This window comes from Pleurodeles waltl, chromosome 2_2 (genome assembly GCF_031143425.1).
Source record: "Pleurodeles waltl isolate 20211129_DDA chromosome 2_2, aPleWal1.hap1.20221129, whole genome shotgun sequence".
In the NCBI taxonomy this organism is placed as follows: Eukaryota; Metazoa; Chordata; class Amphibia; order Caudata; family Salamandridae; genus Pleurodeles; species Pleurodeles waltl.
The window spans coordinates 433,082,724-433,371,081 of NC_090439.1; positions in this window are offsets into that span (position 1 = coordinate 433,082,724).

Genomic DNA, 288,358 nt, shown 5'->3' on the forward strand with positions numbered 1-288,358 from the left:
AAATTGACAGATGAAATATGCTTCAACCATGATGTTGCCTCCCTCCCACAGAGACATACACTGTGTCTGTCTTTCTGAGACCTCTCTAAACATTGCTCTTTGATATCCCTACTATTTCTGGCACAGCTAATTTTGTGGTCCATTTGTATGTCATTGCAGAGAACATCCAGTATGTTGCACTACGCTACCGATTATGTGAGGTAAATATACTCTTTTTCTGGGATAGTACCAGAGCAGTAGCACATGTGCTTTCTCTCTCAAGTTCACAATAATATTGATTGTTGCAGGGCTGCAGAGACAGGTTGCAAATAAAAAGAGGATTTACCCACTGTTAACCATGTGAGAGAACAGCACAGGCAGGATTGGTGCAAGAATGGTGTAAGAAATTGGATGATTATTTAAGGTGGGTGATTACCCACCTCAAAGAACAATCACAATCCTTCCTTGTCACTGAATCACAAACCTCAAAATCTCTTCATTGAGATTCATCTATATATAAATTATTCTGCAGTACCTAAACAATAATAAAATCAAACAAAAACAATAAAAAATACCAAACCAGGTAGAAAAAGAGAGTGAAATTTAATTTAAAAAATGAAAGCAAATGACAAAATAAACCAATTGGAGCAACAGGAGATATGGGGCCAGATGTATCAAACTTTTTTGCATTCGCAAACGGAGCGAATCGCAAAAATCGTCCGTTTGCAAATGCAAAAATGGCAAATACGATGTATGAAAGACATTCGTAGTGCGAAAATAAGGAATCGCTAAAATAGCGATTCCTTGCGACTGCGACATGATTTTGCATGTCGCAGTCTGTGTATCGCAAATAGCGACATGATTTAGCGAATCGATATCTGCGTTATGCAAATTGTGAAGTAGAATTGAGAATCGCAGATAGCGATCTGCAAAATCATGACGCTGTTAGCGATATGCAGATTGCAAGCTGCAAATTCCGTTTCGCAATGCGATTCATCAAACATTCGCAAATAGCGAATATTCGCAGAATGGCCTTTTGCACATGCAATTTACCACAAACTGAAATCAGGTGGTAACCAGGTGCACCCTTTATAAAGAGGCCCAGAATAACTCAGCCTCTTTTCCACAGTGGCTGCACTCTACGTGATGGCGAAGAGGATGAGGATCCTGGCAGGTCTGAGGAGACATGAACACATTTTCAGAGTGAGCATAACCCTTTTTGACCATACAGAGGAGGAAATTTATGAGAAGTACAGGCTAACCTACTTGACCTGATAGCTGATCTACAGCCCCTACTGCAGCGCACCACAGACAGGACCTATAGTATACCCACCCATATACAGGTATTATGCTCCCTGAACCTATTAGCCTCAGGGAGCTATCAAGGGGTCATAGCAGCAGCAGGAGGGGTCTCACAGAGTGCTCTCTAACGATTTTTCAATGCACTCCTCAATGCCATGCTGAGCAAAATTCAACAGCACATAAGATTCCCCAACACCCGCAGGAATTACTTCAGACAAAATATGATTTCTACCAGATTGCACAATTCCCACATGACATAGGTGCCATCGATGGGACACGTGTAACAATCTGTCCACCATCAGCACCGAGTATGTTTATCAGAACCATAAGAACCATCATTCCATGAACATGCAAGTGATTAGCAATGTGTCCAACATCATAATCGATCATGTGGCCAGATACCAGGTAGAACACATGACTCCTACATCTTTCGCCACAGCTGGATTCACATAAGACTACTAGCTGGGGAGTTTGGCGAAGGATATCTATGGGTAGTGTAATAGTTGACAATGTTGCATTTATGTAAATGTGACGTCAGATATCACAAGTACTCATTTTACTCTCTTTTAATTCCAGGAGACAGTGCCAATGCAGTGCGGACCTATATACTGACGCCTTACCTGAGCCCTGCAACGCCAGCCGAGAAGGGGGAACAGTGCTGCACACAGGGCAACCCGCAGTGTAGTGGAGAGGACCTTCGGACAGCTGAAGAGCCGCTTCAGGTGCATCCATAAGAGTGGAGGTGCACTACAGTACAGTCTAGCTAGAGACGACCTGCAAAATTGTGGCTACATGTGATATGTTACACAACATTGAAATGACAAGGGACATACCTGTGGAACCCACAGAGCTGGACTCAGTTGAGGATGGTGATCCCTTACCACCCCTTCACCCAGTAGCCAAGAGCAGTGCAGCAGAGGGCAGGCAAAGATGTGCTGTCATCACGCGCAACCATCTCTGATGTAAGTAATGAGAACTCCACTTCATTTTTATGTATTTCTGTAGTTATCATCTTTATTACCTTGACTTCAAGTAACACATGTGTCAATGGTACATAGCTATGCACTATAAGCAAACGTGCGAGTAACAGTGTCAAACTATTAGCGTCATAGTATAACTGTAGTGCTACATGTTAAGGTAGTCCCCTGTAACCCTCTACATTACTTCCTACGTCCACGCACTCCACTTGAGTGTTCAGTGGCCTCGCTGGCACCTCTTGCAGCTGGTTCCAAGACAGTACTGTGTCTGATACTGCGACGCCTATGATCCATCACAGGGGCTGAGAGACTGCTGAGGCTAGAGAGCTCCTCACTATCGCCACCACCAAATTTGCTATTTGTAGCACTGTGTGCTGTCTGCATTGCATCCAGAACATTGGTTATATTCACCAATCCCTGTGCAACGTCCCGACTGCAATGTGCCATCTCCACCTGTATGCCCACAGCACGTCGTGAACTCAAGGCAGTTGAGCTAGTGAGCCACTTGACCGATCTGCAGAACCCATCAAACCTTTCCATGAATTGGTGATGGCGTCTACGGTGGCTGACACGCTCCTGCTGAATCTCAGTGCAGAGTTCCGTGATAGCGTATATCAACTCCTTTGTGTTTTCGGCTGCTGTTTGCTGTCCCTCATACAGAGACTCCAACTGCTTGGGCATGGATCCCATGTTTTAATTGAGTGCATCCAACTGCTTGTGCAGAACTCCCATATTGTCATTGTGAGACACAAACTGCCTGTGCATTAACCTCATGTGTTTGCATTGTAGGTGCTGCACTTTCAGCATAGAAGCTTCAAGGCCGCCAAAAATTGATGGGCCCTGTCCTTCATCTGTGCACTGTCTGCCTGCATGCTGACACCTCCTGAGGGGAGTTGACTGACGCTGGGGCAGGGACTGCTGTCTTCCTGTGTATCTAGCCTCTGGGGTGGTGTGAGTACTTCATTTGGCATTCCATCGGAGTCCAGGTTATACTCTGGGAGAGGTAACACCTTTGCCCTGCGTCTAGTTGGTGCAATACTGAAGGACTCATTGGTGTTTGAGTTGGACTGTGGCTGTGTTTCGCCATCCCCCACATTTCCACCTTCTGCTGCATCAGGGCCTGGTACATCTACAATGACAATGTGCAGCATGTCATTTATGAATATTTCACTAAGGCCCTCATTAGAACCCTGGCGGTAAATGCCGCTTACCGCCGTGAAGAAGACCACCAACATACCGCTGCGGCTGCGGAATTCCGCTACAGCTATTACGACCCACAGCTCGGAATCCGCCATAATACAGACACACACACAAGTCCGCCACACCAAAGGTCAGTGAGAAACTGACGATAACAAAACCGACAACGTCACGCCAACAGGAAAACGCCTACACTATCACGACCCAGGAATCAACGCGGTGGTCTATCAACCGCGGTAATCCATTGGCGGTACACACCGCCGCGCTCAAAATACACACACACTTACAAAACATAACCACATTGGACAATTCGAAAAACACACACCTGATACACATACACACACCACTCCCACACACTCACACCACTATAAAACACACACCCACATAACTCACAAACCCTTACTACCAGAAATTTGAAAGCAGGACAGAGAGAGACACTACCTAAAACAACACCAGCATCCACAGACGCACAACACCATCACTTACACTACATCCATGCACCTCAAACAACACACAACAACACATCCCCTCACACATCACAACGCACACCACCTCACACATCACCCACACCACATTATGGCACCTCAACAACACCACAGGATCTCTGAGGAGGAGCTCAGGGTCATGATGGAGGATATCATCCGGGTAGAGCTACAGCTATTCGGATCACAGGTGCAGCACACCTCCATTGCAAGGAAGATAGAGCTATGGTGCAGAATTGTCGACAGGGTTAAAGCAGTGGTACAGCATCCAAGAACTAGGGATGACATCAGGAAGAGGTGGAACGACCTACGGGGGAAGGTGTGTTCCGTGGTCTCCAGACACCAGATTGCTGTACAGAGGACTGGCGGTGGACCCCCACAACATGGGAGGAGCAAGTCTTGGCAATACTGCATCCTGAGGGCCTCGCAGGAGTAGCAGGAGGACTGGACTCTGGTAAGACATATCTTTATTACCATATCCCCCACCCCACCTGCATGCCATCACATACCCCCACCCTCACCCCCATCACTCCAACACCTCACATATGCCCCACAATCACAACCCAGCCATCCCAATACCAAGCCCTGCATTCAACACCAAAGCATGGACACCTATTACCAAAGCATGTCCACTACAGATTCCCACACAGACCCCAAACCAACTATCACATAAGGACCAAGCCAAGAATGAAAGCACTGGAGTACAGGGTCACTCACCTATTGCACACAATGGCACACACAGATGCAATAATCATGCCTTTACACCCCTACAGAACCTCTACCCAACGTCACCAGACACGAGGTGCCAGACATAGCCAGTCCCCCCACAGGAGAGACCCACAGTGATGACAGCAGCTCTGCACAACTGGATCAAGATGACCAGCCCGGCCCATCAGGGACCTCGGGACAATTGGTTCCCCTGCCACAGTCACAAACCACCACTGAACCCCCCGCAGGAAACACCAGCACAGCACCCACTCAGCGGGCCCATCCCTCTGTCCCCAGGACACGTCAATCAGCAGTGTGTCCACCACTACAGGGAACCCAAGCAACCCCACAAACCCAAGAAAATCAGTGACCTGGGGGCAGTGGCAGTGGGCACACGGTTCAGGGGACAGAGGCACAGGAAAACAGGGAAGCTGGGAGGACTGCTGTGCAACAGGGGGAGAACAGGCCCAGGGAACCCACTCTCCATGAGCCACTCTCCAACATCATGGGAGCTTATGATCATTCCCAGGAGTTGATGGCAACCGTACTGGCCAAAATTCAGGAGACCCAGCGGCTGTAGGAGGAACAATACCTTGGGATCAGGGAGGACTTTAAGTCCATTAACAACACCCTGGTCACCATTGCAGGGCTGCTGCAAGACCTTGTCAACACCAGGAGGGACACAGTGGTTCAACAAGGGGCCCCTGACACTAGCCTGGACGATGAACAGCCCTCCACCTTTGCCGGCGCCAGTGGACAGGAGGCACCGCCACAGGAACATGACACCAGCACCCCACCCCCTGCAGATGGAGAACCACCCCGCAAACGGTCCCTTAGATCCAGGAACAAGACAGAGAACATTGCTAAGATCCCCGCCAGGAAATGAGACCCCCTCTGAATGTCACCCTTCTATCCCACTTTGTCACCCAGTCCATCCTTCAACTGCCATTGCTCCACTTCCTATGCCCCTTTGGACAATGCACCTGTGAAACAAATAGACTGGACTCTGCCATGGACATTCCTCCACCATCCCCCCAGCCCATTTTACAACCCCCTCCACTTATTTGCACAGAAATAAACACACTTCAATCACAAAACAATCTGGAGTCAGTCTGTGCTTTCACAAACATATAATTGCAATAACCATGGAATACTGCAATGTTAATTTACTTGTGCACATACTGATGTAACACAGCTGTAAGCCTAGAGGAAATTTATCAGAGGGCACAAAGTGGGACCCACACCTGTGAAATGGAAAGGCAAAGTGACAAGTCAGGGTCCCTACACTGATTGAAAATGGCAGACTTATGCTAGCTCCAGAAATTGTATGAGATGTGGGAAGCAATGACATGTTGTTACCTGTGTCTCACTGGAAGTATTGCATGATTATGTTGTTTTGGTTGTCGATATCCTCTTCTTCTGCCTCCTCTTCTTCACTGTCCACAGGCTCCACAGCTGCCACAAGACCACCAGCTGGCCCATCCTCCTGCAGAAAAGGCACCTGCTATTGCAAAGCCAGGTTGTGCAGCATACAGCAGGCCACGATGATCTGGCACACCTTCTTCGGTGAGTAGTATTGGGAAGCACCTGTTATATGGATGCACCGGAATCTGGTCTTCAGAAGGCCAAAGGTTCATTCGATCACCCTCCTAGTTTGCCCATGTGCCTCCCTGTAGCGTTCCTCTGTCCTTGTCCTGGGATTCCTCACTGGGGTTAGTAGCCATGACAGGTTGGGGTAACCAGAGTCACCTGCAAATATCGAGGGACAACTGTTAGACACACACTAACCCTTAGGGACAACCCCATACCCAGACACCTATTCACACTGTATTGGGTCCTTGGCCTCACCTATTAGCCACACACGGTGCCTCTGGAGTTGCCCCAACACATAAGGGATGCTGCTATCCTCAAAATGTAGGCATCATGCACAGAGCCAGGAAACTTGGCATCCACATGGGCGATGTACTGGTCTGCCAAACACACCATCTGCACATTCGTAGAATGGTAGCTCTTCCGTTTTTTGTACACCTGTTCACTCCTGCCGGGGGGTGCCAATGCCACATGTGTCCCATCAATGGCAACAATTATGTTGGGGATATGTCCCAGGGCATAGAAGTCACCTTTCACTGTTGGCAAATCCTCCACCTGAGGGAACACAATGTAGCTGTGCATGTGTTTCAGCAGGGCAGACAACACTCTGGACAACAAGTTAGAGAACATTGGCTGGGACATCCCTGATGCAATGCCCTCTGTGGTTTGAAAGGAACCACTTGCCAGGAAATGGAGTACTGACAGGACCTGCACTAAAGATGGTATCCCTGTGGGATGGCGGATAACTGACATCATGTCTGGCTCCAACTGGGCACACAGTTCCTGGATTGTTGCACGATCAAGTCTGTATGTGATAATTATGTGTCTCTCTTCCATTGTGGACAGGTCCACCAGGGGTCTGTACACCGGAGGATGCCGCCATCTCATCACCTGCCCCACCAGACGTGCCCTATGGAGGAAAACAGCGAGCAGAGAGTCAGCCAACACTGAGGTATCCCAAAATGTCATTTGCACAAATGTATTAATATGCAATGTGCCTGTAACTGTGAGTATTCTAGGCCTACATAGGTGTGACACCGTTATTATTAATGCCATTTGGCCCCCTGAAATGGCGGCTGTCTGACCTGTAAGGTGGGACAAGGGGATATGAGGTAACTGCCCTGGCGTTCTACACCGTCGCGGTAGGCGGTCAAAGACCGCAGCGATATTCAGGATTGGTTAACATTGGGCCCTATGGGTCCCAGGAGCCAATGACGATGTACGATAGCGGTGACGGTACGCACCGCTGTGGATGTGACCACCATTTTCTGTCTGTTCACTCACTTGATACCTGACCTTCAACAGGAGAGGACCTACACTGCAAGTGCTGCAGTGACCTGTGTCTGAAACGACCATGGCTCGTGTCTGGGGAAAGGGCCCCTGCCTTCACTTTCTGAGGAGTTGGAGAGACTAGTGGATGGGGTCCTCCCCCAGTACACGCAACTGTACGGTCCTCCAGATAAACAGGTGAGTACACTGTAAGCCTGTTGCATGGGCAATTCCTGTTTTGAGTGGTGTGGATGGAAGATACAGGGGGCTAAGGCATGCATGTGCGGATGGGGAGTGTATGTGTGTCAGGGCAAGGGTGGAAACGGGGGGCAATGAGCATGACGGTCCGTACGGGTAAGTAATGTCCTTTTCTCCTGTGCCATACCTCCAGGTCAGCGCCCATCAGAAGAACGGTATTTGGCGTGCCATCGCCAAGGACGTCCGGACCCTGGGGGTCCACCACAGACAGAGCATCCACTGCCGGAAAAGATGGGAGGACCTGCGCCGCTGGAGCAAGAAGACGGCGGAGGCCCAGCTGGGGATGGCCTCCCAACGTGGGAGGGGCGCCCGTTGCACCATGACCCCCCTGCTGTTCCGGATCCTGGTGGTGGCCTATCTGGATTTGGATGAGCGCTTGAGGGCATCACACCAGCCACAAGGGGGTGAGTACACTCTCATTCAGCTGACTTTGCGCGCATTACGAGGTGTCTTGGTGGGGGAGGGGGACAGTGGATTCCCCTAGGCCAGGGCGATCCTGGTAGGCAAGGTCCCTTGTGAGGCAGGCTATGTGTCACCCAAACCGCACTAGTGGTTAGAGAAATCTACACCTAGTCAGGCTCCTGTGACTTCCAGGTGTGCAGCAATTGGGCTTAGGCCTCGTACCCCATGGTCAGCTGAAATTTCTAGGAAATGTTAGTACATGGCGTAGTGCAGAGGGCTGCTCTCTGTGTGTTGTGTCCGTCAACGGTAGTGGTGTTGCATGCACTGAACATATCTTTCTTCTGTCTTTCCCCCCCTTTTTGTGGTCTCCCTGTTCTTGTGTGCAATAGCATCATCAAGCGGAGGAGCATTGGCACTGGAACCGGAGGGAGCTGCATCCCACTTGGCCCTGGAGGGTGAAGCAACGGAGTCTGAAGCCACCAGTGGGACAGAGGGCGAGGGGAGCTCCACGGCGGGGACAGGAGCAGAGACTAGCGACAGCGACTCCTCCTCTGATGGGAGCTTCCTTGCGGTGGCGGGCCCCTCTGTGCCCACTGCATCAACAGGTACAGCTTCCACCCCTCCTACCAGTACCACACTCCCAGCAGCCCCTCAGCGTCTGTCCTGTGCCCACTCACCCAGGAGGGTGGGCATCTCCTTCGCCCAAGGCACCTCAGGCCCTGCCCCAGTCAGCCCTGCTGCCCTCAGTGAGGAGGCTATTGACCTCCTGAGATCCCTCACTGTTGGGTAGTCTACCATTCTGAATGCCATCCAGGGTGTTGAGAGGCATTTGCAACAAACAAATGCATACCTGGAGGGCATTCATTCTGGCCAGGTAGCCCAACAGAGAGCATTTCAGGCTCTGGGCTCAGCACTGATGGCAGCCATTATCCCTGTGTCCAGCCTCCCCCTCCAAACTCTTCTACCCAGACCCAATCCCCTGTACCTCAGCCTATCCCCAGCATACCATCAGACCAGCATGCACACACATCAACACACAAGAGTGGCTCAGGCAAACATAAGCACCACACAAACCACAAGCACTCACACAAGCATCACACCCATGCACACATATCAACATCCACTTCCTCCACTGTGTCCACCTCCTCCACGTCTCCCTTCTCCCTCCCAGTCTTGTCTCCACTCACACCTGCATGCACTACATCCTCAGCCACTACCTCCATCACCAGCACGCCCATCACCACACACCGCTCATGTTCACTCACCACCCCCACTACCATTCACACATCCCCAGTGTCCTCTCCCGGTGTGTCAGTGAGCCCTCCTCCCAAAGTACAAAAGCGCAGACACACACCCACCCAACAGCCATCCACCTCACAACAGCCTCCAGCCCATGCACCTTCACCCAAATTCAGCAGATGTACAACTCCTACAACCACTACCTCGTCCTCCACTCCCAAACCCTCTCCATCTACCCGTCCCAGTGTGTCTAAAAAACTTTTCCTGGCTAACATTAACCTCTTCCCTACACCCCCGTCCTTCCCCTAGAGCCAGGCTTTCCAGGTCCCAGCCCAGCACCTCAGCCACCACATCCCCAGGCACAGAGGTGCCTGCAACTGCGGGGTCATGGAGTGCACCAACCACCAGAGCTGCCAGTGTGCCACGGAGCGAGGGCAAGGATATTCCGCCACCTGCCAAGGTTAAAAAGTTGCCCACATCCCGGAGGGAGAAGCCGAAAACACCTGCCACCAAGGGATCAGCAAAAACAAAAGGGGATAGTGGCAAGACAACTGCGCCACCATCAAAGGTGGGGAAGGGCCAAAAACTGAAGGGCAGGTCAGGAGAGGGCATGGTGCACAGACTGAGGGACCAGTGTCACACCTTCTGTCCATGTTCAAGCCAACCTGTATGGTGGCGAACACCGCCACCTGCACCACCACCTGCACCGCCACCTGCACCGCCAGCTGAACCGCCACCTGCACCGCCGCCTCCGGCACGTCTACAGCCGCTGCAACAGTCCCCAGCCTCTTCCCCGGTGGGCAGCCGTCCAAGGCTGCAGGAGACATCCAGCTTTCTCCCTCAGCAGGTGCTGACACATGCCCCGCCACCACGGACCCCACCCCTAGCACCGCCGCCACGGACCCTGCCGCCAGCACTGACGCCACAGACCCTGACTCCAGCACTGCCACGACTGAGACTGCCGCAAGCACCGCCAGCGGCCCCACGACATCCTCAGACAGTGGCACCACTGCCGACATGCCTACCATCCCCATTGGTGAGTCGTCCGAGGCTGGTGGTGAGTTCTAGGAACCTGGACAGCTTCCATGAAGCATTACAGACATCACAGTTGTCACCTGCAGGTGGAATGCAAAGCCACAGCAGTGTGGGGTATGTCGCAGCCTCCATGGGGTATCATGCTACCTGTAGCTCGGCAATCTCGTGGCACACACACCCAGTTGAGGGAATTGTACCGGCCACACTCCACGTGGAGCACTCTGGGCACCAAGCCCCCTCCAGAACCAGTGGAGTATCACATCCACTACCTCAGTCCTTGGCAGGATGAAGCACTCTGGGCACGGGCTTTCCTCCAGAACCAGTGGAGATTCACATCCACTACCTCAGTCCTTGGCAGGATGAAGCACTCTGGGCACAAAGCCCCCTCCAGAACCAGTGGAGTATCACATCCACTACCTCAGTCCTTGGCAGGATGAAGCACTCTGGGCACAAAGCCCCCTCCAGAACCTGTGGAGTATCACATCCACTACCTCAGTCCTTGGCAGGATGAAGCACTCTGGGCAGAAGGCCCCCTCCAGAACCAGTGGAGACTGCTATCCACTTGAGAGACTGTGGCTTTGCACTCCCCAGGATAAAGCAGTGAGCAAACCACCCGCTTGAGAGACTTGAGAGACTTTGGCTTTGCACTCCCCAGGATAAAGCAGTGGGCAAACCACCCACTGGAGAGACTTGAGAGATTGTGGCTTTGCACTCCCCAGGATAAAGCAGTTGGCAAACCACCCACTGGAGAGACTTGAGAGACTGTGACTTTGCACTCCCCAGGATAAAGCAGTGGGCAAACCACCCACTTGAGAGACTTGAGAGACTGTGGCTTTGCACTCCCCAGGATAAAGCAGTGGGCAAACCACCCACTGGAGAGACTTGAAAAACTGTTGCTATGCACTCCCCATGATAAAGCAGTGGGCATGGAGCCCCCTTGTGCAGCAATGGCGTTGTGCGTTCATCTGGCTGAGGTGCCCCCCTCCCATTCCCCCTGAAGTGCCTGTTTCATTTCGATCTGATGCCCCTGCAGTGTTCTCTCCATTTAGTCAGGTGTCATGTGTGGGCTTGGCCCATGCATTTTGGGCCCAGTGGTCCACGAACAATGATTGGTGCACTATCCGGACTTGTGTAGTTGGTGTACATAATTGCGTTTACTGGATTTTGAACTTTGATAATGAGATTTCACATGATTACATTCGTTCAAATCAATTCCTTTTGTCCTTGCGTTCTTCCAAGGGGTGAGGGGGTGTATGTGTACCGTTGCTGCATGCATTTTTGTGTATGGTGTTGTGGGTGGGGGTGGGGGTGTTGCGTGTGTGTGTCACTCTCTTTTCCCTCCCCCCTCCCCTGTGTTGTAGGTGCAGTACTCACCGTGGTCGTCACCGCCCTCGTTTGTTGGTGCTCCTGATTGAAGAGGAGGAAGACCATCATCAGCAGTATCTGCAATTCGAGCTCCATGGCATCCTGGTTCCTCGTGGGGTGTGGAGAGGTGAGTGTTTTCCCTTCTGCGTACTGTTTCCACTCTGTTTTTGTTCGCTTTGGTTCTGCCCTGGAAAAGGTGGCGGATAAGCCTGTTGTAATAGGGTGGGCGGTACATTGTCTTCCGCCTGTCTATTGGCGGTGTCCGCCGCGCTGTTTGTTTGTACTGCTGTGGTGGTCGGAGTGTTAAAGTGGCTGTCTATGTTGGTGGTTTCCACCACAATCGTAATCCCATTCTTTTTTACCGCCAGCCTGTTTGCGGTATTACCGCGGCTTTAAGACCGACCGCCAGGGTTGTAATGAGGGCCTAAATGTTGTACAATAATAATGACTGTACACTGACATCGTATCACTGTGAGTTGTTTGTGTTGTTCCTCTGTGTGGTTATACACTAACTTGCTATATATGTGGGATTAGCACTTTAGGGGTGTGGACTACCACTAACGTAAGGCATTGTTGCATTGTATGTAAGATGTGGCATGGACTACTTATCACAATGCATCGAGCTAATAGATATTTTAGAGCCTCACACAGCTATCACAACTAACAACACTCCTGCTTCAAGCTCATATCATACTAGTAACCCTTCTTCTAAACAAAACAACACTACCACTAACACACCTTCTCTAAACTGCCAGCTCATAAATGCTCAATCACTCTCAAAAAACGAGCACCACATCTACGACCTGCTCACAGACACACAACCTGACTTACTATTCATAACTGAATCCTGGTTGGGAGATGACATGGCCCCAGAGTTGCACAAAGCCCTTCCTCCGGGCCATCAAACCATCACACAAAACCGTATAGACAAGAGAGGAGGTGGACTACCTATTATTTTCAAACAGGCAATAAACCACCGAAAAACAGACAACATTTCCATACAAAGTTGTTAAGCCCTCCTTACCAGAAGCCACCCTACTCCAACTTCCTCCTGTAACTTTCTCCTCCTTTACAGACCTCCACCTAACAACTCCACATTCCCAGGTGCTTTTCTAGATACATTCTCAAACCTTATTACACTATATTCCAACCTATGTATTCTTGGGGATCTAAACATTTGGTTTGACAAACCCAATATGCCCCATCCAAAAGCTATCACCACTGGCCTAGTCGCATTGAACCTACATCAGATTGTACATAATCCCACACACATTGCAGGACACATCCTAGATGTCATTTTTGCCAAGCCTGAACTAGTTACCGTTCATAGCATCACAACAATCACTTGGTCAGACCACCATTTGATAACTTTCCGACATAAAACTCCACAAATCAACACACCCCACAACTACTTACATACATGCACCTATCGACCATGGAGCAAACTCAATTTGGATTACTTAGAAACACCACTAACAGCCAACACAGATCTAGATACAATTAGTTCTGTGCCAAAACTTTATGAGTGGCTACAGGAAGCTTTTGATACCCTAATACCACTCCGAAAAACTAAACATGACAAAAGAAAACCAACACCTTGGAGAAACACAGAACTTAAAAAGATAAAGCAACAAATCTGAAAGGTGCAGCGGACCTGGCTCAAAACAAACAACAGTCAAGACAAACTGCAGCCACACAAACTTAACAGAATATACAATTCATCAATCAAAAAAGCTAAAAAAAGGTACCACTCAGACAGAATTCAAAATGCTAAATCTAAAACCAAGGAATTTTATAAAATTCGCAATGAATTTCGAAAACCTACATGCATGGAAGGAAGTCATCCGACTACTCAAGATTTCACAAACAAATTGGCAACTCACTACACAACCAAGGCAGACACATTGGACTCCTATTTAATACAGAAGAAAACCATCAGCACCAACCCCTTTCCTAAAATATCCTCAAAGAATAAACCAACCCAGCCTCTACAGTCCTTCCAACAAATATCCCAAGGTGAATTGATCGATTTGGTCAAAGCAAGCAGGCCTTCTTGTTGCCCTTCCGACCCTTGTCCACCACAAATCTTCAAGAACATTCTTTTATCTACTTCTGCTGCCACACCTGTAAGAAGAATCATGAACAACTCTTTAACTACAGGAACTTTTCCTGTAGACCTGAAAGAGGCATACATACGACCGTTATTAAATAAAACAAACCTAGACCTGCAAGACCCCAACAACTACAGACCAATCACAAATGGACCTTTCCTGGGCAAATTGATAGAAAGAGCAGCATTCGCCCAGATGTCACAATTTATTGAAGACAATACTATACTTTCAGACTTCCAAACTGGATTCCGCCTAGGAAGAGGCACTGAATCGGCACTCATAGCAATCTGGGATGATCTTAAAAACACAGTCGACCTCAATGGAGTTGCTGCACTACTTCTCTTGGACCTCTCAGCTGCCTTTGATACAGTTGACCTTGACACCCTAATTCAAAGACTCCACAAAGCCAGCATACAAGGGACTGCTCTCCACCGGATTACTTCTTATCTTCAAAAAAGATCTAATATCATCTACTCACCCCCCTTCTTGTCCAAACCCTACCTCACAAAAGCAGCGGTCCCCCAAGGATCAATCATCTCACCTTTGCTTTGCTTTTCAACATCTACATGATATCATTACCAGAACTGATTAATAATTTTCATCTCACATGCTACAACTATGAGGATGACACACAAATATTACTCAAATTAGAATGCACCAAAAACTTTGAAAACTCAGAAATCTTCAGTTGCCTCAGAGCCGTTGATCAGTGGATGACCTGGAGCCATCTCAAACTAAATACCTCCAAAACATAAATACTCATATGTGGTGACTGGAAAAGTTATGACCCTCTATGCGTCTGGCCTGACGATCTCGGACCACCTCCTCAATTATCCAAGGAAGTTAAAATCCTTGGAATCACCATGGATTCCAAGTTAACTATGAATGCCCCAGTGGACAAATTAGCAAGAACAATCTTCATCACCTTGAAGACTCTACGACGCATCTTCCCCCACCTCGGATTTCCACACAAGGTGCAAGCTACTATTTTGGTTGTACTATCCAAACTGGATTATGCCAATGGCCTCTACCATGGATCATCTCTATCTATTATGAAAAAACTACAACGTATCCAGAACTCCGCAGCCAGGCTACTTTTACATGTGAAGCCGCAAGCCCACATCTCCCCTGCCTTGAGAGCACTACTCTGGTTACCTGTTGCCAGAAGATGCACTTTCAAGCTGCTTTGTATCACCCACAGAGCTATAGATGGAACAGGACCGCTTTTAATCAAAAACAAAATAACCAAATCCGCTCAAAATTAGCACCCTGCCTTAGAACACCACCATACAAGAAAAAGACTATAGGTGGTACATCCTTCTCAGTTCAAGCAGCCAAACTATGGAATTCATTACCCCCAACTATAAGAGCCACAGATAACTTTTTTGTCTTCAGAAAACTACTCAAGAGTTGGCTCTTTCCTTCATAACCACCATATTCATACAGCTATGGACTGCATATGCCTATGTTGAGAAATATTTTTTTTGATTATGTGAATATTTCTAGTTATGTATAGTTCTTTAGAAAATATGTATCGCTACTATTTCATAACAATAAAATACACACACACTCTTTAAACCTGTTTGACTAAGTATATTTACCCATGGATCTAATTATGTATTGTATGTACATATACAGTATGTGTGCATATGTGTGTGTATTCATGTGTGTATGTGTGTGTGTGTGTGTGTGTGTGTGTGTATATATATATATATTATATATATGTGTATGTTGTTTCTGTGCTTGGCATGTTTGTGGGTCATTGCATGGCTCCTGGGTGGGTTGTTATAATAGATATCTACGAATCCCTGCTCTCATCTTATCACACTTATCTACCCACCATCATATGTCATGTCTCTATCAATCTATCCTCCATCCCCACTCTGACTCATCCCAAATCCATTCTACTACTTTCATCTCCTAAATAACTCTGCCTAAGCTCTTCCCTCCACTTCCACATCTAACTCACAAAACCTCACTCTACTACCATGAGCTCACAAACAACCCTACTAAATTTGCCCTCATTTATCTCACCCTGCTACTATGATCTCTCTAACCCTTCCACAGAATCTTCCCTCCTCCATCCCCCTTTACTCATCCCAAGCCCCTGGGATGAGTAAACGAGGGATATACTCTCAATTAACACTTCTGGATTTCTTTCCTCCTCCACCCCTCCATTACTCCTGTCAATCTAACTAACAAACTCTCATATCCACGGCTCAAATGAACTCTTAATAATACTAAAACTGTACTCGTATTTCCCGATACTAATCCATCACTAATTCTTGTTGGGTTCTGGAGTAGCGTGCTACTCGCCGAAAAGCGATTTGACGCCTCGTCAGGGGTAGTAAGTGCTATGTAAATACTATTACAATAAAAACAATGCAATTTTCTAAGGGGCATTTGTACATGCACATATGGGGATACACATCATCACTGCCCTTACCTTTGCTGGTGATGGTTGTACCTGAGGTGTCAATGTCAGTGACACCACTTACAGCAGAAGGAAGCAGTGTGGACTCAACCATGTCTTCCAATGATGTAGATGGTGGCTGGGTGGGTGGTTCTCCTCCGGTGCTCCTTGCCACCTTTAGCCTGCTGGCCACCCTCTCCCTGGCACAGGAACGCAAGTCATACCATCACTTGCATACCTCCTCAACAGAGCGCTAACTGTGCATATTTTTGTCTGGACTTCTGTCCACAGTTTCCTCCTCTCACTTTCAGGTACCTGGAGTGAGCTCTTTCCAAAAAGTTTGTTGTGGTTCCTGACCACCTCCTCAGTGAGCACCTCCTATTCCTGCTCACTGAATTTGAGCTTGCGCTTCCTGTCTCCTTTCTCCTTCACATTCCCGTCATTGGCCATGTTGCTGTTTCGTCCTGGTTGGATCACACAACTGCCTCCCTGGTGCTGGGCTGTGTCTCTCTGCCTGCTCCTGTGGATGTCTCTCCTGGAAACAGCATGGGCTAACTCACTTCCTGGTTGTGATATCATCAGCCTGTTCCGGTTTGCCATTTTCGCAATTTGCGATTTTCAAATACCGATTTGCTATTTCTTTTGTGATTCGGTATTTGCAACTCGAAAAATTGCATTGCGAATTTTAAGAAATCAATATTACCAACTCGCAGTTTTGATACATCCCATTTTGCATTTCTAAAATAGCGATTTCTTAAAATTTGCTATTTATGAAATGTAAACCGGGAGCTTGATACATCTGGCCCATGAACTTTTAAGGTTTTGAATAGAAATAGGGCTAAAAAACACAAAGCACCAATAATAGTCAATGACAGACCCAGACTAAGGCGCAATTCAACGCTACCTGTGATGGAATGCATCTCACGTACATGAACCAGGTGTCTCCTGCTCAAAGATTCTACCTTCTGACTTAGGGTCTGATTTAGATCTTGGTGGTGACAGTCCAGCAGTCAATTTACCATTGGATTTTCCACTGGCCGCATTGCCTGTCCGCCCGCTCTGGTCCCAAAGATGAAAGACCGCTGACGAACCACCGTTACCACCTGAAATCTTCACCTGCGTCAGTGGTGCTATAGGCAAAGCGGCTTGTGGTGGGAATCCAGCCACTTTTACCTCCGAGCTTTCGAGTTTTCTCATTTCTTGCCACCATGAATCTGATCCTACAAATCCTATCTATGCTGCTGCTGCACCAAGACGAAAACCAACCTTGTTGTTGGAACTGAAGGTAAGTCACTGTTTTACCTGTCATCCTCAGACTTGCCAGTGCACATAAATTTTGAAAATGCGCATGGTTATAAAATACTCACAAGCAGTAGTGGAATGATAAGCAATGCATGTCTGTCATTTGGTAATTAAAAAAAATTAATCCGTTTGCAGCCAAGGACGTAACAGTTACGTCCTTGGCTGAGGCGCCAAGGATGTAACAGTTACGTCCTGGGACCGGCTCATGGGGAGAGCATAGCGTCTGATGATCGCAATAGCACGCTGACCTCATCAGAGGCCTGCCCCTCCATACTGGAAGATTGCAGGAGCAATGCTTTTGCATTTCTCCTCCGATCATGTGGAGGGGCCGAGAAAGGCATCAAAGGAAAGGAAAGGCCTTTCCTTTGCTTTGATGTCTTTCTCAGCATTTCTGCTGCCCGACCGCTATGCGATCGGGCAGCAGAAATGCTCACTAGACACTAGGGAGTATTTTTTTTTTTTAGTTATTGACATGAGGAGAGCGGACCCTTGGGCAAGGGCTGCTCCCCAGGGGGACAAATTATTTTTAGGGCATTTCCGCCCCCCCTGGGGGCAGATCGGCCTCATATAATTAGGCCATTCTGCCCCCAGGGGGGCAGAAACCCCCTAGACACCAGGGATATATATATTTTTTGTTTACCTTAATTTTTTATATATGGGGAGCGACCCCTTAGGCAAGGGTCACTCCCCTGGGGGAGGAAATTGTATTTAGGCCATTTCTGCCCCCTTTGGGGGCAGATCGGCCTAGTTTTAATAGGCCAATCTGCCCCCAAGGGGGGCAGAAACCACTAGACACCAGGGATTTTTTTTTTCCATCAATTTCACACAAGGGGAGCGACCCCCTAGGCATGGGTCGTTCCCCTGGGGAGCAAATTTATTTTAGACCTTTTCTGCCCCCCTTGGGGGCAGATCAGCTTATTTTTATTAGGCCGATTTTCCCCCAAGGGGGCAGAAACCAGTAGGCACCAGGGATTAGTGTGTGTGTATGTGTGTGTTTCGTTTAGGGAGGCAGCCCCTTGGGCAAGGGTCGCTCCTCATGGGGGCACATTACTGTTGGCCATATCTGCCCCCCTTGGGGGCATATCGGCCTATTTTTAGAAGGCCCATCGGCTCCAAAAGGGGGCAGAAAGCCAACCAGAGACCAGGGAAGATTTTTTCCAAAATAAGATGGTGGGGGTACGGCCATACCCCACCCCAAATAAATGGGGCCAAAATTGTTCAGCCCACCAGTGGGCAGATAGGGCAATTACCCCCGATCCACAACCCGTGGGGGGGCAAAATGTCTACTAGATGCCAGGGAATTACAAAAAAAAATGTGGGGTGGTGGCTACCAACCAGTATGGGCTTGGTCATGCCCCCACCCCAACTGAAGGGGGTAGCAGTCTTTCAGCTCTCACCCCCCACACTAAACATCTTATCCCACGGCAAGCAAGAGGATATTTGATTGTTTTGGGTTTTGGTTTTACATTTGGGCCATGAGAGCTTGTCTAACTCTCAAAATCTTCCCACTTGGAATGGTGAGGGCTGCACTTTTTGGACTTTGGGACGCTGCCATGTAGAAAAATCCACAAGACATAGACACATCTGAAAACGAAACATCTGGGTGAGCCCAGGGTGGTGTGCTTCACATGCACCCAACCCATTTTCTTACCCACAATGCCTTGCAAACCTCAACTTTGCTGGAAATCACACATTTTTTCCCTATTCTTGTGATGGAACCTTCCGGAATCTGCAGGAATCCACAAAATTCTTACCACCCAGAATTGTCTCATCTATACCAATAAAAATTCTGCCTCAATTGTCAGCCTAAAACTGTTTTTTTTCCAACTGCCCTTTTGGACCCGCTTTGGTTCTCCCTCGTTTTCTACATGCTTTTGGCTCTTCCCTGTCACAGGCACCTGGCCCACCTACACAAGTGAGGTATCATTTTTACCGGGAGACTGAGGGAAACGTTGAGTGGGAGGAACTTTGTCCCGGTGCGGTGATCCCACATAGAAATGTGGGAAGAATGTGATTTTTTAGCTAAATTTGAGCTTTGCTTAGGATTCTAGGTTCGAAAACACTGGGGGATCCAAGCAAGTCACACCTCCCTGGACTCCCTTGGGTGCCTAGTTTTCAGAAATGTCTGGGTGTGGTAGGTTTCCCTGTATGGTTGCTGAGCCCAGGACAAAAACGCAGGTGCCGCCACCACAAAAACACAAAGTTTTGTAATTGATCATTTTTATGTGTCCAGATAGTGTTTTGGGGCATTTCCTTTCACTGCCACTAGTCCTACCCACACAAGTGAGGTACCATTTTTATTGCGGTACTTGGAGGAAAGCTGGGTGGAAGAAAATTTGTGGCTCCTCTCAGATTCTAGAACCTTCTGTCACCGAAATGTGAGGAAAACGTGTTCTTTTGGCCCAATTTTGAGGTTTGCAAAGGATTCTGGGTAACAGAACATGGTCAGAGACCCACAAGTCACCCCATCCTGGATTCCCCTAAGTGCCTAGTTTTCAAAAATGCACAGGTTTGGTAGGTTTCCCCTGGTGCCGGCTGAGCTAGAGGCTGAAATCCACAGCTTGGCACTCTGCAAAAAACAGTTCTGTTTTCTTTGGGAAAGTGTGATGTGTTCATGTTGTGTTTTGGGGCATTTCCTGTCACGAGCACTATGCCTACCCACACAAGTGAGGCACCATTTTGATCAGGAGACTTGGGGAAACGCGGGGTTGAAGGACATTTGTGGCTCCTCTCAGATTCCAGAACTTTCTGTCACTGAAATATGAGGAAAAAGTGTTTTTTGGGCCAAATTGTGGGTAACAGAACCTGGTGAGAGCCCCACAAGTCACCCCATCCTGGATTCCCCCACGTGTCTAGTTTTAAAAAATGCACAGATTTGGTAGGTTTCCCCAGGTGCTGGGTGAGCGAGAGGCCAAAAACCACAGCTTGGCACTTTGCAAAAAACAGCTCTGTTTTCTTTGGGAAAATGTGATGTGTCCACGTTATGTTTTGGGGCATTTCCTGTCGCGGGCGCTAGGCCCACCCACACAAGTGAGGTACCACTTTCATCAAGAGACTTGGGGGAATGCTGCGTGAAAGGAAATATGTGGCTTCTTTCAGATTCCAGAACTTTCTGTCATCGAAATGTAAGTAAAAAGTGTTTGTTGGGCCAAATTCTGAGGTTTGCAAAGGTTTCTGGGTAACAGAACCTGGTCCGAGCCCCACAAGTCACCCCATCCTGAATTCCCCTAGACATCTAGTTTTGAAAAATATACTGGTTTGGTAGGTTTCTCTAGGTTGCAGCTGAGCTAGAGACCAAAATCTACAGTTAGGGACTTTGCACAAAAACACATCAGATTTCAATGTAAAAATGTGATGTGTCCATGTTGCGTTTCCTGTCGCGGGTATAAGGCCTACCCACACAAGTGAGGTACCATTTGTTTCGGGAGACTTGAGGAAAACAGAATGGCAAAACAAGTGTTATTGCCCCTTGTCTTTCTCTGCATTTTCTCCTTCCAAATGTAAAACAGTGTGTGAAAAAGACGTCTATTTGAGAAATGCCCTGTAATTCACATGCTATTATGGGCACCTCGGAATTCAGAGATGTGCAGATAACCACTGTTTCTCAACACCTTATCTTGTGCCTATTTTGAAAATACAAAGGTTTTCTTGATACCTTTTTTTTCAATCTTCATATTTGAGCAAATGAATTGCTGTATACTCCGTATAGAATGAAAACCCATTGCAAGGTGCAGCTCATTTATTGGCTCTAGGTACCTAGGGTTCTTGATGAACCCACAAGCCCTATATATCCCCACAACCAGAAGAGTCTAGCAGACATAACTGTATATTGCTATAAAAAATTTGACATCACAGGAAAAAGTTACAGATTAAAACGTGGAGAAAAGTGTCTGTTTTTTTATCTAGTTTTCAATATTTTTTTTATTTATTCAGCTGTTATTTTCTGTAGGAAACCCTTGTAGGATCTACACAAATTACCCCCTGCTTAATTCAGAATTGTGTCTACTTGTCAGAAATGTTTAGCTTTCCAGGATCCATCTTTGGTTTCATACCCATTTCTGTCACTAACTAGAAGGAGGCAATGGTGGTGGGTGTGGTATCTGCAGGTGTGTTGGTGGTTGCAGTGGTGGTGGATGTGGTGGTAGGTGTGGTGCCTGTATGTTTGTGTGTGTGCCTATGTTCTTTGCTGTGTCAGGTTTTTGGATGTGCTGCTTGTGTGTTCTACAGTGGGTGCATGCAAAGGCATGAGTGTGCTCTGGACAGGTCTGGGAATAGGAAATTGGAATGGGGAAGAGGGGTCAAGCCTCTCAAACTTAGCTCCTTTATTATTAGTAACTCATGCATGTAGGGAACATTTTCTGAAACCATCTGCTCACACTTTTGAAATTCCTCATGCTACCTCCTATATCATGTATGCATTTGTCTATTTTTTTCCTGCATGAACTGTTTCATGACCCAGCTTGCTAAGACTTTGTTGGTTAGAATACTGAACGTGGGTCCCCGAAAATTACACAAATCAGAAAGGCATTTGCACTGCGTGTTCACAAGGTAAAATAATCTGCATGATTTATATTCACAAACAGTTAAATATCAATCAATGTGTGTCCACAAATACTGCAATGTTGTACGAATAGGTCTAAGAACCGAAAGTCTTTTTCCTTTGTCTGACCATTTCACAATGCTAACACTTACTTCAAGTAACCAAAGTATATTTCAAATGAAGTATATATAATGTGGAGTCTATACTGAAGTAGCTAAGCAATGTATTAGTGCACTATCTACACACCTATGCTGTCAAAGATAATTTTTTAAAATTTTTGTGGTGGATTGATAAATGGCTATCAAGGCATGAGTAAACACATATATACTGATACATTTCTAACCCAGTTCGGTACAGAGCATAAACATTGTCACATTCCCAAAAGATTAATGATTTTGGCCTGATATTGATTTTTCAAGATGGGATACTCCAACATTTATGTGATGTAACCTTCCATCTGCAAATGTCCCTTTAAGTATCACCATCATTGATTTCTCATCTGGACATAACAAATAACACTAAAATGTTGTTTGGTGTACATATATCTCTGTCACCAAAATGGACACATTCCTGTCTGTTTTAATCAATACAGTTTGGGTAAAAAATTCATGAAGTTTCAAACAGACTGGCTTACATGCACCTTTGTGAAGGACTAAGGCTTCATGCCAATCTACTACTGTTCACGTAATTTGACTTGAATCATATTTCTAAAATGTTTTTAATAAGAAATGATGCCATAGTATTCATGTTTCCAGTCCTTTTGGACAAGATGCGTCTTATTATATGGTCATTGTACCAACTTATCAATGTAAAGCGCGAAAGATCATAAGTGCTTAGTATGCCATTTCACCTGTACTAGGGCCTACGTTACCTTGGTAATGGAGCATCACACCTGACCCAATCCTTAAATGGGGCATGTTTGCTAAAACTGCCCCTTATTATATCTAAAAAGCGTAGGTACTTCTTTTTTTTATGCAGCTATGTGTCTGTTCAAAACAGAACTAGCCTTGAGATGAGGAATCTAGTGGCAACCTTTACCACAAATAAATACCCCAAACACCGTCTGAAAAATGTACACCTCCAGAATCCTCATTAGGGGGCATATTTCTACTCCGTTTGCGCCGAATTAGCGTCGTTTTTTTCGACGCAAATTCGGCGCAAAACTAACGCCATATTTATACTTTGGCGCTAGACGCGTCTAGCGCCAAAGTATGAGTAAAGAGCGTCATTTTTTTGCGTGAACGCCTTCCTTGCGTTAATGAGATGCAAGGTTCCCGTCCAAAAAAATGACTGTGACGCAAATGCGTCGTATTTATACTCCCGGGCAAAAATCACGCCCGGGAGTTGGCGGGACCGAAAACCCCGCATTTGCGCCACTTTTTAACGCCTGGGTCAGGGCAGGCGTTAAGGGACCTGTGGGCTCAAAATGAGCCCACAGCTGCCCTCCCATGCCCCCAGGGACCCCCCCTGCCACCCTTGCCCACCCCAGGAGGACACCCAAGGATGGAGGGACCCACCCCAGGGACATTCAGGTAAGTTCAGGTAAGTATAAAAAAAAAAAAATTATATTTTTTTTTTGGCATAGGGGGGCCTGATTTGTGCCCCCCTACATGCCACAATGCCCAATGACCATGCCCAGGGGACAGAAGTCCCCTGGGCATGGCAATTGGGCAAGGGGGCATGACTCCTGTCTTTACTAAGACAGGAGTCATGTAAATAGCGTCTGGGCGTCGTTTAAAATGGCGCAAATCGGGTTAAGACGATTTTTTAGCGTCAACCTGACTTGCGCCATTTTTAAGACGCCCTAACGCCATTTTTCCCTACGCCGGCGCTGCCTGGTGTACGTGGTTTTTTTCCACGCACACCAGGCAGCGCCGGTCTGCTTGCGCCGGCTAACGCCATTCAATAAATACGGCGCCCGCATGGTGCTTCAGAATGGCGTTAGCCGGCGCAAATTTTTTTGACGCTAAACTGCGTTAGCGCAGTTTAGCGTCAAAAAGTATAAATACGGGCCTAGATGTGTCTCAACCATCATGATGATGCCATAAAACATTGCTGTGAATAAAAAAGGTTAACTAACAAGAATGGCTAAAAACAATAACTCATCCTCTTGATGCTGCTGCTGGCCCCTTGACTGCCAATCAAGCTCTGGGTAGGCCATCACAAGGATATGGGTCATTAGGGGGTAAGGGTGTGGCGCAGATGTTTACATCATTGGGCGGACTGGGTGAACCGGACTTCTGTGGACTTTCTGATCCAGCAGCGAACGTCCTCCTACCTCTTCCTGCAATGATGGCTTCATGCTTAGGAACCCAAAGGGTATGCACTTCCTTGGTGATGGCCTTCCATATTTCATGCTTTTGAAGGGCGTTAACCTGTATGAATGAAAAAAAAATATAAAAAAATATGCTTTCAGTGATTTTGTTTGTTTGTAGTGCTGTCGCATAAATCTGTTGCACTTCTCACATGCCTTTCTAAAACAGCCAATAGAGATTATTTACCAACATTTGAAATTTCTTAGGAAATACTAATTTGCAGTGACCTGTAGAGTACCCTCTACACTTTCTATATCCTCATGTTTCCAGTCCAGGCCACGAACATCATCTAGGCCAGGGCTATGAAACTTTTCCTGTAGAGAGACCCACTCCTGATCAGTAAGAATCATTGTGAGCTACTAAAGGCTAAACAACCTGTATATTAATTTTGCACAAACTCTCATGCACAGCTACATTGTCTTAATGCCTAAACTTATAAGAGTCAGATATTATGGTTTAGACCATATACAGTGACTAAGAGCAGTATAGAAGGGCTTTCAAGTGTCAGTGAGAGTATGGTGATTCGAGGTGTATGAACAACTGTGTGTAGTACTGGAACATAGGTATATGGATGTTTGACAGCCTGTGTCATTTATACTTACAGCACAGGAAATATCTTTCACCATATGTGGCACCACTACATTTTGAAAACATACATATACTTTTTGTTTTTAAATGATGGGCTGTAGTTTAACTTTAATTTTTTCTTTCACTTTACATTTCTCTCATTTCGACATGAGTTATATGTTTTCAGTTACACTAGTGGTACAGTGTCTACTGGCCACTATAAGTTATGGGCCTGCAGTTTATCTAATGAAATCTGGAGTTGTGAGTAACTTTTACAGAAAAGTAAGCTTATTCATTAAGGTGACATTTTATTTTATTGTACAGACATTTCTAACACTGGCAAACAATATTCTGTACCCAGCTAAATTATTCAGTTCAATACAGTACAATTACAACACTTCACTCATGAACAAAAAGGGACACATTAGCCTATGTATAAAGAAGGAACAAGTTACTTAGTAAACCATTTCCAAACCAAAACATGTACCTGTTCTTCTAGGTTCTCATACACCTGGCTGGAGACAGGACCCACTTGGAGAGGTGATCAAACTCTTTCGGGGAGAAGCCAGGGGCCCTATCACCTGCTTTGTCCAGGAAGCCTGGCACCCAGAGGGTTGTAACAGCAGCAAAAGTCAAGGAGGTGTTATTGGCTTCACTGTTTATGCAGCCATGTGTCTGTTCAAAACAATCACATGGTATATGCGATTTGCTACAGAGATGGACGCAGCCATTGGCTTTTGTGCATTAGCATAACAAATGTTAGCCTATGGCTGTGTCCCACGTGGAGTGTTACACCTACTATGTGGTCAACTTCCGCTGATGATCATCAGATAGCCAATGTCCTGATATCAAGGTCAGGCAGCCAGTATTTTAGGATGTGAAGCAGTGTATTTTGTAATGTTTTGTGTGTCACCACCACTCAAAATGGTAGCTTGTTTGTTTACAAATGTCCAATATGTACAAACTGCGTTGGCAAAAATTTGACATGTTAAAAAGTGTACCATAACTGTGTTTATCATCGATAGTATTGCAGTTGCAAAAATAAATACAAGAACAATATGCAAATAATAGTTTTAAAATGTATTATTTACACATTATAGTTTAAAAAGTTAGACATGTTATGAATAGTGGATTAAAGTTGTATGACACAATCAGGTTACTAATTTTACTAAGACATAAGATGTGTGTTAATTATCAATGTATTGTGTGACCATTTTAAGTGATAGTTATGTTTTTATTATATGCAGACATATGAACCCAGGCAAGGGTAGAAGATTACATCCTCAAGTCTTCAGACTGTTTCTGGACTTTTCAACCATGGAGGAAAGGGATATCATAAAGAAATTTAGATTACAAAGCAAACTCTACTGGATTTATGTCATCAGCTGGAGCCTGTCTTCTATCTCCTGTGTCACAATCTAGATCTTCCCAGTATACTGTGGCAGTAGCTGGAGTCATGTCACAACAAACTTTCAGTGATGCAATACAAGAAGTCCTTGCTTCAATGATGAGACACATCAAAGGCTTCATCCAGTTTCAAGACATTAGGATTCAGTCAATGTGAAGGGAAATGTTTATGCCTTGTATAGCCTACAACCTGTGGTTGGAACAATTGATAGCATACATACTGCCTTGGTACCACCACACACCAGGAAACAGGACTACCACATTCTGAAGAACTTCTATTCCATCAATGTACAAGTTGTCTTCTTACCTGATTTGTACATCTTAAGTGTGTGTGCCCGCTTTGCAGGGTCAACACATGATTCCTTTGAATTACAGAAAAGCACTTTATGCCTTCAAATGTCACAACTACGACCTGAGAGGGCCTGGCTTGTTGGTAAGTACAATAAGACTTGAACGTCATTAGCTCTAATCCTAGTTCAGGAATGTGCAATAGCTTGATATGATTTTAATCTATCAATTTATTGCTTCCATGTATCTCATCGACCAAGGGTGTTAGTACTGCAGAGGAATCCAAAAATGGCAAGTGAAGTCTGCTTATAAAAGGCCCATGGAGGAACCCGGACGCCAGTAGAGTGGGCTTTTGGGCTCCTGAAGGCCAGATTTCAGTGTCTGGACAAGACCAGTGGAGTCCTCCTATACTCAGCTGGTAAGGTGTGCCAAAGCACGGTTGCCTGCTGCATGCTGCACAACGTAGCCCTGCAAAAAAACATCCCAATCATCACAGAGGATGAAGACCATGAAGAGCCGCCAGTTGAGGATGTTGAAATGCCCTATGAAGATGATAATGGTAAAGAGGAAGTAATTGACCGATGTGAAGATGTTATTGACCTCTTCTTCACTCTTCACCTGAGTGTAAGTGTATCTTTAGAAAATGTAACATCCAATGTCAGAACAACTTGTGACATAATGGACATATCAGTCTGTGATGGTAATTTAGTAGGAATAGTCAGTTCAGGAAAGTCCAAGACAAAGATGTTTGTAGATCAGAATTTCCCTACATTGACTACTGTGTTTATTGACATACATTACCTTTGCTTGTGCTAAGTATGTGTCCTCCTAACGTATCATTTGAGTCAAATTTCTTATGTGAAATAATTAATTTTCCCTTGTTATTCTGTTTTAGGATCCTTCACTATGCAACTTTCATTTGGACATTTCAAAGTTGTGACATTTGGGCCCATATTTATGATTTGTGCTGCAAAACTGTGCTAATGCAGTTTTGTGGCAAATCCATAGTGCCTGCTTGTGCCATTCCATAACGCCAGCTGGGTGCCATATTTATGGAATGGCACACGGTGGCACATAGGACAGGCTAGAGTCTAAAGAAAAGATGCTAGGCGGGGTGGGGCGGGGGAAAAGACATTAGTGGCTCAGAAATGGCACTAGGCTGGTTAGCAGCAATAAATATGCCACTAACCAGCCTAGCATCATTTTCTGAAGCACTATGACCCAAAAATGACTCCTGTCTTAGTAAAGGTAGGAGTCATGTCCACCACCCCAATGGCCAGCCCAGGGCACAGAAAAAAAATAATGCTTACTGATACTCACCCAGGATGGGGTGCCTCATCCTATGGTGTCCCTTTGGTGTGGGTGAGGGTGTTCCTGGGGCTTGGGGTGGGCATCTGTGGACCCATTACATTTTGTTTGGCCATGGAAATGGGTCCACAGGTACTCTAACGCCTGGTCTGACCTAGGTGTTAAATAATGACTTTAAGCAGGCTCAGTGTCATTATTTCGGTCTGCCTCTCACTTGTGTGTTATTTTTGCACAGTGGATAAATATTGCTCTAAGGGCTTACTGTTATTTTTTGGATGGGAATGCCTACCGTGCATCTCATTGACACAAGGTGGGTTCGCGCATCTAGAAAATGATGCAATCTTCAATATTTTGATGCTAGACAGGTCTAGTGTCAAAATATAAATATGGAGTTAACTTTGCGCCATTATAGCTTCAAAATAACTGATGCTAAAATGGCGCATACCAAGTGTAAATAAGGTGCTGCTGGAAAGTACAGAGGCAACATTGTTTGATCCTGGGACTGACACCCACTTTGTATATACAGATCGTGTACAGAGGCAACTTGCACTGCTTTGAATGGAAGTTCTTGAGATTGTATCAGACCTGTTTTCTGTTAGATGTTGTCGCCAAGGCAATATGTGCTGCTTCATTTGCTCCAACCACATGCATATGTCAAACCACAGCGTACTGCTCTCCCTTTCACAATGGCTAAATCTTTAATTTGTGATCAGTGTATGAAGCTGTTGATGTGTTTCCACATAGTTGAAAGAACTGTTTGTAGCACACTGGTGGTTGTGACATTCCACTCAATACTGCCACAGTGTACTGAAATGGGTATGTGTTCTCATTTTTTTTTACTGCCATGATGTAGACTATTGTTGATGTTTATGTAGGATTCCTTTTGTGAGGGCAGGATGTCTGGCTCCAGCTGAGGCATGAATTAATAATAGTTTGCCTATTTAATTTGAATGTATGAAGTTTTCACTTTCTTTTATATTGTCAAGGCTGTGAAGTGTAAACTTCTAAATGGCACAGACTATTTGGGTTATGCATGGTTTGTGAAAATCATCTTGGATTTTTTTATTTAAAGAATTGTGACCTACAAATGTATGACACCCATACATTGAGTTTGCATTGTTTCTTTTTCGATCTGTTTTTTAAATGGAAAACATATTTATTATTTGTTCTTGAATAATATTGGTTGACAGTTTTAAAAAATGATGGTGTATGGAAGACATTCTTATTTTTAAAATAAGAAAATAATACATTATCTTTGAAACTATAACGGAAAAGAACAGAAATCAAAAGTTAAAGTCCATCATGGTGGATGACATTATATGGCATATTTATAAGCCACTAGCACCACCAGAGCATACATTTCTGGGACGCTCCGGTGGCTCTGTGCCTTTTGCCATATTTACAAGGCAGAGTGAAGCCACTTTTTTTGGCTTAACACTGCCTTGTAAATATGGACCCCCTTTCGCAGTTTTCTGTGACAGATGGGCATGGAATGGGTGTTGCAGTGGGCGTACCCACCCAACACCCATTACTTTCATTGCTTTTTTACACTGTTCCAGATTTACAAGTAAATGTATATCTGAGGCAGCGCCAAAAATTAACACCACCCTGGGAGTGGTGTTCGCATAGCACAACTAGAAGAAATACTTTTATTTTTTCTTGTTTTTGCTTTTTCTATGTGTGCTGCATTCTGCAACACACATAAAAAGAGCAAAAGGCAATTAAATATTGCCTATGTGCTGGAAGGTGTCCATTTCTGCACCTTCCTGCACATAAACATTCATGAAATAATTATGATTTGCTACTTCTATGTGTGCTGCAATATGCAGCACACTTAGGAGTGACAAATTGACATTTTTGATTGTTTATGTCCAGGAAGGAAAATCTTCCTGCACATGAACAATCATTCCGTGCCACGCAGTCACCCTTGCACTGTGATGCAAGGACGGCTGCGCTGCAGGGAAAGATTGTTTATGTGCGGAAGGGAAACCTTCCCGCACATAAAAAATCATTACCTGCATCTCATGCACCCTTTCACTGTGGTGCAAGAGTGCCTGAGTTGGCACTAGGCAGCTTCATTTACTGCCAGCTCTAGGGGAAACCCAAGGGTGCGGAGTTTCTTTTGTAAATTTGACACATTCCTGCATTTCTGAAGTGACGCAGCGCAGCACAGCAAATTTTATTGCAGCGTCGCAATGCCTCTATATTTTTTTTAGCAAAAATTGTTTGGAGTCCAATGCACAAAATAGAACTGTCCTCAAAAATGGTAAATGTCTCTTTAAAATAGTCCACAGAGTGAATATTAGACCCACTGCAAGAAATTAGGCTCAGTGTCTCTATGAGGTGGTGATGGAGGTCTTGCCATCCTCTCCTGGTGGTCCAGAAAAACATCCCTCCTGATTGGGACAGGTTCCAATCACCAGATCAAAAGGTCCCCATTCAAGGGCACCTAGCCCGGGACCACAGTTCCCTCATGGTGCTCAGCCCCAACTACACCACCTCCAAAACCAGGCCTTAGGCTAATGACGGCCTACTTTTAGTTCCAAAATGATGCAATATTGTAGTGTCGGGACCAAGGTTTCTCACACACTTGGGATGACAGTGTCCACAAAACTTCTTTTTTTTATGGACATTTTACTACAAACTCTCTTACTCAAGCAAGACAGCGCTGGTACCACAGTATTTGAACAGAGCAAAGACATCCCTAACTGCCAGAAGACCACAGAAGTTTCCTCAGAAAACCATCCTAAGACCAGCGAAATTCCAAATGTTATTCATTAATATACCCATGTACACTATTTGGATGTTGTGGACGTGGCCCAATCCATCCATAGCCAGAAGTCTGCCTAGTCACACAGAGCCTACCTCAACATTGTTACAACGGTTGCATAGGGGCCTTTCTCACATCACTTACAATCACACTGAAACTAATGTTAATATTCCACATGCAATACACAACACAATCTTATATAGTACATGGTATCAGCACATGAATGCCATGGGCCCTCAGACATCAACCAGCCTGTGCTACATCTGTTCACTGATACCACATGCCGTAGGTACACATAGGCTTTATCTTTCTCAGGACGTAACCCCCAGAGAAAAACAAATGTTTCATCCACCTGTACATTTGTAGATTCAGGGCCAAGATACAACCCAGTAGGATGGAACTCCACAGAATAGTAGTTAATATCACTTGATATGAGACCAATCCCACCACACTGTATCTTTACACAGAGGCTAGCGATATTCAAACTGAGCTGGGCAACCCCTAATTGTAGAGAAACTTACACTGTATTCATTATGCTTCAGAGGCAAAGGCAAGATCCCTCTCAGCAGAAATGAAAATTGTGGAGCAATACTGCATGTACCAGATACGCACTTGGACACTACTACTGGCTGTATATAGAATTTGCTCATGCTCAGCTCATCCCCGGATGACAGGGCCTCTGCTCCCTCATGACTGTGCACACCCTGACCCTGGTCAACCCTAGAGAAGACCTGTCTGAGATGGTCCAGCAACTGCTATAGAAGAAAACAGCTCAGTTGCATCAGGCTTGAAAAAAAAGAATAGCTGATTATTTTAGTTGGGCTCAGTACAAGGACCTTGCAGAAGAATTCAGACTGTTCACTGACACTCAAGTGAATGCAGCAGGGTCCATACCCTTCTTCACAATACAGACAAAAGTGAACACCTACTGGTTGCAGATAACCAAATGGGAAATGCTGAAGATGATCAACAGTACTAAGCTTGCCCTAGGTGCTATCAAGGAAGAATTGAGAGCTCTCCGCCTCATTGTGATGCAACATGGGTATGTGTTTGACTTGATGACTGGGATAGAGGGTGGGGTATGCACCAAGATCGGTGCACCCTGTTGCAAATGTGTACCTGGTACCAACCAGGACAATGGGACACTGACTTTCACCTTTCAAGCATTGCATCATCTGCAAGCCGACATGAAGAAGGAGGGAAGTGACCCTGAGCAAGACTGGTTGTTTGATTGGTTTTCCTGGCTTCCCCAGTGGGTGGTCAGACTGTGCATGTCACATTTTTTCCTACAAATGGTGGTTTCCTGCTGTAAACACACAGCTTTCAAATTAGGTAGAGTTCAAGTAGGTAGGAAATTGGTAGTAGACACAATAGAAACACACCAAACCTCGAATAGTGTGACTGTTTTGAAATATGGGGTGGATAAAGTAGTTGAAAATTCAACTAGAGGGGAGAATGTTGATATGCATAAAACAATGTCAATGTACGCCATGATATGTGCCAACATAACAGCAAACTCCCTTTGCTATTGTTGATTCCACACTACATGACCTCCTCATTAACCAGGACCCAGAAGTACGTGGTCAAGGAGGCCCCGTGACCCAGGTTTGAAGCAACTGATTGACAGATCACAGGAGGGGAAACATGTAGCCCATTGACAAATGCACAAAACAGTAAATACCCAAATCAATTCCCCATATAGGCAGCAACACCACAAAGGTCCTAGGAAAATGTCCCCCAGTACAACAAATTTAGCCGGAGGGGTACGTGTTCCCAAAACAACATAAAGTTAGATGCCACATGAGGTTAGGAACACACAACCAAACAGAACACAACACACACACTACATGCAGTGATTATGCTCTCCCCATGTCAAACATCTGGACATGTCACCCACTGGCCCACAACATGTCCACGCAAGGTCAAGACCTCATGCAGACTTTATCAGATTGTCAGATTTATTGCTTTTTGACTAGGCCTGAATTCTTTTTTTTCAAATAATTTTTTCAATCAATTTATTGCACCTCAAGACAATGTATAAAAAGATACTCAAAACTCTTTAACTTTGAGAGACAGTCATCAGACCCTGACTATGTACTGTACTCTCCCAGCCATTGTGTTTAGTTACACAAACTGTTCCTGCTTTGCCAAATGCCTCTTTATTTAAGGTAAATCCACATTCGAGCAACAGGTCTTTGGCCACCAAAGGACTCTTTCTATCTGTGCAGAATTTTGGAAAAAAGGACTCTCTGGATTGTTTTTATGCAGGAAGGTGCCCTTTCCTGTACTAAAACAATCCTGCATGCAACACACACACCCTTGCACCATGCCTGCATTGCTGCTAGGCAGCCAAAAGGGCACCAGCACAGGGGCAGTGGAAGGAATGGGTTATATGCTTTTACATATGTTTAGACCTGAAGTTTAAGTTTAGACCTGAAGTCTAGGTTTAGACCTGAAGTGTTACTTTAGACCTGAAGTCTAAGGTTAGACTGAAAGTCTAAGGTTAGACTGAAAGTCTTACCTTAGGCATGAAGTCTAAATTTAGACCTGAAGTCTATGTTAAGGCCAAAAGTCTAACTCTAGACCTAAAGTCTAAGTTTACACCTGAAGTCTAAGTTTACACCTAAAGTCTAACTTTAGCCCTGAAGTCAAACTTTACACCTGAAGTCTTCGGCCATATTTAACAGAAAGTGATGCAGCGCAGCAAGTCACCTTGCTGAGCAGTGCTGCGTGACAGGGAAAGGGAAGGAATGTGCAGTATTTAAAAGAATCCCTTCACTAGTGCCATTTGGTAGAGTAAGGGTGCTTTCAATGTAATGAAGATTACAGAGGTTTACCTTCCTGCACAAAAAAAATCCCCTGTGACATTTTCCTCTTTCTATGCATGCTGCAGAAAACAGTACACATAGAAAGAGGAAACATGAGGAGAAATAAAGTTATTTCTCCATGGGACGCTTCACCTGGGAAGCATAGGATTTTGGGTGCATTCTCAAATCTACAAATTCTGGGAATGCTTCAAAATCCATGGATGTTTCATAGGCAACACCTCCCAGGGGCAAAGTAATGCAACACAGTGATTTGTGCTGTGTTGCTTTACTCAAGGTTTATGAAGACACTCGGGCCAAGATGGTCTTGCATGGCGTCATAAATCTCATTTTGGGCTTGCATCACTCTTGCATCATATTACGTGGTGCAAGAATGAGGCAAGTGGCCTCAATAATATGCCTCTTAGGCTCTAGGTGTAACTTTAGACTTCAGATCTAAGTTTACCTTTGTGAATCGGGCCCAAGATGCTTTAAGGGTTTATATGTAAATAAACTTTATTTTGACCATTAGGCCATAAAAGTTACAGATAAAACAGGCATAAAATATTTTTTTATCATTCTAAAGATATAGCATATTAAAACAGGTGTACATTTCCAGGATGAATTCTATACAATAATTATCTAACTTCATATGATTCTGTATTGAAAAGCAAGAGAAGACCATAGTCATAAACCTATCTTGTTCGACCATTACCTATGATAAAATCTATGCATGTTCTTCAGACCATAGATTACTGTGATGGAGTGGTAGAAAAGAACAATTCAGTTTCTGAAAAGTCTCTTTATGTCACTCTCAGTAGCAATTTAAAAACATGTAGACGTGGCTTTCATTGATTGCTGTTGCTATAGTTCTACTAAGGAACAACCAATTACTGAAGAGGGAAAAATAAAATACAGTTGAATACAATGCAAAATCCCAGTTTGAATATATTTTGGTCAGCAAGTCATATTATGTTATAAAGAGCCAGAGGAATGGCCTCAGATGACCTAGGCTGATGATCATTGTTCTTTGGCTATCAATCTATAAGGATTTACATTTTTATTTTTAAATACACACCTCTTTGGAGTAACAGCAAGAATAACAGCAAAGACTATGAATGGACTTACCAATACGTGAGAGCTGGTGCTTTGGTTTGGGGTAGCCAATCAAACCTCACCGGACATTTAGCCCTCCATGAGTATCCTATTTGCTCTGAGCCTCCGAGCCCATAGGCAAATACAATCTGCTCATTCGTGTTACATCTTAGCAGCCTGTAGGCCTCCAAGCAGTGTATGATACCCACATCTTTGCACACTGGTTTGATCCACCTTTTTCATGGATAGGCGTAGCCTGGGCAGAAGAATAGAAAGTGTTCTGCTGACTCAGAAGACATCGGACGGAACAGCCAGCTATGAGTTGACAGGGTGCCTTTATCCCATTTGCCTGTTGATGACCGCAGCGGCAGGCTGTCTATCCTGAATTTGATATATAAACTCTTTCCAGGGATTGATCCTGTCCAAGTAGAGCTGAAACATATGAGGAAATTTAATTTGCAGGAATTTTTCCAATATGCTCTCCTCTTTTGCATTATTCCAAGAGCTCACCAATAAAGTTTCCCAGAAAATTGTATGTATCTTGTTGGATGTGGTCTTGCTCGTTCCAGTTGGGGAGTGCCATACATCCTCCGTTTTGATGGTTCCACATGCCTGCTTGATCTTTTTAAGCCATGGAGTCCATAGGTTTTAATCCAGTAAAATTAATTTGGATAAGGTGCCCTTATAGTTTACCAACTCCGATGTAGTCCAGAGCTGTACCCAGTATAAGAGTGATATCATGAGTGCCAAAAAGTACACCTTGTTCTTTGCCAGATAAATGCATACAGGTAGAAGAGGGGTGGTTAAAGGTAGGCAGAACAGTGATTGAATTCATTTATTTCAGTTTGGACTAAGGGGTCAGTTTGTCACAGCCCAAAATCTCTGTTCCATACATGGCCCCTGCCACTACATTGGCTCTATAAAATTCCAGGGCTGGGGTAACAGCATTGCTGTTAGCAGCCCTGTGCTTTCTTACTACCAGAAATCCCCTTTGATATAATACAGCTCTGCGTATTGGTATTTGGAGGGACCAGGACAAATTGTCAGCTAATCTGCCACCCATATACACCAGTGGCACCCCACCACTGCCATTGTGCCTCTACAAAGTGACGAGGAGTTAGTGCCATAAATTTTGATTTTGTAGGATTTATCTCTGCCCCTGCATCTTGCAAAAAGAAGCAAAATGACCCACAAGTGACTGAAGTCCCATAAGGTTTCTGGAAAAGAGAAGTGTATCATCTGCCAGCATCAGTACTGGGGTTCATTTGTTTGCAGATTTGGGTGCAACATGCCTACAGTCACTTGGCCAATCAATCACTCCATTAATATGCATATTAAACAACGTGGGGCAAGTACACAACCTTGCCTCCTTCCACAGTCTACTGGTATTCTTTGTGTAAGTTCACTCCACATGTTCTATATGACTTGTGCGTACACTTCAAGGTGCAAAACCCTCAGTGTTTTCAGGAGATCTCCAGGAATACCATAATCCTCCAAGACCCTCCACAAACTGTCCCTAAGGACCAGGTCAAACGTGGCCCTCAGGTCCATGAATGCCATGTATAGAGAGTTCCACTTCAGGATGATGTAAATTCCAGCACACCGTTATGAGGCAAAATACCTGGTCAACCATGCTGACCCTGTGCCTAAATCCCACCTGGCTGTCTGAGAAAATGTGATTATCAGTAATTCAGGTGTGGACTCTGGCCAGCACCTACCTGTAAGAGATCTTTTGACTATTGTCAATGAGACTGATCAGCCTGTAGCCAGAGAGGGCATGCCTTTCATGTAAATGAGGAAAATAATGCTGCAGCACCAGGATGGTGGAATGTCCTTCCCTCCCACAATGGCATTACTCAGGGTTTTTAGGTAGGGGATCCAGATGTCTGGTTGGGATATAAACAGACCTCCCGGAATGCCATTGAGGCTGGGGGCTTTTTGCATACTCATTTGCTGGAGAGCCTGTTTTGTTTCTGCCAGCTCAAACTCTGCAGGGATACTGTCCCCTTCCTCTTTATATGGTTGGCCAAGAGATGCTGTAAAAGTATCACTGGGGGCAGGGGGTCACTAGACCACTTACTGTATAGCCCGGAGAAGTAGGCAACCCATGCATCTGGTTGTATCACTACATCTAGGTGGTTATCAATGGTGTGATTGTGGGAAACTGGCCCCTTGTTGCCATATCCCTCCCTACTTTTTGAGTGGTTTCTGAATGCAATACGGACTGGAGTGCCCAAGGTACCTGCTAACCAGGTCTCCAATGCCAGTGTTCTTCCCCTAAAATGGATAAAAATATTCTCGCAATTGGCAAAACATTTAGCTGTCACTATAAGTCCCTAGTAAATAATATTTAGGTGCCATGGGCATGAGTTACTAAGGGTACGCCCCTGAGGGCAGTAGCACAGATTGTGCCACACTCAAGAAACATGCATCCAAGTGCACCCAGCACTGTATTGCAGGCTGAGTGTCCTGGTGCAATCCTAAAGTGCAAGACTGACCTGGCACACAGCCTGTGTGCCCTGTACACTACACATTGCATGCAATATAGGTAAGCCACCCCTCTAGCAGGCCTTCCAGCCCTAAGGCAGGGTGCACTATACTTCATGTGTGGGCATAGATGCATGAGCATTATGCCCCGACTGGATGCGCCTGACATACCTGGGACATAGTAAGTGAATAGAGGAGCCATTTTACATGCATGTGCTGTACACTGGTCAGTATGTGTTTCACAGCTACTCGATAGCCCCTTTGCACACTGGGATGTTTGGTGTCAAACAACTCAGAATGTTAGATCCAAACTGGTACCTGTATGGGATTTATTGCAAAAGGTACCCAGGGGTTACCTTAGAGGCGCCCCCTAAAAAAGCTAACTACCCTGGCATGGTTGCTGGTTTGTCACAACCAGCCTGCCACCATCAGACAGGATTCTAGAACCCTGGGGAACGCCTGTGATCTCTGGGTCCAGACAACAAAGCCCTTCCTGGGGAGAGGTGTTTAACTTCCTCCCCAGGAATGTACACAGCCCTGGCTAAGAGCTTCAAAGGGCTTACCACCCAGATGGCTGCCCCCATTGCAGACCCACACTTTTGGTGGGAGCAATGGTGGGAAAATGCATAAAGGACAGGAGTGGCCACCCCCAGCTGGCACCACCCCTATGGTGGTCTATGCAAGGTGACCTCTCCATTTCATTTTTCTCCACCTTGCACAGTAGAAAAATAGACTATCTGGAAGAGGGAAGTGGCCTCTGCCCACAGGAAGTGGTAACTTAGTGGGTGTAGCCACCCTAATATAGAGGACCCATTGGTCACTACTAGGTACTCCCGTGAAAACCCACTAAATGCAGTGTCAGATTGCACAGACACAGGAAGACCAGCAATAAAGAAGACCCAAAGCTTGAGAACTGCATTCCTCCTGTACAAAGAAAAAGGTGCAAAACCCTGCCTACTGCACCCAGGATTCGACAATCACTTCTGAGGGTTTGTTTGGACATCTCACAGACTCTAAATATCCCAAGAGAACCTCCACTGTTCCGAAAAGTGCTGAAGATCTCCCTCCAGAGTGAAGGTATCACTATTTTGCAACAAAAACCCTAAGAGCAGTGAAGTTCAGATGTCTGATCGGCTACTGATCAAGGAACTAGATGCTGCAGCCAGAACAAATATCGGCCAACAGACCTAAATTACAATCCCTGCAAGTGTGCCAAGTTTGGTAGTTCTGACCCCTCCAGTGACCAAACCGTGCAATAGCCCAAGGTACTGGTAACTCAAAATCGGACACCAAGAAGAAAAGTCCACACCAGACTCCAAAAGGACCATGAGGAAGCCTCAGTCAAGGGATTTCAGAAACCACCAGAGTTGCCCTGCTGACCTGCAAGTGACCCTCAAAGTGACCTACATCCTGCTTTCAAGGGCACATTTACGCACAGCTCTTGGCTCACCTATCTGCCTTGCACCCGGCCTCCTTGGACCCTGCATAGGATAACCAGCTGTAATCTAAGAGTCCTCTACCCCTTGAAACCTCTAAAATCGAAGGGGACCAACAGACTTACCTTAAAGTCTGCCTGTGTGTTGCTTTTCCAAGTGGTCCCCCACTGTGTTCCTGCACCAACTCCAAGGACTTTTAACCAGCCCTTCCTGCCAATTGTTTGTAAAATAATTGCTGGATTTTATATGCATTTTTAAACTTTTCTCCCAGTGATTCCTATGGTGTATAATTACGCACAAAAATACTTTTTTTGCTAAACTTTGAAAAATCATAACTTAAATATACTTACCTGATTTTGATGATCTTGGTCTTAAAAATTATATAAAAATCTGAAATTTTGTAAATTGGTCTCAAGTTATTCCTTTGAGTGTGTGTCTTAATTCATTGATACTGCGAGTATAACAAATGCATTGCTCCTTTCCCAGATTGGTCTCACTGCTTGACCAAGCTACCATAAAAATGAGTGCATTATGTGGTCTAGTGTTTACCTCTGTAAACCAACGTATTGTTGCCCGGACTCTCTGCACAGTATGCCTGGTTTTGCACACTACATAGAGAGCCAGCCTCCTACAGTGATTTCCATTAGCTATGAGTTTCCAGAATGCCTTTGATTTCCTTTGAGCAAGAGATTCAGTGAGGTTGTCTCACTGGGATGTCTCCCAGCTGCTCTTGCATTAAGCAAACATTGCCTTGTACCACCTCCTTCTCCCAATGATTTTGCTCTGTTCTCCTTTTTTTACAGAATAAAGTACTGCTGCCATAGCGCCCCTGCACTCACCTGTAAACTATCCTGGGTGGCCTCCCACATTATTTCCCCCTTCCCCTCCCGAATGAAGTGGATTCTCAGCAGATCTATCAGTTCACAGTGAAGGTTTACAAAGGCTACCAGGCTTTTCTTGGCCTGCTCATAAGGGCCCATGATCTCCACAAATCAAAGGTAAGTTTGTGATAAAGTTGTACTATTCGCTTCAACAGAAGCCCTTTTAATGTATTTTGTTAGTTGTAACAACCATAGGAGGAGGCAAGTTCCTCTGAAGGTGTACATTTGTTAATGGACTGAGTTAAAGTTGGCTATAAAGCACGTCATGGTTATGGTCACTGTCCATCCTAGGTAGGACCCACATATCGATCATGCAGGGCTACAGTTTAGTATACAAGTGTTAGAAATGGGGTCGTTGGTTGGCAGTCAGGTTACCCCCTGTCCAAGCAAGGACCCTCACTCTAGTCAGGGTAAAAAAGAATAACCCTCAGCTGACCCTGCTTAGCCCCTTGGTAGCTTGGCACGAGCAGTAGGCTTAACTTCAGAGTGTTAGGTGTAAAGTATTTTTACCAACACACAGTAACTTAATGAAAACACAACAAAATAACACAACACAGGTTTAGAAAAATAGAGAATATTTATCTAAACAAAACAAGACCAAAACGACAAAAAAACACAATACACAAGTCAAGTTATCAATTAAAAAGTAATAAGAGTCTTCATGTAGTTTTAAACACACACTAACACTGTTAGCGTGAAAATGTACCTTGGGTGCATCAAAAATAACCCTGCATGGGTGAGTGTGCATCAAAAAGGGCTTGTGATGCGTCGATTTCACTCACGATCAAGACTTTGCATCGTTTCTCCTTTCGTCGGGTCGAGGTGCATCGTCTCTTCTCTCCACAGGAGAGCAATGCGTCGATCCGGCCAGCACTCTTGGGTCCGGGCAGGCCTTGCGTTGTTTTTACACACCCAGCATTGTTTGCGTCGGAAATCCAGCCGCACGATGGTCCGAAAGCCACAAATGTGAAATCCTGCCTTGTCCAGGCCAGGCCCCAGACACTCACCAGGGGGTTGGAGACTGCATTGTGTGAGGGCAAGCACAGCCCTTTCAGGTGTGAGTGACCACTCCTCCCCTCCCTCCTAACACAGATGGCTCATCAGGAAATGCAGACTACACCCCAGCTCCCTTTGTGTCACTGTCTAGTGTGAGGAGCAACCAGCTCAACTGTCAAACTGAACCAGACAGGGAATCTACAAACAGGCAGAGTCACAGAAATGTTAAAAGTAAGAAAATGCTCACTTTCTAAAAGTGGCATTTTCATACACACAACTTTACTAAACGATGTATGTTTAAATTGTGAACTCAGAGACCCCAAACTCCACATGTCCATCCGCTCCCAAAGGGAGTCTACACTTTAATCAGATTTAAAGGTAGCCCCCATGTTAACATATGAGAGGGACAGGTCTTGCAACAGTGAAAAACGAATTTAGCAATATTTCACAGTTAGGAAATTTAAAACACATTACAATATGTCCTACCTTAACCATACACTGCACCCTGCCCTTGGGGCTACCTAGGGCCTACCTTAAGGGTGTCTGACATGTAAGAAAAGGGAATGTTTAGGCCTGGCAAGTGGGTACACTTGCCAAGTCAAATTTACAGTTAAAACTGCACACACAGACACTGCAATGGCAGGTGTGAGACATGATTACAGAGCTACTTATGTGGATGGCACAACAAGTGCTGAAGGCCTACTAGTAGCATTTGATTTACAGGACATGGACACCTCTAGTGCACTTTACTAGGGACTTACTAGTAAATCAAATATGCCACTCATGGATAAGCCAATTACATACACATTTTGTAAAGGAGCACTTGCACTTTAGCACTGGTTACCAGTGGTAAAGTGCCCAGAGCAACAAAAACAGCAAAATCAGAGTCCAGCACACACCAACAACCTTGGAAACAGAGGCAAAAAGTTAAGGGAGACCACACCAAGGATGAACATTCTAACAACAAGAATATGTAATCTATGTGGCTTCTGCACATGCTTCTTTTGAATGTCATGTGAAGTGGAAAGTCAGCTGGGGTGCTGTCATTCATTGACCTCATGTCATGTGTAATCATGAGCATTGCAATCTATGCCACAACCTTGGATTGCCTATAATCCTTGGGCCTGGTGGCATGAGGCCCCACCCAGAATTCATTGTCTTCCTGAGACCATGGCTGGATCCGGTATCCCTATTGGGACTAGGGTGTTACAATCCCTTGCAATTATTTTAGCCCAACCAAGAGGCAGTTGATCAATTTAATGAGAGAGTTGAACAAATGAATCAAGATAAGTCCGTCTGTAAACAATCTCGCTTGAATTCTGTCAATACAAGCGAGATTGTTTACAGACGGACTTATCTTGATTCATTTGTTTAATTAGGCTGGACTGTGTACCAACACATCTCAACATTGCTGAATCATGGTTGATAGGGGTTGCATTTTGGAATGGATACAATTATGTTGACTAAATAAGATTTATTTATATTTGCCGCATACTAGTTGTATTATTTGTTTAACTTTTGTGCTTATTTGTATTTTTATGTTTTATTATAATTTCAGATATCATTATCAGTGCCTACAGATTATTGAATCCATTATATGGACAGCTAGGAATTTGTATATATGTGTGCTCCACAAACTGTTTTCTTTGATGTCATAATCCCAGAAGATCCCTGCTCTCAATCAGAATTCTTCTGATTTTACTAAACAACCACATCTTTGTCCATATCAATGCCCTGTCTGCCACCAAAGGTGCTGCATTTAGAAAGAAGGAGACAACCCCTGGTGGTTCTGTCGATCATGTCTCCTGAAATAACACAATGTGGTGAAGATCTATGAATGAACCTCATTCAGGGGTCACTCAACTTTGATCTTAGCCCTTCTGTGTTCCAGGACAAAAGTTTTACAATATTAGTTGACTCAAAGCTTCGACCCATGGCAAGGGTATTTGGGACACTACTTTCTGTTATTTCTCCTTCAGCCTTTCCAAGACCACCCATGGGAGATTTAACCCTAACATCTATATCATTGCTTCCCCTATGGCCATTACAGGTAATATGGATATTGACAAGTTTACTTGGCATGTGGATGTTAACATGCCCCTTTTCTGCCTTTTAAGTAGTCAATCTACTAGTGAAAGAATTGTTGGTGAGGTTGGTTTTTCTAGGATAGTCTGTAGATGCAACATTGTTTCAATTATACCACTGGTATTATTGCCAAATGTATCCTGGGGAAGGTTGATTTTCATCCTGCCTGAACCTATGCTCCAAGGCTATAAGTCCTTCAAAAAGCTTATGTTTAGTAAGACAGAGTCCAGTGTTGTGGGGTGAATGTTTATCATTAAGTCAAAAAGCACCCAATACATCGTCCCTGATGATAAATATACATATCTTACTTTCCTGAGACAGTGTGTAGTTTTGTTAATAAGCTAATCCTATGATTCCCTTGTGCCAGGTACAAGTTTAGGGACACTGAACACGTATATGTTGCTGTGCTCCCTGGGGTCCTCTGACGGCCTAGACATTGGGCTTGTATCAACAATAGAAGCAGGCATATGCATATGGCCTAACTGCACAGTCCTTTTTTGTTATGTATTACGAATTGGTCCCCAGTGCCAGTACTTGCAAAGGATTACTCAGTCAAACGGGAGTGTGGTTATAGTCCCTGTCTACATGGGTGGATTTGTATTAGTAAACCCAGCCACCTGCTGGCTAGCTGTCCCCTCTGGTTTGGTGTCCCTGCAGTTAGTGACCGGGCTGGTGGTTGAGCGATATTTGCTCTTTTTGAGTTGGCATGATTTAGGGATCATGGTTGCAATCATGTGAGTGAGATTATCCATTTTATCATTTAAGGCTTTGGATGACATACCAATACAGTCCCTTAGAACTCTGGATATCATTTTTTAGAATTTATATGTCTATTTATGGTATCTCTGTGGTACTCAGGTGAGTGATTGGGAAAAGCAGAAGGTTGCCTGTCTTCGGGTACAGTTCTTCAGGGGACCTCAAGGGCTCAAAACTGTTAGTACATTCTACATCTGCTATGATTACTGCGATCATCTTCGCCCTTGCTTGGTCAGGTGACTGGTTATGTGAGTTGGGCAGTGGGGCTGGGTTTGTTTCAATATGCTCCTCTGCCAAATAGGGGCGAGAATGCCAGGTGTAAGCTGTTGCCTAAAACAATAACATCACCCCTGTTGCTATTCTCTGGCTTCTTTTCCTTAATCCTCACGGGCTTTGCAAAAAAGAGGCCCTCAACCTCTTCAACTAGCATATTAATTTCACAAATGTACAATTGTCGGCTTAATGTCCGGGCAATTATTTTGTGTTCCCCATTTCGGTAAGTTTATCATTACTCTTTCCTTTAACCAGGTTGTAAAATATCGTTAGTCCTGCTCTTGTAAACACCTGTTGCTCTTTGCCAAAGGACAGGGAGAGATAAAGAAGGAAAGCAAGAGAAAGGGTTGTAGGGAAACTTGCCCACTCCAGCCGTGGAAGCTATACCATCAGTCAACTCAAGGGTGTAGTGTTGTATGCTTCGTCAATCCCTGGTTATGTTTTACAAAAAGGGTCACTTGTAAAATGCCAGGAGAATCATGCAGGTAACCACAGAATTGCTCATGAAGGCTAAGTTTGAACATTCTCTTTACATCAACAAAGTGCCAAATAGTCTACCACTTGGCCGCACCCTATAGTGAGAGAAATCAACTTCACACATTAACTTGCGGTAAGTCTAAGATTCCCAGTGGCCAACCTTCAGGGACCAGCACGAGTCAGTTGAAATTGACATCTGGAGGATTTAATAAGTCTAAAAGAGGAAGGAAGGTGGAGTGTGCCCCTGTTTATCAGCCTGATGCTTGCGGTGATTGTGAACAGCGGAGATAAGAGAATGATCAAGCGGCTGTACCTGGGTGTTAGTAGAGAGGGCCATCCTCCTCCAGGCTCTGATGGGAGCAGCGCTCCCCCACCCTGGGTGGGGCCCTGGTGGGGCCCTCCCTCTCCCTTGGCCTGGGCTTTGCCTGGTTGTGGCCTACACATGTCCTGCACTGCTGTAAATCCAATGGTGCTTTATAGCACTGTGGCAGCAACAGGAACATAAAGTGGCCACTCGTCCTCATGGGGGCTGTGTTTTATGGGACAACGAGTCCTTGTCAGGCAACTCTCAATTAGCGCATCCCACACTGTGGTAGATCCAATGGCTCTTTACAGTGCTGTGGCAGCCCTAGGAACACCAGGCAGCCCGTCCTCTCCCTGGGGGCTGTGGTTTTATGGGGCAGCACTGTCCCTGTCAGGCAACGGGTAAAAGAAAGAAATGTGGAACCTCAAAATCCTCTCTACCAGGACCATAATGACAAAGAAAACCATGACTATGTGAGGTGACGGGGCATATACAAGTTCACTATCATGATGAAGGGCATGTTAGTGAGGTGTTGACATTCACAGGGAGGTTTCTGCTTGGCACCACACAAAAGCACATTACTGATTATGGTTTAATGTTAGAACAGAAAAATGAATGTGAGACTCATATCAGAAAATCCAGGACTTGGTAAGCATCCTAGGACTCATATTGCTAGTTTGTGGGAATTTGGTGTAGTGATACCAGAAGACCGGAATCTCTCATACAAGGCCACTGTCCCCAAACCAGATCAAGCTATTACAACTTTTCTCCCTGGAATGAGGAATAACTGCAAGGATGTGGCAATTTTTCTACACTTTCTTGCAATTCTGAGGAGAAAAACAGTAATATTTTCCTGCCTACTCAGAGCTGGTGAAAAGTATCAATCAATGACTAATAAGAGATGAGGTAGGGATATAGGGTGCAGGGTACAGGGCAGCCTTTAGCCTGTCAGGGGGAGCATTTTCTGCCCTCTACATGCTTCTACACGGGTCAAGTGTAGGCGGGCTTGCTGAGCTTCAGCCCACAGCCTCAGTCTCCTGGCCAGGAATTATTGTGTCTGGAGTTTGTGGACCTAATAATTCCAGAACCAAATACACTCCAGGGCATATTTCTGAGCCCATTAAGCCACCGTTGTGTCACGTTTTGTGATACAAAGGCAGAGCAAACCTTGCAATCATATCTATGAGGCCACACAAAGCCACTTTGCATGGTTTGAATAGACTCACAGATATAGAGTAGATCAAGGTAGTGCAAATCTGTGCATTGCCTTACTATGCGCAAGGGAAGCGTTTCACGGGCCTTGTGGAGGATGTTCCCATGCAAAACTCATGGATTTTGACGCATCCCAAAATTTACCATCCATGGTAAACCTGAGGATGCTCCAAAATCCTAAGATTACCCAGGTGAGGTGCAACGAGGAGAAATATCTTGAATTCTCCTTGTTTTTTCCTCTTCCTTTGTGTACTGCGTTCTGTAGCACACATAGAAAGAGGAAAAAGCCTCCCAGGATTGTTTTTGTGCAGGAAGGTGTCCCTCTCTGCACAAAAACAATCCTGCACGCAACACAGACACCCTTGCACCATGGTGCAATGATGCCTGCTTAGCATTACGCAGCCAAAATGGTGCCATTGCAGTGGAAAGGACAGGAATGTGCTGAATTGCTTAAATGCATTCCTGTTCTTTCCCTTTGACGCAGAGCAGCACTGCAAGATAACTTGTGCTGCACTGCAAAACAAGTTTGTAAATTTGGCCCTCAGAATATTAGGTGGTAGAATTCCATCTAGACCTATCTCTACAGGTGAATTCTTAGCAAACAAGCTGAGGGAAAACATGTATAATTTGCATTTGATGCCACTGCAGCTAGGTTAGATTAGTGAAATTATGTGCTTCTTATTTGATGTTTTTGCTACACTGCTTTAGATAGGAAATTGATTGAAAATTCCGGTATTACAAGTTTAGAGTTTCTGGTACTGAAAGACCGAAACCACAACGGTACGTTTCAGTGTATGTACTTTTATTGGGGAAACAACCTGAACAATTACGTTTGAATTACTACTTGCTTTAACAACGATTCTTGAAGAACTACTGGGTATTAACAATGAAGTTTTGAACAACTACTGGTTTAACAATGATTTTACCTTAACAACTAATGCCAGAACAACGAATTTTAAGGTAAGTGAATTATTTTTTGATTAATTTTAAGGTGAGTTTTGTGTTTTGTTTTTTATTTGTTTAGGGTTTAATTATTATATGTTTTATTTTTTAAAGTATATTGTGTGGATTAAGGAATGGATTCTATGGGTTGTGGGTGTTATGGGTGGGGTATTGTATTAATACTCAGGTATTATTTTAAGTACTTTTGTTTTTTTATATGTTGTAATTTATGTTGTGGGTTTAGGGGCGGGATATATGGGTTGTAGGGGTTATGGGTGGGGAAGTGTATTAATACTCAGGTATTATTTTAAGTACTTGTGTTTTTTTATATGTTGTAATTTATGTTGTAGGTTTAGGGGTGGACATATGGGATGTAGGGGTTATGGGTGGAGAAGTGTATTAATACTCAGGTATTAATTTAAGTACTTGTGTTTTTTTATATGGTGTAATTTATGTTGTGGGTTTAGGGGCGTGATATATGGGATGTAGGGGTTATGGGTGGGGCAGTGAATTAATACTGAGGTATTAATTTATGTACTTGTGTTTTTTTAGATGGTGTAATTTATGTTGTGGGTTTAGGGGTGGGATATATGGGATGTAGGGGATATGGGTGGGTTAGTGTATTATATGTTGTAATTTATGTTGTGGGTTTAGGGACGGGATATATTGGATGTAGGGGTTATGGGTGGGGAAGTTTATTAATACTTAGTTATTAATTTAAGTACTTGTGTTTTTTATATGTTGTAATTTATGTTGTGGGTTTAGGGGCGGGATATATGGGATGTAGGGGTTATGGGTGGGGCGAGTGTATTAATACTCAGGTATTAATTTAAGTACTTGTGTTTTTTATATGTTGTAATTTATGTTGTGGGTTTAGGGGCGGGATATGTGGGATGTAGGGGGTATGGTTGGGGAAGTGTATTAATACTCAGATATTAATTTAAGTACTTGTGTTTTTTTTATATGTTGTAATTTATGTTGTGAGTTTAGGGGCGGGATATGTGGGATGTAGGGGTTATGGGTGGGGAAGTTTATTAATACTTAGTTATTAATTTAAGTACTTGTGTTTTTTATATGTTGTAATTTATGTTGTGGGTTTAGGGACGGGATACATGGGATGTAGGTGTTATGGGTGGGGAAGTGTATTAATGCTCAGGTATTAATTTAAGTGCTTGTGTTTTTTATATGGTGTAATTTATGTTGTGGGTTTAGGGGCGTGATATATGGGATGTAGGGGTTATGGGTGGGGCAGTGAATTAATACTGAGGTATTAATTTATGTACTTGTGTTTTTTTAGATGGTGTAATTTATGTTGTGGGTTTAGGGGTGGGATATATGGGATGTAGGGGATATGGGTGGGTTAGTGTATTATATGTTGTAATTTATGTTGTGGGTTTAGGGACGGGATATATTGGATGTAGGGGTTATGGGTGGGGAAGTTTATTAATACTTAGTTATTAATTTAAGTACTTGTGTTTTTTATATGTTGTAATTTATGTTGTGGGTTTAGGGGCGGGATATATGGGATGTAGGGGTTATGGGTGGGGCGAGTGTATTAATACTCAGGTATTAATTTAAGTACTTGTGTTTTTTATATGTTGTAATTTATGTTGTGGGTTTAGGGGCGGGATATGTGGGATGTAGGGGGTATGATTGGGGAAGTGTATTAATACTCAGATATTAATTTAAGTACTTGTGTTTTTTTTATATGTTGTAATTTATGTTGTGGGTTTAGGGGCGGGATATGTGGGATGTAGGGGTTATGGGTGGGGAAGTTTATTAATACTTAGTTATTAATTTAAGTACTTGTGTTTTTTATATGTTGTAATTTATGTTGTGGGTTTAGGGACGGGATATATGGGATGTAGGTGTTATGGGTGGGGAAGTGTATTAATGCTCAGGTATTAATTTAAGTGCTTGTGTTTTTTATATGGTGTAATTTATGTTGTGGGTTCAGGGGCGTGATATATGGGATGTAGGGGTTATGGGTGGGGCAGTGAATTAATACTGAGGTATTAATTTATGTACTTGTGTTTTTTTAGATGGTGTAATTTATGTTGTGGGTTTAGGGGTGGGATATATGGGATATAGGGGATATGGGTGGGTAAGTGTATTATATGTTGTAATTTATGTTGTGGGTTTAGGGACGGGATATATTGGATGTAGGGGTTATGGGTGGGGCGAGTGTATTAATACTCAGGTATTAATTTAAGTACTTGTGTTTTTTTATATGTTGTAATTTATGTTGTGGGTTTAGGGGCGGGATATGTGGGATGTAGGGGGTATGGTTGGGGAAGTGTATTAATACTCAGATATTAATTTAAGTACTTGTGTTTTTTTATATGTTGTAATTTATGTTGTGGGTTTAGGGGCGGGATATGTGGGATGTAGGGGTTATGGGTGGGGAAGTTTATTAATACTTAGTTTTTAATTTAAGTACTTGTGTTTTTTATATGTTGTAATTTATGTTGTGGGTTTAGGGACGGGATATGTGGGATGTAGGGGTTATGGGTGGGGCGAGTGTATTAATACTCAGGTATTAATTTAAGTACTTGTGTTTTTTTATATGTTGTAATTTATGTTGTGGGTTTAGGGGCGGGATATGTGGGATGTAGGGGGTATGGTTGGGGAAGTGTATTAATACTCAGATATTAATTTAAGTACTTGTGTTTTTTTATATGTTGTAATTTATGTTGTGGGTTTAGGGGCGGGATATGTGGGATGTAGGGGTTATGGGTGGTGAAGTGTATTAATACTCAGATATTAATTTAAGTACTTGTGTTTTTTTATATGTTGTAATTTATGTTGTGGGTTTAGGGGCGGGATATGTGGGATGTAGGGGGTATGGTTGGGGAAGTGTATTAATACTCAGATATTAATTTAAGTACTTGTGTTTTTTTATATGTTGTAATTTATGTTGTGGGTTTAGGGGCGGGATATGTGGGATGTAGGGGTTATGGGTGGGGAAGTGTATTAATACTCAGGTATTAATTTAAGTAATTGTGTTTTTTTATATGTTGTAATTTATGTTGTGGGTTTAGGTGCGTGATATATGGGATGTTGGGGTTATGGGTGGGGAAGTGTATTAATACTCAGGTATTAATTTAAGCACTTGTGTTTTTTATAAGTTATAATTTATGTGGTGGGTTTAGGGGTGGGATATATGGGATGTAGGGGTTATGGGTGGGGAAGTGTATTAATACTCAGGTATTAATTTAAGTTATTGTATTTTATTAAAATTTGGCATTTATGTTGTGGGTTTAAGGGTGGGATATATGGGATCTCGGAGTTATGGGTGGGAAGTATATTAGTAGTCTGGTATTATTTGTTGTAATTGGTTAATTGTTTTTTTTTTATTGAAAGTATATTTACAATTAGGGGTGGGATATAGGGGATGTAGGGTTTATGGTTGGGTTTTGTTTTTATGATTAGTTTTTTTTTTTCTATGTTTGATTTTTTTTTAATTTATTTTATTTAGGGGCATATTTATACTCTGTTTGCGCCGGAATTGCGTCGTTTTTTTTGACGCAATTCCGATGCAAAACTAACTCCATATTTATACTTTGGCGTTAGACGCGTCTAGCGCCAAAGTCCATGGAGTTTGCGTCATTTTTTAGCGTGGGCACCTACTTTGCGTTAATGAGATGCAAGGTAGGCGTTCCCGTCTAAAAAATTGACTCCGAGGCATGTGCGCCGTATTTACACTCCCGGGCAAAATTCACGCCCGGGAGTGGGCAGGTCAAAAAAAATGACGTACGGCCGCTTTTGCGCCGTTTTTTAGCGCCTGGAAAAGGCAGGCGTTAAGGGACCTGTGGGCTCTGAAGGAGCCCAGAGGTGCCCTTCCTTGCCCCCAGGGACACCCCCTGTCACCCTTGCCCACCCCAGGAGGACACCCAAGGCAGGAGGGACCCATCCCAGGGACATTAAGGTAAGTTCAGGTAGTTTTTTTTTTTTTTTGTGGCATAGGGGGGCCTGATTTGTGCCCCCCTACATGCCACTATACCCAATGACCATGCCCAGGGGACAGAAGTCCCCTTGGCATGGCCATTGGGCAAGGGGGCATGACTCCTGTCTTTGCTAAGACAGGAGTAATTTCTATGGGGGTTGGGAGTCGAAAAAATGGCGCAAATCGGGCTGAGGCGAAAAATTTGCCTCAGCCTGACTTGCCCCATTTTTTGGCGCCCAAGCTCCATATCCCCCTACGCCGGCGTTGCCTGGTGTACGTCGTTTTTTTCCACGCACACCAGGCAGCGCCGCCGGCTAACGCCGGCTAACGTCATTGATTAAATACGGCGCCCGCATGGCGCTTCAGAATGGCGTTAGCCGGCGCTAATTTTTTTGACGCAAAACTGCGTTAGCGCAGTTTTGCGTCAAAAAGTATAAATATGGCCCTTATTTTTGGGGGGATGCAATTTGGTTTATTGGTGGAGTATGATTTTGAAATGTATTGATAGTTTATAATTTTTTATTATGGGTGAATTATTTTTTTGTGCTATCTTTTTAGGTTTTGTGTTTTTTTTTATTGTTATTGAAGGTGTAAAAATAATTTTGTTTAAAAATAGTTATGTTTAAGAATTTATATTTGATTTTTTAATAGTATAGTAGTTGGTATAGTAGATTTTGGAATATAATAATGTTACATTTTTTATTTGAAATATTTATTAGATTTTTATTTTTTTTGTGATCTTTAAAATGTGTAATTTTTTTTTACATTTTTTATTTTGATTTTTTTATTTGATGTGATGTTATTAATATTATGAAAAAAATTTTTAATTATTTTTTTGGATGTATAATTTTATATATATATTAATTTGTTTTAATATTATTTCTAAAAATTAATTAATTAAATAATTATTTGTAGATTATATATAGATTTTTTTTTTTTTTAGGTGTTAGAAATTTTTGCATGTGCAATAATGTTTTTGTCATGCAAATTTAATTTTTTTTAAATAAAAATACCATTAATATTTTTTTTAATATTTTTTATTTTGAACATAATCAAGTTTAAAAAATGCAAACAATTTTTGTTAATTATATTGTGATATTTACAGATTTATAGATTTTTTTAACTTATTTATTTATATTTCTTTATCTATTTTCTGTGGTATTTTCTTATTTTCCCTATTATAGTCTATGAGTGAAATAGTCAGTTTTCTATTTTTAGTGCTCTTCCATGTTTACGTTGTTTGACGTCTTCTGTATTCAGTCGGAGGAGCGACGCGGTCAAGATAGGACGGAAGCGGAGACCTCGTTCAGGTAAGTGGGATTATATATTTTTTTACAATATGTAGTAGGGTATTTTTATTATGAAAATAGTTGTCGGGGGTAGTTATAAGGTAGGTAGTAGATTTTCGGTGTTTGTTATGTTTCTTATGTTCAATTATTTGTTTTCGTATATTTTTGTATACGATAGTGGTTCCGTAAAAGTAAACAAATTTGTTTAGTAGTGATATATCTTAAAAATGATTATACTGTTTTTGTAGTAGTTGGAAAGAATTGTATATTTTGGGGATAAATTTAGTTTTGGGATTTTTGAGCGAGTGAGTTGTTCGGTTTATGAAATTTTTTTTTAGTTCATTGTAATAGGTTTTGTGATTAATTTTTTCTTTTGTGTTAGTAGTATCCTTTATATCGTTTTCATGTCATTTTCTTGATAGTTAATGTTTTAATTAATCATGTGGCTTTGGTTAGTATGTGATTCATTTTTTTACTTTTTTTTGGTAAAAAAAGTATATTTGGGATTTTACATTTTTTATTTATTTTTCGAATTTCTGGTTGGGTAAAGTATTATATTTTATTTCTTTGATTGTTTGTATAGTATATAGAGTTGTTTTTTTTATCAACTTTTAATATGAATTTTGTTTAATTGTTTTTGGATGATTAATGTTTTTATTTTATTTTCTAAGTATGAGATGCTGTTTTCTATATTAATGAAGAAGATTTATTCAGCATCACGTGTTTGGATAAAGACATGAAAACGTCAAAGGTAGGAACAGTTTTTGTTGTGTACATTTAGTGTAAAAAAAAATGAAAAATGGCAATTTAATTGATGGTGTTTTTTTTTTTTAGAACTGGCAAGTAATTTTTTAGTATGTTAGTGGTTGTTAGTAATTTAGAATATATGCTAGACTGTTGAGGTAGTCTGATGGTGTTATTGTTTCAAATTGTTGTATTTTTGCCAAAATTCTTTCAGTCATTTCTTTGCTTTTTTTACTTGTGCGTGGGTTCAGGCTACCTGACAGTGATTGAGCAAGTCTCATTTCTTGGAAACTTTGTTCCTTTTTCAAAATTTCCATGAAATGATACAGGTTTGGGTGGGGTTTACCTATTACTTTATTGAAGGCGTTGTGCCATCCTTCTATGGCATTATTAGTCTTTGCACCACCTTCTAAACAGGTTTGGTAGCAGTTCCACCATTCTATTGGAAATCTTGGCTTTCGTCTGCGACAAGATCTGTTTAGGTGTCCAATCCAGGTTTGTTCGAAGTAATTTAGTAAGGGTTCTAATTTGTCTTCATTTTGTGTATAATAGTTAGACTTTGTTATTGCGGTGTAATACTCATCTACTTTTGTAGGTGGTACAAAGCAAAATGCTGTGAGTTTTTTAAATTCAAATTGTAGTATGCAATCTGAGAAATATTCTCTACTTAGGGATTATTTTTGTATTCTATGCCAATATGCTTGTGAAAAGTGGAAAAAGCATCCTTGAATTTGGGTTTGTGGATATATTTTTAGTATTGTATTTATCATTGATAATTCGAAATCTAGTATTACTTTTCTAGGTATTTTATTTGATGTTTTGTTTTTGATTGTTGATAAAACTTCACTGTAAGTAGAGGAATGTTTATCAGGCAGTAATGCATACACTAGGGGGATTGTAGTGTTATTTTTTGTGGCATGTATGGTGTAAATTTGAGTGAATGGATGTGGTGTAGATTTAAAGGTTCCATCCATCATCCAAATTTCACTATTTTGTAGGATTAGTAAGTTGCTTGTTGTGCTGAATATTAAAATTCTTTTTTGAGGGTTTTCGTTGTCATGAATGAGGAAAGTTTCTTTGGAGAAGGTAATTGTTAGTTCTGGGGGGATGTTAATGTCTTCATAGGTTTGTGGTGTTATATGTTGGGGATTACTTGCCAGTCTTTGTCGTTGAAATATTCTCCTAAGGTTTGGTACAGAAGGCATGCTACCGGAAATCTGTATTGGAATATTTTGTACTACCTCCCTTATAAACTGTCCCCAGGAGTCATAGGAGGTGTGTGCAATGTTTTTAATTTTTTGTATGTTTTCTCTTATCTCAATTTCTATTGCAGAAGCAGAGTGGTTGTGATCTGTTGTTTTAACAATGGTGTTTTCTAGAGTTACAGCTCTGCCTCTACAATGTGAAGAGTAGAATTGTACACACCTCCAATGGCTTCTGAGGTTGACAACCTTATCTCTGCAATAAAGATAACCTTCATACTTTAGTAGGTGGTTTCCGGTTCTTGAGGTTATGTAACTTGCTTCTCCTTGCAATGCCATTTGTGAAATATCTGTAAATAATATAAAAGAAATAGGTTAAAAGAAGTTTGCAGTTTTTATTATTAAATTTGTGGTGGATTTAGTTTACCACTTAGTAAGTTAATTAATATATAATGTGTCCTATTTGTAAGTGTTTGGTGTAGGTGGTTTGTTATGTTTTATATTTGGTGATTGTGTGTTATTTATTGAGGTAAGTAATTTTTGCTTTTAGATTTGTATTTGTGGGTCTATTGTGTTCCTAGTTTTTGTTATGAGGTAAGTAGTTAGTGGAGTTGTAATAGTATATTATTTGATAATTATTCTGCAGCACCTATGTTAATGTAAGTAGCTAGTGAAGTTGCTTTGATTATTTTTTAATGTTTTGAGTATTTTAATGTGATATGAGGTAAGTAGTTGGTGGAGTAGGAATAGTAATTTTCGTGCTATTTATTGTGTAGCAGGTGCTGTGATGTAAGTATGTGGTGGAGTTGTTATAGTACATTTTGGGAAACATCCTTTATTACGATGTTTTATTTACGAAGTTGTGGTTAATTAAAGTGTAACTATGCTTTTCTTAACAATGAATACGTTATTTTGTGAGTTAACTATGTATGTTCTGAATAATGAACATGTGTGGTTAAGGTACAAAGAATGGAGTTGGTGAAGGAGGATTATGCAGCTGACAAGGGGTTTAATTGGGTTAGTGGGGGGTTTTAGGTTTTGGGGAGGGGGTGGGGGTTAGGCGGTTTTAGGTTTTGGGGTGGGGTTGGGGGGTGGGGCGTTTTTGGTTTTGGGGAGGGGGTTGGGGTGAGGGGGTTTTAGGTTTTGGGGTGGGTTTGGGGGGGTGGTGTGTTTTTGGTTTTGGGGAGGGGGTGGAGGGTCAGGGGGTTTTAGGTTTTAGGGGGGGTTTGGAGGGGTGGGGCATTTTTGGTTTTGGGGAAGTGGTGGAGGGTGAGGGGGTTTTAGGTTTTGGGGTGGGGTTGGGGGGGTGGGGTGTTTTTGGTTTTGGGGAAGTGGTGGAGCGTGAGGGGTTTTAGGTTTTGGGTGGGGTTAGGGGGGTGGGGCGTTTTTGGTTTTGGGGAGTGGGTGTGGGGTTAGGGGTTTTAGGTTTTGGGGTGGGGTTGGGGGGTGGGGCGTTTTTGGTTTTGGCGAGGGGTTTGGGGTGAGGGGGTTTTAGGTTTTGGGGTGGGGTTGCGGGGTGGGGTATTTTTGGTTTTGGGGAGGAGGTGGGGGTTAGGGGGTTTTAGGTGTTGGGGTGGGGTTGGGGAGGTGGGGCGTTTTTGGTTTTGGGGAGGGGGTGGGGGGCCAGGGGGTTTTAGGTTTTGGGGAGTGGTTGGGGTGGTGGGGTGAGGAATGTAGGGTGAATGGTGTCCATTAGTAATGCTTTTATCTAGAATGCTTTTAGAATGAAATATTGTTGTTAAGGCCTTTGTGGTAAAATTATTAGTAGTAAGAATAAGGTTGGTGTTCTGTCCTTGTTGTTAAGGCACTAGTTGTTTTGGAAGTTGGTGTTTTTTTTTTTTTCATTTGTTTTTTTTTTGTCCTCCTTCAACCCCGCTTACTGAGCCACCTCTTAGTTCCTGTAACCTTCTCACCCTCTAACTAAGAAGAGAGACTCAAGTCATGGGATGCACCTTTGTATCTCCTGGTCTGCCTAGGCAAACCTGCCGGAGCATCAAGCGGTGGCTAATCATTGGACTAAAGAGAGAAAATAACCAACCCAATTTCACATAGTCACAAAGTAGCAGATATTAACAGGAAAACAGATTCAAACTACTCCCTCCCATTTTAATAATGATGACCACAGTTCTACGCTTCTCTTAGAGCCCTGCACATTTAGATCCATATTCGCCGCACGAAGAGCTGCATTAAGCCAATCTGCATAGCTCGGAGGGTGCTTTTTTGCAGATTTCATTCCGGCCCAACACAATTACATAAAATAAAAATGCGAGATTAGCTTTATTCACCCTGCTCCATATACCCTCATCCTGAAGCTGCCCAAATATAATCAGTGGGAGTGATACATTAATTTTCCAGCCTAGCATAGATGATATTGCCCTGAAAACCTCCTCCCAAAACAACCGAATAGCAGGGCAATCCCAGAACATATGTATATCCGTTGCTCCTGGCTCGCCACATTTCGGACATTTAATCACCTCCCCCTTCTTAAACTTGGCAAGTTTTGCCGGAGATATATACGCTCTGTGTAGAGTATAAAGATGTTTTTTCCTTAATGGGGCAGGCTTCTCTACTTCATACAGAGTCACAAACGACTTCTTCCACCATAACCCAATCATGTCGCCTGACATCTCCTTGCCCCATAACTTGTTTGGTAGGACAAAATTCTCATCAAGAGTTTCTAATATTTCCCAATACCAAACCGCCAACCTCTTCACAGGTGCTGAGTCCGCCAGATCTAAGAAAGAATCCTCCAAAGCATTTACCACTCCCAATCCCCCCTTAATTTCTTTTTCCCACTCTCTTATCTGTAGATATTTTAACCTCGACAGAGATCCATCCGTTATCCTTATCAATTCATACCAAAAAAGTAAAGTACCCTCTCGCGCAAGCTCACCCCACCTTTCCACACCTGCCCTTTTGAGTGGTAATGCTAGGATATCTTGACAGCATTCTGGGGTGCCCGGGGAATCCCAGATAGGGGCCTGATAGCTGTAATAGTGTACACCCAACCGTCGTCTCAGCTGATACCAGCTCCTTGCCAATCCTTGCAGTACTTTTAATTTAACTTTTTTGAAAAATTTAGGGTCGCCGAATTTGAATAGAAAAGACTTTAAGGCCCCTTTCACAGATAAAACCATTGCCTTATACATTCAGCCCACTGCTGAACCGTCTGGGGACAGAAACAACATCCTTGAGTTTTTAAACAAGAAAGCCCACGCATAATATGTCAAATCAGGTAGAGCCAGTCCTCCCTTTTCCCTTCTTCTGCATAATTTTTTCCATGATATCCTCGGCCCCTTTGAATTCCAAATAAAACTACTTATTGCTTGCTGCATTTTATCCAAGTATCCCTTATGCATTGCCAAAGGTATAGCTGGAAACACAAAATTCCATTTGGGCAGGATAAACATCTTGATTAAATTTATCCTCCCGAGAATCGTCAAAGGGAGATATGCCCATTTTTGTAGCATAGCTTTACATTCCACTAATAACTTTCGTGCATTCCTTTACACCAAGTCCTTCAATTTTGGGTCACTAAAATGCCCAGGTACCGTATTTCCTGCTTGTTTGATGTTGACCCTACTTCCATATTCCACTGCATAGTTTCTGTTTTCCCCACATTAATCCGATACCCTGATATCCTTCCAAATTGTTTGGCAAGATCTTTAACTGTGTTAAAAGCTAAAGGCAGGTTATTAGTGTATATCAGTAAGTCGTCGGCATATAAAGAAATGTTCTTTTCCCAGTCATTGCATCAAAAGGGTGAGATAAGAGGATTTTGTCTAATTTTTCTAGCAAACGGCTCAATTTACAGATTGAACAATACCGGCGACAGGGGGCAACCCTGACTAGTACCTCTTGAAATTGTAATGGGGTCCGTAAGTTTCCCATTCACCAGAATCTTGGCACAAGGTGATGTATAGATCCGATCAATAACCCCACAAAACTTGGATCCTAAGTTGGCCCGCATCAAAACTGATTTCAAAAAGTTCCAATTTACTTGGTCGAAGGCTTTCATTGCATCTAAGATAATAATTGCCAATGGCGACTCAAACGTTGTAGCCATATCTATTGCCCCGATCAGTTCAAAAGTTAGTTCATGCAGATATCTGCCTTTAGAAAAGCCTTTTTGATCCGGGTGCACTAAATTATTAGCTATTTTACTCAACCTATCCACTAGAATCTTAGCTAGCAATTTATTATCGCTGTTCAGCAATGATATAGGCCTGTAAGAAGCACATTTCGCTGGATTTTTATCCGGTTTCAAAATTAAAGAGATCACCGCCTCATTCCACGAAAGAGGAATGTCATTACCAGATTCCAGGATCCCCCCAAACAACTCAGTCAATACTGGGATAATTGAGTCCCCTAATACCTTATAAACTTCCACTGGGATACCATCCTGGCCCGGCGCCATCCCCGACTTACTACTAGTCAAGGTTCTCCTAATTTCCTCAGCCGTTATTGGAGCATTCAATGCTTCCCTCTCCTGCAACGATAAACCTAAGGATATATCAGCCCCCATCCAGTCCGTTACCATACCTTCATCCACCTCTAACCCCTCCGAATACAATTGTGAAAAAAAGTTTCGAAAAGCTGATTCAATTGCCGCCTCATCCGTTCTTTTTTCTCCTGAGTGCTCCATTTCAACCTCCTTGATGTAGTTCCTAACACGATCTGTTTTGCCTTTCCAGGCTAACAATTTCACCGCATTTTCCCCATATTCGAAATGAGCCAATTTGCTTGCCTCCCATTTCCTTTGAATTCTTCCCTGTAGTATCTTCTCCAACTGGCTTCTCAACCCATCCAAGCTGGCCCTCAAAGCCTCAGTCTCCCCTGCTTCTATTATTTCGACTTTATGTTTTCGCATTTCCTGCTCTAGCACATTAATCTCATCTCTCTGCAGTTTATGTTTCTGGATGGAACTACTCCTTATCTCCCCGCGAATAACCGCTTTAAACGTGTTCCATACTACTGATAATGGGGCGGAGCCCAAATTTACACTAAAAAAAAATGTGGATTCCTTACGCAGCTTTAACACCACCTCCTGATCTAATAACAAGGACCGATCAATCGTCCACCGATTACTGAAACTTGTCTGCCGAAAACTCATATTTAACACCACCGCAGAGTGATCTGATAAATGAGAGGGCAAATACGCTATATTCTTCACCTCCTCTCTCAGACGTGTATCTAATAAAAAATAATAGATTCGAGAGGCATGTCTATATTTCTTATTAAAAAAAGAAAAATCCCTGCTATTCCCCACCCTTTGTCTCCAAATATCGCACAGGCCAAATTCCTTCATCATCCTCCTTAAATATTGTTGCGACTTAGGCGTGCCTCGTGATTTGCAGTTATGCCTATCCAGCTCATTGTCTAACACCACATTGAAATCACCCATCAGAATAACAGGGTCCGAAAATTCAAGAAGCTGAGAAAAGAGATGCTTTAAAGATTCTATATCGTCGCAGTTGGGGCCATAGTAACCTGCTAAGACCAGATTACGACCGCCAAATTGTATTTTAACTATCACCCATCGCCCTGCTATATCTGATCTAGATTCCAAAATTGCCACACACCCCTGCTGTGAATGTTTAACTAAGATTGCCACCCCTTTATTATGATAGTTGTGTTCTGTACATGAAAATGTTTGAACCCATCTCAGCTTTTGAATTATGTTAATGCACTCCACCTTTGTTAAATGCGTTTCCTGCAAAACTAAAGTTTGCGCCGTAGAATCCTGCAGATACTGTAATATTCGTTCCCTTCTTCCTCGCACCCTCAAGCCATTAACATTCCATGAAAGAATTTGTAATGATATGTTCTGCACCCCCTGCCTTCTCTCCCTACTAGCTATCAATCAATCTTAGGTAACAGATAACTGGGTTGAAAGAGGCACTACTTTTTACTTTTTTCCCACTCTCCCTCCCCAACCCTAACCCTACCCCCCTCTACCTGTCCCCTTCCCCCCATACCCCACCCGTGGAGAACCCCCCCCCCGACTAAGTACCATAATTATCCAAATTTTAGAGCGCCCCCGTGTTCCTGGGAGAATTTAAACATTAAACATTAAACATTAAACGCAGCCTTATACAGTGGACTGCCCATTTTTTACCACTACCAATAATTAATCCGCCTCACTTATGTCTCTGATATTATACATTTTGTTATTATACATGACCCTGAGGAAGGCTGGGAATTTCAACTGGGCTGAGACCCCCAAAGATTTGAAGATCTCCAAACGTTTCCCCAGTTCCCACTGCCTATCCATAGTGACGCTGGATAGATCAGACCTGATCTCAAAAACAATATCATTCACTCTTAAAGACTTTTGTTTCAGTGCTCTAGATAAAATCTTTTCTTTCATCTGGTATGACAAAAAGTTTATCAACATTTTCCGAGGTCTACGACTGTTCATTCGCAGCTTAAAGGGGTCTCGATGGATTCTCTGAATTTCCTTCCCGATTTCCTCCTCAGTCTCCTCCAGATCCACCGCTGATTTAATTAGTGATACTACAAAGGCCTTAAGATCGTTCCCTTCTATACCTTCAGGCACTTTCAAAAGTTTCAAGTTATTTCTTCTTGAATAATTTTCCAGCTGCTCAACCCTGTTTTTTAATGCCTGTTCGCTCCCCTTCAGTGTATCGATCTCACCCTTATGCTGTGCCAATTCCTCCTTCATACCCCCCATCGCTTCTTCCAGGGCCTGTGTTCTTTCCATTACGCCATCAATTTTCTTTTCTAGATTCGCACAAACCTCTCTTATCTCCCCTTGATTTACTTCTGAGTTCGCAAAACCTTTTTTTACATCCTCGGAAATAGACAAAATTATCGCCTCCAACGAGGAACTCAGTGAAGGGGAGATAACAGAAACGGCTTGAGGGGATTCCACAGCTAACGACTTGGGCGCGGAGACTTGAACCTCTGCGGGCATAGCTTTTGGGATCTGAACTTGCACTTGGGCCATCTGTTCTTCTCCAGGCAGTGGCGGGGGGGGGGCTCGCCCACCCCCTGCCCTCACCGGCAACATTATCCGACTGCCTGGTGGTAACCTCCATTGCCACTCTGGCCTGCCCAGGGGTTAGCTTTATTACCTCTGGTCTCACTTTAAAAAAAGACCTTAGGGAGGGCGTCAACTTATCTCTCCCCTTAAGCTTACTTTCCCCCACCTTCCTCACCGCAATCCTTCCTCCTTCACCAGATTTAGATTTCAGATTTTTTTTGGCTGACCCCCCCTTGTCTCCCTTCTCCTCGGCAGTCGCAGCCAAATTGTCCCGAAGCTACTGATCAGTCCCCTCCACTCTTGTTAAGAAAAGCGGGGGGGGAATGGAAATCACCCCCCCACACACTGCCTCACCGTTTTTCTCCTGGCTCCCTTCTCCAAAATTTATTTAAATTGCACTCCTTGCTGCAACTTCTCGGCTGCTGCTCCACCCGTTCCGCTGCTGCAGCTACTACTGCCGCTATTCCCCCGAAGGGGAATTTGCGCCACGCCTTTCCGGGCCTGGCGCAGCTCCAGCGCTGCCCGGCGCCACCAGACAGCCCCCGCTGCCCTCCAGTCTGCCTCAGACTCCAAAAAATGCGGCGCGCACATCCGTGTGCCTACAGCCGCAATCCGCTCGGCAGCCGCGTCTCGCCGCGCCCCCCAGGAACCGGAAGTGCCCTAGCGCGCTGCGTGAACTCCGCAGCCCGCCATGTTCTCCTCCAGAATAGGAAGTTGGTGTTTTGTTGTAAAATTTATTTATGTTTATTGTTCAGTAGCTGTTTAGAGGTAAGTGTTTGTTGGAGTTGTAATAGTTATTTTTTTGATATAATATAGGTAATGTGTTTGCGAAGTGTTTTTAATTTTATTGAATTTATGTGTGTTTGGTGTTAAGTTAAGGGGTATTTGAATAATATTGTTTGTTTAGTTTTATTTAACTAGAAAATCTGGTTGTATGTTATAATGAAAATATTATACTTACTTTTAGTTTTTTTTTCTTATTTTAGATGTTATTTTTTTTTAAATTGACTAATTTCACTTTTTTTATGTCTTCTGGTGTTTTTTGGGTTCTTGTAGTCTGTAAGAAATAAGAAAGAGTGTATTATTTAGTTTATTCTTTTGTTTTATTAATTATTTAGTTTTTTTGATTTAGAAGTAATTTTTTTAGTAGGTTTGAAATTTGGTGAATAAAATTGTTTTTGGGTTAAATTATTAGGTGAATTGATTCCTTTTTTTAACTACTTTGTAGTTTTAATATTTAATATATATTTTTTAATTATATTATGGTATTCATTATTTAACACATTTTTTAATGCAATTGTTTATGGTTAAGTGAAATTGTTTTTGTATAATGGTAATGGTTTACCTTTGATGGTGAAGGTGTGGTGTTTATCTTTTTGGTCAGATTCTTGATATTTATGCCTGTAACAAAATAGTACGAAAGGTACATTAATTATATATTATTTTAGCTGTGGTATAGGTTAGTAAATTTCTTTATATTTATTTATGGATATTTTACCTTGTTATCTCAGTAGATGGCGGTGTTGGATAAATTATATTTTAATTCTTTTCCGTAGTGATATGCTCGGCTTCTCTGTAAACTGTTCGGTGTAGTAATGAGAAGAAAATGGAGGTCGTTGGTATTTATATGTGTTTTTGTAAGTATTGTTTTATTTGTAAATTGAATGTGTTTTGGATGTGTTTTTTTATTGTGAATTCGTTTGCGATGTTAGGGGCCGTATTTATACTCCGTTTGCGCCGAATTTGCGTCGTTTTTTTCGACGCAAATTCGACGCTAAACTAACGCCAACTAACGCCATATTTATACTATGGCGTTAGAGGCGAATAGCGCCAAAGTTCCCGGAATGTGCGTCATTTTTTAGCGTGAACCCCTTCCTTGCGTTAATGATATGCAAGGGAGGCGTTCCCGTCTAAAAAATGACTCCCAGGCCTTTACGTGGTATTTATACTCCCGGGCAAAAGAGACGCCCGGGAGTGGGCGTGGCTAAAAACGGCGCATTTGCGCCGCTTTTTAACACCTGGGTCAGGCATGGCGTTAAGGGACAAGTGGGCTCAAAATGAGCCCAGAGTGCCCTCCCCTGCCCCCAGGGACCCCCCCTGCCACCCTTGCCCACCCCAGGAGGACACCCAAGGCTGGAGGGACCCACCCCAGGGACATTCAGGTAAGTATTTTTTTATTTTTTTTTATTAATTTTTTGTGGCATAGGGGGGCCTGATTTGTGCCCCCCTACATGCCACTATGCCCAATGACCATGCCCAGGGGACAGAAGTCCCCTGGGCATGGCCATTGGGCAAGGGGGCATGACTCCTATCTTTACAATGATAGGAGTCATGTTGATGGGGGATGGGCGTCGAAAATAAATGGCGCAAGTGGGGTTACGACGATTTTTTCGACGTAACCTGACTTGCCCCATTTTAAGACCCCCATGCGCCATTTTCCCCCTACGCCGGCGCTGCCTGGTGTACGTGGTTTTTCTCGCGCACACCAGGCAGCGCCGGTCTGCTTGCGCCGGCTAACGCCATTCAATAAATACGGCGCCCGCATGGCGCTTCAGAATGGCGTTAGCCGGCGCAAAACTTTTTGACGCTAAACTGCGTTAGCGCAGATTAGCGTCAAAAAGTATAAATATGGGCCTAGATATATATAATTGTGGAGTGTATTTGTTTTGTAGTTTGTATTTTTTTTTATGTTTGTTCTCGTTTGTTCAGTAGAGGAAGTACTTCCTGGGTCATGTAGAAAGTGCTGTAGGACTATCGTTTTATATAGGGTTTTTTTTTTAGTGTTGTGTTTGTTTTATAATTATTCAAGTATTATTTATTTTGATTTAAAACGGTGTTTATAAGTTTTGGATTTTTGTGATGTTTTGTTTTTTGTATGTAGGAAATATATTGTTATTTTCGATTTCGTTTTTTTTTTACGTAGTATTGTAGTGCTTTTAATATTTTATTTATTAATCGTTACTGTTTAGTTATCATATAAATTATTAATATTTTTTGTTGTTTGGAGTTCGTTTTCAATATATTAAGGGCCTTATTTATACTTTTTGGGGCAAAACTGCCTTAGTTTTGCACCGGCTTGCACCATTTTTTAGCACCAGCTGGGCACCATATTTATGGAATGGTGCAAGCCGGTGCAAAGGGTAGGCTAACTTAAAAAAAAATGACGTTAGGCAGTTTTGAGTCAAAATAAATGATTCTGACCAGATTAGCATAATTTTTTGACGCTAAGGGGCATATTTATACACTGTTTGCACTGAATTAGCGTCATTTTTTTAAAACTCTAATTCAGTGCAAAACTACCTCCATATTTATACTTTGGTGTTAGACCCATCTAGCACCAAATTTATGGAGTTAAAGTCATTTTTTGGAAGTGAAAACCTACCTTGCCTTAATGAGATGCAAGGTAGGCGTTCCCGTGCAAAAAAATGACTCTATGGCCTTAACACCATATTTATACACCCATGTAAAAATGGTGCAAGGGAGGGAGGAGGGGTCAAAAAATGGGGCAAACCTTGCTTTGCCCCATTTTTTAAGACCTGGGTCAGGGCAGGTGTTAGAGGACCTGTGGCCCTATTTCCATGTGGAACACCATGGAATAAGCCCAGAGGTGCCCTCCTAGGCCTTGGGGCACCCCCACCCACACTAGAGGGACTGCGAGAATGGGGGACCCCATCCCAGGTAAGTACAGGTAAGTGCATTTTATTTTTGAAAGTGCCATAGGGGGCCCTGAAATGGGCCCCCATACATGGCACCGGGTGCAATGGCAATGCCCAGGGGACCCCTGTCCTCTGTGCTGGCCACTGGGGTGGTGGGCATGACTCCTGCCTTTTCTAAGGCAGGAGTCATGTGGCATGGTAGGTTTAGCACCATAAAATGACGCTAATCTGGTTAGAGTCATTTTTTTTTACTCTAACCTGCCTAAAGCCATTTTTTGGTGCTAAACCCTCTTCTTCTATACTGCCAGCCCCACCTGACTAAAGTCATTTTTTAAAACTCTAGCCTACCCTTTGCACCGGCTTGCACCATTCCATAAATATGGTGCCCGGCTGGTGCACAAAAATGGTGCAAGCCGGTGCTAAACTTTTTGGTGCAAAACTGAGTTAGTGCAGTTTTGCAGCAAAAAGTATAAATAAGGGCCAATATTTTGTAAGTTTGCGCCACTTTTGCATCATAAAATGACGTTAATGCAGTGCAAAAAAAGTTTAAATCAGGGCCTTGGTGCTAGATGGGTCTAGCACCAAAGTATAAATATGGAGTTAGTTTTGCACCGAATTAGAGTAAAAAACAAATGACACTAATTCGGTGCAAACAGAGTATAAATATGCTGCAGAGTATAAATATGTCCCTAAATATGGCGTTAAGGCCATAGAGTCATTTTTTGCACGGGAACGCCCACCTTGCATCTCATTAAGGCAAAGTAGGTCTCCACTTTCAAAAAATGACTTTAACTCCATAAATTTGGTGCTAGAGGGGTCTAGCACCAAAGTATAAATATGGAGTTAGTTTTGCACCGAATTAGAGTAAAAAAAAATGACACTATTTCGGTGCAAACAGAGTATAAATATGCCCCTCAGTGTTACAAAAATAAAGGTACTTTTTTTGGTGAAACAAATGTCAAAAATATCATAAAGACTATACTCCCTTTGGAGTTAAGTTATACATAAATGATATACATTAGTATGCAGAAATATGTATTAAAACATTTAGGAAACAGTGCAAATAGTGAAATTCACAATAGTTAGAAATGGTCCTGGGGGAAACACAAACCATATACTGAGAAAATGGAATGTGAATGTCGGTTTCCCACCTAGGTAAGTGTAGCGTGAAGAGAGTTGTTGGGAGTAGTAGAAAACACCAAAGATAAGTACTAGAACCCACCCCAGAGCCCAGGAAAGCAGAAGTAAAACACAGTAACTTTCCCAGAACACACACAAACACGAGAAAGAAGATTATGCAAGAACTAGAAGAGACTGCAAAACACCAACAGTGGATTCCTGGGCCTGAAGATCTGTGGAAGAAGGGAACAAAGTCCAAGAAGCACAGAAGAGACCAAGGAGAATAGGAGCACCAGCTAACCTGGATGAAGGTGCAAAAGAAGAACCACCGGTAAAGAACAAGAGTCAGTACTGCACCCAAGAAGAAGTATGATGGTTCCTGGTTTGTGCAGATGATGGCCCACGCCAGATGGAGGATTGCTATCTGGTTTACATCGCTGGAGTCTGCCAACATGCCTTGGCACACAGAAAACTCACGGTTAGCAGCAAATGGCGCTGCCCGGGACCAGGAGGGACCTGGTGGACTCTACTCAGGAGGTGGAGTCAGAGGGGGCTTTTAGCGACTTGGAGAGCCCACAGAAGACCAGGCAGCATGCACAGAAGTCCCACAGCATGGGGACAAAGAAGGTACAAAAGGAGGCCCATGCAGCACTACAACAAAAGATCCCACACTGCCGGAGAACCACTCAGGAAGATGGGCGTTATAGGATAGAGTGCTGGGGGCCTGGAGCTGCACGGGGCATGAAGAACTTTGTGGAAGGATTCCAAGAAGCCTTGGTAACTGCAAAACACTCAGTGAACAGGGGTACTGTCTTGCGTGGGGAGGCAAGCTCATACTGCCATTAAAGTTGGACAGGAGGACGTCAGGACAGTAGGGACCACTTCAGTCTACCACCTATGAAGCAGGATCTATGCAGCTCATTATGAGAGGGGACCCACACCACTGGTCATTGAAGCAGTGAGGAGCCTGCTGAAGCAGGGGAATGATTCCTACACTCCAAGGGAGATTCCATTGGTCTTCTGGTGCAGGCTGAAGACAAACTGTTCTCTGAGGATGCACAACCGGGAAACAGTTGCAGTTGCTGGCAGGAGCTGAAGATATAAGGTTGCAGAAGTCATCTTTGCTTCTTTGTTGCAGTTTGTAGAGTTCCTGGAGGATCCAGATGCAGTTTCTTCGGTGAGAAGGTGAAGTAGAGGATGCAGAGGATTCCTGCTGGAGTCTTGCAATCCAAATCTGAACAACCAACCAAAGGAGAGACCCTAAATAGCCCTGAAAGGGGGATTGGTCACCTAAACAAGTAAGCACCTATCAGGGGAGGGCTCTGACATCACCTGCTGGCACTGGCCATTCAAATGCTCCCAGAGTTCCCTGCTAACTTGGAATCCAAGATGGCAAAACCTAGGGACCCTCTGAAGGAGCTCTGAGCACCACCCCTGGGGTGGTGATGCACAGAGGAGTGGTCACTCCCCTTTCCTTTGTCCAGTTGCACGCCAGAGTAGGGGCTGGGGGTCCCTGAACTGGTGTAGACTGGATTATGCAGGGAGGGCACCAAATGTGCCCTTCAAAGTATTTCCAGTGACTTGGGGAGGCTACAATCCCAAACCTGTAACACCTATCTCCCAAAGGAAATACTTTGTTCTGCCTTACTGGGCCTGAGCTGCTCAAGCAACAGGAGCGCAAAAACCTGTCTGAGAGGTGGCAGCAGCTGGGGCTGCTTGGAAAACCTCAGAAGGCTGGAACGGCAATTCTGGGGGTCCTCTAAGGAGCCCCCATAGTGCATGGACTCATACAACCAGCGGATGCAAAAGCCTTGAGTTATGATTCCAACATGTTTGATACCAACATGCCTATGTTCGGAGTTACCATTATGTAGCTGGGCACATATGTCCAGAACGTGCATAAATTGGCGTCCCCGCACTCACGAATTCTGGGAAAATGGTCATGGAGGTCATTGGGGCACCTCTGCTAGTGCAGGGGTGTCATCACACACAGGTACTCTGCAGCCTGCACTCAGGTCTGGAGGGCCCGCTATTGGGGTGACTTATAAGTGACCTGGTGCAGTGTAAATGGCATTGAAAGGGTGCATGCACCTTTTCATACAGGCTGTAATGCAGTCCTGCAGAAGCCTTTGCATGAGCTCCCTATGGGTGGCAAACGATATGCTGCAGCCCATAGGGATCCCCTGGAACTCCAATGCCCTGGGTACCTAAATACCATATACTAGGGACTTATAAGGGGGCACCAGTATGCTGATTGTGGGTGAAATACTGGGTTCCAGTATGCAACAACCATAATTCAAGGGCGATAGCATAACTACGGGGGTCTCAGTTAGCAGGATACCAGTAAACACAGTCAAACACATTGACAAACATGCCAAAAGTGGAGGTAACCAAGCTAGAAAGAGGCTACTTTCCTACAGGTGCTCCTTGGAAGATGTGGGCAATACGTAAGAGTCAGTGGCGTAACGCACAATGAAGGGGTCTCTCTGCATAATGCAATGAGGGCCCCCTGAGTCCCTGAGATCTCACACACATTCATTGGCTTTGGGATGCATGGGCCCTCCTGAAGGTTTGTGTGCCCACATGCCACACATGGACTGCAGGAGCTTGCGTTACTCCCCTGGTAAGAGTGTGTGTTGATTTAGGATAAAGTAACAGAATGGGGGGGGACGTGGCCTGATGCCGATGCTGTGAGACACAGGTAGCGGCTCTCCTGGCTGAATTATCCCACCTTGATCCATCCTGACCACCATAAGCTGCTCCAGCCCACCTTTTCACAGATCTGGCCTCCATGACACCATGGTGTCCCTAGAGGGAAGCCTGAGTGTTTGAAATTCCCTCTGGTTCGTGGCAGAAAAGACTGCACCACACTCAGCAAGGTGGCCTTCAACAAAATGGTGCAGGAGCAGTGTGACAGGTGGAGGAGGGCGGAGGAGGCTCGGGCAGGACAGAGCTAGGAAAACAGAGCCCCAATACCAACAGGTGATGGGGGCACTGGTGGTCCCGGCCCGGACAGCAAGTTTTTTTGGTTTGCCACTTAATCAGATCCAGGTACAAAGTGGGTTGGGGAGGCCCAGATGCAGTGGAAGCAGCAGGAAATGGCACCTGAGGGCACAAATTCCTATGACGGTCAACCTGTGGGACTCCCCGATGTGATGCAGCTGCGAGACGGCCCACTGTGGCTGGAGTCCCATGGATGTTCAAGGCCTCAAGTGTGTGGGAACTCCTGCATGATAATCTGCAACCGGACCACGAGATGGAGCTGTAGGGGGGACAAGCATCTGCCCCACTTACTTGGAGGTGCAGCAGCTGACAGTGCGATGAGGGACAAGAGATCCTGCTGACAGGCGAGCTATAGAAAAAGTGCAAGTGACTGCAGGACATTGGAAATTTGAATCTGAAAAGCACACAGGAGGGGAGAGACACAAAAGCAGGACTATCCTCCCAGCTGAAACAGGGCCCTTCCCTCCCAGCCGAAGTGCAAAATATGGCAGGAGGAGCACAAAGGCCTGCACTCTGTAGACTGCCGCATGGCTCCTGCCTGACCCAGCCCCCCTATCTGCAAGAGGGACTTGCAATAGTTGAGGGAAAAGTAAAAATACTAAACATCTGAGCAGGAGATGCCGAGAACTGGGCCAGACGAAATAACATCTGTATCATAGGAATGCCTGAATTGATTTAAGGGCCTCGGGCATATATGACCAGCTTTCTGGAAAACTGCCTTTGCAATGAGGTAGCCCCTGAAGACTTTTCCCCATCCTCTGCTGTAGAAAGACCTCATGGTGTGCCAGCCAGGCCCCCATTGCTGGGAGAAGACCTTAGGCTGCTAATAACCAAGTTATTGCACTTTAAAGACTGTGACAATAATCTGGCATAAGCCTACACCAAGGGGAGCTACACTGTGGAGAATCAGAAGGTAATAATCTGCCCTGACTTTACAAGAAAGATACAAACACAACAGGCCTCATTAATAGAAGCTAAGAAATGGCTTAGGAAGTTGGAGATAAAGTATGCCATGATTTTCCCAGTGTGGCTTAGAGTGATGTAGTGCTTTTCTTCACTACCTCACATGGGCTATAGGACTGGATTGAGAAACCACCCCGAAGAGAAAGGAGCCCTACCTCCGAAGACCACAGTAACAAACAAAGGTCCTTACAAAGAAGGACACCTGCAGGAGCACAGACCATCAAGTCCCGCTCTTGGGTGCCTCAGATGCGGTGGAAGGTGGTGGAAGTGGTGCCTTCCCTGATCGAACAAGATCTAATCCACCATCAGAGTTGAAAGATGCAGAAAAGGAGGAATCGGACTCAGATAATGCTTCGGTCGCCTCATGTGCCTTGAGAGACTCCCTTCCACAGGTCACAGCCAGTACAGTGGAGAATTCTTTACTGGACACCAGGTAGTGAATATGCATGAAAATGCTGACTACTGTTGGGGCAACAGAGACAGGTACTGCTCTTAGTTTGGCCTTATCAGTTGGGGTCAGGGCTGAGATATAATCTTTTGCCATGGATGGTGGAAGGTGATTTGGGGAAGCGCCCGTCTGCAGCCATCCCTTGATATCTGATATCTGCACGAAACTAGTGCAATTGTTTGATGGTTTGGAAGGGGAGGTATCTTATTATTGTTATTCTGGGGCTGGGGAGTTGGGGATTTGTTTTTTGTTGTCGGGGAAATTTTGCTTGCACTATCTTTGCCTCCACAAATCCACAGTTCTCACAGTGATCTCTAACCACTAGCCTTCACTCTAGTGAGGATGACAATCGGCTTAACATAACATGTAGATCAGTCCACATCCCAGGTCAACCTTCATGACGTACAACCTCATTAACTGGAATGTCAGGGAATTGAATAATATGGACAAATGTTACAAAATATATGAGAATCTAAAAAGATGGGGTGCCTATATTGCCATCTTGCAGGATGCCCACCTCACTGACACATTCGGCAAATGGTGGCGAGGACAGCTCTAGGCAACAACATACTCTGCATTTGCTAGGGGAGTACTGCGTTGGTATGCCCAAGGGTACTGTTTCAGAAGACTAGCAAAACGATTGACCCAGGTGGGAGATATGTACTAGTACTGGGCTAAACAGGGGGCTGAGACCTGACTTTTGAGGGTATTTGTGCTCCCAACTCACACCAGGGCAGATATCTCACTGACTTGGCTTTCACATTGGCCCCCTACATGACACAAACTACAATACTTGGTGGGTACTATAATTGTATAGCTAATCCCACCATGGGCCATTCCCATCCACCATTGGGAGAATACATGGTGACACAAATAGCAAAGTCGTTTGTGAACTGGCAACAGAAATGGAGCCTAGTTGATTTGTGGAGACAGTTGTACTCCCAGACCAGAGATTATTCATTTTACCCAGGGATGCATTATTTGCACGTACGATTACTTAGTTTCCCATGGTACACAAAACTGTAACACAGAATACCTCTGTCATACAATATCAGACCATAACCCACTCCTGTTGTCCCTTGACTGGCACCAAAGAGTGACCCTGTATCCCAACCTGGCATCTCAGGGTTGAAAAGCTGGAGGATTCCGTCTTCCACCAAGTTATAGGAGAGGCTATCACAATCTTCTTTGTAGCTAACGCACACTCAACTGCATCCTGAGTCCTAGAATGGAATGCCTTTAAAAAAGTTAAAAGGGGAAGGGGAATTGCAGAAGTAGTTTGACTGAGAAGTACCCTGGTGAGGAAGGCCGAGGACCAACAGGACGAATTCAGAAGGCTGGAGAAAGCACATCCTGGCAACCCAGAGCTCCAACAGCCACTCTGGGACACAAAAGAAGTCCTACCTGTGGGCACAGATATGCTTTGGTGCTATGAGTATCATGAATATACGGTCAGAGCCCACGCCATACAGGACAAAGCAGAGACACTGTTAGCATGGCTCTACAACCCCATGACCAGAGGGTTACGTATATTGAAGGCAAAATTTGACACAGGAGAATGCTTATTTGGGCAAAAGAATGTTAACCATAGATTAGAAGAATTATATACCCCGTTAAATGTTCCCCCAATGACTTACCACAGCAATTATTAGCTGCCATGACTGTGAAAAGAGGTGGGGAAGACATTGGGAGGCCCCATCACTCTACGGAAATCAGAGCCGCTATAAAATCCATGACTCTGGGCAAGATCTCTGGGACCGATGAGTTGCCATTGGAATTCTATGCCACGTATAGGAAAGAGTTAGCACTCAAACTGATCAGTCTTTACGCTCCCACCTTTGAGATGGGACATTTGCCAGCCACCACCAGTGAGGCACTGTGGATCCCCCTTCTAAAACTGGGATGACCTGCCCAAGATGAAAGGGCATACCACCCATTGTCCATGCTTAACATAGACTATAAGCTCCTGAGCTGGATACTGGCTACAGATTGTTATCACACATAACAGCACTTATTCACATCAGTCATCGTGGGTTCATCCCAAAATGCAGCACAGCACTCAGCATTCATAGATTACTCTTCATTATGGAGATTCCTGGCTTGGGCAAAGATGGTGCATTGGTGGTATCAGTTGATATTGAAAAGGCATTTGATAACTTGCCATGGGACTGCCTGTATCAGGTGATGACCAAAATGGGCCTGAGACAGGGCTTCATCCAATGGACTAAATTGTTTTACACCACACCCAGGTCTCGAGTCAGAACTGGTGTGGTTATATCTGACACCTCTACTGTGGGACAAGGAACGAGAGAGGAAGCCCTGTCTCCCTAATGCCATTTGTAATAGCAGTGGAGGCCTTGGATAGCATGGTTTGCATGTGAGCACACTAGCAGGGCTTACAGTGAGGGGTTATTCCTCCATAATGCTGACTGTGACTGGAGCATATCCCTGATGGAGCTATTTGGGTCTGCCTCTTGCCTCTGTTTTAATTGGCAGAAATGACATTTGCTCCCTTTAAGCAAGGCTGTGGCCCAACCCAGTGACCTCCACAGACTTTCCTGGGAAGGGACGTGTATGAAATACCTGGGAGATCGAATTTATCATGACTCTTATGATGTACTGGACAGTAACAAAGGGGTGGCCATACGATCACTGCATGCCCATGTTGACTTCTGGAGAAGTCTCCCCTTTTCTGTGGTAGGGAGAATTACAGTTGCAAAAATGGTGGCTCTCCCCTGCTTGTTTTTTTTTCCTGCTTTGCTCAATTCCATTCCCAGCAGAATATTCATGGAATTGGGCTCGGTAATGGTTGAGTTCACATGGGGTAATGCGAGAGGCAGTGTGGCGATGACCAAGCTGCGCCGTCCTATCACTGATGGAGGGTTGGCGGTATCAGATCTGGAGGCCTACTACTTTGTGGCCCTGCTTCATTAGCTCACTCAGTGGTTCCCCTTATGCTTAAACCCAGAAGGATTGACCCTGTCGAGGACTCCCCTTCTGCAGGTGCTGCTTCGCATGTTATTGACCCATGGGCGTCCAATTGAAGAGGAGTCCATGGAACTGCAAGGGGTGCAGCATTGCTGGTGGTGGTGTCACTAATGTACTAAGACCCCTATGTCATACTCACCCAAACTTCCCCTGCGTAGTGTAGTGACGCGGAATGGGAGGGATGGATGAGGGGGTCTGAAGAGTTGGTTGGCTTTTGGCATTATGCAACTAGACATCTTACACATGGATGGTGAACTGCTCATTTTTTATGACCTCTCTGAGATGTTCGACCTAACCTGAGATCAATTTCTGATTCATTGAGCAGCAGTGGAAACAATGCAGAACCATTGGCGAATGGGAGTGGTTGAACTACCTGCTCATATTAGCGGTTGCTTTTATGTACCACATCTGGCGGAGTGGAAGCTGTTACCATCCTATACCAAGCATTGAGAACTGACATTAATACCCCCATCGTAGACCTGCTACAAAAATGGGAAGAGGACCTAGCACACCCAATTGCAGATGCCTGCTGGGACAGAATTCTAATGAATACACACACTATTTCCCACAACTCAAGGTTCAAGTTGATAAATTAATACTGCCTACATAGAGCATAACTGACACCGGGCAGGATAGAAAGAACATTTGGGGTACAGCAGGCCCTCTGCCCCTGATATGGAAAGGATGGGGCAGAGATGATCCACATGGTGTGGTCCTGTCTGGGATTGACAACATTCTAGGAAGGGGTAGTAGAGTACATTAACGAGGTGACTGAGCAGGTGATACTTTGCACCCCCCTTGGAAAGCCTACTGAAAGGATATCTCTGACCACCAAGCACAAAGTACCCACTAGGGTTGTGAACTTCACCCTAATACTTGCCAAAAGTGCTACTACAATATTTTGGAAGGCAGCTGAAAGTCCTCAGATGAATAAATGGTGGGAATCCCTACTGTTATGGGTGGGGTATGAAAGTGGTGTCTTGTTCAGGGAATCTAAGAATGGCTGTTGTACAGTGGATAAATCCAGAGCATGGGATAATCTCGTAGAGTTACTGAAAGACCCTAAAAAGGCATCCCCTGACAGCTCTCTGTTTTCCAACCCTGGGCTGAATGAGGCAGTGGCCTAAGCTAATACATACATAAAATCATGTGGAGTGAATGACTGTGGGCTGATCTACACGACAATTGATCACTGTGCAACCAGAGCAGTGTTCAAGTTAGCGGGGATTAAAACAGGGAAAAGGGAGGGCTGGGAAGGTTGATTTGAAGACCCTGGGAGTGAGTTGATGTCAAACTCATATCCTGGGTGCCTCTATATTCTGTGTATCTGATCAATGTCATCAGCATCTAGCTTCAATTGGACAGAAGATCATTTTTCCATTGTAAATGGATGTCAACTCAAAATATTATGTTAATTGATAATATGAAAATGCAATAAACTTTTGTTTAAAAAAAAAAAGTAACAGAATATAAATGGACACATCCCACAGTGTTTAGCCGGCCATAGCTATCATTCTGTGTAATGTTTGCCTCTGTGTCATGCCAGTGAATAGCATAGTGTGGAGGCTGACACACTAGACATAGAAGCCTATTTCAGGTTTTAAACTTCCAGGTACATCATTCCTTGCTTCCATACAAATGTGGCTGACATTTTAGCAAGAGGGGACAGCTACATCTTAAACCATTTGTCAAGAATAGCCACTAAGATGGCTGCTGCTATATATCTGATAAACATCTTTGTGATTTTAATTCACAGTCTTGGATTAGGCTCTCATTATAACTTCACTTCTCCAATTCTGTGAAATCTGCACCATGTTCTCTAGCTTGCATTAACAATTGAGCCCACCAACTATATTCATGCATAGCCATGTAATGCTACACAACGTGGTGCACAATGATGTTCAAATAAAGTGGGTGCTCCAGAGAAGAAATGCCATGCAAATATTTTAAACACAAACATACTTGCAAGTTTTTTCTCAAAATAACTGGGTTTCAAAATTGATATTTATGGTAACAAATGAAAAACCTACATTTTCAACAGTGTATTTGATTGAAGGGGACAGTAATGCGGAATTCAGTCCCACCATGATCATAATACAAGGGACCAGTTCAGGATAGACTAAGTGAGCAAGCCGCTTGTAAGAGCAAAAATACATTTCCTGCTGAAATTATTGAATTTTTATCATATATGAGTCTTGATTCACAAATAGCCTAGTGGGAACAATTGTATTTTTTGTTAGCTAGATTTACTCTTAACATGGAACACATATCTGCAAATTTGAATCAAACTGGGCTTCAAAGAGAACAGGAGAGAAAGGAATGCAAACCAGGCCTACGCCTTCTTCCTGTACCACAAAGCCAGATGGCAGGCCAAGGAGTTTTCAGATGTTCTGGAGAGGGAGTATTAATGGAAATGAGCCACAGAAGTATGTTAGATTAGCCAGGTCTTACTCTGCTGGAGAGGAATCCATCATCGTGGATTTTTAAAGTGCAGAGCTTTGTGGGTCAAGAATATGCCACTCTTCTGGTGCCTGAAACTGCAAGGAGAAGAAGGACTGCCCTGCTGGAACCCTTGACTGCTCTCTGATGGACTGCTCCTGCTGCAAACTAGGAACTACACCCATGAGGATTTTGCCTTGCTTCCAAAAGGATTAAGGAGTGGACTCCCTGAAAGGAACAGGTTAACAGAGCTTCCCTGCACCATCTCCTACAAGAAGTCTCCAACCTGGTGTGCATCCAGTAGACTTTCAAGGATTTGGCCAGGTGCATTTTGGTAATTATAGGCCAAACTTCCAAGGACCATCTCAGAGCTTCTAGACCTTTGGATTTGTGTTTGGACACATTGAACCCTCAATAGGAACTTCAGGAAGATGTCTCAGAAGTATGGAAACGTTTGGAGCAACTTTTGGAAAAAGCTCCATAAGGTGATCAACCCATTGACGAGAGTCAAGATGCTGCCGAACCACCACCCAGCCTCAATTTTAGGTTTATTCCACTGAGGCTCCAGAGCCTTTCCTAGTTGATGAGACTTTTCAGAGGTTGACCAGGAACTCGCGCTGAGCCAAGCCAATAATGTTGCATTGGATCCCAGTCTAACGAGGAGGCTTGTCCAACAACAAGAGAAAAAGCTCCAGAAAAACCTATGTCTGAGCGTAAAACTTTGCCAAGGCCTCGAGCTCTGTGCATTTGAGTAGGGCTCCTTTGTGGTCAGCCTCAAATTGTGACTTGGTACTGGCCTACTTTGACCAGATATCCTCGGTTGACGCTTTTGGCTTTTAAGCACTATAAAGCACTAGCTCCCTAGAATGGAATTTTGTTATTTTGGTGTCATTTTAAAGAAAAAAAAATCCTATTTTTATAAAATTATGTGGGATTTTTTATTGTGTATTGTGTCTTACTTATTTAATGTATTGGTGTATTTGAATGCTTTACATACCTGTCTCCTACGTTATGCCTGCCTGCACGCAGCCAGCTACCAAGGGTTGAGCTAGAGGTTAATGTACTGAGGTCTTGATGGGACCTTGTGGTGGGGTGGTGGCCTTATTACTAGTGGTAGGTTCATGCTTATCCCTACTAATAATACATCCTCCAACACCATCTAATGAAATATCAAGAATCTTTAAAAGACAACACAAGAGATGATGCAAGGGCTTAAAGTGACACAATGACTGGAAAGTGCACCAACTAACTTTTCAGATGGCAAACCACAGAGCAAAAGTGTGACAACCAGGCAAGTGATAGCACTGAACAATTCAAGAGGGATAGGACCAGAGGTAACACCCGATGTGGCCTACTTACTGGTAGCTGAGAAGTGGAAATCATATTATTTAAATCCAGTAAGGGGCAAAACATATGACATCGTCTTTCCTTCTGCATGGTTTGCACAACAGAAGGATTACAGAAAAAAAACCTGCATGGCCTTGAGCCATAGTGCATCTATCCTCATACCAACCTGTCAATGGCACAGGAACATACCATGGGATCAGACTTCATTTTCTCTTGTACCAAAAAGGTCTAGCAATGAGTTCTAAAACTGCTGCAACTTTTCCAGAAACACTATCATTGAGACGTGAAACTCCTGTCATTACAGCAACTCCCTGCTCAGGTGATCCACTCTCTAATTTATGTTTCTGCTGAGATGAACTGTTCTCAAGAAATGGAGATGGATTTCTGTTCATTGAAAAAATCTATTTTGCTAATATTGGCGATGCTCCAGATTTCAGCCCTCCTCCTTATTGGTGGATACAGTATTATCAGATCAACAACAATCATACAACCAAATACCAGAGCTAGTGATTGAAGACCTCTCCATATAACGTGCAGTTGGATGAATGAAGGGACTCAAACATTAATCCTTCAACCAGAGACTGCTGAGCACTCAAAGTCATCCTACAGTCCAGAACGCTGGCATCTGCAGTCAATTTTTTAAGATATATTTGATCAAATTGGGATTGTGAAGCCACCATCTGAGCTGAAAATAAAGACGGACAGGAATACAAAGAAGTAATTTTTACATCCCTGATGATAGATCCCAGTAGCCTGCTTGGGAATCACCTTTGTCCAAACACTGCACTCTCCCAAATGTGTAGCAGGTTTTCTGCAACAATATATACTTATGAGGAACAACTGCGCCACAATTGCCAGCTCTTCAGGAGACATTGTTGCATTCCTCAACTCATTCTCCAGGCCACTTTCCCAGCTGGATCACAGGCTTACATATTGTTCTGTAGTAAACTCACAAAATACTTCATTTCCAATCGTAAACAGCAGTAGCTTTAGCCTCTCTCTTGAATGTGAAATTCCATTCCCAGCCCACCAAAGGACTTTTTATAATGATACAGTCACACATCCTGCAGAAATGAAATATCAGTGATGTCCCAGATTTTGAAGCCTTCCATACGGGTAGGCTATGCTTTGCTAACTATGTGCCGTGTTTCAGTGCTGTCACTTCAATCAATCAATCAAAAACAACATTTTAAAGCGCGCTACTCACCCGTGAGGGTCTCAAGGCACTGTCCCAGCTTGCCCTCCCACTCAGTCCATCACTGGGGCCCTAAACCAACACTTCAATGTGTCTCCGGTGGCTGAGAAGATGGGAAAGGAGATCCAGTAGGAAAGACCCTTAAGTAAGATGACGTCATCTCCAGAGACAAAAAAAGCCAATCTTTCACCACTGGAAGCTCAAAGGCTTAGTAGTACAAGGATGTATCCCTCCTGTCCAGTCAGCCATTGCATAGTGACTAGACACTTTTGTTCATTGAGATCCTGTCTTAAATACCCTTCCACACAAAAAAGTGTGAGGCAAATATCTCACGATGTCGGTGAAGCTCCAGAGCATCACATATGGATAATTTGGAGCACATGAGAGAGCTTTGGCAGTGCTTTCATTTTGTACCCCAACCTAACCACATAAGTAATTACATAGGACATCCTGCAGCGGAAAGAAACTGAGATCTCATCACGGCAGCATGATAGTGTACATTCTCTAATATTTGAAGCTATGGTGTGGCACTAGCAATGAAGATTGTCAGCAAATGTCAGCCTCTTTCCTGTACAGGAAGGATAATTAACATATACCAAAAACGACCTCAAGGCCAGAAGCCTTGCTGTATAGATCAAGCCCCACCATTCGTTTCTGCCTCATTAAACTCGTGGAATAGAGAAGAAGGAACATGTGGTCAACTTAGAGCAGTACTTGGTCTTCAATAGGTCATTCCAACTGTACTCCATATTTCAGTATACATGAAGTCAATGGTTCAATTGCCTGGGCGAAGAGCTGTGGAAAGAAGAACGTATAAATATCAATTGTTTCTACCGAGATCAGAATCTCTTACTCAAGTTCGTCTAGAATTAGTCCTCCTTAGTCAGGAGAGGCAAGACAAGGGACCTTTTTGAATTATTGCTATAACTTTAATTCTACAAAAGATAATCATTTAAATCATTACCTACGCGCCAAAATCTCCCGTAGTGAGGAGAAAACCTGTGTTCAACTATATATGGTTTATGCACTTAATAAGCTTCAGGCTCAGGCCCTTTTGAATGCACCAGTCTCTTTATCTGTTTCTAAGAAATGCATCAATAAAAGTGTGAGGCTTCTGTTGCGCAACCACTATAGTGCTGTTTTAACAAAGGAACGCATCCTTGGATTTTAAACAGTTACATGTCGACTCAAGGGCAAGTTTGTTTCTCCACTGGCTTTTCAAGTTAAGCAGCCTGAATCATTAATTATCATTGTCTGCATCTGTCCTGCTGTCTTAACTGAAAGACTCAAATTGCTTAGACATTTGCTTATAAAGAGGTATATTCAGACATGTTGGCAGGCTATAATTGATGCACATGTTCCTATTTTAAATATTTGTGGGCTTATTTACAAGGGGAGTTGACTCACTAAAATGTGATTTATGAAGTTATGCAAGGCCACTTTGGATGCCCCTGAGTGGCTTTATAAATCTGGAGCAAAGCGATGCAGCACAAATTGCTGCCCCGGGGAGGCATTTCATGGGTGTTCCCACACAACATCCATGGCTGTTGATGCATTCCTAGATTTACTGAAGTGATAAATCTGAGTATGTGCTGAAATACTATGCCTTCCAAGGTGAGGTGTAACAAGGAGCAACATCTATTACTTCTCATCGTTCCCTCTATCAATAGGTGCTGCATTCTGCACCACACATAGAAAGATGAAAATGCCTCAGGGGATTGTTTTTTGTGCAGGAAGGTGCCTGTTCCTGCACAAAAAACAATCCTCCTTACAACAGAGGCACCCTTTTACCATGGTGCAAGACTGCCTGCATTGGTGCTAGGCAGCTGATTGTGCCAGTGCAGGAGAAAAGGACAGGAATGCACTGTATTAGATAAATTCAATGCATTCCTGCCCTTTCACATTAACGTAGGGGAGCGCAGCAACAAGACTTGAGCACTGCCCTACACCAATTCCCCATTAATTGAGTAAAAATGCAATCTGCATTAACCACAACAGAGGACATGCACCCAGCAGCCGAGGTTCGCTGTGTGGTAAAAGGGCAGGGCGGCACGTTGCAGTGGGGGACAAAAACATTTAGCTTTACACAAAAAAATAATTTACGTACGCCTCTGCCGCCATGCTGTTCCTCTCTCCTGGTCACTGCATGGCAGACACTAGCCTGCCCTGTGGCCAATCCGAATGCTGCATGAAAAAAGTGTTAGGGTTGGTGGAAAAGCCCAGCCAGGGCACTCCCAGACAGACTGGGAGCCTGTGCCTGCTTTACTCAGCCCGGCAACACAATGCCGGGTTGGAGAGAGCACAGTGCGCATGTGTGTTTGGCCGGCCTGAGCCGGCCAAACACACATACACACTGAGGGAAGTGCACAGTGCACTCCCCATTGTCCCTGTCATCTCCATGGCCCGCACTTTTCACAACAAAACAATAATAAAAAGAGTTTAGTATTGTTTAGTAGTTAAAGGATTGCAGTGACTGCAGCTTGTGGGGGTGACACTCTTCCTCCATAGCGGAGGAACTGCCACTGACACCTAGCTGGTGATAAGGCATATAAATAATAAAAAACATGATTGTGCTTGTGCAAATGAAGGTAAGCAAACAAACTCCTACACAAACTCACACTCATCACGAGATGCGCTCTGGTAAGTAAAGCACAGGACATAGAATGCATGTGGTCCCCATAAACTCGCATTAACCTTGAGTTATTTAATCTGACTGTTTCATGATATTCTTTGTCTTTAATGACATGTTCAATAGACATCATTATTGTCAGTGTCCCCCAAAAAAGAGGTCAATATTTACGACAAAAAAGGGTGCATTAGAGCTGCTGTACCACTTTATCAGCGCCGCTCCGGCGGCATCTAATGACACCATGGCTGCGCTGTATTTATATTATGGCGCACCATGGCGGTCGTTAGCACAATAGCATCAACATTTTTGACGCTATTATGTCGCTTTGCTACACTAGCATCAAACCTTTTTACACTAGTGTAGCAAAGTGCAAGGAGGTCCAAAAGTTTCTATGAGGAGCATCTTTTTAATGCCGTCTCTGAGCAGGTGTTGAAAATGACACAAGAAATGGTGCAGTGAAATTTGTTACATTTCACTCTACTGTTTTGGCAGGCCTCCTACTGCATGAATGGCCCCCTTGCATACATTATGCCTGACAGAGTCATAATATGGCACAAGGGTTTAGAAAGTGGCGCAATGCATGCATTGAACCACTTTGTGAATATGGCACGTGAAAAAAGCCACTTTAACGCTGCGTTAGCCTCTGAATGTTTCTGTTAGGGACTAAAAAAAATTGTAAGCCTGCTGTTCTGACTGGAAGGACATGCAGCATATTCCTCCCGTAATTAAATGAGGACATTAGCTTGGCAATGATCAGGAACCCCAAAAAAGCATGACAAGCAAAGCTAAAATGTGCTGAATAATGCAGAAAGGGCAAGCAAGTTTGATTTGACATGACTGATTAATTATCATTTGCTGGTAAAGCTAGGAGCAAGATTAACAATCACCATTAGGTGACAGGCAAAATATTCACGGAATGAGGGTTTTTCAAAGCCTCTGCACAGGATGCAACAGCGGTGCGTCATAATGGCCCTCAAAATGGGTCAGCGAGTTAACTATCGCCAATAAGAATACAGATAATGCCAGCAAGGTGAACTCAGCCTTCCATCCTTGCGATGTCGGTGAAATATGTACCATAAAGTTGATTAATAATGAAGCATGTTCATACACAAAGCTTAAAACCAAGAGTAGTGCTATATGAAATGCTATTACGCAAACAAGTAATTATTATTTATACAGATACCCCAGACGTGTTACATGTCATGAAATGTTATTTCTTAAAAAAAGAATAAGGTCCATGCCACTTAGAGTCACATGTTAATTAGCTGTATCCACACAAGGAGGTGTTAGAAATACCCACTTGTATTTACAAGCGTTCCTATGGGTCAGATTTACGTGTAAACGTAGTTATTGTATATGCTGGAAGCAGCCTCTTCTCTAAAGAGTTCTTTTTTTGCAGCACATCTGTAATGATAAAAGCCACCAGTTACCGTCACATGCTGAAAAATGGACCAGACAAGCCAGAGATGGATAAAGAAGGAGCAGACTGTTAGAATCCATCTTGCACAATAAATCACGTTAGCTGTGCCTTTTTATTTCTGGTTGCAGGGTCACCATTTTACAAGATGTAGTATATAGAGATTTCCTTCCGGTAATTCACCCGAGAGTTGACACTTACAGGGATTATGTCTTGCACTGAATGAATAGGAGAGACCCGAGTTTCTTCCTGATGGACTCCAGGGAGTTTGAGGCATGGTACCTGCTGTTCATTAATTTTCTCTAATGCAAAAGGCGCGCTCTTTCTCTCTGCTGTAGTACATGGTAAAATTACATTAATAAAACCTCAACTCAATGCTAAAAGGCACAGCATGAAAAATACTAGGGGGTAAAACAAAAACAGACACTTGCCGATGCAATTATAAAGCGGCTAATTTAGTTATGGATACTGTATACATTATCCATCTAATTCCATTGATGCATATCTAAAGGCCACAGGAGACATATTTACATGTAAGGGATTAGTTGTTCAAAGATTGTGTGCCATCGCATATCATTGCCTCTGTTTTGAATTAGGGACTGCAGGCAGTGGCATAAAGCTCTGATGTGCTGAAAAGAGCTTCGAGCTGAGCTCAAGAAGGTCGCACTTTGTGGTATTGAAATAGAACTCTGCAAAAGTGTGACCTCAACTAAATAGGCCCCAACATTGGTATATTTTTTTTGGAGCTGTTAGAGATCAATCAATCAATCAATCATTAAATTTATAGAGCGCGCTATGTACCCGTTAGGGTTTCGAGGCGCTGGTGGGGGTGGGGGGACGTAGCTGCTATCGGTCGAAGAGCCATGTCTTGATGAGTTTCCTGAAGGTGAGGAGGTCTTGGGTCTGGCGTAGGGAGGTCGGGGGTGAGTTCCAGGTCTTGGCGGCGAGGTAGGAGAAGGATCTGCCGCCGGAGGTCTTGCGCTGGATTCGGGGAACGATGGCGAGGGAAAGGTTGGCAGAGCGGAGTTGGCGGGAGGGGACGTAGAAGATGAGTCTGTTGTTCAGGTAGGTGGGTCTGGCGTCGTGTAGTGCCTTGTGCGCGTGGGTGAGAAGTTTAAAGGTGATCCTCTTGTCCACGGGGAGCCAGTGGAGGTCCTTCAGGTGGTGGGAGATATGGCATCGGCGGGGTATGTCGAGGATCAGGCGGGCGGATGCGTTCTGGATGCGTTGGAGTCGTTGGATGTCTTTTGTTGGGATGCCTGTGTAGAGTGCGTTGCCGTAGTCAAGTCTGCTACTGACGAGGGATTGGGTCACCGTCTTTCTGGTTTCCGTCGGGATCCACTTGAAGATTCTGCGGAGCATGCGGAGGGTGTTGAAACAGGAGGAAGAGACTGCGTTGACCTGTTTGGACATGGTGAGAGCGGAGTCGAGGATGAAGCCGAGGTTGCGTGCGTGGTTGGCTGGAGTGGGTGGGGGGCCCAGTGCGGTGGGCCACCAAGAGTCGTCCCAGGCGGAGGGGGAGCGACCGAGGATGAGGACTTCCGTCTTCTCGGAGTTTAGTTTCAGGTGGCTGTTTCTCATCCATTCGGCGATGGATTTCAGTCCCTCGTGGAGGTTGGCTTTGGCGGTGTGTGGATCTTTAGTGAGGGAGAGGACGAGCTGGGTGTCGTCGGTGTATGAAAGGATGCTGAGGCTGTGCTGAAGGGCCAGGTGTGCGAGGGGTGCCATGTATACGTTGAACAGTGTTGGGCTTAGCGAGGAGCCTTGGGGGATGCCGCAGATGAGGTTGGTGGCTTTAGAGCAGAAGGGTGAGAGTCGGACTCTCTGGGTTCTACCAGAGAGAAAAGAGGAGATCCAGTTGAGGGCTTTGTCTTGAATTCCGGCTTCGTGGAGGCGAGTTAGTAGGGTGCGGTGGCAGACCGTATCGAAGGCAGCGGATAGGTCTAGGAGGATCAGGGCTGAAGTTTCACCGTTGTCCATTTGTTGTCTGATGTCGTCTGTGGCGGCGAGGAGTGCAGTCTCTGTGCTGTGGTTGCGTCTGAATCCGGATTGGGAGGGGTCTAGGATGGAGTTGTCTTCGAGGTAGTGGGAGAGCTGTGCGTTGACGATCTTCTCGATGACCTTCGCTGGGAAGGGGAGGAGGGAGATCGGACGGAAGTTTTTGAGGTCGTTGAGGTCCGCCTTGGGTTTCTTGAGGAGGGGTTGGATATCTGCGTGCTTCCAGCTGTCCGTGAAGGTTGCGGTGTTGAAGGAAAGGTTGATGATCTTGCGGAGTTGGGGGGCGATGGTGGCGTTGGCTTTGTTGAAGACGTGATGTGGGCAGGGGTCAGAGGGAGATCCTGAGTGGATGGAGTTCATGGTCTTTAGGGTTTCGGCGTCGAGGTGGTGAGGCGGTTGGCGTGGGAGGAGTTGTTGGGGGTGGGGTTGTGTTGAAGCTGTCGTGGATGGCGGCGATTTTCTGGTAGAAGAAGGTGGAGAGAGCGTCGCAGAGTTTCTGGGATGGTGGGACGTCGTTGACGTTGGCGTTGGGGTTGGAGAGCTCCTTCACAATGCAGAAGAGTTCCTTGCTGTCGTGTGCGTTGTTGTTTAGGCGTTCTGTGAAGTGGGAGCGTTTGGCGAGTCGGATCAGTTGGTGGTGTTTGCGGTTGGCTTCCTTGAGGGTTACTAGGCTGTCTGGTGTGCGCTCGAGGATCCATTTTTTCTTGAGTTTCTGGCAGTTGCGTTTGGAGGTGATCAGTTCATCTGTGAACCAGGCTGCTTTTTTCTTTTCTTGGTTGGCGGTGGGTCTTTTGAGTGGTGCTAGGATGTTGGCGCAGTTGAGGATCCATTGTTGGAGGTTGATGGCGGCGGAGTCCGGGTCGGTGGGGTCAGGCGGTGGGTTCTTGGTGAGGGTGCTGGTTAGTTGGTCTTCGGTGACTTTTCCCCAGCGGCGGTGAGGCGGTAGTGGGGTGCGATGGTGTTCGGTGTTTTTCTTGAAAGTGAAATGGACGCAGTGGTGGTCGGTCCAGTGGAGTTCGGAGGTGTGGCTGAATGAGATGTGGTTGCTTGCAGTGAAGAGTGGGTCAAGGGTGTGACCGGCGATGTGGGTGGGAGTGTTGACCAGTTGTCTGAGTCCGAGGTTGGAGAGGTTGGCGGTCAGAGATGCGGTGTTGGCGTCATTGTTGTTCTCCAGGTGGAAGTTGAGGTCTCCCAGGAGGATGTAGTCCGTAGAGGCGAGGGCGTGGGTGCTTGCGAGGTCGGAAATTGTGTCACTGAAAGGGGCTCTTGGTCCTGGCGGACGGTATATGAGGGTTCCTCTAAGGGTAGTGTTGGGGTCCGTGTGGATCTGGAAGTGGAGGTGTTCGGCTGTCTTGAGGGTGTCTTCCGTGTGGGTGTGGATCTTGAGGGTGGATTTGTGGACGATGGCTATCCCTCCACCGATTCCTTTGGTGCGATCTCTCCTGGTGATCTTGTAGCCGTCAGGGATGGCGATGTCTGGGGCCGAGGAGTCGTTCCACCAGGTTTCGGTCAGGAAAGCTACGTCTGGGGCGGTGGTGTCGAGCAGGTCCCAGAGATCGATGGCGTGCTTTCGTGCTGAGCGTGAGTTGAGGAGGATGCAGTGCAGGTGGTTGGTGTTGGTTGATGCAGTCTTAGTTGTTCTGTTGCAGGTGAAGTTGCAGGTGCGGCAGGAGAAGGGTCCTTTGGTGTGCTTAGGGGTGGCCTGGAAGCAGGCTGTGGAGGGGCCAGGGTTAAGGTCGAGGAGTTCGCTGGCTGAGTGCGGTGGTGGTGCGGGGGGCGAGTGGACCATGGGGGGTGGCGCTGGGCGCGGTCCAGGCGCGGACGGGCGCAGACGGGCTTGCCTCTGGCGCGCCTCCAGCGCGCCAGCGGCGCGGACGCGCAGCGCCAGCCATTAAGAAGGGAGGGTGGAGCAGCTGGGAGGCGGGAGGGAGCGGCGAATGGGGGCGCGAGGGGGCGGGCCGCGGGGAGGCAGCGGCAGGCAGAAAACGGCAAGGGGGAGCACCCAAGGGGCGAAAAAAGTCAGGTAAACAAGGCACAAAAACAAGAATAATGCACAGGTAAAAAACAGTCACAGAATACGAGATGGCATAAAATACAATCGGGATTCAGCAATTAGAGGGCACAAAAGGGGGCAAGAGTGCAAGGAGGCAAGGTGCTGAAAAGTGGAGTAAAAACACTTACAGAAACGGCGAGAGCGGCAGAGAGCCTCGGGCATCGAACACGCTAGCAGCAGCGTGGGCGGGGGTCAGGGGCAAGCGACAGCAAGGTGGTGCTGCGGACGTGGGGGGCGAGCTCTAGACCAAAACAGGTCAGAGGTCGCTCACTCGCGACGCGCAGCGCCAAACATTAAGAAGGGAGGGGGGAGGGAGGAGCAGCTGGGAGGCGGGAGGCAGGAGGGAGCGGCGAATGGGGGCGCAAGGGGGATGGGGCCGCAGGGAGGCAGCGGCAGGCAAAAAACGGCAAGGGGGAGCGCCCAAGGGGCGAAAAAAGTCAGGTAAACAAGGCACAAAAACAAGAGTAATGCACAGGTCAAAAACAGTCACAGAATACGAGATGGCACAAAATACAATCGGGATACAGCAATTAGAGGGCACAAAAGGGGACAAGAGCGCAAGGAGGCAAGGCGCTGAAAAGTGGAGTAAAAACACTTACAGAAACGGCGAGAGCGGCAGAGAGCCTCGGGCCTCGAACACGCTAGCAGCAGCGTGGGCGGGGATCAGGGGCAAGCAACAGCAAGGTGGTGCTGCAGACGTGGGGGGCGAGCTCTAGACCAAAACAGGTCAGAGGTCGCTCACTCGCGACGCGCAGCTTCAGCCATTAAGAAGGGAGGGGGGAGGGAGGAGCAGCTGGGAGGCTGGAGGCGGGAGGGAGCGGCGAGGGGGGCGGGGCCGCGGGGAGGCAGCGGCAGGCAGAAAACGGCTAGGGGGAGCGCCCAAGGGGCGAGAAAAGTCTGGTAAACAAGGCACAAAAACAAGAGTAATGCACAGGTCAAAAACAGTCACAGAATACGAGATGGCACAAAATACAATCGGGATACAGCAATTAGAGGGCACAAAAGGGGGCAAGAGCGCAAGGAGGCAAGGCGCTGAAAAGTGGAGTAAAAACACTTACAGAAACGGCGAGAGCGGTGGAGAGCCTCAGGCCTCGAACACGCTAGCAGCAGCGTGGGCGGGGGTCAGGGGCAAGCGACAGCAAGGTGGTGCTGCGGACGTGGGGGGCGAGCTCTAGACCAAAACAGGTCAGAGGTCGCTCACTTGCGACGCGCAGTGACAACCATTAAGAAGGGAGGGGGGAGGGAAGAGCAGCTGGGAGGCGGGAGGCGGGAGGGAGCGGCGAATGGGGGCGCGAGGGGGGCGGGGCCGCGGGGAGGCAGCGGCAGGCAGAAAACGGCAAGGGGGAGTGCCCAAGGGGCGAAAAAAGTCAGGTAAACAAGGCACAAAAACAAGAGTAATGCACAGGTCAAAAACAGTCACAGAATACGAGATGGCACAAAATACAATCAGGATACAGCAATTAGAGGGCACAAAAGGGGGCAAGAGCGCAAGGAGGCAAGGCGCTGAAAAGTGGAGTAAAAACACTTACAGAAACGGCGAGAGCGGCAGAGAGCCTCGGGCCTCGAACACGCTAGCAGCAGCGTGGGCGGGGGTCAGGGGCAGGCGACAGCAAGGTGGTGCTGCGGACGTGGGGCGCAAGCTCTAGACCAAAACAGGTCATAGGTCGCTCACTCGCGACGCGCAGCGCCAGACATTATGAAGGGAGGGCAGAGGGAGGAGCAGCTGGGAGGCGGGAGGGAGTGGCGAATGGGGGTGCGAGGGGGGCGGGGCCGCGGGGAGGCAGCAGCAGGCAGAAAACGGCGAGGGGGAGCGCCCAAGGGGCGAAAAAAGTCAGGTAAACAAGGCACAAAAACAAGAGTAATGCACAGGTCAAAAACAGTCACAGAATACGAGATGGCACAAAATACAATCGGGATACAGCAATTAGAGGGCACAAAAGGGGGCAAGAGCACAAGGAGGCAAGGCGCTGAAAAGTGGAGTAAAAACACTTACAGAAACGGCGAGAGCGGCAGAGAGCCTCGGGCCTTGAACACGCTAGCAGCAGCGTGGGCGGGGGTCAGGGGCAAGCGACAGCAAGGTGGTGCTGCGGACGTGGGGCGCAAGCTCTAGACCAAAACAGGTCATAGGTCGCTCACTCGTGATGCGCAGCGCCAGCCATTAAGAAGGGAGGGCAGAGGGAGGAGCAGCTGGATGGCGGGAGGCGGGAGGGAGTGGCGAATGGGGGCGCGAGGGGGGCGGGCCGCGGGGAGGCAGCAGCAGGCAGAAAACGGCAAGGGGGAGCGCCCAAGGGGCGAAAAAAGTCAGGTAAATAAGGCACAAAAACAAGAGTAATGCACAGGTCAAAAACAGTCACAGAATACGAGATGGCACAAAATACAATCGGGATACAGCAATTAGAGGGCACAAAAGGGGGCAAGAGCGCAAGGAGGCAAGGCGCTGAAAAGTGGAGTAAAAACACTTACAGAAACGGCGAGAGCGGCAGAGAGTCTCGGGCCTCGAACACGCTAGCAGCAGCGTGGGCGGGGGTCAGGGGCAAGCGACAGCAAGGTGGTGCTGCGGACGTGGGGCGCAAGCTCTAGACCAAAACAGGTCATAGGTCGCTCACTCGCGACGCGCAGCGCCAGCCATTAAGAAGGGAGGGCAGAGGGAGGAGCAGCTGGGAGGTGGGAGGCGGGAGGGAGTGGCGAATGGGGGCGCGAGGGGGGCGGGCCACGGGGAGGCAGCAGCAGGCAGAAAACGGCAAGGGGGAGCGCCCAAGGGGCGAAAAAAGTCAGGTAAACAAGGCACAAAAACAAGAGTAATGCACAGGTCAAAAACAGTCACAGAATACGAGATGGCACAAAATACAATCGGGATACAGCAATTAGAGGGCACAAAAGGGGGCAAGAGCGCAAGGAGGCAAGGCGCTGAAAAGTGGAGTAAAAACACTTACAGAAACGGCGAGAGAGGCAGAGAGCCTCGGGCCTCGAACACGCTAGCAGCAGCGTGGGCGGGGGTCAGGGGCAAGCGGCAGCAAGGTGGTGCTGCGGACGTGGGGGGCGAGCTCTAGACCAAAACAGCTCATAGGTAGCTCACTCGCGACGCGCAGCGCCAGCCATTAAGAAGGGAGGGGGGAGGGAGGCGCAGCTGGGAGGTGGGAGGGAGCGGCGAATGGGGGTGTGAGGGGGGCGGGCTGCGGGGAGGCAGCGGCAGGCAGAAAACGGCAAGGGGGAGCGCCCAAGGGGCGAAAAAAGTCAGGTAAACAAGGCACAAAAACAAGAGTAATGCACAGGTCAAAAACAGTCATAGAATACGAGATGGCACAAAATACAATCGGGATACAGCAATTAGAGGGCACAAAAGGGGGCAAGAGCGCAAGGAGGCAAGGTGCTGAAAAGTGGAGTAAAAACACTTACAGAAACGGCGAGAGAGGCAGAGCGCCTCGGGCCTCGAACACGCTAGCAGCAGCGTGGGCGGGGGTCAGGGTCAAGCGACAGCAAGGTGGTGCTGCGGACGTGGGGGGCGAGCTCTAGACCAAAACAGGTCAGAGGTCGCTCACTCGCGACGCGCAGCGCCAGCCATTAAGAAGGGAGGGGGGAGGGAGGAGCAGCTGGGAGGCGGGAGGCGGGAGGGAGCGGTGAATGTGGGCGCGAGGGGGGCCGGGCCGCGGGGAGGCAGCAGCAGGCAGAAAACGGCAAGGGGGAGCGGCCAAGGGGCAAAAATAGTCAGGTAAACAAGGCACAAAAACAAGAGTAATGCACAGGTCAAAAACAGTCACAGAATACGAGATGGCACAAAATACAATCGGGATACAGCAATTAGAGGGCACAAAAGGGGGCAAGAGGGCAAGGAGGCAAGGCGCTGAAAAGTGGAGTAAAAACACTTACAGAAACGGCGAGAGCGGCAGAGAGCCTCGGGCCTCAAACACGCTAGCAGCAGCGTGGGCGGGGGTCAGGGGCAAGCGACAGCAAGGTGGTGATGCGGACGTGGGGGGCGAGCTCTAGACCAAAACAGAGATGAGAAATGGCCCTAATTTATGCATGTATGTATGTGAATGCACGTTTTATTGTAGATTGATAAGGTACTACATCAGAGTGGCATGTGGCAGAAGAGAAGGACCAGACCGTTCGCAGCATGTGTAAACAGACACAAATGAAACGAGGAGTCGAAAAAAGGTGCAATGGGGGTCAGAGTGCTAACTGCAACCTAAACAGAGGCAAAATAGAATATGATGACAAATTTAAAAGATAGGGCGCAAGATAATCTTTTTTTAAAGGGAAACTTTCGAAGAGAAATAAAACATACGAGTGCAAATAGTTTCTCAACAAGCAGAAAGGGTTATATTTTTCAGTATGAGCCGTCCTGTCAATGTGAGACTTCACGAAGGAGTTACAGAAGCGTTAGGACTAACATATCAATTGAGTGAATAATGCTGGAAGGTAGTGGGCTATATACCAGAGGCACTGAGTATCCGTAAAGGGCATGAATATATAGGCATCACCCTGCTTGGCAGAAAAGGATGAGCAGCATTTAAAATTTGGATTAGAGAAAAATATTCACCTCAAACCCATTGTTGGGCATACACAAAAAGGCACAGCATCATTTGGAAAGTTCGAAAAACATAAAGTAAGTCATGGAACAAATTGAAAAAAATGAATGCACAGTAAGAAAAAAATAACACAGTGAATGCAACTGAGGGCCCAATAGCAGGCTTGGCCATGTTGACCTTTAGCCTTACTTAGCAACATAGGAAGAACAACAGATATATCAGGACTAAAAGACAATTTATTGTGGAGACCAGTATTTGAAAAAAGAAAATGCTAGGCACTTGGCACACCTACACAAGTGAGGTATCATTTTTATTGGGAGACAGAGGGGAAAGTTGGGTGGTAGGAAATTTGTCCCGGTGCGGTGATGCCACACAGAAATGTGGGAAAAATGTGATTTATTTTGCTAAATTTGAGCTTTGCTGAGGATTCTGGTTAAAAAAAAAAAACACTAGGGGATCCGCACAAGTCACACCTCACTGGACTCCCTCTGGTATCTAGTTTTCAGAAATGTTTGGGTTTTATAGGTTTCCCTATATGGCTGATGAGCCCAGGACCAAATACGCAGGTGCCGTCCCGTCGGCAAAAACAGGTAGTTTTGTATTTGATAATTTTGATGTGTCCAAAAAGTGTTTTCAGGCATTTTCTTTCGCGGGCACCAGGCCTATTCACACAAGTGAGGTACCATATTTATCAGGAGGCTTGGGGGAACACTGGGTGGAAGGAAATTTGTGGCTCCTCTCAGAATCCAGAACTTTCTGACACCGAAATTTGAGGAAAAAGCTTTTTTTGGACCATATTTTCAGGTTTGCAGAGGATTCTGGGTAACAGAACATTGTGAGAGCCTCACAAGTCACCCCATCTTGGATTCAAATAGGTGTGCAGTTTTTAAAAATGTATAGGTTTGGTAGGTTTCCCTAGGTGTCGGCTGGGCTAGAGGCCAAAATCCACAGCTAGGCACTTTGCAAAAAACACCTCTGTTTTCTTTGGGAAAATATGAGGTGTCCATGTTGTGGTTTGGGGCATTTCCCGCTGCGGGCACTAGACCTACCCACACAAGTGAGGTACCATTCCAATTGGGAGACTTGGGGGAATGCTGGGTGGAAGGGAATTTGTGGCTCCTCTCAGATTCCAGAACTTTCCGTCACCGAAATGTGAGGAAAAAGTGTTTATTTGGCCACATTGTGATGTTTGCAAAGGATTGTGGGTAACAGAACCTGGTGCGAGCCCCACAAATCACCCCATCTGGATTCCCCTAGGTGTCTAGTTTAAAAAAATGCACAGGTTTGGTAGGTTTTCTTAGGTGCTGGCTGAGCTAGAGGCCAAATCCACAGCTAGGCACTTTGCAAAAAACAGATCTGTTTTCTTTGGGAATATGTGATGTGTCCCCGTTGTGTTTTGGGGCATTTCCTGTCGTGGGCACTAGGCCCAGCCACACAAGTGAGGTCCCATTTTTATCGGGAGACTTGGGGGAACGCTGGGTGGAAGAAAATATGTGGCTCCTCTCAGACTTTAAAACTTTCTGTCACTGAAATATGAGGAAAAAGTGTTTCTTGGCCAATTTTTGATGTTTGCAAAGGATTCTAGGTAACGGAATATGGTGAGAGCCCCTCAATTCACCCCACCTTGGATTCCCCTAGGTGTCTAGTTTTAAAAAATGCACAGGTTTGGTAGGTTTTCCTGGGGTGCCGGCTGAGCTAGAGATCAAAATCTACAGCTAGTCACTTTCCAAGCAACACGTCAGTTTTCATTGTAAAAATGTGATCTGCCATGTTGCTTTGTCTGTCGCGGGCATGAGGCCTACCCACCCAAGTGGGGTACCATTTTTATTGGGAGACTTGGGGGAACACAGAATAGCAAAACACGTGATACTGCCCCTTGTCTTTCTCTACATTTTTCCCTTCAAAATGGAAGACAGTGTGTAAAAAAGACATCTATTTGAGAAATGCCCTGTAATTCACATGCTAGTATGGGCACCCCGGAATTCAGAGATGTGCAAATAACCACAGTTCTCAACACCTTATCATGTGCCCATTTTGAAAATACCAAGGTTTCCTTGATACCTATTTTTCGCTCTTTATTTTTCAGCAAATGGATTGCTGTAAACCCGGTATACAATGAAAACCCATTGCAAGGTGCAGCTCATTTATTGGTTCTGGGGACCTAGGGTTTTTGATGAACCTACAAGCCCCTATATATCCCCACAACCAGAAGCATCCAACAAACGTAACAGTATATAGTTTTAAAAAATCTGACATTACAGGAAGAAGTTACAGAGCAAAACGTGGAGAAAAATGGCAGTTTTTTCACCTCAATTTCAATATATTTTTATTTCAGCTATTATTTTCTGTAGGAAAACCTTGTAGGATCTACACAAATGAACCCTTTATGAAGTTTGAACTTTGTCTACTTTTCAGAAATGTTTTGCTTTTCGGGATCCCGTATTGGTTTCACACCCATTTCTGTCACTAACTGTAAGGAGGCTAAAAGTACAAAATATGGTAAAAATGGGGTATGTCCCAATAAAATGCAGAAATTGTGTTGAAGAATGTGTTTTTCCGATTCAAGTCTGCCTGTTCCTAAAAGCTGGGAAGATGGGGATTTCAGCACCATAAACACTTTGTTGGTGCCATTTTCAGGGAAAAAATCACAAGCCTCCTTCTGCAGCCCTTTTTCCAATTTATTTTTAAATACTGAAATTTTCGCTGCATTTTGGCTAATTTCTTGATCTCCTTCAGGGGAACCCGCAAACTCTGGGTACCTCTAGAATCCCTAGGTTGTTGGACAAAAAGGACGTACATTTGGCAAGGGTCTAAGTGCAAACTGCCCCAAATAGCCAAACAAATGCCTGGCGCCTAAGGAGGGAAAACTCCTAGCAGCGAAGGGGTTAACGTGTACACTGACAGAGGAAGGTCATGCCTTGTCCTGAGGTAACCTTTAAGTATGAACCTTGTTAATTCACCTACTAATTGATGGGTTCTTCAGAGTTTCAAAATATTGCTCCAGTTGATTCTTTGTAGATGCTGAAGAATAGTAATGCGATACCACTGCCTAGTTAATCTTCATTAGGGATACCATGTATATGAGTAAATTATGTTTCATTATGGAGGAAGAAGAATAAGAACCTAAAGAGGCTTAATTTTCTGGTTATTCAGAACTATTGGGTAAACCCTTCCTCAAATGGGCTCTTCAATCTAGTCATTTTCCCAATTTCATTTTGCCAGTTTGTGCAATGAGGACTTACATGCTATTCACAAAAATAGGTGCAACTCTGCATAGAGGAAGACTGAGGACAGAAAAAACGTATGTTTGGTGCATGAATCATGAAAGTTTGAGTGACGAGTTGGCATTTTAAAATAATGGGAGAGTCTTCTATTTCCCCTTGAGAAATAACTCAATTTAACCACAAGGAAGAAGGGGGGTAATTGGATGGGAATGTAATGCAAACCCTAAGGCATTATTCCACTCAATATTTATTTTGGTACATATCATCTGGGCTGAAAAATTGGAGCAGTCATTATGATTACAATTACCCATTTGTGGTCTTGGTTTTTGAATGTGAATGCCAACAGAGAATAGGACATATTGTGAGAAATGTGGTTGTTGGTTGACTGGGGTGTAAGCTCTGCTCAAGCAACAACTACAATCCTTGTCAGGGTGAGGCACAAGCAAATGCCAAATTAACCTGTGCTCAACCCCTGAAAGCTTGGCACAGAGCAGTCATGCTTACCTTAGATGCAATGTGTGAAGTATTTGTGCAACACTTCAAACAGTAAAACAGTGAAAACACCACACAAAATAACCTCACATCAAGTTAGAAAAATAGAGCAAAATTAATAATTAAAACAAGACTAAATGACAACATCCCAATCAGTAGAACTGGAGTAATGACTTTTTAAACAATAAAGTGTTAAATGTGTGGCTATATGGCCTTCCTGGACTGGGTCTAAGTCAAAAGTTCAGTCTGACTGTGATGGGCAGCAAATTAGAACCAGTCCCAGATTAGTCTTGCTAACATTTAACCTTCCCATGTTTTGTGCCCATTCACCCTAAAGAGGGTCACGAGGAGCAAGTAGAGTGTTGCTGGAGGCTGTCGGTATGGCACGAAGAGCAGGCTGGGCATTATATACAGACAGGCTGGGATTTCATGTTGGCCATCGCCCAGGAGTGGTCAATGCTGCTATGTGAAGAGACAGGCCAGCATCATTTTACACTGGTTTAGGTACAAACCGCACAGTCTCATGCGAACAGGCCAGTATGTGGTCACAAAGAGCCCAAAAGCTTTATTTAAGATTGCTGAACCCCACCAACAGTCCAGTACCTCAGGGGCTCCACTTGGGGTCAGGAAATCACTGCAGCTTGATCCAAGAGCTGGTTCAGGAGCCTTTTGTGTCCCCGAGTCTCAGATCAGGAGTGCTGTAGGCTAGCTCATGGGTTCACTCTTGGGTGTTAAGTTAAAGATTAAGTTCCAGGTCCAGTTCTTCTTCCCCAGGGAAATGGGCAGCAGGCAAGCACAGCAGGGCAGCAGCCCCTTAAGAGCAGCAGTCCAGCAGAGTGGAAGTCATTGTAGCAGCACAGCAGTTCTTCTTCTTGGCAGAGAAACCACAGGTCCAGATGTGTACCAAAGAGTTGATGCCTGAGGTCCAGTATTTGTACACGGTTGTGCCTTTGAAGTGGGGATAAGCTTCTAGAGGCACACCTTGGAAATGCACAGATGCCCTGCATCCCTGGCTTTTGCTCCAAACTAACTAGAAGGTGTATGCTACCTTTTGTGTGGAGAAAGGCCACCGCCTATTCAGCTGTAAGTGGGACTTGGCCCAGCTCCTCCCACTTATCCTGCCAGTGAAGGAACATCCAATCACACTTAAGCTCCCCATTGAGTTTGACTGTCTAGGAGAAATACACAAAGCTCAACTGTCAGTTATACCCAGTCCTGTGACCAGAGGAGAGTCTGCAGACACCAAATGGCTAAAGCAAGAATATGGCAACTCTAAATGTGCTATTTTAAAAATCATACCTTAAAATCCAACTTCATCACAAGTTAGGATTTTAAATTAAGATTCATGAGACATCAAACATAAACTGGCTACCTTTTCCCATTTCGAAATCATACTGATGAAATGTAATAAGGTAATTCTAATGTTATCCTATGAGAGAGGTAGACCTTGCAATAGTGAAAAAATGAATTTAAGAGTTTTTCACTACCAGAATATGCCAAACTTAAAAGTACATGTCCTAGTGTTTATATAAATGTCACCCTGCCATCTGTGCTGTCCAGGGCCTAACCTAGGGGTGGCTTATTTGTAATAAAAAGAAACACTTGGGTCTGGGAAATGGTTTATATTGTCAGGTCAAAACAACAGTTTAAAACTGCACACATAGAGGCTGTAATGCAGGTCTGAGACATGCTTAAATGACTACATAAGTGGGTGTTATAAGTGAGTGTCACAATCAGTGTTGCAGGCTGTTAGAAATTTGGTCTCTAATTGGCAGAGGTATGCATTTTGTCCAAGTAGGGACCACAATCCTAGTCAGGGCAAGTCAATGACACAACATAAATTAGCTTGTGCTCACCCATGAATAAAAGCACTGAATAAAGTACTTTTGCAACAAACACACAGTACTCACAGGAGGTACACCACAAAAAGAGACTACACACAGATGTAGAAAAATAAAGCTTGGTTAACTTAAGATAATACAGATCCAAGTCATAAATAACAAAATATTTGTTTTGCAGAATCAAAAAAAGCAAGGTCAACGAGCGACAAGTAAAAGCAGGGCCATTCTGGGGGTGCTCACAGATGTAAGTGGGGAATTTGGGCAAAGCCACTCAGGTTGGCTGAAAGTAGTAAGAAGCAACGAAAAGCAGAAGCCACTCGGAGTCACTCTGGTTTTGGAGTCGAGTCTTGAGCTTCAGAGAACAGATCATCTGGTAGAAGGGTGGCATAGTAAAGCAGGGCAGCAGTTCCAGGATTGCCACTCCCCTAGGAGCAGTCAATCCTAGGGGAGTGGCAATCCTGGCACACATCAGTCTTTACTCCATCAGAGCTTTCTTGAGTCCAGAAGTGTACTGGCTTTAGTGGGTCAGGGACTTAGTACTTATACTAGAAAGTGCCTTTGATGTGGAGGGTGACTACAAAGAGTTCCTGGAAAGTGCACAGGTCCCACTTTCAGGACAGCCTCTGCTCTAGACTAACAGTGAGAGGTTCTCAACCCCTTTGTGAGGACGCTGGTCACTACCCTTCAAGTTGTAAGTGTGAGCCATTCCCAATCTCCTCCCCAGGAAGACTCATCAGTATGCAGAAGAATGCAGATGTAGATGAGTATCCTGTGCTGTGGGTGTCTGAAAAGAATGCACAAGTTTAGGTGTCACCTTGTCCAAGGCAGACATGTATTGGAGATAGGCTGTGAGGACACAGGGCAGTGAGTGTAGAGAAATGACTACTTTCTAAAAGTGACATTTCAAAAACAACTATAATAAATCCAACTTTACCAATAAAAAAGGGTTTATTATTACCATTCCAATGGCAATGAACATGATGCAGCCAATCCTCTCACATCAGGAATTACATATTAAAGGTAATCTAAAGAATTCCCAGTGGTGGTCTATGAGAGAAGTAGGCCTCAGAGTAATGAAACATGACTTTGAGACTTTTTCATTTAAAGGTCATGAGAACTTAAAAGTATATGTCCTGCCTTTTGCTTACATGGCCCCCTGCACTGTGGGCTACCTAGGGCCTACTTTAGGGGTGACTTATATATAAGAAAATAGGCATTTAAGGCCCAGTAAGAAGTTTTAAATGCCAGGTCAGGGTGGCAGTGAGACTTACACACACAGACTCTGCAATTTACAGGTAGTAAATTCACAGGTAGTGCCAGTTTACTAGGAACCTACAAATAAAATAAATACATTAATTATAAGAAGCAGCACAGTGCCAATTACAGGTAGTGCTAGTTTATTCGGGACCTATAAGTAAATTAAATACATCAATTATCAGAAGCAGCGTCAGACTATCTCCCCCTCAAGACCATTGTAAATTGCCACAAAAAACGTATAGTTAAAATGCAGCAGTGTTGAAAGTGCAAAATTTAACTAAGAAACAGTTTCTAAACAAAAAACAAAATATGTCCCCAAAACCATTAAAGATGCCAGGAGAGGCTTTGATATTAAGGTGTAAACAGTGCCAAAGGTGTGAATAGCAGCATAATGTAATACATTTCAAGACCAGCCATTATCCTCGTAGCAAAACTTTCTTTAAAGCTAGATCAGATTATCTCCCTGCGAGAGAATTTAATACAGCAGCAAAGAAGCTTATTGTTAAAGTACATTAGTACTGGAAGTGCAAACCACATCATGACATAACACATCTCGAACTGAAATTAAAATTGGGCTTAGATTTGAATAGCAGCCACTGCGGCAGACATTTTTATTAGCAATTAAGAACACTGAGTCTAAAGACTCCCCAAATAATCTATGGCTTCAGTCAAAAGAGACCTGCCCACTTACTCTTTTAGATAATAAAGTCTTCCTTCAGCTTGGAGCCAGAGCCATGACCATTGCGGAAGAAGAAACACCGAAAGCTGAACAACAAATAGAAAAAAATGACACCATGGCAGCAGGAGTTAAATCACTGTAAAGGCCACCCATATCATTTCACTTTTCTTCTTAACACAGGGTTCTTCAAATATTTGCAGCCTTTTCATTTTGTTAACCCATTGATGGTACAATGGTGTCTCTACTATTTTCCAACCCTGAAAAATCAGGGAACCGGCCACTGTGACAGCAATTGTTATAAAATATTGCTAATATTTTGACAGGTGACACACCTCATATGAAGACCCAAACAGTACCAACTTCGAGGTTGATGAGATCTTGGTCTGAACACCACGCACGATTGCATCAAAGACCTCACTACAGAATAGCTGAAAACTAGGGAAATCAAAAAAATATGGACTCTTTCACCACTCCCCGTAGAAAAATACCTAAAGCTCTGATTGGACACAGATGGGAACATCCTATGTGGCCTACAGGGTGTGTAGCATGCTGACTACCCGGATAGGAAAGCCATACGATTACAATGTGCTGCTTTTAATGATCTACATCCCAACTCAATGAGGAACTGTCATTTCTTACTATTGAACCTCTGTTTGTTTCCTGAATGCTTTTTTGCAGGAGCTCAGGTAGTGATTTCTGATTAATAAACTAGTGTAGCAGGTGATACCAATTTCAAACACCTCTCAACTTGGTTTTATTTATACGATGCACAACCGAGCTATTTCATTTATTATTGTGTAGTTGTTCTTTAAAAAGCTACTAATTTGATTAAAACTAAAAACAAAGTGAGGAGCTGTGATTACCCAGTTGCTGAACTACAAAATCTCATGTTATGAAATGTAGCCGGTTGTAGAAATCTCCTAGTTTCCTAAAACCAAGTGCTTCCCAATCTTTTAAAATACATTTAGGTAATGACAGGCCCCAAAGCTCGCAGTCTTGTCATAAAATAGAGGCATGACAAGCCGGAATATCCCACGATTTAAAAAAGCCAAAATGCATGCTAATAAGGTCAGTGCTGTCTTATATCTTGTTTTCTTGAGAAGTTTTGTGGTACGTAGGAAGACTGGTAACTTAATTTAACTTTCAGAAATCATTAAATTCAGCAAAAGATTATCATAAACTGTGGAGTCTGATGCTATTTAAGCCATGAAGTCGGTTAATGCAGCCTGGCAAATGTTGTAATGCCAGGCCTCCTTGGGCTATATCAGGTTGAAGCACTGACATTTTCACCCTGGGCTGCTTCCTTGACCATATGACAGTTCTAATGACACTGTTCGCTTCCTTAAAATATACATTAGAAATAATAAGGGGGGCATTCAAAAATCAAAATAAGAATAGAGGAAGAATAAACATATTTAATAATGCTACCCTACCAATCATAGACAGATGTAGAATTGTCCATCTCTGTAGCAGCATTTTTACTTTTGAAAGCATGGCCCCATAATTTATTTGGAATAATTGAGAATAATTGTTGGATACTAAAATTCCTAAGCAGCTGATAGGACGGTTTGGAACCATCTGCATGCTAACTGGAAGTTCAGAACCAGCTGCATTAAAGAAAAGAAGCTCAGTTTTTGCGGAGTTGACTTTGTATCCCCTATGTGCATAAAAGAGGTAATTTCATCAATGACATTCTTGATATTTACCCTGTTGGCCTTCAAGTATAAAATTGCATCGTTAGAAAACTATTTGATCTTCTCCATCCCATCTCTGGAAGGCAATATCAAAGGATTAGCACAAATCCTGAATGCTAGATACTCTATAACCAGGATAAAAAGCAATGGGGACAGAAGGCACCCCTGCTGAGTACCATATTTTATCATTACAACCCCTGCCTCTTTGGTATTAATGATGATCATAGCCTCTGCCCCATTGTAAAGTTCTTTAAGCATACTGATCAATGAATATGGAATTCCAAATTTTCCCAGTATAAAAAAGAGTGCCTGTCAGTTCACAAGGTAGAATGCTTTTTCTGCATCCATCATTAGCATTGCCGCCTTTCATTATTAACTTTAAACTAGTCGATAGTCTGGATCCAGAAACGGGTATTGGTGGCTATCACATTTTTGGGCAGGGAGCCATTTTAATTTGTTGGGCACAAGGTGCAAGACGTTCAGATCATATTTTCATAAACAATTTATGATCAACATTCAACAAGCTTATGGGGCGGTAGGAATTGGGGTCTTATATTTTATCAGGAAGTTTACTACCACTGATTCTTTGGAATAAATAAGGCTCTTACTAGGAAGAGCAGCAATTCTGCCTCAAAAGCCTTATAGACTTTGATGTGAATAACTCCCAGAGGCTTTAGCATTTGCCTTGCTTTTAAGGGTGGTAGCTATTCCCACTACCACTATTTCCTTCCACAAAGTGTTTTTCTGAATGCTGGAAACTTGGGATAGCTGTACTAAAGTAAAGTAGTCAGATAATTGCTCTTCTGGTACTGCCTAGTTTTCGTCGTAGATCCACCTATAATGATGGTGAAATAGGTCTGCTATCTTTTATTTGATTAATTAACTAGTCTTCTGGATTTTTGTCGACCATGCCAGGTACTTTCTCACATGCTGGTTCACCTCATAGATCTTCTGCTGGAAAGCTTTACTCCTTGTGATCCCCTCTAGCAGAAAACATCCATGAGCTCTTTCTTAGCTCTAGCAAGCTGGCATCGTACTAGCTGACTAGCTATTGGGTCCATTGGCATTTAGGCTTATCTCATTGCGAACTCTACTGCTTGAAGTCTCTAGATTTTATGAGTCCAGGCCCTAGCTAGTTTGGCCTTAAAAGATGTCACCTATCCCTTGAATGCTGCCTTGAATGCTTACCATGCCATGAAAATGGAAGCAGCATGGAATTTATCATGAAGAACTCCTGAATAAACTGCCTCATTTCAATTAAACAGGTTTGGTCAGAGAGAAATAACAACAAATTGCTATTGTGGCCTCTTTGCCTCCCCAGTTGCCCAAATTACCTCTAGAAGCACTATGGAATGATCTGAGAAGAAATTTGTTAAAGTCTCTACCTTCCCACTTTTTAATAACTTTGACAAGAGAATAAAATCTATTTGAGAAGCAGACAGAAACCTGACAGAATAGCATGTATTTTGTGTAAACTCGGGGTAGCAAGCCGCAATGGGTTTATGAACAGCAGACCATGCCTAATTATGTTCAGGAATTTAGCTATCTTAGACTTAAGCTGCCTCCTATCTTTATTAGAAGTTTCCAAAGATAGGGTTTGTAGGAAATTAAAATCGCCACCCGCAACTAACGGTGCCTCCACTTCAATGGAAAGATTATAGATTTTCTCCAGAGCTTCAATTTCATCCAGTATAGGACAATAATAGTTGCAAAAATGTAAAACTGTCTCTGCTAGTCTAGCTTTTACACATATCCACCTGCCCTTGCCATACCTCAGAGCCTGTTTTACCTCCCAATCTAGCATATTTGAGAATATTACACCAACCCCCCACATTGACACTCCAGCTGAAGCAAACAATGGCTGTAAGTATTTGCAGAGATAAATACACTTTGGGATTTGCTTCTGAAAAGGGCCTCCTGTAAAGAGATTACCTCTGGGTTGAAAGAAGCAATCCATTTTAAAAAGGCTCCACGCTTTGGTTTGTTTAAAAGACTATTACCATTACAGGTAATAATTTTTATAGGCAATGCCAATATTAACATACTGGATTAAGCTTAGTTCCTATCAGACCCCAAAAAGCCTCCTTAGGCTAAATGGAATTTCCCTCAGGCATCAAGAAGCATTCCACATAGCCAGCTATGATTACTAAAGTCTTTCGCCCTTTGAACAGCACTTTCCTCGAAACGCAGTCGCCACTCTCTCCCTGCTCATTTTTTACTGCTACCCTACCCCTCCATCCCACCTCCATCCCTCACCTTCTCAAAACCCCAAAACCAGCAAAGCCCATCTCCCATTGACAGAAGGGAATACACCCCTTGCTCCCTGTCTCCCCAACACCCAATGGATGCCATGATGATGTCCCCACCTGCACTGAGGAAACAGCCTGCATCCTCTTACAAAAACACCAATCACCTGAACGCTTGGCAATGCTGACAGAAAGAAAGTAGCAGGTGCTGTCATACATTTGACGAGATAGGTTGAGAGGGAGTGACTCTGCCTTCCTCTATAACTGTTATACCTTCATACCCTCACCTCCCAACCTGAAATACAACACACATACCAATACACCACCGAAATAAGCATCACAGCTGTTTAAAGTATGTGAATAACATTACTGTGCGGGGAGAGGAAAACCCAAGCATTGAAAAGGGAAAGCATTCATACACAATGAGACACAAAGGTACATCCTGCAGCCACATAGTGGAAAATCCCAAGATCATAAAGCTTGAAAATTGTGCAATATACCTTAAACCATCTTAGACAGAAAAAAACAGGGTAGCCCTTTCCCTCACCACCAGCACCTAAGTCACAGAAAACAACTAAGCAGCAATAAGAGATGTTGCCCTGTATGCATTCTTAACCCGCCACCTGCGGCAGCAGAGATTGTGCCTCTTCCACAGTGGTACGAAAATAAATGATGACATTTGCCTTTCAAAAATGCTTTTAACTTTGATTGTTGGACAAGAGAAGCCTGAGCACCAGCAGATATAAATTGGCCAATTAATCCCAGACAGTCTTGCCAGTGGTGGGCTGCTGCAGCTGAGATATGAGAGAAAATCCAGAGCTGGCCCCTATCAGGCACCGTGAAACATCACTTCTGTACTGCTTTAGTAAGAATTTGTTCCTTAATGCAGTAATCTGCAAAGTTCACAATAATAGCACGAGGATACTTAGAAATGGAGAGCAGTTTGGCAGGCACCCGATATGTATTCATAATGGTAAGGTCTGGGGGGACATCCTCAAGAATGTATTATATGATTAAGGAGTCAACAAGATGTGAGGTATTCTTGTACTTTCCAGAGTCGTCTATGCCTTTAGGAAACCCTACAAAAAGCAGATTAGATCTCCTTGTATAGTTCTCCAAATCATCTACTTTGCCCTGTGAGATCACCAGCTTTTAGTGTAGGCTTGCTAGATCTTTATCCCAGAGGAGTGAACGATTTTCTAAATCAGACACTCTCTGCTCAACTCCTAGCAGCTGCTCAGGAATTTAAGAAGCTATCTCTTCAATCTTGCCAAGTCTTTGGTGAAATGTTGCAATCTCAGCAGCGTGTTTGGATTTAAGTGCACAAATGTCAGCTAGAATAGTCTTGAACAGGTGCTGGAGCAAGCCTAAATCTTCCATGAGGCATGACTGGTTGACTGGGCCAGAGATGAAGGCAGTGCCCATATCTGACAGATAATGATTGTCCCCCATTGGCGCTTGGCCCCTGTTCTGAATTGCGAACTTCACCTGCCGAAAAAACTGAAATTACTGATTTCAGGAGGAGCCCACTGCCATGGGATGTTGATTGTGAGCAGACTGTAGATTGAGTTGGCTGGGCACACCACCAAAATCCTGTGGCAGCACTCCTGTGGATCCTGGGTGCCCCAGACCTAGCCCCTGTAGAGCACCAGTCCTCTCTCCCCCAGCCTTTGAGCATTTAGTGAATAACGTAAAGTCTCTAAGCTCCTTATCTGGCTGCTTAGCCTTTCTTTGTTGCAGCAAGACCGGCAGGTCAATGGCATTGCTCACTCCTGTACAATCACCCCCTGCCTCTTCCTCCTGCACAAGCTTATCCTAAGCCATCACACCAGAACACGAGGAGACCATTGGAGACAATATTTTAGCCCTTATCAGTTCTGTCTGAGAGTCGTTAATTAAGGTCCTGGAGCTGCAATGAGGCAGGGGCTCAGAGTTTGCCATTGATGCTGCTCTGTTGGTTATGACACCTGATAAAATGTCACTGGACAAAACACCTTTACCTTCTCTCTCTCTACGTGCAACAAGGATGCAACTCATCCTAAGCGATGCTTCACCTTTTGTGCAGATGTGGTATTGGTGATGTGAGAGCCTCTTGAATGCTGCTGCCTCATGATGTTTGTCCGTCCCTGAAGTCATATTTTCTAAAAGGAGAGAGCATTGACTGCCAAATCACCAGGTTGCATAGAGATAGTCAATTTAAAAAAGAAGCTTTAACAATGTCTTTATAAGTGGCTGTAGAGGCTATAGTAACTGGAAATAAAACATCGTACTGCCAGGGATCCTCTATCGGGGGGGGGGGGGAAACTTGCCATTATTTCTAAAAGTGGGATGGATTGCATCCCCCACCGGTGACAACTGGGAGACGCCTGGAGAACACGATTTCTCACCAACATGATCTCCACTGTCTAAAATTTCTGCCGTTGTTGGTGCTCCTGTTGTTACTTCAGACTGAGTGGTCAAGCACCTGCTGCTAAAAGGACCATCTATTGCCTTGTCTCACAAGCCACTTTATGCCAGTTAGCTCATATAGAATTCCATCTGCCACCCAGGCTCAGAAACCACAGCGCCTTGATCCCTTGCTTGATGTGGTCTGTCGCCTGCCACACAGCCTCACCATTCATCGACGTGCTCCGGAGCCGGAAGCCAGAACTCACAGCATCATTGCAATGGGGGTGGAGGCAGGCCAGAGAGTACTAGCAGCAGCGCATGTTGACTGAGCCGTCTGCCGTAGCCAAGCCTCCTGTGTTCTTGAAGGGTTCTTTAGTAACCTTGAATACATAATCAAATCCTATTATTCTTATTATATATACAGTTATATGTATTACAAATGGATTCACAGGACTAGCCAGTATTTTTGGTTCTCAAAATCAACCAAGAAAATGTGCCTTGTAGAGGGGGACTTTGCGGCAGTACCTCTTCAGTCATTTAAAATGTACTTAGAAGACGGGGCTTCATGGCAAGCCTCTGCAATCATTTGGTGATGCCCTGGAAAAAGTAAAGACTCCCCTATATTCCCTGGGATTTATGCAAGCCTGAGCGTCTGAGGGGTTGGCCTCTGTTTGCTCTACCTTTGGTGGTAGCCACGTTCCCTTGGACTATGGTCTGCAGAGGTGGGAAAAAACCATTCAAAGCCATTTAAGTACTCCATCAGTTGTATGTTGTGTTGATGCGTGTTTGTTAACTAGGCAGGCAGCTAGTTTAGGCTGTATCATCATTGGTGGCTATGTGATTGCCTGTAAGCTAACCCATTATCCTTTTTATTAAACCTGAAAAACATACATTTTATGCTCAAAGAAGATCAGTGTCCTACCTTACTTATTCTGCATGTGTTATGTGCATTCATGCAATTGTGTTTGCTATTATGCAATTAGGCAAAGCGGTTTAAACATCAAGTTAAATTACGTGAAATTTAAATCTGCAATTTTGCACAATATTTTAATGTGAAATGCGTCCTTGTATCAATTATTGTTGCAAGGACGCATTTAAAAATAAGGATTGAGAACAACATTCTCTAGCGCTTTGTTGTTCCTATGTATTTGAGGTACAATTTTACCATGAATGGCATCTTTCGCTATTCATTTGTACCACGGATTTGTGCATAATTGCACAAAATGGTATAATGGTTTAATTCCAGGAATGTCATGTACCAAGAGTAACACAACATTCTTGAAATTACGTGAATTATGCCAGTAGAATCTAAATTTCGCCAATGCATAATTGTACCAATGGGTTTGGATTGGTTGCTTGGCTATGGTGTATCAATGCTAGGAAAACCTTTCATCCTAGCTTGGTTCTACGAGAGCAGGGCACCGTTCCGTGTGTTACGGCTAAAGTTTAAGGACATAATTGGTAAGTGCATGTTGTTTTGAAGATGCTGAATCAAAAATAAAGAATAATGGAAAAGCAGCAAATCTGGATTTTGTGTTGGGGTAGAAGATGATCATTTGGGGACAAAGGCAGTGGTTCACTTATTTCATTTCACTCTTCTTTACTTGAAACATCTGCCAGCAGAGTCCCACTGGACTCTTTACTCCCCTTATTAGCGCAGCGGTGTATGCTACATACACAGTATGCTTGTGTTTCAGGAAGAATAAATCATAGTGGCAAAAGTACTATGTTTAGTAATACTGCAATAATACTACTAAGGTACTAACAAACGGTATTTAGAAACCTATAACTGTAAATGTCCTCTTCTGTAGCTCCCATTTTTTCTATGTGGAGATCCTCACACTTGTAAGTTTACTATTTAGTAGTAAATATTCGAGGGAACAGGAGTAGTGGCTGGAAAAAGGGCATACTTATTACTAAATGGGAAGGGATTTGGAGCAGTAAGGATGGATTTAGGGAGGGTTAAGGGGATATTTAGAGAAGGACATGCACTCACCCACAAAATAGTAAGCCTAATGTTACCATGAGGACCTCTTGGACCCAAGTTTGTTCACTCTGTTTCTTTGCTTCATTTTAGATTTGATATTTTACATGGTTTAGCTGTACTGCTTTTAGGAATGTCATTTTGCACACCTTACTTCACTTTGCCAGCATGAAATTATTCTATGAATATATGGTATGCATTGTTTGTATTAGCTGGACTTTCCTTAACGTGTAATCAGTACATTCTGTGCAAGGCTAAGTACACAGTACAAGATATCCTAGTGCTTATGTTGCCCATTCAGGAGACAGCTTCTAACATCTAGACATGGCATTGCATCACATCTGTGCTACTAAACCAGTGTGGTTTTATTATATGAATAAAGCACTAACCCAGAAGGGGCAGAGGGGCATTTTGGCCATGCCCATCCTGGGATGAATGCTATGCTTGACATGCAGCTCTGCTTTCCTAGAGGATTGCCATGCACACTACAGGCTGATTCCTGACACCATTTTCAGTTCATGGGCTAAAGCTAATCCTATAGATCGGGCAAGCAGAAGGGTAAACACGCTATGCTCCCAGTGAAGTTTTAGGGTTAAGTAGGAACCTTTAGAACCTCTAGAACCTCTAGAATTCATTTACTATGGTGGATTGTTCATTTTCTTTATTGTGTTCATTATGCTGTTTGCCTTGCTTTGTTTCATCTGCATATTTATCACAGCTCATTCTTTTTATGTAAGATTACAATTGTTTCTATAAATGTATTGAAAACGTATCTTGTATCTCTCTTGTGTTCCGCCTGGCCATGCATGAGTAATGCAAAACAAGGGCGAGATCTGTTTCCATGGCTTCCCTGAGGAGTCAATGTGTCATGTTCAGGTTGCCATTTTCATCTTTCACTCCAGCAGGGTTGCGGGTGTAAGTGAGGCACTGTGAACTATCCAGGAATGGGGCCAACAGTTTCTGATGGCGTGGAAGGACTCAGTTCCCACCATTCTGAAGTTCTGCTGTCCTAAATACACAGACCTATTACCTTAGTAGGAACTGCATAACAATATGTTTCACAAACTGCACCTCTTTTATGCTTTAAAAAGCTTTATTAGTAAAAGAGAAGGAACATTTAACTTTACATAATTAGAACTTCATGGCAATTTATAAATATGATGAGATTATAGGCAAGTAATGATCACAAACAAATATAGTGCATATAGGTAAATTAAGGAATAGTAAAAAAGAATCTTATTTTAGAGTGTAAAACATTGGGTGGTTGACTGGGGTACAATCCCTAGTCAAGCAGTAACCACAATTCTAGTCAGGGTATCAGGCAACCCCTAAATTAGCCTGTGCTCACTTTCTGGTAGTTTGGCACAGAACAGGCAAGCTTAACTTAGAAGCAAAGAGTAAAGTATGTGTGCACAACTTCCAACATTAAACCACCAAAAACACTGCACAAAGAGCTTCCCCACAAGGCTAGAAAAAAAGATCTGAATTTAATAAACAAAACAAGACCAAAATGACAATAATCCAATAATTAGAGCTTCAGTTATACATTTCTTAAACATAAACTGTCAAATAGCACTTAAAAACTAGACCCGACAACTGGGCATACCTGGTCATGCAGGACCAGGAAAAAGCCAAAAGTTCAGGCCAACCTCAATGGACTGTAGGCCCACTACAGGGACCCAGTTAGGCCCACTGAGCCAAAGTACCTTAAACCCTGTTTGCGGAGCATTGCACGGATCTGAAACACAGATGCGCCATGCAGCCAGGGCAATGTTTCAGCTCCGAGATGTGACGAGGCTATGGTACAAGGTCCCTTTACATCGTCATCAAGATCCCCATCGATGGGGCTTGCGATGCAAAGGTCGTGTCGAGGATGCATTGCACAGTCGAGGCAAAGCATTGGTTCAGATGAGCGGAGAAGCTGCGATGTTCAGTTTCATTTTGAGGCTACCATAGACGGGAGATGTGAGTAGCTTGTGTGGAAAACAGTGTTGCACATTGGTGGCTCCGAAGGTGATGTGTTGAACCCAGATGCGGGTTGCTGCAGCAATGTTGTTCTGTTGTGACAGGTCCAATCCACATAATAGCATCAAAGGGTTGGTCCAGCTTGAAGATGCACTGCTCAGCCAAGGAGATGTGCCGGTTCTACTCAAAGATGCACCGCTCAGCAGAGTATGCATTGATTTCACTGAGAAAGCATCTTATGCCCACTTCCAAGGGTCCAGGAATGGGGTGACACCAATTCTCAAGGCAGACTCACAGACGGCAGAGTCCAGGTGCCAGGTGGGGATAAAGCAATGTTACCATGATTAGTGGTGAGAGCACAAGCACCTTAGCGCTGATTTGCTGTGGTACAGTGCACAGAGTCCTAATACCAGCAAAAACAAGGTCAGAAAAATGGAGGAGGTAGGCAAAATGTTGGGGGAAAGACTGCCCTAAAGCTGTCAGGTCTAGCAAGGAGTTTTAAGAGTTTTCTAGGAAAAGGAAGGAAAAGGAAGAGGAAGGAAGGGGGGAAATTGAATTACTTGATCACATTTTTAACAGATCAGCTTAACAACATTGCATAAATAATCAATTGAACATGAACTAAAGAAAAATATCAGAAAAAAGAACACATGAAATGTTGTTACAACAGAGATTTCAACAATGGTGGAGGTTTAGAAGTATGATATGGCAAACATTGAGAAGCGTAAGAGCTAGCATTAGTAGTGTTTAAAAAGGTAATAGGGGATAACCAAAGAGGATCACTTCTGTGAGGTAAAAGGAGGTGTTTTGCATACCACCAGGCTTTGTAAGATATTTTAGCAATGCACTTCCAATTAATGGTAATATGCTGAAAAAAAGGACCAGCAATGTAGTACTAGAAAAATATTACTTGCAATCTTTGTGAAGGCTACCAAGAAAAAGAGAGATAAAGGTGAAAGGAATGAAAAGACAAAAATACGGTCAATTTGTTTCCACACCTTATGCCGGAAAAGCAAGTTATTGGGGCATAAAAATCGCATGCTTTTTAGGTCACTCACTGGAGTTGAACACGAGCAAATTTCAAATGACCTTAACTAACACAATCAGACATGGATTGTGGAGTAAGGTAAAGTCTGTGATAAATAAAAAAACAGGGTCTGCGTAAGAGTAGCAGTCTTAGATGTTTTGTGAATAATTAACCATATTTTGTGAAAAAGAGATGTTGACCATTTGTGACTAAAATCTGCATCACATAAGGATCTTAAGAAGAATGAAGGTCTTATGGTTGGAGAAGAAACCTGTATTTTATATAAGAAGAAAGCCTTAGGCCTACTAGGGAGAGTTTGAAGTAGAAAATAAATATGAGGCTCTTCTGGAGAAGCCTCATGTAATGTTGCTAGAATGTCTAAAAAGAGGTTCAATAGAATAGAAAATCTAGATTTAAAAGAGTTAGGCCGATTACATTTTAATTGAAATTGGGAAAAATAAAGGAGAGTATCATCATCAAATATATTACTAATTTAGTTAATGCTTTCTATTTCCATGCTTTCCAAAAACAGGTTGATTATTGAGTTGGATCAACTTATTATACCATATGGGTAATTGGCAAAAGAAGACAGGATTTAATGAAGGACTAAGAGTTCAGGAGGGGAGCACTCAACACAAATGTCAGAAGATTGGAGAAGACAACTAAGAGGATGAGAGGATTGGGCAAGATATTCCTGAAAAGAAAAAGGAGAATGAAAATGATGTTTTATAGATAACCAAAGGGGGACAAAAGGAGAGTAGACATAAAATTGTTAGAAAGTGGTATGACAAAAAGAAAAAGCGTTATGATATTGCTGGAAGTCAGGAAAGTTCACTCCTCCATTATATTAATGGTGCCGGGGTTCAGAAAGAGAGATACAAGGTTCCTCTTTATTCCATAAGAAATAAGATAACAGTGAGTTCATTTTCTTACAATATATAAAAGGAATATAGACTTGAATTATAAACAAAGTATAAAGAATAATGGGAGTGATGATCTTTTTAATGGAATCCATACGGCCCCACCAATATAAGAAAAGAGGGTTCCATTTGGAAAGAATTTATTTTTAGAAAGAAGGGCTGTAAGAGTGTGGGAAATAGAAGAAGCAATAGAATTGATGACCCAAAGCCCTAAATATTTAATTTTAGTAGAAGCCCAAGCTAACCCAAAGGAGCTTAAAAAGATGTTTAGTGCAGTATTTATTCAGTGGTAACATTTCAGTTTTATCAAACTTCACATTATGACTTAAGACATGTGAGAAGGAAGAAATATCCTGGGCGAGCGCAGGCACAGAGGTTTCAGGGCTAGAAATGAAAAACAGAATATCATTGGCATAGGCAGCTAATTTTAAATAGTGTAACACATTGGAAACCGGAGATCAGTGAGTTTTACTGAATTCTTAAAAGAAGCAGCTCAAATGACAGAATAAATAAAAAGGGTGATAGGGGAGAACCTTGTAAAATATTAAGAAGTTGCATCAATCACCATAACTGAAGCCTTTAAAGAATCATACATTGTGGATTTGTAGGAGAGAACTTTATGTCCAAAATGATACCATTGTAAAAACTCTAAACTTAAACACCTAGTTAAGTCTAACAAAGGCTTTTCTGGCATTGATAGTGATGGCAGCCAAAGGGGAGTGAAGGGTAAAATCTTTAGCTAAGATGTTAAAATATAGTATTATCAGAACTCATGCACCCTTTAATAAAACTAACTTGCTCTGGACCAACAAATTTGGGTAGGAAGGATTCTAATTTAAAAGAAGTTTAACAAAGATCTTACAGTCCACATGAACTAGGGAGATAGGACAATCATTTTCCATCATGAGGGGACTTCAACTTCTTTCAGAATAAGGAAGATAACTGCTTCCAAATATGTGCCTTTGAGAATGTTAGCTGAAATAGTAATGTGAAGGGAAAGTGGGAATTAAATTATACAGTAAAACCATCTGGTTGCCTTTCTTTAAGAGATGAAGAGCAGAAAATACTGCAGAGAGGAAGAGATATTGTTCTAGACAAGATATATCAGGTGCAGAAATGGATGGTTTGTGAAGAGTTTGAAGAAAATAATCAATATCATGATTGGTAGGGTAGTACTCTGGGGTTTAATGGGATTTATAACAAAATGTGAATTTATGTAAAATTACATTAGCTTTAAAGATCTGGGAACCTGATTGTAAGCTTCCACTTTTGTGTAATCTTTTTTTTTATTTTGAGATAATTGGCAAGGCGTTTACTCAATTTGTTGTGACCACCATAATAGCAAGCACTGCATGTAGAGGCATGTTCAGAGGAAATTTTATTAAAGTGAAGTTTGGCTGTAACCAAATCATGTAAGACATGAGGTGTCTTGGGAGAGTAATACTGATGTTCAGTTGTGTAATAGAAGCTAGTAATTGATTGTGTTGCTTATGTAAGGATTTCTTTTCCTTAGAAACATAATCAATAATGGAGCCATGTGTGGTAGCCTTGAGATTGTCCTTTTTAATTGTGGCAAGAGAAGAGGGTTGTATTGAAAAAAATCAGAGGATAATGCAAGGAAAGAAGAAGAGAAATAAGTGTATGTCAGTAAGGTATTATTACAACGCCCTCTATAAGGTTGTTTATGGGGGGCAGCAAGTCGTGGCCGACTATCACAGCAGCATGATTTGAAATTAATATTGGAGCATTTTCTGCATTAAGCAGATGTTGAGAAAGGTGCTTACCAAGAATTAAAAGGTCTAGTCTGGTCAGAGAGTTATGTGGGAGGGAGAAAAAAGTGTACTCACAGGCTGTTGGATTACATGAACACCAGCACACTACTAATGATCAATGGGAGTTGAAAGAAGAGAATTGTTTTTGCATTTTCTGAGGGATGAACTTAACTGGGGATTGTCTGTCTCAAAAAAGGGTCAGTAATTTGATTACAGTCATCGGCTAAAAGAAAGTATTCATCATCAAATTGATGACACTTTTTTTTAATATCCGGTCAAAACAAATAAGCTGTTGTGAGTAGGGATGTAGATATTAAATATACTTAAAGGAATTTGCTTAACAATAAGTTTAGTAACAACCCATCTACCTCATTATCAGTTTCTTGTGAAAGAACATAAACATCTAAATGCTTATTGCAAAGAATAATAACACCATTTTTCTTGGTCATAATGGGGGAAAAATGCACAGTATCCATCCATGCCCTCCTCAGTTTATCCTCTGCCATATTCGTGAAGTGAATTTCTTGGAGAAGCACTATATCAAGACTATATTTCGCTGTATGGGAGAGAATTATTTGTTGCTTTATAGGATTTATAGGATTATTTAAACCATTAACATTCTAGGTAATAACTCTGAATTATATTTTAAAACCAAAACCTGATCCAAAAGATATCTTCAGATATATGAGGGTGGTTAAGAAAAGAAACTGAAAGAGACAAAACAGGGAGGGAAGAAACAAGGACATGAAAGTGTAATAGAAGACAGTGAGAGAAGTAGCTCTTTGGGATTATAAAGAAGGAAGGAGTGGTGACAGAACCTCACGAGCACAGACACCAGGAGCCACGCATGGCACACCACGATGAACAACAGGATGCCGTGAATAGGGCAATAAACAAGCTGTAACTGTAAAAAAGATAATATTAAAAGCAAGGAGAAAAAGCAATGTAAAGGTATAATGCAAAGTGTGAGGAAACAATTGGATATATAAAACAAACACATACCATGTGGAAGAAAAAGACATAGGCCCTCATTACGACCCTGGCGGCATCAGTGGTGGCCTCACCACCGACGGGCCTGCAGTGAAGACCTCTGCCAAACCGTCACTTCTCCGCTGGTACCGCCAGGGTGGTGGGACAGCCGGGACGGAGGACAGACCCTGCGGCCGTTAGTCCACTGCAGAATGCTGGCGGTATAATGAGTCGGCTTTCCGACAGAGTTTCAGCGGCGGTAGCACCTCAAAGAAAACCCTGGTGGAAAGACTGCTTGTGTCAGGAAATTCCTTTCCTGTCACCGACAGACTACTCCCCCAACTCCCCTGCACATACAATAACTACCCACCCATCCCCATCTGTGACAGCAACCCCTCCCCACCCCCTGTTCTGTGACAGCACCCCCACCCCAACCCCTTTCCATGACAGCACCCCCTCCCCCTTCTGTGACAGCACCCCTTCTGCCACCCCCTTCCGTGACAGCACTCCCATCACCCCGCCCCAACCTCTCCGCATACATGCACACACACACCCACAAACAATCTGCATATAATTTACCAACACTTACATACAAGCATTCACCAACACGCATACATACACTCATCCACCAACATGCATACATACACTCATTCACCAACACGCATACATACACTCATACACTCACATGCATTCACACTTACATTCCAACACACACTCACTTCAACAATCACACACATTCACACTTGCATTCACACATGCATACACACAGGCAGACATACACCTACTCACACATGCACACACAGCACCCCCACCCTTCCACTCTACTCCCCTGTCGGACGATCGACTTACCTTGTCCAGCGAGGAGGACGTTCACCAGGGAACGGGACCCGGCGCTTCCACTGCGGGCAGTGCCCTGCCATCAGGACACCGCCACGCCGTATTACTGTTCGTAATACAGTGGGCGGAGTCCTTTTGGCATGGCGGTGGCGGCTATGGAACCGCCTCTGTGCTGCAGACCACCAGAACGACTGCTGAATGATTTCTGCCCAAATTGTGGTGGAAATCCTTGAGTACTCATAATATGGTGGTCAGAAGACCACCAGCCCTGGCGGTCTTCTGGCAGCCGCAGCTTCGGCGGTCTGTGTAAAAGGCCACCAAAATCGTAATGAGGGCCATAGGCCCTAATTATGACCCTGGAAGTCACGGGGCCGCCAGGGTCATGGTCACGGTCGGACCGCCGCCAAAGCCGCAGTCCAGCCGCAACATTATGACTGTGGCAAAAGCGTCATGGTCAGACCGCTGGCACTGCTGTCGCCTGCTGGTCACGGTGGTTGTAATCCTCCAAGGCAACAGGGCATTACGAGTCCCCTTTCTGCCAGCCTTTGAATGGCGGTAGCCCCACCATGCAAAGTCTGGCGGAAAGGGTGTGCCGGGAGCCCCATGGCGGCCCCTGCACTGCCCATGCACTTGGCTTTGCCAGTTCAGGGGCCCCCATGGACAGCCCCCTCACGCAACAGGTGCTGCTGTACCCGCTGCACCGCCACGTTGACGCCGGCTTGATTACGAGCTGGCGTCAATGTTAAGGCCCTGTTCATCGCCAGGCTGGCGGGCGGAAACACTGTTTCTGCCCGCCAGCCCTGCGGTGAACTCTCAGTAGGGCAGGCAGTGTTCAGGCAGCAAAGGCAGCCTGATGACAGAACGAGTTTGGCGGTCCGCCTCCGCCACCTGCTAAACTCATCATGGGGGCCATTTTCTGACAAAATCAATGACTAGAAGAACCAGCTATTTCCATGGAAGTGGGTGGATTGTTGTTAGACCTGACAGCCCTAGGGTGGTCTTCCCCCCAACTTTCTGCCTTCCTTCCTCCATCTTCTGACATCGTTATTGCTGGCTTTAGGACTCTGCGCACTTTGGCAATGCTAATCAGTGCTAAAGTGCTTGTGCTCTTTCCCCTAAAACATGGTAACATTTGCTCATACTGGACTGGCATATTTATTTACGTATACATCCCTATTAAAGTTCACTAGAAGTACCCAGGGCATATAAATGAAATGCCACTAGTGGGCCTGTAGCACCGATTGTGCCACCCACATTAGTAGCCCCTTAACTGTGTCTCAGGCCTGCTTCTGCCAAGCCTGTGTGTGCAATTAAAAATTGCAATGTCCATTTGGCCAGTTGAACTTCTATCCAGGCTTAAAACTTTCCTTTTTATACATATAACTCACCCCTAAGGTACGCCCTGAATGACTCACAAGGCAGGGTGCCATGTATTTAATAAGCAGAACATGTACTTTTAAGTTTTACATGCCCTGGTAGTGGGAAAATCCCAAATGCAATTTTCACTACTGCAAGGCCTATCTCTCCCATGGGATAACATTGGGATTACCACATTACATTTTACACGTGTAATTCCCAATCTGGAAGGCATAGGTTTGTCAAAATCACAACTTATGGTGAAATCAGATTTTAAATTGCAAATCGGAAAATTCCACTTTTAGAAAGTTGGCATTTTCTTACCCCAACTTCACACAAAAAAGAGGAGCGAAAGGTACCCCCTCTCATCATCCTCCCATACTACTACTAACATTACACACTGAAAAAGGGAGGGGGAAATCCTTTTAAGTAGGATGACCACCATCCTTCTCATATTTTATTACTCATGATACTTCAGTTCTTCAACTAGCCTGAGATAATAAAAAAATCTCACATTGGTGTGGTTTCGTAAGTTACAGCATATTAGAAGGCCAAACCTATATCCATCTCTTTTGTAATGTACCATGAACTGAGACAAAGAAGCAAAATCCTGCTTTTTAAAGAATACTTTTGCACAGTGATACCACTTCTGTTTATTGTCCATTTTTTGCCATTTATTAGTTTGATAACGTGTTTGCCCCCTACACAAATGGAAATCCATTTACCAACCACTACTAACAACAAACATTTTGTGATCAATGCTCAAAAAGAACAATTTATCACAGTCTGGATTTCCTGTGAGAGAAAGTACAAAATAATTGAATGGCTGCAATATATTTTTACCCAGGAAATGAGTCACCATTTTCAAGTCTGTCACATCCATAACCACAACAAAGAAGAACCTGCTGCAATCACTTATGGCGCCAGCGCAAGGTGAATTATAGTACTAAAACCTGAGATTCCTCTCATCCCCAAAGTCAAGGTACTAGTATTACTAAAATAGTGCATGAGATAGTTTTAAAATTGAACCACTTAAGGAAGCCTAACATAGTGTGGGGGGTATCAAAAAATCAATTGTGATCTATGATTTGACAATAATACTGCAAGTATTACATCAACCTAAAATTAAATTGTAAAACAAGCATTTAATTACAATGTTTCCCTACCTCTTAAGAAGGACCACTGTCTTCTAAATATGGTGGTTCCACAGCTGTCGATAATTAAGAGTAGCTTTGGTAGAAAACACTGGGGGACTCACACAAAGCTTACAACGCTTTCGCTTTCAAAGATTTTCCTGATGCCTATCTCCTACTCAGACCATTTCTAAGAGGTGATGGAAAGAATATCATCAAACATGGATTAAAATGTTGACCTTATGAGTAGAAGGTTACATCTTTAGTACAAAGAATGAAGGATCCGAGATACTAAGGAGTGTTATAGACTGTGAAATAAAAGGCCTTTATTTACAAAGGGTTTCGCATTGGTTTAACTCAGTCTTACTTCTCTCTCAAGATGGAGTAACCCATAGTGAATCAGGACCAGCAGTCTTACATGTGGGTTACTCAAAGAAACACAATCTTAGAATTGACTTAAAGAAGTGCAAAGCCTTCCTAAATAAGGCCTTCTTCCCTGGCTTGTTCCATCCTAAGGTTGTTTAAACAAAAGGCCTCATGGAATTCCTTAAGGTAGCCAAGACTCTCCCTACCTGGTTCAGTGCGAAGGTCTCCTCTGCCCAGCTACAGGAATGATGGAAATTCACTTCTACTATCTGAGAAGCTATTCTCACCCCTATCCTGTGCAAAGCTAAACCAGGGGCATCCCAGTGGATCCCACTTTGTTATGTGTCAGACCTGAAACATGTTACTGGTAGTCTCCAAAACATTTTCCTTCACACCTCTTAGTTTGCTGAATTCATTTTTTGTTGGTTTTTAGAACTCTGTGCACTTTACCACTGCTAACCAGTGCTAAAGTGATCGTACCTTCTCTTGTGGTCATGGTAAAATAGGCTTACATCCAATTGGCACATTTTGTTTACTAGTAGTACTACATATACACAGGGCCAGAAATTTAAATGATACTATTGGGCCTGCAGCACTCATTGTGCTACCCACTAAATAGCCTTTTTAAACATGTCTCAGGCCTGCCATTGCAGCCTGTATGCAGTTTTAAACTGTCATTTTGACTTGGCAATATCCCTTTTGCCAGGCTTAAACCTTCCTTTTTAATACAGGCATGTCACTTCTAAGGTAGAGCGTATACAGCCCTTAGGGCAGGATGCAGTTAAAAAGTAGGACATATACATTTAAGTTTTACATGTCCTGATATTAATAAAGTCTTAAAATACCTTTTCTGTAGGATAACATTAGGTTACTTTATTTCATTTAATGTATGATAAATTTTGATTGGAGCGAGCAGGAATGTCAAGTTTTTCTTCAAATGAAAACTCTCTGTAATGGTAAAGTCAGATTTTATGCAAACTGAGCTGGTCTTTATGTATTCCTCTCAGGGAATAATACAAAAGGGGACTGGATGTTGTCAGGATGGGCCATTTTGTCAAGATAGGAGGGGCAGAGATGTCATGTACAACACTTGCACCTTAAAGGGGTTGCCTCAGCACACTCACAATGGCTTCACTCTAGTCTATTGTCACTCCAGATACCTCAGAGCCAGTGCAGGGGAATGAATTAAATTCCAGAACCAGAGGTGGAGGGGGAAGTCTAGAAATTTCTTCCACTTCCAAGCTGAAATCAGATATAAAATAGTAGACACTCACCTCAAATCTTAGGATCTCTTCTGGACCTGTGGATGACTCAGGGAAAAGATTTGCCCTTCTATCCTATTGCAATTAAAATGCCCTGCTGCCTGAGGAAGAAAAACTAGAACTGCTCCTTGAACCCAGAATCACAAGAGTGACTCCAATACCTAGTTGACTGGTCTCCTGTTTTGAGATATAGGGATATAAGAAGCTCCAGTGACCTTCCCTACATCTGCCCAGCTGACCAGACTCAACTGGACTTGCCAGTGCCCTTCTGCTGATCTCTGCTAGAGTGAACCCTGATCTCCAAGAGGGGGCCCCCAGGTTCTAGACTCCTTGGCTGGCATCAGAGTATACTCCTCCTGGCCCAACTATGGGTTCCAATGGAATTGACACTGCACACACATCTCAACTCAGGATCTCTCATCACAACACCTTATAGCTTCTGATCGGTGGGCTTGTTGGTACTAATGTAGTGAGATGCATCTTGATACAGGCCTTGCATCACAGCATCTTGCAGCTTCTGATCAGCTGACTCATCTGATGCAACACTATGAAACTCAGTGCAGCACCTTTCTGCTCCTGATCAGTGGCCCTATCAGAACCAACACAACTCAATGGAGCATGACACAGGACCTCGCATTGCAGCCTTTGGTACATTGACCACGGGCTGAACTTGGAGCTGTAACCGGTCCATTCTCCATCAGGGTCTACTTGAGCTTCTGACTTTGTTCCGATCAGGCACGACCAGATAAACCCATTTCGGGCTCTGTGGCACTACTTTTACCTAAGCCTTTGCCATTGCATATCTCCAGTTCTACTGTCTGAATTTTTGTCATTCTGGTATCATTTTACTTATTACAATTTCCTCTATAGTGCTAAATCAGTGTGGTATTTTTCTTGTGTTGTGTTGTGTTTTCACTTTATCACTGTTTGAGTGCGTCGTGGGTACTTGGCTGAGCACAGTATTTAGCTTAAGTAAGGCTTGCGGCCTGTGCCCATTCATTCAATTTTGTTCATTTTAGCTTGTTTTAGCAGCAGTGGTTTATTTTCATAAGCAGTCGCTATTCTGTGAGAGTGTCACTATCAGTGTCATGGATGACATATTTTATGTTGTGTTCTTTTATCCCTGGTTAACAGGAACGGCATGCAAGGCACACAGGATAATATTTTGTATTACTGCCACAAGACTGCGTAAAACGTCCAGCGCTTAGATTCATACATGCTTCAGGCTTCTGTGCATGCAAGAACAAAACACGTCCCCTACATAAACATATTGTAGGACAAAGAATATTAGAGGGGGTCTTAGCCAGGATTTTCCATCCGTACTTCATGCCTATTTGCAGCTGGCCTCAGCCTTTGTGACTCTACAGAGACTGATCTGGTGACTGGTGGCCTAACCTTGTACCAAGGTAACGAGGATGGGGTGTGCTTCTCGTGGACACTGCCTGGACAGTTTTGGCTTACACCAACATACTAGGGGCTAAAGATTATTTCTAGATAGGAGTTATATATTCATGTCAGTACAATACATTGCGGTTGTTTATATTCAGATCTCTGATTTTCACAATCCTGATTTTGTTTTTCCTCATTATCCTAATAATTGCATCTCATGCATTTTACCATAGATTGCAGTCTTTCAATAAAGATATTAAAAACTATCCTTCATCTCGCCAGTGTGTGTGTAAGACACTTGTATGTGGAGAGAAAAGGGTAGAGCTTGTTTACCACGATTTCCCTGAGGAATCTTTCAGAGTTCCATGCACTAGGCTGCCACAAATCACCCTGACTGTTTGGGTCTAGGTGATGTGCTGCTAGAAAGGAGGGAGGGTTGTGCCGACAGCTGCCAACTTCATTAAGGCACTGCCTACATATCTCAATATTTCTCTTGAGATGCATCCACTCATTAATTTACGCTTCCAATCCCTGAGCAGACAGGCTGTTTATCTGATCGAGGCCCTATGAAAACAACTTAATCTAGCCCATTGTCACATGCACCTAATGATGATTGTTTCAACATTTCAACCTTAACTTAAATCTGATGATTGCCTCTTCTTCTTTTTTATTTGTTTGACCATCACTTCGCTCTTCATTCTCTGCATGACTCCTCTGTTAAAGTAGCCTACTCTAAGTCACATGCATGTTTGCCTCAACGTCTTACTGTATTTCTGCAAATTGCCCTCGCCTTATCTCAAAGATCCCAATCTGTCCTGCTTCTTTAAAAGTAACACCTTCCAATTCTAGCTCACATACTAATCTTTTCAACCATGTGCATACACTTACTCCCACATCCCACAATAATAACCACACTTAACTCCTATTCATTTAATTTTAATTCACTACCAACAAACTGGCGGAAATTCACAATATGGTCTACTTTAGAGCACAAGACCAATCCCTTTACCCAATAACAACCACTGGATTATTAGTTTACCTTGGGTTACGGAGTAGCATGCTGTCAGGCATACGGCACTTCAATACCTCACCAGCATTATTAAGAGTTATTTAAGTGCAATTACATTACAATATAATCCAATGAAGTCAGGAAAACTCCTTAGTAAATCGGGCCCACAGGGCTGAGGGTGTGATCAGCTTGTTCATAGAATATGTATAGGAAAGTATCTAAAGAACAACAAAATGTAATACAAGAGGCGACATTCTTAATACTCACCTCTGTCATAAAACTGACAGCATAACAATTTAATTTAAAGCATTAAGAGCAGTCTCAGACAGAGAAACTGTCATTTATCTGAACCTGCGGGCTACAAATTGATAAGTGCTATCACATATTACAGAGCATGTGGAGGTTTTCAACATTCAGAGTGGTATAGATGTTAAAAGGAACATCTTTTCAGATTAATAGGAACAAAAAAGTGTTCTTTTCTTTTGCGAAAGTGATAGCAAGTCTGTGGTTGGCGATAAGTGTTTTGTATTCGTATGCCTTAGAGTATACTATGGCAACTACTTTACAAAGTGGGTCTGAAAGTAAAATGGTCTATTGGGAAAGTTAATACACTTCAAAACAATGTTAGTAAATTCAATTAATTGTGCAGTGGGGTCACACACATGATTTTTAATTATCTGATTGAATGGGCTGCTTTTCCAAAAACAAAATTCGCCATTTCCACATCTGTTTGCTTGTGGAATAAAATATAAAAGTGCATGGACGTCATTTGGGAGTCCCCAGAGGTCGCTGTTGTGACCCCTCGCTTGCCTCTTGCAACCACTGGCACCGTTTTGCGATCCTTGTCCAAAAGTAGCCTCACTGGGCCAATGGTAAACTGTTTCCAATGAGCACTGTTTAATTTCTACAGTGTCCACTGGAACCAGCGTTTAATTTCTGAACCATTATTAAATTTGGCAGTGCAATGCGCACTGAACTGATTAAATACACGTTTGTTGCCATGTTTCATTATTTTTATTACATAGAAACTGTTGTGTTTTAATAACACATTCACCTCTGTGCTTTTGTAGGTACCTTACAAATATTAATAAAAAAAAGGAGCTATTTTAAGCCAATAGCATTGTTAGTATTCAATATATGGGGCAATTAACAATAAGGGAGAAAAAATAACACTTGGATTTTTACATCTATGTTCGATTGAAGATTTACCGCTTTTTAAAATTCACGAATCCTGATTGGAATCCAAATGTAAGCTGAGCTTGTTGCAGGCTTACGTATGGATTCACTGGGAGTTCCTACGTAGGAGTCCATTACTGCTGAATGAGGTTCTCCAGTGTGGAGAACTCCATGCAGGGGGAATAGCGACTGCAGTGCAAGTTCACATTTTTTGTTTCTTTTTCTCTGCTGGGGCTGTGCAGAATTGCCTTGCCCCACACGTCTGTCCCTTCCCACTCTAGCAAGGGATTTATGCCAGCGCCTCATTGTGGTAAAATCACGACCCTTTCCAGGATGTAAAGGAAAATGAAAGGAGTTTGTCAATGTCCACATTTGTACTAGTTTTTGAGCATTAATAAACTTCCAAGGCACACCTTGGATTACTAAGGAACACCCTCATTCTCAGCCTTTGAAACGTGGATTTAAGGTTGAGGAGAACTTCAGTCTATTTGTGGAGAGCATATCCCCTGTAACAGGTCTTATGCATCTCAGGAATCCCTGTGTGAACGTTTGGCAGGCTTAAGTCAGGTACATTTGGTGATATACTTTTGTTTATGACAAAATGTACCTTTGTAAATAGGCTCAGTTGCCCATTTCATTTTATACAGGTATACATTATTTTTTCCATTTCTTTTTTTGTCACACCTTACGACTTATGAATACATTTATAGCTGCAATTTACACCAGGAGAAACATTAAATCATCACAAATCACAGTTTGTAGCATAAATAATATTTAGGCATGGCCAAGATATTGAAGATATCTTCTCCCCGGTGTACGCTCATTCTATGTTAATACCCCCTACCCAACTTGGCCTTTGGGCTCTGGGGATACCCCCATGCTGAGCCGCGCCCCTTAGCGGGTCCCAAGCTCTTTCACAGCCCAGATGAGCCAGTTGAGCTGCAGTGAGGAAGCCGGGGTGCCACCAACAGACCGAAGATGGCAGCCGCTGTGCAATAAGTGAGGTCCTCCCCATCTGAAAGCTGAGGTAGCTGTGAAATCCTGAGTGCAGGTCCAGGCTCGAGTTGAGCTGCTGAATCAATCGCCAGGGAGCGCCCAATGAGGAGGATCCTGATTAGCTAAGACGTAGCACGGCCAAGATCGCTTTCTGTTGGGGGAGCTGACATGCGACTCATGTGGGGCCTCTGAGGGTCCTGAAGCAGGAGTGTGGCCTGGGTCTGGGGCCAGAACAGCGAACAAGGTGAGAAGTGAGCTGTGTGGCCTCCCCGTTAGCTGGGGCCGGTCCGCGCTGTTCTGCGCTGGGCCTTAGGTGGGGACGGCAGCTTTTAAGACATGAGAATGCCTTGTTATTCCTGAACACATTGCAGAGGGTGGGAGGGCCGAAGATGTTGGACTGCCCTGTTTGGCATGGAAAAGAGCCCCTTACACCGGAGAGGTGAGCGTACAGCCTGGGTGCAGTCAGAAGAGCAACAGAGACTAGGGTGGGGAGCCCTGATTGCAGTTTTGGAGACTAGCCCACTTTGAGGGCCAGCTGGGATGATTCTTGGATCCATTGGGAATACGGGCACCTGAAGGTGAAGTACTTCCTGGAGCTGAGTAACCTGAAATGCACAGGCAGAGAGGGGAGACCTTGTTGATCCAAAAGTGTGCAGCTGCCTCTTTGGTTGCCCCCATGGATTGAGCTCCTCTCCTCCCGGAGCAGTCTGTGTGGAGGTAGTGGGTGCAGCTTGTGAGGGACCCGCGAGGGGTGCCCCCGGTCACAGTCCTGTAAACCTTGGCACAGCGGATGTCAGGAAGAAGAGGCTGACCTGATCATCAACTACCACCAACACAAAGGGCATTGCATCAGTGATAGCCCACAGCTCTGAAATGTTCAGGAGCCTTGGGGGAGAGAACGGCGGAGTGCCTGAGCTGGGGTTTTACTGGGGAGCGCAGGATGAGAAACCATCTAGAAGGGTATTCAATGTCAATGACACTCCTCCCCTGCGCTGGGACCGGTTGATGATCCAAGCACCCTAGGGGGCCGAGCAATGGTTCTGCAACTATTACCAGCTGACTACTCCGCACAGGTTTGAGGTGCCCTTCTAAAGTGCCACCATGGCGGGTGTGAGGAGCAAAAAGGAAAGCACCCCTGAAAGGCATGCTCTAAAAAAAAACAGGGACAGATGGGGAAGCTCCCCCATACCCCCTGACCTGTACATCCCTCAGAAATATGGGGAAACGTAGGGCCCAGTTACTTGCTCCTTTCTAGAAGCACTGTTTGCATCCCTCAAAGAAGATCTCCAGATGGTCAAATGTGATCTACCTCAAGACAAGAAAGCAGAGTGCAAAGAATTAGCTTAACTAGGAGATAGACCGCTGACACTGGCAGACAAAGAAACACTTTGGGATGATAAAATGAAGCAACTTCAACAAGAGATCCTTTGCCTCAAGGAGCAACACGTTGGTCTCCAATCCCTCACAGAGGACCTAGAAAATAGATCTTGGCATAACAATATATGTATCAGAGGGGCCCCAAAAAAGGGCAGAGGAAGGGGATGTGGAGTACTACGTGCAGGCAGTCTTTGCCAAGGTGCTGGAATCCACAGGAGACAAACTAATTCAGTTGGACAGGGTGCACAGAGTTGGCCTTCCTAGAACAGGAACTGCATGTCCCGCAGATTTCCTGGTGTGCATACACATATTCCCCCAGAAGCACCTTAAACATGCATTCTATACCTGGGGTGATAGGAGTGGCCGCCTCCTTGTGCACAAACTGCAGGCCTAAAAGCAGATGGCCAAAGTGGAAGCACTGAGCGAGAAAGTGGGGAGATGATCATAGAAGACTGACACATGACAGACTGATCACGGTGCTTCAATGTAGCCCTCTACATGGCTCAATCACTCCCATTGGAAAATTCTGAAAAGTACCTACGGAGGGTGTCCCTCACTTGGCTCACAACTGACCAAGGCAGTGCCTTAAGTGCCCCAATTCACATAGAGGAAGTCATGATGGGCATTGCGAGACGGAATCCCAACAAGTTGCTGGGCCCAGATAGGTTTCCTGCCGTGTTCTAGAAAACCTTCTGCATGATATTAACCCCCTTCCTCACCAAACTTTTCAACTCATGTACAGGTCCTGGCACCATCCCCCCTCAATGATTGAGGCATCCATAAGGGTTATCTCAAAACCAGGAAAAGGTAGGCAGCAATGCAGTTCCCACGGACATATCTGTTACGACTCGGTCGTCCCATTTCCAGGGGGCGCTGTAAGGGGACTGTCAGAAGCCTGGGAATCACCTTGAACACCTATCTAGAGTCCCTTGCTGACTCCTGTTTGTTTCTCTTTTCTCCATGGTACACCTGTGTAGGACTACATTTGCTTCTTGGGACATCAAAATCCCATAATGCTCAGCTTGGTAGTCAGGAAAACCCGGATTCTGTTTCCCATTGTTTTCAATGGGAGAAGTCCAGTTGCTCCTTTTCACTGGATCCTCTCCTCCAGGACTTGCAAGTGTCCGAAACCACACACACCTGAAACCTCTCCTGTGCAGCCCAGCTTGGAACTGCTTATAAGCAGCCATTTCCTCAAGCTCCCCGTCGTGCATCGGACTTCAATTCCTTTGTGTTACAGACCCCTTGTCGGATGGTGTTCCAGTTTTGTTCCTGTTCTGTTCCAGCCTGATCCTGTTTCCTGTTTCTCTGCCCTGCTCCTGATTGTTCCAGCCAGAGTCTGCTCCTTACTTCTTAGCCTTGTACCTGTTTGTTTCTTCCAAAGCCTGCTCCCTGTTTCTCTGCCCTGCTCCTGCCTTGTTTCAGCCTGAACCTTCTCTCTGTTTCCCAGTCCTGTTTACTGCTCATTTCCTACTCCCTGTATTCCAGTCCTGTCCTTGCCTGTTCCAGCCAGAGCCTGTTCTCAGTTTCCCAGTCCTGTCTCTGTCTGTCCCAGCCAGAAGTTTGCGCCCTGTTTTCAAGTCCTAGACCCGCCTTTGCTTCAGCCTGAGCCTGTTCCTAGTTCTTGCCTCTGCCTCTTTGTTTGTTCCCTTCTGTTTCTGTTTCTTCTTGGTTCTTTGTGTCTGGTAAGTGTTCTATCAGTCTTCACCAGTGTATACGTGTCCTCCTGTGTACTGGGGTTGGCTACTGGTTTCCAGGAGGCAATTCCAGCCCCCATCCTTGTCCAGTGTTATACGTTGTATTTCGTGCCTAACAGTGACAGTGTGCTATTACTCTTTTCTCAGGAATCGCCACTGTGTTTCCAGCTGGACCCACAAGAGCGTGTCCTGTGTATGTAAGTACTATCTTTGTTTGTGCTCTATGGTCCAGAGACAGAATCACTTCTGCTGCCTCCTTTCTATGGGGCTGGCAGGGTGACTATCTGTAAGAGCAAACTGCACAGAGGCATTGAGATTCCCTGTCACTGTGGGAGGATCTGCGCCTTACTCTGTATACAACCCCAGCGTGTTTGTCCACTGGTAATCCGTTTCCTGTTTGTTCACACAAGGGTTGCTCTGCTTTTACTTTCCTGTTTCCTGTGTCTGTCCATAGCTGTCCTTTCCGTGTATGCCTTTAGCTGCTCTTCTGCCCCAGTACACTACCTCTTTAGGATATTCAGTGACCTCAAGGGGTGTCCCAACCAAAGTCCTGATCAGACTCGCCTGAAACCGTGACAATATCTCCTTCTTGAACTCTGACATCAAGCTCTTAAAGAGTACACTAGTGGTCTGCCTGAAACCATTGCTGCCATGTTTGGTAGACCCAGCCCAAGTGGGTTTTATTTTGCACAGGCAATGGTCCCTTTTAACAGAATCACATCTGCCCTGTTTGCCATCAATAGAGGGAAGAGACAAGGCTGATCCTTATCGCCCCTGCTATTCAAGTTATACATTGGGCCATTTGCTCAATGGGTGCGAGATAGCCAAGATATAACAGGGTGTCGGACATGGCCCTTTTTACAGGGTCATTCTTAAACATTTTGGGGGTCATTCCGACCCGCCGGGGTCGGCGGGACCACCGCCAACAGGCTGGCGGTGCTCCGCAGGGCATTCTGACCGTGGCGGTATGGCCGCGGTCAGAACAGGAAAACCGGCGGTGTCCCGCCGGTTTTCAGCTGCCCTGAGGAATCCCCCATGGCGGCGCAGCTTGCTGCGCCGCCATGGGGGATTCCGACCCCCTCACCGCCATCCTGTGAACAGGATGGCGGTGAGGGGTGTCGTGGGGCCCCCGTAAGAGGGCCCCACTTTGAATTTCAGTGTCTGCTTAGCAGACACTGAAATTCGCGACGGGTGCTACTGCACCCGTCGCACCCTTCCTACTCCGCCGGCTCCATTCGGAGCCGGCTTCCTCGTGGGAAGGGGTTTCCCGCTGGGCTGGCGGGTGACCTTCTGGCGGTCGCCCGCCAGCCCAGAGGGAAAGCCAGAATGGCCTCCGTGGTCTCTCGACCGCGGAGCGGCCATATGGCGGTTCCCGCCAGGCGGGCGGCGACCGCCGTCCGCCGGCCTCAGAATGAGGCCCTTTGCCTGTTTCTTCCTATTTTTTCTGACCAGTTTTTGTTGGCTTTAGGACTCTGGGCACTTTACCACTGCTAACCAGTGCTAAAGTGCATATGCTCTCTGTGTAAATTGTATTGGTGATTGGTTTAACCCTGAATGTCATATTTAATTTACTAGTAAGCCCCTAGTAAAGTGCACCAGAGGTGCCCAGGGCCTGAAAATCAAATGCTACTAGAGGGCCTGCAGCACTGATTGTGCCACCCACATTATTAGCCCTGTGAACATGTCTCAGAGCTGCCTCTGCGGTGTCTGTGTGTGCAGTTTTAAACTGCCAATTTGACGTGGCAAGTGTACCCACATGCCAGGTCTAAACCTTCCCTTTTACTACATTTAAGGCACCCCTAAGGTAGCCCCTAGGTAGCCCCATGGGCAGGGTGCAGTGTATTTAGTAAGTAGGACGTGTACTGATATGTTTTACATGTCCTGATAGTGAAATACTGCCAAGTTCAGTTTTCACTATTGCAAGGCCTATCTCTCTCACAGGTTAACATGGGGGCTGTCTTTAAACATTCTTAAAGTGTGGTTCCCTTTTGAGAGCAGATAGAAATATGGTGTTTGGGGTCTTTGAACTCACAATTTAAAAATATACCTTTTGGTAAAGTTGGTTTTTAGATTGTCAGTTTGAAAATGTCACTTTTAGAAAGTGGGCCATGACCTGTGGGCCCGCACTCCGGCATCTCCTTGCTCACACTGCAGCCTGGGCATCACCAGCGCTGGTGTTCCTGCTGACACTGTTGCCCCTGCCTTCACCGTGTCCTGTGTACACCGCTCATGAAGTACATGAAGCACCGTCCCGCACTGCAGCACTGGTCCACCAAGGCCAGCACCATCAACTCCAGTGTCGTCACCAGGCATCCCTGTCTGCACTGCGACTCGTGGATGCCGCACGGAGCCCATCCTGTGCTGCTCCACTGACTTGGTGTTACCGATGATAACTCTCAGCAACAGCAATGCCGATGTCTGCACTGAGACCTGGTGACACCGCATGTCGCATCGTCCTGCTTCACACCGCAGCCCTGGTCTCACTGATGCCACTGGACGCTTCAGCAAGCCGCTTCCTGCACTGTGACCTGTGGGCAATGCACGTCGCATCGCCCTGCTTCACACCGCACCCCTGATGCCATACAGGCCAGCAACCCTGACTTCATCAGCCCGGAGCTTGATCTGCAACAGGTGTGACTTCAAGGGCCCGCTGACCCCCGCATTGACCTCCGGAACTGACACCGCGACTCCAGCGACACCGCTCTCCTGACCTCATTGCAAGGATCACGATACACTGCATTTTCAAGGTACTGTTTGTGGGTCTTCCCAACACTGTAGCTGGCCCGCGACGCCACGGCCGGCCTGAACTGTTGGATTTGTTGTTCACGATGCCATGATAGCCCCAGACGGAGCTATTGACTTCAAGGAACTGTGTTTTTAAGTAATTTTTGCAAAATTGTATCTTATTTATTTTATGTTGGATTTTTATCGTATTTGGTCTTGTTTTATATAGATAAATATTGGCTATTTTTTTTAACTGGTGTGGTGTCCTTTTGTAGTGTTTTCACAGTATTACTGTGTGTTATGTGCAAATGCTTTAGACATTGCTTCTTATATAAGCCTGACTGCTCGTGCCAAGCAACCAAGAGGGTGAGCAGGAGTTATCTGAGCGGGTATCTCCCTTATCCTGACTAGAGTGAGGGTCCCTACTTAGACAGGGTGCAGACCTAATGCCAACTAGAGACCCCATTTCTAATACAGGGGTTAACTTTGGAGGGGATGAACGTAAAAACAGTCTTTTTGAGGATGTTATGATAGTGGCCCTGGATATTCCCCAGCCCCTCTAGCAGCATTCCTCATAGAGGCAGAGAGGTTTGGAGTAACGTCAGCTTCTTCTATAAAGGTGAACAAATCACAGTCTCTCAATTTCACAGTCCCACTAGCTGAGAAGGCACAGCTCTCTCGAAGCTTCTTCATATAATGGATGGAGGACTCCATCACAAATCTGGGTATTCAAATATCTACATCTGCGAATACCACTGCAATTATTAACTATTGGGGAATGCTAAAGCAGATTGCAAAAGATTTAGCCACCTGGTGACTATATCACCTCTCTTGGCTGGGCAGAGTGGCTGCTGTCAAAATGATGATCCTCCCAAAGTTCCTCCTTCTGTTCCATTCCCTCCCGATTGACCCACCATCGGATATGCATAGCTAACTACAATCTGCCATACTTAATTTGTGTTGGATGGAAAATGCCCTCAGATTGGTAGGGAAGGGAACTACCAGCCCCCGACTGCCACAGGACTGGGTATCCCACATCTCCAGAGTTACTTCCAAGCAACGTAACTTTGCTATATGGTTGAATGGTCGCGAACAGAGTTGGAGAAGTTCTGGTTCTTTATGGACTGAGCGATTGTGGGCACCCAGCTATGGAAGTCCCATTTTAAAAACATTCCCAATGGGCATGAGGGCTATATTCCTCCCTGATCACACAGGCAAGATTGAAGGTTTGGGACTTGGTTGCCGTAGGTAAAGGCCTAACAATGTTTCCCTCAAATTTGATCCCCATTCTGGGGAACAAAGATTTTATCCTGGGCCTTGATGAAGTCACATTCCGCTGCCGGCCACTCCACCAGGCACTTCTTTGATGAAGATAGTCTCATCCAGTTTGATCAACAGAGGCATCAATATGAGATCCAGGAGATGGTGCATCTGTGCTATATCCAGATAAGATATTGGCTTGCCCATCACTCCATCCAGGAAGGGGTGAAACGACCCTTGATGGCATTAGAAAAATGACAAATTACGAAAACCCGCAATAAGCAGCTGGTATCAGAACTGTACGCCCTGCTGCTGCCGGCTTCCCCTGTGGGTAAAGTTCTTAGTCAAGCACACATGAGCTTGGCAAACAACTCACCACGAAAGAGTGGAGCGACATATACTTCAGGGCCAGGCATGCTGGCAGCAATACTACAAGCATCAAGACGGACACTAAATTGTGACCTATTGGTATCTTATACCACCTCAACTCCACAAAGGCAATCCCACCCACAGTCCATAGTGCTTGCGACACTGTGGACAGCTAGGGACACTACTCCTCATTTTATCGGATTGCCCCAAATTGATTTTGTTCTGCGATGCAGTCCTCAACATAAAGACATTTGCTTGGATACTATATTTCCTAGATTCCCACCATACACATTCCTGGGCCTCCCCAACTTGCTTACTTACCCACTCAAGCCTCTTAGAGGCAGTCAGATAGGTATTGTGCTAGGGACAGCGCATCAGACTATTCTCGCACTATCTGGGTCTGACAAATTTCCAACACACTAGGCATGGATGCCTCAGTTGTGGCACGTCGTGGGGATGGAAAACGTCTCCTTCGTATTATCAGCGCAAGTTGATTCTTACATGGACTTATGGGGCCCATTCATTGAGCTATTATCCAAAGGTTTCGAAGAACTGTCCTGTCCTAAATACCTGTTAGTATTAAGTCTAAGAGCTTCATGTACAGGAGTAGATAGATCTGCCAATACTGTAAGTCACCATGTACTCGCAAGTGGCTGATAAGAGTTAAATGAACTGTATGAGCACTCCGAGGAGTATAAGGGGTGGGGAAGGAGAGATACGTTTTGGGTTTTAGTTTATTGTCATTGTCTACAAAATATTTGTAATGCACTGTAATGCCCCCCACCAGCCACCGGTTGTAGGTGGGTGTATGTGTGAACCATATTGCTAATAGAATTAAACCACAAATAATTCAATTTACTAACTTTGCCCTGTGGTACTATATTATCCTTCTAATGAACACATTTTTCAAATAAGATAATGAGAAATGTGTAATATGTAACAGAAACATTCATCTGTGTTTGGTTTTTATTCTAATTATGCCGTTATTAAGGAACTTCGAGGATGAGAATTATTGTGTTGTCATCAGGGTTATGGTCTTGTGACATCAATTCTTGTGAAGATTCAGGGTCAAAGGTCATATGATGTAATTTTCAGTGATGTCATTAAGGCAAAAATGTGTGTGATGTCACTTCTGCTACCCTAGGAATTGTGGTGAATCATCATCCCTGTGAATGTGTACCTCGCTCAAAATAGTTAAAATCATGGTATATTTATGAATTTATTAAAACGATAGGGGTCCCATAAAGGTTTGCAAAAATTGTCGCTCTCGCTGAATGAGTTGATGATGACTCGTGTTTGTTAATCCCTTTAGGGAATTTTTCTACAAGATTGCTGTCTAAGTTACACTACTAGATTTTAATTATGAAGAAGCATGCCTGAGCACAATAAATACTGCAACCATCTATAATACATGTGCTGTTTCATAAAGAGAAATATTTTGGAGTATCTTTGTACATCTGAATTGTTTTATAGAAGAAGCCAAAACAAAAAATGTTATCATGTATTTGCATACTTTCAATACAACAAAGAAGTTAACAAGAGGAAGCTGGTCAAATTTCAGACTTAAAAATATGATTAGGCCTACAAAGTAGCTCTTTTGATCAGGCATCCCAATAAAATAATATTTATGTAGCTGACGAATCCAAGGGAGTGATGATGAAAAATATGATAAACTTACAGCTTAAGGGCCTGATTTTTAAACAAACAATAATGAAATTTACAAGTGTAGGCTCATGCCTCCACTTGGAGCTAATTTGAGTAATTCGTACCTTCTTTATAATTCACTGGTAATTCCAGGAGTATTCCTGAAAAGCTGCAACTATCTGTTTGAATTCCAATGTATTCCCATGTGCAAACATGTTTTGATCCCCAAATGCAGTAAATGTAAATATGTGGATGCATGCATGCAAGCATGTGCTGCCCAAAGGCATTTGCATTTCTTGTTATTGCTCCAAGTTTTTATCCAAGAAGAAACTCTTTCCATGTACACCAACACATTTTCCATCTATATTCCCCCTTTCAATGTCCATATATACCTGTTATTGACAGAATCTGAATGTCCCCACCAAAAATGTGTAAATATCAGAAAGCCCAGAGTCTTCTTCACTTACTTAGGCTTCTCCTCCATAGAACAAGCCAGAATCTGCATTTAGGAACATTTACTTTGTGCATACTGTTACGCTATAGTAGTACAATTTCTTGTGGGAGCAAATCCATTTGCAAGCGCAAGTTAAATTTTTGTGAATATCAAATGTGAGTTGATATTTGCAAGCACAAAGTATCACCTGTTTTTCTTCTCAATCATGCAGCTGTCTTTGAAGCTCCTAAAAAGCAATGAGAAAGAGAATCATTAAGTGTGTGAGCGAGGGAGCCCCGGGATCCAATTGTATTCCTGCCACCTTGTACAAAGAGGACTCGGAATTTTGGGCAAAACACTTTACAACTGCATACTTGCCACCAACATCATTCTGCGATCATGGAGAGGTTCAACCATCTCCCTATTTTCAAAGAAGGCTTGACCAACGACACAGCAAGCTATCGATTAATTGCACTTCTAGACGTTGAGTCCAAAATCTTTGCAGGGTTCCTCTTGAGAGAACTTGAAACCTGGGCTGCTGTCAACAACTTGATCCCGTTTAACCAAACTGAGGGGCATATTTGTATTTTGCACTGGCTTACGCCATTCCTGAGCACCAGTTGGGCACCATATTTATGGAATGGCGCAAGCTGGTGCAAAGGGTGGGCTAGCCTAAAAAAGATTACACTAGCTGGGTGGGGGTAGCGGTATGGGAGAAGGGGGTTTTGCACCCAAAAATTACATTAGGCTGGTTAGAGGCAAAAAAATGAAAAGACAGGAGTCATGCCAACCATCCCAATGGCCAGCACAGGGGTCCCCCAAGTTGGGCCCCCGATCGCACTTTAATAAAAAAAAAAAAAATACTTACCTATATTCACACTACTTACCTGGGATGGGGTCCCCCATCCTCCGGTGTCCCTCTGGTGTGGGTAGGTGTGTTCCTGGGGCTTGAGGAGGGCACCTGTGGACCCATTCCCATCCCCTCCTCCCACACGTGTGTCATTTTAGCACAGGAGGATATATATAGGGCTATGGGGTTAGTACAATTGTTTAGATCGGTACGCCTACCATGCATCTCATTGACGCAGGGTAGGTTCAAGCAACTAAAAAATGCCACAAACTCCAATATTTTGTCGTTAGACGGGTCTAAAGTCAAAATATAGATATGGAGTTAGTTTTGCACCGAATTTGCGTAAAAAAATGACACAATTTTGGTGCAAATTGAGTATAAATATGCCCCTGAGTTCTCTAAAGGGGTAGGCACAACTTCTACTCTTATGGCTGTATCACTACGGTTTGACTATTGTCAGCATGCCAAAAAATCCCTCTTCCTCTCCTTCCTAGACTATAAAGCAGCATTCGATTGAGCGGACTGAGGAAAATTATTGTCTAAGCTTGCAAAATGGGGCATTCCAGCCCACCTGTTGAAAGCCATAGTCCTTCCCCACACCAATACTTGGGCTTCGACGTCGAGATGATGCATTGAATCCGATGGGCACAGAGGCTGCGATGCAGAGTGTCAGTGTCGTCTCCAAGGCTCTCATCAACATGGGTGTGGGAACCTTGTGTTGAGGAAAACATCACAGTGTTAATTCTGAAGGTGATGTGCCAGTTCTGTTCCACACAACAGCGGTGGTGGGTCAGTTCTGCCCACACAGCAGATAAGGAGTTGGTTCCAAACGAACAAACACCTGAGGTACACTTTCAAGTGCCCTGGACTGGGTTGGCACTATTTGACAGGAGACACTAACAGATAGCAGAGTCCAGGTGCAGGAGCAGGGTAATTGGATATCTGTTCTGTCCCTGAGACTTTAGAGCAGGAGGCCATTGGACTAGCCCTTGGAGTCATTCTGGGTTCTGGATTGGAGAGATTTAGTTCCGGTCCTCCCTACTCCCAGGCAAGAGTAGTTCAGCACCTCAAAGCAGGAGTCCAGCAAACAGAAGCCCAGCAGTCTGACAAGCTTTCAGCAGCACAGCAGTCCTTCCTTGCAGAATAGCCACAGAAGTGGTGGTGTCAGAGGTCTAGTACTTATACCCAGTTGGACCTTTAAAGTGGAGACTTCAAAGACATGCATTTGCAGTGCACAGAGCCCCTGCCCTTCCTTCACTAGCTCCAAACTTCCTGCCGGGGGTTTGCAGCCCTTTGTGTATGGACAGGACAAAACCTATTCAGATGTAAGTGAGGCTGTAACCAGCTCCTCCCTCCCTTCCCTTCCTGCCCAGGGTGATGCATCAAAGCTTATCAGGTCACACCTAAGCTCCCATTGTGTTTCACTGTATAGGGTTACTGCACAAAGCCCATCTGTCACCCACCCCAGACAAGGAATCAGAGACAAGAGACAAGTAGCAGGCTCTAAATGGCTAAATTAAGAAAATGCCAACTTTCTAAAAGTGTCATTTTCAGAACTGCAATTTAAAATCCAACTCACCATAAATTGAGATTTTAAATTGTGATTCCAGAGACACCAAACTCAAAAACCTCATCTCGTCCACCTTATAAGGTGTAAAAAGGTAATCCCAAAGTTAACCTATTGGAGAGATCTTTGCAGTAGTGAAACATAAATGCAAGTGTTTTTCACAACCAGGACCAGGACATTTAAAACTTAAAAGTACATGTCCAACTTTTACAATACACCGCACCCTGCCCTAAGGGCCACCTAGAACCTACCTTAGGTGTGACATATATCTTTTAAAAAGAAATGTTTGGGCCTACCAAAATGTTTAGGCCCGTATTTATACTTTTTGACGCTAAACTGCGCTAACGCAGTTTAGCGTCAAAAAGTTTAGCGCCGGCTAACGCCATTCTGAAGCGCCATGCGGGCGCCGTATTTATCCACGCCGTATTTATTGAATGGCGTTAGCCGGCGCTAGCAAACCGGCGCTGCCTGGTGTGCGTGGAAAAAAACCACGTACACCAGGCAGCGCCGGCGTAGGGAAAAATGGCGTTAGGGCGTCTTAAAATGGCGCAAGTCAGGTTGATGCAAAAAAATCGCCTCCACCCGATTTGCGCCATTTTTAACGACGCCCAGACGCCATTTACATGACTCCTGTCTTAGTAAAGACAGGAGTCATGCCCCCTTGCCCAATGGCCATGCCCAGGGGACTTCTGTCCCCTTGGCATGGTCATTGGGCATTGTGGCATGTAGGGGGGCACAAATCAGGCCCCCCAATGCCAAAAAAAAATATTAAAAAAAAATATATATACTTACCTGAACTTACCTGAATGTCCCTGGGATGGGTCCCTCCATCCTTGGGTGTCCTCCTGGGGTGGGCAAGGGTGGCAGGGGGGGCCCCTGGGGGCATGGGAGGGCAGCTGTGGGCTCATTTTGAGCCCACAGGTCCCTTAACGCCTGCCCTGACCCAGGCGTTAAAAAGAGGCGCAAATGCTGGGTTTTTTGCCCCGCCCACTCCCGGGCGTGATTTTTGCCCAGGAGTATAAATACGACGCATTTGCGTCACAGTGATTTTTTTAGACGGGAACGCCTACCTCATTAACGCAAGGAAGGCGTTCACGCAAAAAAATGACGCTCTTTCCTCATACTTTGGCGCTAGACGCGTCTAACGCCAAAGTATAAATATGGCGTTAGTTTTGCGCCGAATTTGCGGCGAAAAAAACGAGGCAAATTTGGCGCAAACGGAGTATAAATATGCCCCTTACTTTGCCAGGTCGACATGGCAGTTGAAAACTGCAAACATAGGCTCTGTAGTGGCCTGAAACATGTTTAAAGCGCTACTTAAGTGGCTAGCACATAATGTGCTGCAGGCCCACTAGTAGCATTTCATTTATAGACCCTGGGCACATGTATTGAACCTTACTAGAGAGTTATAGGTAAATTAAGTATGCCAATTAGGTAACTGCCAATTCAACCATGTTTTAAGGAAAAACTCCATGCACTTTAGCACTGTTTAGAAGTGGTAAAGTACTCAGGGTTCCAAAGTCACAAAAAAGCAGAAAAAGGGGAGGAGTAAGGCATAAAGTCTGGGGATGACCCTGCAGAATGGCCATTCCCAGCACAATGTATCTGCTAGAGCGCATAAATCATATTGAAAACATGCATTTATCAAAGGGGCGGCCAACCAAACAGATTAAAATCTGCACGTTTTTGACATACAGGGGGTCATTACGAGGTTGGCGAGTCTCAGGACTGCCATGGGTTGCCACGGCCCAGTGGTGAAGACCCCCAAATTATGAACATATTCGTGTTCTCAACAGAACACAGCCAAACTACCGCCAATACTGCCAGTACAGTGAAGCCGCCACAGAAGGCAGTGGCACCTTCAGACTGGCGGGGGCCATGTTTCGGCCAGACACATTATGAGGCTAAACACCAGGGTTTCCACTGCAGTCGACCAGCCACCAAAACCCTGGTGGAAACCAACACAGACATGCCCGGGCCCGCCATGGAGCTTGAACTTGAAGTTCCCCACTGCTTCTGCTCACACAATGACTCCAGAACCACAGAGACAATAACTGTAAGTAGACACACCTAGCACACACTGGAGGGAAGGGCATTAGTACACAGCCACATACAACACACAAATCTGGGACAGCTTGTGACGGACACACACACGTAACCACACACACACACACACACACACACACACACCTACATACTCACATGCATAAACATACTACACACATGTACACCCAAACAACACACGTCATGGCCAACACACATGTGCTGTAAACACACCAACCGACACACACACACACAGCACCGCCACTGTCCAACACAATCATACACAACTCCACTGACTCGCACAACTACATCACCACTGCAACAAACGCTTCACAAATCACTCTCACTGTATTCCTCAACGTGACAACACACACATACAACAACAAATAACAACACCACAATAGCAATCAAAACAATCACACTGCCAACAAACAATTTGACACACCACGCCCACACCACACACAACGCTTGGGACATAGCTAACACCACACACAAGCATGCACACACAACAATCACACAAGAACAGACAACACCACCATCACGCATGCCAATAAGTACCATACACATATTGGCTACACACATGCATGGAACAAACACAAACACATCCAACACACAAAACACAGCAATTACAGCAAGATTAATGGCAGGACCACACACACACATGCAGCCCAGGCACAACAGCAAGCACAACCAACACATACAACTGTCACACACACACAAACCAAAGCCCACTACACCAAACAGCCATGTACAATGAAAGGCAGGACAAGCATGTTAACATCGAATCCAACAACATGTTGACCCACATTTATTTAGAAGGTGAAATAGATTAAAAATGTCTAACTTTATACAAACTTAAGGCCATTGGTGTCAATGCCTAGAAAGGCACAAATGGCACTGCACTGTGCCCCTACTTGACTCCTGACTGCAAAATGACCTCCAAGGGGGCAGACAGGCACCTCAGGGTTTAGGTGGGGGGGTAGAGCGAGGTTTGGGCTTGAGAGGGGGGTCCTTGGGTCTGTGCTTGGGAGGGGTGTCCTTGTCCTTGGGAGGGGCAGACTTCTTGGCAGTGGGAGGGGCATGGGCACCACCGGAGGGGCAGGGGAAGACTTGGAAGTGGAAGGGCTGGCCTTGGGGAGGGACACAGAGCGCTTTGCGGTCTCACAGGGTGGGAAGGGGTTAGGGAACAGGGAAAACTCTGAGAGGAAATGTTTCTTAGCCACACGGGGTGGTCATGGAAAAAGGGTTTGGGAGTGGAGGGAGATGGGGTGGTTTTCAGATGTGACTTGGTGGATGTCCTAGGTGCAGGTGCATGCGTGGAATGCTTGTGTGTGCTGGGTCTTTGTTGGGTGGGTGAATGTGGGTGTTTAGGTGTTTTAGGAGGAAGTGGGGAGGAGGAGCTGGGAGATGCCGTGGTGGATGGATGACTGTTGGGGTGGTGTCTGCAGGTATAGTACACGTGCTGCATGTGGGGGTATCGATGGGTGTGATGGGTGCAGATGTGGTGACTGGGGTGGATGTCTGTGGTTCTGATATTGTGCTGACTGTGGTTCAGAAGGGACTGGTGGTGGGATCCGTCAATGATGCTGTGGTGGCTGCAAGTATGTCTGGTGTGGTGTCTGTAAGGGAGGGGTTGAAGGGAGTCAGTGCATGGAGTGGATGTTGTTGTGTCTGCAGGTGGCTGTTGCTTGTGTGCATGTTGGTGGTGGATCCTGTGATGCTTATGTATGTCTGTGGAAACCTTGTCTGTTGAGGTGGATGCTGCTTGTTTGAACAGGTACTATGGATTGGTTTGGGGACAGGGGTTTGGGCTTGGAAAGAGGTAGTTGGAGGAGGGATGGTAGACAAAAGGACACTGGCTGCCGTCAGAGTGGAGGCCAGAGCCTTAAAGCATCTCTGTAAGCCTGCCATGGCACTGTGAATGCCCTCTAGGAACGCATTGCTCTGTTGTACCTGAGGTGTATGTCCCTGGATGGCATTCACAATGGTCAACTGACCCACAGAGATGGACCTCAGAAGGCCATCAACCTCCTCTTTGAGTGAAGCAGAGCTGACTGGGGCAGGGGCAGAGATGCCTCCAGCAAAGAAAACACTCACCCTCCTGGGTGAGCCAGCACAGACAACTGAATGGGGAGCAACAGGGAGGGCAATGGTAGTAAGGGAGTTGCCGGACAAAGTTGGTGCTGGGGTGGTCCCAGATGGGTCCACCACCACCAGGGAGTGTCCATTGGAAGAGGATTCTGCTGAAGAGATGGCAGATCTGCTCTCCCCCTCGGCACTCCCTTCACCTTCCTGGGTCCAGTGGGCTGCAGCTTCCCCACTCGCCTGTGCCCCTTCTCATTCATCAGATGATGCTAATGTACAGAGAGAGAGAGGGAGTGAGAGAGAGAGAGAGAGAGAGGTAAGGGGTACAATTGTTAACATATACCTCCCATTGACACAGGTACACATGTACATCTGTCACAATAAATATAATGGCTAGGCAATCACTAATACACATAACCTATAAAACATCATGACATGTCATCACTACCCACACCTGTCTGCCAACCCTCACACCTACAGCAATACTTAAGTAGGACTGCAGTACTACACCCATCCCCAACATACCAACCAATGTCCTTTGAAGCTGGCACAGCATGCCCTGGATGCAGTATCAATACAATGCCTGAATACACATCTTACTTCTCCATACCCCTATCACCCATAGGATTTGCAGCTGACTCAACATAACACAATAAGCTTCTACAGTGACAACACCTGATTAGGCCATGTCCTCTTTAACATGTCCATTACAGTGAAGACAACTCCACTCACAAACCACAAACCATCTACCTGTCCTCAGACATGGCTGCCTACTCAGTATTGTGATGCTATTATGGAAGACAACTCAGATTTCGCCAGTTCCAGTCAGACACCCAAACACTTCACATCAGGTATGTACTATATGAATCTTTGGTTTAATATTGTGAATAGTCAGACCCTATCACAGAGCCAGAGCTGCTGACACACAAAAAACACATATACCACTACTCAGCATACTGTCAAGTGCATCTAAAATGTACCATGTACCACATGTTCACCGTCCTAACACATCCACTGAATGCAGTGCACAAAAGACTGACAACCAGAACACATATATACCACATCATGGACCACTTCCCATGCCACCACACATTCAGGTACAACAGTTGGAATAGGCACCATGACATGTCCACCCTCAACACACCATTCTACTGTAGTGTAGCCATATTTTAATGTAGCCTTTGCACGTTTGCTTAAAGTATTAGACCTCTGTGCACTTTGTCCTAGATGCATTTTATTTAGCCTCGCACTGTTATTTTACAATAACCAGTTTCACGGTCTTGTTTTATTTACTTCTATCACACTGTTTAGCTTACTTCAGCACTGAAGTTCTCAAACAATACATTCCTGCTCTCTCTGTGCTTCAGTCAAGGATACAGTCTGGTACATTGCTGTGGTTGAAGTTTAGTCTCTAGGGTTCGTAGAAAGTACACATTCTTACGTAGGGACGTTTCTTAGAACATTGGTGTGTTAGTTATAAAAACACTTCCTAGTCCTGATACACGTAAGAGGGAGATTCCGACCAGGAACCCACAACTAGACGCTGACTGCCCTGTTGCAGATGCTGATCCCAATCGCAGGCCTTTGCTCAGGTATGAGGGTCGATGTCCTCCCGGTGAAACCTGAAAGGCAGGCTTAGAGCTTAACATGCTGTGCTCAAAATAGAACTTAGGAGAGAGAACGTAATCTAGTTGCATTATGATAGCGTTATTCTTATGTTTCACTCTCCTCGTTACTATTTCAATCCTACTGTGTTGTATGGTTCTGGTTATTGCGGCTCACGCCTTGTTATCTAAAATGCAGTCATTTTATTAAACCAATCTATAAAACTCAAACTGCCTTTGTCATTTATATATGAGACCACACTGTGTATGATAGAACTGGTTGGGATCTGAGTGACCACGACTTCCCTGGGAAGCACTAAGATGTCATGCGCTCGGCTGCCCAATTGTCTCTTCCCTTAGGGAGAGATGAGGCACTGCTAGTTAGCCAGAGCTCAACCCGGATTTGGGGTGACAAGGGTCCTCCGCCGTGTGTTAGACTTAGTCCCCCACACTGCGAACGATCTTGTTGCCCAAAAATCCAGTAGTCTCATTAGGATAATGAGAGCCTACGTGACACTGCAAATGGCAAAACCTGTCACTGGGCCCAGACAACACACATCACATGAGGTAAATATTTGCAGGCAGTAGGCACACATGGACAAACACCACTGCCAGTACACCTAAAATAAATCCCACTAACACTTAAGCAGCCTGAGGGGACAGAATACAAAATCACCATCACCTCAACACGCCATGTGTAATGCAATACCCAAACCAAACCAATCCTAATCTGTCACTACTTAATTGCCAAGGCAAGCTGAAAGAGTCACAGGCCATAAGAAGTGCCCCCAGATATCCATGTCGACATGAACTAGGCAGTCAGTCAGCAATGCAGCATGGGGACATATCAGGTTCCTCCCAGGGCACTTACTACCACTACTGTTAAACCATATTTTGGAAGTCCACATCCCCACAAGTATTGCTCCTAGAAATGCATTTTCTGTGCAGTGTGACTTCATCATTTCAAAATGTTTCAGAATCCCACATTGCCTACCTGCACATTCCTTTCAGCCATCAGCTCACCATTATATATGTCCAGTCAGCCATCAGACCAATTAATCCTGACCCAAGAATGCCAGATGTTTGGTGGAACTGTAATGCTATGACCATAATCTGTCAGTATCCAGAACCAGTACATGGTTTATCAAGTCTAAGTGATAAAGGAGAGTCACACAGTCGCATATGCAGGTAGGCTACACAGATAGCAGTGGACTGACACCTCAGAGCCACTGATGCAAGTGGCAGGATCTGGTCAGACACAATGCTCAGGGTCATATTGACACTCACATCCACTGTATGGCCAGGAAGCAGTCACACATGTGCCTATGTCATTAGTGCATCACTACATTACTGACATTGAGAGGCATGGAACAGGGAGATTTACATCCAACGACTGCTCTGCATAGAGATACATCCATAAAATAAACTCTGCAAGGGTGCCAATTTCCAATTTCCTGATGTTGATACACATGTAGCATGTACTACAATGCCACCCTGCCAGGAATGAGGCACCCAATCCCATTTAAGGCCAGGCAAGCACCATGATACAGTGATTACTCTCCCCAATGTGGCTCCTGTCCTGCCCTCAAACACCCATCCAGCTAAGGGCAGGCCACCACCAAAATGTGGGCCATTAGGGGGGTCAGGGTCTGATGGGCATCCCTCCCTCATTGGGAGGACATCCCCTACTGGGCCTCCATGGTCTACCTGTCCCAGCGTCTCATGTCCTCTCACTTCTTGCAACAATGGGTGCTCTGCCGGGCATGGATCCCCAGGGTTCACACTTGCTTGTTAATGGCATGGCAGGGCCCCTTCCTCTGATGGGCATTGACCTGCATGGGTGACACAGACAGAAGGAAAAGGTCATGTAGACATGCACCATACCAACAGTAGTGGACTATAGACATCAGCCCCACCAAATGCCCACACATGCCCATCCTAACGCATCACACTCATTAATTCCATGGCCTCGCATGCATTTACCTCCTGACTGGAAAATGCACGCTATTCACCCTGACACACACCCCTATCACACATGACTATGGCATTGGGATCACCTGCTCCTCTGATGCCCCATATAGCCGTTCATAGAGGGGTAGGATGCCTTCCACCAGCTTCTCAAGCTCTTCTTCAGTGAAGGCTAGGGCCCTATCACCTACAGGATGTGGTGTGATGGCTCCCACAGACAGTACACAGCAGCTCACGTAGTGGAGGTCCAGCTTGCAGGAGTGTCAGGAGTCGAGCAAGTAAGCCTGCAGAAAATGGCAGTCACGGCCGGCGCATGCAGGACCGTCACCGCGGACGGTGATTGTCATTGCCCCAGTTCCCCATAAGCAGCAGTGTTAACCAATGAGAAGTTGCACGCCAGTTGTGACCGCCTACCGCCATGACGACATACGCTGGCGGAGTTAGGCACTTCCATCTGTCTAATGCTGCAGGACAGACAGCTGCCATTTTCTGCACACCTCATGCGTTGATACAGCTAAATAAGTGTGCAACACACTTTTACCAGCTGAATGCGGAGTAGGCCTATGTTGTGGCATATTGGTTTGGCTCATACATGTGACATGCATGACACAGTTGCCTCATGTGGGTGGTATGTCAACAGTGTGAAGTGTGTGTGACATTGATATGTAGTGCTAACATGTGTGGAGTGCTTATCACATTGTGCAATCTCTCCTTTCTGTCCCAGGTACCATGTCATGAGGCTATTGAGACATGCACCAGTGTACCGTCCGCTAGTGGACTTTGCAACCATGGAGAAAGGCATATAAATCAGATCTATCTTCTGAATTGTCAGACCATCATGGAGCTATGTACTCAGTTGAAGCCTGATCTATTGCCTGCCATACAGTTCAAGTTCTGCCAGTGCTACACTTTCTTGCCACAGGCTCCTCTCAGACTACAGTGGGCTTGGCAGCAGGGATGTCACAGCCCATGTACAGTCTTGTGCTGAAGAATGTATTGTGTGCTTTATTGAAACACCATTGGACAGCTACTTCAGGTTCCCCCAACGAGGGGATTTGCCCTATCTGAAGGCAGACTTCTATGATGTGGGACACATCCCTCATGTGATAGGGGCCATAGGAGGCACCCATGTATTCTTGGTCCCTTCTTGTGCCAATGAACAGGTGTATAGGAACAGGGAAAACTAGCACTCCACCAATGTGCAGGTGCTGTCTGTGGCAGACCAATACATTTCCCAAGTGACAGCCAAGTTTCCTGGATCTGTGCATGACTCCTGCATTTTGAGGATCAGCAATGTCCCCCACATGACGGCACGACTACAGAGAGAGAGCAAGAGCTTAGCTCATTGGTATTTACACAATTGTATATGTGTCTCTGTAATGGCACCTGTCATCACAGTCTTCCCTGTGTCTGTACCTGTATTGTGACAGGTCATACCTCCGTGCACACAGGTGACTCTGGCTTTCCTAACCTGCCCTGGCTGTTAACACCAGTGAGGTACCCTGCCACTGAAGGGGAACCTTGTTTTAATGAAGCCCACAGCAGGACGAGGCTTGTAATAGAAAGAACATTTAGCCTCCTGAAGGCCAGATTCAGGTGTCTGCATGTCTCTGAGGTTCCCCCCTTCACAGTCCCCAGAAAGAATGCCACATCATAGTTGCCTGCTGCATGTTCCACAATCTGGACCTGAGATGTCAGATACCCTTACTAGCTGATGAGGAGGAGGTAGCTGGACTAGTGGCTTGTGATACATTAAGTGGAAATTGATGAGGAAGATGCAACTCCAGGGCAGAACTCATCAATCAGTACTTCCAGTAACATATAGGTATGCTATGTGTGTATTTACATGTGTACTATTTCAACATACTTTGCTGTCAATGGTCCTCCTGATTTGGATTCTCAGTGGTGGTGTAAAGTGTTCCTATTCCTATGTCTGTTGTGTGAGGTGATTGAATGAATGTAAGCTGCTTACTGAATATGTATCTTCTCTACCATGTGTACATTCTCTGCAGGTTGCAAAACTGACATCTCCTATGGACAGCCCTGTATTGTGGTCTGTGTCCATCATTGTCCTCTTCTCACGTCATTCCAGAAAGTGACTGTGTCCTGTTCATCTTTGGCTCTCCTTCCTATTGCTTGATCCATTCATGTTAAGTAGCCTTTGGTTACTGTTCACAGAGTTAAGTTTAGTGGAATACAGAAGGCAGCTAGAGTGTTTTGTGATGTAGTACCTAAGATTTGTGATGTGGAAGTGATATCTGTTGTGCCTTGCTTGAATGGCTGTCTACACTGGAGAAGACAACTATGTACTGTATATGTGCTTTGTACGGTACCATGTCTACAAGCCTGATGGTAGTCTCTGGCATGATCTTTTTGCAGGTTGGATATTTGGATTTACTGTTTTGTGTGGCTGTACTGGTGACTCCCTCACATCTACCCTGCAACATTTCTGTTGTACTGTGTCTCCTGCAAAGGATACCTCACTCTGCAGTTCATTTCACTACCTGTTGGGTTAGGGACCATAGCCAAATTAGATTGTGCAGACCAAACATTTGTATGTGTGCAAATAAAGAAACAAACGCAGTTGCTGTGATCTAAAGTGTTTATTGTGCATACAGTGGCATGGTAGATGGCATCCTTATAGTAGGTGGCACGGCTGTTGGTAGCACAGGTCCAGTATCCATGGGCCATTGGAAAATGGAGTAATGTCAGTGAACAGTCAACAGGGAGTCTCAGTGGCACACAAAATGGTGTAATCAGGAGAGGGTCACTTCCTGGCAGTGGATTTGGTCTTGGTATCTGCCCCAGCTGGATGTCTGGATGGATGTTCACATTTGCAGGGTGTGTTCTTCAGATACAGAGGGAGAGGTGCCTGAGGCCTGGGGTTCCCCTGGTAGGTCTTCCATCCTACTAGCAGCAGCAGATGTAGATGGCTCAGATGTGATAGGCCTAGTGGAAAGAGCCTGCCGGTGGGTGGGAGAAGCATGCAGGGTGGTGTTGATGTCCTTTAGCACCACTGCAATAGAGGCCATGGTGGAATTGTGGGACAACCACTGCTGAATGACTTCCTGGTGGTGTTCCCTCTGCAGCCTCTGGTTTCCCCCCAACATTGCTATGATCTGGCCCATCCTGTCCTGGGATTGATGATATGCTCCCAAACTTGGGAAATGGCTTCCAGGTCAGGTGACTGCCTTGGCTGCCCCATCCTCTGGCCCACAAGTCCCCTCTTATGCCCCCAGACATGAATTCTGTGCCTCTGTCAGACACAACCTCTTTTGGGAATTTCACATGGGTAACTATCCCCATTAGAGATCTGGTCACCACCAGTGCAGTCACTGTCCTTAGAGGCATCACCTCTGGATAACGGGTGGCATGATCCCCCAAAACCAGGATAAACCTCTTGCCTAGGGCAGTTTTGGGGCCCAAGGGACTAATGACGTCCATGCCCACAACGGGGAGTGGGATCAGGGGGGCCTTTAGCCTTTTACCTGTCTTCCCACTAGTCTGGCAGGTTGGGCAGGACATATAGAAAGCATCTGAGGCTAGCAGTATTCAGAGCCAATAAAAGTGGGTGACAAGCCTGGCAAAGGTCTTGTCTTGCCCCAAATGTACCGCCAGGGGGATGTCATGAGCCAATCCCAGTAGGAAGGCCCGGTAGCACAGGGGGACCACCAGCGCACATTCTGGCCCAGCTTCCGGTACCTTGGGCTCACTGTAAAGGAGATCATTCGTCCAATAGATGTGGTGATTGCCAGAGGCTTCACCTGCTGCCTGGGCTGCGGCCTGTCATCTCAAACCCTCAAGAGTATGGCACTTTTTCTGCATTTTGCAGAACTCCTCCCTGGTTGGCCCACCCTCAACTTGCCAGCCAGAAAACTCAGGCTGGTTACCCAGGGTGGCAATGTCCTCCCCAGTTGGCTCAGGGGCCTCCTCCTCAGGGACCCGGTCAACCACGATGGGAACATCTGAGACCAGTTTCCTTCACCCCTTTATCTTCCTCTTTGCAGCTGTTTGGGCCATTGTTCCAGGCTCCAGATGCCCTTGACTCCCTTCCCGGCAGCCATGGACAGTGTGGTCATGTAGACCAATTCAGGCAAACCTAACATTTCAAGGTGACACCTGAGCTCTACCTCCTTCCAGATAGTATGCTTGAGGTCATTACCTAACAGGCAATCTACAGGCATGGCAGGACTCACAGCTACTTTTAGAGAACCAGGGACCCTCCCCACTCAAAGGGAACAAGAGCCACCGGTAGGTGACTCTCACGATTGTCAGCGACTATTACCTGGTGGAATTTATTGGGGATGACCTGCTCTGCTGACACCAGCTGACCTTTGACAGTCGTCATACTGGCTCCACTGTCATGCAGAGCCTCCACCAATTGCCCATTAATAGTGACCAACTGCCTATAGTTAGACGTATTGGCAGGCATGTGGGCTTTTGGCACCATTTCCTCAGGGACACTAGGGTTACCTCTATCTGACCCCCAAAACTATCTGGGACTCCATCCTCCCCGAGCGCTACGCTAGCCAACCCAGGTGTCTGCCCTCCAGTGGGCGGTTGTGCCCACATGGGTGTAGTGAAATATGTGTTTTTGACCACTGACTTTGTGTTGTATTACTTTGCACCTGGATTAGTTGTCTAGTGTTCCCCAATTGCAGATTACATTTTGTATTCAGTTTGGCTGCCTATTGACTTTATCGTAGATTTAGACATTGCCTTGTTAAATGCATTTGTGTTTTTCCACATTGTAAACTGTGCTTGTTTTCGTATTCTTTCTCACCAAATAGCTAGGACATATTATCACCGAAAGAGTTAGTCAGCACAATAAAAATGTACCAGACTTATGTTTTTTTAGTGCGAAGGAACGGTTTGGCCTTGAGAGACACAATTTGGGAGACTGGCCAGTTCCAACCTGTTTCTTTCACTCTGACCTACATTATCCAGCATGTTTGAATATTTCTTTTTTATGGGAGGGGTTTATCCAGAAAGCCCTTTCCGGTTCTTTAAGATATAAAAAGGTGGCCATGCTCAGTAGCGGTGGCATTTCAAAGACCTCGGTCAGGATTAGACGTCGAATGCCTGACATAGCTGTCCTGTGAGGATAGAGATCTCTTTCTCGCAGTGGAATGGGGTCATCTTCTAGCTGGCATGAGAATGATGAAGAGCTGACAGGCCCTACGGTGATGAATTTTTACTTTATTATTTGCTTCGCATAATCATAACTACATATATTTGCAGTGTACATTGCAGTTGAGAATCATCTTGGTATATTTTCATTTCATTGCTGTGCCTATTTCTGAATGTGTGTTTTCAATCAGTTAACCTCCTTTTTTAGGAACCTCGTGGTGAAATAATAATAAATGTCTTCTTTGAACTGAAAAGTGCATTCCAGAGATTTGTGTTAGCTCAGTCATTAGTGAAAGCAAAACAACGGGACACTTAGAGTCACCCTTGAAAGTGACCAAACTTGTTGTGCTCTAAGCATTTGGGTACAAACTTCCCTTTCTTTTTATCAAAGAACCCTGGCCTCTTTTCAGATTCAGGTTGGGACTGGTTACCACCAGCCCCCTGGGAATTGTTTTGGGGGCCTTTTAAGAACTCCTTATTTTTAAGTTTTTCTCCCCCCTCTTTCTTCTGATGGGATCCCTGACCACTTTTGTGGGTGTCCCCACCAGATACCTTTTTGGACACTCTGGTGCTAGCCCAGGTGTCTGCCTCCTCAGCAAGCTTCCTAGTGTCAGGCAGCTTACTGTCAACTAGGTGTTGGTGCAACTCTGTAAAGCAAACACTGAGCATTTGCTCTCTCAGGATCAAATTGTACAACCCAACATAGTCATCTACTTTACTGCCCCACACCCAACCATTCAGGGCCTTATTGGAAGAATCAAAAAAGTCTACCCAAGTGTGTGTGAAGAGCTTGTTGCTGTTCCTGAACCTCTGACTGTACTTTGCAGGGGTCAGTCCAAACTTGGCAAACAAAGCTGTTTTCATGGGTAAGTATGTGTTTTGATCTCTTGTATCTAATGATAGGAGTGTGTCCCTCCAAACAAGTGGCACATATCCCGACAAACCTGCCCCCCATTGCTCCTCAGGAACTCCAAGAGCCCATAGTGCAACTTCATAAGCAGCCAACCACTTAACAATGTAATCTCTCACCACATAACTTGGCACCACATTCATGGGTATACGAACATTCTTGTCCCCAGCAGGTCCTGGTGATATGCTGCCAGCATCAGTGCTGTACTCAGACTTTCTAGCCTTGATATTCAGCTCTTTGAGACTCAGTTCATGAGCCAACAGAAGATTCTTCTCAGCCAAAGCCCTTTCAGCCTCAGCTTATTTGGCCTCTGTGTTTCTCTCTGCTTTCTTTTCCTCCAGCCTTAATCTTGTCAGTTGGAATTCTCTCTCCTCCCTCATTTCCTCTGTGTTCAGGACATGGCCAGAGACACTGCTCCCTGGTTTACCAGGGGGTGCAATTCCAGGGGTAAAATCACCAACTGCTGGTGGCAAATCTGATGAGGGACCATCCTCTTAGTCCTCCACCTCAACAGTCTCTTGTGAACAGGCTTCTACCCAGGCCCTCAGTGCCTTCTAGCACTCCTCACTTCTGGAGGCACCCCGGGTAGGTACTCCCATCCACTTGTAGAACCGCATCAGCTGGCTAACAGTTTATGTCTACAGCTTGGCTCGGTCAAACTCTCCAGCTTCTGCTTGAGACCCAGCCAGAGACATGTTGTATGAGGACCTGATTAAACTGGCAAGCATAAAAAACAAATTACAGAAAAAGAGAAAAAATCAAGTTGACCTTGATCTGTGGGTAGGTAGTGAACATGTAGCTATTTTATGTTACTGCAATAATACATGTCCTATCCCACGCTGCCACCAATGTTAGGAATGGGGTCTCTAGTTGGCAGAGGTCTACACCTTTGTCCAAGTAGGGGCCACAATCCTATTCAGGGCAAGTCACACACAATCGAAACAATCCTGTGCCCACCCTCTGGAAGCTTGGCACTGAGCAGTCAGGCTTAACTTAGAAGGCAATGTGTAACGTATTTGTGCAATAATTCATGCAATAACACAGTGAGAACACTACGAAAAGACACCATGCACGTTTAGAAAAATATAAGATATTTATCTGATAAAATTAAGGTCAAAACGGTCAAGATTTGAAAATCACAAGTTAAAATATCACTTTTGTAATAAAAGGAAGAATCTTTAGTTTTTAAAAGCAACAATTTTCTCTTGCAAGCACAAAGTACCTGGTTTGTGTCAAAATTACACACATGAAGACCACAGAGGAGGGGATGTGTTGGAAAAGGTAGGTGTGTGTAAGTTTTCTGGGCACACACAGATGATGCGCCGAAGGGGCAAGAGCTTTGTGTCGAATTACGTTGTGCAGCCTTGAGTTATCTTTGCGATGCACGGTCTTTTGACACCCAGTATCGATGTGTGGAAATCCTAGACGTGCGAGATGATGTCACAGCTGTTGCGTCGATCTGGTGGATGATGCAGCTGAATTTCTGCCTCGATTCCTCTCACAGGAAGTTGGGCTGCGTTGTTCCAGCTCAGTGATGCTTCGGACCAATGGGCTGCGCGGCGAAGTTTGGATCGCAATCTTGCTGCTGCATCGATCTCTACTTGGGGAGCCACGCTGGGTCGTTCCAGTTTGGGGATGTAGTGATTTTCTTGCCGCTGGACAGGCTTTGCATTGATTCCGGTAGGCTGTGCATCAATTTTCAACGCACAAGGAGTTTTCTTGCACAGATGAAGTCTTTTTGGCCCTGAGACTTCAGGAACAGGAAGCAAGCTCAATCCAAGCCCTTGGAGAGCACTTCTCAGCAGAGCCAGAGGCCAGCAAGGCAGCAGGGCAACAACAATGCAGCAGCCCTTCACAGCAAAGCAGTCCAGGTGAGTCCTTTGGGTAGCCAGGCAGCTTCTCTTGGCAGATTGCAGGTTCTGGTGCAGAATGTCTTCTCAAGAAGTGTCTGAGTTTATTCACCCAAATGTGCCTTTGAAGTGGGGGAGATTTCAAAGAGTGGTTTAGAAGAGCACAAGATCCCCTTTCAGTACAATCCTGTCTGCCAGGATCTCAGTAGAGGGGTTGGCAGTCCCTTGTGTGAGAGCAGGCCACTGTCCTTTGGAATGTAAGTGTCAGGCCCTCCATTCTTCTAGCCCAGGAAGACCCATTCAGTAAGCAGATGTGTGCAGGTGTGACTGAGCATCTTGTGTTTATGGTTGTCTTGGCGAAAATGGAGCTGTCAACAAGCCCAGCCCAGACGTGGATTGGAGACATGCTGGAAGGCACAGAAGGATTTTAAGTGTAGTGAGATGCTCACTTTCCTAAAGTGACATTTCTAAAATAGTAATATTAAGAGAAATTCTCACTTTCTTAAAGTGGAATTTCTAAAATAGTAATATTGAATCCAACCTCACCAGTCAGCAGGACTTAGTATTACCATGCTGGACATACTAAATATGACCTGTTTACCCCTTTCTAATCAGAATCTACCACTCAAACAGTTTATGAAGGTAGCCATAATGTTAGCCTATGAAACGAGCAGGCCGCACACAAGTGCAAAACTAATTTAGGAGTTTTCCACCACCAGGACATAACAGACAGATATATGTCTTGCCTTTTACCTACACAGCACCGTACCCTCTGGGTTACATAGGGCCTACCCTAGGGGTGCCTTATATGTAGAAAAAGAGTAGTTTAAGACTTGGCAAGTACTTTTAAATGCCAAGTCGATGTGGCAGTGAAACTGCACACACAGGCTTTTCAATGGCAGGCCTGAGAAATGGTTCAGGGGCTACTTATATGGGTGGAACAACCAGTGCTGCAGGCCCACTAGTTGCATTCAATCTACAGGCCCTGGGAACATGAAGTGCACTTTACTAGGGACTTACCTGTGGATCAAATATGCCAAATGGGTCTGAACCAATGTTACCATGTTTTAAGTGAGAGAGCATATGCACTTTAGCACTGGTTAGCAGTGGTAAAGTGTGCAGAGTCCTAAACCAGCAAAAACAGTGTCAAAAAGTGGAGGTAGGCAGGCAAAAAGTTGAGAGTGACCATCCAAAGGCTGTCAAATCTAACAACACTCCACTCTACCACACTAGACTGTATGCCGCTCCACTCAACATCTCTCCACTCCATGCTATTTCACTGTATGCTACAATACTGTACCTGACACTGTGCTACTCCATTGTACACCACTCCACTCTACACTATCACACTCTATGCCTCTCCACTCTATGCCACTCCACTCTACCCTACTCCACTGTAAGCTATTCCACTGTTAACCACTCCACTATATGCCATTCCACTCTACACCACTCCAATCCACAATATTCCAATGTAAGGCACTACCCTATACCTCATTCCACTTTACACCAGTCCACTCTACTGCACTCTACTATACCTCAATCCACTCTAGCACATTCCAGTGTGCGCCACTGCACTCTATGTGACTCTAACATCCTCCACTGTAAGATAGTCCATTGTATGCCATTCATTCCAGTCTATGCCACTCCACTGTACGCTACTACACTATACACCAATACACTCTACAACATTCCACTGTACACCACTCCACTCTATGACATTCCACTCTATGCCACTGCACTATACGCCACTCCACTTTATGTCAAATTCTTCTACCCCACTACACTCTAGGCCACTCCACTCTATGCCCATTCATCGTATGCCACTCCAATCTATGCCACTCTAGGTAATGCAATTCACTGTATGCCACTCACTATATGCCACTCTGCACTGTACTCTACTACACTGTACCTCACTCCATTATACTCCACTATACTGTACATCATTGTAATTTACATCAATCCAGTCTACCCTGCTACCCTCTACCCTATTCCCCTCTACAGCCGTCTACAGCACTCCATTCTATGCCACTCTACTGTATGCTATTCCACTACATGCCACTCCACTCTATGTCAGTAAACAAATAAAAGTTAATGTTATCCCACTCAATACCACTCCAATGTACGCTACTCCACTGTATGTCACTACGGACTATCCCACTACACCATAACCCACTCCACTCTACGGCATTGCACTCTACAACATTTCAGTCTATACCAGGACACTGTATGCCCCTCCACTTTCGCCATTCCAGTCTATGCTATTTCACTATACACCACTACATTGTACCTCACTCAACTCTATGTCACTCTCCTCTAAGCTACTCCACTGTACACCACTCCACCGAACCCTATTCCAGTGTGAGCTATTCCACTGTATGCCGCCCTAGTGTTACTCCACTGTACACTACTACACTTACCTCACTCAACTCTATGCAAGCCGACTCTACAACATTCCACTATCTACAACACCAATCTACACTAGTCTACTCTAAGCTATTCCACTGTACGCCACTCCTCCGCAACACACTTCAGTTTACATCATTGAAGTGAACATCACTTTACTCAACGCTATTCCTCTATATGCTGCTCAACTATACAACACTCCAGTCTATGCCACTCCACTGTACCCTACTATACTACACGCCAACACACACTACACTATTCCACTGTACTTAACTTCACTGTACGACACTCCATTGCATGCTATACCACTCTATGTCAATCCACTGTAGGCCACTCTACTGTATGCCACTCTAATCTACTCCTCTCCTCTCTATGTCACACCACTCTATGCCACTCTACTTCACAGTACACCAGTCTATGCCACTCTGGTCTACCCCACTGCACTGTATGCCACTCCACTACATGCCACTCCACTCTATGACAACCCACTGTACACTATTACACTGCACATCACTCCATTCGATGGCACTACACTCTACGTCACTCTGTTCTGCACCATTTTACTCTATACTACTCCACTGTATGACACTCCACTTTATGCCACTGTACTCTGTTATTCCACTACATTATACTCCACTCTATAGCACTACACTGCACACCAATAACTCTCAACATTATTCCGCTCTACCATACTCTACTGTACTTTACTCCACTGTATACCACTCCATACTGTGGCACTATTCTTTGCGCTATACTATTGTAGACACTCCACTCTACAAAACTCCACTCTATGCAACTCCACAGTATGCTATTGCTCTGTTTGCCAATATCCCCTACACTACTACACTGTACCCCACTTCACTCCATAATACTCCACTATATGGTATTCCACTTTACAACAGTCCATTCTACGCCACTAGACTGTATGCCACTCTACTCTGTCACTCCACCCTATGCTGTTCCACTGTACACTACTACATTGTACCTCACCCCACTCTACGCCACTTTATTATGTTCCACTGTATGCCACTCCATTCTATGCTATTACACACTATGCCTCTCTACTCTACGTCACTCCACTCTACCCTCTCCAGTGTATGTTGTTCACTGTGTGCCCCTCCAGTGCCACTCCACTCTATGCCACTCCAATCTACACTACTCCAATGTATGCCACTAAACTGTACCTCACTCCATTTTATGCCAGTACACTCTACAGCACACCACTGTGTGCCACTCTGCTCTATGCCACTTCACTGTATGCCACTCTACACTCTTCTGCTGTACACCACTCCACTCTAAAACACTCCAGTGTATAACACTGCACTGTACTCCCCACCATTGTATGGTATTCTACAGTATGCTACTCAACTGCATGACACTCCAGCCTACATCATTCACTTTACGCTAAGATACTATAGACCAATCCACCTTACAATATTCCCCTGCACACAGCTCCACTGTTTGACATTCTATAATATTCCACTCTATGCCACTCTACTCTACGCAACTCAAATGCAGGCTATTCCACAGTACTCCACTGTACTGTATGCCACTCCAATCTACACAACTGTACCCTACTCCGCTGCAATCTAGGCCACTCTACTCTATGCCACTCCACTCTATTCCACTCCACTTCATGCCACTGCACGTAAATCCATTCCACTATACACCCCTCCACTCAGCAATAATGCACTGTATGCTAATGCACTGTATTTGACTCTGATATACTCCACTATACTGTACACCATTCTACTCTATGTCAATCCACTCTACCTTACTACTTGCTACTCTTTTCCACTGTAAAACACTCCATTCTACACCACTCTACTGTATGATATTGTCATTATATGTCATTGTACTCTACTTTACTATACTGTTCACCAGTAACAGTCAGCGTTAATCCACTCTAAACCTCTCCCGGGTACACTGCTCCACTGTATACCACAAGAGTCAACCCCACTACACTGTACTCAGCACCACTCTACAACATCCCACTCTATGGTATTCAACCCCTTTCCTAAAATACCCTCTAAGAATAAACCAACCCAACCTCTACAGTCCTTCATACAAATATCTCAAGGTGAATTTATGGATTTGGTCAAAGCAAGCAGACCTTCCGGTTCCCCTTCTGACCCTTGCCCACCACAAATCTTCAAGAACATTCTTCTATCTACTTCTGATGCCACTCCTGTAAGAAGAGTCATCAACAACTCTTTAACTTCAGGAACTTTTCCTGCAGACCTGAAAAAGACATACATACGACTGTTATTAAAGAAAATAAACCTATACCCGCAAGACCCCAACAACTACAGACCAATCACAAATGGACCTTTCCTGGGCAAATTGATAGAAAGAGCAGCATTCGCCCAGATGTCACAATTCATTGAAGACAATTCTAAACTTTCAGACTTCCAAACTGGATTCCGCCCAGGAAGAAGCACTGAATCGGCACGCATAGCAATCTGGGATGATCTAAAAAACACAGTCGACCTAAATGGAGTTGCTGCACTACTTCTCTTGGACCTCTCAGCTGCCTTTGATACGGTTGACCATGACACCCTAATTCAAAGACTTGACAAAGCCGGCATACAAGGGATTGCTCTTGGCTGGATTACTTCCTATCTTCAAAAAAGATCTAATATCATCCACTCACCCCCCTTCTCGTCCGAACCCCACCTCACAAAAGCAGGGGTCCCCCAAGGATCAATCATCTCACCTTTGCTTTTCAACATCTACAAGATATCTTTACCAGAACTGATCAATGATTTCCATCTCACATGCTACAACTATGCAGAATTCACACAAATACTTCTTAAACTAGAATGCCCCAAAAACATTGAAAACTCACAGATCTTCAGTTGCCTCAGAGCCGTTGATCAGTGGATGACCTGGAGACATCTCAAACTAAATACCTCCAAAACAGAAATACTCATATGTGGTGACTGGAAAAATGATGACCCTCTGTGCGTCTGGCCTGACGATCTCGGACCACCTCCTCAATTATCGAAGGAAGTTAAAAACCTAGGAATCACCATGGATTCCAAGTTAACTATGAATGCCCAAGTGGAAAAATTAGCACGAACAAGCTTCATCACCTTGAAGACTTTACGACGTATCTTCCCCCACCTCGGATTTCCACACAAGGTGCAAGCTACTATCTCGCTTGTACTATCGAAACTGGATTATGCCAATGGCCTCTACCATGGATCATCTCTATCTATTATGAAAAAACTTATCCAGAATTCCACAGCCAGGCTACTATTACATGTAAAGCCGCAAGCCCACATCTCCCCTGCCTTGAGAGCTCTACACTGGTTACCCGTTGCCAGAAGATGCACTTTCAAGCTGCTTTGTATCACCCACAAAGCTACACATGGAACAGGAGTGCTTTTTATCAGAAACAAAATAACCAAATACATCCAACAAAGAAACCTCCACTCAAGATTGGCACCCCGCCTTAGAACACCACCATACAAGAAAAAGACTATAAGTGGTACATCCTTCTCCGTTCATGCAGCTAAACTATGGATTCATTACCCCCAACTATAAGAGCCACATATAACTTTCTTGTCTTCAGAAAACTACTCAAGAGTTGGCTCTTTCCTTCATAACCACCATATTCAAACAACTATGGACTGCATGTGATATGTTGATAAATATTTTTTTTCAGTTTATGTGTATATTTCTAGTTATGCATAGTTCTTTAGAAAATATGTATTGCTACTATATCTTAACAATAAAATACACACACACTCTTTAAACCTGGTTGACTAAGTATATTTTACCCATGGTTCTAATTATGTATTGTATGTGCATATGTGTGTGTATTCATGTGTGTTTGTATGTGTGTGTGTATGTGTGTATGTATATATATATATATGTATGTATGTATGTGTATATATTGTTTCTGTGCTTGGCATGTTCGTGGGTCATTGCATGAATCCTGGGTGGGTTGTTATACTAGATATCTATGAATTCCTGCTCTCATCTTATCACACTTATCTATCCATCATCATATGTCATGTCTCTATCAAACTATCCTCCATTCTCACTCTGACTCATCCCAAATCCTTTCTACTACTTTCATCTCCTAAATATCTCTGCCTAAGCTCTTCCCTCCGCTTCCACATTTAACTCACCAATCCTCACTCTACTACCGTGACCTTCCACACAACCCTACCAAATTCTCCCGCATTTATCTCACCCTGCTACTATGCTCCCCCTAACACTTACACATACTCTTCCCTCCTCCATCCCCCTTTACTCATCCCAAGCCTTTGAGTTGAGTAAATGAAGGATATACTCCCAATTAACACTTCTGGATTTCTTTCCTCCTCCAACCCTCCATTACTCCAGTCAATCTAACTAACAAACTCTCATATTCGCGGCTCAAATTAACTCATAAAAATACTAAAACTGTACTCAATATTTCCAGATACTAACCCATCACTAATTCTTGTTGGGTTCCAGAGTAGCATGCTACTCACCGAAAAGCGCTTCGATGCCTTGTCAGGGGTAGTAAGCGCTATATAAATACGATTACAATACAATACGATACACAATTCAACTCAGTGCCAATATATATTATTTGCTACTCCATTCTATGCCACTCCAGTCTGTGATATTCCACTGTACACCACTCCACTGTTTCTCACTCCACTCTACGCCACTCTACTCTAAGCTACTCCACTGTAGGCCACTCCATTTTATACTATTCCACTCTACGCTACTCTACTCTCCACCACTCCACTCTACCCCACTCCAATGTTCACTATTTCACTGTATGCCACTCTAATCCACACCACTCCACTCAGGATATTCCACTGTAAGATACTGCACTGCACCTCAATCATTCTACTCCAGCGCACTCTACAACACTTTAATGTAGGCCACTGCACTGTGCACCACTCCATTGTATGCTATTCCACTGTATGCTGCTCATCTGTATGACACTCCATAAATGCCACTTTACTGTACCCGACTACAGTATAGTCCAGTAAATTCTACATTATTCCACTGTACTCAACTCCTCTGTACTCAACTACACTGTACGACACTCAACTCTATGCTATTCAACTCTGTGCCACTCCACTGTAACCCACTCCACTCTATGCCGCTCTACTCTACCCCACTTCACTCTATGCCACACTATGCTACACTACGCCACTACATGGCACTCTAGTCCACGCCACTGCCTCGTACACCACTCGACAAGACATCACACCTTTCTACGATACTCCACTAACCATATTCCACTCTACATCCCTCCATTCGATGGCACTCCACTTTATGCCACTCCATGCTATGCCGGTCCACTTCACCCTACTACACTCTACCCTATTCCAATGTATGACACTCCATTCTACGCAACTTCACAGTTCACTATTCCATTAAATGCCTCTCAATTCTACTTCACTACACTGTTATTCCACATGGCACAGCTCCACTGTACACTACTCCATCTATGGCACTCCACTCCATGCCACTACCCTCTACATGATTCCACTTTAAGCTATATTCCCCTCTAGAACACTCCATTCTGTGCCACTCCACAGTATACTGTTACCCCGTACTCCACTACAGTATACTCCACCACACTCTAACCCCTCCACTCTGCAACAATCCACTTGATGCCTCTACACTCTATGCTATTCCACTGTACGCCCCTACACTGTATGTCACTCCACTCAATGCCACTCCAGTCTATTTTATTTTTCTGTACATAACTATACTATACCTCACTCCATTCTATGCCACTCTACTGTATGCTGCTCCACTGTACGTCACTCCACTGTAAGATATCCTACCCCTTATCACAACACTTTACTCCACTCTACTGTATCCAACTCCAGTGTAGTATATTCCACTGTATGCTACTCCCGTGTATGTCACTCCACTCTACACCCCTCGATTTTGCTCTATTCCACTGTGCGCCACTACATTGTACCTCACTCCTCTCTATGTCAGTCAGCTCATAAAACTCCACTGTAAGCTACTCCACTCTATGCCACTCCAACCTATGTGACTCCACTGTACGCAACTCCACCCTATGCTACTCCACTATACACCAAACCACCCTCCATTGTATTTCACTGTCCTGTACCCCACTACACTGTACTTCAATCCACTCTACACTATTTCACTCTATACAACTACACTGTACAGCACTCCACTCTATGCTATTCCACTCAATTCCATTTCACTGTATGCCACTCTAAAATATAGAATTCCCCAATATACCACTCAACTGTATGCCGCTCTAAAATATGGTATTCTCCTATGCACCGATCCACTGTATACCATTGCAGTCTATGCTACACCACCCTAGTCTAACCCACTCCACGCCATGCCACTCCACTGTATGCCACTCCAGTTTGAGCCACTGCACTCTATGCTAGTCCCCTCTATGCTACTCTACTCTATACTATTCCTCTGTATGCAGCTCCACTCTCACTACACTCTACGTTATTCCACTCTACCCACACCACTAGTTGAATACACTGTGAATGCACTGTGTATGCAGGTACGTGAGTTTTAATAATTTAAAGGTGTTGTGAATATTATGAATTAAGGGTATAAATAAAGGTTTAGCTAAAGAATAAAAAGAGTTGTGATGAAACCCTGTCAAAGTCAGTAGGCCTACCTTATTGATAATGACACCCCCTTATAATACGATATTGTGTCTCGTAAACATGGGGAGTATTGTGAATATAGGGCTCATGACCCACTAGGCATGTAATGTGATATGTGGGTGTCAACAAAGGAGTTTTCATCTATTTGACTGTATATATTTGTAATTAATGCATAGTATTTAGTAGTTTGTGCAATAAAAGTACTCCCCCTTTTTATTAGAAAAAACAGTGACTGGACATTTATTGAGTGTTGCTGGTGTATACAAGTGATCTGGGGCTACAAGCCCACACCACCTTCCCTGAATAGGCCCAGGACTGTTATGCTTTGCTACCTTGGGAAAGTTGTGGTTGCCAATAAAAACTGTTTCCATTTTCTACTTGAAGTCGAATATCATCCAAGATGGAAATAATAGCAATATCTGTCCTATGCAGAGGGTGAAAATCTGACTCAGCTGAGTAAAGAATGGCATTACTTTCAAGTAAAGGTGAAAGTTGAGCATTATCTTCCTTTTCAGGGATTTCAATTGGAAAAGGTAATAAAGAAATGGCCCAATAGTTGCTTAGATCTGAACATCAGTAGAGGGTTTTTAAGCAAAGGTAGCACCTCTAGTTGTTTCCAGCTACCTGGGACCTTGTCTAGATATATGGGGAGAATGCAAATAATTGTCCAGACAGAAGCAATGAAGTCAATGTCCATGAGATAAGGATGAGCTGTGCAGAGGTTCAACGGAGACCCTGATTTGAGCACGTTCTTTGAGGCGGTCCCCATCTAAGATGAAAGGCTCGGACAGGATTAGTTTAGTAGAGGTAGGGATGTAAGAATCATCTGACTCTGCCTTGCTGTCAGGTGTCGGTTTCTGGACAATTTTAGCAGGGGCCTTAGATATAGTGCTGATGTCACTGTGAAAAAAGAACATGAAGTTGTTGCGTAGATATAGAAGTGCTACAGCACATACGTCTAGTGAGTATGGTGTTAACTTTGAAAATAGCCTTATTGGAGTTGTTAGGGTTGTCAAACTGCATCGAGAGATAGTTGTCTCAAGCTGACCTGATTTGCTTTTTATAGTTGTTAGTGCTTTTTCGTAAGTAAAAGTTGTCAGGAGAATAGTTGCTGCACCATTTCTTCTCCGTTTTTTTCCAGATTAACTTAACTTTTCCGAGAGTCGCTGAGAATTAGAAAGAGGAGCGTGAGTTTTGGATGGGCTATTAGGTCTAATGCATTTAGTAACCTGCTATTATAGTTGTCGATTTATCAAGAAAGTAACTTTCTAGAGTAGGAGAGCAAAGAGCTGATGTAAGGTTTTTGTTAGACTCCTTGTTCTAAGGGAGCTTGAATGTAGTAGCGTAATAATGTTGAGGATTCACCCGAGAAGAAAGTATCCATGTGAAGGCAATCACATTAGGATGGAAGTGCTGTGACCTGACTGTGTTTTTAGCTTGCTCGGTAGCATTTAACATCACGCTGCATTTGCCATCTCTGGGTAACTGATCTCTTTAATTGCCCAGGATCACATCTGAACTACAGGTGGTTTGCTGCTGCATCGCACAGCCGCTGGGTACTTCCCCTCCCAGAATTCCCTGCTGCACCACCAGCTGCCTGCAATCAATCCTATTTAAGGACTCAACAGTCACACTGCATGGGCAAGGGTGGGCTCGTCCTGCTTCATCAGCACCAGGACGAGACAGGACAAGGTCACCTCCCTTGGTCTTTTGCTCTGGGGTCTGGTCTATGTCAGGGTAAGAGCAACTGTCTCCAGCGCGGTTTATATTCAGCGGACCAAATTTATGTCTGTCTTCTTCTGCAGCTAAGTCTATTTCTACGAGATTAAAGTGGAGTATCATGTGTCCGGGTTCCTTAGGTCCAACATCGATGAGCAGTAAACTAGGTATTGACCCTCGTTATTGGGTGCAAAATTAGCTCTCACTAGGGCGGCTGCTTCTATTTACCCATAGAGAAACCTAAAGAAACAACTACTTTGCAGGAGAAAAGAGTCATAAATCCCATAGATTAAAAGACCCTCCCCCACACCCAGAGGGACCAGTGGGCAATTTGACTCTTACAGATATAGCCAACCTAATAGATGAAGATGAAAATCTCTTGGGAGGAGGAGACACTAGTAATGAACAGTTAGAAATGGGGTCTTTGGTTGGCAGTCAGGTTACCCCCTGTCCAAGCAACGACCCTCACTCTAGTCAGGGCAATGGAGAAACACACTTAGATAACCCCTGCTTACCTGCGTGGTAGCTTGGCCCAATCAGTCAGGCTTATCACAGAACGAATGTGTAAAGTATTTGTACCGACATGCAACGTAATACAGTGAAAACACTACAAAATAGACACAACACCAGTTTAGAAAAATAGGCAATGTTTATCTAAATCAAACAAGACCAAAATGACAAACACCCTACATACACAAGTTAAAATATGAATTTTCAAAAGAATTAGAGTCTTACTCCATAGAAAACAATGGAAATGATGATTTTGCACAACGTACCTGGTTTGTGTAAAAAATAAAGCCGCACAAGTAAGTGTGTGTAAGAAAAGTCAGTGATGTGTTGAATCCTTCCAATGCATTGTTTTTCTCCCTCACAAGAGAGCGATGCATCAATTTCTGGGTTGAGCACCTCGGACCCGCACAGAATCAGTGTTGGAAAATGGGTTATTGGTAGGGCAGGTAGGTACCTACACCTAGCAACAAGCCACTAACCTCCACATAGGTACAGTTAGGTCTCAGTAAATTAATCCCAGCTCTACCCTTGGTAGCTTGGCATCGAGCGTCAAGGCTTAACTTAGGAGACAAAGTGTAAAGCATTCAAATATCACAAAACAGTAATTAAATAAAACACAGGAAACAGTTTAAAAATCCAAAACCAATTTATAAAAATAGTTTATATTTTTATCTTTAAAATGACACAAAAATGATTAAAATCGGTTCAGGGGAACTGGAGATATGAATTTTTAAAGAATTATTACTTTTCTAGCGCTTAGAAACAAAAAGCACCTATCGGGTCATCTGGTTGCACCTCGACCGGGGCAAAGTCAAACTTTCAGGCCGACCGCGATGGAGCCCTGCTCGGCTACAAGTCGCGGGAGGCCTCGGTTAAAAAGTTACCTTCTGACTTAGTCTTTATTTTGAAGTTTTTCTTCACCGGGACGAACCTGCCAGTTGAATCCGACCTCCTGGAGCCCTTGTCCGGATACGCGATGTGGGTTTCCTCGGTGGAGACTTTTACCTTCGGACTTAGTCGTTTTTTCGAGATGAAAATCCTTCGACCGGGGTAAACCTGTATCTTGATCCGATGTCCATGGAGCCCTTCTCGGATACGATGGCTGGGAGGTCCCGGTCAACTTTTTACCTTCGGACTTAGTCTCTTTTTTGGATGTTTTTCTTTACCGGGACGAACCACGAAGTCAGGCCGGGTCACGGTTGAGGCAAGCCGGCTAGAATTTCCGCGGCGGGTCGGTCCCTCTCTGGAGCTTTTTTCCAAAAATTCTCAAATCTTTTCCAAACTTCTGGGGCTTCACCCAGATGTTCTTTTAAGGTTCTTTTGGGGTCCACAGCTCACCCCAAGGGTCCAGAAGTTCTGTGATGGTCCTTGGGGGGTGCGGACTTCAACTCCCAGAATGCACCTGGCACAAACTCCTTTTTGGCCACTGGACAGTGGTCAGATGGTCGCTTTCTTCAGGAGTTGGTGCAGGGGACTCTGGTTAGCAATTTTTCACCTGTAGCAAACAAGGAGTCCCTCCTTGAACCAGTTGAAGCCAGGCAAAGTCCTTCTTGTGGTGAAGCCCAAGTGTGCAGCTGGTGCAGTCCTTCTGAGTGCATGTTCCAGGTGCAGGCCAGGGGTCCAGCAGGGCAGTCCTTCTTCTCCTTAAGTTCTTTCTTCTTGAAATTTGGTGGGGATCTGAGGTGTGGGTGCAGGTCTGCCAGTTTTATCCTTGCTCCTGGGTGAAAAGCAGGGGGGTCCTGGTTCTCCAATCAGGGACAGGGTCGTCCCCCTGTGATGACCACTTCCTGGGAAGTGTGGCAAAAATCCATCCCAGAAGGCAACAGTCTCTAAAAATCCAACATGGATGAATCTGATTTTTGGAGGTTACATCTGGCTGAGCCCACCCACTGGTGTGGCTAAAAATCATAAACACACCCCTCTCCTGCCCTCTCCTAATCTAATCAAGGGGGCACCTAGCTGTCTGGGGTTGCAGGATGTGGGGGTGTTGCTGGGTGCTGCAAATGTCCTTCTCTGCCTTTGAAGACCAGTTTGGCAGCCCTCCCCCTTCCTGCCTCACCATCTGCTGAGGGGAGATTCTCTCCCCCAAGCACATTCCTTTGTGTGAAGTCAGGCCACTTCACACCTCATCAAGGTAGCCTGGCAGAAGCTGCTGCAGGCTGGCCAATCAGAGCACAGCAGCAAAAACAATGCAGAGCTGAAATTGGCAACTTTTTAGGTAAAGTCTAAACTTTTTACCTGAACAAGTTATATTAAATCCAACAACTGGAAGTTGTGGGATTTATTACAGCAATTAATTTGATACCAAATTCTTGGTATGTAACATTTAAGGAGACTTTAAAATTTAAAATAAAGTCTGCCCATTCTAGCCTATGAAGGCCATTTACTTCAATGAGGGAAAAACGAATTTGGCTGTTTTTACCTCACCAGGGCTTATAAATCTATTTTTATAAAGTCCCTGCTTATAGTTACATGGCACCCAGCCCTAGGGGCACATAGGGCACACCTTAGGGGTGACTTATATGTAAAAATAAGGTAGTTTAAGACTTTGGAAGTACCTTTAATTCCAAAGTCGAATTTGCATATAACTTTAATTTAAAAGCAGCCAGCAAGGCAGGCTTGCTTTTAAAATGACACTGGGCACCTCAGCAATGCACCTAGGTGTGCACCACCTATGCTGTGGTCCCTAAACCTACATGCCCTACCATATACTAGGGACTTATAGGTAGGTTAACTTAGCCAATTATAATTAGCCTAATTTGCATATCCATTTTACACAGAGCACAGGCCCTGGGACTGGTTAGCAGTACCCAGGGCACCATCAGAGTCAGGAAAACACCAGCATAAAGTGGAAAATGGGGGCAAAAAGTTATGGGGCCTCTGCAATCAGCCCTAGTTTCTCACAATCAGGTTGACTTTGACACCCAGGGATGATGTGTGGAATATCTGGTCACACGGTGTTAGAAAACCGCCCTATGTGGGGTTTGCGTTGTTATGAGCAGCCACAAGCGGGTGTTGTGCATTGTTTATCCAGACACGATGCATCAATCTCCGAGCTGTGATGCAGGTGTAGCATTGATTTTAGCTGCGAAGCCAGCGGCGTATCGTTTATCAGCTGTGTTGCAGATGGTGCATTGAAAATTTCCCCACCCGGCATTCTTTGCGTGGATTTTCAGCTCTTAGTCTGCCAACTTCACCTTTCAATCACACAGGGACTGTATAGTGTGCTACAAAAGGGGGAACCCTATATCTCTACCTGACCTGGGTACTACAACATGCAAAAACAAAAAATGGTCTGCAGGTAGGGAAAAATTCAAACTCTAAATTAAGAGACGAGTGCTAAATCCTGTCCTCATGGGTCAATTACTTTCCCTTATTTATTTAAATCATTTTTATACAAGGTCAACAGTAGCTCGTCGATGGAAAATGCAACATAAATATGAATATGACATAACAAATATCAACTTACATATACACAAACAATTATACTAAAAGTCAATGTTGGCAGAATGCCAGAGGAGGGTTATGCCCAGCAACATTTCTTTACATTGTGGTTACTGTTACAAGTGTCATTGTAATCCACTAGATTGCGATGATGGAAGGTTTAGATGAGACCAACTAACAAATACCTATTTATTTTTTGAAAGGTATTATGTAGTGCAAATTAAATTCTTCGTCTGAGTTAAATCATTTAAAAACCTAAATCTCGCAAAAATATGTCAACGCGTTTTGGCCTCTTCAGTCAGGGCCTCATCAGGACTATCAGGGGGCAATGACGCCTCTACAAAAATTAACACAAAAAATAAAATCATTTGTTTGACTCTCCAAATCCTTACGGTATCAAAGCAACAAGAAAACATTCACTGAGTCAGTGTCTTTCGCAAGCATCTCTCTTCAACAAATATCATTTCCTGTGAGACATTTATAACTGTTCCACGGGTGCACCACCGCGTGAGAAGGGTGATATCAGAAGACAAGTCTAGAGAAGTTAAAGACAATGAGCGTGCTCTATTTTGTTAATGATCAATCAGTTTCAAAGCGCAAAACATAGAGGCAGAGAATTATAGGTCATACCTTTTTTTCTGTTGGAATTATTAGTACTTGAAAGTCACCGCATGTATTATCATATCGAGTCCTAGTCAATCCAAAACATCCAACTCACTCATATATTTAAACAGAGTGGGCACAGAAAAACAAATGTGAACCGTCTATTTACATTGTCAAAATTAAGTAAAAGTTGAACAGAAGCCTTACTTTATTATTTCAAGAGAGCACGCAAACGCATTATCGGAACCTCAGTAGGGGGCGGCTGCTCTTAATCGTTGTACCGACAAAAGCTGTCAAGTAAAAGTGCAGGGACAAATGCATTCAAATTATTTTCCTCCGCAGAGATTCAAAAACCAATATTTAGCCTCTAGGCATGTCATATCACTGACCCGTAGCTGTTTCTATCCGGGTAACTCGGGCAACAAATTCCGTTTTTAGAAACGCAACTGTCTCTCAGTTGCTCGTATTTATACTGAACCAAAACTGGTTCGATTGCTACGCGTCTTTCTAATGAGATGCGAGGCACGTGAGCAGCTAGAAAAACTCGCTCTCATGGTCGCTTTCCTGACACTTTAGTCCCGGCGGGAGTAATCCTCCAGGGCAGCGCTGCTTGCAGCGCTGCCTAGGGGATTACGATTCCCCCTCCCGCCAGCCTTTTCATGGCAGTTTGCACCGCCATGAAAAGGCTGGCAAAAAGGGGAGTCGCGGGGCCCCCTGCCATTGCCCCGTGCAGCTTTTCATTGTCTGCCATGCAGACAGTGAAAAGCGCGACGGGTGCAACCGCACCCGTCGCACAGCCGCAACACCGCTGGCTCCATTTGGAGCAGGCTCCTGTGTTGCGGCCTAGATCCCCGTTGGGCCGGCGGACGGAAACCAGGTTTCCGCATGCCGGGCCAGCGGGGATCTCCTGATGGCAGTGGCGGGAGTGCGGCCGCATTGGCGGCCGCCCTGTGGTCAGACCTTGCCGCCCGCCAAGGTCGTAATGACCCCCTGACTTTGGCTGATGGGATACTCCGTTACAAACGTGACAGACATCTCACCCGCCATTTTACACGTTCCATAGGATAAAATGGAACATGTAATAAGGTGGTTGGGATATTTGTCACATTTGTGACGGAGTATCCCATCTGCTAAGGTTATAATCAGGCCCATAGTGTCAAAAAGGCATGTGGGGAACTGGGATTGGCTGATTTAGCCCTCTTGATACAAAATCTCCAGGTAGAGGTGGATGAACTGAGGTCCAAAGTGGCCTCATTAACAACGGAAATTGGGGAGCTGAGATCCTCTGCTAGGCTGTCTGGCGCTCTCGACCCTGATCATGTAGCTTTGTGCCCTACCTAAACCTCTTTAACCCCTTCCCTGCCAGGCCTTTTCCCCCTCAGGTGCCAGGCTTTTTTGGCTATTTGGGGCAGGGCGCGCTTAGGCTCTCATAACATTTGACCACATAAGCTACCCAAGCCAAATATGCGTCCTTTTTTTCCAATATCATAGGGATTCTAGAGGTACCCAGACTTTGTGGGTTCCCCTGAAGGAGACCAAGAAATTAGCCAAAATACAGTGATAATTTTTTATTTTTTTTTTAAATGGGAAAAAAGCGCTGCAGAAGAAGGCTTGTGGTTTTTCCCTGAAATGGGCACCAACAAAAGGTTTGCAGTGCTAAAATCACCAGATTGCCAGCTTTCAGGAACAGGCAGACTTGAATCAGAAAACCCAATTTTGTAACACAATGTTGGCATTTTACTGGGACATACCCCATTTTTATGATTTTTTGTGCTTTCAGCCTCCTTCCAGTCAGTGACAGAAATGTGTGAGAAACCAATGTTAGATGCCAGAAACCTAAACATTTCTGAAAAGTAGACAAAATTTTGAATTCAACAATGGGTAATTTGTGTAGATCCTACAAGGGTTTCCTACAGACAATAACAACTGAATTAAAAAACTATTGAAATTGAGGTGAAAAAACCAGCAATTTTTCCATACGTTTTACTCTGTAACTTTTTCCTACAATGTCAGATTTTTTAAAGCAACATACCATTACGCCTGCTTGACCCTTCTGGTTGCGGGGATATATAGGGCTTGTAGGATCATCAAGAACCCTAGGTACCCAGAGCCAATAAATGAGCTGCACCTTGCAGTGGGTTTTTATTCTATACCGGGTATACAGCAATTTATTTGCTGAAATATAAAGAGTGATAAATAGGTATCAAGAAAACCTTTGTATTTCCAAAATGGGCACAAGATAAGGTGTTGAGGAGCAGTGGTTATTTGCACACCTCTGAATTCTGGGGTGCCCATACTAGCATGTGAATTACAGGGCATTTCTCAAATAGACGTCTTTTTTTACACACTGTTTATATTTGGAAGGAAAAAATGTAGAGAAAGACAAGGGGCAATAACTCTTGTTTTGCTGTTCTATGTTCCCCCAGGTCTCCCGATACAAATGGTACCTCACTTGCGTGGGTAGGCCTAGCGCCCGCAACAGGAATTGCCCCAAAACACCACGTGGACACATCACATTTTCCCAAAGAAAACAGAGGTGTTTTTAGCAAAAAGTGCCTACCTGTGGATTTTGGCCTCTAGCTCAGCAGGAACCTAGGGAAACCTACCAAACCTGTGCATTTTTGAAAACTAGAGACCTAGGGGAATCCAAGACGGGGTGACTTGTGGGGCTCTCACCAGGTACTGTTATCCAGAGTCCTTTGCAAACCTCAACATTTGGCTAAAAAATCACCTTTTCCTCACATTTCGGTGACAGAAAGTTCTGGAATCTGAGAGGAGACACAAATTTCCTTCACCCACCGTTCCCCCAAGTCTCCCGATAAAAATGGTACCTCACTTGTGTGGGTAGGCCTTGTGCTCGCAACAGGAAAGCCCCAAAACACTATCTGGACACATCAAAATTATCAAATAGAAAACTACCTATTTTTGTGGGGGTGCACCTGCGTTTTTGGTCCTGGGCTCAGCAGCCATCTATGGAAACCTACCAATCCCAGACATTTCCAAAAACTAGACACCCGAGGGAGTCAAAGGAGGTGTGACTTGGGTGAATCCCTCAATGTTTTCTTACCCAGAATCCTCAGCAAACCTCAAATTTAGCTAAAAAATCAATTTTTTCCCACATTTCTGTGTGGGATCACTGCACCAGGACAAATTTCCTACCACCCAACGTTCCCCTCAGTCTCCCTGTAAAAATGATACATCACTTGTGTAGGTGGGCCAAGTGTTTGTTACAGGGAAGAGCCAAAAACACATTGAAATTGAGGGGGAACCAAAGTGGGTCGAAAAGGGCAGTTTGAAAAAAACATTTCTAGGGTTGACAAGTGCAGCAGAATTTTATTGGTACAGATGAGACAATGCTGGGTGGTAGGAATTTTTTGGATTCCTGCAGATTCCGGAAGGTTCCATCACAAAAATGTGGGAAAAATGTGTGCTTTCCAGCAAAGTTGCAGGTTTGTAGGGCATTGTGGGTGAGGAAATGATGCGGGATGCCTGTGAAGCACACCACCCTGGAATCAACTAGATGTTTAGTTTTCAGATGTGTCTATGTCTTGTGGATTTTTCTACATGGCAGCGTCCCAAAGTAAAAAAAAGTGCAGCCCTCACCATTCTAAGTGGGACGATTTTCAGAGTTACCAAGCTCTTATGGCCCAAATGTAAAACAAAAAAACAAAAATAATCAAATACCCTCTTGCTTGCCATGGGATAAGATGTTTTAGTGTGTGGGGGAGAGCTGAAAGACTGTTAGCCCCTTCAGTTCGGGTGGGGGTATAACCAGGCCAATACTGGTTGGTAGCCACCACCCCACTATTTTCTTTTATTTTTTATATTCCCTGGAAACTAGTAGACTTTCTGTCCCCCCGGGGTGTGGATCGGGGGCAATTGCCCAATCTGCCCACTGGTGGGCAGAACGACTTTGGCCCCATTTTTTTGGGTTGGGGGTATGGCCATACCCCCAACCTCTTATTTTGAAAAATAAATCTTCCCTGGTCTCTGGTGGGCTTTCTGCCCCCCTTGGGGGCAGATGGGCCTTCCAAAAATAGGCCAATCTGCCCCCAAGGGGGGTAGTTGTTGCCAACAGTAATGTGCCCCCATGGGGAGCGACCCTTGCCCAAGGGCTGCCCCCAAACAAAACACACACATACACTAATCCATGGTGTCTAGAGGTTTCTGCTCCCTTTAGGGGCAGATTGGCCAAACAAAATTAGGAAATGGCCTAAATACAATTTGCCCCCAGGGGAGTGACACTTGTCTAAGGGGTCTCTCCCCATACATAAAAACATAAAGTAAATAAAAATATATATATCCCTGGTATCTAGAGGTTTCTGCCCCCCCTCGGGGTAGAAAAGACCTAACATTATTTTGCCCCCCTGGGGAATGGCCCTTGCCAAAGGGGCCGCTCCCCTTTTGCGTTAGTATAAAAAAATAAAAAAATCCCTGGTGTCTTGTGGTTTCTGCCCCCCCTGGGGGCATACCAGTCTAATTTTATTAGGCAGATCTTAGGTCATAAATGACCTAAAAATTATTTGGCCCCCCGGGAGCGACCCTTGCCTAAAGGGTCGCTCCGCAAACATAAAAAAATAAAAATAAAAATAAACAAAAGAAAATTATCCCTGGTGTCTAGTGGTTTTCTGCCTCCCCTGGGGGCAGATTGCAAGGCCATTCTGCCCCCAGGGGGGGCAGAAATGGCCTAATAATAATTTGCCCCCCCGGGAGCGACCCTTGCCTAAGGGGATGCTCCCCAAACATAAGAAAATATAAGTAAACAAAAAAAAATGATCCCTGGTGTCTAGTGGTTTTCTGCCCTCCCCTGGGGGCAGATCATCCTAATAATTTTAGACCGATCTGCCCGGGGGGGGGGCAGAAATGGCCTAAAAATCATTTGCCCCCCTGGGGAGTGGCTCTTGTCCAAGGTGCCCCTCCCCTTATGAACAAGTAAGAAAAAAAAAATGATCCCTGGTGTCTAGTGGTTTCTGCAAGGCCAATCTGCCCATGGGTGGGGGGAGAAATGGCCTAATAATAATTTGCCCCCCCCCCGGAGTGACCCTTGTCCAAGGGGTCACTCCCCAAACATAAAAAAAAGAAGAAAAAAAAAGAAATTAAATTGTCCCTGGTGTCTAGTGGATTTCTGACCCCCTGGTGGCAGATCGGCCTAATAATATTAGGCCTATCTGCCCCCAGGGGGGGGCAGAAATAGCCAAGAAATAAATTTCCCCCCTGGGGAGCAGCCCTTGCCCAAGGGACCGCTCCCCTTATTTCATAAATACAAAAGAAAAAAAATTCCCTGGTGTCTAATGGCATTTCTGCTGCCCGATCACATCACAATCGGGCAGCAGAAATGATCAGAGAGACATGAAAGGAGAGGAAAGGCCTTTCCTCTCCTTTCAGGCCTCTCTGCCCCCTCCACATGATTGGAGGAGAAATGCTTTTGTATTTCTCCTTCGATCGGGCGCTGGAAGCTGAGCTTCCAGCGCCGGGGTGAAGACCTCTGATGAGGTCAGCGCGTGAAAGCGCACTGATGTCATCAGACGCCATGGGGGGATGGGGGTGCGCGGCCATCTCGGGGAGCGCTAGCGCTCCCCCCGGGGGCCCATATGAGGACAAGCTGGTCTCGTCCTTGGCACTGGGCAACCAGTGCAGAGGGCGAGACCAGCTCGTCCGGGGCACCCAAGGGGTTAATAAATGAAAAAAACAACAAGAGAAATCATAGTAATGATCCACAAATGCTCTTGCTCTGTCCAACTCTTCTTTAAAGTTTCATCATCGACTGGCCTGGACCTAATGGCATCCCAGAAAACCTCTTCTATCATATTGATGGGTGGACAACTTATTTTAACATGCTATTCAACTGGAATAGAGGCAGGGGGCCTCCATTCCACGTAGCTGGAAGGCAGCTGAAATAGTCCATATCCTTTAAGAAGGGATCATTGGATTCGCCGTTAAACTATTGGTCGATCAGTTTGATTGATGTCACCCAGAAGGTGTTTGCACGGCAAATTCTTTAGAAGCTGGAAAGCTGGATTGATGATCATCCGGCCTTATCCCAACTGCAGGCCGGTTTCTGAAAAAGGGGTCAGCACAATACACTAAGAGCCAGATATACGACCGTATGTTTTGTGACTCGCAATTTGTGACTCATCAATTGTGATTCACAAAACCAAATGTACAACAGTGTCATTTATGCTGTTTGAGATTCCCAATGGCGTTGCAATTGACCTACCTCAGCAGTATTCATGAGGTAGGTCGCAATTTGTGAATGGCTATGCTCACAGGGCTGGTGGTCTGCTGGGGACAGCAGACCACCATGTCTGTGACTGCTTTTTAAATAAAGAAGTTTTTTTTTTGTAGATGCAGCTTATTTTCCTTAAAGGAAAACTGGATACATTTCAAAACGAAAAATGAAAAGTTTTCTTTTCATTTTTTCAGAGTAGGCAGTGGTCCGTGGACTACTGCCTGCTCTAATAAATATCACAAAGGGGAAGGGGTCACTTGGGGACACTTTCCACTTTGTAAATGGGTTCACACCAGTTTGAAACTGGCATTAACTGTTATTGCTTTCATGGTCATAAAACAATCACACATCCCTCTGTGAGTTGCAATTAGGAAGGGGCACCCTCAAGACCCCCCTTCCTAATTGCGAGTGGCAATTCCTATTCTTCAAATCTGTAATTGAGCACCAACTCAGAAAATAGGATTGGTACATCATACCTGCCCATTTTACAGTTCCAAACGGCAATTAAGCTTTTTACATCAGACCCAGGATTTTTAGGTTCCTATTTATATATTGGAAGATAGTCCAGCTCCGAAAAGGGCACCTATGCCTGGTCTTTGCAGACTTAAAGTTAACCTTTGACCTTGTTCCTTGAGGCAAGTTGTGGGATGTCCTCAAAGATAAAGGGGTTCCACACGACCTCTTGGATGTGCTGATTCGTTCATATGACCAAGTTAAACGGGGAAGGGGGTGGGGAACTCACCAAACAATTCACCTATTCAAAAAAGAGTCTACCAGGGATGTGTCCTTGCCCCAACCCTATTTTTCTTATATTGAAATGACATAGTGCATTATTTAGAGGATGCATAAAATGATGCCCCCACCTATCTGGTTGCAAGACTACCCTTTGATTATTTGCTGATGATACCCTTCTGATATCTAATAACCTGGGTGGTCTTCAGTGCCTAGTGGACAAGCTTGTGGCCTTTGTACTGAGCGAGAGTTGGTTATCAACGACTCCAAAACAAAATCAATAGTCCTCAGTGTGAACAAGTCTTTTACGGGTTCAGTAACTCTGTAAGGTAGACCATTAGATAGAGTTTGATAGTTCACTTACTTGATGATCATGCTAACCAAATCTATGTCTTTGAAGTCCTATGTTGAGAGAAGCAGTTTGAATCTGACACAGCATTTTGCAGCACTTTCATGACTATACCAAGCCCCCCAAGCTAGACTGATATCTCCCACTATGAAGATGTACAGAGCCCTAGCATTGGGTAGTGCATTGTATGGGGCTGAATTATAGGGTAACTAGACACCCCATGAATGCCAATTAGACATGACCTGGGCCTTAAGTATATGACCCACACGGCCCATCTTAGACCACTCTTATTCTGGCAAAGGCTGAAATATTCACCTGCCCTGGAGGATTCAATCAATCAATTGAACAGTTTTTATAAAGAACAAGTACTCACCTGTGAGGGTCTCAAGGCGCTGGTGGTGGGTCTGTGCCTCTTTCAAAGATCCATGTCTTGAGCTTCTTCCTGAAGATGGTGAGTGATGAGCTTTGTCTGAGTTACGTGGGTAGCTTGTTCCAGCTCTTAGCTTTATGATAGGTTGAAGGGCTATTATAATTCCTGCCAGAACGTAGTCCATTATGACACGTTTGGTAAAATTAAATGGCTATCTAATATCAGAAACCTGTTATCCAGACTTGGGCAGGGCAAAGTTTGGTCTTCTTCCTCCACAATTAAATATTTACCTAAGGCCTTTCTCAAGAAGGACCTCTGGGAGTATATGCATGCTGATGAAATCAGGAAGTCTCAGCTGGGTTGTTTGTTGACTTCAAGTTTGACACAACATTTGAGCTTGTGATTAAGTCACCCTGACAGCTGCTCAGAGTACATATCTCAAATTCCGATATGGCACTTTACCCTACGGTCACTTTTAGCCAAATAGAACTCTGGCACCATCTGAGCATCACATGTCCAACTTGTCAGCAGACCAAGGAGTCCCTCGCTTATTTTATTTTACTTTTGTCCCATTTATATGTGTCCTAGAAAAATTCTGGATTATTCCAGTGTGTAAACAACTGGGATATAGACATCATCAGGATGTATTATGGCTGCTGCGTACGTAAACTAAACAGTAATTTATCTGTGCAGTGTCCAGATACCTTTATTGGAGTTAGTGTATTAGGGCCAAAACGATGGTCTGAGCTTTGTTATTTAAAATTTGCTCCGGCCAGAGCTCTGTCTTCCATCAGACACTTTAAACACCAGCACACAAAGTCCTCTACCTAGACTGTTTTTTTTATATGAGTGTTATTTTTCCTTTCCAATATAGGGTCAGTCTGATCTTTGTGATTTTCTATGTTTGAATTATATTTGTCTATATGGCTTTTTTAATGATGAGAATAGCTATTTTAGAACATACGTTTATACATCTTTTCATACAGCTGAATTTGTAATGTGTGATGGGTTCCCTGCTAAAGTTTGTATGTATTTTTTACTACATTTTTTCTTATTTATTATATGTATGCGTTCCAGCATCATGTGCTTTTTTTGGTTGAAAATACACAGAATAAACTACTTTGAAATTAATGAAATCACACTACGATCAGACCAAACGGGGACAAGATGCAAATCAAAACATTAACAAGCCTCAATTTCTCAATGATATTTATAAGAATCAATGATGAAAGTTGGAAGATTGTTTAGTATTTTTATTGTCAATTGCTATCAATTTTCTTAGTTTCTCATCTTTATTGACAGAAGTACATTTTATAATCAAAGATCAATAAAATCAATGTTAAAAAGTGCATTCAATAAGCATGTTCCATCTAATTAATCTCATAGTCTAATCTGACAGATGGGTTTCTAAAGGGAAAAGAATCATCAAGTAAATAGAATAACACATAAAGAGTTTGTAAATTTTGACATCGGAAAGCGTTGAGAAACTCAGTAAAATTTCAAAATAAATATATTTCAGGCACAGAGTCTTAAAATGTTTCAATTGTCAAGTTTAAAACAGCTCAAAATGATCCTGAGAAATATCTCAGAGACTGTGAGAAGTCTAGTCAGAGGTTTGAAGTCGGAAACTCCCCCTTCCTACTCTAGGAATATACATTTTATAACAATTCAATACTGTAACGTTGTTCTTCATCCCCACCACTAGTTCAACCAATAAGGTTTCAATGCCTTCATTAGAACAGGACAGCTTCCGTCAATTAATCTATCTAAACAAAGTACCTATGAATCTAAGGTTGAAACTGAAATATCTACTGGATGTGGGTTCACACCATTTCAAGGAAAAGAAGAGAAAATGTCATGTTTGGTGTAATGCATATTCACCCATCACATTTCCTTCTCATCAGTCCTTTTCTATCCAAGGTATTAATAAAGAAACAGTTTTCATGATTTGAAATGAAAATTTGTATTTATTTAATGACCTTATGAACATGTGAAGGTTAAAGGAATACACTTTACAATATGGACCATTTTTAAATGTTCCAAACAAATTTTAACAGTTATTCATGATAAATTGCTGAACTCGGTCACCAATGACAATCAAGTAAAATACGTGCTTGATGGTGGGCTCTTCAACTAAAGCCTACACATATTGTTGGCTTATGTTTTTTCAATTGCTGAGAAAGCACACAAGGAAAAAGAAATGCATTTGTTATCATTGTTCAAGCTAATATATTATTTCTACATGTTTAATTCTGCACCCAAAGTTTTGTTAGTTAAAATTGCCATCCCAATTGCTCTATCTGATGGTTTGGTATGATCACAAAATCACATTTACAAATATATTCAGTGTTCACTTTCATCTACTTTTGATTATTTTTTCAGATTTTCTTTTTCTATTATAATCTTTATTGATACATTCACTCAATTTAATTTAGTTCTTTTTTCTTTATTCTTCTATTCATTTCCCTACATTTTTTCCTTATTAATAGTAAGTTGCTAGGGTAGGTAGAAAACAAACAATTACTATTAGTACAGGATCTAAGATAGCCTTGAGGATTCCTCCTCCTGCCACTTGTATCTAGTTGCCCATTGAAGACATTGCCTTAGTAAAGTTTTGTACTATGCTAGTAGTTTCTAAAGGTTCTAAATAAAGTTTAAGTCAGAAATATTCTTTGCATAGTATGTAATCTTCTTACTCTCAGCTGGAATATGGATTCAACCATTTTCAATCTTCAGCATCTTGCCTTATTTCTGTGAGTAAAATGTCTAAAGCATAACAGTTTGGAGCAACCATTGATCTAATTGCTACTAATTCTGTGTTTTCAACTAATAAGGCTCCAGATGTGCAATTTGCCAGTGTATCCACAACTGTTAAAAGCTTTCTAATCTTTTCATCATTTGATGCTTGTTAGAACGTGGGTGTCTGGTTGAGAAAGCACCCTGCAGAAGCAGGGACCACAACTTTTAGTCAGAGAAAGCTAGATACACATCTAGAGATAAACAGAGTGCTCACCCTCTGGTAACGTGTCACAGAGCAGTCAGGCTTATCTAAAGAGGCAATTTGTAATGTATTTGTGCAAAACACACAGTTCCACAATGAAAACACAACAGAAACTAGTCAACACTGGGTTAGCAAAGTACATTATATTTCAATGACTAAAACAAGACTAAAATGGCACAAATCTAATCAGTAGAAGCTGAGATGTGATTTTTTAAAGAATAAAACAAAAATAGTGCTTAGAAGTCAATAGAGCTAAAAGTTTACTTGAGGTTGCATTAGACAGGGCTATATTCAAAGTTCAGGCCGACTACAATGGAAGGCAGGCCGGCTACAGAACTCAAGCAGGGTCTGCTGAAAAGGTACCTTGGATGGTAGCGTCAGTTTTGAGGGCTCATTGCATGGAGCAGAGGAGGAGATGCACCACTGTTGATCAAGGAGATGTAGGCAATGCATCAGTTCCGAGATGCACAGCATCGGGCCGCATTGAAGATCAGGCAGTATTCGCCATTGACGTGAAGTGGTGTCTTCGAACCACTGAGTTGGACAAATGCATTTGTGCAGGGTTGAAGATGCATCAAAATTCAGAGATGACTTATCGCTCCGTCTACAATGTGGTGTCCATGAATTGGGCAGCAGTGACAATACATCAGTGTCAAAAGGCGTTGACAGGCATCAAGATGAAATGAGCTGGTTTCAAACGGTGCAATGTCCTTGCGTGCATTTTGTTGGGCTGCAGCACAGATTCTCACTTCCAAGGCCCCAAGACTAGATTGGTACTATTTGGCAGAGCAGGACTCACAGCAGATAGAGTCCAGGTGCTGGTTACAGGTTGTAGGTAGTCTTTGGTGCCCCAGATACTGGAGGAGAGCAGGGAGCAAGCCACCAAACCCTTGGAGTCACTCTGGGTAAAGATAAGAGTGATCCAGTCCTTGCTCAGCAGGGCAGAGATCAGCAGGCAGCAGTGTACCTCATAAAATAAAGCCAGAGAGCTGTCCTTCTTGGAAAGCAGTCTAGGAGAGTCACATTCCTTGTAGCACAGCAGTCCTTACTTCTAGCAGAGTTCTTCACAAGTCCAGTAGTGTTCTGATTTGGTTGGGTCAGAGACCCGTTCTTATACCCAAATGTGTCTCTGAAGAGTGGGTGACTTCAAAAAAGAGTCTTTGAAATTCACAGAGGTCATGTGTTTGTGGCTGTCTAGAGGGAATGCAGAAAGTATAGCTGTCACCCAAACTAGAATTTATTGGAGACAGGCTGCAGGCACACTGAGCTGTAAGAGCAGAGAAATGCTCATTTTCAAAAAGTAGCATTTCTAAAATAGTAATGTTCAATATGACTTTACCAGTAAAGATGATTTATCATTACCATTCCAGTGATATGAAACATGATGCGGCTACTTCCTTCTGATCAGGAATTACAGTTTAAAAGTAAATTAAGGAATTTCAAATGGTGGCCTATGTGAGGAGTAGGCCTCCCAGTAGGGAAAAATTACTTTGGGAGTTTTCAGTACTAGGGCATGTAAACCTTTAAAGTACATGTCCTGCCTTTTACTTACGTAGCGCCCTGCCCTTATGGGTGACTCATGTGTTATAAATGGGAAGTTTAAGGCTAGGTAAAAGATTTCAGATATCAAGTCGAAGTGGTAGTGGTAGTGAAACTGCACACACAGACTCCATAGTGGCACACCTGAGACATGTTTAAATGGCTACTTAAGTGGGTGGCACAATCAGAGCTGCAGGCCCACTAGTAGCAGATAATTGACAAGCCCTGGGTACATGGTATACCAATTTACAAGAAATATACAAATAAATTAAATATGCCAATTGTGTGTACACCAATGTTACTATGGTTAGGGGATTAGCACATGCACTTTATCACTGGTCAACAGTGGTAAAGTGCTCAGAGTCCTAGGTCTAACAAAAGGATGCAGTGAAAATGTGAGGCAAACAAGCAAAATGTTTAAGGAGAAAACAACCATAAGGCTGAGAGGTCAAACAATACTACTTGTCCTGCTGGTATAGTAGCTTCAAATATGTTTCTTGCTAATTGTGTTTTCTCATTCACACTGCGTGAATATCTATACGCAGGTGTCATGATTAGTGCATCTAGACTCTGTACATGATACACTTTTTGGAAAAAACAAACCTAAGTAGTAGCTTCCCTCCCAATCAGCTGGCAAACAAAAATAAGCATTCACTCTACAGCTAAAACATACTCCAGATGTAGTTGGATCATCCTCCTGCAAAATGTGACATTACTCCTGATAATTCTCAAACATGTTCACAATTTCTATTCCCTACTAGTGTCATTTTTCCCATTAATTCTTCTTTTAAACACTTATAATTTTACTTTGTGTTTGTTCTCTAATTTTGATTTTGGAACAGACATTTTCTTTCTAAACTGATCTTCTTCTCTTTTCCACACATTCTTTAAGACATCTTCCTTTTTAAATGAACTTCATGCAAACTGTGTGCTTCTCTCTTCTCACATAAAAATGAAAGCTTTTTCTAATGGATGTATGATGGAACACTGCATGCCCCAACCACGCATGCCTGAACAACACCGTCAGATCAACGACTGCGTTGTTTCAATGAATGCCTTCACAACGCTTGCCTTTACAATTATTTTTCATTGTAAAGGCATGCCTAGTAAAGGAATTTTTGGAACAGCATGCATGGTTTTCGCATGCCATCCCCCAACCCGCCCTAAAAATACAACTACTCTGACAAAAAACACCCACCCTAAAAATAAAATTACTTCGACCCCTCACCCGCCCCTAAAACCTACCCCAAGCCCCTCACCCACCCTAAAAACAACTGACCTCACCCCAAAAATAAAGCTATCCCACCCCTGAAAACAAAATGACCCCAACCCCCACCCCACCCTAAAAATAAAATGACCCCGACCCCCACCTGCCTAAAAATTCAACTACCCTGACCCGCGTCCACAAAAAAAAACTACCCGACTCCCCAACCTGCCACAAAAATAAAACTACCCCATCCCCCCTCCCGCCCCTAAAATCTACTCCGCCCCTATACCCCCAGCCTCCATGAGCCCTAAAACCTATCCCAACCCCCACCCGGCCTAAAAATAACCAACCCCACCCCAAAAATAAAACTACCTTGCCCTTAAAAACAAAATTATTCCGACTCTCCCACCCCACCCCTAAAAACCCATCCTAAATACAAAATTACCCGACCCCCCCACCCCTAAAAACAAAATTACCCCGACCCCGCCCTAGAAACCATAGTACCCTGACCTCCCACTCTGCTGCTTAAAAAAAAATAACCCAACCAACCCCACCCCTGAAAACTACCCCCACCCTCTCTCAGCCCCACTTACCTGACCGCGTCCTACTTTGACCCCCCACCCCTGACCTAAATACAAAATTACCACGACCCCCACTCCCGCCCCTAAAATCTACCTCTATGCCCCCACCCTCCATGAGCCTTAAAACCTACCCCAACCCCCACACGCCCTAAAAACAAAAAACCCCACCCTAAAAATAAAACTACCCCACCCTTAAAAACTAAATTACGCCGACCCCACACCCCCGCCCTATAAACCATGGTACCCTGACCTCCCACTTAAAAAAAAATAACCCAACCACCCCACCCCTAAAAACTACCCCACCATCTCCCAGCCCCACTTACCTGACCGCATCCTACTCAGACCCCCGACCCCCACCCTAAATACAAAATTACCAAGACCCCCCACTCCCGCCCCTTAAAACCTGCACCCTTCCACCCGCCCTGAATACAAAATTGCCCCAACCACCCACAACGCCCCTAAAAACCCACCCCACCCACCCTAAATACAAAATTGCCCCCAACCCTGCCCCTTAAAACAAAATTACCCCGATCCCCCACCCCGCCCCAAGAACAAAACTACCGCCAGCCCCACTTACCTGACCGCGCCCTCTCCAGATGACTGTCTCCCTTTTTCTATACCTTAACCACACATGTTCGTTGTTCAGCACATGAGTGGTTGAGGCAGAGAAAAATTTAGTTGTTGTTAACGCAACAATTGTTCCGCTTACGTTAACAATGAAGTTGTGGTTCTGGCATTGTTGTTAAGGATGTTTACCCTTTCTAATGGATTAATTAAGCAGTTGAGGAATTTTTCACATGCTTTAACAATGTTTACAGGAAGAAATGGTCTAAAATAATACAATTTGTCTTCATTTCCTTAGCTTCTGGATGTAGATGTATGCTCTTCATTAGTGGAACATTTGAAAGAACCATGTCAAAGTCAGAGAAATAGCATTCAAATTCTTTCTGCCTTTATACTAAACTAAGCAATATTCTGTATGGTATAGCACAGGAAAGGGTAATATGATGATAAACTACTTGTTCATTAGCTGAAGAAGGCAACTGTGTGCATGTATAGCCGTCATTTGCATCAATGGCTTTTGTATATTTTTGCAATAATCTAGAAAAATCTTCCATCTAGAATCTAGAATTGTTGAATAATCTTCCATCGTGTAATCCACAAGAGAAGCCTTTGACTCATCTTTATTAAAACCTTGTCTAAATGTTGTGTTAATGAATGTATTTAGGGATTTCTCAATTTCTGGTGTTTAAAGTATTAGTAATAATTTGGCAACTGCCCAAAAAAAAAACATTAGTATTAATACAATGTCTGTAATAAACTTCAATTTTTTTCTGGTTAATATCTGTGTAGCAACAATTGTCGGTGATAATAATCCAACTGACAAACCTGATTTTAACTTCTTCTGATTGTAAGTCTTTGGCCATTTCGCATTGTGTGTGTCCTTAGTTGTTCTTGACCCAGAACGCGTTCCTTCTCCTGGATCTTCCTATTGTCCTTCAGGTATTTCAGCTGTCACTTCAGTTTGAGTTTCTGTTTCTCCACATTCAATGTCAAGCGCTCCAGTTCCACTCGATGAGATGTCTGCCAATTGGATTTCTTCACCTGTCTGCAGATCTGCACCCCTTTTTTCTTGCTGGCTCTTATCCGAAACTCTTCTTTTCTCTACTCAAGTTTGTACAACTTGGGGTGGTACTTTCAGTAGTGCTCTAGGTTCTGGCTCATAGAACACTATTTCTTCCTAGGGATCTCTAGTTCTCCTAGTATGAAAGGCAAATACCTAGCTTGGCACTCAACCTCACTTGATAGCTGTATTCGTGATCAGAATGATTTGATAGGGGGCTTTTCATCTTCCCTCAAGCCAGGACATTCTGAATTACTTCTTGACAATGTCCTAGTCCCCTGTACTAAAGTCCTGGCACTGCTCTTGATGTGGAGTTAGAGTGATAGCTTCAATCTGTCCAGAGACAGAACACCCAGATCAGCTAGTTCTTTGCAATAATCAAGTATCATGTAATCTGCTATATTAAGAACTGCATTTGCAGGAACAGCATGCAATCTCAATCCTCTCTTCATGAGTATCTCATGTGGGGATAAACCTGTCTTTCTATCAGCTGTTCTTTGCATACTCATCAATACTAGTGATAATGTATCAGGCCATTTCAGTGAAGTTGAAGCACAAACTTTTGCCAATCTGGATTTAGTGGTGCTTTGATCTGCTCAAGGATTCTAGATACTTCAGATTGATAACTTTAGTGTAGCTTCTGTTCAGTTTACAGTGCTGCTCACAACATCTTAATAATCTCATGCTAAAGTGAGTATCTTGATCTGATTCCAAAGAAACACCTTGGGACTAATTCCCTCAAAAGCAGTTAGGCTTTTTTCTTGTTGGATAGGTTTCCACCCATCTAGAGAAAATGCACACTATAAACAGGACATATCTCAGCCTATTGCAAATAGGCATCTAAATAAAGTTCATCTGCATTCCGTTGAAAGGACCTCCTGACCATCCTACATGGCTCATTGAAACTGGTGCTCATTTACAAACATTACTTTGTTGACATGTTACACATCTGTGACATAATTTTTCTGCATGGCATCTGAATCTGGGTTTTAACTAATTCTGTTTGAATGACCTAAACAGAGCGTCCCTACCTAAATGTGTAGGTCCATGGAAATAGCATATCATTGGAGATAACAGGCTATCTCATAACACTGGTCTTTTACGGAAATACAATAGCCATTTTCATCCTTTCTACATCCTGATCTGGTCAAACTCTGTTGTTCTCCTTCAGACACATTTTCCTGCATGGCTTTCAAATCCACCCAAGTGTTAGCTATTGTCATCAGCTTAGAATAGACAGTGTCCTCTTGAGATCCATGTGTGAATGTCCCCTTAAATGTAACGGCCACAATTGCACAATAGCGTGCCATCTCATCTACATGTCTAATGTCGACAGTGACATAACCATTGTCGCTCCTGTGTGCTGAACATTTGACAACAACAATTTCAGTTGGAAGCTGTAAAGTTTCCAGTAGTCATCTCACCTGTTCACCATTTCTTATGGTTGAACCAGTTGAAGTGATAAACGCTCTTCGGGATCATACATAAGCCATACTGACTATTGATATAGTCACTCTCATTTGGGCCAACAAGCTGCAACGCCAGGTAAGAACAATCAATTTAGCAAATTGTGCTGAGGAAACTGATTGAAGCCATGAAGGTTCTGTAATTTCTTGTATTGTGTAGACAGCGTAAGCTGCTGTCAAGGACTTATCATTTGGTGTTAGACATGAGCTGTCAACAAATAACACATGATCATCTCTAATTAAAGGCTCACCTGTTATGTCAGGTATTGGCTTGTCACATAAATCTATGACATCAAGACATTCATGTTCAAATTAATCAGATACCTCACTTTCAGGTGGGGGAGGCAATGTACAATGATTTCAAACTTGACAGTGTTTCAATATTATATTATTGGAAGCAAGGACCCACTGCTCATATTTTATCTGCCTAGAATTGGTCATGTTGGGTTTTGGTGCTGGAAGGCAAAACCTCAACCGAGTGGGACAGTAAAAGCTAAAGATGTCCCATCACTACAGTTAGAAATGGGGTCTTTGGTTGGCAGTCAGGTTACCCACTGTCCAAGCAAGGACCCTCACTATATTCAGGGTAAGTCACACACAATCCAAATGATCCAGTGCCCACCCTCTGGCAGCTCGGCACTGAGCAATCAGGCTTTATTTAGAATGCAATGTGTGAAGTATTTGTGCAATAAATCATGCAATAACATAGTAGAACACCACAAAAATACACCACACAGTGTTTAGAAAAATATATAATATTTATCTGGTACAATGCAGGTCAAAACGATTAAGATGCAATAAGTATATTTGGAAATATCACTTTATAAATGATATAAAGTGTCTTTAGTCTCTTAAAAGCAACAAATGTCTCTTTCAAACACAAAGTACCTAGTTTCCGTTCCAAATTTCTGCAAGGAACCACAGAGGAGGAGATGTGTGGAAAACAGGGCGGTAGGGGTCGATTTCTGAGGCCACACACGGCGATGCGTCGTTTATTTTTCATTCAGGGAAGGCTTTGCGTTGATTTACAGTGCTTGGTCTTGGGTCCTCTTTGGGTTGCAGGGTTTTTAGACACTCCCAGGGATGATGAGCTGAAATCCATTGCTAACAGGACGCAGTCACAAGCATCGATCTGGTGGGCGTGCTGTGGAAATTTCTACCACATGGCAGGTGCTGCGTCATTTCCTCTCAGGAAGTCGGGCTGTGTCGTTCCGGCTCGGCTGTGCGTCGAATTTTTCACCATGATTTCCACTGCACAGGGAGTTCTTGCAGGAATGAAGTCTTTTTGGTCCTGAGACTTCAGGGAACAGGAGGCAAGCTTTATCCAAGCCCTTGGAGAGCACTTCTCAGCACTGCCAGAGAGCAGCAAGGCAGCAGGGCAACAGCAAGGCAGCAGTCCTTCTCAGAAAGTAGTCAGGTGAGTCCTTTGGGCAACCAGGCAGTTCTTCTTGGAAGGTTGCAGGTTCTGGTTCAGGTTCTCTTCTCCAGGAAGTGTCTGTGACAAGAGTGTCTTGTCAAGAAGTGTCTGAGTTGGTAGGGGCAGAGGCCCTGTTTAAATACCTAGGCCCATATTTATACTTTTTCTGCGCCGCATTTGCGCCGCTTTTTGATGCAAAAACAGTGCAAACTTACAAAATACAATTGTATTTTGAACGTTTGTGCCACTTTTGCGTCAAAAAATGACGCAAATGCGGCACAGAAAAAGTATAAATATGGGCCCTAATGTGCCTTTGAATCCTGTCTGCCAGGATCCCAGTAGAGGGTCTGGCAGTACTTTGTGTGAGGGCAGGCTACTGTCCTTTGACATATAAGTGTCAGGCCCTCCACCCTCCCAGCCCAGGAAGACCGATTCAATATGTAGATGTATGCAAGTGAGGCTGAGCATCCTGTGTTTGGGGGTTGTCTGAGTGGATACACAAGGGAGCTGTCAACTGAACCTAGCCAGATGTGGATTGTGAGGCATAGAAGGATTTAAGTGCATAGAAGTGCTCACTTTCCTAAAGTGGCATTTCTAAAATTGTAATATTAAATCCAACTTCACCAGTCAGCAAGATTTTGTATTAACATTCTGGTCATACTAAATATGACCTTCCTACTCCTTTGGGGTGACTTCTATGTAGAAAAATTTGAGTTTTAGACCTGGCAAGTACTTTTAAATGCCAAGTCGAATTGGCAGTGGAACTGCATACACAGGCCTTGCAATGGCAGGCCTGAGAGATGGTAAAGGGGTTAGTTAAATGGGTGGCACAATCAGTGGTGCAGGCCCACTAGTAGCATTTAATCTACAGGCCCTGGGCACATATAGTTCACTAGGGACTTATAAGTGAATTAAATAATCCAGTTGGGTATGATACAATGTCATCATGCTTAAAGGGAGAGAGCATATGCACTTTAGCACTGGTTAGCAGTGGTAAAGTGTGCAGAGTCGCAAAACCAGCACAAAACTGTGTCCAAAAGGTGGAGGGAGGCAGGCAAAAGGATAGGGGTGACCACCTAAGGCTGTCAGGTCTAACAACTATGCTTTCACATATCTTAGACTAGCACTTACAGCTGCGCCCACTTTAAGGCAACCAGGCAATGTGGCAACTATAAGATAAAGTGCAACTGTGAAATAGGACAGTGTTTTTTTAGCAGCACCATGCATCTGTGTAGTAAGGTCCTCCCTCTCTGCAAAATAATGTAAAATTATTTGAATAATGAGGCATTCTCAGTGCCAGGGCACAACAGATAGTTTCTGTCAGCTCTAGGATAGCTCTCATGCATTTGTTGTCCCATGGAATCAGATCAGGCACACCTCTGTGCGCCAGCCTCAATAAAGGCTTTGCCACCAAGGAACAGTTAGGTATCCACTATCTACTGTAGTCAACCATTCCCAAAAACAATCTGACTTATCTTTGTGTCTTTGGAGGGCCCATTCACACAATGGCTTCAACTCTCTCTCTTGACACTTTCCTTGTTCCTTTCTCAGTGATATGCCACAAATATTGGACTTCTTTTTGACAATATTACAACTTGTTTGGGGTCATTCTATGTCCATTCTCAGCCAAATGATTCAGTAAGGCAATGGTGTCTTGTTTGCATGATTCTCTTGTCCCTAATGCCACTAATAGGGCATCATCAAATTGGTAACTACTGATATACAGGGCATGTTTCCAAATCTTTATTTCAAATCTGGTTAAAAATAGAGGGACTTTCAGAATAGCCTTGTGGAACTCAACACAATACTCTCGAAACACAAAGGAGAATAAGAAAGCTTGGCAAAGATCTACAACTGTGACACAGAATCTGGTAAAGTATGGTGGCTTAATTTGGTACAACATGACAAAATGGGATTACAATATCAAAAAGTTTCTCAGGTTTTGTCAGTCCTAAATTTGCCATTTGGCTTTTTAATCCCATAATCAATAAATTGCATGGACTCTTGACTAATTCTTTTAAAATGCTTTTCTGTATCATTTCTTCAATTAATGGTGATATTGCTGCTATTTTTCTTGAATCATTTGATAAGGTATTATTCTTGGAAACAATGGCATGAAGCTTAACATTTATTCTGACTGGTTCTACATATTTTAATAATCTAATTTCTTTCCCTGTGAAATCCCATACTTCTTGATTAACGTTCTCTTTTAAATCTGGTTCTTAATCCTCTACAGTCACCATTAGGTAAAGCCCTACTATTTCTTGTTGAGCCAATATAACTTATCATTCTCATCATGGGTCTGAAATTCAACCCCATTTGACATATAATAAATTCTACAATTTAGTTTACACAGAGATCCCTTCCCAATAGATTTACAGGACTTGAATTATAAAGAACATTCTAATGATTTTCTTCAAATGAGCCTATATTCAAAGGAACTTCTTTTGAGACTTGATTTGAAAATTGTCTGTTTGTAACACCTAAAACTCAGATCTTCTTTCCCAAGAGGGGTAGAACTAAAACTTCCAATGTTCACACAGTGGAAAAGGTAGCTCCAGTGTCAATCGGAATTGACACATGGTGAACATTAACCTCAGCTTCCACAAATAGTATACACTGGTCTACCTCTAAGTCTGCGCCAAGTACACATTCTGCCTCCCATATAAGCCACTATTATTATGACATGCCTGATCTAAGCTCTCATCATCAAACATAGGTATCTGCTGAATCGCATTTTGATTTTGCATTTGTGTTGCAATTCAATTTACTCTCGGCAATTGGTTTTGATTCAGTTTTGTGCTACCCACATTCTGGCATTAATTGTACTCGATTTTGTATTGGCATTTGCACTTGCTGTGTGGGCACATTTTGAAATTGCACTTGATTTCCTGTATTTATTTGATTATTGTTTATTCTATCTTGATTAAGCCTACATTTGTGTTTCCAATGGCCCACCTTGTTGCAAAAATTACAAGGAGTCATTTTCTTTAGTGTTGCCACATCCACACTGGTACTAGGATCAATCGGAGCTCCTTGGCCTCTATTTTGTGAAACAACCATACCTCCAAGAACACTGTTCATTCCTGCTTGAAATCCAACTTCTTGCACACGATCTTGAACACCAACACCTTTTACTACACCATTATTTCCCTGAAATTACTTATTTTGAAAACCACTATGTGCCAACTTTGTCTGGGCTAGCATTAACTTCTCTTTAAGTTTCTGCTGTTTCATTTCCTGCTCATCACTGCAACAGTTTGCATACTTCAGGACTTTGTCTAAAGACTTGGGGCCTGATTTAGATCTTGGGGGACGAGTTTCTTCATCACAACAGGGACAGATCTCCCATCAGCCGAAATATAAATTCCTTTATATTTTATGGGATTTATATTCCGGCGTACAGGATATCTGTCATCATTGTGATAAAGTAAGTCATCTGCCAAGATCTAAATAAAGCACTTGGTCTGCCAACAAATCACATTCTGCTACATGTGCTGGTTAATCACAGGTCTCAAACTGAGCACACACTGTGAGATCAAGAATCCCACTCTGTTAGTTCAAGATGCGTTTAACCCATATGCTGCTGCAATGCTCTCAATAACCTCTCAAAGTACTCATGCACTGATTCCTTTACTTCTTGCTGCGTTCGATGTAACCCTCATAATCCAAATCCTTTGGGGGAACTCTACCTTTCAGAAAGGTAATCACATCATTGTATTTAGTCAGCACAATAGGTGAAGGTGCGTTAGTTAAAGGATCTGTTGCTGGCTCCACGTCTGGTCACCGAACAGCAATCTTACATTCAGCCCACAAATCATTCGGAACAAAAACATCAAAAAAGGATTCAAATTAGTCCACACAGAAAACCTTTGAACTTGTATGTACCACTCTGTAAGGATTGTCTCTCAATTTTTCAAAATGATTCATAAATGATGCAAGGAACATGCACATACCCTCCACCTGGAATTTCTCTTAAGGGATAAGCTGTAGATTTGTAATCATCTAAGGAATCTAAAGATGGCTTTCTTTTTATGACAGTTGTTTCTTTTTCTTCTCATGTTTCTTTCCCCATTTGCTCTCTAATTTATCAAATTTGGCCCATCTACAAATGCATTTTACCAATTTAGTAATGTGCAATTGCATGTCTAAAGAACGCATTGTCTCAATTGATTAATCATCTGTCTGTACTTTGAAACTTTTCTGCAACTGAATGCCTTTGGAATGATCGGCTTCATATTCATTTCTTACTTCAGTTAATTTAGAATGCATAGCTGCAGCTCGTCTTAAATCTCTTTGCACAAATAAATCAAATGTTTTCCTGGTAATGATTTACATAATCTATGTCTAGACATCCTTTTGTTAATTCTATTTGTAATCTTGAGACATTCAATGGTCTTTCAGTCTCGATACCTTAACTAGTACTTGGTTTCTCTGTGTCCTCTGTCCTTGTACCCTTTTTACCAGCTTCCTCAAACCATGGAGGAAGGATCCCATCTTCAAACAGGTTCATCTCTCCGAGGGTAATTTGTGTCACTAAAACAAATTGCTTTCCTTCTCTTGGTGCTGGCATCATTTGGGATAGTGTCCACACAACAATCTGAGAACATTGTGAAGCTTGAAACCCTACCACTGATGTACCCCCCAAAGTTCCTTCAGCTACTGTATTCAATGAGCAATTTGTCTGGGATTCTATTGCTTTAGCTACACGTGTCTGATTGGGCTCTGTTGCTGTTACCTTAGTGACAGGTGTTGTATACTCACTTCACTATGGAGGCAGTAACACCTGTAGGCATCACTGTCTGCATAGTTCTTACTTGAGCCAGAACATCTGGAATTACTTGGTGAACTACAAGCTGTGCTGTAACAGGCTATACTACAATCAGCTGAGTTATGATAGGACGTGGTATTGTCATTTGTGTCAACACAGGCTGTGTAACAACAGCCTTTATTGCTTGCAATTGTCTAGCAATCTGATATGCATGTAGATGAAAAGGAGCTGTAGCTACTGGTACATTACTATTTACTGTTGTATCAATACCTGCTTCACACCCCGCATATGGTAGTTGATGTCCAGCTAATAGTTCCTCCAGAATTTTATATCCTAAATCTGTTTTAGAATATGTCTTTGGTTGAGCCTTTATTTCTGAATCTCCTTTAATCTTTTTCATTTTAGGTTTCTCGTGTTTCTCTGACTGCTCATTTTTCTCTTTTGTAATGACAGGATATAGTCTAGATTCCTCTATTATGTGCCCTATCCATTTCTGCTTATGTTCATCCCAAAATGTATCTGCATAATTTTAGATAGCTCTTTTTGGTTGTTTTTGGTATTTTCCCTCTCCCTTTCTCTTGTCATTTTATCCCAAGTCTTTTAATTCTACAAATAGTGTGGATCTAGTGGTTGACTTAATTTCACATAGAAGTTCTTGTAATCTGTCTATAATCCTCAAATTAAATGACCCCCATCCTGGAAACCTCAATGGACCATATTTTTCAGTGATCTTGTACCATTGCAGAAGCCATACACATGTATGTAACCCTTTCTCGATCAATGAAGGTGTACCTTCAGAAGGTGCCGCTTCACCTTTACGAACAGCAATAATCACATCACCTCTAATGAAATTTCTAATAGCTTCGAAAAATGTCATGATTTTGAATTTTATTCTTTGAAGAGCAATAAAGCACAATACAAGGCTTCAATGGTTTGATTCTGTTCCTTATATGTTGGATTTAGAAACGTCCTTCTTCCAATCTCAGTGCAGCTTTGTAATCCAATCCACCAATGACACTGCAACATTTCACTCAGCTCAATCAATCTCAGTGTGGCCTTTTGACCAATCAGCCAATACCCGTGACACAACAACTTTCTCTTTGCAGTGGTTCACCATCCTTTACAATTTCTTCATACAAACACAAAGCTTAAATTCTGCAATTCTATACAACAAAAATACCAATCTGTGTGTTTTTTTACAGAAAACCATAGAACAATCAATGACTGGAGTTTTCAATCAAAAAGAGATTTACATCCACAATAATGAAATCTCGACCAGCAGTAAATCACCTACTCTATGTAGTGTCACCTTTGCTTACCAGGCTTCACCAAAGCTGATCACTATTAGTACAACCACAACAAATCTTGTTATTGTTCCTATCTCAATTGTGCAGTCTGCTACGTCTCACAATCTGCACTTCAAATCATTAGCAGACAAGGGTACCATAAATCAACTCTTATTTATCTTTATATCGATCCTGGTATTTCGGACAACTTCTTAGTCTGATGACCTTATTATTTTTTTGGCAAAAGGTCATAAGTCTCAGCAATGCAATTCAAAACATCAATGAGCAAGCACTTTTCAAAGCAATAAACAATTCACAAATCTCATTAATCATCACAATTATAATGCATAACTCACCCCAAAACTGGAATTAACCACTCTGCAACCTCTGCCAGCAACTGCTTCAGGAACCTCACTCTGTCAATCTTCAAGCTCGGGCTTTGGGCATTTGGACATTTGTCTTCCTTGAGCACTTTTAATTTTTGGAGCTTCTTTGTCTCATTATCCAACCTTCCATCTGCTACCAACTTTGCTAGAGTAGAGTCTTGAAATGAATAATGTTAGAATCTCTGCTTACTGCTGGACCCTGGGCAAAAGATCTTGGATGTGTGTATGAGGATGGAGGATTTGCAAATCAAAACATTACAATTCTCAATTACATTTATACATGTCAATGATGAGAGTTGGAAGAACCTGTGAATGCATTTTGGAATCAGAAGTTCACCGAGGTTGACGGACCTTTGGACACAGTAAGTAGTGTGATAGATAATCACCAAGGGTTGCCTAAGGCATCAGAATAAGTTCAGGAGTATTAACATTATCAAAACTAAGCATTTGTGTGAAATAATACATAACATCAATTAGAATATTACTCGCTGCTCAGAATTTACAATCTTTAGTCAATTCAAATTCAGTTACGAGTCTTCTGATAGGGCACAAAAAGGATTACTAAATCTATAAGAGCATTTCTAGAAAAAAGGGCAAATGGCAGAAAGGAAGATACCTCTCTAAAGATACATCATTCAGGGAAAATCATCAGCAAGAAATGCAAAACAGCAAGTATCAGGACAACCTCTGCAAGCTGCAAAGGTCTGACCAGAACTCCTTCAGATTGAGCAAAGTTTGAATGTACATCAGTATTCCAAATTTCACAAATCAGTTTGATTTATCAAAGGTATCAGTTCATGTCACGTTGAATATGCATCGACCAATGAGGGATTATCAAATGACTCCAAATTGAAACAGTCACATTTCTTCACAGTTCTGTCATGGAAACATTTCCTTTCTGTGTCCCTCCAAGCAGGTTTGAAACAAATGTATACAATCTCAGTCCATGTTCCTGCAATGTTCTGTCTCTCAAGGACAAAAAAAAAAAAAAATCACGCTTATACAATGGGTCTATTATAAAAGGAATTTGCTTCTCATGGGTACAAAATCTGAAAGAAGACTTCACATTCTGAAAAAAAGATTTCAACACTTTTACGTGACTTCAAAATACATAAATGACATGCTAACACAAGGAGTGAATATGAAGTGCATTTAATTAATACGTTTTAGAGAAACACATATAATATGCAACTTATAAATTTCAACATTAATAATATTTCATCAGTATGAGTAATACATTTAGTTTCAAACAAAAAAAAGCTTTATTGTTGCATTCCATTACGTATATCAGGAAAGTGCATTTCTCTCGTTGTGCACACATTTTCAAACTCATTGATCTTTCATTAATCTCAAGAAATTCAATATCTGTTCTCTATGCACTGTCAGTCTAGAGTCTAAATTGCATTTTAACACCAATTGTCTCCTTCTTATATGTGATTTAATTAAAAAAGCACCTAAGTTGAGCTCTAAAATAAAATCAAGTGCACATTTAAAATGTGTGTCAGAGCAGCTTTCTACATTACTTTTGCACTAATATATTTTCATAAACGTAACTGGGTCACATCTTGATAACTCTTGTGACACACAGCACAACACTATCTTTTAAGCTCTATTGAAGGTTGAGTGTTTTTATCATCAAGTTTCTTAGGTTCTCATCTTTATTCATAAAAGCATATTTTATAGTCAAAGATCAATAAAGTCAACGTTAAACAAAACAATGCAAAAAGCTTGTACCATATTATTAATTTCCTTAGTGTAATCTAAAGGATTTCTTTGTAAAGGGAAAAGAAACATCTATTAATTGGAAGAACCCACAAAGAATTTATAAATTCAGAGATGTGAAAGTGTTGAGAAAGTCAGTAAAGTTTCAAAGTGAATAAGTTTCAGGCAAAGAGTCCCAGAATGAATCTAAGTGTCAAATATAAAGCAGCTTAAAGTGAGCATGAGAAATATCTCAGAGAGTATCTGCTAGAAGCCTAGTCAGAAGTCGGAAGTCAGAAAATCCCCCTCCCAATCTAGGAATGCATATTTTATAAAAATTCAATATTGTAACTTGTAAGTTCTTTTTTAGATTCCGTCGTTGGTTCAAGCAATAAGGTTCCAATGTCTTCATGAGAACAGGTCAGCTTCTGCTGACTAATCTATCTAAACAAAATAGCTATGAAACATTTTATTTATCATGTTGTAACGTTGCAACTAAATTTTCTATTAGATGTCGGTTCACACTAGTGTAAGGAACAGAAAAGAAAAGGTTAATGGTTAGTGTGATATATATTTCCTAATCACATTTCCTTTTCCATGTGTCCTTTTCTGTCCAGTTTGTCCATAAAGAAACTGGTTTCTTGATTTCAAACTAAACATCTTATTCATTCAAGGAACTTATGAATGTATGAAGATCAACAGAATATACTTTACAACATGGACCATTGTCAAATGTTCCAAACAATATTTAACCATTATTTATATTCACCTAGGTCACTAATGACAATCAAGTAAAATATATGTTTGATGGTGCATTCTTCAACCAGAGCCTTCAGATATTGTTGCCATGTGTTTTTTCAACTGAGCACAGAAAGGAAGAATCAATGTATTTCTTTTTTGTTTCAGGCCTATATATTATTCATATATGTTTATTTCTGCACCCAATGTTTTGTTAATTAATAACGCCCTCCCATATGTTTTAAGCCCAAGGTAAGCATCCACTTTACTGCTCATGGGAAAGATGGCTACCTTGTATTACACACAATGCTCATGCTTGCTGGTTCCACTCCTGGATGGTCTTATCAGAGCAAGTACCATGGCTGGTTTTGTAATGCACTTCCTTATTGGCTGTTCAGGTTCCTGCCATGAGTGGAGTCTATCAAAAAGAAGAGAAGAAAACTAGGTTATGGCTACTGGATGTATGTCTAAGTTCAAGCTTGTCACTACAAGCGTAATAAAGACAACTTGAATTTACCCGCCATGGGGTAAATACTACAGCATGTCTTAGTCTGTGCAGCATAATGCTCGGCTCTAGTGATTATGCTGTGAGTACTGAGAAAATAAAATTAACTAAAGGAAGCAGCTGAACTAACCTAATATAAAAGAATACAAGCTAAAATTACAACAGCCAGCATGTAGCACAAACAAGGGAAGGCTTGAAATAAAGATAAAGGGGAGAGGGCGTGGAGCCAGGACTTACTATTACAAGAAACAACCAGGCAAGGATTGATAAGAATCCTTCACTTTGGTCTTGCTCATGAAGTACCAATTGTCTTTAATGACTCAGGTGGTGATTTGTTTACGTTCAGTGGATCTAGATAAACTTTGCTGAATTCAATATCAGTATGTGGGGAGTACCTCTTCCTGTTCTGATGAGCATCTTTCTACATATTTGCTCCCATTTTCTGTGCCTGACCACATGAATGTGGAGTGACAGACTTGTACGGAGCATTATTTTGCTGAACTCAAAATCAACATGACTACAAGTGAAAATGTTTGAAAGTGTTTCAGGAGTACAACATGCTTGAACTTGAGCTTAGAGATCCTTTGGAAATGTCTGCCCTGCATCAACCTGATGAATAAGTGACAAATCGAGTCTTCTATAACACTAACTTTATCCAGAGTTTTTTTTGAAAAACTTTTTTAAGCCTTTCACCCACAAGAAACTACCATTTGTAAACAAATCCATAGAACAACTGTTTCCAATTTTTTTGAACATTTCTGAGTCCCAGTCTATGGGCCTTTTTCTGCTGAGAAGATGAAAACGTAATAAAAACAGAGAACCGACAAAGAAAAGAGCTTCAGTGCATCAGAGGATTTATAATGAATATCAGACGTCAAAAAGCATATGCCTACATCTTTCTCAAAAATAATTTTGTTCTTTAGTGAATGACTTGGCCACCATCTCTGACCTTGCAAAGCCATCATTGGACAAAACCTTGGTGCCCAGCCTAAATATAGCCTCTTGGTCCTGAAAGTATCAAATACTCATTTTGAATTGAATGTAAATCAAACAACAGTAACTCGGAGCAGGTTTACAGTTACAGCCAAGCTTTACCTCGTGAAGTGGTGTGGAAAAAAGAGGACAAGTGTACGATAATGATACCTTTGCATGTTTGACTGCCTTTTGCTGAAAGTTAAAAAAAAACATGTAAACACCATCAAGAAATAGTGAGACACGAGACTGAGCACGCTGCCAAGATAGGAAGAAGAGAGGTTGTTGGCTTCATAAATAATACTGATCAGGAGCAAAATAAAACCAATTCACCACGCTAACACGTGCTAGCCCAGGCGGCTAAGATCTCCAAAATGCAGATATCTGGTTCCATGCTTGCATTTACCAAACCAGAAGAATTGCAAGCCTTAACTAACCTTCTCTGGGACTCCAATGGCCAATTACAACAGAACATGGTAGACATAGTATTGGAAATCTTTCAACAATACCATACCATGGAGTGAGAATGTTTAGAATGATAGCCCCCGTGTATTACGCACAATGCTCATGCTTATGCTTGCTGGTTGTCACTCCTGGATGGTGTTATCAGAGCAAGTACCATGGCTGGTTTTGTAATGCACTTCCTTATGGGTTGTTCCCCGTCATACCAAGCTGGTCTCCTCCGGCATATAATATGGCTGATTGTACAATTGTTGTCTCTTTATTTCTCAGTGGTAGAGCAATCAGAGCATAAACTAGGGGTATCAGTATAAAGTACTTTCCTATAAATGATGAAAGATGAAAAAAGAGGGCCATGCAGATTCATTATATTGGAAATACAGGCACAGGTTATTCAAGCCTTGCCATCCAGCACATTTTGTTTTTGTCAATACTTCACCCTAAGCGGTAGGTTATACTCAGACATGGGCACTGTTATGCCTAACTGCACCTGAGACAGCACCTCACGGATGAGGCCCTAAATTCCTGATGTTTTTTGTTTTCCTGTTCAAAGGGGACGTCCATGTTTTTAATTTCACATTGTTTACCATGGTTAATGTCTGTTTAGGACCATGCAAGACACATCAGGTTCAGGCTACTTTTGGGCAATGTCAATGTTGGATTTTCTATGATTGGCTTCAGTTATTAGAAAAGTGTACAATATATGATAGTGTGAAATGAAAATGCTAACAAACATCACTGGTTAAGAATAATTTAAGATAATCCATTCTTTACTTTTTCTCAATAAATATTTTAGGGCCTGCTGTACAAAGTAAGACATCTCAAAAAGTAGGCGTGGCTATTTGTAACCTAACTCTGATTTTGAAATGCAAACTGTGTGGTGTTAGAATACATCCTAAAACTTGCAGTACCAGGGGGTTGCAGAACAACCCATTTAACTCATACTAATTATGGAGGTCACCCATGTTCCTTAACCCCTTCGCTGCCAGGCCTTTTCACCTCCTGTGCGAGCCTTTTTTGGCTATTGGGGGCACTTTGCTCTTAGGCCCTCATAACGTTTTGTTCACATAAGCTACCCACGCCAAATTTGCGTACTTTTTTTCCAACATCCTAGAGATTCTAGAGGTACCCAGACCTTGTGGGTTCCCCTGAAGGAGACCAAGAAATTAGCCAAAATACAGTGAATTTTTTTTTTTTTTTTAAATGAGAAAAAAGGGCTGCAGAAGGCGGCTCCTGGTTTTTTCCCTTAAAATAGCATCAACAAAGAGTTTGCGGTGGCAAGATCACCATCTTCCCAGCATTCAGGAACAGGCAGACTTGAATTAGAAAACCCAATTTTTCAATACAATTTTGACATTTTACTGGGACATACCCCATTGTTACTATTTTTTGTGCTTTCAACCTCTTTCCAGTTAGTGACCAAAATGGGTGAGAAACCAATGCGGGATCCCAGAAAGCTAAACATTTCTGAAAAGTAGACAAAATTCCGAATTCAGCAAGGGGTCATTTGTGTAGATCCTACAAGTGTTTCCTACAGAAAATAACAGCTGAAATAAAAAAATATTGAAATTGAGGTGAAAAAAACAGCCATTCTTCTCCACGTTTTACTCTGTAACTTTTTCCTGCGATGTTAGATCTTTTAAAGCAATATACCGTTACGTCAGCTAGACTCCTCTGGTTGCGGGGATATATAGGTCTTGTAGGTTCATCGAAAACCCTAGGTACCCAGAGCCAATAAATGAGCTGCACCTTGCAATGGGTTTTTATTCTATACCGGGTATACATCAATTTATTTGCTGAAATATAAAAAGTGAAAAATAGGTATCAAGAAAACCTTTGTATTTCCAAAGTGGCCACAAGATAAGGTGTTGAGAAACAGTGGTTATTTGCACATCTCTGAATTCCAGGGTGCCCATAATAGCATGTGAATTACAGGGCATTTTACAAATAGACGTCTTTTTTATACACTGTTTAACATTTGGAAGGACAAAATTTAGAGAAAGACAAGGGACAATAACACTTGCTATTCTGTGTTTCCCCACGTCTCCCGATAAAAATGGTACCTCACTTGCATGGATAGGCCTAGCACCCGCAACAGGACATGCCCCAAAACACAACATGGATACATCACATTTTTACAAAGAAAACAGCTGTTTTTTGCAAAGTGACTAGCTGTGGATTTTGCCTCTAGATCAGCCGGCACCTAGGGAAACCTAGAAAAACTGCACAGTTTTGAAAACTAGACGCCTAGGGGAATCCATGATGGGGTGCCTTGTGGGGCTCTGACCAGGTTCTGTTACCCAGAATCCTTTGCAAACCTCAAAATGTGGCCAAAAAAACACTTTTTCCTCTCATTTCGGTGACAGAAAGTTCTGGAATCTGAGAGGAGCCGCAAATTTCCTTCCACCCAGGTTTCCCCAAGACTCCCAATAAAAATGGTACCTCAATTGTGGGGTTAGGCCTAGCGCCCGTGACAGGAAATGCCCCAAAACATGACGTGGACACATCAAATTTTTCCACAGAAAACAGAGGTGTTTTTTACAAACTACCTACCTGTGGATTTTGGTCTCTAGCTCAGCCGCCACCAGGGGAAACTTAGCAAACCAACACATTTTTTTTAAAATAGACACCTAGGGGAATCCAAGATGGGGTGACTTGTGGGGCTCTGATCAGGTTCTTTTACCCAGAAACCTCAACATTTGGCCAAAAAACACTTTTTCCTCTTATTTTGGTGACAGAAAGTTCTGGAATCTGAGAGGAGCCACAAATTTCCTTCCACCCAGTGTTCCCCCAAGGCTCCCGATAAAAATGGTACCACACTTGTTGGGGTGGAAAATGTGCCTGCAACAGAAAAAGGCCAAAAACTTTCAGAGATTGAGGGGAGAGCACAGCGAGTTGATAAGCACATATTTTTCTTTTATACATCTTTTAGGCTAACTCTGCTTTGGGGTCCCATGCAAGTGAGGTATCATTTTACTTGGGGGACTGAGGAGAACGCTGGGTGATAGGAAATTTGTGCCGCTGCAGGGATCCTACAACGTTAAGTGAAGAAAATATTATTTTTTTTACAAATTTTGAGGTTTGCTGAGGAGTCTGGGTAAGAACAGTTTGGGCGATCCAGGCAAGCCACACCTCCTTGGACTCCTTGGGGTGTCTTTTTTTAAATCATGTCTGGGTTTGGTAGGTTTCCCTAGATGAAGGCCGCACCCGGGACCAAAACCATAGGTGCCCGCCCCCAAACACAGGTAATTTTGCAATAGATCATTTTGGTGTGTCCACATACTTATGTGATGTTCCAAACACTAAAATTGTGAAAAGAAATGCACTTAGGTTATGTTAAAAAGACCCCTCACCCACCAACTAAGTTGGTGGCATGCTTCATCATCGGGTCCCACCCGAGGCGCATAGCATGTCACAGGTGTGCTCTGACGCCTGATTACAGCGGAGCAGGTTTTGTCATTTTTACCACACATACTGGTTGGATTTGGCACGAGGGTGAGTGATGGTTCAGTGGATCAAATTTTATTAACAAGAGATTTCACAAAAATGAAATGCACTGTTAATAACTGAAAGGCCAACAAACTGAACCAATGACTCACAGCTCGTGAGCTGTAAAGCCACGGCAAGGCACCAACAGCTTTACAGTCCATTCACACACCTTTCATACATGACATGCACAAGACCATTCACGCCGCCAGCCACGGGCCCAGCACATTACAACACTCACATCGACAGACAGCGCCGCTCAAGGGCCCATCACTTACATATGCCCACATGCCTGATACAGCAATCACAACAGCTGATTGGAGTGTGTGGACTGGTGTTTGGCTAGCAGTGTGTTGCAGTAGCCAACAGCAAGTCAATATGTACACTATGTACACCGTCAGCCAAGCGCCACGCCACACACAATGGCATAACTTTTTTTTTTTTTAACATAGGAACCACTAACTAATTAGAAATAATTACAAAACTACAAACACTAAAGCTCTAACTAAGTACATGACAGAAATGCCAACCATGAAACTGAACACATGAAAATACAAAACAGGCAGTTTACACTCATGGTTGTTCCCAATAATTCTTCTGGGTGTGGTAATTCTTAAAACTCCCACCCACACACAGCCCAGGCTTTGAAGGACAGTCTGGGCAGTACATTCGAGTCTCCCTCCGGATACCTCTTTGAAAACACACTCTACATTTCTTGGCTGGAAAGTCTTTTTTGGGTGTGGGAGGAATGTTCTCAGCAAAGTGGCTATCTTTCAATCTAGCCACATCCTCCACCACTGCTTCTCTAGGAACTCTGGCCTGTTCCACCACAATAAGGCTCTCTATCACTGACTCCTGAAATTTCACAAATGTCATCTTTGACTCTGGAGACCTATCCTTAAACACAATAAAAGCATTAAAAGTTGGTAAGTGGAAGATGTGAATTGCTAACTTCTTATACCAAACGTAAGACTTATGAATAGCAGTATAAGGTTCCAACCTTTGATCAACTCTATCTACACCTCCCATGTGCTTATTATAATTTAAAATACACACAGGTTTACGCACTTCAGCAACCTGACCCCAAACAGTCACGGGGGAAGTACTCTCATCATGGATGGTACTTAGCATGTAGACATCCCTCCTGTCTGAAAATTTCAAAGCTAGCAGCTCATCATTCCGCAAGGCACTGCACTGTCCCCTCTCAAGTTTTTTACAGACAAGCTCCCTTGGATAGCCTTCCCGGTTGCAACAAATTGTGCCACAAGCAACAGTGTCCACTCTAAACAATTCCTTGAACAACTGCACTCCAGTGTAGAAGTTATCTACATACAAATGGTGACCTTTGTTGAACAGTCAACCAGGGGGGTCAATACTGGAATCCGTACCAGTGTAGGCAAGGAAATTATACACATATCCTGTACTACTTTCAGACAGCATATACAATTTAATTCCATATCGTGCCCTCTTGCTAGGAAAATACTGCCTACAAACCAAATGACCCTTGAAGAGGAACAAAGACTGGTCCACAGCTATTTCTTTGCCTGGAACATAGATCTCTGAAAACTGATCTACAAAATGATCAAGGGCAGGCCTAGTCTTAAAAAGATGGGCAGAATCAGGGTGATCTCGTGGCAAGGCTAATGCATTGTCAATAAAATGCAGCATCCTAAGAAAAAGCAAATACCGATTACGACTCATGGTTGCAGGAAATATAGCTGTTGCCATCAAGGGACTAGTAGACCAATAAGAAGCCAGTGACGGCTTCCTTATCAACCCCATCAAAAGAGTCAAACCCAAAGAACTTTTCATCTCCTCCAAATTTGTGGGAATCCACTGGGTAGCTCTAGAGTGTGGTCTAAGTCTAGCAGCGTTGTCCCTCAAATACTGCTCTGCCTACAAATTAGTCTGCTCAACAATCTCTTCCAAAAACACATTATCCACAAATAACTCCAAGAAATTGACAGGCAAAATGTTCTCTGTATTGACTCTACACCCCTGGAGACCAGTAAAAGCAGGCAACTCTGGCTGCTCCATGTTCTAACGGAAACCTCTCAGCCCCAGGTTGCTGCACTAATGGCACATGAGTGTCCTCCTCTAAAACAGGCGCTTCATCTGCACTGAGTGTGGCTTCCTCATCAGAAGATTCTCTCCGACAGAAACTTCACTGCCAGAATCTCTCACTTCCTCCTCTGCCTCAGATGCAGAGTCTGTTTCATAATCATGATCAGACAATGACTCAAAAAGCATACCAACCACCTGCTGAGCTGTCATCCTGCGGCTAGCCATGATATTTCCTGCGAAAATTAACTGGACAAATGCACCACCAACAACCAGCACTATTTAAGATAAGTAATAAAGTGTAGCTTTATTAGTAAAAGTTATAAACTTAAAATGAACAAGGATAGGCCTAATCTTAAAAAGACAGTCAGAATCAGGGTGATATCGTGGCAAGGATAATGCATGGTCAATAAAATGCAGCATCCTAAGAAGAAGCAAATACCGATTACGACTCATGGTTGCAAGAAATATATCTGTTGCCATCAAGGGACTAGTAGACCAATAAGAAGCCAGTGACGGCTTCCTTATCAACCCCATCAAAAGAGTCAAACCCAAAAAACTTTTAATCTCCTCCAAATTTGTGGGAATCCACTGGGTAGCTCTACAGTGTGGCCTAAGTCCAGCAGCGTTGTCCCTCAAATACTTCTTCACATACAAATTAGTCTGCTCAACAATCTCTTCCAAAAACACATCATCCACAAATAACTCAAAGAAATTGACAGGCAAAACGTTCTCTGTATTGACTCTACACCCCGGGAGACCAGTAAAGGCAGGCAACTCTGGCTGCTCCATGTTTGGGGCAACCCAGAGTTCAGGTCTTCTAACGAAACCTTTCAGCCCCAGGTTGCTGCACTAATGGCACATCAGTGTCCTCCTCTAAAACAGGCCCTTCATCTGCACTGAGTATGGCTTCCTCATCAGAAGATTCTCTCTGACAGAAACTTGACTGCCAGAATATCTCACTTCCTCCTCTGCCTCAGATGCAGAGTCTGTCTCATAATCATGATCAGACAATGACTCAAAAAGCATACCAACAACCTGCTGAGCTGTCATCCTGTGGCTATCCATGATCTTTCCTGTGAAAATTAACTGGACAAATGCACCACCAACAACCAGCACTGTGTAAGATAAGTAATAAAGTGTAGCTTTATTAGTAAAAGTTATAAACTCAAAAACGATACCGCTCACTTGCCTGAAAAAGCTTGAATCAACAGCAACTACTCTGCACAGACAAAACAATCACCAATGATATCCTACTAAAAAGAAAGAAAGAAAGAAAAGCAAATTAGAAATAAGACAACACAAATATCATTGTGCACAAATCTAAGGACAATTTCACACAAACCTGCATTTAGTACACCACCTACAAACATGTCATTCATGCATGGCAACAATACTCCTTTGGAGTAAATTGTTTTTACTTACCTAAAACATGCAACTATTCAAACCGCAGGTCAACCACCGCCAAAACCAAAAGGAGCTACAGCAAAGAAAGCAAAAGCTTTGAACTAGAACAAAAAGGAGGAAAAACATTTATCAAAAATACTTTGTCAGTTGGCAAACATCCCACCATCAAGCATTTAGAAATTGGTGCCTAAGTGGATTCTGCCATAGGGGCAGATGGGCCTACTAAAAAATAGGCCTATCTGTCCCAAGGAGGGCAGAAAATACCTTTAGTAGTGTGTCCCCACGGGGAGCGACCCTTGCCCAAGGTGCCCCCCCCTAAACAAAGAAAAAAAAATACACACACTATCCCTGGTTCCTAAGTGGCTTCTGCCCCCTTGGGGACAATGGGCCTAAAACAAAATAGTCCCATCTGCTCCCAAGGGGGGCAGAAATGGCCTTGGTACATGTGCCCCCAAAAGGGAGCGACCCTTGCCCAAGGGGCCAACCCCCCATCCACTAACACACACTATCCCTGATGTCTAAGTGTTTTGGGGGCAGATGGGCCTAAAGCAAATAGGCTGATCTGTCCCCAAGGGGGGCAGAAATGGCCTTAGTACATGTGCACCCAAAGGGGGGCGACCCTTGCCCAAGGGACCGCGCCCCCTCCACTAACACACACACTATCCCTGGTGTCTAAGTAGCTTCTGCCCCCCTGGGGGCAGATGGGCCTAAAACAAATAGGCCCATCTGCCCCCAAGGGGGGCAGAAATGGCCAACAGTTCAATGCCCCCCTTGGGAGGGTGCCCATTGCCCAAGGGGACACCCCCCCCCACAAAAATAAACATATAAAAAAATCCCTAGCGTTCTAGTAGTGGTTTCTGCCCCCCTTAGGGGCAGATCAGCCTAAAAATAGTAGGCCGCTCCGCCCTCAAGGGGGGCAGAAATCGACAACAGTTCAATACCCCCCTTGGGGGGGCACTCCTTGCATAAGGGGGCAACCCCTCCACATAAATAAAAAATGTTACCAAAATCCCTGGTGTTCTAGTGGTTTCTGTCCCCCTTGGGGACAGATCAGCCTAAAAATAATAAGCTGATCTGCCCCCAAGGGAGGCAGAAATGGCCTCAGGTAACATGCCCCCGAAATGGGAGCTACCCATGCCCAAGGGGGCGTTCCCAAACCACAAAATAGAGCAATTTCACACAAAAAAAATCCCTGGCGTCTAGTGGTTTCTGCCCCCCTTGGAGACAGACCAGCCTAAAAATATTAGGCCGATCTGCCCCCAAGGGGGGCAGAAATGGCCACACAAACATGCCCCCCAAATTGCAAAAACAAATAAAAAAATGCAATGCGATCGGGCAGCAGGAATGCTCAAAGAGACACCAGGGGAAAGGAAAACCCTTTCCTTTCCCACGGTGCCTCTTTGTTTACAACCCCCCACCCGCCGAAGGAGAAACTCACCTCTTTCTCCTAATCGCACTGGAAGCACATGGCTTCCAGTGCGACCGGCACTGTGTGATGATGTCAGCGCGTGATCGCGCGCTGACGTTATTACGGGGGTTAGGGGGGTGGGTTTTGGAAGGGAAAGGGCTTCCCCTTCCATCCCTGCCTTGGGGGGGTGGGAGGAAAGCCCACAGAGGGAGCGCTAGCGCTCCCTCTGAGCTCAGTGCCAAGGACATAATGGTTACGTCCTCGGCACATGAGCACTGTGAGCCGCGGCACAGAACCGGTTAAAGGAAATGGTACGCCTTTAAAAAAAAATCCCTATTGGGAAAACATCGTCCCATGGATCACATTTTAGTCCTCATGGCTGCAGACAACATTCACAAAAGGGAAGGTGTGCTCTTGTGCATCAGTTACCACCATCTCTGAGGTATCAGTGATTAATCAATCAATGATTTGCAACAGCAGTTATGTGTCAAACCATTGATGCATACAATATTCAACTGCAATGTTGAAGGATCGCCCTTTTTCAGAACCTAATCAAACTGAAATTCGGTATGTGTCGATTAACCCGTTTTGCTAGTCCGAATACTTTTCTGACTCACAAAATGTGTTTCCTAAATGGAAAAAGGCAATTTTAAGGTCACAAAACTTGTGATTGTGCTCCATTTAAATACCAGCACCGAGAAAGAAATGTGGTCTAAGGGCCAGACCTCCGGACTATGGAACTGGGGAACCATGATCTGTGCTTGTGTAATGTAATCTGATGCTTATGTAAAGTACTCTAAAGCCCCTGGGCTGCATGCGCGCTATATAAAAAAGAGAAAAAAAACAGAGGAGCCTCATACAGGTGAAAGAGCACACCTGCGTTTAGAGGGCACATGCAGGGGCGTAACTTGGGGGGAGGGAGGCGTTGGCGTGTTACACCCCTCTAAAAAATATATTCTGTAGTAAATAGAAAGGCACAGGGGCCTTCAGTTGTGTATTGTGTGGTGTATGTTGAATTTCACCCTGGATTTTTACAGGCCCATACTGACAAAAACATTCACACACACACTATTGTCTCTGCCTCAAAACTCATTAGTTTGAAAATATTATGCTTTAAGTATCCCTGACATTCCATACTCCTCTCTTTTTCAACTGTCCCTTGAGCCCACCTTGCGTCCTGCTTCTCAAAATGTATTTCAACAAGATATTTCAGGGTGATTGTTGGGATGTCGGAAGCTCATACCCCACATCCTTACTGACCAAACCACGCCTCTGAGCCCATGACTTAAAAGTGTTGTTGACATTGCGGCACTCTCCGCACTGGCATATTTACCTGTTTGGGCCTTAAATCTAAACAGCATTCCAAGCTTTTCTCTATAGTGTAAGAAAAATATGACGTAATGTATATGGTAATGAACAAGTCCGTCCCATTTGTTCTGAAAATGTGAAAGCACAGCTTCAGTCTTGCTCTGAGTAGAACCATTTTTTATGTTAAGTCTTTGTTACTTCCCATGGGCGCTTTCCATTCACCTAAGCCTAGATTTGCCAGAGAAAAAGGCCAAACTGCTGTCCTTTGTGATAACTTTTCAGCAGACCACATGCCAGCAGACTCGTCTGAAACAAAATCTGCGGCCACATGCAGGGGCGGCCAACCTATCAAAGAGCTCGCTCTTCCTGCAGTCGCAGAAAGATAAGAGTTCGCAGCAGGTAGCTGCGATTGATGGTAACCTGGCTTCTGTAAACATGCTCCTTAGGTAGAAATCTCCGGTAAACAAGTTTCACAGACATATTTCCTGCTAGGCAACACAGGAGCACTTAAACTAGAGTAAATCAATATTTCAGGTGATTTGCTGCCTCGTGTTGCAATTTATTTTCCTTCTTTTGGTCCCAATGTGACACAGAAATATCGTATAGCCATGAAAGGCCTTATTAAATCAAACACATCTCTGTTAGTGGAAGGTTATCTAAAATATGTATGCGACTACTACACTGCAGCACCATGTGCCTAATGAGATCATTAAGGAATTTTTCGGAAAGAATGCAGAAAGGCACCATAGATGCAAAACCCACCCTCCATCGGTTTGCTTACTTAGCTAATGACTCATGAACACGTCAACATTTCAGGTCATTGCAGACAGAATTATGTCTATATTATGATGGACATGCATAGTAAAACGGTGCCATCATATTATGCAAAATATATCGGGGAATATGAGGCAGTGACCCACAAAGACTTGTTGATCATGCGTCATCTGACTAAAGTACACGTGTTGAACGCATACCTTAAAACAAGCATTGGTAAAGTTAATAGGTCTGACGTTGGCCGCAGGCCTTTTGACAATTCTTACTTTGTTGTCTCAGGATTTTTGCAAACGTGTATTCGTAGAGAAGCTGCCAGTCCCTCATTTACCCAAAAATACAGTACCTAAAGTTAAAAATATATTGTTTGTCTAAAAAAAGGCACGAGCTATCATAGAAGTCCCTGACACTGAAGGGAACTATTTTCTATGTGGATGTGCTCCTAGTCAAAGAGCCGCATGCCGTATCTCACAGTTCGCCAATTAGTTTAAGTGGACTTACCCATTGCCGCATGATGCATGCTGGAGTGGGTGGAAAAATAATGTGAATGACAACCAAAGACTAACGGAGGAAGTCTGGTTAAAACTCCCTATAATTCCACCTGTTAAACATGTAATTTTAGTGAAATGAAAACATTTTGGCTAGCTAATCAGTCTGGTGTTGGTCGGCAGCCTCTTGTCTTTGTGAATGCTTTTTTTTCTAATGGTTTTGTAAATTGTTTTTAAAAAGAGGCTTGCAAAGGCAGGCAGATAGAGTGACTTGCAAAGAAAGACAGAGCGACTTGCAAAGACAGGCAGATAGAGAGATAGACTTGCGAAGACAAGTACAGATGGATTTGCTAAGAGATAGATATGGTTCAATTGAATGATTAAAGATAGACAGTGTTTCTAAGCTATAGATAGATAGGGTTACTAAAATAGAGAATTAGATAGTACAGCTTCTGTATAAGTGTTAGGATTTGGGTGTGTTTTATAGTATCGCTGTGCAGCCTTGCCATTTAATACACTCGCAAAAACTGGCTTGAGTACAGACAGGCTCGTTTGAACAACCTTAAGCTCAACTCTTGGTAGCTATGGCTTCAAGCAGCAAGGCTTGCACAATGGAACTTAGTGGAAAGCATTTAACGGTACCAAACAATGAAATAGGAAAGCCACACAACATGAAAGAAAACCAACAGCAATTTATTAAAATAGATTATATCATATATTTTTAGAATCCAAGATAAATAAAATCCACTGCAGGGTTCTGGAGAACCTGATTTTTTAAGGTTTCATCACTTTTTAATTCAACCACAAACAAGCATTGGTTAATTTAAAGTTTGCAAACTTTTGAAAAGTTTGAAAAAGTTAATTCAGCTACTCCATCCTGACTTGGGTGACAAAATCCAAAAGGATCAAGGTGTGCGGAACCAATAGCATAGGTTTGGACAGTTACCTGGTGGCACAAGCATTTTGCAGTCCAATTCCAAACTTCACAATACTGAGGATACAGAAGGAAAACATGCTCAAAGGTGCTTTGGATGCTGTGGAACAGGTCATGTGGGTGACTTTGGCCACAGAGGTAGAGGTCCCACAAAGTCCTCTTTGAGACAGTAGAAGGCCAGCTCCTGCTGGGCTACTGGTCTCCGAACAAAGCAGTCAAAGCGACATATCTGGGCTCAAAGGACAATCCCGAATCCAGGTGACTCAGGTGCAACTTTTGACTGTTGAGTATCGGTCTCTTGGGGTGTCCAGGGGCAGTCAGTAGGTATTTTTCTGAAGTGGCTACTGACTTGCAAGTTTGAGCTATTTCAGCTATTTAGTCCCTGGAGCAGATACCAGGGGGTCAGCCAACCAACCCTTGGAGTCAATGCTTTAATCTGGGGCACTACTTTTTCCAACACCAGGAGCCATAGGCACAGTCCTAACTTCGCTAGCCCAAGGTGCAGTAGGTGCAATCTAGCAGAGGATGTAGTCTCTCTTTGTGCATTCCAGGAGTCAGCAGGACAGTCCTTCAGTCCTCGTTCCTGTTTCAATGTGACCTGAGATTCAGGGTGGCAGAGGTGCCATATTGATCCTGAGAAAGTGCATTGAGTGGACAACATGGTGACTAAATAATGGGCTATGAGGTCCCCTTCCTTTTGATGATGATCTTCCAGCAATATGTGTCACCTAACAATCTCAAAGTGCACTTTTCCTCCCACTCCCAAGATGTCTGCATCCTTCCTCGGTTCTTAGAAGCTTGTTAGCCCACCATAAATATGTGGCAACCTGTGGGCTACACCCCCACAGGAAAACTGGTTTAGGCATTGGTTTTCCCTCTATGTTCCTGTCACCAGCCTTCCTGCATGAAAAAAAGGGCAGCCCCTCAGGCGTGTGATTGCCATTTGCCCACCAAAGGTGGCCTTTAAAGCTCACCTTTGGGCTAACACCATAAGTGACTTCCAACAAAGGGAAGGTAACACCTCATCCTGTAGCAGGCTGCTATTGTTTCTAAGCCTAGGAGTCATTTAGACTACTCCCCAGGTGGGCAGAATGCTGTCTGGTAGCCAGTGACCATGTGAGGCCACTATTAAAATTGTTTTTTTTGTTTTGCCAACAAGTTTGTCTCTGCTTTATGAATCCTCACTAAATTTTCAAAACGTATACTTCAATTGGTTCAGCAGCTGTCTTGAAAGTTTTGGTGTGCTCTGTCAAGCGGGGGTGAGGACAAGGGGGGGGGTCATAAAACATGTTTCTCCCATGCATTTTTCCCATAGCAATTTTGAACACAATTACAGCCCAAACATCTGGATGGAATTTCACCAAATTTGGCAGAAAGGTAGCTCTTGGTCCGAAACCAGGATTTTTCTGATTTTGTGTACATAGGTTCAGTAATTTTAGAAATATTAAAGGGTAAAAAATATAGATATCTAGGGACGTAGATCTCCTGAGGATCCACTGCGGGTTGATCTGCGTATCCACACGCCACAGGAACAATCTGATTAGCTGGCCGCAAACTGACAGGGAAGTTGCAGTCAGCATTTTGTTTTATTGGGTACCGGTCCCTAGGGCTGAAATGTGGAGGGCAATCGACATAATAGGGTCAGGGAGGAGGTTTGCTGGCCCCATGGAGGTGATGTAAAAGTGATAAAAGAGTAAATGATGAACTTGAAATACATAGAAACAATATTGTTTATGGTTTTTGAGATCCATGGATCCATCCACCTGTCTCTGCGTGGCCCCTGGTTTAATTCTGAAGGTGGATCCGCAGATCTCAGAAACCATATATATATATATATATGTATATATACATATATATATATATATATATATATATATATATATAAAAAAAAAGATCACACACAGGAACAGTAAAGCAAACACGTTCACAGTCACACACTCAGACAGCCACTCTCATACCTACTCTCACATACAGACAGGCACTCTCACACCCACTCTCTCATCCAGACAGACACTCTCTGACCCACTCTCACACCCAGACTGACACTCTCATACCCACTCTCACACCCATACAGACACTCTCACACCCACTCACAAATGCACTCACACACTCACTCAGACACTAATGCACCTACTCACAGATCCACTCAGACATTCACACACTCACTCACAGAGCCACTCATAGACTCACACAACCACTCACAGACCCACACAGACACTCGCACACCCACCCAAAGACTCATTTAGACACTCATGCACCCACTCAGAAACTCATGCACTTACTTTACAGACCCACTCAGAAACTAATGCAGTCACTCACAGCCACACTTAGAGACTTGTGCACCAACTCACAGACCTACTCAGACATTGACACACCCACTCACAGACTCACTTAGACACACATATCCACTGGCAGACCCATCCAAAGACTCATGTTCCTACTCACAAACTCACTCAGAGACTCACACACCCACTCAAAGACTGACTCAGACACTCGGATACCTACTCACAGATCCACTCAGAGACTCATGCTCCCACTCGCAGACCTCTTATGTGCTCATGCACCCACTCTCTGATCCAGTCATACTCTCACACACTCACTCACAGACCCACACAGGCACTCACACACTTATTCACAGAGACACTCCCACACCCAATTTCACACCCACAGACACCCTATCACACCTACTGTCACACCCAGTCACTCTAACGCCCACTCTCGCATCCACATAGACTATCTCACACCCAGGCAGACACTGTCACTCCCACTATCACACCCAGAGACACCCTCTACACTTATTCTCACATCCAGAGGGACAGGCCCTGCGGCCAACCTTTTGGCCATGCACGGCATGGAGTTGGTTGGTTATGGAGAATTGCTTATTTATTTCAATTAACTATAACTCATGCCCAAGGTAACTTTAGGCACAATGCACTGCTAATTACCCCAGATATTACAGCACCCATGACTATTTTTATAACGTCGATTAAAATATCAATGAAACATTAGCAGTCAAATTATTTAAGAAAAAACTGTGCATTGTGGGGGTGCACGTTAGAATTACTTTATGGCATTAGTTATAGGTACTTGAAATAACTCAAACTATAACTCCAGAATTTCTATTGTTTTGTGCGAGTAAATTCACATCTGAAATGTACCATCCTTGTAATCTTTCAATATATATATATATATATATATATATATATATATATATATATATATATATATATATATATATATATATATATATATATAGATAGATATATAAAACCTAGCCTAGGTTACCAGCTAGTTATAGTTGGGAACACTTTTCCTTAAAAAAAAGCATTATTTGACTTGCCTATGTCTTTGGCACCGTTTGAGGAATCTTCACAAAATTTTCCAAAAAAGTGTGCTGGGGAATCGTGTTGTACATAGAAAGTTTCAGGGTGAACCATCAGGTGGGAGCAGAGAAAAAGGGGGGGTAAAGAAACATGCATTTCCCATGTTACTTTTCTCATAGGAATTTTGAACACATCTGCAGCCCGAACCACTGGATGGAATGACACCAAATTCGACAGCAAGGTAGCTTTGTATGTACCTGTTGCTTACAGGAAGTCCACTCCTGGTGCTGTAGAAACAAGGCAAAGTTATTTTCTTGGTGAAGCCCAGAGTGTACATCTGGTGCAGTCCTTGTGGGTGCAGCCCTTATGGCGCACACCAGGGGCTCAGCAGGGCAGTCCTTCTCCAGCATTTTCTTCCAGCAGGGATCTGAATTGCTTTGCAGCTCTGCCATATTAATTCTTGCTCCTAGTTTGGAATGCGGGAGGGGGTACCCCTGGCCAAAGGGGTGCAGGGTTCCACTCCCTGGGGTGACCGCTTCCTGCAAAGGGTGGCAAAAATCAATCCCAGAAAGCAACATTTTTAAAAATGCAACACTGAGAAAATCTTTACTTAGTGGTTACATCTGGCTGACCCCGCCCACTTGTGTGGCTACATTTCCCTAAACACACCCCTTCTAAGACCCCCTCCCTAATTATTAGGCAGTCCCACCTGGCTGGGGGAGCAAGAAATGAGGGAGGTCTAGTTTCTGTCCCAGGTGGCTTTCCCTCCTTTGAAAACCACTTTGACCACTCTACTCCCTTTCCTGCTCTGCCATCTGCTGCAGCAGTTCTCCTCCTACCAGATGTTTCCTTTGTTTAATCTCAGGCCACTTCACACCTTATTAAGGTATCTTGGCTCAGGCAGCCAGAGACTGACCAATCAGGAAAGGGCACTACAGGGCTAATTTACTTAACTTTCAGAAAGAGTTTTAAAACTCTTTCTCTGGACTAGTTAAAATAATTCTAACTTGTAATTTGATGTCAAGCATGACATATTTAGCTCTTTTCTAGCAGAAATTATAATTTATTATTGTTAAACAAAGCCTCCCATACATATATGTGTGTGTATGTGTGTGTGTGTGTGTGTGTATATATATATATATATATATGTATATATATATATATAAATATACAGTTTCAAGAGTCTTGTTGCCCCTCCAGCAAAATATAGTGGCAGTGCAGTCTGGGCAGGACATCCCATTGAATTTCAAAAGCAAGCACAGGGTCCAAACTGCTACAGTTTCCCAGAATGAGGACATGCACTCCGGTCAGTGGTGCATATTAAATCATGTTTACTGTAGCATCAGAGCTGTCAACTGGCAACACGTTGAAATTACAAAATTGATTGTTCATCGCTAATATATCAATCTCATTTTTCATAATTAGTGAAAAAATAATGAAAAATAATGCAAAAAATGTCATAAATGTAAACATATCTCAATGTAAAGGATTAATGGCGGCCATGCTGAAATATCAGCCTTTGAGTACCCTCTTAACAGTTAATTAGCGACTGAATCAGATCAAAATTGTGCATTCATGAGCCGAAATATATATATTCTTCAGTATTCTCAGTAAAGACCTAAAAAGAAAATATATTTTCATAACAACATTATGCATACATAAAAAAAACATAGTTCATTTACAGAGCTTCTATGGTCCACCATAGATGCTGAAGTGCAATACTTATAAGACAATCAAGTACTAGTTTGAAAACATTCTAATTGGCAAGGCTTCACCCTAAATCCTTGGAATGAGTATAAACATAATACTTTAGTAAAAGAACTGTGAGTAAATATGCTACCATAATATGTAGTGTAGATCATTACTATTCCATTTAGGAAGCAACTGCACATTTAGGGCTTTCACTTATATGGCACATGCCAATCTAGACCTGGGGAGATGAAAAGAAAAAATTAAATGAGAATACAGTCAACCCACATCTAGAGTATACCAAACTGAAAAAGGACATAATACTACTTCACTACTCCCAGTGAACTGTGATGATAAAACAGGTGAAAGGGCACACTTTCGTAAGTTTAAAAACTTTCAAGCATAAGTAACCATCCACAGCACCAGGAAAAAACATTTATAAATAAAGCTTAACATACAAAAACAAAAGAAAACAGAGCATACAGAAATCTAGTAGATACAAGAAGAGACCTAGCCACTTGCAAGGACTTCTAAGGTTTTTATACATCTGACTTCTTCCTAAGTGTACAGATGATTCCTCATCAATGTTAAGCCTGTTCGGCATCTGAGTGTTAAATATAATTATATACTGCGATTCCAGCTGTCTGAGTGCCTTGGCTCTGTCACCACTCCTTTTATTGATGGGTATCTGATCAATGAGAAAAAAATCTGATTTCGGAGGCATCAAAACTATGGCCCTCATTATGAACTTGGCAGCAATCACCGCCGACCGCTGTGCTGACGGTGAAGAAAAGACCGCCAGTGGCAGTGAACGTATAATGATGCCAAAAAGACAAACCTCCAAAAATCTTGTAACCGCCACTCACTGCCAGGGCCAACAATGGCGGAATGGCAGTACACCTCACCCGGCCACCACCATGCAGATAAATCCCCCGCCCACCAAATAATGATGGACAAATCAGCTCGGCGGACAGTGAATGTCGAACTACCATTGGTGGAACTAACTGCTACGGCCAGCAATGGGACCCGTCAACAACAAATGCACACATTGGCAAATTTGAGAAACACACACCTGGCACATATCCACAACACTTTAAAACACACACATACATACCCCACAATCCTTTGCAACGCCAATAGCACGACAGATATTGACAACTTAACATGCATACACTGAACTCACCATCACACAAGTCCCACACACTGATATTCCACCAAAACACATACATAGCACAACCACCATCACAAGCCACACACCATACCACACAACAGCACCCTCACCAATACACCTACAACAGAGTACCCACAACACAAACCATGGCACCCCCTAAGCACCCCCGCTTCACAGACAGGGAGCTAAGGACCATGGTGGACGAAATCCTCAGGGTCGAGCCACACCTATTCAGGGCACAGGTGCAGCAGACACCCTTGGCCATGAAGCTGGAGCTATGGCAGACAATAGTCAACAAGGTCAATGCAGTGAGAAACCATCCACGCATGAGGGAGGACATCAGGAAGAGCTGGAACGACCTGAGTGGGAAGGTACATTCCATGGCATCCAGGCACAACATCTCCGTACTGAAGACTGATGGTGGTCCTCCACCTCCCCCCCCCCCAAATACACTGACCAGGAGGAGAAGGTCCTGGCTATCCTGCACATGGAGGGCCTTACTGGACTCACTGGAGGACTGGGCTCGGGTAAGTCAACTACAATACCTTAACAGTCAACACACCTACAATGCATGTATCACCCATCCCTCTCACTACCACCAGGACCCATCCCTTACAAAGTCACACACTCACATCCAAGTCACCTGCTTGCCCACAGTCCCCCATACAAATCACCATCCAGCTCCCTGTGCACCGTCACCAACTCATGCATGGAATCCCAGTAGCACTACAACACCCACAATGCACCCCCACCTCCCTCAGTAAATGCATCTAAATGTACACAAAGGGACCTTGCATGCCACTACATGATAATTCAACCACCAATTACTGCTGACCAGTGCTGCAATTGACAAGAAAGTGCAGGACACCCACATCTCGATTCTCTCACACACAGGCACCTCCGCCCATGCCACCTGGACAGAAATGTCAAGGAGTGCCAGTCTTCCTCCTGAAGCTGGAGGCCCCACTCAGGAGGGTGCAGAGGGATGTCTGGACACAGAGGAAACCCCTGGCCCATCCCACACCCCTGGATAGTCACCCTCCTTGAGCCCCACCCAGGACACCACTGACACCACTACCACTCAGCCACCACCATCAGCTCTGGCCAAACGATCCCACACCAGTGTTACCAGGCCACAGACTGGCTGCCAACATGTACAGAGGCCTGAGTCTCCACCCACCACCAGGCAGACCAGGCAGTATGATGAAAGGCCAACTGCAAGTGGGACTGCCAGACCTGTACAGGGGACACAGGAACAGGGGGATAGGGCCAGTGGGAGAGCATCAGTGGCACAGAGGGGTGGCCCAAGGATGGATGCTGCAGCCCAGGTGGTGATTTCTGAGGTCCTGGGAGCATACCACCATTCCCAGGACAGGATGGGCCAGATCCTGGCCACCCTGTAGCACAATCTGAGGTTTCAGGTAGCACACAGCCAGGAGACAATGGAACAATGGAAACAGCTCGATGCCACCATGACCTCCATTGCAGGGGTGCTGCAGCACCAGACAAACATCCAGCCTGAGCCCTCCACCCACCTGCAGGCCCCTTACACTAGCCAAGGCACTGCCCTGCCATCTAGATCTGCAGCATCCACTGGACCGGTGGCACTGCCAGAGGACTCAGAGGACACAGCTCCCTTACCCCTGCAGCCCAGCTGCACCGTCGCAAACGTGCACTCAGACCCAGACATCCCACTGAAACACCAGCCAAGACCAAGCCCAGCACCTGGAAGGGACTCTGCCCTGAACTGTCTCCCTTGTGTGCCATTGAGGTTCCTCATTGAGTTGCCTCTGCCATCTCACCATCTCCCAATGACCCTGTGCAACCAACAGTGGAGCATTTGTACCTGAGTATGTTGTTCACCATGTGCTCACTCCCTTCCACTGTCCCATCACTCATGGATGTTTTGACTTTGAATAATTACACCTGTGAACTCCAAATTTTGGCCTTAATCAATATGAGATATGAATTTTAAATGTGAATGTATTAGCCAATTACCATCATATTGCTGCTTTAGTTGCAGGAGGGGTTCTAACAGACTGTAGTGTCTGAAGTATGTCACACTGTACATTCCATTGTGTGCACTGGCATCTGCCACTTCAGTCATGATTTTGTATTTTCACTGGTAAAGGACAACACAGTACTTACTACAGGAGTCAGCCTGAAACAATGCAGTGAAGACATTAGCATCATAGAACAGTACCTGAGAGCCACTGGAAGTATAGCATGATTAGCTGGGTCCTGGAGTTGATATATTCCCCCTCTTCTTAACCATCACTCTCATGCCTCCTTTGAGGTGGCAGGGCTGGTTGGACAGCATCCTCCTCTTCCAGAAGTGGGATAGCTTTTCTCACAGCCAAGTTGCGCAGCATGCAGAAGGCTACCACTATCTTACACACCTTGTCAGGGACATAGCACAGGGATCCTCCAGTGAGATGGAGGCAACAAAATCTTGCTTTCAGGAGTCCTATGGTGCGCTCAATCACCCTCCTACTACAACCATGTGCCTCATTATAATTCCTCTCTGCATCTGTCCTGGGATTCCTTTCAGGTGTCAGGAGCCATTGCATGTTGGGGTAGCCAGGATCCCCTGCAAAAGTGGGCGAGAGTCTTAAAACACACACTTCTTGCTTGCACACAGCCTGGCTGTCAGTTATGTAACTGATCCAGTGTCATACTCGCTCACCTATGAACCAAGCTCTGTCCCCCTGTAGTTGACCTATCATGTGTGGCACACTGCTATTTCTCAGGACAAATGAATCATGGACTGATCACTGGGAACCTTGCATTGACGTGTGAAATGTACTGGTCAGCAGTACACACTAATTGGACATTCATGGAGTGATAGTTTTTATGATTCTGATACACCTGCTCATTCACACTTGGGGGTATGAGGTCTATGTGGGTTCCCTCAATGGCACCTATCACATGGGGGATATTTGCAAAGGCACAGAATCCTGATTTGATGGCAGTGAGATCAGCCCTTTAACGAAGTTAGACATAACGTTGCAAGTGTTGAACAAATGCATTCATGAAACTGGACAGGATGTGGCTGAAGATTGCCTGAGCTACCCCCACAGCCATGCCCACTGTCACTTGAAATGAGCCTGTGGCCAAAATATGGAGCACGGATAGTACCTGCAGAGTTGCAGGTGTGGCATGGTGATTCTTATTGCCTGGTTTCAGAACAGGATCCATTACTGAACAGAGGTTAAGGATTGTAGCTCGATTAAGTTGGCAAGTTATGATGATGTGACATTCCCCCAATGTTGGCCAGATCTAAAAGGGGTCTGTATACAGATGGGGCTCTCCCTCGTCACTTGGGTCTGTACCTGTGGGTGTTGAAGGAACACATTTTGAGTTTCGACATACACTTGCATCACATGGTGACACAATTCATTTGTCACAATGTAACACATATGTAACGCACGTGCACACTAAGAAGGAGGTAGTCCGTCAGGCTAATGTGTGGTGAGGTGTCTCAGTCGTAATGACATCACAGTGTAGACACACTTCTAACCATGATTACATGTGGGGGACAAGTACTCATGTCAGTACTCTACGAAGGGGAGAGACAATGGGGCCATGGATGAGGCCCCCAGCCAGGCTATGGAGACGTGGTGGAAGCAAAATGGCAGCCTCTTGCCATCTAGGTATTGTAGTGTGGAAGTGACTTCAGTCCGCTGGCGTTAGTCATCATGGCGGTAGGCAGTGTTCACTGCTGTGCACCTGATCATTCGATTACATGGTTGTCAATGGGGAAGCTGGGCCAATCATGATTGCTGCTGGCAGTGCATATCGCTTCGGTATCTACCACCATTTTGACAGGCCCTTGACACTTGACTCCTGCGTTATGAGAAGGGAAGAACTCCACTGTGTGTGCTGCTATGTCTTGACTCTGGTCCCTGAGATGGCACGTGTTACAGGGGAACGGGCCCGACCTTCCGAGTGGAGGAGCTTGAGAAGCTGTTGGACGAGGTCCTACCCCTGTATGCCAAGTTGTATGGGCGACCAGAGGAGCAGGTGACTTGCTATCTGTCCTCCTTAGATGTGTATGAATGTGGCGGGTGCGTGTATGCGCACTTGTTCACTGTGTGATTGCTCACCTGTAGTGTGTCTGGCAGTTTTGGCTTGTAATTGGTCCATACGCATGTCTCCGTGGGCCATGTCAGTATGAACGGGTATGGCATTTGTGTACGGGGCACCCACACTGACGTCTGTTTCTTTACTTGGTGTGTCACCTTGCAGGTCAGCGCCCATCAGAAGAGGGGACTATGGCAAGCCACCACCAAGGAAGTTCGGGTCCCTGGGGGTCTACAACCAGCAGAGAACCCACTGCAGGAAGTGGTGGGAGGACCTGTGGCGCTGGGCCAGGAAGACCGGAGAGGCCGAGCTGGGGAAGGCCTCCCAACGAGGGAAGGGTGACTGTCGGACCCTGACCCACCTAATGTTCTGCATTCTGGCAGTGGCCTATCTGTATTTGGATGAGTGCTTGAAGGCAGCACAGCAGCCACAAGGGGGTGAGTGGCAACACTGTTGTGATGCCACTATGATGAGTGTAGTTAGATGCGAAAGGGTTCATGCAAAGTAGTGGCAGGCACATAGACAGTGGTGTCCCTGCAGTCCTGCCACCTTCCACGTCCGTGGGATAGTGTCATAGATAGTTTTGGCAGGGTCTGTAGGCCTGGAGGGGTCCCCTGTTTGGCCCATTGTATTCAATGTAGCCTCATGTACTTGTAGATGTGTTGGCTTGCCATTATCTCTCATTGGTTCACTTCACAAAGTGTATCATAGTAGTGGGTCAGGATGGGAATATAGTGTATTGTGGGGTCATGCCTACCAGTCATGGACACATTAACATGTGTTATGTCTGCTGGGGGTTTGTGCCTGAGCTGGGTGGGAGTGTATGTGTCCCAACATGTACATATTTCCTGGAATTGACATACTTCTTTCTTGTTTTGTTTCCCCACCCCTCTGCTTTTGTGTCCCTGTGTACATTAGTGTCATCTGGTGAGTGAGCTGTTGCACCGGCGAGTGGGGATGCTGCAGCCCACGGTTCCCAGGAGGCAGAGTCGATCGACGCCAAGGGGACAAGTGGGTTGGAGGGTGAGGGGAGTACCATGGGGAGACAACTACCACTAGAGATAATGACTTTGATACATCCTCTGATGGCAGCACCCAGGTGGTGGCACACCCTACTGGGCCTACCCATTCTTTGTCATCTTCCGCCATACATTGCCCTCCTAGTTGCTCCCAACTGAGTTGCCCGTGCCCGCTCAACCAGGAGGGTGGGCGTCTCCTTCACACCAGGCACCTCATCCCCTGCCCCAGTCAGCCCTGCTGCCCTCATGGAGGAGGCTATTGACCTCCTGATAACCATCTCTGTAGGGCAGACAACCGTTGTGAATGCCATCCAGGGGCTAGCATCCCAGATGCAGCAATGCAATGCATTCCTGGAAGGCATTCACAGTGCCGTGTCTGCCCTACAGAGATCTTTTCAGGCTCTGGCCTCCTCTTTGATGACAGCAAGTGCCCATGGTATTTCCGTCCCTCCTCCCACCACCTCTACCCCTTCTAGCACCCTATTCCCTTTACCCATGCCAAGCACACATACAGACAATCATGCACACAGATCAACACACAAGAAGCACACTGAGAAACACAAGCATCACACTTCCCACCACAGACAGGCACACACCCAACATACCAAAGCTCACACAAAAACATCCACCTCCCCCACTGTGTCAGCCTCCCCTGCCTCCCTGTCTGTCACCTCACCATGCACACCCACATGCACTGCACCCTCAGTCTCTGCTGCTTCCCCCATTCTTGCAGTCACCACAACATCTGACATCCAGTCATGCACCCCAGACACCACAAGTGCACTCATCACGAATCCTTTCACAGACACTTGCAGCACACTCACCAGACCCCACACAACATCCATCTACACTGCCAGCTTGTCTTCGCCCACTGTGTCCACCCCTCCTCCCAAAACACTCAAACGCTCACACGCATCCACACCACACACATCCACCATACATATGTAAACTAAACAGGCACCTGCATCCACGTCCAGCACAACTACACCTCGTACCACCACTCCTTCAACCTCCAATCCAAGCCCAGGCTCCAAATCCCCTCCAACTGCACCTAAGAAGCTTTTCCTCTCCTGTGTTGACCTGTTTTAACCCACTTCCCACCCCTTCTTGTCCCTAAATGTTCCCATGGCCTAGTCCAGTCCACTCATCCCTCGTCAAAGTCCGCCCCAGTCTGCCCTTCCCATTCCTGTGCCCCTTCCCCAAGAACGCCTGTGTTGCCCCATGTCCCTCTCCAGGCCCACTCCCCCTCCTTCCAAGGGCAAGCCCAAACCCTCTCCACCTCCACCTCCTAAACCTAAGCCCAATGCCCCCCTTCAAGAACTGACTCACCACCCCTGCCACCTCTTACCCCTGTTCCCGAGGTGCCTGGCTCCCACATTGATGCCCCTTCTCGGTGGAGTTTCCTTTACGATCGTAGGGGACAAGTGTGGGCTATATTTTCCCTTCTGGGACTTTGAAATGGACTGGCCAATGGCCTTATTTGAAAATTCATATATATTTTTTAACAATAAATTTCAGTGCCCAGCAGACATGTTGGTGCAATATTGAGCTGTTGTGCAGAGTTTCACTGTGGGGGTGTGGTGTGCACAGGTGTCTGCATTGGTGCAGGTATTTGTTGGCTTATGGCTGGTAAGTACATTTTGTTATGGTATGTCAGGCTTGGGATGTGGGAGGGGTTGGGAGTATGTTGCAGTGTGGGTGGGGTGGGTGGGTGTGTAACTGTGTCCTTTCTTCCCATGTGTACTAGGCTGTGGTACTTACCGTCATCGTCTTCGTCGTCGGTCACGGTCCTGGAGAAATATGGCAAGGAGAAGTACTGGGATTATTTCCAACTCTCGCTCCATGTCTGTGTTGTTGTGTTCTATGTGCCTCTGGTGAATGTTTCCATTTATATGGCTCATTTCCGCTATGCTTTGCCTGCCGGTGGTTCCCACCCCAGAACTGCTGGCGGTGCGATGTTTCATAATTTGGTGGCCGGGTAGGGCCTTTTCTCCGGCCTGAGGGCGGCCTCCCCCATCGTTGGCGGGGCTACTAAAATGGCAGTGGGTGGATGGCCCACTGCTTGATTCTCATTGGCTTCATTATTTGGTGGACCGGACCGCCAGCCTGTTGGCGGTAGTTACCGCCACCACGTACGGTGCGGTGTTTCCCACCATGTTCATAATGACCACCTATATCTTAGTTGGAAATGAAGAGTCACAGGGTAATGTTGTTCAATGCGTGTGATGGCTCTCATATGTTCCGAGACCCTCTTCCTTGCACGATGTACAGTACTATCAATGTACCCCAGTTCGCAGGGCCACGTAGAACATAGATGACAAAACCAGAGGAGCAGGTGAAATTAGATTTGATACTATCAGTGCTACCTGTCAATGGTGATTTATACCCAGTGAAAACCCCACTCTTTCTGCATGCCTTACAGTTAAGACAAGGGAGAAAACCCTTAATGCCCCAACAACATCACTCTTGCTTAGCCTGTCTTTTAATGAGACAGCCTTAGTAAAGATCACTTTAGGCTTTTCATCAACTATGTCAGTAAGGCTGTCTTCTACAAACAGAATATACCAATGCTTGCATAGTATTTTCTTCATCTCACCTGTCCTGCTATTGTGTGTCACGATGAACATAGCCTCTATGTTGGATTGATTCATTTGAGGAGGTTTTGGAACAAGCAGTTTTCCTCCCTGCTTTTTGTCCTGGCTTTTTCCAGGGCAGCCTTTAGAATCCATGGTTTCCTCTCTCAACAACTCTCTGGAACATGATGGTACACTCATTACTAAATGTAGTCTCAGTGCTACTATTCCTCTGGGCATGTAAAAATGTATATTATTGCTTTCAAACAGATTTTTAGGGTGGCTGCTTGAGCCATGGAGCAAAGTATTGCCTGCTGTCAATTTCCTGTGGAGTCTTGAGGCAATTTTATTGTTGAGAACCTCTACAGTGACATCAAATAATTCAATACTCATGTTGCTAATGTGAGATCTTAAGTTGATGTTATAAAGAGTATTGTTCAGTGGGCTACACATTTTTCAGCCTCACTCTTAATCACCTTCCAAATCATGAATAAATCATCAAAATATCTCAGCCACATGATCACATTAGAATTAAAAGCAATTGTAGCCTCAACAATCTGCTGCTCATACCACCCAGTGAAGAGACCAGCATAACACGGAGCAAAACAAGTTCTCATTGTGGTTCCCTGCTTCGGAAAGAGACTATTCAAAAAGATTAAATAATTGTGCTCTACACAAAACCGGCTCATTTCAATAAACATTTCAGTGTGATGGATCAGTGACAGGGGTCTAGCCCTCAAGAATTGCCTACATGCCTCAATTCACACTGAGTGTTTAATACTTGTATATAGACTCACCACATCAGGAGTTTTCAATGGGAAATCCTCCTCCCAGGCAATGCCTTCAATTCTATTGAGGAAGTCCCTGCTATCCTGCACAATGGAGGGTAGAGTCTGAACAAATGGGCATGGGAAATAGTCTTTGGACAACACAATAGGCCACCCTGGTGGGTTGTTTAAGTTTTTGTGCAATTTGGGTAAGAGATAGAATAGGGGCATTTTGTGGTTTTCACAATACACTATATAAAATTGTTGGAGGCTGGCCCTCTATGCAGTGTACAAAACGAAGTACACTATGCAGAGTGTCCGGGCAACCACATGTTAGCTGTCAGGGGTAAAAATCAGACCACCTATTGCTCTAATTTTTAAGGTAGCTGGTTGAGCAGTTAGGCTAATCCAGGAGATGTATTAAGTATTTGCTGTACTTACAAATACAATCATGAACCACACTCACTCAATGAATAACTAAAGACCAGAATTTATAAAAAATACTTCAGACTTTTATATAATTTTTAAGACCAAAATCTTTAGAATAGGTTAAGTACTTTTCTTGTTATGACTTTTTAAAGTTTTAGCAAAGTTTGTGCTTCTGTGTGTAATTACGCCCCATTGCAATGAATAGGCAGTCACTTTTAAAAATGCATTATAAATTGCATGGTTGAGTTACCAGTCTCTTCTTTTGCATAATGGTCGCAGGGGTCAGTCAGCACCTTGTGCCAGCTGGAGAGCTTTGGGCAACTTCCGATTCCGGCAGGAGCAGCATTGGCAAAGGTCTTGGCACAGGGCCACCTGGATGGGCCACTTGGAAAATGAGCTGGTTTGCAAATTCAAAGTGGTGCCTTGGGGTCCCATTTGGCTGTGGAGGACACAAGGGGTTGTGGTCCTGGGACACACAGCAGAACCTGCGATGGAAAGCACAGGGTGACCAGGTGCAGGGTGTTTTGGAGGCCTTAGATGCTGAGCGGAACAGAGTTCACTGGAGCTGGAGGTAAGTCTGTTTATGGGTCGCTTTCAGGACAATGGGGTCACTCTGGTTGGAGGTCCAGGGTGTTCCTGATCCTTTGTCATCTCAGGGGGAGCTGCTTTTCACCTGGTCTGAGGTCTGCTGACCAGGATCCAGGGTATTGTTCTATCTCGGCCACTGGGGGTCACCGCGCCACCAAACTTGGTACAGTTTGGGGGCACTCCCAGACTGTGGTCTGTGTGTTGTTGGGTCCGGCTGTGACTTCCAGTCACAGAGATATTGGTGACTAAGATAGTGTCCCTCACCGGTTTCTTGGTCTTTTGTAGTTTACTTGCTTTCCTTGAGTGGTGCCTCCACTCAGGAGGGAGATTTGGGGTGATCCTTGAAGCCTGGAGTTCCCCTTGGTTTCTTGGGGTCAGGCCAGTGCTCAGATCCTCTGCTGTCGCGATTGTTGGGACTCTGGTGCAGCAAGCAGGGGTCTTGGCGCCTCTTCTGGTGTAGCAGGTCCTCAGTTCTCATCCTGACGGCTTCTCTGGTACTGGTTTTCTTGTCTTCTTGGAGTCATTTTCAAATCTAAAATATTGGTCTAGGGGAGCCTACTAAATACCAAATTTAATGGGTGTTTTAGGGGGAACCTGGTAGTGTCCAATAGGGCACTTACCCCTGGATGACTACACTCACTACAGTGACCACTTCCTGTGGGAAGGGTCATTTCCCTAAACCTCATTGGCTATTTCTCTCCATTCCAATATGGAGAAATCTGAATCAGAGGGTCCACTTTGCATGCAAGACCTTAGGGGAGGGGCATGCTCAGTGAGGCCACTCCTCCTACCCTTTGTCTGGTTTCCCACCAAAAGTGGGAGTTTGCAAGGGGGGAAGCCCCCGGCCGCTAGCAGCAGGCCTGGAGGCTCGAGTTTCAGGGGCTGTAGCCCTTTGAAGCTCACCGCCAGGGAGTTGCACATTCCTGAGGGAGGAGGAGTTAGCTTATCCACCCAGGAAGGGCATTATCTTAAAAACAGAGAGCCAGGGCTCTCCCCCAGGAGCCAGGGCTCTCCCCCAGGTTTTTATATTTGCTGTCTGGAGTGGCAGTTGGATGAAATGAGCCAGCAACTCTGTCAGTTAGGGTTAGCTTTTGCAGGGGGTCCATCTAAGGTGGCCCCTGGCTACATTTAAGGTTAAATCTAATACTGGTATCAGTTTGGATGTAATATTCTGAGTTGTTTGATACCAAACAACCCAGGGTGCAGAGTGGCCATTATGTAGCTGGGGAACTCGTGTTTGACCAGTGCCCAGTACATACATTAAAATGGCTGCTCTTTTCACTCACTATGTCCTAGGTTTAGCAAGGACACAGTAGGGGCATATTGCTCATGCAGCTATACCCTCACATATTGTATGGTGCACCCTGCCTTAGGGCTGAAAGGCCTGCAAGAGTGGTGACTTATCCAGAATATATGCAGTGTATGGTGGATAAGGCACACTGAGAGTGTGTCATGTTGAATGTATCCTTTTAGGTTTGCCCCAGTACACACAGCCTGCAATTGCAATGCTGGGTACCACTGGGTGCAAGGCCCTTGGGGGTGGCACAATCAGTGCTGCTGCCCCCAGGGGACTACTCTTAATATCTCTTGCCCCGGGTCCTGGGGTACCCATTTGCTAGGGACTTACAGGGGTATTTAAGAATATAAACAATTGTGTCAAGCATCACAACACTTTTAGGGAAAGATCTCTGGCCCAGAGAACCTGTTTAGCAGGGGCCCTGGGCACTACCAACTTCTAGAACACATCAACATCAGGCAAAAAGGGAGGGCTAACCTTGCACAAAGAGGCCTCCTCGCACAAAAATGTTGTTCTCATTCCATTCTGTTTAACCTCTCTCCCTCCATTCCACCAGTCTCTCACCATAAAACTTGTCAGTCTCACATACTACTTTAAAATTAACTTTCTCATAGCAATTCATGTCATTCAATTAGTAATAATCTTCTTTCAAGTACATATCTTTGATAAGAACGATCACATTGCCCCCTTGTCAGTTTGTTTAATCACAATGCTTTGGTTTTTTTGAAGATTTATGAGAGCCTTTCTCTGTACCTTGGTCAGATTTCCGCAGTTCCAGGTTTTCTTTCTTGCCGTTTGCTTAAATTCCCGGATGACCAAAGCTTCCAAAGTGCCTATGGCATCATGGTTTAATTTAGGAATAAACACCGAATTGGGTGTAAATTTATTGGGATATATATATATATATATATATATATATCGACTGATAAAACTAAAGTTACAGGGACAATATAATTAAGTTCTGAATTTACTAGTACAAAACCATAGAAATTCAGAAGTTATAGTTATAGTTCTTTCATGTAACTATAACTCACGCCCTCGCCATGCACAGTTTTCCTCTCAATAATGGTATTGCAAGCATTGCAGTGATATCAGAGATGCCATTCAAGATCTCATTAATGACATTATATGTGGCGTAATTAGCTGTGCAATACAGGGGTGCGAGTTATTGTTAACTGAGGGCACAATTTACAGTTACTTGAAATAATTTTAACTATAACTGCTAAATTTCAATGGTTTTGTGCAAGTAAATTCAAAACCTAACTATAACATCCCTGTTAGACTTGGCATCATTGGCATGGTCTCCCCTAACTTTTTGCCTCTACTTCCCAGGTTGCTTCTGTGTGCTGGACTCTGTTTTTGTTGTTTTTGATTGCTCTGGACACCTTACCACTGCTGACCAGTGCTAAAGAGTAAGTGTTACCTGTATAAATTGTATGGGTACATTGGCTTATCCATGATTGGCTTAGTAAGTCCCTAGTAAAGTGGATTAGAGGTGCCCAGGGCCTGTAAATCAAATGCTACTAGTGGGTCTGCAGCACTGGTTGTGCCACCCACATTATTAGCCCGGCAAACATGGGTCAGACCGGCCACTGCAGTGTCTGTGAGTGCAGTTTTAAACTGCCAATTCCACTTAGCAAGTGTACCCAGTTACCAGGCCTAAACCTACCATTTTCATACATATAAGGCACCCCTAACGTAGGCCCTAGGCAGCCCCATGGGCGGGCTGCAGTTTATTTTAAAGGTGGGACATGTACTTATGTGTTTTACATGTCCTGGCAGTGAAATACTCCCAAATTCAGTTTTCATTGTTGCAAGGCCTATCTCTCTCATAGGTTAATATGGGGGGCCCCTTTAAATATGACTAATGTGCAGATTCCCTTTGGGAGCAGATTGGCATGTGCAATTTGGGGTCTCTGACCTCACAATTTAAAAATACATCTTTTAGGGAAGCTGGTTTTTAGACTGTGGGGGTGATTCTAAGTCTGGCGGGCGGCAGAGGCCACCCGCCAGACTTCCCCCTCCAAAATACCGATCCGCGGTCGAAAGACCGCTGAGGGTATTTTGGGTTTTGCACTGGGCTGGCGGGCGACCGCCAAAAGGCCGCCCGCCAGCCCAGTGCAAAACACCCTTCCCACGAGGACGCCGGCTCAGAATTGAGCCGGCGGAGTGGGAAGGTGCGACGGGTGCAGTTGCACCCGTCGCGAATTTCAGTGTCTGCAAAGCAGACACTGAAATTCTTTTTGGGGCCCCCAGGGGCCCCACGACACCCCATACCGCCATCCTGTTCCTGGCGGGAGAACCGCCAGGAACAGGATGGCGGTATGGGGTGTCAGAATCCTCCATGGCGGCGCAGCTTGCTGCGCCGCCATGGTGGATTCATTTGGGCAGCGGAAAACCGGCGGGAGACCGCTGGTTTTCCACTTCTGACCGCGGCCGAACCGCCGCGGTCAGAATGCCCAGCGGGGCACCGCCAGCCTGTTGGCGGTGCCCCCGTCTTTTTAGCCCTGGCGGTCTTGGACCGCCAGGGTTAGAATGACCCCCTGTGTCTTTGAAAATCTCACTTTTATTAAGTAGGCATTTTCTTTCTTAAACCCTTCTGTGACTCTGCTTGTTTGTGGATTCCCTGTCCGGGTTAGTTTGACAGTTGAGCTGTTTGCACCTCTCCTTTAGACAGTGACACAAAGGGAGCTAGTGTGTAGCCTAAATATCCTGATGGGCTATCTGGGCTGAGGGGAGGGGGGAGTGGTCACTTACACCTGAAAGGGCTGTGCCTACCCTCACACATGCAGTCTCCAAACCCTTGGTGTGTGCATGGGGCCTGGCCTGGGCAAGGCAGGATCTTGAAAACAACATATACTTCTCCTTGAAGTAGGCCTACTTCAAAGGCAGATAAGGGTATAAGAAGAGTACCCAAAACCCCTGAAAATTAGATTACTTCTGGAACCAAGAATAACCTCTGCCAAGGAGAAGAGCTGGAAGCTGGAGGAGGAGTACTGCCCCTTTTGCAGTAGCTGCTTCTGCCTGAGAGAGGACAAAGACTGACATATGTGTGACTTCCCACTGGTGAAGAATCTCCCAGGGCTTGAGCTGAGCTTGCCTCCTGTAGCTGAAATCTCAGGGACAACAAAGACTTTTCACTGCCAGCACCTGGGCTTTCTGCTGGGAGTCCTGCCTGCCAAGTGGTACCCTAACCTGTCTCTGAGTCCTTGAAAGGTGCAGCTGGTGAAAAAGGACAGAAATCCATGCAAAGACCGCTGTATGTGGAAACTTTCGACGCACCACCCGCTTCGTGGCTGATAAATGATGCGCTGCGAGCCTCGCAGCTAAAACCGACTCTCCACCTGAATTGTGGCTGGAAGATCAACTTAACACGGTTGGAGAAATGACACACAACACCTGCAGCGGCTGCTATTAACAATGCAAGCCCCCTGCAGCACAGTTTTTTTACACTGTGAGACCGTATTTTAACAAAACATCGCTGGGTGCAGAAAATCAACGCAATGCCTGCCTGGACTGGAGGTGCCCCGTCCGGATTGACGACTCTCTCCCTGTGGGAGAGAAGAAACGATGCACCCGACCCGACGAAGGAGGAATGATGCATGTTCTTGCCTGTGGGTGAGAAATTGACACATCGCTGGCCTTTTTCACGCCCACTCGCCCGTGCGGCTTTATTTTGATGCTACCCAGGTACTTTTGTGCACTAACAGCGTTCCCACTGTTTTATAAAGGACTAAGGCCCTCATTATGACCCTGGCGATGAGTGATAATGTGGTGGTAATACGGCCAACAGGCTGGTGGTAAGTACCACCAAATCATGACCATGGTGGTGATAACTCCCACAGACAGCCAATGTACCACACCAACCGCCAGGGTGGAAACAACACTCACCACAGTAGTTGCCGTCAACAGCCAGGCGGAAGACAAAGTACCACTCACCATATCATGACACACAAATCCGCCACCTTTTCCGAGGATGTACCAATGCCATCCAAAGCCTGGCAGAAACAGAGCTCAGAAGTGAAAGGACTCACCATCGGAGACACAGGGAAGAACAACGCCGCCATGGAACCCGAACTGCAAGTCTTCCCGATTATCTTCTACGTTATGCTCCACCTGGAACACCAAAGCCGATGAAGACAACGGTGAGTACAGCCGCCTAGCAAACAAGGGAGGGTGGGAGGAAAACGAGAGTGACACACACACAACACACACCATTCGCACACACACCATACACACAAAAAGCTGTAGACGTAAACCCATGGCACACGGCACATTAAAAGAAGGACCAGATTTTGGAAGTACTGAAAATGTATTAGCATAGCAAAACCCACCATTTGAACCAAATACATACAAATGTTCACAAAGATCCAATGCCCAGTACAAAGCCATAAGGACACACAAGGCTACAGGGCACAGCCCAAGACCCAACTTGTATCCTGACATAATCCGGAGAGAACACTGCAGGGGCATTAGTTTGCAAGTGGGCCGCCACCTCAGGGGGGTGGGGAGCACCTCATCTGAATACTGGAACTTCACCACTGGTTCTGGAGGTGGCTCCATGCCCATTTGTCTTTGCTGGGGAGTGCAAGGTCACAGTCTGTGAGCTGCGAAATATGCCCAATGATTCTGGAGGGGGCTTTATGCCCCTTTGTTTTTGCTGGGGAATGCAAGGCCACAGTCTCGCAGGTGGGGAACATGCCCACTGGTTCTGGAGGGGCCTCCATGCCCATTTGTCTTTGCTGGGGGTTGCAAGATCACAGTCTCTGAGCTGGGGTAGATGCCCAGTGGTTCTGGAGGGGCTCAATGCCCATTTGTCTTTGCTGGGGAGTGCAAGGTCACAGTCTCTCTGGTGGGGAACATGCCCACTGGTTCTGGAGGGCGCTCCATGCCCATTGCTGGGGAGTGCAAGACCACAGTCTCTTAGGTGGGGAACATGCCCACTGGTTCTGGAGGGGGCTCCATGCCAATTTGTCGTTGCTGGGGAGTGCAAGGTCATAGTCTCTGAGCTGGGGAGCATGCCCACTGCTTCTGGAGGGGGCCTCATGCCCATTTGTCTTTGCTAGGGAGTGCAAGGTCATAGTCTCTGAGCTGGGGATCATGCCCACTGGTTCTGGAGGGGGCCCCTTGTGCAGCAGTCCCTGGAGGGTGGCCTACATGTCCTCCGCTGGTGGTGATAGCTGCACTGCCTCAGCTGGTTGTGAGTGCTGCTCTGTGGCAACAAGTGATGGTGCCTCCTGGTCTGCCTCCACTGGCAGTGATAGCTGCACTGCCTCAGTTGGTGGTGAGTGCTGTTCTGTGGCAACAGGTGATGGTGCCTCCTGGCCTGCCTCTACTGGCGGTGAGGACTCTGTGAACACATGTGGTGGCGGTGGTGGTTTCACCCTCCCAGCCTCTGATAGAGTTGAGGGCTCCATCACCTCCATGGAAGGAGGTGCGGACACCTTCCCCTTCCTGACTGAAGGTGATGGGCCCCTTCCCATTCCTGGCTGTGGGTGTTGTGGGCTCCTTCCCCTTCCTGGCTGTAGGTGTTGTTGGATCCTTCCCCTTCCTGGCTGTAGGTGTTGTGGGTTCCTTCCCCTTCCTGGCTGTAGGTTTTGTGGGCTCCTTCGCCTTCCTTGCTTTAGGTGTTGTGGGCTCCTTCCCCTTTCTGGGTGTTGGAGTGGAATCCCTCACAGTCCTGCCTCCATGTCTAGGAGGTGCCTGCACTTTCCCCGTGGACTGTTTGGCTGAGGTGCTGGGCTGGCTGGTTGGCACCCTGGTTCTACGAACAGGGCAGGGGGAGGGAAGAGGTCAAGTTGGGCAAGGAATAGCTTCTTAGGGATGGTAGAGCAGGAGGAGGGATAGGAGTGGAAGTTGAGGGAGTGGTTGTTGGAGGTGTACGTCTGATGGACTTAGGTGCAGGTGCATCGGTAGTGTGCTGTTGGGTGTCTGAGTGCTTGCATTTGTGTCCTATGGGGGGACAGAGACTGTGGGAGAGGACACAGGGGACAAGTAGATGGATGTTGTAGAGGTGTCTGCTGGTGAGGTATGTGTGTTGCTTGGTGTGGTGATGCTGGTGGTGGGTGTTGAGTCAGTGCATGCAGGTGTGAGTGTGGATGTGACTGGGGAGGGAGAGACAGTGGAGGAAGTGAATGTGGTTGTGTCTGCAACTGTATGGTGTTTGCGTCAGTGCTTGTGGGATGAAGTGTGGTGCTTGTGTCTGCCTGTGCCACTCTTGGGTGTTGTTTTGTGTGCATGCTCATTTGTATGTGTGCCTGGGATGGGTTGGGGTTGAGGAGAAGGGGACTGGGAAATATAGTTGGAGGGGGGACGGTAGAAACAGGGACAATTGGCTACTACCAGAGAGGAGGCCAGCCTGAATCGATGTGTGTTGGTCCGCCAATCCACCGTGAATGCCATCCAGGAATGTATTGCATTGCTACATCTGGGATGCCAGCCCCTGGATGACATTCACAATGGTTGATTGCCCTACAGAGATGAATCTCAGGAGGTCAATGGCCTCCTCACTCAGGGCAGCAGGGCTCACTGGGGAAGGGCCTGAGGTGCCTGGGGCAAAGGAGATGCCGCCTCTTGGGTGAGCGGGAATGGGCAACTCGCTGAGGGGCTACTGGAAGGGCGGTGCTGGTATGGGGGTGGCGGCTGTACCTGCAGCTGGGGTGGTTATAGAAGTGTCCGCTACCACCAGGGAGCTTCCATCAGAGGAGGTATCTGAGTCTGTGTTGTCTCTCCAGTCTCCGCCATGGTGCTCCCCTCGCCCTCCGTCACACTGGTTCTTTCAGCGTCAGTGGACTCTGCCTCCTGGGTCCTGTGGGATGCAGCTCCCTCTGTCACAGGTGCCCCTCCTCCTCCACCAGATGATGCTAATGCACACAAGGACAGGATGACAAAACAAGAAAAGGGGGAGACAAAGGATACACTGGGCCAATGACTGCACCAACACCACTATTGGCATGCACATTACTGTCAAACACAGGGAACAGGCTTAAACTCTATGCATTGCACTACCAGTGATTTGGCTAGTCACTAAGGCAAGATGAGGCCCACACCTCCAACTGCAGCACTCCTGGGACCCACGATGCCATGCCTGAAATGGACTGCTAACAAGCTAGGTTACCTGTATTTGCCATGCACCCATTACCCTTCAGTTGACCTAAGCTGCAATGTCTGGCCCGGCCTTAGGGGCACCCACTAACACACATCCACCACCCAGATACCACCCCACCATCCACAATAAGTATTGATACCCACTGTACTCACCACCTGGTGGCTGCTGTGATTCCCTCAAGCACCCATCCAGATCAGGGTAGGCCACCGCCAGTATGCAGGCCATCGGGGGGTCAGGGTCCGAAAGACACCCCTTCCTCATTGGAAGGCCATCCCCAGCTGGACCACCATGGTCTTCTGTGCCCAGCATCTCAGGTCCTCTCACCGTTTCCGCCAGTGGGTGCTCCGCCTGCCATAGACCCCTGGGGTCTGCACGCCCTTGGCAATGGCAATCCCTTCCTTTGATGGGTGTTGACCTGCAGAGGCAATACAGACAGGAGAACACCATTGGACAGATTGTCTAGTCTGTCACACAAATGGCCCACCATACCCGTTTTCATCACCATTGGCACACACATAGCCCAGCGCACAACATGTACATCTCCACTAGACACTCCCCCCACCCCCTACTCCCCTTACACAATGCTTACACACACATCTCCATGCATCCTTCCCACATGCATCGTGCCCAAAGTGTACTCACCTGTCTGGAGGCTTATACAGCTGTCCGTACTGGGGTAGGACCCCATCCACCAGTTGCTCCAAATCCTCCGAAGTGAAGGCTGGGGCCCTTTCCCCAGACACACGGGCCGTGGTAGGTTCCAGACACAGTGTCGGTGTTCTCCTGTTGAAGGTCAGGAAACAAGTGAGGAATCAGATAGAAAATGGCGGTCATGTCCATGGTGGTGTACACTGTCACCACTGGCGTAGATCCCCATTGGCCACGGTACTCCATAGAGCCCCATATTATCCAATGAGAAATTGCACGGTGGTGCAAGACCACCTTCCGCCATGACTCCCAACATCAGCGAAATAACCTCACTTCCACCTGACCCTCCATACAGGACAGGCGGTCACCATTTCGGGGGAGGGGGGGACAGGCCCTCCTCCCACTGGGATCCCCCCCTTGTGCAAGTTCTATCAGTGCTCCATTTCCTGGTAACTGGTTCTTTCCAAGTGACAGTGGGCTTGGCAGCAGGAATGTCACAGCCAATGTTTTCTATCGTGCTGCAAGAGTTTTGTCTGCCCTGGAAAAACACATGTGCAGCCACATATCTTTCCCCCAGGTGAAGACTTGGCCCCTGTGAAGGCCGGATTCTATGCAATGGGACATATCCCTAGTATTATTGGTGCGATTGACGGGACACATATTGCTTTTGTCCACCCCCGCTAGAATGAACAGGTATCAGGAATTGTAAGACTTTCCACTCAATCAATGTGCAGATGGTGTGTTTCGCGGACCAGTACATCTCCCATGTCAATGCTAGGTATCCTGGGCCAGTGCATGATGCCTTTGTTTGAGGAATAGCAGCATCCCAAATTTGAGGGGCCAACTACAGAGGCACAGGGTGTGTCTAATAGGTGAGCCTTGGTCCCCACCCACTGTATGTTAGTGTATGCCTCTAGTGTCAACCCCATAGGATTGTGTGTGGCTAAATGTTGTTCCTTAATACTTGCAGGGAACTCTGGCTACCCAAACCTATCGTGGCTGCTGACCCCTGTGAGGAATGCCAGGACAGGGGCAGAGTAACATTATAATAAGGCACATGGATGAACGAGACAGATCATCGAAAGAACCTTTGGCCTCCTGAAGGCCAAGTTCCGGTGCCTCCATCTGACAGTTGGATCCCTGTGCCATTCACCCGAGAAGGTCTGCCAGATAGTAGTGGCATGCTGCATGTTACACAACCTGGCCCTCAAATGCCATGTACCTTTTCTGCAGGAGACTGGAGATGCCCCTGTAGCAGCAGTAGACCCTGCTGACAGTGAGTATGAAGAGGCTGAGGTTGGGGATGAGGAAGAGGACAACAGAACATCAGTTATCTTTCATTACTTCCAATGACACACAGGTGAGACAGTGTAACTTCAAATTTCTATGACTATTGGTGTATTCTGTGTGGCTGTGGTGTGATGGCATTCACTTCGTTTTACCTCTACTTACTGTCACCTATGGTTTGTCATTTTACAGATGTTGGTGATGTAACAACTGTGTACTGATGTGCTGACTACAGCCAGCTACAGGTCATTATGTTCGCACAATGCACAGTACATTTGCAACGGAAGTAACTGTTTCCAAGAATACACATTTTCAACACATGACATACAAGTAGTGGAGTTGTATCAAAGGGAGTTTATTGTAATGCTAAGAAATTAAGGGGAAAGTGCAATGGAATGGGGTGATGATGGAGGAAAGTCCAGGGTATTGTTCCAGTCTGTTTGTAGCACAGGTCCAGTGTCCAAGGGGCCATAGGAAGGGGAGCAATGGCAGTTCAAAGTGGACAAGGTGACGGGGTGGAAAGAAAGGGGACAATCAGGAGTCTCATTTCCTGGCGGTGGTCTTGGCAAGTGTCTCTGGCTTCTGTCTGGGTTGCAGGGAACGTTTGCGGGGTGGTTCACCTTTTGCAGTGGGGAATGATGCTGGTGTCCTGTGGCGGGTCCTCCTGCCCACTAGCAGCAGCGGAAGTGGAGGGCTGGTCGATGGACAGGCTAGTGGTAGGGGCCCGCTGGTGTGCTGTTGCCTCCCTCGTGATGTTGGCCATGTCTGCCAGCACCCCTGCCATGAAGATCAGAGTGGCGTTAATGGCCTGTATGTCCTCTCTGACCCCTTGATACTGTCCCTCCTGCAGCTGCCTGTTCTCCTGCATGCTGTCTCAGATCTGGCCCATCGTGTCCTGGGAATGTTGGTAGGCTTCCAGGATTTCGGACAGTGCCTTCTGGAGAATCAGTTCCCTGCTCCTATCCTCCCCCGACTCACAGCAGTCCTCCTATTGCCCCTGTTGGCCTGTGCCTCTGTCCCCTGAACTGTGTGATCACTGACACTGACCCCAGGTCCCTGATTGTCCTGGGGGCGAGGTGTTGCCTGGGGTCCCTGTACAGGTGGGCACACTGCTGATTGACGTGTCCTGAGGACAGAGACGTGGGTATGCTGGGTGGGTGCTGTTGTGTTGGTTCCTGATGGGGAGGCTCTGTGGTGGCCTGTGAGTGCGCTTGGGTGACCAGTTGTCCAGTGTCTCATTTCCTGACAGTGGTCTTGGCAAGTGTCTATGGCTTCTGTCTGGTTTGCAGGGAATGTTTGTGATAGATTTCACCTTTTGCAGGGGGAGGGATGCTGGTGGCCTGTGGGTCCTGTGGTGGGGCCTCCTGGCCACTAGCAGCAGTGGAAGTGGAGGGCTGTTCAGATGACTGGCTAGTGGTAGTGGCCCGCTGGTGTGCTGTTGCCTCACTCATGATGTTGGCCATGTCTGCCTGCACCCCTGCTATGGAGATCAGGGTGGTGTTGATGGGCTGCAAGTACTCCCTGATTCCCTGATACTGTCCCTCCTGATGCCGCCTGTTCTCCTGCATGTTGTCTAGGATCTGGCCCATCGTGTCCTCGGAATGTTGGTAGGCTCCCAGGATCTCAGTGAGTGCCACCTGGAGAGTAGGTTCCATTGGCCTGTCCTCCCCCTGGTGCACAGCAGTCCTCCCAGTACCCCTGTTGGCCTGTGCCTCTGTCCCCTGAACGGTGTGCCCACTGCCACTGACCCCAGGTCCCTAATTGTCTTGTGGGAGAGGTGCGGCCTGGGGTCCCTAAACAGGTGGACACATTGCTGATTGACGTGTCCTGGGGACAGAGGCGTGGGTACGCTGGGTGGGAGCTGTTGTGTTGGTTCCTGATGGGGAGGCTCTGTGGTGGTCTGTGAGTGGGCGACCAGCTATCTAGTGGTCCCTGATGGGCCAGGTAGGTCCTCCAGAAGTCTAGAGTTACTGTCATCACTGGGGGGCTCTTCTGTTGGGGGACTGGATTGTGGTGGCACCTCCTCTCCACTGACATTGGCTGAGGCACCTGTGGGGATGTAAATGATGAATTATGCTTCAAGTGTATGGAAGTTGTACTTCCGTAGCTTCCCCTCTATGGTTAGTATTACCCTGCCAGCTTTTGCTTATGCATGTTGGTGTATTGTGGGATTGTTAGCTTCCCTATGCTGTGAATGCTTTAGTGATGGGTGTCCATGCAGGGCTAGGAGGGGTGTCCATGCATTGGTACAGCATGCAGGGCCTGGCACTGGAATTAGTGTGATGTGTTGGTGGAGTGTGTGGGATGTGGTAGAGTAATGGGAGTGAGGGTGAGGGTATGTGACGGCATGCAGGTATGGGGGTGATAATTGTTAAATGTTGACTTACCAGTGTCCAGTACTCGCAAACTCCAGTGAGTCCTTCAGGATGCAGTATTGCCAGTACCTGCTCCTCCCATGCTGTGACCTGTGGGAGAGGAGGTGGGGGTCCACCGTCAGTCTTCTGTAAGGTGAGCTGGTGTCTTGCTGCTATGGAACGTACCTTCCCCCGTAGGTCATACCACCTCTTCTTGATATTGTCCCTTGTTCTTGGGTGCTGTCCCAGGGCATTGACCCTGTCCGCGATTCTCCGCCATAGCTCCATCTTCCTTGCTCTAGATATTTGCTGCACCTGTGCTCCAAAGAGCTGTGGCTCTATCCTGATGATTTCCTCCACCATGACCCTTAACTCCACCTCAGTGAAACAGGGGTGCCTTTGTGGTGCCATGGGTGTTGTGGGATGTGTGTTGGTGAGGATGTGTTGTGTAATGTGGTGGGGTGTGTCATGTAGAGAGTGTGAGGGGTTTATGAGTGTATGTGTTGTGAGTGTCTACGTGTCACTGTGCTCTTCTTCTCAGTCTCCTGGTGGCAATTGTTGTTCGAAGGGGTTGGAGGTAATGTGGGTGTATGCATTATAGTGATGTTGGTGTGTGGGTGTGGTGTGTGTATGAATGTCAGGTGTGTGTATTTGGTATTGTTCAATGACGTATTAATTGTATGTGGGTGTCCATTCTGAGCGCGGTTGTGTGTACCGCCAATGGTTTACCACCATTGAATGTCCGCCGTGGTGATTCGTGGATCATAATATGATAGGAGTTGTTCTGTATGGTATGGGTTTTGGGACCGCCACTTTATCACTGACCTTTGGTCTGGCGGATTTGTGTATGTGGCTGTATTCTGTCAGATTAGTGTGCGTGTCATAAGATGGTGAACTGAAATTCGCCTGCTCTGTGGTAAATTGGCAGCCATCAGCGTGGCGGTAAGCGGGATTTACCGCCTATGTCATAATGAGGGCCTAAATCCTGTTTTTGAAAACTCCCCAAACCAGAAAACACAATCATCCCCCCTGATCACTCCAACACCATTCCAAGTAAGAAGTCCCTTTGTCCTTCTGTAATATATCTTTGCACAGATAATGGTGGACCAAAGAATGTCCTAGAACATAGATCACCTGTGGGGATGGATGAACATCTTTGAAAAGCAAGATATCTGGCCCTTCACAGAGGATCTTTCAAGCAATGCACAACAATCCAATATTTCTAACATGGGGAGCAGGATCTGAGCAGACCAAAGATCACAACCCATTTAGACAAAACCTCATCAGAATTTAGGGAATATAACCATACTTCCGCTAAAGCCCACGCCTTTTGTGCCATAGGACAGTACCAAAAATGGTGGTCCCAGCATTCTTCTGACAATCAACCCTTCCGGACACAAAAGGGGGTTCTAAAACATCTGCTCAACAAAAAAAGGCAGAGAAGCAGGCAACCATGTACTGTGGACCAGGCCAGGTCACAATGGATATTATGCAGGTACCATACAGAAACATTTCTGCAAATTGCCTTTGAAGTCTGAACTGAAAACCCACTGACTGGTACCTGTAGCTGTTCCCCAGTGACAGGTTTCTGAATGAGCTTAGGTGAGAGCAGGCCCAAGGAATACTTTGTAAGTTGTGTTTCCTAATGAATCTCCTGGCATAAAAGTAAGCAAAAGGGCAGCAGTCTGAATGAGGCATGCTGTTAGATACAACCATTCCTCATGATCTGCATATCAGAAAATGTCCAGACAAATGCTCCTGTTTACCAGTTTGCAAGTAAACCAGGATTGTAAAGTGAGGCCAATGTTTGGAGCATTCTTGCCACCAAAACCCACAGGTTTAAACATGGTCACACAAGCTACTCTTTCCTGCTTTCCTCCCTAAATTAACTGAAAAACCCACCTTTGGAGTAGTGTCAGGCAGTGTCGGGTGGGGTAAACCACTGGAACATACAGAAGGTTTGATAGAAATTCTGCCTTTGTAACAAGAATTTTACCGGTCATAGTAAGTGACCTCCGTCCCCAAAGTGCAATCTTTTGCTTTAACTTGGACATGCATTCTGACCAGCTCTACAAACTACCACCCTCACTAAATAATAGACCAAGAACCTTTATGCGTTCTAGCACCACGTTAAGGCCCCAATCCATCTTGTCTTCTTTCCAGTTCACATACACTCACTCACTCTTTGTCAGGTTGATTCTAGATGAGGAAGCAAAGGAAAACCTACTGCAATATCACAAAAGCTGTCTAATGGAGATGTTATCCAAACAAAAAACAGATATATCATCCATATAAGCAGAAGCAGTGACAGAACACCCCATTCCTCCTGGGACTGAGATCCCTTTAATCAGCTTATCAGCCCTCAGGGTAGCAAGAAAAGGTTTGATGGCCAACATCTACAATAGGGTGGACTAAGTACATCCCTACCTCATTTCTGACAAAACAGGAAAAGAGTCAGTTAACATGCCATTGACCATGACCTTGCTGTAACAATGTGAATGTAATAAAGCAATCCATGACCTGAAAATTGGTCCAAAATGTATATGTTCTAAAACCTTGAACATATACTTGTGGTTTAACCTATAAAAAGCATTTTCCTAGTCTAAGTTCAGTAAACACACAGTTAACCCATGGTCTTTCACATTCGATGACACATCTCTAACTAAACATAAATTGTCAGACATTTTACGCCCAGGTATGCCACATGTTTGGTCTGATTCAATGAATGTGGAAACAACAGGTCTGAATCGAAGGAACAGTGTTTTAGACACATTTTTTAAGTCTACATTAAGTAGGCTGATTGGACCCTAGTTTTTAACATCAGCTATATCACCTTTCTTCTTATAGATGAGTTTTATGCAACCACCTCTCAAGGAGTTGGGGAGCAAATCCTTCCCTCATAGAACATTGAAATACTTCAAGCAAGTCAGGGCCCACTAAGTCCCAAAATGTAGCATAGTATTCCATATGTATGCCATCTGAATCAGGGGCTCTCCCCTTAGGAAAGCTGAGAATAGCCCTTTGTAGGAGGATGGCCTGGCTTGTAGTGGGTACCAAGGGGTACTTACACTCTGTACCAGGTCCAGTTATCAATTATTAGTGTAGAAGAGGTGTTTCTAGCAGCTTAGGCTGATATAAGGTAGCTATAGCAGAGCAGCTTAGGCTGAACTAGGAGACATGCGAAGCTCCTACTACACCACTGGTGTCATATGCACAATATCATAAGAAAACACAATACACAGATATACTAAAAATAAAGGTACTTTATTTTTATGACAATATGCCAAAAGTATCTCAGTGAGTACCTTCAGTATGAGGATGACAAATACACACAAGATACATGTACACAATACCAAAAATATGCAGTAATAGCAAAAGGAAGTAATGCAAGCAGTGTAAAGTTGCAATAGATTGCAATAGGAGCACATAGGTATAGGGGAAACACAAACCATATACTCCAAAAGTGGAATGCGAACCACAAATGGACCCCAAACCTATGTGAGCTTGTAGAGGGTCGCTGGGACTGTCAGAAAACAGTGAGGGTTAGAAAAATAGCCCACCCCAAGACCCTGAAAAGTAGGTGTAAAGTGCACCTATAACCCCCAGAGAGCACAGAAGTCGTGATAGGGGGTTTCTGCAAGGAAGACCAACACCAGCAAAGCAACAATAGTGGATTTCCAGACCTGAGTACCTGTGGAACAAGGGGACCAAGTCCAAGAGTCATGACAATGTCGAGAGTGGGCAGATGCCCAGGAAATGCCAGTTGAGGGTGCCAAGAAGCTGCCACTGGATGGTAGAAGCTGTGGATTCTGCAAGAACAAAGAGGGCTAGAAACTTCCCCTTTGGAGGATGGATGTCGCATGTCGTGAAGAAGCTTGCAGAGGTATTCCCATGCAGAAATACCACAAACAAGCCTTGCTAGCTGCAAGGGTCATGGTTAGGGTTTTTGGATGCTGCTGTGGTCCAGGAGGGACCAGGATGTTGCCACTTGGATGAGGATACAGAGGGGGCGCCCAGCAAGTCAGGGAGCCCTCACAAAAGCAGGCAGTACCCACAGAAGTACCAGAACAGGCACTTGGAGGAGGAGTGAACCGGAGTCCACCTGAAGTCACAAAAGGGAGTCCCGCGACGCTGGAGGACAACTCAGAAGGTTGTGCACTGTAGGTTAGAGTGTCGGGAACCCAGGCTTGGCTGTGCACGAAGGAAATCCTGGAAGAGTGCACAGGAGCCAGAGCAGCTGCAAATCATGCGGTACCCAGCAATGCAGTCTAGCTTGGGGAGGCAAGGACTTACCTCCACCAAACTTGGACTGAAGAGTCACTGGACTGTGGGAGTCACTTGGACAGAGTTGCTGAGTTCAAGGGTTCACGCTCGTCGTGCCGAGAGGGGACCCAGAGGACAGGTGATGCAGTCTTTTGTTGCCTGCGGTTATAGGGGGAAGATTCCGTTGACCCACGGGAGATTTCTTCAGAGCTCCTGGTGCAAGAAGGAGGCAGGCTACCCACAGAGCATGCACCACCAGGAAACAGGCGAGAAAGTAGTCAGGATGAAGCGATACAAGGTTGCAGTAGTCGTCTTTGCTACTTTTTTGCGGTTTTGCAGGCGTCCTGAGCAGTCAGCAGTCGATCCTTTGGCAGAAGGTGAAGAGAGAAGTGCAGAGGAACTCTGGTGAGGTCTTGCATTCGGTATCTGAAGAATTCCCCAAAGCAGAGACCCTAAATAGCCAGAAAAGGAGGTTTGGCTACCTAGGAAGGAGGATAGGCTAGTAAGAAAGGTAAGAGCCTATCAGAAGGAGTCTCTGAAGTCACCTGCTTGCCCTGGCCACTCAGAGCAGTCCAGTGTGCCAGCACACCTCTGAATCCAAGATGGCAGAGGTCTGGGGCACGCTGGAGGAGCTCTGGGCTCCTTCCCTGGGAGGTGCAGGTCAGGGGAGTGGTCACTCTCCTTTCCTTTGTCCAGTTTCGCGCTAGAGCAGGGCTGGGGATCCCTAAACCGGTGTAGACCCGCTTATGCAGAGATGGGCACCATCTGTGCCCATCAAAGCATTTCCAGAGGCTGGGGGAGGTTACTCCTCCCCAGCCCTGACACCTTTTTCGAAAGGGAGAGGGTGTAACACCCTCTCTCTGAGGAAGTCCTTTGTTCTGCCTCCCTGGGCCAGGCCTGGCTGGACCCCAGGAGGGCAGAAACCTGTCTGAGGGGTTGGCAGCAGCAGCAGCTGCAGTGAAACCCCGGGAAAGGCAGTTTGGCAGTACCCGGGTCTGTGCTAGAGACTCGGGGATCATGGAACTGTCTCTCCAATGTCAGAATGGCATTGGGGTGACAATTCCATGATCTTAGACATGTTACATGGCCATGTTCGGAGTTACCATTGTGACGCTATACATAGGTAGTGACCTATGTATAGTGCACGCGTGAAATGGTGTCCCTGCACTCACAAAGTCCGGGGAATTTGCCCTGAACAATGTGGGGGCACCTTGACTAGTGCCAGGGTGCCCACACACTAAGTAACTTTGCACCCTACCTTCACCAGGGGAAGGTTAGACATATAGTTGACTTATAAGTTAATTAAGTGCAGTGGTAAATGGCTGTGAAATAACGTGGACATTATTTCACTCAGGCTGCAGTGGCAGGCCTGTGTAAGAATTGTCAGAGCTCCCTATGGGTGGCAAAAGAAATGCTGCAGCCCATAGGGATCTCCTGGAACCCCAATACCCCAATACCCTGGGTACCTCAGTACCGTATACTAGGGAATTATAAGTATGCCAATGTGAATTGGTGAAATTGGTCACAAGCCTGTTAGTGACAATTTGGAAAGCAGAGCGAGCATAACCACTGAGGTTCTGGTTAGAAGAGCCTCAGTGAGACAGTTAGTCATCACACAGGGAACACATACAGGGCACACTTATGAGCACTGGGGCCCTGGCTGGCAGGGTCCCAGTTACACATACACTAAAACAACATATATACAGTGAAATATGGGGGTAACATGCCAGGCAAGATGGTACTTTCCTACACCCTTTCTATGTCAACAAGTAGCAAATAACTTCCAAGATCATCCTCATCCCCATCAGACAAAGACAACCGCAGATGTTGCAAGACAAAATTCACAGCAAGGCAAAATTCACAGTCGCATTGTCTGATTCTTTGGGGCCATATAGGTCTTTATAGAAGTTATGCACACTGTCATTGATACCTTCAGTCGTGGTATGGTTGGTATCCTCGGAGTCCAACCTGACACCGATAATTCTCCCACTTGCCTTAGCTTTCAGAAAGAAAAATCTAGAGCAAGTCTCATTTTCCTCCAAGAACTGAACCCTACTGCGGGGAATCAAACCTTTAGTAAAATCATTGTAGAATGAGCTCATCCTTTGCTTGCACAACCTTATATCTGCTTGTACATCAAACGCATACTCCAACAGCTTAGACAAATTCTGGAGCCGGATTTGTAAATTGTTGAGTCTGCAACGTCTCTCTCTAGCCACTCTAGTTACCTCACTAATAAGGAAGGACTTTATGCGAATCTTGATATCCTCCCACCACTCACTGATTGAGTAGAAAAGCATCTTCAGGGATTGGCAATTTGGGTAATGATATCTAAACATTTCCCTGGTGGCCTTGTCAATGAGTAAATCAGTATTTAGTTTCCACAGACCCTTCCCTCTAAGAGGTATCTCAGCTATGGACACACCAATTGAAATGAGGTTGTGATCTGAAAAGAAAACCGGAAAGAGTGTAGCCCAAACTATCTTTTCTGTGGGACTTGCAAAGAGAAAATCAATGTGAGACTGAGTGGAAATGTTAGAACTAACCCAAGTGTATCCTGGATCATTAGAATGCAACACATTGTAGGATTCCAGTAAGTGAAAATCAGAAATTATATTTATCAGTGAGTTAGAGCTACTATCAAGGTACACTGCAGAAGAAGATGATTTGTTTTTTACACCCAGTAAACAATTAAAATCACATCCTAGAAAAACGTTCCTGTTGCATAAAAGGAGCTAAGGCAGGAAGCTCAAAACATTGTTTCTGCAGGACAATGAGGTAGGGGAATACACATTAATGAGGTATAAATCATGTCTATTCCATGTTCCATCCACACTTAGTAGTCTCCCTTTAACCACATTTTATACCTTGAACTGCAAAATAAAATGCCTATTCCTGAATTTTGGTCTGAATTACAGCCTGACCAGATTGAAGGGCCACAGTTCTGCATTTGCTGCAATTTTTGTCCTTAGAATGTTCTGGAATCGCACATGCCTGTAAAAAAAGTTACATCTAAATTCTGCTGTTTCAAAAAGTCAAAAACTGATGAACATTTTGCATCATTACCCAAACACCTGACATTATTACTTTCCAAGAGAAGCATCAGGAAATATTTTTAACAAACTAAACATTGTAATATGTAATTCTAGTCCAATTTCATAATTCTTTCTTTGTCTTCCTTTTTCACAGAGGTAAAAGCATCCTCACCTATCACCACCTGGAAATTACGTCTTTCATCCTGTACACACAAGTCTCTAGAGTCATTGGTCTCAAATCCAGTCTCTTCAGCTTCATCACCCTCCTTTACCTTCCTTTTAAATAAGGTTGAGACATCCATGGCAGCTTCAACCTCTTCCTCAATAAAAGTGTCATTCTTGCCCCACTGTTTTTGGTTTCCTTCTCTTATCTTATGACCGAGCTGACAAAACTTCTCTGGAATGCTCTTCTAAGTTCAAAGAAGACATTTATTATTATTACTTCACCAGGAGGTTCCTGAAAGACGATATTAGTAGGTTGGAAGCACACGTTTAAAAGGAGTCGCAGCAATGAAGGCAAAATATATCAAAGTACTTCTCAATTGCAATGTACACAGCAAATACATGTGATTATATTATAGCATAACTTCAAAGCAAAGAATAGAAGTCAAAATTTCATCACCGTAGGGCCTATCACTGCTCGTCATCCTTCTCATGCCTGCAAGTTGATGACTCCTGTTCAACTGCGAGAAGGAGATTTTCCACCCAAACGGGAGGCCAGGCAGCTGACGTCCGCTCCTGACTGAAGTCCTGGAGAATCTCCCCTTGCTGCTGCCCAAGGACACCGTTAAAAAGCCTGGCCCCTTCCTCTCAGACCTAGGAAATAAAACAAGCCATTGGAGATTGGCCAGATCTCCTAATCCCCTCCTCTTCCCAAGGCTGAGCTGAAAGGAAAACACCAAATATACGCTCCTTATAACGTTAGGGGTCGTGTGAATTAAATTTGAAAAACACAGCTTGGTCTACCATGTGGAAAAACACAGCTCATCTGCACTGTCTCAACTGCAATGTCTAACTCCACGTTAAAGCCAATAGGCAGCTAACCTAAATATCAAATGTAATGTCTAATGCCATGTTAAAGCCAATAGGCAGCTAAATTGAGTACAGCATGTAATGTGCTCCTGATGAACATTGAACAATTAATATGCGCAGTGGTGAAACACAAAGCCATTGGTCAAACATAATTAATGGCATAACACCCACTCAAGTAACACACCAACAACCACAGTGTCCAAGAAAGAAGACTGTTCCATGGCTATACATACATACTCTATCTCAGTTCAAGAGTCTGTAGAGGAAATTGTAGATAGTGTTACCTGATTAGCAATAGTATTTGCAATATCAGATGAAGCTGTTTCTACTGTGTGCTGGCTTAAAGTAGAAATCACCTTTGTCATAGCATATAGGCCATCATCCTTATCAGTGTCTTTTAGATTCACTTCAGTATGTGGGACAAGTTGCACCTTGGATATTTCAGTGGCTATACCTGTGTTGGAAATCAAACAAGAGCCTCCAGCAATGATTATTTCATTCCTTTCAGCAGCACGCATGTGATGTTGCTCAACACCCCCCTAGTGGCCTTGGAACATGTCTGCTGTGATTGGACAGCCAAATCCAAAGCAGGTGCGGGAGCCTTGATTATTAGGTCAGTGGCATCTGGTGAAGCTTCCTCACTGGGTTTCATGCATTTTCCCATCTAATCAACAGCACCTGCTCGTTTTCCCTCCACAAAGGGAGTTTTTTTCCCAGAGGTGGCTTGCTCTAAAGTTATATTCATCTTTTCATCAGGCAGTGATAAATGAGTTTGGAAATCAAATCTCTCATCCTTCACACCAAGTCTGAGTAATTCATCCTCTTCTGCCTCAACATCTTCCCTCGATCTCCGTCTGCTCCGGTGGGGAGGGTAAGGTTGCTCCAGCTATCCAGCTTTAATTTTAAAGGCATAGGAAGAGGGGCAGTTCTTAAACTCATTGTCAGTTGGCCACGAAGATTGCATGTTTTCCCAGCCACACAATCCTCAACTTCAGGCCCAGTGGTTCTACACTTCATGCAGAAGGGTGCAGGACAATCCTTGGCCAGGTGCCCCTCCAATTTATACTTCCTGCATCATTTGGGCTGACCCACATAGAAGACAGTGCCAGTAGCTCCTCCCAGTCTAATAGCACTTGGTATATGCCCCAATTCCTCAATGGCTGGGGCTCTTTTTAAAGTTACTAAGGCCCATATTTCTACTTTTTTTGCACCACATTTGCGTCATTTTTTAATGCAAAACCAGCGCAAGGCACTTATGGAAAAAACTTTCACAGGTGCAGAATCATTCCTCTCCTTAAAGCACTTGAGGCATTGTTCAAACAAAGCCAAGGTGGTGAAAATCACTTCAAAGACTTTGGCGGTGATTCTAACCGCGGCGGGCGGCGGTCGCCGCCCGCCATGCGGTTACCGCCAAATGACCGCACCGCGGTCACAAGACCGCGGCAGCCATTCTGGCTTTCCCGCTGTGCTGGCGGGCGACCGCCAAATGGCCGCCCGCCAGCACAGCGGGAAAGACCCAGCAACAATGAAGCCGGCTCTGAATGGAGCCGGCGGAGTTGCTGGAGTGCGACGGGTGCAGTAGCACCCGTCGCGAATTTCAGTGTCTGCAAAGCAGACACTGAAATTCCTTTTGGGGCCCGCTTACGGGGGCCCCTGCAGTGCCCATGCCATTGGCATGGGCACTGCAGGGGCCCCCAGGGGCCCCGCAGCACCCCCTACCGCCATCCTGTTCCTGGCGGGAGACCCGCCAGGAACAGGATGGCGGTAGGGGGTGTCAGAATCCCCATGGTGGCGGAGCGCGCTCCGCCGCCATGGGGGATTCTGCAGGGCAGCGGGAAACCGGTGGGAGACCGCCGGTTTCCCGTTACTGACCGCGGCAGAACCGCCGCGGTCAGAATGCCCAGCGGTGCACCGCCAGCCTGTTGGCGGTGCTACCGCGGTCATTCGCCCTGGCGGTTTTTACCACCAGGGTTAGAATGACCCCCTTTATCTCCATGAAAAGCAAACAGGTAGTCAATCTGATCTGTTATGAATTCAAGTTCCTTTTGCAGCACTGACCGGCTGAACAACAATCCATTCATCTTGATGTCTTCAATTGCTGAGAACCTCACAGCTTTTCAGCATGCTTGATTAGCCACCGTCCTCACGGAGACCCCTTCCGGAAGGGTTCCCTGCTCTCACACTGAAGAGAAGAGCTGCACCTGCTGGAAACACCTCCTCAGGTACCTGAGAGAACACAACCACATGATCATGGTGTCTCCCCTGGCAGGTAAGTATCTTAATCAAATGCTGTATTTGTTCCATTTAAATGTACTTTAAGGGCATTGGCTGGATTCTAACCACTATAGAGTGTAAACCTGCAGCACCAGAGGCACTAGACCTTGCCACTGACCTATAGCTCCGTTGATTCATGCCCTTTCCATGCACACTTTTCCTATCAATAATGTTATTGCAAGCATTGCAGTGATAGTAGAGATGCAATACAAGATCTCATCAATTACATAATATGTGGAGTAATTAGCTGTGCACAACGGGGGCATGAGTTATAGTCACAGTAGGGTGAAAATTATAGTTACTTGAAATAAAAATAACTCTAGCTGTAACTGCTAAAGTTCTATGGTTTTGTGCGAGTACATTCAAAAGCTAACTATTATATCCCTGTAACCTTTGTTTTTTCAGTGAAACTATAATATATATATATATATATATACACACACACACACACACACACAAACACACATATACACATATGTGTATACACACATACATGAATGCATATATATACATACATATATATATATATATATATATATATATATATATGTATAAACACACACATATATATATATATATATATATATGTGTGTGTGTGTGTGTGTGAGTGTGTTTATATATACATATATATACTTGTAACCCCTTCGCTGCCAGGCCTTTTCCCCCCTCCTGTGCCGAGCCTTTTTTTGGCTGTTTGGGGCAGTTCGTGCTTAGGCCCTCATAACTTTTTGTTCAGTGACAGAAATGGGCATGAAACCAATGCTGGATCCCAGAAACCGAAACATTATTGAAAAGTAGACAAAATTCTGAATTCAGCAAGGGGTAACTTGTGTAGATCCTACAAGGGTTTCCTACAGACAATAACAACTGAAAATAAAAAATATTGAAATTGAGGTGAAAAAAACTGCAATTTTTCTAAACGTTTAACTCTGTAACTTTTTCCTGCAATGTCAGATTTTTTAAAGCAATATACCGTTACGTCTGCTTGACTCTTCTGGTTGTGGGGATATATAGGGCTTGTAGGTTCATCAAGAACTCTAGGTACTCAGAGCCAATAAATGAGCTGCACCCTGCAGTGTGTTTTCATTCTATACCGGGTGTACAGCAATTCATTTGCTGAAATATAAAGAGTGAAAAATAGCTATCAAGAAAACCTTTGTATTTCCAAAATGGGCACAAGATAAGGTGTTGAGGAGCAGTGGTTATTTGCACATCTCTGAGAATACTAGCATGTGAATTACAGGGCATTTCTCAAATAGATGTCTTTTTTACACACTCTCTTATATTTGGAAGGAAAAAATTTAGAGAAAGACAAGGGGCAATAACACTTGTTTTGCTAATCTATGTTCCCCGAAGTCTCCCGATAAAAATGATACCTCACTTGTGTGGGTAGGCCTAGCGCCCGCGACAGGAAACGACCCAAAACACAACGTGGACACATCACATTTTTTTAAAGAAAACAGAGGTGTTTTTTGCAAAGTGCCTACCTGTAGATTTTGGCCTCTAGCTCAGCCGGCACCTAGGGAAACCTACCAAACCTGTGCATTTTTTAAAACTAGAGACCTAGGGGAATCCAAGATGGGGTGACTTCTGGGGCTCTGCCAGGTTCTCTTACCCAGAATCCTTTGCAAACCTCAAAATTTGGCTAAAAAAACACATTTTCTTCACATTTTGGTGACAGAAAGTTCTGGAATCAGAGAGGAGCCACAAATTTCCTTCCACCCAGCGTTCCCCCAAGTCTCCTGATACAAATGATACCTCACTTGTGTGGGTAGGTCTAGCGCCCGTGACAGGAAACGCCCCAAAACACAATGTGGACACATCACATTTTTTAAAAGAAAACAGAGGTGTTTTTTTGCAAAGTGCCTACCTGTAGATTTTGGCCTCTAGCTCAGCCGGCACCTAGGGAACCCTACCAAACCTGTGCATTTTTGAAAACTAGAGACCTAGGGGAATTCAATATGTGGTGACTTGTGGGGCTCTGACCTGGTTCTGTTAACCAGAATCCTTTGCAAACCTCAGAATTTGGCTACAAAAACACATTTTCCTCATATTTTGGTGACAGAAAGTTCTGGAATCAGAGAGGAGCCACAAATTTCCTTCCACCCAACGTTCCCCCAAGTCTCCCGATAAAAATTATACCTCACTTGTGTGGGTAGGCCTCGCGCCCGCGACAGGAAATGCCCCAAAACGCAACATGGACACATCACTTTTTTTGAAAGAAAACAGAGGTGTTTTTTGCAAAGTGCCTACCTGTAGATTTTGGCCTCTAGATTAGCCGGCACCTAAGAAACCCTACCAAACCTGTGCATTTTTGAAAACTAGAGACCTAGGGGAATTCAATATGTGGTGACTTGTGGGGCTCTGACCTTGTTCTGTTACCCAGAATCCTTTGCAAACCTCAAAACTTGGCTTCAAAAACACATTTTCCTCATATTTTGGTGACAGAAAGTTCTGGAATCAGAGAGGAGCCACAAATTTCCTTCCACCCAACGTTCCCCCAAGTCTCCCGATAAAAATTATACCTCACTTGTGTGGGTAGGCCTAGCGCCCGCAACAGGAAATGCCCCAAAACGCAATGTGGACATATCACTTTTTTTTAAAGAAAACAGAGGTGTTTTTTGCAAAGTGCCTACCTGTTGATTTTGGCTTCAAGCTCAGCCGGCACCTAAGGATCCCTACCAAACCTGTGCATTTTTGAAAACTAGAGACATAGGGGAATTCAATATGTGGTGACTTGTGGGGCTCTGACCAGGTTCTGTTACCCAGAATCCTTTGCAAATCTCACAATTTGGCTAAAAAAACATGTTTTCCTCAAATTTTGGTGACAGAAAGTTCTGGAATCTGAGAGGAGCCACAAATTGCCTTCCACCCAGCGTTCCCCCACGTCTCGCGATAAAAATGATACCTCACTTGTGTGGGTAGGCCTAGCGCCCGTGACAGGAAATGCCCCAAAACACAACGTGGACACATCACATTTTTTGAAAGAAAACAGAGGTGTTTTTTGCAAAGTGCCTACCTGTAGATTTTGGCCTCTAGCTCAGCCGGCACCTAGGGAAACATACCAAACCTGTGCATTTTTTAAAACTAGAGACCTACGGAAATCCAAGATGGGATGACTTGTGGGGCTCTGAGCAGGTTCTGTTACCCAGAATCCTTTGCAACCTCAAAATTTGGCTAAAAAAACCACATTTTCCTCACATTTTGGTGACAGAAAGTTCTGGAATCAGAGAGGAGCCACAAATGTCCTTCCACCCAGCATCCCCCAAGTGTCCCGATAAAAATGATACCTCACTTGTGTGAGTAGGCCTAGGGCCCGCGACAGGAAATGCCCCAAAACGCAACGTGGACACATCACATTTCTTTAAAGAAAACAGAGGTTTTTTTTGCAAAGTGCCTACCTGTAGATTTTGGCCTCTAGCTCAGCCGGCACGTAGGGAAACCTACCAAACCTGTGCATTTTTTAAAACTAGAGACCTAGGGGAATCCAAGATGGGGTGACTTCTGGGGCTCTGACCAGGTTCTCTTACCCAGAATCCTTTGCAAACCTCAGAATTTGGCTAAAAAAAACACATTTTCTTCACATTTTGGTGACAGAAAGTTCTGGAATCAGAGAGGAGCCACAAATTTCCTTCCACCCAGCGTTCCCCCAAGTCTCCTGATACAAATGATACCTCACTTGTGTGGGTAGGTCTAGCGCCCGTGACAGGAAACGCCCCAAAACACAATGTGGACACATCACATTTTTTAAAAGAAAACAGAGGTGTTTTTTTGCAAAGTGCCTACCTGTAGATTTTGGCCTCTAGCTCAGCCGGCACCTAGGGAACCCTACCAAACCTGTGCATTTTTGAAAACTAGAGACCTAAGGGAATCCAAGATGGGGTGACTTCTGGGGCTCTGACCTGGTTCTGTTAACCAGAATCCTTTGCAAACCTCAGAATTTGGCTACAAAAACACATTTTCCTCATATTTTGGTGACAGAAAGTTCTGGAATCAGAGAGGAGCCAAAAATTTCCTTCCACCCAGCGTTCCCCCAAGTGTCCCGATAAAAATGATACCTCACTTGTGTGAGTAGGCTTAGCGCCCGCGACAGTAAATGCCCCAAAACGCAACGTGGACACATCACATTTGTTTAAAGAAAACAGAGGTGTTTTTTGCAAAGTGCCTACCTGTAGATTTTGGCCTCTAGCTCAGCCGGCACCTAGGGAAACCTACCAAACCTGTGCATTTTTGAAAACTAGAGACCTAAGGGAATCCAAGATGGGGTGACTTCTGGGGCTCTGACCAGGTTCTGTTACCCAGAATCCTTTGCAACCTCAAAATTTGGCTAAAAAAACCACATTTTCCTCACATTTTGGTGACAGAAAGTTCTGGAATCAGAGAGGAGCCACAAATGTCCTTCCACCCAGCATCCCCCAAGTGTCCCGATAAAAATGATACCTCACTTGTGTGAGTAGGCCTAGCGCCCGCGACAGGAAATGCCCCAAAACGCAACGTGGACACATCACATTTCTTTAAAGAAAACAGAGGGTTTTTTTGCAAAGTGCCTACCTGTAGATTTTGGCCTCTAGCTCAGCCGGCACGTAGGGAAACCTACCAAACCTGTGCATTTTTTAAAACTAGAGACCTAGGGGAATCCAAGATGGGGTGACTTCTGGGGCTCTGACCAGGTTCTCTTACCCAGAATCCTTTGCAAACCTCAGAATTTGGCTAAAAAAACACATTTTCTTCACATTTTGGTGACAGAAAGTTCTGGAATCAGAGAGGAGCCACAAATTTCCTTCCACCCAGCGTTCCCCCAAGTCTCCCGATACAAATGATACCTCACTTGTGTGGGTAGGCCTAGCGCCCGCGACAGGAAATGCCCCAAAACACAACGTGGACACATCACATTTTTTGAAAGAAAACAGAGGTGTTTTTTGCAAAGTGCCTACCTGTAGATTTTGGCCTCTAGCTCAGCCGGCACCTAGGGAAACCTACCAAACCTGTGCATTTTTGAAAACTAGAGACCTATGGGAATCCAAGATGGGGTGACTTGTGGGGCTCTGACCAGGTTCTATTACCCAGAATCCTTTGCAAACCTCACAATTTGGCTAAAAAAACATGTTTTGCTCAAATTTTGGTGACAGAATGTTCTGGAATCTGAGAGGAGCCACAAATGTCCTTCCACCCAGCGTTCCCCCAAGTGTCCCGATAACAATGAGACCTCACTTGTGTGAGTAGGCTTAGCGCCCGCGACAGGAAATGCCCCAAAACGCAACGTGGACACATCACATTTTTTTTTAAAAAGAAAACAGAGGTGTTTTTTGCAAAGTGCCTACCTGTAGATTTTGGCCTCTAGCTCAGCCGGCACCTAGGGAAACCTACCAAACCTGTGCATTTTTTAAAACTAGAGACGTAGGGGAATTCAAGATGGGGTGACTTCTGGGGCTCTGACCAGGTTCTGTTACCCAGAATCCTTTGCAAACCTCAAACTTTGGCTAAAAAAACACATTTTCTTCACATTTTGGTGACAGAAAGTTCTGGAATCAGAGAGGAGCCACAAATGTCCTTCCACCCAGCGTTCCCCCAAGTCTCCTGATACAAATGATACCTCACTTGTGTGGGTAGGCCTAGCGCCCGTGACAGGAAACGCCCCAAAACACAATGTGAACACATCACATTTTTTAAAAGAAGACAGAGGTGTTTTTTTGCAAAGTGCCTACCTGTAGATTTTGGCCTCTAGCTCAGCTGGCACCTAGGGAACCCTACCAAACCTGTGCATTTTTGAAAACTAGAGACCTAGGGGAATTCAATATGTGGTGACTGTGGGGCTCTGACCTGGTTCTGTTAACCAGAATCCTTTGCAAACCTCAGAATTTGGCTACAAAAACACATTTTCCTCATATTTTGGTGACAGAAAGTTCTGGAATCAGAGAGGAGCCAAAAATTTCCTTCCACCCAGCGTTCCCCCAAGTGTCCCGATAAAAATGATACCTCACTTGTGTGAGTAGGCTTAGCGCCCGCGACAGTAAATGCCCCAAAACGCAACGTGGACACATCACATTTGTTTAAAGAAAACAGAGGTGTTTTTTGCAAAGTGCCTACCTGTAGATTTTGGCCTCTAGCTCAGCCGGCACCTAGGGAAACCTACCAAACCTGTGCATTTTTGAAAACTAGAGACCTAAGGGAATCCAAGATGGGGTGACTTCTGGGGCTCTGACCAGGTTCTGTTACCCAGAATCCTTTGCAACCTCAAAATTTGGCTAAAAAAACCACATTTTCCTCACATTTTGGTGACAGAAAGTTCTGGAATCAGAGAGGAGCCACAAATGTCCTTCCACCCAGCATCCCCCAAGTGTCCCGATAAAAATGATACCTCACTTGTGTGAGTAGGCCTAGGGACCGCGACAGGAAATGCCCCAAAACGCAACGTGGACACATCACATTTCTTTAAAGAAAACAGAGGTTTTTTTTGCAAAGTGCCTACCTGTAGATTTTGGCCTCTAGCTCAGCCGGCACGTAGGGAAACCTACCAAACCTGTGCATTTTTTAAAACTAGAGACCTAGGGGAATCCAAGATGGGGTGACTTCTGGGGCTCTGACCAGGTTCTCTTACCCAGAATCCTTTGCAAACCTCAGAATTTGGCTAAAAAAACACATTTTCTTCACATTTTGGTGACAGAAAGTTCTGGAATCAGAGAGGAGCCACAAATTTCCTTCCACCCAGCGTTCCCCCAAGTCTCCCGATACAAATGATACCTCACTTGTGTGGGTAGGCCTAGCGCCCGCGACAGGAAATGCCCCAAAACGCAACGTGGACACATCACATTTTTTGAAAGAAAACAGAGGTGTTTTTTGCAAAGTGCCTACCTGTAGATTTTGGCCTCTAGCTCAGCCGGCACCTAGGGAAACCTTCCAAACCTGTGCATTTTTGAAAACTAGAGAACTATGGGAATCCAAGATGGGGTGAATTGTGGGGCTCTGACCAGGTTCTATTACCCAGAATCCTTTGCAAACCTCACAATTTGGCTAAAAAAACATGTTTTGCTCAAATTTTGGTGACAGAATGTTCTGGAATCTGAGAGGAGCCACAAATGTCCTTCCACCCAGCGTTCCCCCAAGTGTCCCGATAACAATGAGACCTCACTTGTGTGAGTAGGCTTAGCGCCCGCGACAGGAAATGCCCCAAAACGCAACGTGGACACATCACATTTTTTAAAAAAAAGAAAACAGAGGTGTTTTTTGCAAAGTGCCTACCTGTAGATTTTGGCCTCTAGCTCAGCCGGCACCTAGGGAAACCTACAAAACCTGTGCATTTTTGAAAACTAGAGACGTAGGGGAATTCAAGATGGGGTGACTTCTGGGGCTCTGACCAGGTTCTGTTACCCAGAATCCTTTGCAAACCTCAAAATTTGGCTAAAAAAACACATTTTCTTCACATTTTGGTGACAGAAAGTTCTGCAATCAGAGAGGAGCCACAAATGTCCTTCCACCCAGCGTTCCCCCAAGTCTCCCGATACAAATGATACCTCACTTGTGTGGGTAGGCCTAGCGCCCACGACAGGAAATGCCCCAAAACGCAACGTGGACACATCACATTTTTTGAAAGAAAACAGAGGTGTTTTTTGCAAATTGCCTACCTGTAGATTTTGGCCTCTAGCTCAGCCGGCACGTAGGGAAACCTACCAAACCTGTGCATTTTTTAAAACTAGAGACCTAGGGAAATCCAAGATGGGGTGACTTCTGGGGCTCTGACCAGGTTCAGTTACCCAGAATCCTTTGCAAAGCTCAAATTTTGGCTAAAAAAACACATTTTCCTCACATTTTGGTGACAGAAAGTTCTGGAATCAGAGAGGAGCCACAAATTTCCTTCCACCCAGTGTTCCCCCAGGTCTCCCGATAAAAATTATACCTCACTTGTGTGGGTAGGCCTAGCGCCCGTGACAGGAAATGCCCCAAAACACAACATGGACACATCAAATTTTTTAAAAAAAAGAAAACAGAGGTGTTTTTTGCAAAGTGCCTACCTGTAGATTTTGGCCTCTAGCTCAGCCGGCACCTAGGGAAACCTACCAAACCTGTGCATTTTTGAAAACTTGAGACGTAGGGGAATCCAAGATGGGGTGACTTCTGGGGCTCTGACCAGGTTCAGTTACCCAGAATCCTTTGCAAAGCTCAAATTTGGCTAAAAAAACACATTTTCTTCACATTTTGGTGACAGAAAGTTCTGGAATCAGAGAGGAGCCACAAATTTCCTTCTACCCAGCGTTCCCCCAAGTCTCCCGATACAAATGATACCTCACTTGTGTGGGTAGGCCTAGCGCCCGCGACAGGAAATGCCCCAAAACGCAACGTGGACACATCACATTTTTTGAAAGAAAACAGAGGTGTTTTTTGCAAAGTGCCTACCTGTAGATTTTGGCCTCTAGCTCAGCCGGCACCTAGGGAAACCTTCCAAACCTGTGCATTTTTGAAAACTAGAGAACTATGGGAATCCAAGATGGGGTGAATTGTGGGGCTCTGACCAGGTTCTATTACCCAGAATCCTTTGCAAACCTCACAATTTGGCTAAAAAAACATGTTTTGCTCAAATTTTGGTGACAGAATGTTCTGGAATCTGAGAGGAGCCACAAATGTCCTTCCACCCAGCGTTCCCCCAAGTGTCCCGATAACAATGAGACCTCACTTGTGTGAGTAGGCTTAGCGCCCGCGACAGGAAATGCCCCAAAACGCAACGTGGACACATCACATTTTTAAAAAAAAAGAAAACAGAGGTGTTTTTTGCAAAGTGCCTACCTGTAGATTTTGGCCTCTAGCTCAGCCGGCACCTAGGGAAACCTACAAAACCTGTGCATTTTTGAAAACTAGAGACGTAGGGGAATTCAAGATGGGGTGACTTCTGGGGCTCTGACCAGGTTCTGTTACCCAGAATCCTTTGCAAACCTCAAAATTTGGCTAAAAAAACACATTTTCTTCACATTTTGGTGACAGAAAGTTCTGCAATCAGAGAGGAGCCACAAATGTCCTTCCACCCAGCGTTCCCCCAAGTCTCCCGATACAAATGATACCTCACTTGTGTGGGTAGGCCTAGCGCCCACGACAGGAAATGCCCCAAAACGCAACGTGGACACATCACATTTTTTGAAAGAAAACAGAGGTGTTTTTTGCAAATTGCCTACCTGTAGATTTTGGCCTCTAGCTCAGCCGGCACGTAGGGAAACCTACCAAACCTGTGCATTTTTTAAAACTAGAGACCTAGGGAAATCCAAGATGGGGTGACTTCTGGGGCTCTGACCAGGTTCAGTTACCCAGAATCCTTTGCAAAGCTCAAATTTTGGCTAAAAAAACACATTTTCCTCACATTTTGGTGACAGAAAGTTCTGGAATCAGAGAGGAGCCACAAATTTCCTTCCACCCAGTGTTCCCCCAGGTCTCCCGATAAAAATTATACCTCACTTGTGTGGGTAGGCCTAGCGCCCGTGACAGGAAATGCCCCAAAACACAACATGGACACATCAAATTTTTAAAAAAAAAGAAAACAGAGGTGTTTTTTGCAAAGTGCCTACCTGTAGATTTTGGCCTCTAGCTCAGCCGGCACCTAGGGAAACCTACCAAACCTGTGCATTTTTGAAAACTTGAGACGTAGGGGAATCCAAGATGGGGTGACTTCTGGGGCTCTGACCAGGTTCTGTTACCCAGAATCCTTTGCAAACCTCAGAATTTGGCTAAAAAAACAAATTTTCTTCACATTTTGGTGACAGAAAGTTCTGGAATCAGAGAGGAGCCACAAATTTCCTTCCACCCAGCGTTCCCCCAAGTCTCTCGATAAAAATGGTACTTCACTTGTGTGGGTAGGCCTAGACCCCACAAAAGGAAATGGCCCAAAACACAACGTGGACACATCACATTTTTTCACAGAAAACAGAGGTGTTTTTTGCAAAGTGCCTACCTGTGGATTTTGGCCTCTAGCTCAGCTGGCCCCAGGGGAGGCAGAAATGGCCTAAAATAAATTTGTCCCCCACCCCACAACATCCCCCGGGAGCGACCCTTGCCTACGGGGTCGCTCCCCCTGCGTGACATTGGCGCCAAAAAGAAAACCCCGGTGCCTAGTGGTTTCTGACCTAAAATCAGCCAATCTGCCCCCAAGGGGGGCAGGAATGGTCTAAATACAATTTGCTCCCCAGGGGAGCGACCCTTGCCTAATGGGTCGCTCCACAGCTCTAAAAAAACAAACAAACAAAAAAAAAAACACACAAAAAATATTTGCCCTGGTGCCTAGAGGTTTCTGCCCCCCCTGGGGGCAGATCGGCCTAATAACAATAGGCCGATCTGGCCCCAGGGGGGGCAGAAATGGCCTAAAATAAATGTACCCCCCCCCCCAGGAGCGACCCTTGCCTACGGGGTCGCTCCCCCTGCGTGATAGTGCCTAGTGGTTTCTGCCCCCTTGGGAGCAGATTGGGGTAGCAAAAATCGGTCGATCTGCGAAATGGCCTAAATATAATGTTCCCCTCCAGGGGAGCGACCCTTGCCTAAGGGATCGTTCCCCACACCTAAAACAAAAAAGTAAACAAAAAACAAAAAAAATGATCCCTGGTGCCTAGAGGTTTCTGCCCCCCCTGGGTGCAGAAAAGGCCTTCCAAAAAAATCCCCCCCCCCCTGGGAGCAACCCTTGCCCAAGGGGTCGCTCCCTTATGACAATTTCATAAAAAAAGAAAAATCCCTGGTGTCTAGTGGGCGTTTCAAAAGCCGGATTGCAAGCAATCCGGCTTTTGAAACGCTTGGAGAGACTTCAAAGGGAAGGAGATACATTTCCTTCCCTTGGAAGCCTCTCCGGGCCTCCCCCACGTGATCGAAAGAGAAATGCAAACCATTTCTCTTTCGATCACACTGAAAGCAGAGCTTCCAGCGCGATGGTGGAGGCTCTGTGATTGTCAAGGCGCGAGTCACAGGGGGGGGTAGGGGGGTCAGGGGTGGAAGGGGAAGGGCTTCCCCTTCCATCCCTGACTTGGGGGGGTGGGGGGAACCCCACAGAGGGAGCGCTAGCGCTCCCTCTGGGCTCTGTGACCAGGACGTAATTGTTACGTACTGGGCACAGCAGCACTGTGCCTCAGGACGTAACCATTTCGTCCTGGGCACAGAACCGGTTAATATCAAAGGTTACAGGGAGGTTACAGTTAGGCTCACATTTTACTCATAGAAAACCAGTAAAATTCAGCAGGTATAATTACCTGAACTATGTATAACTTGCACTCTGGTAATGCACTGCCTATGACCTCACATATTACATCACTCAAGACATAATCAATGACATCACTGATGACGTCTTTAATTACATCACTGAAGAGATCACTTATGACATTATCCAGTAAATGTAAGTGGTTGCATGGATGTGTGAGTGGGTGTGTGAGTTTGTGAGTGAATGGGTGTGTGAGTGGCAGTGACTGTTTGAGATAGTGAGTAAATGTGTGAGTAGCTGTATCGCTGATTGAATAGGTATGTGAGTTGCTGTATAGGTGACTGAGTGGCTGAGTCATTTCCTGTATGGGAGAGTAAGTGGATGTGTAAGTAGCTGTATCAGCTGTATCAGTGAGGACGTGGGTTTGTGAGTGGCTGCATTGGTTGTGTGAGTGGGTATGTGTGAGCTGTACAGGTTAGTGAGTGGGTGTGTGAGTGCTTGTCTGGGTGAATGACTGGGAGTGTAAGTGACTGCATCGGTGAGTGAGTCAGTGAGTGTATGGGTGAGTGAGTGGGTATATGAGTGGCTGTCTGCATAAGTGAATGGCTGTGTCAGTGATTATATGGGATAGTGAATGAATGTTTGAGTAGCTGTATCAGTGAGTGAGTGGGTATGTGAATGGCTGCATGGGTGGTTGAGTGTGTGTGTGAGTTGCTGTATGAGTGATTGTAAGGGTGTGTGAGTGATTATATAGGTGATTGAATGGGTGTGTAAGTGACTGTATCGGTGAGTGAGTCAATGACTGCATAGGTGAGTGAGTGGGTGTGTGAGTCGTTGTTTGGGTGAGTGAACAGGTGTGTCAGTGGCTGTGTGGGTCTGTAAGTGGCATGTGAGTGGTTGTAAGGGTTTATGAGTGGGTGTGTGATTGGTGGTATGGGTCTGTAAATGAGAGTCTGAATAGCTGTATGTGTCTCTGAATAGGAGTGAGTTCTGCTGGGTAAGGGAGTGGTTGTGACATTGGCTGTGTGAGTGTCTGAGTGAGTGTCTGAGTGGGTCTGTGAGTAGTTTTATGGGTGTGTGAATGGGCATTTGAGTATTTTTGTGTGAGTGGATGTATGTGAGGTTGTATGGAGGTCTGAGTGGGTGTGAGAGTGGTTGTGTGGATGATGTCATCAGTGATGTTATTTGAGATGTCATCAGTGATGTCATCAGTGATATTACTGACCATGTCATGATTGATGTAATATGTGAGGTCATAAGCAGTGCATTAGGGGGGGCACAAGTTATAGTTAGCTCAATGTAACAGGGTAATCTGCCCTGTCGGAACGTACAATGGACTGGGGCCGATAGGATGGTTCCCCAGGGGGACAGAAAAGGAAATCACATGCCGACATCAGCACATTCAAAAGAATAATCCTGAAGAAGAAATTGCGGAGGAAGAGGAGAAGAGACGCGCATATGAGGAGGACGCCACGGGAACTTATGAAAAGCCCGAGAACCAGGAAATGGAGGGAGAAGTCACCTACAATGTCAGAGGAGACAAGGATCAAGCCGACGAGTGGAGAGCCCGAGGAAAACGGAAGATTCAACCAAAGGAGGACAGGGAATGGCAAAAGAGGTAAAAGGGGAGGGGGCCCTGCAATAAAATTAAAAAGGGCAACTACGAGGAGTATTGAGTTCTTATGAAACACATGTTGATGGGAGCACATATATGCCTACACTAACTGTGAGCACAATCCTAAGAGAATACACACTGAAGAATCACCTTAATCACTAGATCCTCACCTACCCTCCCCAATGTTGATAACTGTAAAACAATATACCAGTTACCAGAATAACCCACTTACCTCTCTCCGATGTATCTTCTGTTCTCTCCTCCTGCTCCTTTATGACGGTGTCGCAACTGCGAGGTCCATCTGGAAGATACATGAAGGAGATTGATGCAAAGGAATATAAATAAGAGACGTATAAACACAGAGAATAATACGAGCACAAAAAGGATTGTTAGAGGGACACTATTAAGAAGTGTGGAAAGTGCACAAACACCAATAAATATCCTTTTTTGGGGGGAACAAACTCACGCAAGTCTATCTGGTTCATAACTTATAACGTCTAAAGGAAATCAGACCCTCCCTGGTGGCATTAAAGACCTCCCTAGAGTAACCCGCTATACTCAGGTAACTCTATCTGCTGAATTTCACTGGTTTTGTATCAGTGAAATGTGAGCCTAACTATAATGCCTCTGTAACCTTTGTTTTTTACAGTGAATTTCTAAGGTTTCTTTGATCTATTTTCTAACTATAATGTCCCTGTAACCTTTGGTTTTTTTTTCAGTGAATTTGTAGGGCTTTTCAAATTCTATTCCCTAACTATAACATTTCTATGACCTTTTGTTTTTTCAGTGAATTTCTACGAGTTTTTCAATTTTATTTCATAACTATAATGCCCCTGTAACTTCTGTTTATGTTAGTATATTTACATTGTATTTTGGAACTATACTCTAATTTTTTTAAATGAGTGTCGGACTGCTTCTATAGGTTGGTAAAAGATGTATGATTATGTGTCTGGGTCTTTCAGTGAGTGTGTGAGATGTTTTGTGGGTCTGTGAATGGGTGCATACGTTTCTGAGTAGATCTGTTATTGAGTGCATGAGTCTGTGAGTGGGTCTGTGAGTGGGTGCAAGAGTCTGGCTTGCCTTGTTTGTGGTGCATGAGTCTCTGAGTGGGTCTGTGAGGGGATGTATCATTGTCTCAGTGGCTATGTCAGTGGGTGTGTCAGTGTATGAGTCGGTCTGTGAGTGGGTGTGTGAGGGTCTGAGTGAGTCTGTGAGTGGGTGTATTAGTGTCTGAGTGTGTCTGTAAGTAGGTGTGTGAGGGTTTGAATAGGTCTCTGAGTGGATGCAAAGGGGTCTGTGTGGTCTGTGAGTGGGTGCATCAGTGTCTGAGTGGGTCTGTGAGTGGATGCATGAGGGTCTGAGTGATTCTGTGAGTGGGTTTATCAGTGTCTGAGTAGGGCTGTGAATAGGTGGATGACAGTCTGGGTCTGTGAGTGGGTGCATCAGTGTCTGAGTGGGTCTGTGATTGTGTATGTCAGTGCCTCAGTAGGTCTCTAAGCAGGGGGATTAGTGTCTGAGTGGGTCTGTGAGGGGGTGTATCATTGTCTCAGTGACTATGTCAGTGGGTGTGTCAGTGTATGAGTGGGTCTCTGAGTGGGTGTGTGAGGGTGAGAGTGAGTCTGTGAGTAGGTGTGTGAGTGTCTGACTGGGTCTATGAGTGGGTGTGTGAGGGTTTGAATAGGTCTGTGAGTGGATGCCTAGGGATGTATGTGAGTCTGTGAGCGGGTGCATCAGTGTCTGAGTGGGTCTGTGAGTAGATGCATGAACGTTTGAGTGGATCTGTGAGTGGGTTTATCAGTGTCTGAGTAGGTCTGTGAATAGGTGGATGACAGTCTGGGTGGGTCTGTGAGTGGGTGCATCAGTGTGCAAGTGGGTCTGTGAGTGGGTGTGTCAGTGCCTCAGTAGGTCTGTGAGTGGGTGGATTTGTGTCTGAGTGGGTCTGTGAGTAGGTGTGTCAGTGTCTAAGTGGGTCTGTGAGTGGGTGCATGGGGACCTGAGAGGGTCTGTGAGAAAATGAATTAGTATTTGAATGAGTTTTTGATTTAAAAAAAAAAAATCACCAATATATATGTGAATTAGTTGCAGATTTACCGAGGGGGTTGTGTTCAGCATCGTAAACTATTTGCAAATATTGTGCATCATGAAAAAAACTCTTCGTAAGGTCATAAGTTCACTCTGAAAACGCCTATAGCACAAACCTGGGGTCCGGGTACCTACACCCTGACCCCTTCTAGCACATTTCCTTTTATTGTTCAGCCCTGGGGACCATGCCCATTACCAAAAATGGTGGCTGCAACTTTCTGGTCAGTTTGGGGCCAGGATGACACAGTGTCAATCCTATGCTTAAAGTTTTTGATGTACAAATGGCAAAATACTTTGTCCCTCATTATAAATTTGGTGGTAAATTCCAAATACTGCTGCGGTGACAGCTGCGAACATACCACCGCAGAAGCAAACAGCCATCCACCAAATTATAATGAATCACCTCAGCGGACACCTCTGACATTCATCAGAAATTACCACCCAAAAACAAAACAAAATAACATTGGCCAGAACACAAAACCCACACCTGACAGAAATATACACACCCCACTCACCTACCAATAGTGCTATAAAACACCCCCCCCACATCACCCACAAACCTTTGCAAACATTAGAAGACCGCTACACCTTGCCACGCCAATCCCAGAGATAACTGCACACACATATCACAACTACCCACTTATCCATCATGCACCACTTACCACACACCCCACCACATCACACATCACCCTCTGCATGACACACACACCACACAACACCAAGGTCCCCACAAAGGCACCCCCATTTCACTGATGAGGAGTTGTGGGTGATGGTGGAGGAAATAGTCAGGGTAGAGCCACAGCTGTTTGGAGTACAGGTACAGCAGATTTCCATTGCCAGGAAGATGGAGCTATGGCAGAGGATCGTGGACAGGGTGAACGCTGTGGGAACAAACACATGCACAAGGGACAACATAAGGAAGAGGTGGAACAACTTACAGGGAAGGTGCATTCCATTTCAGCAAGGCACCAGCTAACATCAGGAGGACTGGCGGTTGACCCCCACATCCTCCCCCTCAGTTGACAGCATGGGAGGGGAAAGTATTGGCAAAACTGCATCCTGAAGGCCTCACTGGATTACCAGGAGGAATGGACACTGGTGAGTTAACATTACCAAACCACCACTACCCATACCAGCATGCCATGTCACCCCCTCACCCTGACTACCTTCACCCCACTCCATCCCACACAGTGCACTACCCCGAATTTTACACCTAAATGTTTACCCCTGCATGCCATACCCACTGCAGGTACATTCCTCCCAGCTCTGCATGCACAACCTCCACCAATGCATGGACTGCATGTAGAACTACCAATCCCACAATCCATCACCACATTCTACCAAAGGTGGGAGGACAACACCAATATCAATAAGAAATGTAGAAATTTGGAATATGTGACAGACAATCACCCTAACATATCACTTACATCCCCACAGGTGCACCAGCCAATGTCAGCGGCGAGGAGGTACCACGACAACCCATTCCCCCACCAGAAGATACCCTCAGTGATGACAGCAACTCTAGAGGATTTGATCTGGATGAACTTCCTGGCCCATCTGGGACCACAGGTCAGTCGGCTACCACATCCCACAGCCAGTCCACCACAGGACCCCCCCTCAGACTCAAACACCACAGCAGCTAGCCAACGCTCCCAAACCTCTGTCCCCAGGACACGTCAATCAGTGTGTTCCCACCTGTACAGGGCCCTAAGTCGACACCACACATGCAATACGATGAGGGTCATGGTGTAAGTGGGAGTGCGCTCAGCATTCAGGGGACACAGGCACAGGGGGCCAGGGACAGTCGGAGGACAGCTGTGCATCAGGGGTAGGCCAGGCCCAGGGAACTGACTGCCCAGGAGGCACTCACAAATGTCATGGGGGCATTGCAACAATCCCAGGACAGCATGGGTCAGGTGATCAGCATCATGCAGGAGAACCAGCGGCTGCAGGGGGAAAACCACGAGGAGGTCATGCAACAATTACAGACCTTGAATACCACCATGGCCTCCTTTGCAGGGGTGCTGAGTGACATGGCGAACATCATGCGTGAGTACACAACACACCAGTGGGCCCCTTCCACTAGCGAGTTTACTGACCAGCCTTTCACATCTGCTGCAGCAAGTGGACAGGAGGCCCTGCCACAGGACTCACAGGCCACCAGCACTCCTCCCCTGCAGAAGGTGAACCACCCTGCAAATGTTCCCTGTGACCCAGACAGACACCAGAGACAGTTGCCAAGACAAAGACCACCACCAGGAAATGAGCCCCCCCAGAATGTCCCCCTTGTGTTCCACTGATTTACCTTGTTCACTTTGGACTGCCATTGCTCCCCTACCTATGGCCCCATGGACACTGGAATTGTGCTACAAACAGACTGGGCCACTACACTGGACTATTATCAACCATCACCCCACTCTATTGCACTTTTCATTGTATTTTTATAAGTCAAATAAACATACTTGAACACAACTAGAGTAATAGTGCTTTATCAGTAAGAAAGGTGCAATGTATTGAACTGTATTAAACTGCATTAACCTGTGCAAATGTCCTGTAATGTGTGAATACATCCCAAAAATGTGTTCCAGTAATCTGTAGACATCACATCAGTACACTGTTGTGACCACACCAACATCTGCAATAAGGGAAGGCATAGGCAGCAGTCAATTGGGATGCAAAGGTAATGACTTGCACAACACAACAGCCACAAAGCACATCTCTAAAATGGAGACATGTATTGATCAGTAGTCTTACCTGAGTGTCATTGGAAGTACTGCTGAAATGATATGTGTCCTGTTGCCCACATCCTCTTCCTCTTCTTCCTCATGTTCACTATTCTCAGTGTCCACTGCTGCCACAGGTGCATTGTCACCCCCCCCCCTCCACCTGCAGATAGGGTGCATGGCATTTGAGAGCCACATTTTGCAGCATTTAGCAGACCAAAACCATCTGGCAGACCATAGGGATCCCCCTGTCAAATGTAGGTTCATGAGACCAAAACTGGGTTCCAAAATTCTCCTGGTATGCCCATGTACCTATTTTCAGCTCCTAATCTTGGATTCCTCACATGAGTCAACAGCCAGGACAGATTTGGGTAGCCAGAGTCATCTGGAAGAAGCGAGGGACACACATTGGCCATGCCCAATGATATGGGGTATGACACCATTAGGTATGCTCTGACATACATTGGGTGGGGACTGAAGCTCACCTATAAGCCACACTCTGTACCTCTGTAGTTGTGCCATCACCTGTGGGACGTTGCTATTCCTCAAGACAAAGGCAACATGCACAGATCCAGAATACTTGGCAGTGACGTGGGAGATGTACTGGCCAGCAAGGCACATCATCTGGACATAGAGAGAGTGGAAACTCTTCCTATTCCTGTACACCTGTTTGTTTGCCCTGGGAGGGACTAAGGCAATATGGGTGCTATCAATGGCCCCAAACACGTGTGGTATGCTTCCCATTGCGTAGAATCCAGCCTTCACAGTGGGCAAATCATCAACCTGGGGTAATGCAATGTACCTGCTCATGTGTTTGAGCAAGGCAGTCAAAACTCTTCCAAGCACATTCAAGAGCATTGGCGTTGACATTCCAGCAGCCTAGCCCACAGTCACTTGGAAATAACCAGTTGCCAGGAAATGAAGCACTGACAGTACCTGCACAGGAGTAGGAATTGCTCTGGTGCTATGGATAGCAGGTATCAGATCAAGCTCCAATTGTTCACACAGCTCTGTGATTGTGGCCCTGTCCAGATGATAGGTGGGTATGATGTGCCCATCCTCCAGTGTAGCCAAGTCCACAAAGGATCTGTACAGGGGTGCTTGCCTCCTGATCCTATTCCTCTGCAGTGGTTGGTATCTAAGTGAGTCAAAAATAATAAGGGTGTGACAACAGGACCTATAGACACACAACATCTTAGTACACAGAGCATGTATGTATGTAGGACATTAGATTTGTCTAGGTTTGTACAGTATACTCCAATGACGCACATATGAATCCATAACATGAGTTCCAGCATTAGGAAATGGCTACCGCCTGTCCTGTATTCAGAGATAGGTGGAGGTGACCGCACACTGCCGGCGTTAGGCGTCATGGCCATAGGCAGTCGGCACCGCTGTGCTATTCCTCATTGGCTAACATGGGGCTCAATGGTGCACAGGAACCAATGATGATCAACGCCGGCGGTGACGGAGTTCACCACTGTGGACGTGACCGCCATTTACTTTCTACAACTTCACTTGATTCTTGACTTTCAACGGTGATACAACTCCACTGTGTGTGCTGCTGTGACCTGTGTCTGGAACCTGCCATGGCCCATGCCACAGGGGAAAGGGCCCCAGCCTTCACGGCGGAGGAGTTGGAGAAGTTTGTGGATGGGGTCCTACCCCTCTATGGGTAGTTGTATGGACCTCCAGACCAACTGGTGAGTACATCATGGGTATGTTGTATTCAACATGGCTGTATGTAGTGGTGTGTGTGTGCTGGCAGTGTGTTATTGGGGGGTATGGCTGCAGGCAATGTGCAAGCAGAGGTAGGGGTCGTGTGTGCTTGATGAGGAGCAAATGCAGTATGTGAGCCATTTGTTTGACAGGCTGGATTGTCTGGTTCGTGGTGTCCCTCTGTCTGTGTTTCCTCTATAGGTCAGCACCCATGAGGAGAAGGGGTTGTGGCGTGCCATTGCCAAGGATGTGTGGACCCTGGGGGGTCCATAGCCGGTGGAGCACCCACTGCACGAAACAGTGGGAGGACCTGAGACAATGGGCCCCGAAGACTCCGGAGGCCCAGCTGGGGACGGCTCCCAACGAGGGATGGGTGCCCATCAGAGCCTGAACCTCTAATGGCCCGCGTACTGGCGATGGCCAATTCTGTGTTGGATGGGCACTTGAGGGCAGCACAGCAGCCACAAGGGGGTGAGTACAGATTGTGCGGTATTCATTTTATGTTGCTTGCCATGGTATTTTGGTGCAAGATTGTAGTCAATGGATGCCCAAATATGCCGGTTTAGCCATTCCTGCATGGTCCTGCTTAGCAATGTAGAGTGGTATGCATTTTTAGTATTGCTAGGTAGATAGCATGCCATGGTAGACAGGTCTTAGCTGATCCCAGTAGGTGTGCAGATGGTAGTGTTTGTGTTCCTTCCTGCTGTAGTGCCTAGGCAATGGTTTGTCACAGTGGTCCATACTGCGCATTGTAAGTCCCAAGGAGTGATTGTGATGTGTATGCCATCACTGCTGTTGGTGCTGTGATTGACCCTGTGCTGTCTTTCTTCCCCCCCTCTCCTTTTGTCATCCTATATGTGCACTAGCTACATCTTGTGAAGGAACAGGGGCACTGGCGAGTGAGGGAGCTGCAGCCCGCGGGACCCAGGAGGCAGAGTCCACCAACGTCAAGGGGACCAGTGAGGCAGAGAGCGAGGGGAGCACCCCAGGGGAGACAGGAGCAACTACATCAGACTCAGATTCCTCCTCTGATGGAAGCTCCTTGGTGGTGGCAGACCCCTTTGGGACCAACCCAACTACAAGATCTTCCGTCGTCCCCATGCCAGCACCTCCCTCCCAGTAGCCTCCCACCCAGTTGCCCGTGCCCGCTCTCCCAGGAGGGTGGGTGTCTCCTTCTCCTCAGACACCTCAGGCCCTGCCCCAGTCAGCCCTGCTGCCCTCAGTGAGGAGGCTATTGGCCTCCTGAGATCCACCTCTGTAGGGCAGTCAAACATAGTGAATGCCATCCAGGGGCTGGCATCCTAGATGCAGCAATGCAATGCCTTCCTGGGGGGCATTCATGGTGACTTGATGGCCCTACAGAGATCGTTTCATGCTCTGGCCTCCTCTCTGATGGCCGCCAGTGTCCCTGTTTTTTCCATCTCCCCTCCAACTACCTCTTCCAGGTCCCTGTCTCCTCTCCCCCAACCCAACCCACGCACACATTCTGATAAGCATGCACCCAAACCAACAGATAGGACTTGCACAGACAAACATAGGCACCACACTTCACTCCACAAGCACACACACAGCCAACACACAGATGCACACACAACAACAGAAACTGCCTCCACTGCCTCCCATCCTCCTTCTCCCTCACAGTCACATCAGCACTCATACATCAGCACTCATAACTGTATGCACTGCATCATCAGTCACAGATTCTGCCACCTGTACAGCCTTGCCCACAGTCACCACAACAGCAGACCCACAGACATGCACCCCACACATCACATGTGCAATCACCACCACCACTATCACCACCTCATGCAGCACACCCACCTCACTTGCAGACCCCACAACAACATACCTCCACACGTCCTGTTTGCCTTCCCCCACCCTGTCTGCCCCCCCTCCAAAGACACATAAACGCTCCCACTCAGACACCCAACAGCCATCCACCTCACACACGTACACTGTCCATGCACCTGCAACCAAGTCCGGTACACCTCCTTCTACAACCACTTCCTCTACCTCCTCTCCCATTCCTCATCCCACACCCTGGCCCACTAGTCCTAAGAAACGTTTCCTTTCCTGCCTTGACCTCTTCCTTACCCCACCCCCGTCCTGCTCTTTAAAAGTCCCCTCCCCCAGCCCAGTCATTCCACCTCTCATTCCACTTCTGTACATCCCCCTAAGAGTTCCCCTGCCACTAAGGGGAACAAAAGTGCCACTCTGGCTTTCCGTCCCAAGGCCACTCCTCTGCCCCCTACCTAGAAGGGCAAGGACCCGCACCTCCCAAACCCAAGTCCAAGGACCCCCTCCCAAGAACCCCCACCCCCTCTACCCCCTGAGATGTCTTCCTGCTAGCCATCTCCATGATGCATCTGCCCAATGGAGTGCCAATGTTGTCAGGAGTCAAGTTGGGCCCTCGGACGTTGCCCTGTGGCCATTTGTGTACCTTGGACTGGCCAAAGGGTCCTGCTTATAAATATGTACTATGACATTATTGATATTTACGCTTGTTATAAAACATGATTACAGTGGTTGGACCAGAGATATGTGTCCTAGCTTTCTTTGCTCCTGGGTTCTGTTGCTGTCGATTTAATCTGCAGATTGTTCTGGATGTGTGGTGTGTGTGTGCTTGGTATGTGTTGTGCATGTGTGTGTGTCACTCTCCCCTCCCTTCCTTGTGTGGAAGGCTGCTGTACTCAACGTCGTCGTCTTCGTCAGCGTTGGTGCTCCTAGACGGCCATCGCATGGTACACCATTGGGAAGACTTACAGTTCTGGTGCCATGGCGGCCGCAAACTCCTCTGAATCCCTGGAGGTGAGTGTCTCCTTTCATATGATGTGTTTCCGCCAGGCTTTTGGTGGCATTGCTAACGGCCTGGAAATCCTGGTGGTCTGTTATAATATGGTTAGCGGGTCCTTGTCTTCTGCCTGCCTGTAGGTGGCTACTGCTGTGGTCAGTGGACGGACCGCACTGGCGGTTGAGGTGCTACATTGGCTATCTATGGGGGGGATCACCGCATGGTCATAATTTGGTGGTCATTACCGCCAGCCTGGTGACGGTACTACCACCATCACCCAAGTTTTCCTGTCACTGTGGGGTCTCCCTCATCAGATGGCCCTATGGTACAGGCTAGGCTCCCCTCCTGTCGTTCACTCATGGAACCCTCAAGGACCTGGGACTGCATATCAGGCACTCTGGGACTCAGCCCACCCAAATGCCCTTTCCTCTGAGACTGGACATTGGATTGCACTTACCCATCCCACTACACTGGGACCTACCTGGGACACTGCAATCCTTTCCCACCTCACCTAGCTGGGAAATATCTAGACCCCTTCCTTCAGGAGCACCCCCAAATGCCTCTTCAGTCCCTCTGGTACTCACCCAGAGTTCTGCCTCCAGTGCAAGTTCCCTGGGGTCAGAGAACTCAAACTCCACCTGGTATTGGGGTACTCTGAAAAACAAGGACTGGACATATGGTCTCCAGCAATCACATCATACAGCCCCTCACATGAGTTACCTAAACTAACCTTCACCCAACCATCCAGTGACTGGAAAAAGTACCCCACATCACCCTCCTGAGACTTGTAAGACAGTGCCTAACTGCCCCTGACACTCAACCCACAGTCTTCTAGGGTGTCTCCACACTCCACAACCAGGACTTCTACCTGGGGGAACCCCTATCCCTGTCACTCTTACCTAGCACCAGTAGAGTGCCCCTCCCATCACAAGGAATATGACTCCCCACACCAGTTCCCCAATCCACCTCAGGGACCCTGCGCACCCCTGGAGCTACCTCATACCCATGAACCTCCAGGTGAATATAAACCTCCTCCTTCAAGTCGGGCACCATGTCTCTGTGCTTGTGCACTTCTTCATCAGTACTGAACATATAACTTTTGGTGCCAGCATCGAAGCTAGACCCAGCCCTCATAACTTCCAGCTTCCTCAATATGAGCTCATAAGCTAAGGATATCCTTTTCTCTTCTAAGGCCATCCTAATCTTCTCTAACTCCAACTGGTGAGCCCTCTCTTCCTGTCTGTCCTGCAACTCTTCAGGAGTCAGACCTCTTGATGACACACTGCTAACAATCCTGGAGACCCTCTCCCCAGGCGTAACAGGTACAGCCACTACACCATTATGACCTCTCGGTACCTCCTCACTCTCATCCTCCTCCTCTGTGTGCCCCCAACCTCTTTGGCTGCCACTCAGGCCCTCAATTACTTTTGCAGCTTCTGGTGGAGCTCCTGATGAGGCAGGCAAGATCCTTGCAAAACTGCTTCAGTTGAGCAACTGTATCACTCTCCAGCTACTCCAAAAACAGCCTTTGTAGACACAGCTGGAGTATCCACAGATTGAGGCATGTTGGTAAGGTTCACTCACAGATGCAGAGTCCTAAAAATAACAGAGAATTCCCAATGAAACAAAGAAGATAATCAAAAATATGGAAGCAGAGAAAAGTCCAAAAAGAGAAAAAGTAAAAACAAGTAGAATGTGGTCACATAATGGTCTGCACTGAAAACAGTAGTGTACACTTAATCACTGTATGTCAAGAAAAAATACAAGTCCAATCCTCACAGCTGATCAATGTTCGAAGTGGGGTCTTTGGTTGGCAGTCAGGTTACCCTCTGTCGAAACAAGGACCCCAATTCTAGTCAGGGTAAAGGAGAAACACACGTGGTTAACCCCCACTCACCCCCTTGGTAGCTTGACTCGAGCAGGCGGTCTTAACTCAGAAGCAATGTGTGAAGTATTTGTACCAACACACACAGTAATACAGTGAAAACACTACGGAATGGACACCACAGCACCTTAGAAAATAGGGTATATTTATCTAAATCAAAGAAGTCCAAAATGACAAAAATCCAACATACACAAGTTAAAATATGAATTTTCAAAAGAATAAGAGTCTTACTCCATAGAAAACAATGGAAATTATGATTTTGCAGTAAGTATTTGGTTAGCATCAAAAATAAAGCCACATGGGCGAGCATGCATTGTAAAACGCAGCAATGTGTTGATTCGTCCCTCGCAAGGGAGGCTGTGCATCATTTCTTCTCTGGCCGGGTCAGCGATGTGTCAATTTCCATATGGGGCACCTTGAATCCGTCCAGAGTCGGATTGACTTTGATGGGCAGGATTGATGCCTGGAAAATCCGGTCACACTGTGTTAGAAAACTGCGCTGGGTGGGGTTCGCATCATTATCAGCAGCCGCAAGCGGTTGTTGCACGTCGTTTCTCCAGCCGTGATGCATCGATCTTCCAGCCGCAATGTAGGTGGAGAGACAATTTTAGCCACAAAGCCAGAGACGCATCATTTATCAGCCGCAGTGCAGATGGTGCATCGAAAATTTCCACGTGCAGCGTTCTGTGTGTGGATTTTCAGCTCTTGTCTGCCAACTTCACCTTTCAAGGGTCCAGGGAATGGATAGGATACCAGTTGGCAGGGCAGGAGTCTCATCAGAGAGTCCAGGTGCTGGCAAAGGAAGTCTTAGATGTACCTGAGACTTCAAAACAGGAGGCAAGCTCAGTTCAAGCCCTTGGAGATTCTTCACAAGCTGGAGTGTACGACAAAGTCCAGTCTTTGTCCCCTTTCAAAGGCAAAAGCAACAACTACAGGATAGCTCAACAAAGCACAGACAGAGGCAGGGGCAGCACTCCTCCTCAGCTCTTCAACTCTTCTCTTTGGCAGAGGTTCCTCTTGATTCCAGAAGTGATCTTGAAGAAATGTTAAGTAGGGCATTTTGGGTTCACTACTTATACCCCTTTCTGCCTTTGAAGTAAACAAACTTCAAAGGAAAGTTTCTGTTGTTCAGACGATCCTGCCTTGCCCAGGCCAGGCCCCAGACCCACACCAGGGGGATGGAGACTGCATTGTGAGATGGAAGCCACAGCCCATTCAGGTGTGAGTGACCACTCCTCCCTCTACTCTAGCACAGATACTGCATCAGAATATGCAGGCTATATCCAAGCTCCCTTTGTCTCACTGTCTAGAGGGGATTCACAAACAGCCCAACTGTCAAACTGACCCAGACAGGGAATCCACAAACAGACGGAGTCATAGAATGGTTAAAGCAAGAAAAAGGCCCACTTTCAGAAAGTGGCATTTCCAAACTAACAATCTGAAAAACAACTTTACTAAAAGATGTATTTTTTAGTTGTGAGATCAGAGACACCAAACTCTATGTTTCTGTCTGCTCCCAAAGGTAAACAGCACTTTAAAGTTATTTAAAGGCAGCCCACATGTTAACCTATGAGAGAGATAGGCCTTGAAACACTGAAAAACAAATTTAGCAGTATTTCACTGTTAGGACATGTAAAACACATCAGCACATGTCCCACCTTTGACATACACTGCACTCTGCCCATGTGGCTACCTAGGGCATACCTTAGGGGTGCCTTAACTGTATGAAAAGGAAAGGATTAGGCCTGGCAAGTGGGTACACTTGCCAAGTCGAATTGGCAATTTAAAACTGTACCTACAGACACTGCAGTGGCAGGTCTGAGGCATGTTTGCAGGGCTACTCATGTGGGTGGCACAACCAGTGCTGGAGGCCCACTAACAGCATTTGATTTACAGGCCCAGGGTTCCTCTAGTGCACTTTACTAAGGACATACTAGTAAATCAAACATGCCAATCATGGATAAACCAATCAGCAATATAATTTACAGAGAGAACATTTGCATTTTAGCACTGGCTAGCAGTGGTAAAGTGCCCAGAGCCCTAAAGCCGCTAAAAACTGATCAGAAAGTTAGGAGGAAGGAGGCAACATATTTAGGGATGACCCTGGAACAAGTACCAAGTCCAGCAGCTTGGTGGTGTTTCACCAGTCCAAACCTTTAATACTGTGCTTGGAGTGGTAAATGTTTTTTGTTATTTTACAGCTCAGCGAGGATGACACTGTGTCAAACCTATGCTTAAAGATTTTGCTGTACAAATGGCAAAAGACTTTGGGGCATATTTATAAGCCCCTAATGCCACCTTGCTCCACATTAGCATCATTTGTTTTACGCTAATGTGGGCCAACGAGGCCAAAATCCTAGCGCCATATGCGCAAAGTGGCACAGTGCATGCATTTTGCCACTTTGTAACCCTTTGCGCTATATTATGCCTGCATCAGGCATTATGTATGCAAAGGGTGTGTTTCCCCATCTAAGAGATTTCCTTGCATCATTGTGAACAGCACTTTTAACGCCTGCTCAGAGCAGGCATTAAAAGGAAGCTTTCATTATTTATAATGGGCCCATATGAACTCTGCTGGAGTACCACCAATATTTTGGCACTACTCTTGCAGAGTACATCAAAAGCGTCATGAAAAACAACGCTATTGCCCCCTACCCTGTGCCATGGTGCACCGTATTTTAAATACAGTGCACACATGGTGGCAGAAGGGGGTGCTAAGGGGCACAGGGAAAGTGGGGCTGCACTCGGTGCAGCCCCACTTTCAATAAAAATGCCCCTTTGTCCCTATCTAGCTTAGGGTGGATAGCATTTGAGGTGATCAAATCTAGTGTGTTGCTGGTATTGCAGGGTGCTCCTTATTGGAGCTGTTCTCCACATAAAATTGGGAACGACCCAAAGTTCTCTCTTCTTTTTGCATAATTTATGCATCACTCTTACCCTAAAAGGGCTTTGTTTTGACTTATATTGCGCTCTCCCTTGTGTCTGGACATAGCTAAACTTCTCTGAAGAGTTCTAATGAGATTGAAAGACGTGTCAGTAGTTGCTTTTCTAAGTTGGCTCTGATGGTGTCAAAAGCTGTAATACTGTGCCCGGAATGGTAAATGGCTTTTGTCATTTTATAGCTTGTTGAGAATGACATTTTGTCAATCATATTCTTAAAGATTTTGCTGTACAAATGGCAAAATACTTTGTCCCTGTCTAGTTTGGCGTGGATAACACTGTGCTAGTCCTATGCTTAAAAAGTTTGCTAGACAAGCAGACATTTGAGGTGAGCAAATATACAGTATTGCAGGATGCTCCTTACTGGAGCTGCTCTCCACCTAAAATCAGGAACTACCCAGAGTTCTCTCTTCTTTTTTGCATAATTCTTGCATCACTCTAACCCTGAAAGGGCTTTGTGTTGACTTATACTGGGTGCTCCCTTGTATCTGGACAAACCTAAATTCCTCTGAAGAACGCTAAATAAAGTGAAACACATGTCAGGAGTTGCTTTTATTTATTCCAGGTTGGCTTGGATGATATTTCAACAGTCCAAAGCTGTAATGCAGTGCCTAGATTCGTAAATGGCTTTTACCATTTTACATCTCGGCGAGGATGACACTGTGTCAATCCTATGCTTAAAGATTTTATTGTTCAAATGGCAAAAGACTTTGACCCATATTTATACTTTTTTAGTGCCGCATTTGCGTCATTTTTTGACGCAAAAGCAGTGCAAACTTGCAAAATACAATTGTATTTTGTAAGTTTGAGCTGTTTTCGCATCAAAAAGCAGCACAAATGCCGCGCTAAAAAAGTATAAATATGGGCCTTTGTCCTTATCTAGCTCAGCGTAGATAGCACTGTGCTGGTCCTATGATTAAAAACTTTTCTAGATAAACAGACATTTGAGGTGAGCAAATCTAGAGTGCCGCTGGTGTTGCAGGGTGCTCCTTACTGGAACTGCTCTCCACCTAAAATCGGGAACTACCCAGAGTTCTCTATTTTTTTTTGTGCAGAATTTATGCATCACCCTAAGACTGAAAGGGTTTTGTTTTTGTTATATATATATATATATATATATATATATATATATACACACACACATACATACATACATATATATACATATAACTTTTAGCTTGGTGCTTTTCCAGAAGTTTGCAGCAGTAGTCTTGTAAAATCATTTGTTTGGTGAACTTGCTGTCAGAGAGGTGGTAGCTTCACAATTGGAGGTGTATCTTTTTTTCTTTTTTACCCCACCTCTTCTATGCTGTACTTAGGTGATAAACTTAAAGAAAAGAAGCTGAATACTTGAATTAGATCAATAGCTGTCATTTTTTATTTAATTCCCTTTTCATGTTTGGCTTGCACAATTATTGGCTGTTGCTGGGACGGATAAGTCTCTTACATTTTCATAGATGTGTACTCCTGCACTGAGTGCCACAGTTGTGGTGATTTTTGGTCATGAATGAACATTTCTGTGCGCTATGACCTAGGCTTGTCTCATGGACTAGGGACTGGTGAGACCTGGATAGGAGGTGAAAGAGCTCCCCTTAACTGGTGGTAGGACACTGCCTCCACCGGTGGTTAGGCAGCACCAGTGCAGTAGTTTTTCGTTTTTAGAGATCAGTAGATTGAACAGGTTTTTTTCATTATAGCACTGGGATAAGTGTTCCTGTGAGAAGGTACAGAGAACCAAGGAATAAAGTTTTGGTGCCTATGTGCATTGCAATACATGTATGCATCTGAGAAGGTACAGTGCATCAGGAAATATCATGTATGGTTATGTGAATATGCTGGGATATATGTGGGCCTGTGAGCTGGTACCACACGTAGGAGTTAAAATGTAGTGTTGTGTGAGTGCTCTTAGGAGGTATGGATGCCTGTGCAAGGGTACAGAACATTGAAAGCCGCAAGCATCTTTATGTCTGTGTGCCAAGTGGTATGTGTGTGTGCTTGCACTAGGACAGAACACATGGAAGAGACTGGGTTCCATTTGAGGAAGCCCAGGTCTTGCTGTTGTAGGGGAGTTGTAGAGGTTTCCCCCAGACATATTTGTGGATTGCTGCATTCCTGATAGCAGAGTGGGTCACACAATGGAGAAGGGAAGATCCAGGCTCTTCGATGCACATCAATAGGGGCTAAAAGGACATCACTGGTCAAGGGGGCCTGGGAACATCTGAGGAAGGAGATGTGGCTGAGGATCATAAATAGTAGGCCTGGCCCCCTTTGGTTACCTTTTAATGCATCCAGGTGTGAACCTCAAATCACTCTGATTTCCTGTTTTTAGTGCTAGAAGTTTGGAGACAGCCCTGCTGTGATTATCTGCTCTCTGGAGGAACAGCACAACAAGGAGTTTGCACTTTTAAGTCAGCAGCCCCCAGATCATGAATGTCAAAGAACTGATACTAAATCACAGGTGTGTCTTGACATCAGAGTTGAGAAACTCCAATCAAGACCTGCCTGTTGTGACTAGAACTGAGCATTAAGGATCCGCACTCCCCCATGTTGAGTGAGGTGACATCAACAAGGACAATCAAGAACATTTGCCTGGAGCACCAGCTTCTGCCTAACCCAAGACATGTGAGGAAAAGTAGAATGACTGAAAGGAGCAATGGTCAGTGGGGGTCAAACTGAGAGGATTCTGGGAATGGAGTGCAAGCTTCTGGCACATCGAAAACAGTTTGCTGATTGGGTTGTCAGTCTGGCCAGCACGGGCTGCAGAAAAGATGGGACTGATGCACCACTTGGGTTGTTAGCCTGTTGTGTTTTGTGATCCCTTAGGCCAGGAGGGTTATACTCCTGAGCTAAAGGGTCATTGCTATGGTGCCATACTGCCACAAAAGGAGAGGTATGGCCCTTGGTAATGCTGGGACCCAAAGAGGGCTATCACCCTATCAATGCTGTTAAGTGATTACCATATGCTTGGAGGAGATTGCAAAGAAGACTAAGGGTTGTTGCCCTGGGTGAATGTTAAGGTCCCTCTTCATGTCAGAAGGGTGCCAGAGTCCAGGAGGAGGGTCATCACCATAGGTCAGCATGCAGTGGTATTCACAACCCAATTGTGACCTGCAGATTTGGAACCAAGCTTAATTTCACTGATTCCAGTAGCACCCAGACAAGCCTCAAGATGAAGAAGACTTACTGCTGACTCTGAGGAGCACTATGGATGTCTGCTGCAGCAGATATAGATTCTGGAGTCCTCCTCACTGCTGGGCCCGAAAACCACACCCGAGAACATTAGTAATCCAAATATGCAAGTGTGGATAAGACTTTTACCAGGACTGAGGGAGAATTTGTTTTGACTGCCACAACTAGGTGCAGGGACATTTTGACATTTGCTAAAAGCCCTTATAGCACGTCTGAGATTTGAACTCTCTACTGGAAACTAGCTTGGATGTCAACACATGTGAAAGGGGAATAACCACAACCACAGATGGGGAGTTGGACAGGAGACAGGAGCTGACCCAGATAATGCTAGTGGGCCTGCCTTAAGAAGATTGTGTACATTATTTCTAGTGTTGTATTGTACATTGTCTTAGTAGATAAATACTCCTTTTTACATAAAATAAAGTATTTGACTGGCTAATTATCTATTGGATTCACTAGGCAAATTTTGAGTTGTGAGTCTGTGCTCGCTTTGCAGCTACCTCCTCCCTCTGAACTTGTGGACTGTTCAACACATGCTACTTCTGAGAGTCAGTTGCTGAAAGTTTACTTGGCCCAGTTGCTCAGGGTCCAGTTGGACACAATAGCTCTTGCTTTCCATATGGCCCTCTGAAAGGGCTTCTCACAGCTGTGGTTCCTCCTTCATTTATGTATTTAATACAATAATGTGAAGTTTTTTTTTACACAAATGGTTGCCATTATGTATTGCTTTACCTTCATAATAGAACCCTGCACAGTAATTATGTGTCAGATCTCTGAAAATCAATACCTATAGGTAATGTTATTCTAATCTGCAGCATATACATTTCAATTAATATTTTCATCAATCTTTATTGTTTCCTGCTTATGTGTTCATGGTAGTCTCAAGTCACTCAGAGTAAACCTATCTCAAATGGCAACATCAAGTATGAAGAGCAAATCCTAATGAAACCACTTCAATAAAAGGAAACAAGTGAGGTCACCCAATTAATTAAATCTAAGATAGTGGATTCAACAGAACATTTTAAGCACATTCTGGAAGAAATAAATCCTGTTCTTACTAACATTGATGCTATTGACATAGATATAAAAATATAAGGTCTCTGCCAATTAATTTTGATTAGATTCTTCTAATCACAGCCAAAGTTCTTCCTTTGAATAAACTGCTTTGAGATTTGTAAAACAGGAACATACAATGTAATCTGCATATTTTTAATTTACTTAAAAAATACAGAAGGGAATGATTGCAGATCTTAGCTAGAATATATGGTACTTTAATTACTTATTGTAAAATTCTAGGAGAAATTTGAAATCGTTAAAGCATGTAATATTCCCATGCAATATAAGGCAAATAAAATTAAAACAAAACAAGTCATTTTACAGTATTGTGCCACAACCATTTATTCATGATAATAAAAGCAGCTAGAGCAATCTCTCCTTTAAGTATAAAAGTAGATAATATTTACATACTCAACAGTCCAAACATTTCCAGCCTAGACGCCTAAACACAAAGAGTGTTGGTACAAATATGCTCTTTTCATTCTTCTATCATGTGAACCTGAAAAGCAATTATTTTAATTCCTCCAATTATCACCTGATTTAGTTATCTACAGTGTCTTGCATTATCCTTCATATCGTCATATATGGGGGCTAAGAATACTGAAGATATTTAAGAAATGTTTCTAAAATGTTTTCTTATTCTTAAATTATATAGACCCTGTATGTGATAAGTTTACTGATGGCAGGGATGTAGTGTTGTTTTTTCTTGGGCTCATACTAGGGTGCCTTTATAATTTTTAAATGTATTGGCCTGTGTTCTGTGTTTTCTTGTTTGTCTTAATTGTGACATCTATGTTACTTTTACACAATAATGAAACACTATACATTATACAGTCCTTTTTTCATTTTCAATCATATTTATTATCACAAATGACCATTTAATCTGACACATAATTAACAAGAAGACATTACCATGTATTGCTAAACACTGATTTGGAAATATGATATCCTCTAAAGCTACTGGGAAGATGAATAGTGTTGCAAATTGCTTTTAAGCGTGTTCCATTTACAAATCTTCATATCATTCAGAGTCAAATGGCAGTTTTTGGAATGTTAAAACTAGGCACATTTACTTTACTCTTGATTAATAAATATGGTCTCAATGCTGATGAGGCAATCTTATGTAGAGAAAGTACTTTTGAGATAGCATGACAGGGTAATGACCCCATTATTGTTTGTGGAAACATTATCCTTATTATATCTTAACATGTGTATTTGTAAAGCACACATTTGCACAAGACTTGGGACTGTCTTCAGCACTAAAATAGCAGATTTGTATTGTTCATTTAACCAGTGCCATTTATTTTACAAACCCTAGATGGAAAAAAGCTGAGTGGAACACTCAAGATTCAAACTTGTGACCATGAGGCCAAACACAGATACCTGGAGTGGATACATTAGTCCATTTGTTCACTAAACCACCAACCCAATGCTTTAGGATCCATCCTATCATCTATCAAATTTAAGTCTCTTAGATATGTTCTGTTTTCTTTTTGAACACTGAAATTGTTGAGCATTTGAGACTTCATTTCCTCACACGTAAAAAATGAATTTATTTTCTTTCCCATCCTCACTTGTCACACTCTCAGAATAATTTCTGTTATCTTCAAGAAATGTATGTTACTTAATTTTAAACTACAAAATTGGGACAATTTATATTGCAGACAACACTCTCAATGTTAAATCAGAGACTTCTTCTGTGTCAAGATGGAGAATAAATGTGGATATTGTTATTAAATAATGAAAATGTTATGTATATTGCAATATAGAACAGTACTTTTTTCATTTCAGAAAAGGCAACCGTAACTTGTTAAGATGCTTTTTTAAATGTAAATGTTTTCCACAATGGGACATGGAAATAAGCAGTTTCATTAAAAATATTCTGATTTAGAAAAATAAGTTATGAAAGCTAAACAATTCATCATATCTACTAGTGACAAAGTTTATTGGTTGAAGTTGTTCAAGCTCCGTTATGAAAATAATAAGGGGCATATTTATACTCCGTTTGCGCCGAAATTGCGTCGTTTTTTTTGACGCAATTTCGGCGCAAAACTAACTCCATATTTATACTTTGGTGTTAGACGCGTCTAGCGCCAAAGTCCATGGAGTTAGCGTCATTTTTTAGCGTGGACACCTACTTTGCGTTAATTATATGCAAGGTAGGCGTTCCCGTCTAGAAAACCGACTCCGAGGCATGTGCGTGGGATTTATACTCCCGGGCAAAAATCACGCCCGGGAGTGGGCGGGTCAAAAAAAATGACGTACGGCCGCTTTTGCGCCGTTTTTTAGCACCTGCAAAAGGCAGGCGTTAAGGGACCTGTGGGCTCTGAAGGAGCCCAGAGGTGCCCCCCCATGCCCCTAGGGACACCCCCTGTCACCCATGCCCACCCCAGGAGGACACCCAAGGCTGGAGGGACCCATCCCAGGGAACTTAAGGTAAGTTCAGGTAAGTGTTTTAAAAAAAAAAAAAATGTGGCATAGGGGGGCCTGATTTGTGCCCCCCTACATGCCACTATGCCCAATGACCATGCCCAGGGGACAGAAGTCCCCTGGGCATGGCCATTGGGCAAGGGGGCATGACTTTGCTAAGACAGGAGTCATTTCTATGGGGGTTGGGAGTGAAAAAAAATGGCGCAAATCGGGTTGAGGCGAAAAAATTGCCTCAACCTGACTTGCCCCATTTCTTGACGCCCAAGCTCCTTATCCCCCTACGCCGGCGCTGCCTGGTGTACGTCGTTTTTTTTAACGCACACCAGACGGCGCCGGCGGATAACGCCGGCTAACATCATTCAATAAATACGGCGCCCGCATGGTGCTTCCGAATGGCGTTAGCCGGCGCTAATTTTTTTGACGCAAAACTGCGTTGGCGCAGTTTTGCGTCAAAAAGTATAAATATGGGCCTAAATGACTTTGTAGAAGAGGTGGGTGAAAGTATCCAAGGATAAAACAGAATAGTACTTTAGTTCTAACAAATCAGGCAAATTACACATTGAGGGGCATATTTATACTCTGTTTGCACCGAATTAGTGTCATTTTTTTTAACTCTAATTCGGTGCAAAACTATCTTCATATTTATACTTTGGTGCTAGACCCCTCTAGCACCAAATATATGGAGTTAAAGTCATTTTTTGAAAGTGGAGACCTACTTTGCCTTAATGAGATGCAAGGTAGGCACTCCCGTTCAAAAAATGACTCTATGGCCTTAACGCCATATTTAGGGGCATATTTATACTCTGCGGCATATTTATACTCTGTTTGCACCAAATTAGTGCCATTTTTTTTTACTCTAATTCGGTGCAAAACTAACTCCATATTTATACTTTGGTGCTAGACCCATCTAGCACCAAGGCCCTGATTTAATCTTTTTTTGCAACGCATTAACGTCATTTTATGATGCAAAAGTGGCGCAAACTTACAAAATATTGGCTCTTATTTATTCTTTTTGCTGCAAAACTGCACTAACTCAGTTTTGCACCAAAACGTTTAGCACCGGCTTGCACCATTTCTGTGCACCAGCCGGGCACCATATTTATGGAATGGTGCAAGCCAGTGCAAAGGGTAGGCTAGAGTTTAAAAAATGACTTTAGTCGGGTGGGGCTGGCAGTATAGAAGAAGAGGGTTTAGCACCCAAAAATGGCTTTAGGCAGGTTAGAGTAAAAAAAAATGACTCTAACCAGATTAGCGTCATTTTATGGTGCTAAACCTACCATGCCACATGACTCCTGCCTTAGAAAAGGCAGGAGTCATGCCTACCACCCGAGTGGCCAGCACAGAGGACAGGGGTCTTCTGGGCATGGCCATTGCACCCTGTGCCATGTATGGGGGCCCATTTCAGGGCCCCCTATGGCACTTTAAAAAATAAAATGCACTTACCTGTACTTACCTGGGATGGGGTCCCCCATCCTCACAGTCCCTCTAGTGTGGGTGGTGGTGCCCCTAGGGCCTAGGAAGGGCACCTCTGGGCTTATTCCACGTTGTTCCACCATGGAAATAGGGCCACAGGTCCCCTAACGCCTGCCCCGACCCTGGTCTTAAAAAATGGGGCAAAGCAAGCTTTGCCCCATTTTTTGACCCCTCCTCCCTCCCTTGCACCATTTTTACATGGGAGTATAAATATGGTGTTAAGGCATTAGAGTCATTTTTTTGCACGGGAACGCCTATCTTGCATCTCATTAAGGCAAGGTAGGTTTCCACTTCCAAAAAATGACTTTAACTACATAAATTTGGTGCTAGACGGGTCTAGCACCAAAGTATAAATATGGAGTTAGTTTTGCACTGAATTAGAGTAAAAAAAATATTACGCTATTTCAGTGCAAACAGAGTATAAATATGCCCCTTAGCCTCAATAAATGATGCTAATCTGGTCAGAATCATTTATTTTGACTCAAAACTGCCTAACGTCATTTTTTTTTAAGCTAGCCTACCCTTTGCACCTGCTTGCACCATTCCATAAATATGGTGCCCAGCTGGTGCTAAAATATGGTGCAAGTCGGTGCAAACCTTTTTAGGGTAAAACTGCCTTAGTGCAGTTTTGCACCAAAAAGTATAAATAAGGCCCTAATTACCTCTGTAGAAAAAAGATAGGAACCAAATATATTCTGTTCATGGGAATGCTGGAAACCAATTGTTATCTACTGAAGATTTTATTGATGAGTTTCAAACATTTTACTCTAACTTATTTAGCTAAGCAAGTTAATTAATGTAAATGAAATAGTTTTGTGTTGGGAAACATCTGAATTATGTGTGTTGTTGCAAACTGAAAAGCAATTGACTGAAAAGCAATTTTTAGAATCTCCCATAAGCAATAAGGAAATTGAATATGCCAGATTCTCAATTCATTGAAATCTCCCAGTGCTGATGGCATCCCAGTGGAATGTTTTGAAATCTTTCCTGCCTAAATTATATCATACATCTTTAAATTAATTATGGAGTGTAGTTAAACTGGTGTAGTATCTGGTTTATTCACAGACAAATGCATAATTGTTATTCAGAAACAAGACAAGGATCCTACTGAAGTATATCTATATATATATCTATTGCCTCCGTGGTCGGTTCAATCACAGCGCGCTTTTTCCCGGAGTCAAATTCCAGAGCCCGACCATGCTTTTTAAATTGTATGTCCATAAATTATGAAATCGCACTCCAGGAAATGATTACTCTCCAACTTCTTTATTTTTTTCCACACAAAACAATATCACAGCAACGTGTTTCGACTACATGAGTCTTGATCACGGCATGTAAGTCCTTTGCTACTTCTACCTAAGGATGTTTCTAGCAGCTTAGGCTGATAGAAGGTAGCTATAGCAGAGCAGCTTAGGCTGAACTAGGAGACATGCGAAGCTCCTACTACACCACTGGTGTCATATGCTCAATATCATAAGAAAACACAATACACAGATATACTAAAAATAAAGGTACTTTATTTTTATGACAATATGCCAAAAGTATCTCAGTGAGTACCCTCAGTATGAGGATGACAAATATACACAAGATACATGTACACAATACCAAAAATATGCAGTAACAGCAAAAGGAAGTAATGCAAGCAGTGTAAAGTTGCAATAGATTGCAATAGGAGCACATAGGTATAGGGGCAACACAACCATATACTCCAAAAGTGGAATGCGAACCACGAATGGACCCCAAACCTATGTGAGCTTGTAGAGGGTCGCTGGGACTGTCAAAAAAACAGTGAGGGTTAGAAAAATAGCCCACCCCAAGACCCTGAAAAGTAGGTGTAAAGTGCACCTATAACCCCCAGAGAGCACAGAAGTCGTGATAGGGGGTTTCTGCAAGGAAGACCAACACCAGCAAAGCAACAATAGTGGATTTCCGGACCTGAGTACCTGTGGATCAAGGGGACCAAGTCCAAGAGTCATGACAATGTCGAGAGTGGGCAGATGCAAAGGAAATGCCTGCTGAGGGTGCCAAGAAGCTGCCACCGGATGGTAGATGCTGTGGATTCTGCAAGAACAAAGAGGGCTAGAAACTTCCCCTTTGGAGGATGGATGTCTCACGTCGTGAAGAAGCTTGCAGAGGTATTCCCTTGCAGAAAGACCACAAACAAGCCTTGCTAGCTGCCACTTGGAGGAGGAGACAGAGGGGGCGCCCAGCAAGTCAGGGAGCCCTCACAGAAGCAGGCAGCACCCACAGAAGTACCAGAACAGGCACTTGGAGGAGGAGTGAACTGAAGTCACAAAAGGGAGTCCTGCGACGCTGGAGGACAACTCAGAAGGTTGTGCACTGCAGGTTAGAGTGTCGGGAACCCAGGCTTGGCTGTGCACGAAGGAAATCCTGGAAGAGTGCACAGGAGGCGGAGCAGCTGCAAATCATGCGGTACCCAGCAATGCAGTCTAGCGTTGGGAGGCAAGGACTTATCACCACCAAACTTGGACTGAAGAGTCACTGGACTGTGGGAGTCACTTGGACAGAGTTGCTGAGTTCAAGGGACCATGCTCGTCGTGCCGAGAGGGGACCCAGAGGACCGGTGATGCAGTCTTTTGTTGCCTGCGGTTGTAGGGGGAAGATTCCGTTGACCCACGGGAGATTTCTTCAGAGCTCTTGGTGCAAGAAGGAGGCAGGCTACCCCCAGAGCATGCACCACCAGGAAACAGGCGAGAAAGTCGTCAGGATGAAGCGATACAAGGTTGCAGTAGTCGTCTTTGCTACTTTGTTGCGGTTTTGCAGGCGTCCTGAGCAGTCAGCAGTCGATCCTTTGGCAGAAGGTGAAGAGAGAAGTGCAGAGGAACTCTGGTGAGGTCTTGCATTCGGAATCTGAAGAATTCCCCAAAGCAGAGAACCTAAATAGCCAGAAAAGGTTTGGCTACCTAGGAAGGAGGATAGGCTAGTAAGAAAGGTAAGAGCCTATCAGAAGGAGTCTCTGAAGTCACCTGCTGGCCCTGGCCACTCAGAGCAGTCCAGTGTGCCAGCACACCTCTGAATCCAAGATGGCAGAGGTCTGGGGCACGCTGGAGGAGCTCTGGGCTCCTCCCCTGGGAGGTGCAGGTCAGGGAAGTGGTCACTCCCCTTTCCTTTGTCCAGTTTCGTGCAGGAGCAAGGCTGGAGATCCCTAAACCGGTGTAGACCCGCTTATGCAGAGATGGGCACCATCTGTGCCCATCAAAGCATTTCCAGAGGCTGGGGGAGGCTACTCCTCCCCAGCCCTGACACCTTTTTCGAAAGGGCGAGGGTGTAACACCCTCTCTCTGAGGAAGTCCTTTGTTCTGCCTTCCTGGGCCAGGCCTGGCTGGACCCCAGGAGGGCAGAAACCTGTCTGATGGGTTGGCAGCAGCAGCAGCTGCAGTGAAACCCCGGGAAAGGCAGTTTGGCAGTACCCGGGTGTGTGCTAGAGACTCGGGGGATCATGGAACTGTCTCTCCAATGCCAGAATGGCATTGGGGTGACAATTCCATGATCTTAGACATGTTACATGGCCATGTTCGGAGGTACCATTGTGACGCTATACATAGGTAGTGACCTATGTATAGTGCACGCGTGAAATGGTGTCCCCGCACTCACAAAGTCCGGGGAATTTGCCCTGAACAATGTGGGGGCACCTTGGCTAGTGCCAGGGTGCCCAAACACTAAGTAACTTTGCACCCTACCTACACCAGGGGAAGGTTAGACATATAGGTGACTTATAAGTTACTTAAGTGCAGTGGTAAATGGCTGTGAAATAACGTGGACGTTATTTCACTCAGGCTGCAGTGGCAGGCCTGTGTAAGAATTGTCAGAGCTCCCTATGGGTGGCAAAAGAAATGCTGCAGCCCAAAGGGATCTCCTGGAACCCCAATACCCCAATACCCTGGGTACCTCAGTACCATATACTAGGGAATTATAAGTATGCCAATGTGAATTGGTGAAATTGGTCACTAGCCTGTTAGTGACAATTTGGAAAGCAGAGAGAGCATAACCACTGAGGTTCTGGTTAGCAGAGTCTCAGTGAGACAGTTAGTCATCACACAGGGAACACATACAGGGCACACTTATGAGCACTGGGGCCCTGGCTGGCAGGGTCCCAGTTACACATACACTAAAACAACATATATACAGTGAAATATGGGGGTAACATGCCAGGCAAGATGGTACTTTCCTACACCCTTTCTATGTCTACAAGTACCAAATAACTTCCAAGATCATCCTCATCCCCATCAGACAAAGACAACCGCAGATGTTGCAAGACAAAATTCACAACAAGGCAAAATTCACAGTCGCATTGTCTGATTCTTTGGGGCCATATAGGTCTTTATAGAAGTTATGCACACTGTCATTGATACCTTCAGTCGTGGTATGGTTGGTATCCTCGGAGTCCAACCTGACACCGATAATTCTCCCACTTGCCTTAGCTTTCAGAAAGAAAAATCTAGAGCAAGTCTCATTTTTCTCCAAGAACTGAACCCTACTGCGGGGAATCAAACCTTTAGTAAAATCATTGTAGAATGAGGTCATCCTTTGCTTGCACAACCTTATATCTGCTTGTACATCAAACGCATACTCCAACAGCTTAGACAAATTCTGGAGCCGGATTTGTAAATTGTTGAGTCTGAAACGTCTCTCTCTAGCCACTCTAGTTACCTCACTAATAAGGAAGGACTTTATGCGAATCTTGATATCCTCCCACCACTCACTGATTGAATAGAAAAGCATCTTCAGGGATTGGCAATTTGGGTAATGATATCTAAACATTTCCCTGGTGGCCTTGTCAATGAGTAAATCAGTATTTAGTTTCCACAGACCCTTCCCTCTAAGAGGTATCTCAGCTATGGACACACCAATTGAAATGAGGTTGTGATCTGAAAAGAAAACCGGAAAGAGTGTAGCCCAAACTATTTTTTCTGGGGGACTTGCAAAGAGAAAATCAATGTGAGACTGAGTGGAAATGTTAGAACTAACCCAAGTGTATCCTGGATCATTAGAATGCAACACATTGTAGGATTCCAGTAAGTGAAAATCAGAAATTATATTTATCAGTGAGTTAGAGCTACTATCAAGGTACACTGCAGAAGAAGATGATCTGTTTTTTACACCCAGTAAACAATTAAAATCACATCCTAGAAAAACGTTCCTGTTGCATAAAAGGAGCTGAGGCAGGAAGCTCAAAACATTGTTTCTGCAGGACAATGAGGTAGGGGAATACACATTAATGAGGTATAAACCATGTCTATTCCATGTTCCATCCACACTTAGGGGGTCATTCTGACCCTAGCGGTCATGGACCGCCAGGGCCAACGACTGCGGAAGCACCGCCAACAGGCTGGCGGTGCTTCCGGGGGCATTCTGACCGCGGCGGTAAAGCCGCGGTCAGAAGAGGGAAGCCGGCGGTTTCCCGCCGGCTTCCCGCTGCCCCAGGGAATCCTCCACGGCGGCACTGCAAGCAGCGCCGCTATGGGGATTCCCACCCCCTTCCCGCCAGCCTGGTTCCTGGCTGGCGGGAACGGGTGTCGTGGGGCCCCTGGGGGCCCCTGCAGTGCCCATGCCACTGGCATGGGCAGTGCAGGGGCCCCCTAACAGGGCCCCACATAGATTTTCAGTGTCTGCATGGCAGACACTGAAAATCGCGACGGGTGCAACTGCACCCGTCGCACCCCTTCCACTCCGCCGGCTCCATTCGGAGCCGGCATCCTTGTGGAAGGGGGTTTCCCGCTGGGCGGGCGGCCTTCTGGCGGTCGCCCGCCAGCCCAGCGGGAAACTCAGAATGACCCCCTTAGTAGTCTCCCTTTAACCACATTTTATACCTTGAACTGCAAAATAAAATGCCTATTCCTGAATTTTGGTCTGAATTACAGCCTGACCAGATTGAAGGGCCACAGTTCTGCATTTGCTGCAATTTTTGTCCTTAGAATGTTCTGGAATCGCACATGCCTGTAAAAAAAGTTACATCTAAATTCTGCTGTTTCAAAAAGTCAAAAACTGATGAACTTTTTGCATCATTACCCAAACACCTGACATTATTACTTCCCAAGAGAAGCATCAGGAAATATTTTTAACAAACTAAACATTGTAATATGTACTTCTAGTCCAATTTCATAATTCTTTCTTTGTCTTCCTTTTTCACAGAGGTAAAAGCATCCTCACCTATCACAACCTGGAAATTACGTCTTTCATCCTGTACACACAAGTCTCTAGAGTCATTGGTCTCAAATCCAGTCTCTTCAGCTTCATCACCCTCTTTTACCTTCCTTGTAAATGAGGTTGAGACATCCATGGCAGCTTCAACCTCTTGCTCAATAAAAGTGTCATTCTTGCCCCACTGTTTTTGGTTTCCTTCTCTTATCTTATGACCGAGCTGACAAAACTTCTCTGGAATGCACTTCTAAGTTCAAAGAAGACATTTATTATTATTACTTCACCAGGAGGTTCCTGAAAGACGATATTAGTAGGTTGGAAGCACACGTTTAAAAGGAGTCGCAGCAATGAAAGCAAAATATATCAAAGTACTTCTCAATTGCAATGTACACAGCAAATACATGTGATTATATTATAGCATAACTTCAAAGCAAAGAATAGAAGTCAAAATTTCATCACCGTAGGGCCTATCACTGCTCGTCATCCTTCTCATGCCTGCAAGTTGATGACTCCTGTTCAACTGCGAGAAGGAGATTTTCCACCCAAACGGGAGGCCAGGCAGCTGACGTCCGCTCCTGACTGAAGTCCTGGAGAATCTCCCCTTGCTGCTGCCCAAGGACACCGTTAAAAAGCCTGGCCCCCTTCCTCTCAGACCTAGGAAATAAAACAAGCCATTGGAGATTGACCAGATCTCCTAAGCCCCTCCTCTTCCCAAGGCTGAGCTGAAAGGAAAACACCAAATATACGCTCCTTATCACGTTAGGGGTCGTGTGAATTAAATTTGAAAAACACAGCTTGGTCTACCATGTGGAAAAACACCGCTCATCTGCACTGTCTCAACTGCAATGTCTAACTCCACGTTAAAGCCAATAGGCAGCTAACCTAAATATCAAATGTAATGTCTAATGCCATGTTAAAGCCAATAGGCAGCTAAATTGAGTACAGCATGTAATGTGCTCCTGATGAACATTGAACAATTAATATGCGCAGTGGTGAAACACAAAGCCATTGGTCAAACATAATTAATGGCATAACACCCACTCAAGTAACACACCAACAACCACAGTGTCCAAGAAAGAAGACTGTTCCATGGCTATACATACATACTCTATCTCAGTTCAAGAGTCTGTAGAGGAAATTGTAGATAGTGTTACCTGATTAGCAATAGTATTTGCAATATCAGATGAAGCTGTTTCTACTGTGTGCTGGCTTAAAGTAGAAATCACCTTTGTCATAGCATATAGGCCATCATCCTTATCAGTGTCTTTTAGATTCACTTCAGTATGTGGGACAAGTTGCACCTTGGATATTTCAGTGCCTATACCTGTGTTGGAAATCAAACAAGAGCCTCCAGCAATGATTATTTCATTCCTTTCAGCAACACACATGTGATGTTGCTCAACACCCCCCTAGTGGCCTTGGAACATGTCTGCTGTGATTGGACAGCCAAATCCAAAGCAGTTGGGGGAGCCTTGATTGTTAGGTCAGTGGCATCTGTTGAAGCTTCCTCACTGGGTTTCATGCATTTTCCCGTCTAATCAACAGCACCTGCTCGTTTTCCCTCCACAAAGGGAGTTTCTTTCCCAGAGGTGGCTTGCTCTAAAGTGATATTCATCTTTTCATCAGGCAGTGATAAATGAGTTTGGAATTCA